At 40.6% G+C, this 288,358-nt stretch overlaps 7 protein-coding genes and 2 long non-coding RNA genes across 15 annotated transcripts; 4 read left to right on the top strand and 5 right to left on the bottom strand.

Annotated features, from left to right (window-relative positions):
* Nucleotides 1–29,477: 29,477 nt before the first annotated feature.
* On the bottom strand, nt 29,478–38,171 carry LOC103190922. Of its 3 annotated transcripts, XR_489207.2 has the most exons (4): nt 37,962–38,171; nt 35,488–35,564; nt 30,977–31,079; nt 29,478–30,360 (listed from the first exon to the last, which is right to left on the bottom strand). It is a non-coding gene; the product is annotated as an uncharacterized LOC103190922 (long non-coding RNA). The 3 variants fall into 3 exon arrangements; XR_489208.2 differs by lacking the exon at nt 35,488–35,564 and having other exon boundaries at nt 30,028–30,360; XR_489209.1 differs by lacking the exons at nt 35,488–35,564; nt 37,962–38,171 and adding an exon at nt 34,970–35,020 and having other exon boundaries at nt 30,028–30,360.
* A 40,253-nt stretch (nt 38,172–78,424) lies between these two features.
* On the top strand, nt 78,425–119,586 carry ptpn1 (protein tyrosine phosphatase non-receptor type 1). The gene is made up of 9 exons (XM_042341731.1): nt 78,425–78,636; nt 108,565–108,655; nt 109,917–110,017; nt 110,781–110,879; nt 111,463–111,600; nt 111,898–112,107; nt 112,864–113,025; nt 113,205–113,410; nt 114,442–119,586. The coding sequence occupies exons 1-9, from the start codon at nt 78,580–78,582 to the stop codon at nt 114,680–114,682; spliced, it is 1,305 nt and encodes a 434-aa protein (XP_042197665.1). The 5' UTR covers nt 78,425–78,579; the 3' UTR covers nt 114,683–119,586.
* Nucleotides 119,587–121,788: 2,202 nt separating this feature from the next.
* On the bottom strand, nt 121,789–171,866 carry ripor3 (RIPOR family member 3). 4 transcript variants are annotated; one of them, XM_007911868.2, is made up of 23 exons: nt 171,588–171,645; nt 169,444–169,525; nt 150,492–150,618; nt 147,028–147,180; nt 146,328–146,406; nt 145,622–145,645; nt 145,394–145,447; nt 144,762–144,911; nt 141,792–141,855; nt 140,995–141,038; nt 138,826–138,951; nt 138,310–138,455; nt 131,361–131,490; nt 130,462–131,100; nt 130,015–130,154; nt 129,598–129,760; nt 128,718–128,847; nt 127,028–127,189; nt 125,303–125,461; nt 123,669–123,871; nt 123,352–123,435; nt 122,931–123,021; nt 121,789–122,274 (listed from the first exon to the last, which is right to left on the bottom strand). In XM_007911868.2, exons 3-23 carry the CDS (start codon nt 150,590–150,592, stop codon nt 122,174–122,176), a joined length of 2,943 nt encoding a protein of 980 aa, XP_007910059.1. In that variant the 5' UTR covers nt 150,593–150,618; nt 169,444–169,525; nt 171,588–171,645; the 3' UTR covers nt 121,789–122,173. The 4 variants fall into 4 exon arrangements, with proteins under 4 accessions (XP_007910059.1, XP_007910069.1, XP_007910052.1 ...); XM_007911878.2 differs by lacking the exons at nt 169,444–169,525; nt 171,588–171,645 and adding an exon at nt 171,813–171,866; XM_007911861.2 differs by lacking the exon at nt 169,444–169,525 and having other exon boundaries at nt 171,588–171,651.
* A 17,801-nt stretch (nt 171,867–189,667) lies between these two features.
* Nucleotides 189,668–210,424, top strand: pard6b (par-6 partitioning defective 6 homolog beta (C. elegans)). The gene is made up of 3 exons (XM_007911894.2): nt 189,668–189,827; nt 193,578–193,800; nt 209,398–210,424. Exons 1-3 carry the CDS (start codon nt 189,765–189,767, stop codon nt 210,264–210,266), a joined length of 1,155 nt encoding a protein of 384 aa, XP_007910085.1. The 5' UTR covers nt 189,668–189,764; the 3' UTR covers nt 210,267–210,424.
* A 5,437-nt stretch (nt 210,425–215,861) lies between these two features.
* Nucleotides 215,862–223,355, top strand: LOC103190971 (biogenesis of lysosome-related organelles complex 1 subunit 4). 2 transcript variants are annotated; one of them, XM_042341915.1, is made up of 5 exons: nt 215,862–216,130; nt 219,052–219,123; nt 220,615–220,671; nt 221,720–221,854; nt 222,576–223,355. In XM_042341915.1, the coding sequence occupies exons 1-5, from the start codon at nt 215,960–215,962 to the stop codon at nt 222,693–222,695; spliced, it is 555 nt and encodes a 184-aa protein (XP_042197849.1). In that variant the 5' UTR covers nt 215,862–215,959; the 3' UTR covers nt 222,696–223,355. The 2 variants fall into 2 exon arrangements, with proteins under 2 accessions (XP_042197849.1, XP_042197848.1); XM_042341914.1 differs by having other exon boundaries at nt 215,863–216,130; nt 220,615–220,716.
* A 4,272-nt stretch (nt 223,356–227,627) lies between these two features.
* adnpb (activity-dependent neuroprotector homeobox b) lies at nt 227,628–242,112 on the bottom strand. The gene is made up of 5 exons (XM_042341754.1): nt 242,081–242,112; nt 236,387–236,433; nt 232,807–232,919; nt 232,266–232,358; nt 227,628–231,294 (listed from the first exon to the last, which is right to left on the bottom strand). The coding sequence occupies exons 3-5, from the start codon at nt 232,912–232,914 to the stop codon at nt 227,731–227,733; spliced, it is 3,765 nt and encodes a 1,254-aa protein (XP_042197688.1). The 5' UTR covers nt 232,915–232,919; nt 236,387–236,433; nt 242,081–242,112; the 3' UTR covers nt 227,628–227,730.
* Nucleotides 242,113–248,926: 6,814 nt separating this feature from the next.
* Nucleotides 248,927–263,053, bottom strand: dpm1 (dolichyl-phosphate mannosyltransferase subunit 1, catalytic). The gene is made up of 9 exons (XM_007911918.2): nt 262,892–263,053; nt 258,091–258,190; nt 255,167–255,200; nt 254,352–254,428; nt 254,246–254,271; nt 252,541–252,636; nt 251,149–251,217; nt 250,578–250,692; nt 248,927–249,246 (listed from the first exon to the last, which is right to left on the bottom strand). Exons 1-9 carry the CDS (start codon nt 263,014–263,016, stop codon nt 249,142–249,144), a joined length of 747 nt encoding a protein of 248 aa, XP_007910109.1. The 5' UTR covers nt 263,017–263,053; the 3' UTR covers nt 248,927–249,141.
* Nucleotides 263,054–276,631: 13,578 nt separating this feature from the next.
* kcng1 (potassium voltage-gated channel, subfamily G, member 1) lies at nt 276,632–286,398 on the bottom strand. The gene is made up of 3 exons (XM_007911939.2): nt 285,643–286,398; nt 278,484–279,299; nt 276,632–276,695 (listed from the first exon to the last, which is right to left on the bottom strand). The coding sequence occupies exons 1-2, from the start codon at nt 286,396–286,398 to the stop codon at nt 278,535–278,537; spliced, it is 1,521 nt and encodes a 506-aa protein (XP_007910130.1). The 3' UTR covers nt 276,632–276,695; nt 278,484–278,534.
* Nucleotides 283,050–286,488, top strand: LOC121850376. Its single transcript, XR_006085570.1, has 2 exons — nt 283,050–283,293; nt 285,895–286,488. It is a non-coding gene; the product is annotated as an uncharacterized LOC121850376 (long non-coding RNA).
* Nucleotides 286,489–288,358: the final 1,870 nt, after the last annotated feature.

Raw genomic sequence — 288,358 nt, 5'->3', positions numbered from 1 at the left:
GTGATATTTCTTGATGAGAATCTTTAAAACCGTTAGTAATCCTTATGTTTGGTACACTGCCTTTCATGAACCTCCCTTCTCTTTTCAAATAATGCCATGGAATCCTTAATTCCAACTTGACCAGTCAAGACGGGACATCGACTGAACATCCCATCTGAAGCACAGCACCTACGACATTGCAACACTGAATTGGCTTGAATTGGAGTGACATTCTACAACAACAACTTCTTGCATTTATATAGCGCCCTCTACGCAGGGTAACATCTCAGAGAGCTTAACAGTGCCTGACCCTGAGCCGCACGGCCGAACAGGAAAGTTTTCAGGTGGGACTTGAAGGGAGGGGGCAAGGCGGAAGGATTGACGGAGAGTGTTCCAGAGTTTCGGGGGCCTATTGGCTGAAAGTGCGACCTCCGATGATGGGGCAGAGGGTGCGAGGGATGAGCAGGAGGCCGGTGCCAGTCGAGCGGAGGCGCCGGGTGGTGGATTGGGGAGTGAGGAGGTCGGAGAGGTAGGGAGGGGGCAGAGAGTGAAGGGATTTGAACACGAGTGTGAGGATCTTGAAGTCGATCTGTTCGGTGATAGGGAACCAGTGGAGCCTGGGCCAGAACTGGTGAGATGTGAGTACGGAGTTTGGTCCGGGTCAGTATGCGGACAGCAGAGTTTTGAATTCAAAACTGTGTACGATTTCAAAGTCTTGAGTGAGAGATTTTGGCTCAGAGGTGAGATCGCTGAGCCAGGCTGACACCAAACATTTGTTAAGTTATATATCAATATCGTCTCTGATTTGTGCAGAATGACTTCAATCATTCCGACCAGCAGGAACCCCATTCCCCCTGCCATCTGCTTCCAGAGCAGCGTTCCCACTAGTTGATCAGAATTCTAAGAGGCATTGGGCTTGGATCAAAGCAGCATAGGACAATAAGAAATGATATAAACTCTACACTGTATCTAGTTTGAATTAAAGTGGAACATTTCTAACAACATTTCCCAAAACGTAGATTGAAACCAATCTTATAAACTTATAAGGTCTGCTTCTTAATGATTGTCTTTATTTATGTACAAGCCAATTTGGCGCATGATTACATGGAAAATGCAAAGTGACAGTAATTGTCATGGGTATTGGATTATCACTAGGGTCACATACATCGTTCAGCAATAAATGAGCTTCTAATATTACTGTACATGTTACTCTACAGATACTACACTATTGCGTGGCTGAAAATCAAATATTTTAGCCTATTCCTTTGGATGCTTAAATATTTCATTAATTCATTCCTCTCTTTTCCCCCTGTTCAAATTAGGCTGATAGCATTACATTTTTGGTGTCAGGGGTAGAACATTTGTTTAATCACAAATATGACTACCGTAAGAAAAGTGCCTCTTCACAACAACTCCCGATGACCCAACTGAGTTTGGGAATTCACACAAACATTAGGTGTTCATTCATAATCCGTCGTCCCGTAGCACACTGCACTGAATACAGGGCCTGGCGCCTCTCGTATGGTGAGTCATCAATTAATTGAACAGAATAAGCATCAAAAACCTCTGAATCAATTATGAATGTCAACATCAGATAACCCTGTGTCCTGATATGCTTCATGTTTCTGGTAAAGGTTGCAAATCCTGCATTTAATAGCACAACATTACAGTACAATGCGAATTTGTAAATTTCTATTGCATCTTTCAAGTTGGGAGGACCGTTCCATGGAATTAATATCATCAATTATATTCGAGGTTTTGAACCTGGAAGTCTGGAAGCAATGATGTGAGGCTGTCCAGGATCAGATTCAGAACAAGACACGATGGATAGTTTATGGTATTTCACACAAACCTCGTCTTGTCCAGGAAATCAGACCACAATGTTTCCCTTTCCACCCCTAACCCCCAGTCTGTGACGTGCACTGTCTCCTTAAGGCAGACCTGAAAAATCAGTACAATTAGTCATTACTGTAATTACTAAATAATTTCGTCTTGAAGAAGGCATGAACAAGCGTGTAACACGCAATAATAGACAGGGTGGGAATGAATTATCAGACAATATTACAATTGAAGGACTTAGAAGCTGTCAAACACCATGACAGTTAAGCCTCTCTGATCCTAACAGTGTGTTACTGTTTTTTAACTCATTCCTGTCTGTAGTTTGTAACAATGCAGTACAGAAATGTTGATTTGCACTTCCCAGTAATAACTTCTCTGACTTCTTGCAAAGGATGATATTAAATATAGATTGCAAACACAGCAGCAGAAGTGAGTTTATGGATTCATGTGACCGGCAGAAATTTATTTATCTTCTAATATTTATATATAAATTCACAGTTTAACTGGAGTGTATCACACAGTTATTACACAATTGAGGAGTTCAAATGATACCCCAAACGGGATGGAAACTTGAACGGTTGGTGAATATCTTTGGATGATTCTATAACTCACTTCAATACAAATATTTTACGTGATGTACAAGGGTCTCAGGTACCTTTGTTTGTGCTCAGGTATAACTAGGGTTGATAGAAATCCATTTTTATTTTTCCTGATTTTCGAGACATAAAATTAATTATTCTTAATTTTTTTTTATTTCGAGCGATGTTTTTAACAACCGAAATGGACAATTTCTGGGTTATCATGGACATCACTTTTCTTGGTACTTTTATTCTGCCTTTCATTATGTGCATCATTTGTTTACATCAAATAGCCTGCCAACACCTACATTATCCATGCTTTGTATGATTTTAAAGACTTTATAGAAAAATAATCCTTTCATGTCATAACGATGTCTCATAGTGTTTCATAGGATGTTTTGTAAAGTGCAGGCATTGTGTGTTTTGAGGGCAAGATTTGGATCATGTCATCTCTCATCGAATGAAAACAAATTCAGCTCTGTGAACTTTTCCCCATAGCTTGGAGCTCTGAGCTCCAGCATTATGTGGAGTCCTATAGCTCAGTGGTTAGAGCGCTCGCCTCGCAAGCGAGAGACCTGGGGGTTCGATTTCCAGCAGGGCAAAATGTTGGGCAACTTTCCTTACTCCACGCACCTCTGTTTACTGAGCAGCAAGTAGGAACCCGATTGGCGGTTCGCTTTTCTGGGAGTAATAACTCCTACAAAAAAAAATAATAATGAATTGGTCATTTCAATCCATGACTCTTTGTGGGACACTGCTGTGCGCAATTGGCTTTCACATCGCGATGATGTCTCAAGAGCATTCAATGTGCTGGATTGACGCTCAAGTAGGGGTGGGAATCAAGGGGGTGAGGATTACATTGATATATATATTTATTAAATAGATTTTTTGGTAAGATTCGATTTTTAATGGGCGCTTAATTTTACTTTAATATATATCCGCATGGCCTCAAAATGTGAATGCACAAACTAAATTGACCTCAATGGGTCTATGTGAATTCCAATCACCTTTATTTAGGAAGCTGATCTCAGCAGGCAAGAGAGTTCTTGAAGGAGGAGCAGTCCGTTTGGCTGTGTTTAATTTAAGAGGGTCAAAAAAAACATCTGGAAAATGAATAAACAGTAAAAAGTTAATTTATTAATGCAGCAGATGAGTGAAATTGACTTTTTCTCACTGCATAAAGCCTGTGTTCGGCAGGAAACAGTTTTCCTCTGATGAGGTATCAACCCTTACACTCAAAAGCTCTTTACATTTCAGGGAGACAATTTGCCATTGCCAGAAACGTGCTCAATAAGGTATGAGAAACAATGTGTTGGTGTGAACAACAGATTGTTACATATTGAGCAAATATTTACAATCAGCGCCAATTGAGTTGTGCCAATGGGATTTATAACATAGGAGTGGAAGAGCAAACAGGGGATTTGATCCAGCGCAGACAACAATAATATTTCAACACTTGGACAAGGTGTTCAGTAACAGTCCGGGAACTGGTTTACTTAATTGCAAATTGCAATTAAAGGGCAATAATAATACTTGCATTTGAAATAGCGCCTTCACACATCATTGATACGTCTCAAAACCCTTCGCAGAATATACCGTAAAGTGAATTGACTGTACGTCTTGTGGGCGAAACGCAGCAGCCAATTGTGTGCAGCAGTGTCCCACAAACGGTAAGTGTTTGTATGTGCGAGCAAAGGCAAATGGGGAGAATTTCAACTGCCTTAATTTGTAGCTGGTTTTCTTTATGTTTCATTGAAGAACCACAGAAAGACAATTTCAAGAATGGTTGAGACTGAATTCAACAATCCGCTCAATTCTGGACGCGATGTAAATAGAGTAAATCTCGATCCCGGTGGAATGGTTCCTCAGTGTGTATATTGGTAAACGAACTGATCACGAAGGGAACATCCCCAACCGATCACAACCCTATGCCCACCAGACATTCCCACAAGCATATTTTCGGCATGCTTTGCTGGATAGCGATTAGAGTGGAAAGTGTGACTTATACATTTCCCCGCTCTCATCCTTGAGGGCAGAGGCCAATGGTAACCCGCCAACCACTGCCAGACTGAGATCAGATTATTGAGCACAGCTCAAAACTGAATCTGGGACTTTCCAGTCTGTATGGCACAGTCCATTATCAACTGAAAGAGCAAATGTTAAAATATCTATTTCCAATACGTCTGAAGCATTTAAATCAATGCCGTGCAGGATTGCCTTGCATTTAACAGCCCCTATTATTACTGCAAAATACAAAATACACTTCTCATGTGAGCAATAACTTTTAAACAAGAATAATGTTTGGTCCCACACCTCTGGGGTTTTTTTTCCCCCCCCTTCTCGAAAACCGACTATTAATCTAACATCTTACAAGTGCAAAACGCTGCCTGTATGAATAGTTGTCAGATAGGCTGATATTTTGATGAAATGCAATTCGGAGAAGTGCCAAACAGTTACTTTGTTACAGCTTTCTAACAAGCTCCAAGTCATCCAAAACTTTGAAGCTCATATTCTCTCCCACACCAGACTCCGCACACCTATTACTCCCATTCTCAACCGGCCTCCGCTGGCTCCCAGATGTAAGCAAGCGCTTGGTTTACAACCGTGAGAGCAGAACTTGGGGGCATATGCTTAACATTAAAAAGGCATTGGCTGAGTAATAAGTCAATGCTTTGGAGATCTCATTTGCACCTGAAGTAATTTGTTGCTCATAACAAGTGCAATCATCCTACTGTAAAGAAAAAAAAGCTTTTCAGAATGCAATTAGAGCAGAAAAATGGACAGTTGGTAGGTTCAGTACATCATTAGCTCCAGCTAATAAACAATGACCATTTGGCAGCATTTGTTTTAAAAATGGAAGCAGGTTGGATTAATTGCTGCTCTTTTCATAGAATCATTGAAATATATAGTGTAGAAGAAGGCCATTCAGACCATTGCATCTTTTGTGCTGGATCTTTGAATCTCTTTTCCCTCAAATCCCTGGAAATGGTCAGATATTCTCCATTCAACAAAGCTAATTATAACCCACCTTGAAGACCTATGATTTCTTCCAAAGAAAGCTGAACGCCTAGGGTCTTGTTCTCTCCAAACCGCAGCTTCAGCCTCACAATAACTCAGGAATCGGAAATGTTATTTGCTTCTGAATAAGCATTCAGTCCAAACTGACTAGCTTGAGCTGGATAAACCTCAGAGGTATTGGGAATTACTGGGAATCACTCTCAGATGTAAAATTCCTGGCGCCCACTTTCAGTATGTGGAAACATTTGAATCAAAACCAATCAAATCAAAAAATCAAATAATTTATGGCATAGCTGTATTATCCCTGTAAACAGTAGCAAACTGCATTTATATAATGCCTTTCACATAAAATAATATTTTAAAGAGTTTGATAAATGGGCACTGAGCAGGGAAATTAGAGATTTAAACACCAAAGGCATATTTTAAAGAGTTTTATTTAAAGACAAACAACAACATTGAAAGGGTTAATGTGTGTCCAACCAGAAGAGACAACAATAATAATCTTTGCATTGGATGTAGCACCTTATCACATCTTCTAGACGTCTCAAAGCGCTTCACAGAATATATTGTATGGTCACCTGTAATGGCCCCTTCAAGACACTGATGAAAACTTCACATATTTCAACAAAACAACTTGTAATTATATAGCACCCTTCACTCCACAGTGTCTCAGAGCACTTAAGCCCGAAACAGTGGTCAAACAGAGAAATAACAATTGCGTTTTGATAGGGTTAAAAAAAAATGTATAAAGATGATTTATTTGCTTTAGTTTCCAAACTGAAATCAAACAACAATTACAAATTTACCTGTGTGCTCTAATGCAGTATTTTGGCTCTCCACCTATAGGCTACTGAAGGAATTTCATTAGACATCTCAGTGCAGCATTCAAAATATGGACTGGACTCATTCATACAGGGCTCAGAGATGTTCCAATCTTTCCCTCCCAACATCCATCCCCCAGTTCTGACGAAGGGTCATGGACCCGAAATGTTGACCCACTTTCCTTTCTCCATCGATGCTGCCTGACCTGCTGAGGGTTCCCAGCGATCTCTGTTTTTGTCTTAGAGATATGTCTGTTTCAATCCCCCAAATCGATAGCATTGCTATTGCCAGTAGGAACTGGCGGGAGATGGATATTTCACTTTAGTGTGAAGCTGTCATCTACAGATGGTCGGTTTGTTCTGGTATTCCACTTCTAGAACCTTACTTGGGGATTCACAACATAAATATTCCCATTGCCTCAAGTAGCTATTAGTTCTGTACTGATTTTCGCACTAACTTATATATACTATATATACATACACACACATACAAATATGTCCTTGGTTCCTCCTCATGGCAAAATCTTGATTGTATTTGTTTTGTAAAAATAAATCATTCACAGGGGGAGGGGAATGTAGTTTGACATGTGATCATGTCTTACATTTGGCCTCTTCTCCCTCTGCCACCCTTTAGAGACACCAGTCTATTTATAGGGTTTGTAACCACTGAGGTTCATCTTGTATGTTGTAAAATAATCAAGGATTATTGTGTAGCACACAAAAGGTGTAGCGTGCACATAATCATTAATACAGGGCATCGCAATGACAAAAAAAAGGATCAACACTCTTGCATTACAATGTTTTGTACCACGGCCTCTTTTGTAATGAGGCACTCGTTACAGGCTTGCTCTGAATACACTTAAATCTCCTCTGCAACTCAGATTAGATCCAGATTAGATCATTTGTCTTGATAAAAATGAAAACTTTGCAATGATGAAAGGGGCCTGGAATTAACCTCAGAGAGTATAGTGAAGTTCAGCAATGTGCCATAGCAGCAACTTTCTTTGTTTTTAAATTGGATATAACTTCCCAATGGCCAGTCAAAAGAATTGAAATGACCCTCACTGGCCCTCACTGGAATTTTGATTCTTTTGACTATATTGATAACATATACAGATTATAAATTTGGATTAAAAATTTAAATACACATCCTACAAACCACCCTACTCCCACTTGAGTGCAAACAAGATACTATTGGCTTTGCCAGGAATTCTGCAAGAGATGTAATAATAATAGTAAACCTTGCATTATCATGTCGTTGAGACATCTCAAACGTCTCAACGACGTCTCCAATATCTCAAGTATGTTGTATATTACAAGATATACAACAACAACTTGTTCTTATATAGCGCCCTCCACACAGGGTAGTGCCTCAGAGCGCTTACTGCAAAATGGATTGACTGTGTATTTTGTGGACGAAATGTGGCAGTCAGTTGCGCACAGCAACATCCCAGAAACAGCCATAAAGCGAATGATCAATTTTATTTGGGTGATTGTTGGCCAGGACATATATGAATACTAGCGAGCAGTACTAGCAGCAATAGGAATGGCTCATAAAAAGAAACACAACTGTAGTTTTGTTTCTCTTTTAAAAGTAAGAGAAACAAAGAAGAAATGCTTTGGTAGATAAGCACTAACTCAGCAGCCTGACCCTTCAATCTACTTTGCCTAAAACTAAGGCAGTGCACTTCAGAAGCAGTGATATCCACAAAGTAAAGACTCCAGATATTACGCACCAGCATAGCCCAATACAGTGTGAAACCATTCCCTTCAACAATATAGTTATACACTTCCCCGAATGACTTAAACTCAAAAACAAATAGAGGCAATGTACAGCAGATCAATCAGCATCTGAAACTTCAGGTCTGATAAAGGCTCGCATACAAAACATTAACCTATCATTGTCTTTCCGTTACTTGATCAGCTTGCTGTGTGTTTATGTGTTTATTTTTATGTGTTCTGGGTTTGTTAGCTGCATTTGCTGTTGTTACTTTGCCTCTCCAAAGCTTAGAAATCAAAGTCCTATGAATTCAATAAAGTATTGTGAAGCCTGTGGAGCTCCATGGGTTACTAGTGATGTTCCAGTTTTAGATCAGCTGGATTAGTTTTGCTCGAGTGGGAAGAGGGATAGGCTCTCCTACACAGTGGCACTCCCTTCCAAAGGTATTTATTGAACCTTACCCTCGAACTCTGCCGATTTTATATACCTAAACCTTTATAAGTTTTGTTTGTCTATTACACAGCTTGTACTCTGTACCATGGCACGCCCTGTGGTTTATGCACCCAAAGTCCAATAAAAAAAGCCTCACTCTTGGAGCAAAGAGTTACGGACGCACACGTACACAAATAAAGCGTAAAGCTACGTTCTGGCCTAATGAAAGATACTGCTTTTAGCTCCTGACATTTGAAAAATTCAGTCTAAAAGTTTATAATCTTTTACACTTCTAGACTAAGTTAGAAGTGTTTTACATGTAAATTGTACTATAGTTGTAAACCGTACTGATTACCTTATGTGTGCTGAAGGTGCTGTAACAAATACCATGAATTTGCTCAAATACAATAAAATACTATGAGTTTACTCAGCAAAGTACAAAAAGGATTAACATTACACCGAGTGCGCCTCTTAAAAAAATCTTAGACTCACTGAACTTGAAGCTTGGCAAAAAATCTTTGACACACACATACACAGACTTTCCTCTGTTCGTACCTGTGCAAAACTTACTCTTCCTAGTCTTTGGCAAAGGTCAGCCGGGATCTGAAAGTGCTCCTGAATGATGCTATCACTCACAGCATTATTGAAGTTGATACTTCTCACTTAATAATAATAATAATAATAATCCCTCCAAAACAAAACAATAATAAATTGGTCATTTTCAATCTACGACTGTTTGTGTGACCTTTCTGTGCGCAATTTACCCTCTGTGTTTGAATACAAAACATACAGTTGGTACACTTCACAGTAAATCCCATGAAGCGCTTTGAGATGTCCTCCCATGCGAAAGGTGCTATATCAAATGCAAGGATTATTATTATGGTTATTATTCATTGCAAGGATTCTCGCATAACTCATTGTAATTCGGGCAACGTATAATAATAATAATCCTTGTATTTGATAGAGCGCATTTTCACGTCTTCTACATGTCTCAAAGCGCTTCACAGAATACACTGTAAAGTGAATCGGCTGTGTATTTGTGGGTCAGTTGCGCACAGAGGTGTCCCTTAAAAATAACCTATAATGTGATCGTTCAATCCATGAATGTTTGGAATGTTTGTGGGACACTGCTGTGCACAATTGGCTGCTGCGTTGCACCCACAAAATACACAGTCACTACACTTTACAATATATTCTGTGAAGCGCTTTGACATGTCTCAACGACGTGATAAAAGGTATCAAATGCAAGGATTATTATTGTTATATGTTTAGAATGACAAGGATCTATGAGTGGTTCTGGGAGTGTCCTCAAAAGTTGAACAAATCCTGTAAAGTATTTGTATCTCATAAGGTGTGGTTGGTTGCTCTTTTATAAAGCCATTTTCCACTGATGGTCTTGTGTAGGATTGAGGAGGAGATATATCTAAATCTAAACTCTCGGCAGGTCATGTCCTCTGCTTGCTCACCTTCCTCAACACTTAAACTTTGGACTGAGTAAACTTTTAGGACAATGTAATTCCAAGGTCTACGTTTATCTATAAACCAATCCAGTTTCTAATCTACTTCTCTTCCTACAATGAAGGATGCCCAATTAACAGCAATCCTTCTCCTTCCCCCACAAGGATTATCTCTACTTTATTCCCACGACAATTAATTCACAGTAGTTTCCAATCCTTAGTCGAAGAATCCATTGTCCATTCATGCTCTTCTTTGAGATAAGACTACTGAATAAAATATCAAATTGAGGATTGTGTTGTGTTGTCTACTCATGTCCACAGGTCGGCATTTTTATAGTTTGATGAAGAAATGAAAGTGCGATATTTCCTGGCATATTAATTAAAAGGAGTTTTGATGTGATTGAAGCTGGAAAGCAACTAAAAGCTAAAATTAATCAGCGGAGAAAATAATATACATGATAAATAAAGTTGAATTGGTCAATTCACCAGAGCATGTTCTGTGCCAATGCACTCAGTTTCTCATGGAAAATTCCCGTCATTAATCATCACTCCCTTGTGATATAACCCCAATGTGCGGTCAAGGAAAAATGCATTGATGATAACACAGTGTTTCTGATCGCTTTTGCAGTTTGATTATATTCCAGAGCACAATGCAGTGCCACCTGGAGCGCAAAATGATGAGGAAGATGAGATTCAAGAGGCGAGTGAATGTAATGTGCAGATTGAAAATGTTTTGCGAGCACAATAAAAAAAAGTGTTGGGCTGTGGAAAATATTCATGTTTTAAAGCATCTTTTCCGACAGATTTTACTTTATTCCAGCATTGGCTTTGGTGAGAGGGAAATATGAACACTAGAGAAACAGCACTGTTGCCCTCCGACAAAGAAATAGCGACTTTGATCTATCAAATTGGTGGTTCAAGCTGTTTATAAAATGAGTCCAAACTCCTGCTTCAATCACCCTTCCTGGTAACCTATAACAATCACTGATCATGATACAGAGTGCAAGTCTGGTTTTAGCTACAGCCCTATCTCTTTGAGGTAATTTTACTTTTTTACCACAAATCCACCTCATCACCTGGTCCTGGATCTCACGCATGAACCACAGGAAACCTTTCCATTGCCTGGAGCTATGTTTGGAGACATGTCTTATACACTGCAGGTTTTTACCCTCATTGAAGAGAAACAGTAAAGATCAAAGAGCCCTTCCCTCCTTCCCATCATGAGAAGAGTTGTGTCCAAGCTAAAGTGGGCATCTAAGAAGAGCCATCCCTGAGTCTCCACAACTGAAGATATGCTTTGATTGAGGAGAATTATGATTACATAAATTAATTCTAAAGAGTTATGGAGAGTTCAGTGCGGGTGAAATTATTATCTGTGATAATAAAAATCCTTGCATTTGATATAGCGCCTTATCACGTCTTCGAGATGACTCAAAGCGCTTGACAGAATATACTGTAAAATGAATTGACTGTATATATCTGACAGGTTTTCTAATGTTTTTCAAGAGCTGGGAGCGATACCGAACCTCAAACAAGGTTACGAAGCTTTATGGTGCTTCAATGGATCACCCCAAAAACTTTTACAATTTATTTGATTTGAAGTTCTCCCAAAGGCCTAGAAGGTGAATTATACTGCGCCAATCATTACACTTACCCATCGTTCCAAATATCTGGATGGCGTCTCTCATTGCTAGGATAGAGGCAGGTCAAGCAGGAGTCGTGATTTTTAATGAACAAATGTTTTCTTTTCTTTTAATGAGATCTGTACCATCATTTGTTTTCACAGCCCAACCCTCTTCTTGCCAGGCCTCCACACACGCACACCTCCCTTCCGTAACTTGGGGCTGAATACATCAATAAAATCTGGGAGTGATTTATCCCCAGGTACATTCATAATCCAGAATTTCACGTCAACAGTAATGCATTAAACTTTTCAGCATTTCAGAATCATTTCAGCCTCACAATCCACTCCCCACAAGTACCAAAGGGGAAAAAAAAACACAAGACTAACATTTTCACCAAAAAGAGAAGGTTAGTAGGAAGAGGCTTTAACATTCACTGCTAATTGATGCATGTGTTCTGTCAGTGACGGAATTTCTTTTCAGTGGATGTCGTCTGACCTAATTTTGAATGATTGACATTTCACGCCAACAGCGTTAAAGCAACTGTCACAGTGTGTCCAGGGGAAATGCTGAGATTATTTAGCAGAGCTTCGAGACGTACACACCCGCATCTATGACACGGACATTGTTCGTTCTAGATTTAAAGATTGCGATTTAAGTAAAATAACTATTGAACCGGTCCAAAAAAAAGACAGCTGAACAACATAGAAACAAGGGCATAAAAATCGGCTTCTTTCGCCAAAAGAAAATGAATCAAGACCCAGCATTTCATAAATATCTTCACTGGTGTTCCACCGAGTTAATTCCGTGTGAGAAAGAAGCAATTCACTGCGCTGCAGTGCTTGTGGTTGTTAAAGCAATGATTTTCAATTTAACATGAAGCCACGCAGGGCTACACGGGTCTGTCTATACATGCCATGCACTGTGAACGATTTCTTCATGCAGATAATGTTCCTGATCATGGCGATTCAAGGGTTGATGATCCACCAGGAAGGAAATACTGAAATCTTAAGCCCTGCCCTGTCTGCTGGCTTTGTACAAGAAAAAAAAGGCAAATTGGACTTTTCAGGGGATTTCCCTTTCACTGAGATGGTCTATTCATTTACTTAACGATCACCACATGACCCTGATTCCTAACTGCAGTTACCGTTAGTGCTGTCAGTGACTGGTGAATTTCATCACTCCCTCTGTTGAACTGTACAGTTTATCTGTTTTATGCCAAGAATTACGCATCACAAAGTTGCTTCACAAAGAAGCCTTTCATTGAGCATTTTTCTTACACTTTGTTTAGATGATTCTCCCCTCGAGAGAAGGGATGGCTTTCCTTTTACTCACACGATTGGAAATTCCCAAAAGACAGACATTCATAACGGGCAAATTGTTTCCTTTTGTTTTATTTTTAAACTTTGTTTTAATCTGAACACAGGAAGAAAAAGAAATATCCTTTACAACTGGGTAATGAAATGTGATTTTTTACCTTGTAATGCTTTTGTTTCAAGAATCAAACCGGACAAATCTGTCCATTACTTACCGTGTCACCTAATAAACCGCCGTCACACCTCTACATCACTACTGCACTGAAACAGGGCTCAGCTGGGATCAGAGAACAGTATAGAGGACCTTCTGGTCTATATATCTCAGTGCTAGACTAGACAATGCCTTCGCCTGCTCGGCCTTTGGGAGAACTTCAAATAAAATTTAAAAGTTCTAGATCCTTTCGAGCACTATAAAGGTTCACTTTACAGTAATATTCTGTGAAGCACTTTGAGACGTCTCAAAGACGCAATAAGGCGCTATATCAAATGTAACGATTGTCATTATTATTATTATTATTATTATTATTATTATTATTATAACTTTGTTTGAGATTTCTCAGTACTCCCAACTCTTTGACATTAAAAAAAACATTAATTTCACCTGCACTGAACTCTCCTTAACTCTACAGAACAATTTGGAGAAAGCAAGCGTAAATCAGGATTTCCACTGCCAAGTTACTACACTGTTACAGGCCGTGGGCTCTGATGTGTGGCTATTTCTAACAAAATTCCTTAACAAGCTCTCTGAGATACTATCGCACGTGAAGACTGCTACATAAATGCAAGTTGTTGTTAACACGTTCCTGACAGAACGTCACAGCGAATCACAGGAATCCCGTTCCAAACATAATTTGCTTCAGAATGCCAATCAGTGTGATGTGCGCGCAGTACAAATATGCTCTTTATTTCCAAACTACACCCTTTTTTTTTAAACTGTTGGAGCGATTGGACACTTAAGTCTAACGTGTGTTGATTTCTAGTAGCCTTCCTTATTAAGAAATCAACACACATCGGACTTCAGTGTCAAATCACTCCAGCACTTTTTTTAAAATAAGGTACATTTTAGAAAGAGAGAGTAGTAGTGCCTTCGAACCTACACTGAGTCAGTCCAGGCTTCATGAAATATTCATACACGTACAGCACTTGGCAGGTATCCGTGAGCACGGGTGGGGCAAAAGAATGTGGAGTGAGAAAATCACTTAAATGCATTTTATCCTGGAGTAAATAGGGCTAAGGGTGACCGAGAAGAATATAAAGAGTTCACAGGCAATGAGGGGGTGGCAGGTGCCCTTTGTCAACAATTCTTGTCACAATATGTCTCAGAGAAGGTGGGGGTAGAAGAGCAAGAACTCTTTATACTTTTGAAACAAAAAAAGCATTTAATATTTTATGGGTAACTGATGATAAAGCACAACAGTTTTAATGGAAATCTGTCAAGATTTATTCCTCCAATGGGCAATCAGAGGAAACCCGAAACTTCACAATCTTACCTGCAAAACTATTTTTCCTTAACATCTAAGGTAATAACACGATGACATGAACTTAACTTCTCATTCAAGTGTACTTTGTAAAGAGTTTCAAAAGGTTTATTTGACACGAAAGGTGCTATACAAGTGCAAGTTGTAATTAAATTCATATTTAAGATTGCATAGAATTGTGGGGCAAAAATTCAATTCAGACTTCATTTGGAAGCCAGTCCTTTTTAAGAACTGGGAAGAAAACACCTTTCAAATAAAGACTGAAATGAAGATTTTTTCACAGATCTGCACAAGCTTAAATGTTAAAGAGAAAATGGTCTCGCAGCCTAAGAGTCAGTGGAATTTCAACCTCTGAAGGAGCTGAAGGAAATTAGCAAGTCTGTATCTTTTGGCTGTAAGCATGACTGCATTATCTCCGTGGATATCTATCTTCATTATCTTTTTAAACTCTGGACTCTGAATCACATCAGTCAGCAGAGCATTCCCTGGAATTGACATCCTGGGGTCAATCTTTCGAGTCAGCTCACGTCGAACTACGTACTGGGAGAGATGTATTCAAGTTTACCATGGTCATTTCCCACCCTGATAAAGTGAGGACCAAATTATCTACAGCTGGCTCTTATTATCTACAGACACTTACGTCAATCACCATTGAAACCCGTACTTCACCTGTACTGGAGATGAGCGAACATGCTTTGGCTCAGATTTCAAATTAAATTTGCTCTGGATGGACTCCCAGCCCAGCAAGCTGAAAACTGTTGACAAGAGTCAATACTGATAACAGTCAGGCTCAGCTGGAAGCTTTTTACCTGCTACAAGTATTTAAATGCTTGACGAAACATGCTGCACAAGCTCTCTCGGTGGGAAAATGATTTCGCTCAAGTCAGTTTTGCTCATTGGCTGAAATACCCCAAAAAACGTGTTTGTTCAATAGCACTCCATGTTTAGACATTTGATTACATGTTTCTTGTTCAGATTGGGGGGGGGGGGGGTGTGTGGGGTGAAAGATGTAGCGTGTGATGTACTAATTATCACATTCCCCAAAATTGTGGTCAAACTAGTTGATAAATTATCAACTAGCTACAGGAGTATCGATCCCCGCACCCAACACCCTCCAGCAGTTACCCCAACAACAACAACAAGATTTCATTTATAGAGCGCCTTTCACGTCGGGAGGACGTCCCAAGGCGCTGGACAGTTGGGTCAGGACCCGAGCAGGGGGGAAATGGTCAGGGTGAGGGGAGGGAAGGGAGGGAGCGAGCGAGGAGGGGGTAGAGAGTCGAGAGGGGAACTGAAGGCACGGTCAAAATGAAAGGTCTTGAGACCGGCCTTGAAGGAGGAAAGGGAGGAGGCGGCGAAGGCACTGGGGGATGGAGTTCCAGAGCCTCGGGGCTGAGAGGCTGAAGGCCCGGCCACCGATGGTAGGGCGGTTGGGGCGGGGGATGTGGAGCAGACCGGAGCCAGAGGAACGAAGGGTATGGGCAGGTAAGTAGGGGGATAGTAGGTCGGAGAGGTAGGAGTGAGCAAGGCCGTGAATGGCCTTGTAGGTGAGGATGAGGATCTTGAATTCAATCCTCTGGGGGGATGAGAAGCCAGTGGAGGCGAGCGAGGGTGGGAGTAATTTGGTCGCGAAGCCTGGTGCGGGACAGTACACGAGCTGCAGAGTTCTGAATGACCTACAACGTAGACTCTGGGCTCCCCAAGCCTTGGCTCTTGCCAACCTACGCTGGATACTCTCCAGAATTAGGTAAGCAGGATGTGTCCCTCCAGGGAGAGAGTGCGCATTTGATTCCAACAATCTATCTCGGGGGATTGCCATGTGTAGGTGGGATGAATGGAAATCTCAGCTTGGTTTGGATCTTCTCAAGCACGGTGATGGGTTTCCGCATGTGGCTGACCAAAAAAAAAACCTCCAACAAAGATTGGCACAACTTTGCGACTGACCTGAGGCCTTTTTCTGGAAAAGAATCAATAGAAAGTTATCGTATTCTTTCAAGAAATGTTTAAAAATTCTGAGCGAGAAATATAAAGGAAACTGCAGAGCAAAGCTCGAAACTTAGATGCTTCTCTGACCCGCGTGCTTTAAAATCTAAGTGCAGGGAATTCTGCTTGACAGGAGCTTACTGATTGTGGTGGCTTGCACATATAGTGGAGCAACTCTATAAGAAGTCAACACTGCTGAGGGGTACCAGTGGATTTTCACCTATGCATTCCAAGCCTCAATCTTGAAAATTGATTGACGAATAGAATCTTTTTAAAATAGAATCAATCAGCAAATTTTATCCCCCCCACCCAAAAAAAAAGAGGGAGCCCCAGATTGTTCTGACACAGTTCGGCCATCAATCTGCTGAGTACAAATTTAAATATAGCTCACCAAAGTATATATGATATCACACCTTCGAGAATGATAAAGGAAATATAATCAAGTGGACGAATAAAACCAAACTTACTTCTGTTTTTCAAATAAAAAGTTCTAGCGCTGATTGTGCTTATTGTGTATCTTACCTAGAATTATCTTGCGATTTAATTCGAGTTCCAACCTGTCTACAGGGCAATTCATTTTAATGGCCAGCTGACTGTATGGACAAGAAATTGAAGTGGAATTCATGGTTTAGTCATATTTTTGGTTTGTACCATGCTAGAAACACATTGGCCTCAGCAGGAATTGGGAATTTCAACCTTTTAAGGACCGAGATTCTTTGAATTGAGAAACACAGCTAATCCTTAAGTACATATCAATCTCAGGAGTTGCACAGTTCTGTACACTGATACAGCAGGAGACTTATCTTGAAGACAAGATAATACCCAGTGTGATCATTAAAATCTATATTTTCTATGTTTTCTTCAGATCATCTTGAGAGAGGGAGGCATTCTCGCTGATTTCAGTCTTTCTCTATAAAATTGTACAATTGAACAGACTCTTAATTCATTTGGGAACGATATTAAACATTAACTTTTTAAAAACGAAGGAGATTCATCAAACTCCTGTCGCTCTGGGGCAAAGGTGGGAGGAAATGATTGCAAGTAAGATTGAAGTGAAGAAAAACCTTTGGTTCATTTGATCTTATCCTTCCAGGAGACCCACCCTACTGTCATCCCATCAAAGCATCAAGATGTGTTTTATTTAAATGAGCCCAGTGTCTTGGCCTCAATCACCTTCCTGTTCCCATCACTAATCACACTCTGGGTAAAAAAAAAATTTCTTGGTGTCCTGAAGTTGTAATCCTAAACCTGTATCCTCTTATTCTGCTGTCACAGGCATCTGAAAGTATTGTTCTGAGTTTACTTTCTCAATCCCATTTATAATCTGGTTTATATTCAGAAAGTGACCTCTGAGATTTCAAGATGGCAGAGGCATAGGGCAATTTTACAACCACAACAAGATTACATTTGTATAGCGCCTTTCAGACCCGAGCTGGGGTCAGTGGGGGAGAAGGGAGGGGAGGGAAGGGGAGTGACCGATGCCATGGTTGAAGAGGAGGTTTTGAGGAGGGACTTGAAGGAGGCTAAGGAGAGGGCGATTGGGAGTGATTGGGAGATGGAATTCCAGAGGTTGGGGCAGAATGGCTGAAGGCTCTCCCGCCAATGGTGGGGTGGGTGGGTCAGGGGCTACGTGGAGCAGACCAGAGCCGGCTGAGCAGAAGGAGCTGGCGGGTTGGTAGGGGGTTAGGAGGTCACAGAGGTAGGGTGGGGCGAGGCCATGGAGGGCTTTGTAGGTGAGGACCAGGATCTTGAACTGGATCCTCTGAAGTATAGGGAGCCAATGGAGTCGGGAGAGTGTGGGGGAGATGGGGTCACGGAGTTTGGTGCGGGAGGTTTCAAGACAGATATGAGGAAGTATTTTTTAATCAAAACCTGTAAAGGGTTACTAGATAGGGTGGGTTAAAGTTAAAGTCAGGACACTGGACTCCTTTTTAAAAAAAAAACTGCTTGAAATAATGAGAAGACGTTAGCATTTATATTCTGAAGGATGATATTAAATGTGCTCAACTACCTTATTTATAAAAACATCTCCGATGATCCAGTAACATTGTGTTTATTCGTCAAACCCAATCTATTCTCGAGCGCAGTTTTGGGCAGAAAAGGGGAACTGCAAGGAATTGTGCAAGAGCAGGAAGTGTTCAAACTATTAAGAAGAGGAAAATGTGGCTGAGGAAAGTGTAAGCTCAAAAAAGTCTTCGCAACGAAAGAATCTTACAAAAGGCTAAAGAGTGTTTGTTACTATAGTCCAACCCACTTATCTCCAACCTGTTAATGTCGACATCCTGCTTATACAGACAAACAAGTGAGGTTCCTGCCACTTCATTGTAAATTAATACTGAGAAACTAAGTCAGCAAATTGTATAGGTCCCTAATGGTATTAAGGCATTGTTTTATAACCATTTATGTTGACAGTGCACTCTTAAATGACTATTTTTTACTTACACGACTATTTTTGTAAATAAGTTAACAAACGTTTTGGAAATAAGGTAACGAAAATATTTGGTTCATAAACGAGTCAGGAATTTTATTGAAACATGACTTTTTTACATAAATCATTGAAATTTCATGTCAATACATGGTTCAGAAATTCACAGAATATCTATTATCCACAAAACGCAAATGGTTCCTGACATGTCTACATAAGTGGGTAGGATTGTATAATCATTATTGAATGAATAAGACAGGGTATGTAGGGGACAGAGGTTTGAAAGCAAATTAAGTTCCTAAAGATTTCAAGAAACACTCAGAAATATAATATATCCTTATTAAGATTTTTGTTAATCCTTGCACTTGACATAATGCCTTTTGTGTCGGGAGGACGTCTTAAAGCACTTTGCAAGTTTTTCCTGTGAAGGTAGTACTATGTACTTTGAGCAGTATTGGCAGGCTATTTGTGCACAGCAACGTCCCACAATGGGCCATGAGGTAGGCGCATGATCAATTTTATCTCGGAGATTGTTGACCCGGGAACCTCTTTGTCTTTTTAAATAGCGCCACGGGATCTTTGACGTGCACCTGAACAGGCAGATGGCAGATCAGTTTAGCATCTTAAGGTCGACACCTTCGGCAATGAAGCACTCCCCCAGCACTGCGCTGGATAGACAGCCTAGACTGCGAGTTAAAAATCCTGATGTGGGATTTGAGCCCCCAATCTTCTGACTCCGAGATTTTGTTACGTCCACAAATACGCAGCTGATCCACTTTACAGTGTATCCTGTGAAGTATTTTGAGACAACATGATAAGGCTCTGTTTCAAATGCAAGGATTATTATAATATTCTGAGAGTCCGACCAATTAATCTGGGCGGACACCTAAATATTATCAGGCATCTTCTTCAATCTTTTAACATACGTGTTCCGGCACTGAAATATTTTTTAAAAAAGTGAAATATTCTGAAACATACAGGAGATTTGTACACCAAAAAAACACAAATTTTATTTATTTCTGTGCTGATGCAATACAACAACAACAACAAGATTCCATTTATAGAGCGCCTTTCACTTCGGGAGGACGTCCCAAAGCGCTGGACAGTTGGGTCAGGACCCGACCATTGGGGGGAAATGGTCAGGGTGAGGGGAGGGAAGGGAGGGAGCGAGGAGGGGGGGGGGGGGGGCGGAATATGAATATGAATTGATTGCTCCTCACTCTGTAATTCTAACTGGACAGTTCATAACAAGCAAGTGGCTTTACTGTGATTGCTTGGCATTTTTTCCACTTCCTGTGATTGAACATCGAGCGCTGTCTGAATTTTTTTCAAAGGTTTTCAAACAGTTTTTCAAAGCAAGGCAATGGTGATATCATTTTAATAACGTACAGTCGAAATAACACTGTGACACTAAGTGATTCACTTGTGATCAGGGGCAAGGCAGCATAATATCCAAGCTAGTTACTTTTGGTCGAAGTCAACATAAAGCAATGGAACCAATTTGAATCCGAGACAAACTAATGACAGGGTGTGATGTTGATGATCGATCATAGTCAAATGGTCTATGCCTTGTTTTTCAGATTATAGCAGCTTATTACAAAGAGAAGTCAGTTGTTTTTAGCTGTAGTGTGTCATTCAACCCGCAAGAACAGTGCAGCATAATTGGCTGACTCATAACAGCCAAATTATACGTTGGTAAAACAAGAAAAACAAACTGCAATGAACTAAGGGTGAAGAGGTTTTGTCTGTGTCCTTGAACAAGTTGACAGCGGTAGATGAGGTCGGTAACTTGTGGAAACCTGGTCAATGATGCATAGCTTTCAAGAGTTTTATGAAAAATGGCACATTTTCACATTCTGTGTTCTGATCTGTGGTATTTCTAAGTAGCGTTCCATGGCTGGAATTCCCGTTGGTCTGTGGGACCTGTGCCCGGAAGTACATCTTCAGAGTGCTGTTATAATAATAATAAACAATAATAATCCTTGCATTTGATATAGTGCCTTATCACGTCATCAAGACGTCTCAAAGCGCTTCACAGAATATACTGTAAAGTGAATTGACTGTATATTTTGTGGGCGAAACGCAGCAGCCAATTGCGCACAGCAGCGTCCCACAAACAGTAGTGGATTGAATTGACCAAATTTTTTTTTGAAGGAATTATTACTCCCAGAAAAGCGATCCGCCAATCGACTAACAACTGGGTTCCTTCTTACTGCTAGGTAAACAGAAGCATGTGGAGTAAGGAAACTTGCCCAAGGTTTCACCCTGCTGGGGTGAAGATTGTCACTTGCGAAGCGAGTGATCTAACCACTGAGCTACAGGACTCCATATTCCTACAGGCCGGTATGTCAAATGTTACCTGCATCGTTCACATCAACTTGGTTGTAAAAAATCAGTCAGGATTCTGTCCTGTAATCACGTGCTCCCTGATAGCGATTGTGTCCGTGTGGGCAATGGATAACCATAGAAATGTACATCATGGTCATGGCCATTCGGCCTATTTTTTCGTGCCAGTGCTTGCTCCTTCAAGAAGTCTTCACCCTAATCCCGATTCACTGCTCTATTGCAGTACCCTCTATTACCCTTCCTCCGCAGGTGTGTTGTCCGATTTTCTTTCAAACGCCTCAATCGAATCTTCTCGAACAACCACCCCTTTCATATCTAAACAATCTACCAACACTCATTCACTGGAATCCCGTAGAGATTAACTAATTATTTGATGCACCATAGGGCACCCAATGATGTGAAACCATAAACCAACATGAGTCAGCATCTTAAGGAAGGTGGGAACAAAAAATAGACTTAAAGCCTTTTAAAATTACCTTTGTGCAAACAAAGAACTTCACTGTATAATATTAACTATTTAAGTGTTTGTTCCAGCTCGGAGTTGGCAGTAAAGAGCTCTACATCACTTTAATAACAATGGCACGATGAGAGATGTGAGAGAGATGTGTCATAGCCTTCTTGTAAACATCACGATTTTATTTGCGGTGAGCAGGTATTTTCCACAATCAGGAATGTAAGCTGTCTCCCAGGTAACGCTTGCTCCCATCCCAATCTACGTCCCTAACCATTAAAAGATGGCGCGGACTTGATTCCTGGCATCATGGCATCACCATGACTTCTAGAGCAAGTCACCTCTCTGAGGGGTAAGCTGGTCTGAGGCTGGATTACAAGCTCTCTAGGATGCTATCCTGCATGAGGGATGCTATAAAAATGCAAATTGTTGTTGTTGAGCCTGATGACCATGGGCTCAAAGTACAGTCATATCAGTCGGGACCATCGATTTAATATGACTTATGCAAAGTATGAGTTACATCAAACTTGCACAGAGTATAACCTCTTGGAAAGGGACTTGGGCAGGTGTACAACTTAAGCGATTGCACGATTTACACAGATCAGACTCATGCGAGTTAATGTAGTTCTGTATTCCATTTTCTCCACTCATTGTTTGGTGAGGGAGGATCAAACTGCTCAGATCTGGACCCCCTCATATGCCCGATCCCAGCCATATTCCTGGCAGCAGCTTTGCTCCTCGCGGATAAATCATGGGGAGGTTTGGGCAACCCTTAACCGATCTGAACCGCAAAAGGGAGAGCACTGCCAAGGGCAGAACCCAAGGAGTAACTGATAAGAATGGATACTATACTTGATCTTGGCAAAAAGGGCCGTGTAAGCACCGTGAAATTTATGTACTGTGAACAACGTGACTGCAGACTGTCTCTGAAGAGAGGGTGTGAACTTCTCCAACAGCTTAACACAGCCAGTGATCAATATCCCTTTAATGCGTGTGGATCAGATGATGTGATTTAGCCAATTGAATGAAACAGCAAACTTAGAAATTTTTTTTGAGAACTTGAACAGGGTGGAGCCTTTATTCAGGTCAGAGGTTGTAAACTTGCTGTAAGCTCTATCAACTGCAATGTTTCTTAGAATTCCCTCGTCCTTGTGCTCGTCTCTTTGCTACGGTACTGTTAAAAAGTCTTCCGGAGTGCTTCAGTTGGAAATAATCAAAAGTCAAAAATCCTGAAAATTAACTTTGCGCTGTATACATAGGAACATAGGAACATGAGTAGGACATTCAGGCCCTCGAGCCTGTTCCGCCATTCTATTAGATCATGGCTGATCTGTACCTCAATTCCAATTACCCGCCTTTGCCCCATATCCCTTGATGCCTGAGCCTAACAAAAATATATGCAACAGAAAATGAAATAAGAAGTGGGAACAGTTTCATGCAAACCCAGCAGAAAACTACACCTGACTACTAATAATGTTCCTTTTACTTTGCATTTTAATTCTGCCTCTGCTGCCAAATATCAGTCGTCTAGTCTATTGCGGACTCAATATCATGTGCCTGGGCAAGTCAAGGCAGGCAGCTTGAGCACTTCCTGCACAGTTTCACTATCAATGCAAACTGTTGTTCAAGAAACTTAACTGTTTTGTTGGCAGAATTGTAAGAATTCTCCCTTTTAGTTCACTTGTTCAAATTTGTACTCGTTCTTTTAACAAAGCTGAATGTATGAATTATTTTTTTTAGCGGATCATAGAATCATAGAATTATACAGCACAGAAGGAGGGCATTCGGCCCATCGTGTCTGCGCCGGCTCTTTGAAAAGAGCTATCCAAATCAATCCCGTTCCCCCGCACCCTCCCCATAGCCCTGCAAACTGTCCTCCCCAAATAATTATTTACTTCTCTCTTAAAAGTTGTTATCGAATTGGCTTCCACCACCCTTTCAGGCAACGCATTCCAGATCCAAACAACTCACTGTGTGAAAAAATTAGATTTACGGTAAACTTAGAGTGTCACTTGGATTTCATTATACCTAACGTAATGGACTTGTAATACACTTGCAAAATACTCCACTATTACACTATTAGCTCAGTGCCTGCCACATGCATCACCTTCATCTACATTAAAATATACAGTCACTGCACAGGGAATCCTTTGAGCACTTTAGATGTCCTCCCACGTGAAAAGCATTATATTAATTGCAAGGGTTATTATTGTTATTAATCGTTCTCAGGACCACACAGGCAGTGGTAAATTTCTTAGAAGAAAAATAAAACAGGTCTATCTTGTTTGATCAATTTCTCAGGTCAACAAGGTCAGCGCTGGATATAAAAATCACTACCCTTTTTTTNCCGCTCAGTATGATTTAAGGCACAGTATAGCTCCTTCTATTCCTTCCAACCTAAGAGGAACACTCTGTTGTTGTCACAATATGACATTTCCTTTTCCCTGCACCGGCCATACGTACAGTCTCTCTGAGTCAGATCGTGTCTGTTACCGATCAGGCGCATTAAAACGTTGGGCAAGTTTCTTTACTCCTCACGCCTCTGTTTACCTCACAGTAAGTAGGAACACGGTTGTTAGTCGATTGGCAGATCGCTTTTCTGGGGGTAATAATCCCTTCAAAAAAACAAAAATAATTATAATTTGGTCGCTCAATCCACGACTGTTTGTGGGGACGCCGCTGTGCGCAATTGGCTGCCCCGTTTTGCCCACAAAATATACGGTCAATTCACTTTACAGTCTATCCTGTGAAGCGCTTTGAGATGTCTCGAAGACGTGACAAGGCGCTGTATCAAATGCAAGGATTATTACTATTAAAATTCCACGATAATCACACACGAATACAACCTGTTTGTGAAAAAAATTAAAACTGGACTGGAACTGGATGTCTTTTGCTGGTTGCAACATGTTGTTAACTTCCTCTTCTTCCATGTTAGGCTAGTTGCTACATCATTTCCAGGCTGTTCTGCTAGTGGGTATCTCTGCTGACCACTGGCTTAGAGGAAGGGTACATTTACAGGGGTTGCTGCATCGTGTTATGTTCATGGTTCAGGTCAAATTACTGGAACTACTGGGAAGAACAGCTTATTCCAGGAAAGGTCATTAAAGTTCGCTACATTGATTTCAGAATAGCATCTGATTCTTCAGCATAAATAAGCATAGAATCTTCATTGACGGATCTTGTGAGAACTGATTCTGAGCATTGTTTCGGTGTAGAAACCCGGGCAGGGTGGAAGGAAGGAAACTTCAATTTGCTCTCAAATTATTTATATTCAAAATTGAAGCCGAATCCTCGTCTTTACCTTCAAGATCTCTCCACAGACTTTGCTCCCCAACCTACCTCTGTGATTCCCTGCCACCCTGCTCCGCCAACTATTCTCTCCCTCCCGTCTACACTGCCCCACTATCAATAGGTGAATTTTCAGCTACTTTGTTCCTGCCCTTTGGAATTCTCTTGCAAAATTTCTCTGCTTCACCCCCTCCCTCCCATCTAAAGACCTATCTTTATGACTTCAGCCACCTCCCCCCACTCCCCAATACCTCCCTCCCAACTTGGATTCCCACTCAGTCTTTGTGAAGTGCTTTGAGATGCTCTCTCTACGTGAAGAGGTGCTACATAAGTGTTAATTGTCGTCGTCGGGTCCAAATCTCAAAGGGATCTTTAGAAAAATGATAAAAGGTCACTTTGTTCTTAGTATTAAGGCAGATCTATTACGTTCTCGCTTTCAAATTTAGTTTGTAATTTTGCCACAGATAAAATCCTCGTGGGATAGAGAGTTATGATGGACTTAGCTACCTTTTTCTTATTTGCAATGGAGTAAAAAAAAGTGCCAAAGTACGATTCAAATCAAGAATTTAAAGTTACCCAAGTTTGCTGATTCATGCAGCCCACGTCATGATCGGAGCTGGAAATGGCCCGAAGTGTTTCTCCCTGTAGATTGTGACTTCATTTTTGGAGACGTGAAATTCAGCTGTTTGCAAAGGCGAAGGACAATCCTGCTTAAAATGCAGGGTTCGGATAATAAAAATAAAAACAATTCTTGCATTTGATATAGTGTCTCATCAAGTCTTTGAGACTCTCAAAGCGCTTCACAGGATATACTGTAAAGTGCATTGACTGTATATTTTGTGGGTGAAACGCAGAAGCCAATTGCGCACAGCGCACAGTCAACTTGCTTCCCTCCCCGCCGCTCCTCACATTTGTTAAAAGGGTATAACAATAATTCTTGCATCTGATGTAGAAACTGGGTTAGCAGATCTGGACAGTGCTGAAAAGATGTCATTTTGTTTCCAGTTCTCAAGTCAAGTTTGCTCTGATGGCTTCTGCACATAAGTGCACTACATGGTGTGGAACTGAGCCATACAGACCAGAATCAGCCCCTGGTCTGTGATGAGCCAGACTGATGTCAGTCAAGGCATGACAGGTGTAATTAATGTCTAAGTGACTCTTTCGGGAAAGTATGAATGTGGGCGAAGAGAGAATTGGACTCAAGCACGTGAGGCACTTCTCATACATACTGTCTTGGGCTGGGCTCACACATGAAGAATGATGACATAAACAGGTCCCAGAAGACCATCATCACCTGTGGAACATCAGCATGAATCAGTGTCTTCAGGGTAGAAGGAAAGAAAGGGGAGGTGGAGAGAGAATACATTTGAAAACATATTTCCTTGCTGACCATCCGTATTTCTACATAATAATTTGCTCCCCCACATCAACCTCCACCCCCCAAATTTGTTTGTATAACAATAATTTTTGCATCTGATGTAGAGCCTTTCACATCTAGCGGACATCACAAAACGTTTCACAAGGGGTCCGTGCAGCCAATTTACATAGAGCGATGCAGTAAATGACTAATTTTATCTGGGAGAATGCTGGCCAACACATTGAGAGAAAGCCCCTTCCCTTTTCAAATAGCACCATGGGATCTTTAACGTCCATCTTTAAGGAAACAGGAACTCGGTTAAACACCTCATCCGCAAAACATGCTTGTTTTGCCCAACCCTTATCCACCGAGCCCACTCTTTCAGGTCTGATGAAGGGTTCTGGTTGAAATATTATCTCATCTGTGACGTTGAGACCCTGATTGATCTGTAATAGATGTTTAGGCAGGCTGTGACATGTTTGAAATTGACAGTGTGCACTGATAAAGAAAAAACTGGTTATGCAAGTGCTGGTCTACAGTGGAGCCCCATTGTAATGGGGAGTTTATATTCCACAAAATCCCAACCCTTGCTAATAACAAGGTGCAAAGGGTAGTTTCACTGCATGTACACAGCTGATTAACTCAGTTTCCGTGCACCGGCAGGTTTTTTGCGCTTAAAAAAAGGTTGACTTCCAGGTCATCAGGTTGCATCCGTGTCACTTCCCGTGATCTGCACGTGCGCAAAGCAGCAAAGAGACATTGTCGTCAGTCTGATGACCTGGAAGCCACTCATTTTAGCCCGAGAGTCGGTTGATGGAAGTGAGCAAGCTGACTATGCGTATCCACAGTGAATGGGATCCACACTGCAACCACATTAAACTGAATCTGAGCTGTAAAGAAGTTCAGCATAAAGGGGAAACACATTAGAAGCAAATAATAATCCTTGCATTTGATATATCATTGTAACATAGTGCATGTTCTTTTACAGAAACTGCATTTGTAGATAGGATCATAGAAAGAATACAGCACAGAAGCTTGTGCTAACAACCAGAGCTAACTTCTCTACTAACCCTGCATTTCCCCAATATTCAGATACTCACATATTTACAATTTGCTATAAAGGATACTTACACCATTTCCAAACCGTTTTCTTTCCTCACCAGATCAGTGAGCGCCATTTTCTCTAACACAGTACACCTTGTGTTGCTATTAACAATTGTCTGTGCTGCTTTGCTGCGGATTTAGCTTGCTCCGTTATAAAATGTACGGACTGGATTGCAGACATAAAATGCCAAATGTAAATGAGCTGTCAACTTTTGTCCCGTCTGCAGTGTACATATGTGCCAATATATATGGAAACCTTAGTGTTTCTGTCCCGTCTATTTGCACGTACTGTTCTTTATTTCAAAATCTGGAAATCTCAAGCAGCGCACAATATTCACAGGCAACACAGCGGCAAAATTTAACTGCATAGTCAGCTTTAAACTACCTAATGCAATGAATTTAAGCTGCACTATTAGAAGACGAGTTAACGCGATGGATCGAGAGCTCTTGGACCATGGACTGAAGGGTCAAGGTCCTCACATTGGGAAAGTTCCATTTATGGGGTGGGGCCAGACTGGCGAGAAAATAAAATTATTCATTGAACAAAAAGATTAAATCAAAAGCTACTCCAGCGGCTACGGGTTAAAATAAAATCGAAAATTAAAATTTTCAAATTAAAAACAAAACGGGCAAAATTCAATACCACGCGGGGGAAAAAAAAAGTTCTCTGGGAGGGTTAACTGTGTGATAATTATCGGCAGCAACATTCGCTGCACCACAGAAATCACTTTGCTCATTGATCTCAAGCACATTGATCGGTAATCAACTTCACCCAATAATGTGAATGACTTCAGGTTAACTGGGATGCAGATTCATTAACCAATTCCAAATTCTACGTTAGTCGGGAATCGGGCTGACAGGTTTTAAGAAAGCATTTTAATTCCAGGCTGGAAGACAGGGAGAGAGGGAGAGAAAGAGACTGTCCTTTCTGTGTAAGGTCATGAATCACCAGCCTTGCTAATTATACACAAATTTCATGTGGCTTTGAGATCTATTAATGCAACCCCCTCTCTCCCCGTTTCACATCTCACTTCACTGCAGAGATTTAATGCTTCGAACGCTCAAGTCGCAACACCAATTCATATTTAAAAAGCGATAGTTTTAAAATTCACTGAGAGTAAATCCCAACTACTCAACAACAAGTATCAACAGCAAACGTGCCATGTGACTGCCAGGAAGGTGGAAGGCGAACTAGATGGACCTTAGTCTTTTTTCGTCCAGCATTTCTTATGTTCAAATTCTAATACACAATGGATCACTTAAGAGGTTTGAAGCTTTGACCCAGAATATATTTCCCTGCTACTGTCAGTCTCAGGGGACGGGCCTACTTCTATTATTATGGGTTTGATTTTGGCATTGTTCATTGCATTAGCTGTTCAACACATGATGTCACCCAGTGGAAAAACCCACATGGATAACATGTGAGCTACATCAGGGCAGCAGGACAAGAGGATATTGGTTCAGGGTTGTGAAGGGTAATTTCAGAATAATAGATACTAACCAGTATTTATGCACACAACGAGTGACTAATGGCTGGAATGGGTTAGTAAGATCCAGCTGGAAAGCAGGAATGATTTTAAGAAACACTGGGAAGTCCATAGGCTGCGTATTCTAGAAGAATGAGGTCAAATGAGCTGAAGAGTCTTCTTCATCTGAATTTGTAATTTGACCTTGTGTGAATACCATGATTTTGGCCAAAATGTAAAAAAAAAGTTTTGAAAAGATTCTGAAGTGCTTTCAATGGCAAGCTGCGCAATTGTAGCTGGATAGACTCCAGCAGTACCATTCTAGGATCTCCAAGCCTTGGCTCTTGCCAACCGATTACTCTATGGAAGACGTAAGCTCCATGTGTCCCTCCAAGGAGCGAGTGCATACTCCATTCCAATACAAGCGAATTTCCATGTGTGGGTCGGATGAATGGAATTCTCGGAGAGGAGGTTGTATTAATGGTCCAACTGTTAAAACACATTCCAGACCAGGGCTTTCTGTTAAAGATCCACTTTAAAGGTGTCCTTAAAGGTCAACTTGTCCATAAATTAAACAGAACATCTCACCAGGGAAAATACATAACTCAATGCTCCAATGTTCAGTCTCCACCAAAAATGAGTGATTAAAAACAAATCTGAACTGGAACACTTGGAAGGAAATGGTCTCAGCAATGGTACTGCGTCACCCAGTGCTACTTCCTCCTCAAGACATCCCTGCAATCTTATGCTTTGATGTACACGCTGGGTCTCAATAAATCGAGCATCTGAGTCACTGGGCCCAAAAGCCCCACTTTATTCCAGTAACTAGGTTTAGCAAAAAAGAACAAGGGAGCTTATTGCCCATGGAATGGCATAGTACCCAAAAGATTCAAGTTCATCCCAGCCCCACCCCCACCCTCAGCTTGTTCAGTGCTGCACTTTTCAAAGATCATGTTCCAGTTACTAAACATAGTTTTAGTACTGTGGTATCACTACTTAAAGGTCACAGATAAAATTAGTCTTTAAGCTGTGCTTTCGATGAAGGAAACAAATGATACTGATGAAAATACAACAACAGCAGCAACAAAGTTAGATTTGTATAGTGCCTTTCATGTCGGGAAGATGTCCCAAGGCGCTGGACAGACAGTGATTTGGACATGAGCTGTGGGTTGGGATCGGGGAGGGTGGAAGGCAGCGGGGGAAGGAAGGTGATCAAAGGCATGGCCGAAGAGAATGGTCTTGAGACGGGTCTTGAAGGAGACAAGGGAGGGGACAAGGTGGAGGGACTGTGGGATGGAATTTCAGAAGGTGGGAGCAAAGTGGCTGAAGTCCTGCCCACCAATGGTGGGACGGGCGAGGGACGTGAAGCAAGCTTTCTCTCTGAAAGCTTTGAATTTTCCAAAGCGTGAACAGGCCTAATGATTGGCTTTACCATCTCTTTAGTAGATCTGTTTCTATTGATGAACACAATTAGATGGCCTTCTTCTGTGCTGGACATCTCTGTGATATTTAATCTTTTTCCTTTCTTCCAGTTTTGTTCCCTGCTGAGGCTCAGCACCTTCGGATGTCCTTCCGACGTGAAAGGTGCTACTTGTTGTTCTTGCATCTTGCTGAAGGACAGTTCCACGATGGCCTCACCTCAGGGATTATTCTTTATTTGTAAGCCTAAGGAGCAAGCATCTGTAGTAGGGTGCGAGGAGTGGGGAGAGAGGGGGGGAAAGGAGGTGAGAGGTGAATTCAAATCAAGTCTGATGCTCTCCTCACCTGACAGCAACAACATCAACAACAACATGTACTTCTACAGCGTCATTCACTCGGGGCAATGTGTTGGAGGGCTTAAATACCTGCGCGTATTTTCTGCAAAATTCACTGGCCTCTGATCAGCAGTGATTATTTTCATCCCTACCCGGGTGCCGCTGGAGCTAATTTTAACCCCCAAGTGAGGTTCACTATAACTGGTACAGACCTGGGCAACTATTTTTGAACCCTGGTTCCAATCTGCAGCATTTCTTAACAGCACTCGTTTAAAAGGCATCCCGTTAGGATTCCTGTTGACATCACAGAAGTAGCGCAGTGGGGCTCTCCCACAGTTTAGCTTGATATACATCTGTGCATCAGAAGGTCCCATTTGTACAACTCAGATTACCTATAAAGGAATCCGGTTACATAACACCGTAAATAAGACCTGAAGCATGTGCACACACACACACACACACACACACACAGACACACACACAGACACATAGAGCTGATACAACTTAAAAAGTAAAGTTGCAAGATTGCTTTACAAAGATACCTAACACAGCACAGGCAAAGAATAAAACCTGTGACCTCCCTGGACTGTAACGGCTTCATAGGCCCCCGATGTGATGCATTTACTCTCTGAAGCATCCTGGAAGCTGGCAAAAAAAAAAAGGATTTCAAGTCACTTAAAGAAAGTGCTTTAGTGACTTAATAATAATAAATAATAATCCCTTCATTTGATATAACGCCTTATCACAAAGATGAGATATACTGTACACTGGATATACTCTAAGGTGGATTGACGGTGCATTTTTGTGGGTGAAATGCAATAGCAGTGTGTGCACAGCAATGTCTCACAAACAGCCATGAAATGAATGACCAATTTTATTTGGGGTATTGTTAGCCAGAACTCCTTTCTCTTTTTGAATAGTGCCACGGGATCTTTAACTTCCACCTGAACAGGCAGACGGGACCTCGGTTTAATGTCTCATATGAAGGACAGCAGCTCCGACAATGCCACAATCACCCCCACCCCCAGCGCTGGAGTATTATCTTAGACAATGTGATTCTAAGCCCCAAGTTGGGACCTGGACCCACAACCTTCTGACTCAGAAGCGCGAATGCTACCACTGTGCCAGGTAGGCACATTTAAAACTTAAAACATATCGGAGAAATGAACATAAAAATGCAATACTGCGTACATAACTGACTTTCTTTAACCTGGAAAGCACTGCGGGCTTTCATTTAACAGTGACGAATATTGGCAGCAGCTGCGCAAACCGAATTCATAAACAACATGAAACAAAATAATTTCCAATTCCATCCTGGCACAGAGACAGGGCACTCATCAAACTTTAGGAACTGCAACAGGAAGTTTATATTTGTGAGATATAACACTTTACCACTGGCCTTTAATTTTCCACATGCTTTGTGCCAGTATGTTTACTTGTCCTCAGCTCACTCCCACAAGGAAGTGAGTGTAGTCCATTTTAGTATGTTAATAACTGGATATTGCTGACTGCTGGACTGGATAGCTATTGAAGGGAGTAGGCAAAGCTAACGTAAAACAGTTTTGCCAAGGGCAAGTGTCTTAGCCAGGGTTTTCTTCCTGAACTCCACCTATCTGATCTATCTGTTCATATGGTTATATTCTGGATGGATGGAGCCCTGGTAAATTCTAACATTGGGTTTGACAAAATGCTACAGCAGTTAGAAAAACATTCAATCTTTTTATTTATTTTTGGCCAGCCAGTTTGTCTGACTCATGCGGAAACCCATCACCATGCTGAAGAGTATACAAAGCAAACTGAGAATTCCACGTATCCCACCTACAAATGGAAATTCCAGAGACAGATTGTTAGAGTGGAATGCGCACTCTCCCTCTGGTGGGATGGATCCAGCTTACCCAATTACGGAAAGTATTAGGCGCAGGTTGGCAAGAGCCAAGGCTTGGAGAACCCAGACTGTGCGTTGGGGTAACTGCTGGAGTCTAACAAGCTAAGACCGCATAGCTTGTCATTGATAACGCAGTCTGGCAAGCTTTCCCGCTGCTTGTCCAGCTAGGACCACCTTACCGTTAGGGCTTTGACTTGCAGGGTTAACAGGAGCTGAGAGGGATGACTCCCTGGACCCAGTTCAGCTCCAATGAAACCCTGCTTACCTCCCCATTGGAGAATAAAAATGAGCTAGAAAAGATGGTGGTCTGCATTGGGAAACAGCATCTTGGGACATAAAACATGTATCATTCAGGGAACTCCTTGCACGTCACATGGATTCACAAGAGCTCGGCTCCGAGAAGATCTTGGGTGAGAGTAGAATTCTCTTGAGTTTAACTGAACGTACATAGGTATCTCTGGAGATGATTCACTTTTTTGTCTAAGAGCCTTTGTCCTCTTGCTCCGCTGCTGTTTTCACGACACAAGCTTGTTCAGTGGTATTGTTTTAGATCCCGCTACTTTCCTCCCCTCCCCTCGTTCGAAGCAATTATTTCTCTTTTGAAATGTTCTCTTAAGTCACATGTTTAAAACCTATGTTCTCTCGGATTTCCCTCACGTTCCTTCCTCATATCATCCTAATCTTTGCTTCTGATCTTTTCAAAAGATCATTTTGCAACCCCGCTGATTTTTATTTAAGGGCATAAGTTTGGTTCTACCAATTTGTCCTCGTAACTTTAAAATCTTTTTTTTGCTCCTCTCACCAGAAGCACTCAATTGATTGATGCAGGACCACTCACCAGCATCTGCCAAGAGCTGATAGGCTTCTTCAAAAGTACTTTGCAAAACTTAGTGTTTGCAACTGAAGGGAGCCTTCAGAGTTACATAGAATAGCATTTGCAACAGTGCCACCTGTAATCGTCAGTTCTGCTTTTTCATATCTATGTATATATAAACGCAAACCAGGATGAGTCTCGCACCACAGTGCATGAGTCATTGTCTTGTCGCCAGAGATCAGTTTGAAACAGGTTTCCTGTTAACTGGAAATGTTGCTGTGCCTTGAACCCCACCCATATGAGGCGTTCACGAGACTGTAAATGGAACAAACTTTTATTTTCCTTAAAACTACTCAACATGTCACTGCACATCCACACCTTTGGTTCACAGGTAAAGTTCCTTTAGCCAAAAAGAACTCTGTACCATTGTGGGGGAAGGAAGGAAGGGAGTGGGAGGTTTGAGGAGAGATTTGAGTGGTTCAAATCCACATAATCAGACCTTCCCACTCACCCTTAATCTGCAGAGCTCACACACTCTCATTCGATCCACACTTTAATCTGCATCTTCCTGCTCACTTACACGGACAGCTCTCACAAGGGTTTGAAACTCATGTGAGATTTGGCCTGATAAATGCTTTGAGCATGTATACAATCTCCCTCTGGCATCGTGGTTTCGCAATGCTTGCATTGAGGCAAGTACAAGCCTGTTGATTTCTATATCCACAACTGCGTCCCACTCTCTAGCCTGGGAGCAGTAGTAATGGCACAGTTTAGAGAAGGGATTTCAGAATGGCTGATGAAACAGACACCATAACAGGAGGGTCGAATTTGTGCTATTTCTGAACCGTGATTCCATCCATTTCCGTTGACCATGGGAGTTCCACTCCATGAATGTCCATTTGAAGTGGAGTTCCCACAGGACGGTTTGATTTACAGGAAGGAGTCTCAATTTGTTTAAATCGGGTTCTTTATTTAGGAATTGGATTTTAAAAAAGCCCACTCCAGCATTCAAAAGGGAATAGGATTAAGCACTGAAGGGAAGTTAATATCAAAGGTTATGTGAAAACAGGGAGGAAAATGAAATGAGTAAATAACAACAGAGGAAGGACAAGAATGGAGACTACGGGAAGAATGGTTTTGTTCTGTGTTTAAAGTGTAAAATGTATTCTTTCTGTGAATGCAATGGGGAGCGTTAGAGAAATTAAATTGTTTTTAATCTAGGTGTCACGCTGCCAGCATTTCTTAAATCGGACTGTACCTCACATGCAAAATGTCTTATCCTTATTGCTGCATGTTGTTACTGATCATTCACGTCTTGTGCAGAGGTAAAGAATAAGAGGAAAATTCAACTTCTTCCAACAGGGTGTTCTGTTCTGGTGCGCATAAAATGATAATAATAATCATGCCCGCATTTGATACAGCGTCTTTCACATCAGGAGGACGTCCCAAGTCGCTGGACAGGTCTAGGATTGGCACTCAGGCTTGGGGTCAGGATCAGGAGGGGTGGAGGGTAGGGAGGGTGGGGGTAGGAGGGTGCCCGAAGGCACAGTCGAAGAGCATGGTCTTGAGACGGGCCTTGAAGGAGACAAGCGAGGGGGTGAGGTGAAGGGACAGTGGGATGGAGCTTCAAAAGGTGGGGAAAGAAAGGCTGTAAGCGCGACCATCGATAGGGGGGCAGGTAGGGCAGGGGCCGTGGAGGAGGGCAGAGAGCGTTCATGTCTCAGGTCAGAACCCTAAGCTCAGTGCAGTAATAAAGGAACAGGATAAGGTGGGATGAAGTAATAAGACACTATATCAAATACAAGTATTATTGTATATGAACTCTTATCATCTTACCAGCAGCAGCACCAGCAATTCAGCCTCATGGCCATGTTAACATTGTGTGTCAGGAATTTTACTCTTGATATCTTTGCTCTGGAACATGACGGAAATTGTGATTCATGTTTGCCTCGCTTTGATGACGCTGCTGATACCATCTACTATTTAGTTAAGGTGGATATGGCGGTGCACCTGACAACTCAATTTTGTTTTTCTATGTTATCTTTATTTGAAATATTGAAAGGAAGATAGTATCTCTCTCTTAGATCAGTTTGAGATCCAGGCAGATAGGTTTTACTTTCTGTATGGAGCCAGCAGATCTTCAAACACATATTTGGGATGGGAACAGATGGTTGACAAAAAGCATCGTAATTTGACCAGCCCGTCTCCACATTGTAATGCTGCACCCAGAGGTAATGTGACTCATCATGACTGGGGGAAAATTCAAAAGGTGTTCACACGGCAGGAAATCCGCAGTGCTGGACTCAACATGTTTCCCTGGGACACTTGCATAGATTGCTCAAGCACACACCTACCTGACACTTCGACAGCTCATGGCTTGGATTGATTGTGTCTGCTGCACTTGGTATGTATCTCCTGTGTATCATCCATCCTGTATGTGTCAGTATGGCAGGATTTGCAAAAGGTGAACAAACTTATAAAAGAAAACTACATTTTATGTGTTGACATATAATATTACCTTCATAATGTTTCTCAAAAGCAACAGTTGCTTCAAGAAATATTTTTCCAGTGAATGCAGTTTCTCCCTGTGTCCTGGCCAGCAATCCACCCAAAACGAGTCACAGTCACTACGCTTAACAGAGAAACGCTGTGAAGCAGTTTGGAGATGCTTCAAAGTAATAAAACTGTATAATTGCCAGAATTATTATTTTATTATCATCAGGTATTGTTGTTAATTTGGAAGTGCTCTCACCTTCTCCAATAACCGACCTTCTGTGACCTTTATACAATTTGTCACTTGTGTAAGGTCACAGAAATACCTGGAAGGTGCCGAGCTGCCGATGAATATTAACTGGTGCAGTCACTTTCACTGTGGCTGTCAAAGGTGTTGGAATTCTCCAGGGAGATTCCAGATACTCAATGAATACGGAGGCAGGTGTTGGGAAAAATTGTGGCTTGTCAAACCGCCATCACTCTCTCATTCAGTGTAATTCAGTTAACAATTCTTAAAAATCTCTTTAAATAAAAAACATACATCTAGGAGTAAATATAATAGGTCAGAGACACAATCATCCCTTTCAGTTCCCCAATAGTTGTTCCTCCATGTTGCTGCCTCACTTTCTAGTTAGCATTTGTAATAGGTTTTCCTCATAGCTTTCTATAAACTTCAAGAAATGCAGAAATTTGCTGCTTTGTCAGTCTCCAAATCTTACATAATAAATTCCCTTCATCATTTGTCTTAAACTCTTGTGCAAGAAGCTCCATCCAATTTTCAGGGCCAAAGATGTGGAGATTTCTCAAATTCAACGATAGTTAGCAATTTTCTGTACATGAGAACTGGAGCACCTATCAGCTGACCAGTCATATGCCAGGATATAAAGCAACAACAACAACAACAACAAAATTACATTTATAGAGCGCCTTTCACGTCGGGAGGACGTCCCAACAGCAGGACTTTCTTTCTAACAATAATAAATTGGTCATTTTCAATCCACGACTGTTTGTGGGACATTGCTGTGCGCAATTGGCTGCCGCGTTCGCCCACAAATATACAGTCAATTCACTTTACAGTGTGTTCTGTGAAGCGCTTTGGGATGTCCTCCCGACGTGAAAAGCGCTATATCAAATGCAAGGATTATTATTATTATTATTATTATTTCTTATCTAGTGAATCGATGAGCCATGCAGGAAGATCCCAGGATTGATGCCTGCTCAGGGATGCATATGTTGATACCAGCTCCCCACTGAACACTCTGCTAAAACTCAACACATGTGAAGAACGGTCACTTAGGCTACGTATTGAAAAGTGATTGTAATGGGGCGCGTGTGGAACTGTACTTCAGTCACAAAACAAATGAGTCAAACGTCTTCAGGAGCGGAGAAATTAGCAATTTTAAAATGTAATTGTAATAAAAAAATAATAATAATCCTTGCATGTGATATAGCGTCCTATCACTTATTTGAGACGTCACAAAGTGCTTCACAGAATATACTGTGAAGTGAAAGATTTGCAACAACAACAACAGCAAATTACACTTGTAAAGCGCCTTTTACGTCGGGAGGAGTTTCCAAGGCGCTGGGATGCAGGTTTAATGCGAGTTGTTTTGTGAGAATTTGATATTTAGCTACGTGTTCAGGAGACTTTCTGGGCAAGTTTCCAAATGTGAAACTTACGTAAACTCAATTTGATAGAAATTGACTGGAAACTAACTGGAAGTCCCACATGGCGAAAGTAACTAATTTTAAAATGTCATGACATGTATATTTGTTTTTAAAGAATGGGTCAATTCACAAAAGATAATTTTTACATCAAGCTGATGATCATTTGTATCATTTTAAAGGAGGTTGTTTAGTGTGTGTGTTTGTGAGAAAGAGAAACCATTACATTAGCTCTTATTGCCTTTCATTTTAATTTATGTTAACAATGGCATTTTCCCTCTTTCATATTGTGTGTTTAGTTTCTCCTGATTTGCAAAATGGTTCCTAACCTCTGCACGAGATATAATGCTAAGGCATTTGGTTTAAACTCACCTGATAATAAATGAGGTGCTATCCCTCGTCTATGCAGGAATGGTATTTTATGCCATGAGATAATCTGGAGACATTACAAACACTCCCTTTTCAAATATTTCAACGTAAATAAGTCAGAATGTCGCACATCTGAAAGCAGGGAGAGGGGGCCCTCCTCATTTTAACTACCATCATCCAGCACTCGATTTTACATGTAAACTTCATATAAGTGATCACTGTTTTTTTAACCTTTGTTATTTATTAATCATTATCATTAGTGTTAAGCCTCTGGACTGGAAACGTGTATATTTGGCCAAACCTTTTGCCTTGTCAGCCTGGCTCAGTTGGGGAAGACCCAGAAGCATGTGGTTCAAGACCCTTCCGACACAGTGAATTCACGGCTGACACTCTCAGGGGGAGTGTGGCGTTGTCAGAGGTGCTTTCTTTCAAATGAGACCTTAAACTGAGATCCCGTCTTGCTTGTTTAGCCTGACCATTGGCACTATTTAAAAAGAGAATGGAGTTTCTCCCAAAGTCCACGTTTAATGAGACCACATATTGGCTGACTCGGTTCAAAGTACAATTCGCTGCTAATCTTACTTAACTTAACTGGACACAAACTGTTGTTTAAATAAATGAGAGAAACAAAAATGCCAATCATTGCCCTCCCAATTTTGTGGTCTGAAGTGCGTTGATTTTCTCCTATTTGCGGGGGTGGGAGTGAAGGGATGGGGGTTGGTTGAGGTGGTGGCTTCAGTTCATTTGTTATGTACATTCATGACCCCAGGAACATTTTATCAGACGCTTTTGGGAAGTCAGCTGATCAGCTGAAAATTGATGGGAAGCCCAACCTTTTTTTGTAAATTGAGGAATGATGTCAGAGGCTGATCTGCATTAAGACTGTATCTTGAACCACTGGATGCCTTTGCAGGAACAATTGCTACATCTGCAGCTCCCCACACCCAGCCAGTCAATTCCATTTACTGTAACTTACTCAAACGCGCAGCAAATAAAGACAAGTTACTTCCAACCCTGATGTTCTGCAGAGGCGAGCGATTTTCTCATCCTTACTCTGATACCGAAGTTGAATCGGTTCCAAGTGCTAGGCTTTCCTTTTTTCGCGCTCCTTCACTGAAGCTGAAAATATTGGGAATTAAACGCACAATGTGCGGACACGACAGGTGTCTGATTAATCCTCCAGTCGCCACATACAGGGCAGACAGCTTCTCAGACGTAACTGTTGAGAGGTATCAGTGGAGAAGTTGTTGGCTTCGGAATACCTGAGAACCAGTCGCTGTGTCAAATATCATAAGATTACTAAATTGAATACATTTATAATTCTAGGTGTTAATGAACATGTCACACCATTGCAGAACTTACCCCGTTGCACATAAATGTGGTATAATGGAACGTCTCAAAGCACTTCACAGGTAATTGATATCAAGTGTAGTAACTATGCATTTATAGGCAAACACTGTATCCAGTTTCTGCATAGCAAGATTCCCATTAACCTTTAAGTGAATGATCAATTTATGTGTTCCTCCAAAATTATCTGGGTAATGGTTGGCCAGTTCACCGAAAGAAACTCCTTTCTCTTTGCAAACGAACAATGTCATGGGATCTTGAACATTCACCTAAACATGCAGACAGGTTAAAGTCTCATCTTGATATCCCTCACAATGCAATGCTCCGTGCTGCACTGGAGCGTTAACCTGGACTGATCATACCTTGACGTTGTTGCAAAACAATGTGAGAGAGAACATTTAGGTGTATCATTGCCCTGATCTTTTTGTTCTTACCGTCCTCTCCTAAAAGTGGAATTATTTCTGAGGTATGTCTGCAAAGGATGCCAGCATCTCCCTGGTACCTTGCCAGTATGTGTTTGAGTACAAGCCTAAAAGTTGGCAAACCATTTAATTGTGGTGAATGGGGAGGGCTCAGAGCTGCAAGATAATAAAGACAGATCACTGGTTGTTCACAGTACAACAAGAAGTAATAGCAAGAAACACTGTCCCAGCAACAACAACATTTATATAGCGCCCTTCATGTTGGATTGTATTAAACACTGCACTAGCACTTCAATTAGGGCAGTAAATATGTACTAACATTGCTTATAGAACAGTAATTAAATAATGTAATAGATATGTTACTACTGTAATAACCCTTTTCCTGGAAGGTTTGATCTGTCTTTCCACACATATCAATCCCACTAATTTACTGCAACACTGGAATTTAATCTGTGACCTGCATTTGAGCAGCGAATAGACAAGTTGGAGCTCTTCCATCTTTGAGAAAAATGTCTGAGAGCATACCTTATGGAGGTGTATAATATTTTAATGAGATTAAAAAAGTAAACCAAGAACAACACTTTAGGATGCACTAAAATGGTAGAATAAGAGGACATATGTTTGGAGTTGCAATGTACAACTTCAGGCCAGACACCGGGAAGCTTTTATTTATCCAGAGGATAATAAATGACTGGAACAGATTGCCAAGAAGGTGATTGAGGCCAGGACATTGGACTCATGTAAGAAACAGCTCGAATCTGTGATGAGAGGATAGTAGGGTTCTGGAAGACTGAAATCAGATGAACTTCACCCAAACCAATCTTGAGGATCTTGTGACATTTGGAAACTGGATTGCATTGCTTACAACCTCTGACTTGTGAATATCGGATTGTGAGTTTCTGAGCAGAATTCTCTACTGGTGAACAGCTAGCCAACAAAGTCTACAAAAGGGCTGTTGAAAACGCCAGCTGTTTCCTGATATTCACAAACTGGAAGTTGCAATTAACGCAAGCAATTTGATTTGGAGATATTGCAAATTAAACCCCACTGCCACCAAGGATCAACCAACCAACCAACCAACCAACCAACCCAATCCAAATTGTATGTCATTTCAGTTGTTTGCAGGTGTAACCCCAGAATCAACCCTACTGCACACAATTCTTGTTCAAATTTGAGCAAGGACTCTTTGCGTGCTCTCAAGCTGAAAAAAAATATCAGCTTCCCTCTTTTCAGCTCTCTGTGAACCGGGGCATTTGCGCAACGCAAAAAAACAAAACAACCACCAAAAGAACTGGGAATGTATACCACAGAAAGGAGTTAAAATGCAAATTAGAAGGAACGATAAATGAGGGGGAATAGTGGAATCCCAGCCACAACGGGACAGAAAAAATAATGGTGCGTATCATTCAAACAGCTTTAAGTTTTGAAAGTCTTAGTTAGGCCAATTCAAGCACAACCTTGGTATTGTTCATTGCAGTTTCACCAAAACATCAGAGACCGGATTTCGCCTACCGTCTTAAAATTTAAGATTGTAATAATCCTTGCATTTATACATAGCACCCTATCATGAATACAAGACGTCTCAAAGCGCTTCACAGAATATACTGTAAAGCGTATATTTTGTGGGCGAAACACGGCAGTCAACTACACACAGCAGCGTCCCATAAAAAGTCGATAAATTGTTCAACATTTTGGAAGATTAAGATTAAATCAGTATTCACCAACTCTTTATAAGCACTATGAAAAACTAGATTCCAAATTAAGACGGAATCTATGCATTTTCCAAACTTCTTCATAATCTCACATTTTAAATCTTTAAATTGTTAACAAATGGCTTGAAGTCTAAGGCTGTAGGTCTAAGACTGAATTTCAAGCCTCGCTCTCCTGATGTGGTCCAATTAACATTGTTTGTCATCTGTATCTCTCTTGTTGATAACACAAATCCCTCCACAACACATTCTCTGGATGACATGTTAAACCGAGTACAGTCTGGCTGTTCAGATGACGTTAAAGATCTCATGGCACTACTCGAAAAGAGAAGGGATTTTCTCCCGGTGTCCTTGCCAACAATCCCCAGTTAAAGCTGATCATTCGCTTCATGGCTGTTTGTGGGACATTGCGGTATGTAAATTGGCTGCCGCATTCGTCTCCAAAATACTCAGTAATTACGATCAAAATCCTGCAAAGCATTTAAAGATGTTTTCATGGAACAATGAGGCGCTATATCAAACATCAAGGATTATTATTACTATTACCACTTTGACAGATCTCCCTATATGGTTAAAAATCCAAAATATTACAACATTTAAGAGAGGTGTAAAATAATACAACGAAAAATGCAAACAGCAGCCATTTACCTAATGGGTTTGTTCACAAATGCAAACTCTACCTTCACCTATTGGTGAAAATCGGAACAGCAGTGTGTATCTTAGGGCAAACAGACAAAATATTCAAGATAAATGTAAAATCTTGCACAAAGCTAGAAAACCTTTCACAAGTTCTTAAATCATTTGATCACTAGATTTCTAATGTGAAACAATAGAAAGCTTTACAAATTGACTGTTACATCTTTCCGGGTTCTGCTTTTGTAACAAGGCCTTTAACAATCCACTGGGAAGAATGCCACTTGCTCCCACTTGTAGGTGTTAAAACAATTTTTGAATGTTAGTTTGCTAGAAGTTAGAAATTAAGGTTAAGATTGCCATACAATTCGGAAACTTTCCGGGTCTGTGGGATGGAGTTCCAGAGTGTGGGGGCAGAAAGGCTGAAAGCCCGGCCACCGATGGTAGGGTGGGTCGGGCGGGAGACATGGAGCAGGCTGGAGCCCGCTGAACGGAGGGAGCGGGCAGGTTGGTAGGGAGTCAGCAGGTCAGAGAGGTAGGAGGGGGCAAGGCCATGGTTGGCCTTGAAAGTGAGGACGAGGATCTTGAACTCGATCCTCTGGGGATGGGGAGCCAGTGGAGTCGGGCGAGGGGGGGAGTGATGGGGTCGCGGAGCCTGGTGCGCGAGAGTACACGAGCTGCAGAGTTTTGGATGATCTGCAGCTTGTGAAGGGAAGAGTTGGGAAGGCCGATGAGGAGGGAGTTTCCATAATCGAGCCTTGATGTGACGAATGCGTGGGTGAGGGTTTCGGCAGCCTGAGGGGTGAGGCAATGGCGGAGTCTGGCAATGTTGTGGAGGTGGTGGTAGGCAGTACCGGTAGGTCATAGCACGGATAAGGGGCAGAAAGGACAGATCGGGGTCAAACAAGACACCCAGGTTCTTGACTGGCTTAGTGAGGTTGAGAGACATAACAAACATGAGCAAGTGCCCAATATTAAGACACTGTATGGTTTGTTAGTTCAAAAATAAACATCTTTCTTCCATTTCTCATCTAATTTCATTTCAGTTGTGGTGGTTCAAGAAAAGTCTGAAGCCCGTCAGTCATATGATTCGGAGTCATCTGTAAACAGAAGTGTCAGCGAGTGACCTTCTAATATTTGATGCTGTCTGAATAGAGTCAGTCTGATCTGTATTGGCATTGGGGAGTGAGGGGGCAAAGTGAGAGAATAGTTTCCTAAAATGATAAAGCATAGGGCCAGACCAGTACTCCGAAAGGGTAATAGTTCTGTTATTGATATCCCTTGTCCAGCAACAGTATACTTTGAGAAGTGGGAATGAGACCCCTCACTATTGTTTACTGCCATATTTCTCACTTCATTATTCAATCTGATTTATTCTAATATTTGGAACTGATTCTTATCTTAAAACACAATCTTTTAAAATGTTAATACGTATTTAAATCTGTACTGAATTGGCTAATCTCAGCTGCTGGTGGGAAACTGGCCTCTGTGCCTCAAGTTAGGGAAACAAAAAAACATCAACCGGCGTTTCAACCCCTTCGAGGACCTGTATTTCTGTTGAAATGTGTGGATAATAATAATAATAATCCTTGCATTTGATATAGCGCTTTTCACGTCTTCGAGATGTCTCAAAGCGCTTCACAGAATAGACTGTAAAGTGAATTGACTGTATATTTGTGGGCGAAACACAGCAGCCAATTACGCACAGCAGTGTCTCACAAACAGTTGTGGATTGAAAATGACTAATTTATTATTGTTTTGTTTCAACCCAGGCGTCTCACTTGCAAGGCGAGTGCTCTAACCACTGAGCTACAGGACTCCACAAATAATGACAACTCGGGTGACATACTGGATAAAAATGCAGTACAAATGCGTACAAGTGGAGGCCCATGCAGAAGGTACCAACTTAGCCAGTAGCAGTTTGTGGAATAAGTCATCAGAGATATGAAGAGGAAGAAAGTATTGCGTCCAAGAATCCATAACAACAAGTTACAGGCAGGACAGTATCTCAGAGCGCTGGTAACTCAAAACAAATAAATCAACTCAAAATAGCTGTGGTGGTGATTGTTTGGCAGATTTGACATATCCCAGATTTCTGTGAAAAGCTTAATGACAACTTTTTTTTTAGTATTTCGAACTGTCTTCAGTGGAACTTCCCCCTCTCACTTCATAAAAAATGAAAAATTCTATCGCATAGACATTAGTTTGTGTGAAATACCGCCAATACCTCTCCCCAAAAGCCGCTGAAACCCTGGTCCATTTTATGCTTTGTCACCTTTGTCACCTCTCGGCTGGACTACTCTAACGCCCTCCTCGCCAGTCTCCCATCCACTACCATCCATAAAATCCAAATCATTCAAAACTCTGCCGCCCGCATTCTCACCCGCACGAAACTCCGCTCCCCGATCCCCCAGTCCTCGCCAGACTGCACTGGCTGCCTATCCCTGAGAGGATCGATTTCAAGATCCTCACCCTCGTATTCAAGTCCCTGCACTCCTCTGCACCCCCCGACCTCTCTGACCTCCTCTCTCCTCAAAATAGTACCCGTTGCCTTCGTTCCTCCGGGTCTGGCCTCCTCCTCGTCCCCCGAGTCCTCCGCTCCACCCTCGGCGGCCGTGCCTTCAGTCACTACGTCCCGAGGCTCTGGAACTGCCTTCTTCACTCCCTTCATCTCACTCCCTCCCTTCCCATTTTCAGGTCTCTGCTGAAGACCTTTCTTTTCGACCACGCCTTTGGTCACCTTCCTCCCCCTCCCCCTGGCTCCTCCCCCTCCCCCGGCTCGGTCCCTGGATCCGTTACTGTAAAGCGCTCTGAGATGCCGTCCGGCGTGGAGGGCGCGATATAAATCCAAGTTGTTGTTGTTGTTGAAACCATAAACAGCAGTAACATATTCCATTTTCTACTCAAAAATGTATTCACGTTTTAATGTAGACATAGTTTTCTGAAAGCATAAACCATAACTAAATGCATAATCAGTCCAGAATTTAAAAAAAAGTAAATGGATTACATAAATGTATTAAAAAGGAGGGTTTTTCAGTTGTTTTAAGAAAATTAAAAATATTTTTAATTTTCAATACATCACATTTGATAATTACTTGATTCCATTATCAAATTCCATTATCAAATCATATTCCAGTATGGACATTTGACCATATCAAATGTCTTCTAGTAATTTAATAACAACAATTTACATTTCTACAGCAACCTTCACTCGGGATAGAGTCTCGGAGTGCTTAACAGTGGCAGAGCTTGACTCTGAGCCAGGAGAAGGAGGGAGGTGACCGTAAGAATGGTTGAAGAGGAAGATCTTCAGCCTGATCTAAAAATGGGGAAGGAGGGGGGCAAGGGGGAAGGATTGAGGGAGAGAGTTCCAAAGTTTTGGGGCGTACTGGCTAAAAGCAAGGTCACCGATGGTGCAGCGGAGGGGATGAGGGACAAAAAGGAGGCCAGAGCCGAACATCGTTACAGTAAATTAAATCAGAATACCGTTACTTTAATTTAAACCACAGTCCCTTGAGAGCAACACTTGAGTGGGGAGTAATCAGGTTGAAGAGGTAGAGAGGTGCCAGGGCATGAAGGTGAAGATCTTGAAGTCGATTCGTTCTGTGTGATAGAGAGCCAGTGGAGCCTGGCAATGACTGGTGTGATGGGGGTACGGAGTACACACTGCAATAATGACCGAATATTGCACCTACAAATTTAATACTGTACTCATGGACCAAAGAGTAGCAAAGTTCATTGCAACAGCTCACATTCTCACCTCCACCCCACCCCCACTCCCAACGTTTCCCTGAATCTACAATCAGACAGAATTTGAATTTGTTGCCGTACTATTTCCTTTACGACTATCAGGTCGCTTCCATCCTTCAAGCATTTAGTTTGGCTAAAGTGAATTACTGGAAAGAAAAAATGGAAAAGGCTGAGATCAGTGGGTGTTAGAAAAATAAAACATTTGGCAGCACAAGCCGGAAATGTAAACCATAACATCTTTACTGTAAATGAAACCAGAATACCGTTACTTCAATTAAAACCACAGTCCCATGAGAGCGACACTTGAATTGGTGACGTGTGAAAATACTGTATCAACATCCATCCCATTGCTTTGAAATTTCAATCTGCTTTTGATTTCATGCAAAGATGTAAAGTTGGTCACACTGATCAAATGACGTAGCAAAGAAGGGATTAGTTACTACAGAGGTTTAAAAAAACTTTTGCCCTCTGGTAATCTGATATATATATATATATATTTTAAAAAACACCCCCAGCCAGAGATCAGTGGGGGTAATAATCCCTTTTAAAAAATAATTTGGTCACTCAATTCAATTGGCTGCCGCATTTCGCCTACAGAATACACAATCAATCCACTTTACATTGTATCTTGTGAATCACTTTGAGATGTCTCATCGACGTGATAAGGCACTATATCAATTGCAATTATTACTATTACAATCCGTCTCAGATTGAAGAGATGAAAGACTACAATCATTGATACTCATAATTCCTCCTAGATGAAATGAGCTTGTGCCAACATAATGTGAACATAGTCCCTCAAGGTACTAAAGTACCCATAAATTATGATCAAACGTTATCAAGATGATGATTGGTGTATGCTCTTCGGACTATGGAAGTTCAAGAACTAACATTAGATCTGCTATGATCTTATAAAACCCTTGGAACAGGTTCGATGGTCAATTCCTGTCCCTATGTTCCTACAAGATTTCTGTGGCATTACACACCAAAGCGATGACTCCAGTTGTCATCTTGGCTCAGTGGATAGTATTCCGAATCAGAAGGTTGTGAGTCCAAGCGCCACATTGGGACTTTGAACTCATTGTCTGGGCTGACCCCCAGTGCAGTGTAGACATTAACGATCCAGCAGCTCTATCTGTAAAGACAAAGGACTTTACCTTGGTATCCTGGCCAACGATCCCTCAGATAAAACTGGTCATTCACTTTATGGTTGATTGCGAGATATTGCTGTGTGCAAACTAGCGGTTTGTTCCATGGACGTGTTCCAAATCCACTCATTTTGCCGGCTGCACAGCTCTGCTGTAAAGTGACTGTGTGCAGTGCCTGATTGCTGTAGGTGGACAGCACAAAACTGCCTACAATTTAACAATCCTTTGAAGGGGGTAACATGGATCCTTTTAATGCTGATGGGTTTCCGCACATGTCAGACACCTGGCTGACCCTCTAAAACAATACACTGGGCCTATTGGAGATGGCCGTGTGCAGTTGGGGTTCATTTATACCGATTTACTAGAGAGGGAAGCGTTCCATGTTGCTGTACTTGTCATGTACTCCTGAAAAAATCTAAATGTGGCATAAAATCAAGGAGGTATAAAACTGAAGCCTTTTGTGAATTCAGCATTAGAAGGATTTGTGCTGGTTGAATTCATTTTATATTGCTGTTAAAATGAGTTCAAACAGCAATTTAGTTTTTACATTTGTGTTCCACCTTTGGCACAGTATTTTAATGATAAAATAGCGATAGAAAGAAAGAATAATCTCTTGTTGGTATTACTTTCACTGAGACATTTTGAAAGTAGGAAACTGCTTAACCATAATATACTGGAAAGCATTTGTAGATGTAAAACCAAAACTGACACTTTTATCTGGTTACTGGCAGCAGGCTATAATTATACAGTAATTTTCAGAACACAACTTCCGCTTTTTGCTCTTATTCTTAATATTTTAACTCGTTGTCGTAGTTTCAATTTTAGTGTGTAAAATATATATTTTTTTAATCTACGGCGCACATTTGGTTGCAAATTCTATCTTTAAGCAAAGTTGGCTCTGCCTTGTCTCGTAAAATCTGATCAAATGACCTGGCATAGCCTCAGGCAACATGATTCCCTGTGTACTTCAATCGTATCGCTGTTTGCTCCCAGTGGCTAACATTTGTCTGACAAAAATCATCTCCAGAAAGTAGGGAAAATCCATAGCTGTAAAATGAAAGTCAGCTCATCACAAATGCATGACTATTGCCATCTCAGAGGTACATACAAATTTTGTGTGTTGTGCATTAAAATTGAAACTGTCACATGAATTTGTAGGGCATGGCAGGTTCTATCTCAAGCGCTCGTTAATATAAAGGGAGCCTAAGGTAACATTTGTGTTTGCCTTTTGTATAAGGCCTGTATCCCACACCATCATTACAGCTGCAACCTGTTTGTCCAGAGTTTTTTAGGCTGCACAGAAGACGTGGAGCTCATTAAAATTTGGAGTAATATAATAACCAAGTGCTTGCAATGCGAGCAGTACTCCGAAGCAGAATCTGTAATCTTCAGATTATTTGCTAGAACATTGTTATGACTCTTAAAAAAACATGTGATGTTGTACTGCTTTACATTTAAATGAAATTATTAGAAGATCTTGGTCAATAAGTTGATCAGCATCCACTCACCAGGCTATAAAAAGCACCTATTTGATTCCTTTCCTCCTTAAAAAAGCTCTTCTTAATGTATTAATGAAATAATGATAATGGTCCTTGCATTTGATACAGCATCTAATCACGCTATCAAGCCATCTCAGAGTGTTTCACAGGATTGTACTATGAAAGTGTAGTGACTATGTATATGTAGGCAGTCAATTTGCCCACAAATAGCCATGAAGAGTACGACAGGTAATAATTTGGCTTTTGGAACACAATAGTATACAGTGTGTAGTACTCTGCACAAGACCTGTAGACTCCACAAGACATGGAGTCCCCTAGTTCAGTGGTTAGAGCACTTGCCTCGCAAGCGGGAGATCTGGGTTCGATTCCTGGCAGGACAAAACCTTGGGCAAGTTTCCCTACTCCACACGCCTGATAATAATCCCTCAGGAAAAAAAATAATAAATTGGTCACTTCAATTCATGACTGCTTGTGGGACACTCCTGTGCACAATTGGCTGCCGCGTTTCGCCCACAAATGTACAGTCAATTCACTTTACAGTATATTCTGTGAAGCGCTTTGAGACGTCTCGAAGACGTATATCATATGCAAGGATTATTATCATTATTATTATTAGATGTGTTCATTGTACAAATGTACAGAACGAGGCAAATACTGTAGTTGTGTTCGCGTCTTAACTCAGTTCCTAGTGAATCAGGGGACAATCTAAGACAGGTGCCTGATGTGGTAAATGGGCGTCTGTCACATTGATATAGAGAAGAGAGTGCTCTTCTGACGCTTATTGTTCTTAGAAAGAACAAAACAAGTGACATCACTTCTCTCTCTCTCTTAACCGTACATTTGCACGCAAATAGCTCAGGACATCACAGCTATAATTCAATGATATTCTAAAGATACTTTAACCTGATGAGGACAGAAGCTAATCTGTGGACCCATAAAATGACAGACAGCGTATTGCAAGCAGATTGAGTTTCCAGACTGCAGGACTGCCCCAGTTATTTGCACAAATCTTTTACCTTTACAAACTCAGCACATTTCTGCGACAGGATAAACATGTACATTGTACCTAACAGGTTCAGCTGACGCTTTAACATATTCTACTCCCCCAGGTTATCCTCCCTGGCTCCTGAAAGCATTTAATCCTGGAGTCAATAGTAGGGTAAATAATAAGCTTGGCAGCCCACAGCCCACAGAGAGTGCCCTGGGGCCCCTTAACACCGCAAACAATACCTATAGGAAAGCCACACAGAAAACCTCCCACAACAGAATACACATTCTTTTTCTCGGAAAACCTAATGTGTCAACAACAAGCTAATAGTTGTGTGTGTTTGGCCAGACACATTAACACAGGTTATTTTTCGCAGATTGCTAAAAGCAGCCACTTTTTGACTCTGCCCTTATCACGTATAATCCCATTCTCAGTAATTTACAGTTATAAAAATAAGAACAGGTTTTTGATATAGCACCTACAGCATTGAAATATCTGAAAGTGCTTCACACTGTAGTGACAGTACGCAAATGTGGCCGCCAATTCGTGCACATTATTGGCCCACATACAGCCATAAACTGATGACCAATTTATCTGGAGGATTGCTGCCCAGGATAGCTGGGAAAACTCCCTTCTCCTTTTGAAGTGACATTGAATCTTTAAAGCACCTCCTGAACTCAGAGTTGACGCCTTGGTTTGATGCCTTAAACTGAAGTGTTAAGGAATGAGAGTTTCGTCCACAAAATATACAGTCAATTCACTTTACAGTATATTCTGTGAAGTGCTATGAGACATCTCGAAGACAGATGCAAGGATTAATATTATTATTATACAGTAGACGTTCAGCGTAGTAGAACAAAAGTCTTGGTCAGGTCAAATGGAACAGACATCTCTTCTAAGGTCTTATAAATATACCACTGTTATAGCTTTAGGTTGGCTGAGTTGCATCTAGCGCTTTGGGACGCTTTGGGGCTCTATAAATGTAATTTTGTTTGTTTGTTTGTTTGTTTGTTTGTCTATTCCAGTTAATCATTTGTGGTTACCTCTTAAGTACATTTATTGGCATAATGGAATACGTGTGTGTACACACACCATGACTGACTTTCTTTTCCTTTCTTTTAGCCCAAGAGCACGAAGGCCTTTTGTTGTGCCTAAAGTGCACAATCAACTGAGCTCTGTAATGTGAATCAAACCAATTTGTTTGGCTTTGTCTTCCACCTGGTATTGCCTTTACCTTCTTTCCCTCTGGGCTAAAGGTGAGCCTCTGTTCCCTTACATTTCAAAAAATGAATGAAGTCACCAACAAATCAGGATTATTCTGTTTGTGCGAGTATTATGTTCACTTCCGATCACCAATAGTAAAGACCCAAAAAAGACTATTTTGCAAATTTGCAAGTCCCATACCATCAATCTGCAGATATGTGTATATAAAAAGACACTAATTGTTGTAGATTTCTTTCACTACCCATGTGCTTCTGAAGCTCTAAATCCCATCTGTTGTCTAAGCACTTTTGTTTACACTGACTGCTCATGCTTCTGTGGTTTCACTTTGGAGACTGTTGTTAACAAATTGCTGTTTACTATTGTATTTTATTTACATGTAGGTTCTTTAGCCTGCAGACACGATGGTGACAGACGTGGAATGACGATACCAGCTTTTAAATTTAAACTTGCTTTACAGTAATCTGTGCTTCTGTTTATAGCACACAAACCAACAACTTGCCATTTTAGGATTAATATAAGATGTGCTTTTTGACCCAGCAGTCAGTGAGAGGAGTAGCAATCATATAACTATCTGAAACAGCCAGGCAGTGCTGGGCCCAGTTTATAATATTTCGAGATGTTTGCACTGCCAGAGAGGCGATACGATCAAATCACCTGCTCGGGTGGTGGTGAAACATGGTTCGAAACCCCTGATTGTCCAGTGCCCTGGGACGTGTTTCCAACATGAAAGGTGCTATACAAGTCTAATTTGTTGTTGTTGTTCAGCTTGTCTGTAGGGATAACCTTGTTCCCGAAGTGGAATGTTTCGGCCGAGTTCGGTTATTGGGGGTGGCCTAACCTCGCTCACCAAAAAAAAAGCTTCGAGACCCGGTTAACGATTTCCACACATTACTTATGTCTCTCCAATTGAGAGAGCAAGGTGCAATCAATCATTGAAATATCTCTGTGCAAACTTACACGTCTTACATTTGTAATGTTCATATTCAAATTGGGGATATCCCCTATACGCACTCTTAAGGACCAATAGCCTTCAAATTAGAATTTCCCCCACCCTTCCCCCGGCTACTTAAAACTAAAATGAAATCACACAAAATGGCTATGATTGCAGTGAAATGCAAAATATATCGGAAGCAGGGAATAGTGATCGTATGATTATCGCTTCAGAGAACTGAAAGGTGTTGTTTGATATTCCAAGGCATTAGAAACAGTTTGAGCTAATTTCACAAACTACCGTTAAGTGAGATTGCCGTTTGTGGTAATAGATTATCTCTCTGGGGACAAGGAAGTGATCGCAGAGCTGTTTTGACACTGAAGTCTTTTTTAAAAAAAAGGAGAAGCAATGTCAGCACAAGGTTAAGGACCGACACCAAGATGAATTTTTAAATGCTGAAGTCTTCGTGGCCATTTGCGGGACATTGCTGTGCACGAATTGGCTAGCACGCTTGCCTAAAAATGCGCAGTGACGAGACAGCAATGATCTTTGCAGTTCTATGAGGCATCAACTTGGTAGGCGCCATATCAAATGCGAAGATTACTGTTAATGTAAAAGCAATGTCACTCGCATGCGTCTGAGGGAAAGAACCACCAGCGATAGCACAAACTTGCCATAATAGAGTGGAGAACGATCAGGATGAGTGAGCAGGCAGAGCCTCCCACCATACCTCAATCTGGCAATTAATTAACTGAGCTTTTCCACTGGTATTTAATATTGCTTTTCAGTTGCAACATTATCAGGTTGTGTGTCAGCCTGGCTCAGTTGATAGCACTTGCACCTCAGTCAGAAGGTCATGGGTTTGAGCCTCACGTTGATAACAATAACCCTTGCATTTGATATAGCGCCCTATCAGCGCTTCACCTAATATACTGTGTATTTTTGGGGTGAAATGCGGAAGCCAAATGCGCACAGCAGTGTTCCACAAACAGTCGTGGATTGAGTGACCAAATTATTATAATTTTTTTTAAAGGGTTTCTACCCCCAAAAAAGCGACCTGAGAATCGACTAACAACCTGGTGCCTACTTTCTGCTAGTTAAACAGAGCCATGCGGAGTAAGGAAACTTACCAAAGGTTTCGCCCGGCCCAGGAATCGAACCAAGGCCCTTTCGGTTTTGAGGCGAGTGCTCTGACCAATATGCGACAAGACTATTAATATTTTTATGTAGATGTTTCTTAGCCAAAGAGCTCAGTGGTAGAAAGAATCTGATAAATAACTTGAAGCAAAACTCTGTGCCAACTCATTGTATTTCAAACCAAGGATCCACATGACTTTGTACAGCTATTAACCACTCTTCCCCCCACCTTCTCCCCACCACCTCCACCCACCCATCCCCACATGCATAACAAAAAAGCATATTTTGCTTTCCGACATATGAAATAAAAATCCTCCTTCCTAAAGCGCATAAATCAGTTTAATTGGTAAAGCATTTTGATGTAAACCATATTCTCTAATCATTAATAAGAGTGCTCTCATGGTGGACCAATTCATGCCCTATCTCTTTAATAATCCCCAAAATGTCACACTGACATCTTATTAGCTGGAACTGTTTGTTTGTAAAGGCCTGAGACCTAAGAAGGAGCATTTCCCAAACATCTGCAAGATCATCCACACCCATTTCAAAGTGGTGAACGGAGTATTAAGGGATATTTGATCTATACTTCTTGTGCAAACAAACTTATCCCCTAAAATAAAGTCCATCCGAAGAAATGTTGAATATTACCACCTTTTTGACTTCCTGCGGCTGAAATTTACAACAAAGATTTCTTAGATTGTTGGCTGAATAAGTTTGTAAAAGCTGAAGAGGTAAAATCCATAATGTTCACTAGAAAAGGATTAACCTCAAATTTGAAATGAATATCTTTGCATTTGATTCCGATCTTATGTTTAAATGTCTCAAAGTTTTTTTCTGTTTTTGTATGCAAATGCGGAAGTCAATTTCTGCGCAGCAATGTCCCACAAACAGCTACAAAGTGAATAATCATTTTTTTATCTGCAAGATTGTTGGCTAGGACCTCAGGAGAAACTCCCTTCCCTTTTTGGATAGTGCTTTTGATTTTTAATTTTCTACTTGAACAGGTTTAATATTTCTCGGTTTAATGTTTCACTTGAAGGATAGCAAGTCCAATAATAATAATACTTGCATTTGATATATTGCCTTATCACATCTTCGAGACGTCTCAAAGCGCTTCACAGAATACACTGCAAGTGTGGGCAAATATTTTGTCAGCAATTTGGTGATCCCTTATCTCAAAGTCCTGATGTGGGGCTTGAACCTACAGGTTTCTGACTCAGAGGCGAGAGCGCTACCAACTGAGCCAAGCTGACACTTGGATAAAAATTACTATTGAATTTGTGCAAAAGTTGCTTCCAATTTTGATATAATGCTTGTATATCACAACATTATGGTTACAACTCCACAGACTACTGGTGTTCTGGAACTACTCTGAAACTTATGGTATCAGCTCCAAGACACTGCCCCGCATGGAGGGCGCTCTATGAATGCAAGTTGTTGTTCTGTATGCACGAGTATATACCATGTCTGTAGTACTCTGAGTACTATGCCAATGGAACTCCGAGTTTCAGGAATACTGGGCATTCAAAGTGACAGAAACATGCTTTGCTTCGCTACACGTTAATCTTCCCACTAGTGCAAGTCTATTGATGAACCATTAGAGGTGTCACTAGCAACAGAATAAACTGCTTTCTTTATCCAGATCCAGATATTGGATCAGTTTCCAGGTATAGGAATACAAAGAAAAACTACAAAGTGTTAAAATCAATCTGAAATACACAATGCTGCAAATATGCAGCAAGTCAAATCAGGTCCTGAAAGAGAAAGATGTGATTGTTCAGCATAACCGCTGTGTCGTAATGCAATCATTAAATCTATTGGTTGTCCTCTTTCTGAAGTTACATGAGGTGCTGTAAATTTCCAGCATTTGAGTTTCCAAGTGGGAAGATTCTCATCGGCTCCTTCAGTTACGCGGGAGCTGAAAGAATGATTCCACACTGACCACTAAATCATGGAGCTGGGTCAGAGTTGTGTAACACATTATCATTGTATTACAAGTACAGCGACTTGTTGTTTTACAAGATACAGTAAGTAGCTCACCTCCGCAAACTAACAAAGAGGATTGGTGTAAGGATTCCTCTGCGCATTGTATTTATCGAAAAAGACAATTGGTGTTTCTCTGCATGCTCGCAATTAAGTGAAATGCTGCAGATTGTAGAACATTGCATCCCGGCCAAAAGCAGAACTCTGATCCCTGGAGTTAGTGAATCTGAATCTGGATAAAGAAAACAGCCTCGTTCCTTCCTCATAAGGTATATTCCCTCCAACCCCCTATTGTCCTGTTTCCCACACAGCCTTCCTTCATCCTCCTCAATTCCTACAACCTCCAAATACAATTCCCAAACATACATTTGTTCAGATTTTTTTTTGCTAAGCTTGATTAATACTTTAACTATTTTTGCTGAGAATCTATTCCACGAATCCACTGCCCTGCGTGAGCGAGTGGGGAGAAAAACAAATTCTCAGCATTTCTAGTCTGATTTGAAATGTCCTAAAAAAGACTGATATCAAATTGATGTCTCTTTTAATAAGCATTTTAATAAGCTGGATCATGTTCTTCTTCTACAGTAATACAGTCTATGAAATGTCAGACTTAGGCCTGGGGGGGGGGGGGGGCGGCGTTCTTGTCTCCTAATCACATTTTTACTGGATTGACAGCCTCATCCGATGCCTGTAGCTCCTCTGAGAGGAAGGCAAAGAAAAAGTGCTGATACACCTCTCTTCTTGTTACTCAATTTGGCACTTTATACTGGCCTCAAAGCCCTGGAGAATTCAGCTTACTAACTTCCTTCTCCCCAGCAAATGTTTGAGCTTTTCCAACTGTAATAATCCCTTCAAAAATATAAATAAACTAAGAATACTTTGGTCACTCGATCCACGAATGCTTGTGGGACACTGCTGTGCGCAATTGACTCCCATGTTTCGGCCACAAAATATACAGTTTACAGAATATCCCGTGAAGTGCTTTGAGATGTCTTGAAGATGTTATAAGGCACTACATCAAATGCAAGGATTATTATTATTATTTCTGTGATTTTCTCCATCCCCACTCTCCCACCCTCCCTTCTGCTCAGAGAACTCAGACCCGATGCGCATTCGACATATCGTCCCCTCTGTCCCACCATCAGCAGTGTGAGCCACTGGGCCCCATACCCTCTGGAGCTCCCTCCCTCTGTCAATCCCTCCATCTCGCCCCATCGCTATCTGTCATCAGAGCTGCTTGATAAACTACCTGTTTGATTCTATGGTCACTGCTTGGTGCAGTCTTTGTAAAACCCTCGAAGACATTACCCTTTGTGAAGGAAGCTATAAAAATTTAGGTTGTTATTGTTGGATTGGAAGCAAGACTGCTCAAGGCAAAATTAACGTTTTAAAAGTTAAAAGGGGGATTTTGGCAGGTAAGCAAAATTGTGAATGAAAGCAGACCAGCTTTGGGTCTAAAATTAGCTCCATGGTCTGAGAGAATCAATCGATATCATTCCTTTTCATTTAAAATCTTAAGTATCATATTTCAGCGCCTTGGGACGTCCCCTTGATGTGAATAATGCTATACAAATGTCATTTGTTGTTGTTGTTGAAAGCCTGTGCTTTGTCTGCAGTGAACAGGAAAGAGCATTTTGTGGCAGTTTAAAAGACTGGAGTTGTTTGTGGATGGAAAAATTCTTAGGAGTAGTTTTGATTTCAAATTTACAAGGAGATTTGCTTCTCAGACCATATGTTACTGATTTGGAGCCAATCTAATGTTTGGATTAGACGTCAACAAAAAAATCTGTGAGCGAAACCTACAATTGGCTCTTTGACTTTTTATTGCCCTTTTGGGGGTTAAGCATCCGGAATTCACTAGTGCAAAAACTGGGATCCTGACATCAAACATGCATGACTACCAGTAACTGCAGGAATTCTTCAAAACAATAGTTACTGTAACACATTAGTCATCAAACCACAAGCCATAATATTTAACAAATGCTTATAGGCGGCCAACGGCTAGGAGTGTCATTTCATACGTTTTTGCAAGGAAATAACGTCTATGAAGAAAACAGATTTTGGCCCAGTATGTATATATAGTGCGTAGATGAATCTGGAGCTTGAGTTTTGGATGGATCATAAAAAGCTCCCACATTAACACTATGTTCACCAAACGTTTTCCAATCTAGAAAATGTGTACGGATTCATTAAACTACTGTAACTAGCAACCACAAGCGAACGATTATACAGTTTACATGAAAGTATCGCACGCAGATTAGCCCTGTTATTTCCCACGTGTGCATCTGAAATAGCTTAGATCAAAAACTTCATTGATAGAACAGAAAGCACTGTTTTGCCAAAATAAAATCAGCTCACTTCTTCACTGCCTCCCAAAGTCAAAACCTAGATTCCCAGCCTGTGCAGATTTATAATAATAATAGAATAATAATCTTTGCATTTGTTACAGCACCTTATCACATCTTCGGGACATCTCAAAGCGCTTCACAGAATACACTGTAAAGTGTTGTAACTCTATATTGTGTGGACCAAACCCGGCAGCCAATTTAATTGATTTAAGCTGTGAATGATTAATTGACTAACAGGTGACACCATATGATGGCAGCCAACAGATAAGGAATGGCACCCCAACAAAGTGTAATAATTTGATAAAAGATGAAATTGCCAAAAAGTCCTGTTGCAGTTTTTAATTTGCAATTGAGTTAAAAACTTCAAAGATCTCCCTGTAGTTTTGCTTTTCAGTAACCTGCTCTCAATAAATCCCCAATGGCTTTTTTTTTGGTCACCAAGGTATATGGTTTTGTGTAGCACAGGGGAAATCTCTACAAAACTACAGTATTTAAGATGCACGGTACAATTGCGGTGTTGTATTTTATCTAGAATTAGAATAAAAAAAACTTTCCACAATCTTGGTTAGTTGCTTGATTCAAAAGAAACACAAACAAGCAGCTGAATGATGTCACCAGTTGTCTGTGGTCTGTTAGGAAACCCTGTACAACTTTCAACCCAAAAAACAATCAGACCCAAGCCAGTCATCAATGGTGGAATAAACATATCTCCAGTGTCCTATTTATTTAAAGGGCCAGTGGAAGCCACAAATGACATGGTACACAGTACTTCTGTCAAAGAACAGAAAAACATTGCAAGGAGAGGAAATTGCTTTTGAAGATGTAAGTTTGGCACAAAGACAGACATCAGGAAAATAAAGGAAGGAAAGTAAGATTCAAACTTTCCAATGTTTTTCTGTGAAATGTCAACATTCTAAAAAATTCCCTCTTTTCTCAGTCATATTAAAACAACGTTTTGAATCACATAAGATGCAACCATTATCATGTGTGTTGCATTGCATTGTTTTAAAAATACAATTGATTTTTTTAAACAGAAATGCCAGCCTAGATTCCCAATAATAATTCTTGGATTTGATACAGACCCTTACCACATCATTTTGATAAAAGTCTCTAGCACTTCTACTGTAAAGTGTAGTGACTGCATTTGCAGGTGAATGCAGCAGTCAATTTGCATACGTTAAATTTCCCACAAAATACCATGAGGTGTACGATCAATTTTATCTGGGGGATTGTTGTCCAGGATACTCAAAGACATTCCCTTGTCTTGTCCAATGGTACCATGAGATCTTTGACGTCCATCTGAACAGGCTGAAAGGACTTCAATTTAACATCTCATCCAAAGGATGGCATCTCCATCAATGCAGTGCTCCACCACACTGCTCTGAAGTATCAGCCTAGATTTTGAACTCAAAATCTTGACATGGAGCTTGAACCTATAACCATCTAAATCAGAGCGAGAGCGGTACTGATTAAGCCAGACTAACACCTAATTGAAGCTACAACCTTTTGAACCAGAGGAGAGAGTGCTACCAACTCAGCCAGGCTGATACCTAGATGGCCTAGTGGGCAAAAAAATCATATAGATCAGAAGGTAGCATGTTACATTCCCAGTATATACCAGGTCAGTTGGTGTCAGTCAAGGCAGCATGCTACAACTGTAGTAGGACTAAACAATCAGAGAAATTGGCCAAAACCTCACAGAGGGTTCAACAAAATATACATCTGGGCTAATCACAGATTTTCAATAAAAGTTTACCATTGTGAGCACAGTCTAGGAAGTTTCCCACAGCTTGTACCACTAGAACCACCCCTTGGGGCAATAGCAATAACAAAAACAAAGTTCACCTAGTGACACACTTGATGGCAATATTTGTACAGATACATTAAAGTACTATTCTGTAATTCTATGGGGAGGCAATATGGCACAGACACAATAGGCCAAATAGCTTCATTTTACGCTGACGTTTTTATGATTTTATATAAGATTTTTTGTGGACAATAACTAGGAAGCATTGTGCTTGTCTGGAGATTTTGAGAGTAACTCAGCCAAAAGCCTATCCACATCAATAAATTGAGTCCAATACCGGTTTATTTAAAACATCTGGGCAGAACGCAGATGGCATCACATGCAGAAAAATAACTAATCAAGGTCTGAAGGAGCTTGAAGGAGACATAAAAGATATACATAGCCCAGACTCAATAAAAGAAGTAAAAATAGAAATTACACACCTTCAAAACTCCTTCAACAGGATTCTAACAACGTTCATGGGAGAGTTGTGTTCCATGGCCTAGAGGGTCAACAACCCAATTATAAAACAAAAAAGGAGCTCAAATCCATAAGAAAATCCAATCCCTCTGCTTAACTCTACATTCCTGCAGTCTGTTAATAACTGCCATGTGGTAAAAATATTATCGATTTCAACATATTTATGGCATGTGGAAATATCATTTCCTTTGCGAGATAGCAAAGTGGTCCGAAATGCAAATGGAGATCAGAGAACAATCTTTTTTGTCATAGAGAAGTGTCCAGTTGGTAACATCTGAAAACTCCTGAAGTGAGACGGTCAATTGAAGAAGATTGGAAATCGGCAGCATTTGAATCTCAATGGCATTATGAAAAGCTGAGATGCATTATTTTAGTCTACAACAACAACATCAACTTGCATTTATATAGCACCCCTCACGCTGGGCAATGAACCAGAGGGCTTGAAGTCTATTGCCCACAAAGGAATATTTAATTCCAAAAGTATCACTTATCTCCTAGGCTTTTGCTATTCCTCAAAGTAAATAATAACAACAACGCTTGCATTTGATATAGCATCTTTCACAATGGTAAGGATGTCTCAAAGCACTTCACAGGATTCATTGTAGTGAGCTGTACGTAGTCACTCTATTTTGTAGGTGAACAACACGGCATTTAAATTATAGGACAATAGCAAGGCATTCAGCCTATGTTAACATTGTTCATTTCCTGTGCCCTTTTATATTATTTTGCTACAAATACAGCACTTATCCACTTTCCTTTTTGAATGTTGTTGTAATATTTTCAATGTGGGGGTGGTGAGGAATACATAATAATGAGAAATATGGTTGTGATGGGTCCTGGTAGCTATGACACACAAAGCCACAGGCTTCATCGACAATTACTCAAATGGTAAATTCCTAGTCTCAGGTAGCTACTGAGGCAGCATTTGAATGGAGGTTAGTGATCCTCTATTCTTAGGCTTAAAGGCCATGACCTTAAAATTTAAGATTGTGTGGAATTTGAGAGAAAATTCTCAAATTCAAGCTTAAATTAGAGGCCAATTATTTTGGAGGGCAATTTTCCGCAGTAACTGAAAAAAAACAATTATCTGAAGCCAAAGCACATGAGAAATTTCAGGCCTGAGGTTTTCGATTTTAAAGGTAGAGAAAAATAAAATCAAACCACAATATTTTAGTATGGGAGCAGATGGATGGTCCATTCAAATAGTGACAGAATGTTGAGTTAAATGGTAGAGGGATGAAAGGCAGCAAAGAGTATGTTTTAGAGACAGCAAAGAGAAATACCTTTTTTAAGTAGAGGAGGAGTGGGTAAAATCTGAAAATTGCAGTTGTCTCTCTGACATTTGAGGTGTTTAGAAAGTTAAATACTTTGTGTGATTGATCAATTCCTCCTCCCTCAAAATATGTATTCTTCTTCTACAAGATAAATTGCCACCCAAATACCAGGCTGGTAAGTTTTGAAATTAAGAAATAGGCAGGTCAAGTGTCAAGCCTTTCAAAGATCAGAGTGATTGCTTATACTTTTGGGCCAATCGCACTCATCTATCACAGTACAAAGAAGGTATTACAGAATGGATTAGCAAAGAGCTGGACTAAACCCAAGAAAAAAATGTTTGTTAAGAGTCTTCATAGCTTAAGTGTAAATACAAAAATCACTTACATGCCCAAAGGCAATAATGATGAATTAGCTCAAAGATCACTAGATTTGGGTCACTTTCTCTATTCCCATTGCTTCACCACAGGTCACCTTTCAGAAGTAGTGTATTTAACTTTCATATGAAAGAGTACTGGAGCAGAACAACACTGATGGTGAGTGAAAGTATATGCACACCTTGATCTGGTTCCACTCAGTGAGAGCAGTAAACACTATTCGTTTACCTTGACCAAATGCTGAAACAGAGAAACTTTTAAATCCCCCCTTCCCCTCTCCCCATATCCCCAGCAGCAGGCTAAAGAATCAAAAGTGATCTTGAGGTCACAGAGATGACTGGATGTCAATTTTCTTCTACACCCTCATTTTAATTGTAGGGCTTCTGATCAAATTTATGTTCACTTACATTTACAAGCAAATGGGACGTTGGCTTCGTGTCTCACCCAAAGGATTACTGCACCAACTTCCACCATTTGGACTCCTTGAATCGAATATTAGATTGCTGGCCTTTCTGAATAAAGATCTTAGATTGAAGAGCTGTCTTAAACTTATAGTTAGAAACCAATAACCGTAATGGAGTTGATACAGTGGAATGTAGAATGCAACTTCAATTTGAAATAATAAAACTTACACACATACACAAACAGTTTGATTTATATCTTGATTTACATCTTTCTCCCACAAAATAAACAGTTAATCTGCTTTACAGTATATCCTATAAAGAGCTTTGAGCTGTCTCAACAAAGTGATAAAACGTTATATCAATGCAATTATTATTATTATTCTGTAACACAAAACCTTACAGCTAGAATGGCCAATCACATCCAGCCTTACACCCACATTATTTACCACAGAAGTTCATGTATACCTAACAGTTGTAGAAATAATAATTAAAATAATGAACTGCTTGGTCAATAACCTATTGGAAAAAAATCCAGATTTTTTTCCTTCAGCAGGTGGAGAGAATTTTATAGATTTCCTTCCAACTTGTGTGAATGGGAGGATCTTTAGACCAAACTATTCAACCCCTGCCTAGTTCTCAGAAAGGGTTCTCAAAAGAGTGAATCTCCAAAGTTTCCTCAGATAGAAACAATCCAAGAAGCTTGATCGACCTCACACATCCATTTCCGCAAAGTTCTAATCTCCAACCCCTCAAATGAATGTATGTCAATCAACCCACGTTATTATTCTGGCAAACCGTATTTGATTACACCAGAGATTACACCAGACTAATGTTGGAACCATACTGTCTCACCACAGGTATGCACGCATAGGGCTAGGCTCTGGAACTCCATCCCCCAGTGCCTTCGCCTCGCTTCCTCCCTTTCCTCCTTCAAGGCCGGTCTCAAGACCTTTCTCTTCGACCGAGCCTTCAGCTCCCCTCTCGACTCTCTACCCCCTCCTCGTTCCCTCCCTTCCCTCCCCTCACCCTGACCATTTCCCCCCAATGCTCGGATCCCGACCCAACTGTCCAGCGCCTTGGGACGTCCTCCCGACTTGAAAGGCGCTCTATAAGTGGAATCTTGTTGTTGTTGTTGTTGTAGGGCTAGGTTGGGTAGAAACTGATTCACACAACTGTGAAGCTCTGAGTCAGAACAATACAGCTATCTAACTCAATCTTTAAGCTTGCCAATTATGCATAGGAATCCCACCAAACCTTTCCCATTGATATTTACTTCTTCAACATAAATTGAATTCTGAATAGGTTCTTTTCTATTTTCATTTATTTCAAGCTGTGTGTGTGTGTGTGTGTGTATGTGTATCTCTCTCACACATGCTCTTTTTGCTAGAAACCACAATATTGCTAATGGATTTTCTACACATTCGATCGAAGATATGGAAGTTTAAAAGAAATACCTATTCAGATCTTGAATGTCTCCTTTGAAGAAAATGATGGTTTTATTTTTCAGGAGCCTTGAAAGTAATTATACTTAAAAACATTCAACAGTACTCATTACAAGCCCTCATTTGAACTTGTGTGATATAATTTTATTCTTATCATTTAAACCTTGTCACAATTTATTTACTGTTGTTCATTGTAAATCTATATTAACCATATACAGTTGATTGGAAGCATGTCATCCCTTACAAAGTTAATCCAAAATTAACAAGTAGTCGAAGAAAGGTTAAAACACCTTTTTCTAAAATAATTGAGAATGGGATATCTCAGCCAATGGATTGCATTACAGGAAACCCAATGATGTTCTAAGCCAAATTAACTTACTGTGTTGTTGATGACATTGTAGCAGAAAAAACAATATTCAAACAGCCAAATGAGACAGGAGATCATAATGAACTTGAATTTAACTCACTGCTGTAGATAGGCGGCCACATTAAATGGCTTCACAAACAGAGGACAAGCTAAGCCACAAACACTAACAAATTACATTTTTGTAGTGTTTTTTATGTCAGGAGGATGTCCCAAGGTGCTGGACAGTCAAGGATTTGGACCCGAGCTGGGGGATGAGATCAGAGTGGGGCGGAGGGCAAAGTAATATGGGGCTTTGCTGACTGAAAATGTTGTCTCAGCAGGAAAAATACATTTCGTGGATATGATTTCTTTTTATTTAGGCAAGACTCGGTTTTGGCTCCTCGCAAATAGCAGAGAGGAAGAAATATTTCAGCTAAATGAATGCAATGAATCCTTTGAGGAATGCAGTCCTACTTCAACCGAACAAAAATAAATAGGATTAAATGCTTTTGTTCCAAATTCCAAGAATATTTTGAATGACCCCCATTATGCACTGAAATAAAAGATAATGTTTTATTGCATATAAAATTATTTTGCGAAGTTTCCAGTGGAGTGAACAATAAGAGCAATGTGCAGACCATAAAAGATAGCATCCCTCAGATAAATTGTCTAATCGTTATCCTCCCTCTACATCTCCCTGTTTTTACAAACATCATGATGTGATCGACATCCTGACAAGTAAATAGTTCTCAAGTATCTTCTTAGCCAGCTCCAAGGAAGAGCACGAAAATGCAAAGAGATGTCTTGCCTTCCAGTCTGTGAAATACTTTTGTGGAAAACTACTGTTTACCACCCACAGTCTACTATATAAATTATTACATCTCTGCAGCTCCCAGTTAAAAAAAAAGGTTTTGATATTGGAACAGTACTACTTGTAGTATTTTAAAGAATACACCTGCTGTACTCAATATAATGGAACACAGATACGTTGTCCCAACAACAATAACAACAACAACAAAATTACATTTGTATAGCGCTTTCACGTCGGGAGGACATCCCAAGGCGCTTGACAGTCAGTGTTTCGGAGCCAAGCTGGGGGTCAGGATTGGAGAGGGTGGAGGGCGGGGGGGAAGCAGGATGATCGAAAGCACGGTTGAAGAGGAGGGTCTTGAGATGGGTCTTGAAGGAGGCGAGGGAGGGGGAGAGATGGAGGGACTGTGGGATGGAGTTCCAGAGGGTGGGGGAAGAGTGTCAGAATGCCCTCACTGCAATGGTGGGTCAGGCGAGGCGGGGGACGTGAAGCAAGCCGGAGCCTGATGAGTGGAGGGAGCGGGCAGGATGGTAGGGTGTTAGGGGGTCACAGAGGTAGGGGGGGGAGCAAGATCATGGAGGGCTTTTAAGTTGAAAACCAAGATTTTGAGGCCGACAAGCAGGGAGTTTGCATAGTCAAGCCTCAATGTTATGAATGCGTGTAGCTGGTTTTCGGAGGCCTGTCTTTTCCGAGACAGTGTCGGAGCCGGGCGATGTTGCGGAGGTGGGGGAAGGCAGAGCAGGTCATGACATGGACGTGGAGTAGAAAGGATAGTTGAGGGTCAAACAAAGTGCCAAGTTTCCAGACTGGCTTAATAAGGTGGAGTGTGCATCCATGGATGATGATCCTGTCAACGCCTGAGGTGTGGAGCCAATCGGTCTTGTTGACGTTGAACTGAAGAAAGTTAGCTCTCATCCAGGTCACAGCCCTGAGGAACGCCGCATGAGGCAGTGACGGGCCTAGAGGAGAAACTATTTGGGGAGATGAAGTGGAGGCATCTGAATGGAACACTTCTATTCAAAACTGTTATTGTAGCTTTGATGGAAATTGTTGACCTATGTCAAGTGATCATAGAAAATAAAAACACTCTATAATGGGCAAAGTGTTTACTGTTTCTCTCCTTTTGCTGTTTGCCTACAAAACATGCATGCAATAGAAACCCACTAACAAATAAAATCTGTTCCGATGATGTATATGTGAGGAAAAATTAAACAACATATTTGTTGTTTATGCCAGATCAGACAGCTACGATGCATGTAATCGTTTGAACAGTGACGCGTAGTACGGTTATAGGCTCACGTGAAGGTGCATCAGTCGTCCCCAAAAACTACGCATTTTGTGTGCAAGGAGGAAATTAGTACTTCCTCCCTCTTACTAAATTAATCTTTCTGTCTTTTAAAAAAATAGTGAGATGCGATACATCCTGATCTGCTGCTGATGTCATCACAACAACATTTGCTGTGCATCTAACCACCTTCAAACATCCTCACGCATAAAGGCCTTTGAAATTGAACATTGAAGTACATTTGTTATCTGCCAAACAGCATCATTGCAGGTTGTCTCATTTGCATGTGGCTTACCAAACACAAGCTTATTTCACTGTCAGTTTTCAACCTCGAAGAGATCTTATTTTTCCTCTCTTCAATACCACATCTGCAAAGCTATCCCCTGAATATCACTAAAGCTTGAGGTTGAGTCTCTTTCTTAAAAGATTTTTCAGAGTCACAGACGGAATGCGTTGACACCATTTATTGCTGCGAGTGGGTGCTTACCTTCTAGCCAGAGCTGCAATGGCCTTGCTCATGGTTCCTGTGGTAAACCTTCCTGTGTGATTATGAGGCTCAAGCACAAATGACGCCTTCATGACAGTTACAGCCCAAACAAGAACACATTCTGAAATAATTCTCCACCGGATGAAAAACATTAATGAATCTAATGATTAACCTCAACTAGATTTTAAACTACCATGACAGAGCGACAAAGCTAGAAATTAACATTAGTTAATTAATGGGTTCTTGGTTTTGAACATGGTAAGATCAATGTATACAGCATCAGTTCAGTAATTCCAAATCTTGATTGCAGTCTTTTTTTAAATGTGGTGTGTAATCTGATGCTGCAGTTCATCTGACAACATTCATAACAACAACTTGCACTTATATAGCGCTCTCCACATAAGGTAGCGTCTCAGAGTGCTTGACGGTGGCGGAGCCTGACTCGGCTGAGCCGGGGGGAAGTGACCGACCGTAAGCACGGTCGAAGGGGAAGGTTTTCAGGTGGTACTTGAAAGGGGGGAGAAAGGGGGCAAGGCGGAGGGATTGAGGGAGAGTGTTCCAAAGTTTCGGGGAATAGTGGCTGAAAGTGCGACCTCCGATGATGGGGTGGAGGGTGCGAGGGATGAGCAGGAGGCCGGTTCCAGTCGAGCGGAGGCGCCGGGTGGTGGATTGGGGAGTGAGGAGGTTGGAGAGGTAGGGAGGGGGCAGAGAGTGAAGGGATTTGAAAACAAGTGTGAGGATCTTGAAGTCGATCCATTCCGTGATGGGGAACCAGTGGAGCCTGGGACAGAGCTGGTGTGATGTGGGTACGGAGTTTGGTCCGGGTCAGTATGCGGGCGGCAGAGTTCAGAATGAGCTGATCTTTTGAATAGATGAGCTGGGGAGACCGGTGAGGGGAGAGATTGAGTAATCCAGGCAGGAGGTGATAAACACAAGCATGAGGGTTTCAGCTGTATTTGGGGTAAGGTACTGTCAGAGGCGGGCAATGTGGTGGATGTAGAAGACGGTGGTACTGGTCAGGGACCAGATGTGGGGAGGAAGGACAGCTGGGAATCGAACCGGATGCCTAAATTGTGCACTGGTTCGGTGAGTGTGAGGGAGAGCCCAGGGAGGTTGAGGAGTTCAGATCAGCAGGAGTAAAGACGTTGACAGGAGCCAAGGAGTATGGTTTCCAACTTGTCCACATTCAGCTGCAGGAAGTTTACATTCATCCAGGCCCTGATGTCTACCGGACAGGCTGATAGAACATCGGCGGACCTGGAGTTGGGACTGGAGGAGGCAAAGTGGATTTGTGTGTCATCCGCATACATGTGGAAGTTTACCCCCTGTCTGCAGATGACATCGCCCAGAGGGAGCATATAGATAAGGAAAAGAAGAGGGCCAAGGATGGAGCCCTGGGGTACTCAGCAGGTGACTAGGTGGGGGCACGAGGAGAATCCATTTGCCGAGTTGAAATGGAGGAGGTTGGTTACGTAGGACTCTAACATGCGAGTGCGATCACACTAAGGTGGATGATGGAGGAGAGGTGGTGGAGGAGGATGGGGTGGTCGACTGTGTCGAATGCGGTAGAGAGATCCTGGAGATCCTTGATCAAGATCAAGAACACAGGATATGACCTAATTAACATACGAATTCACATCATTTGTACTGTATAGGAACGCATCTCACTAAGACACATTTCACAATTACCATTTCCTGCTACACAAGTACAAAAAACAGCCATTTGACAGACTGTAATTCGATGTCTAATGCAAAACATGTTAACAAATTTTCTAAACCTCCCATTACAAGATTTTATTTCGACTGTACCAAGCATGAACATCTGAAAAAGCTTGCAACCAGCACAAATCTCATTAAAATGCTCCCTACAGCACCTTGTTTTTGTCTGCCAGTATCTAAAGTTTCTCTAACAGGTTAAGATCAAGAATCAAGGCACTCTGAGGGAAATGGGCTGGGGAGCAAAGCAGATCAGAATGTAGGGAGATACCGGAGCATGAAGGGATTTGAAGACCGAGTGTGCGGGCGGGCGGGCCTTCAGCCTCTTTGCCCCCACCCTCAGGAACTCCATCCCGCAATCCCTCAACCTCGCCTCCTCCCTTAAGACCCGTCTCAAGACCCTCCTCTTCAACCTTGCCTTCAGTCATCCTCCTACCCCTACCCTCCCCACCCTCCACCAGCTCCTCCTCAGCCAACTGCCAGCTCGGCTGCAGATCCCTGACTGTCCAGCCCCTTGGGATGTTCTTCTGACGTGAAAAGCGCTGTACAAATGTAATTTGTTGTTGAGGGTGAGGATCTTGAAATCGATCTGTTCGGTGATAGGGAACCAGTGTAGCCTGGCAAGAACTAGTGTGAAGGGGTGTGGAGTTTATTGGCGGTGAGTATGTGGGCGGCGGTGTTTTGGATTAACTGGATTTGTGGATAGCGGAGCTGGAGAGACTGGCGAGGAGTGCACTTGACCAGTCAAGGTAGGAGATGACGAACACCACCTGAGAATGGCACAACTAAGTATATTGTTTTGTCTGAGTATATTTAAAATGCTTTGCTGTGTAGTAACTTGTGTTGGATTCATCGTGGATTTAGGTGTTTCACAATGTCTGGTGCCTTTTAAGTGAAGAGATTTTCTCTGGACTACAGGAGCTTAGGGGCACCCACAAACACTCCATCGGTACTTCCAGGCAATGTCTCCATTCACACAGCATGGAAACATGCACTTAAATCTCACAATAATTATGTTCACCACACAGTATAAATTGAGAAGAAAATGCACAGAATCATTAGCTTAATAGTAATTGTAAACCTGCTTAGAATTGAAGTGTCTCTACAATTCTCTTACAATATAAACCTTGGCACTGAAAGATTTCAGTTTAATACCACTTGTAAATACGTGTCCATCCTACTTTGCCTTCAATTTTAATTAACTGACTTTTTATTGTAAGCTTATGGTGGAGACTGGCAAAGCTGTTTTTCTTACCGGGGTAGTTTAACAAATGGTTCAATGCATCCATCTGCAATCTGCCAAGGAGATGAAGGAAGACAGTTCCTATGAGAGTAGCAATATTTCAGTTATTTCACTTAATAAAAACACACTGAAGCCGCTTATGGTTTCGATAAACTATTTAAAACATGGATTAACAATTGATACAGGATTCATGTGAAGACCTGCGCTACGTTTTCATTGACAACTGAACGGAGTTGTAAAGCAAGCAAATGCTGCTGAGCCAAAAGGCTGAGATTGGCTTTGCAGGGCAGCTCAAACAGCTGTAAAATTCCATGATCTAGTTTGATTTCCTTTCTGCCATCATGAGTAAGCAACGGTATCTGCATTGAAATCCCCCTCATTCATGCCGAATATCATTCCTAGGCTTTGAGCCAGCTCCCAACTGACGTCACAATGCACATCAGGAACACAATGTGCTGGCGACAACCAAAGAAAAGGCTATATTAAAGGAGGAAGGACCCAGTAAAAAGTGACAGGATAAATTAAATAACCCAAAGTTAATTAGTGACTATTGTCATGGCATTGTCTTCCTACTAGACTGCTTCTGACTGCGAACTACAATCCTGTCTGCTGTACGTGTCACCACACCCTAAGCGGGAACACAGGTTTATAGAGTTAGCTGCATCATCACTTAATTAGAGCCAAGCAATCAAACTGGAGCTATGACCTGGACAATGCTGAGTCAGTGTGCAAGGAAAATCCAAGGTTGCATCAGATCGCAGACAGAAACTTTTATTTTATTATTCATATCTGCGCAAAGAAAGCTGAGGATAATGCCCAATCTAGAAGTTTAATAATTAACTCGTCCTTATTTATTTTGTAAGTTTACTTTGCAGTGAGTAACCTTGAAAGGGAAAAGCCTTAAAGGGATATTACAAAGGAGTTTTACCTAACGATCTTCTTTTGTATTAAAAAATATCTCAGATATTGTCATTGCAGTTCCCCTGCTATTATTTTCGCTAATACTCATTTTATATTCCTAACCCGAATTCTGCAAATGCAGTGTGAAAGAGAAAGCAGTGCCATATTGTGGAGCTCTGGGTCCTGTACCTTGCCTGTAAAAATTAGTTTTCCTAAGGCAACAGTAAACAGAAGCTGATTGAATTCTCAGTCGGGCCTTGCTGGATAGTGAGGAAAAACTGGGATGTTGTATATTTCAAGTTGTTTCCAGAGAATGGATTGACTCTGGAGACAAACTAGTGTGAACATGTTATCAGTCAATACCAATTTGAATTAGTCCGTAAATTGGCCCTTTTAAAATGGGCCATTCCTACAGCCTTGGGTTTAATGTGTTTTAAATAAGTTGGGATGTATCAAAAGATCAATAGCAAGCCAAAATAGTGGGGTATCCTGCCTCTGTATAAATCATTGGTGAGACCACACTTAAGAGTACTGTGTACAGTTCTGGTCGCCGCAATACAAGAAGGACATACATCGAGAAGATACAGAGTAGGGCAACCAAAATGATTGAGGGAATGGAGGGACTGCACTATGAGGAGCGACTCAGTAAATTGGGCATGTTCACGCTGGAAAAGAGAAGATTGAGAGGCGACATGATTTCTGTCTTTAAGATTCTAATGGGGCTAAACAATATAGATGATGACAGGCTGTTTCAACTTGTCCAGAATAGAAAAACCAGAGGACACAGCCTGCGATTGAAAGGGGGTAAGTTCAGAAAAAATCTACGCAAACACTATTTCAGTGAGCGAAGAGCGAACCTGTGGAACAAGCTCCCTGGGGAGACGGTTGAAGAAGGAAGTGCTGATTCTTTCAAACACAGATTAGATACTTTTCTTTTAGGAAATAAAATTATGAGATATAGTACATAAGTAGTTCGGGACATACGTGCACCTACTGCCAGGAAGGTGGAAAGCAAACTGGACGGATCTTGGTCTTTTTTCGTTCAGCATTTCTTACGTCCTTACATTCTTATGTTTTGGGGACCAGAATGGGGAATGGGGTACGCAGTAACCCACAGTAGTCTGACCAGAACACGACACAACTTCAGTGTGCTTTTGGTGGATTTAAATTCAACTGAGTTGATATCCATTTGTTTTATTCATCACAAGATGCAATACTACACAATATTTAATACTGCAATATTTAATAAGCGTCATTAAAAATTCACCTCAATTGAAGCACTGAATTGGTCATTTGCTTGTATCAGCTCCAGTAATGTACTGTACTAAGATCGCATAAACACTTCTGTTTACTTTGCATTTTCTGGTCACCATCGCCACCTGGAGGAGTTTTGTGTTCAGGAATGTACGCTGGTAAATTAGGAAAAATAACAGAGCACACAACACAGACCAGTTTTCTTTCTTTGCTCTCTCTCCCCCTAATGATTGAATGATATTACTGCAGAAAGTCAAATGGCGGGTATTATATGAACGTTTCATTAAGTTTCACCCACAAAATATACATCCAATTCACTTAACAGTACACTTTGTGAAACGCTTTGTAGATGTCTCAATGATGCGATAAAGCGCTACATCAAATGCAAGGATTATTATTATTTATTAGATTTCTCCATTTACAGCAACAACAACAAAATTACATTTGTATAGCGCCTTTTCATGTCGGGAGGATGTCCCAAGGAAGATTTAGAAGATTATCAAGAACAGATTAAGGCAATCACATTTTGATTTCAAAAGAAGCTTGAGTAGTGTAAATACAAGTTTTCTTGAAAATTTCCTTGTGTAAGGAAAAATGCTCCTAAGTTTTTTGAAGTGTTGTGGCAGCCAACAATAATTCAACTCCACTTTTCACCATTCAATAGTTGTTCAAAAATGATTCAGTTCAGATTAGCATTCTGAAACAGAACTATTTCAAACAAATAACGTCCAGCTCAACAGTCACAAACAAACAAGCAGCAAATTATTAAAAATACATAATTAAAACAAAATTAAAATTCCAAATTAAAACAAAAGTTGTACTGTATTTGGAGACTGACATTTCTGTGAAATCTCACCAAAATTAGTTTGATATTTCCGCAGGAAGAATAGTCTGTAATATGCTAAAAGTATGGATCAGTACACTGCCATGTTGATATATTTTACTCAGTATTGATCACAAAACAGATATACCTAGATCTGTTTGGTGTGATAACAGAAGCCCGAGTCCATTGTAAGTGAACTTGACCTGGCAATGTACAACAGCAGCCTCTTAAATAGTTTTGCCAGCCATTTTTCTTGGCCCTTCATTTATTTGTGTTTAACCAACTTTCCCAACAGAATATATTTGTACTAACCATTGAAACATTCTGACAAGAGCGCCATTGATAAATGAAAGCGTCGCTTTCTTCCTGCTTTCAAGAAAGCACTTAGCTAATTACATTATAAATGCAACAGAATCTCATTATATACAGTCATCATGGATTTAATGAACCATGTCAGTAGATTGAGTTTTACTACATTATTTGTTATTTGCCAAATTGAAAGATACAGTACTGATTGTAACCCAATAATTTGAAAAAAAGTGAGAATTAGCATTTTTTAAAATAAATATATATTTCTATAGTCTAGTAATATTTTTACTGGGGAGGAGAAGTTTAGAGGGCTACGGGGAGAGAGTGGGGGAGTGGGATTGAACTGAATAGGTCTTTTCAAAGTGCCGGCACAGACATGACGGGCCAAACGGCCTCCTTCTGTGCTGCATAATTCTATGATTCTATGATACTATAATCCTTTCCCTCAATTCCCATCTCACAAAAGATGCACAAAATATATCTGCCTCAGAATCCCTAGTCTTCCTTGTGAAGAACCTGACTTGTACTAAAAGCTTTCTGTGTTGTTATTTTCTGGCCTGTTTAGATTCCACCAGTTCAACAACAACAACAACAAAATTACATTTGCATAGCGCCTTTCACGTCGGTAGGACGTCCCAAGGTGCTGGACAATCAGTGTTTCGGACCCGAACAGAGGGTCAGGATCGAGGAGAGTGGAGAGCAAGGGGGGGAAGGGCAGTGACTGAAGGCACAGTCAAAGAGGGTCTTGAAGGAGGCAAGGGAGGAGGCGAGGCGGAGAGACTGCGGGATGGATTTCCAGAGGGTGGGAGCAGACTGGCTGAAGGCCCACCCTCCAATGGTGGGGCAAGCAAGACGATGGATGTAAAACAGGCCGGAGCCCGCTGAGTGGAGGAAGCGGACAGGTTGGTAGGGGGTTAGGAGGTCACAAAGTTAAGGGGGAGCAAGACCATGGAGGGCTTTGAAGGTGAGGACCAGGATCTTGAACTGTATCTTCTGTGTGATGGGAAGTCAGTGGAGTCGGGCGAGGATGAGGGTGATAGGGTCATGGAGTCTTGTGCGGGAGAGGACATGGGCTGCAGAGTTCTGGATGACCTGCAGCCTATGGAGAGAGGAGTTGGGGAGGCCGACAAGCAAGGAGTTTGCATAGTCAAGCCTGGTTATTATGAATGCATGTATGAGGGTCTTGACGGCCCGTAGTGTGAAACAGTGGCGGAGCTGGGCGATGTTGCAGAGGTGGAGGAAGTCAGAGTGGGTCATAGCACAGATGTGGGGTAGAAAGGATAGTTGAGGATCAAACAGGTTCCGGACTGGCTCAGTGAGGTGGAGTATGCATCCATAGATGGTGATGCTGTCAGTGCCTGATGTGTGGAGGTGCTGACGGGAACCAATTAGGACTTGATGTCTGACAGACATTCTGTCAGGACAGCAGTGGTCCTGGAGTCAAGGGTGGAGGCAGCGAGGTAGAGTTGAGTGTTATCTATATACATGTGGAGGTTGACCCTATGTCTGTGGATGATGTCACCAAGAGAGAGCATATAGATATTGAAGAGGAGTGGACTAAGGACAGAGCCCTGAGGAACGCCGCACTACATGGCTCGGGGGCTGGAGGAGAATCAGTTTATGGAGATGAAGTGGAAACGGTGTGAGAGGTACGATCTGAACCAGTCAAGGACAGAACCATGAAGATTGAGATGAAAGGAGTGGTGGTGGAGGAAGATAGAGTGGTCAATAGTATCGAAGACAGCAGAGAGGTCAAGGAGGGATCCCTGGTCGCAGATGAACAAAATATCATGTCACTTTGACCAGCGCTGTTTTTGTGCTGTGGGCAGTGTGGAAACCCAAATGGAGGGGTTCATGAAGGGAGTGGTGGGAGAGGAAGGAACGAAGCTGGGAAGCAACAACTCGTTCCAGGACTTTGGAAAGGAAAGGGAGGTTGGAGAGGGGCCGGTAATTTAAGAGCAGGGATGGATCCAGTGAGGGTATTTTAAGGATGGGTGTGATGACGGATGTTTTTAAAGGGATGGTAACGGTACCAGTAGACAGGGAGAGACTTATGATGAGTGTGAGTAGGGGGCAAGGAGATGGAGCTGGGAGGTAAGGAGAGGGGTAGGGATGGGGTCGAGAGAGCAGGTGATTGGATTCATGTGGGTTATAGTGGTGGTGAGAGAGGAGGGGGAGAAGGTTTGAGGGTGTGGAGGGAGGGATGGGTAGGGGCAAGAGATGAGCAAGAGATGGGGAGGGGATAGGATTCGGAAGGGCAGAGGCAGCTGAGTGGATCCCCTCGACTTTGGTTTTGAAGAAGTCCAGCATCTCCTCGCAGTTGAACTGTAATTACAGGCCTTTACCAATGCTGCTTTTCCGCCAGGCAATTGAGGTGCAGAAATATAATGGCTATTTGTGTTTACCAATACAAACTACTGGCAAGCTTTATGATATAGTATTTATCCAGCATGTCCCAACCTTCCTATTAAAAGTTACATACTAGGTATGTATCCCTCCATCTCGCTCCCTGTCTTCAAATCTTTCATCAAAACTCTCGTTAACCTATCTTTTGCTTTTAGATATTGATTGACCTGCTGTTCATTTTCATAATTTTTTTAACTTTATTTCACGATTTCCAGCTTTTCTTAAATGTTCTTAATCGAATGGCTCTTTGTTTTCTTTTTTTAAAGAAAACTAAGAACATAATGAGAATCATGAAAATCCCACAAGATGGCAGTATGTGCACAAATTGAATTTGAAGGAACATTCACGAATGAAATGATGTCATTCCACTCTTCCATAAATAAGAGTATTTTATTTTCCCAGTTGTTACCTTCAGAATTCCACTTTATTTGGGCTGTTGCAGGTCCCCTTCACCAATCCGGCTAAGAATGTATGCGTAGCTACTGTAAATCCTTCTTGTGGAACATTCAACAAGGTTTGTGATAAAGGGTGTGTTAGGGTGGTCCAAGCTGAACGAGCAGTGGGAAAGTTCGCTGAACAGCAACATCAATGGCAAGCTATTTGGTTTTAGCTGGTTAGACTCCAGCAGTTACCCCTACACACACTCTGGGGTCCCCAAGCCTTGGTTCTTGCCAACCTGCTCCTAATACTTTCCGGAATTAGGACAGTAAGATGTACCCCACCAGAGAGAGAGTGAGCATTCTAACAATCTATCTCTGGGATTTCCATGTGTAGGTGGGATGCATGGAAATTTCAGCTTGGTTTGGATACTATTAAGCACGGTGATGGGTTTTCGCATATGTCAGACACCCGGCTGACCAAAAAAAGTCTTTTGGAAGATAAAGCAGCGGTGTTAATTGTTTAGACATACTATTGATCTACCTGTTCCATCTGAGTGATTTTCACACCCTGACTGTGGATAAATGGACTGTGAAATCATCTCTACAAATCAATACTCCTAAATTAATTCAATTATGTTATGGTGCAGAATCAATGTGTGACACCATTGACCAAGGTTGGTTAAAGACTAGAAATTATTATTCTACCTTTGAAATAATAACAACAAAATTACATTTGGATAGAGCCTTTCACGTCTGGAGGATGTCCTAAGGCGCTAGAAAACAAATAATTAATGCTAATAGTAGTTACTGTAAAGGTTACAGAAAAAAATATTCTCCATGGTTGAAATCTGTCACAAACTGCTGTTGAAGCAAACTCCATAAATTCTTTGAAAAGGGAATTGAATAACAATGAATATTGAAACTGTCCTGCTTCAAGACCTTCCTCTTTGACCGTGGTTTCGGTCATCTTTCCCCCCCCATTGCTTCCATTTCAATTCGGGTGCGACCCTTCGAGTGTCCAGCACCTTGGGATGTTCTCCTGAAGTGAAAGGCGCTGTATAAATGTAAATTTGTATTGTTTTGTAAGAGTAGGATTAGGTGCTTGAAATGAAGTGAAACAGTAGCCAGACCTTATGGACCATCTATTTCTGTAACTACTGCCAAATACCTTCATATGGTGTTATTATTGCCTATTAAGGTCTCAAACTTATAATTGTTGGATGTCTTTTAAGGTAAATGTGTCTGACAATGGAATATGGGAATAGGGTTGATCCTCTGCGGCAGATTTGTTCCTGAGCCAGACGGGTCAAGAGTTAAGTCACTGTTGATGACAGACCAGTTAACCTGGCTTGACAGCAGTACTTAGAAAGTGTGGAGCTGTTACTGGGGGGTAGGGATTCTTCCTTTCAGCTCCTGTTAACTCTAAAAGTCAAAGCTGTAACAAATAAGGTGGACAAGTACCTCAAAACTTCCCAGACAATGCTCATGATGGCACAACTAAATGATTTTAGCTCATTAAACTCCATCAGTATTCCAACACACACCTTAAGTCCCCAGAGTTTGACACTTTCCAACCTGCACCTAATGCATTCCAGAATTAGTTAAATAGAGTGTATACTTCTGGGAAATGTGTGTCCACTCTTTGCCAAACAAAGAGAAATTTCCATGTCGAGATGGAATGTGTGTGGTCAGTCAAGTTTTGCTATCCTTATGCGTGGGGATGGGGTTCCATATGCATCAGAGACACAGCTCATCCAAATAGATTGCAAATATTTTTAATATTGAAATGACAAAATTCTGTATACAGTATCACTTTCAGAACTGTAGCCCATGTTCTGATTGAAAGTGTAACTTATGGTAAGATCTAAAAATATTGTTGGCCACCAGCCAAGGCAGACATTTCATGAGTGAACTTGTACATCTCAAAACATTATGCTTAAGAAACAGCTGCCTGGTGATTTCAGTATTTGATCAAGTGCTTGCAGGTGTGAAACATTACAAAGGCTGACTTTTAGAAAGCTTCCAACTTCCAACGCATGGGCTATAGTTGCTCTTGAAATATACCAAACAGCTCATAAATTTTCAATATAATGGAATTTCCCAAAGCTGTATAACAGAAGCAAAATAACAGTCTTCTGTCATACTGCAGTAAAAATACAGTTAACATTCCTCTGTGAATATATTGTCAGTGGTCCAGTCATCAGAAGAAAAGTAATACCTAAAGGCAACATGAAACAATTTCAATATGATTAACAATACGTCAGAGTATTTCATTGCAGCAGCAGTGAGATGCGTGTTCTGTTAGGAGCAAATATTTGTTGAAGAACAAGTTTCCAATCTTTGCTGCGCTAACAAGAGGGAAACAGCCTGTTCTTATACACCTTCTAGCAGTTGGTTATGGAGTGCCACATTCTTAGCCGAGGAACGAGCATAGTAATGAGAAAAACAAATTATCTTGAAAATGAGAACATCTTTATTTGGGCTGTTCAAGTTTTATCATGTCGTTGAGATGTCTCGAAGCACTTCACGTGATATCCTGCATTGTAAAGTGAATTAACTGTAATACTTTGTGGGCAAAAGTGCCAGCACGGAAGGCGAATATGCTGCAATATTTTGTAGGCCAAACCCAAATCTGCCAAAAAAAACACACAAAACCCAACAGCGCATTTGACTTCGGCGCTGGCACTTCTCGGTGAATAATTCAAGCGCAGAAACTGCACAAAGGATAGTTAGTAACTGGAAGTTCTGCGAAAAAAAAACTGCAGCTCTTCCCATGAGGGGCCAACGAGTGGTGGTGAAACCAAATCCAGTGCCAGGAACCCAATCCCTGACAGACCTGTCCATCCCCATCACCCCATAACCCCCCCCCCTCCCTCCCCCCATCCCCCTCCCTCCTCATATCCCCTCCCCCATAACCCCCTCCCCCCATATCCCCTCCCCCATAACCCCCTCCCCCCATATCCCCTCCCCCATAACCCCCTCCCCCCATATCCCCCTCCCCCCATATCCCCTCCCCATAACCCCCCTCCCTCCTCATATCCCCCTCCCCCATAACCCCCCCTCCCCCCATAACCCCCCTCCCCCATATCCCCCTCCCCCATAACCCCCCCTCCCCCCCCCTCCTCATACCCCCCCCCATCCCCACAGCACAGGCCCAACGTGAGGCTCTGCTCCTCCACCTGACGAGTCCCCGGTTAGAAGTGATCACGATTGCGAGATGAGGTGTTCTACATATTTTTTTAATATATACGTACGTACGTACATATAATATATATGTGTGTGTATTTATATGATATGACTCTATGTTACATCCCAGTAAAACAAGACCTGCCGTTGGGGTTCTCAACCCCGACGCCCAACCGCCCGGACCCGCCGCCGCCTCAGACAGCCGGCAGAGCGCGGAGCACGCCGGGTAACCGCCTCCCCCCCCACCCCCTGCTCTGGACTACAAATCCCAGCAGCCTTTGCACGACTCTCCTCCTCCCCATCAACTCCGGGACCGGGTGCGTGTGTGTGTGGGGGGGGAAAAAAAAGCCGACGCTGTAGTCGTAGGACGACGACGGCCTTGCCTTCTGCCGCAGCGCATGCCGGGATCCGTAGTCCCCGCTGGGCAGCAGGAGGGTGGTTTATGGGACGCGAAGACTCCAACTCCCGAGATGCGCCGCGCGGAGTTGGGGGTGGTGGTGGGGGGAGGCTGCCAGGTCTCGTGACGCGATTGGTCGGACGGCCTGTCAATCAGGAGGAGAGTGGGCGGGCGGACGGGAGGGAGGGAGGGGGGGGGCGGCGAGAGGAGGAGAGGAGGCGGGAGGGTTGGAGGAGAGTCGCTTCCGGTCTGTCGCCTGAAAGCGAGCGAGCGGTTGATGCGCGGAGTTTGAGATGAAGCGGTAGAGAGAGAGAGAGAGAGAAGAGAGGAGAGGAGAGGAGAGAGAGAGAGAGGAGGAGGAGGAGGAGGAAGAGAGAGGGAGGAGAGGGGATTCAGCAGCGCTACCGAGGCCCGCGGGAGGGGGGTGAAGGGGGGAAAACGACTCAGCGGCAGCAGCAGCAGCAACGACAGCGACGCCGCCGCCGCCGCCGCCGCCATGGAGTACCAGTTCGCGGAGATCGACAAATACGGCAACTGGCCGACCCTGTACCAGGTGTGTGTGTGACTGAGTGAGTGTGTGAGGGTGGGAGGGTCAGGGAGTGCGCCCCCCCCCACCCACCACCCCCCACCACCCCTCCGCGAGGGCTTCGGTCGGGTCTCGGGCTCTTCTCTCGGCAAAGGAAACGCAGGCCGCGGAGTGCGGGGAGTGCGGGGGAGAGGAGGGGGAAGTCTTGAGTGAGTGAGTGAGTGAGTGAGAGAGAGAGAGAGTGGGAGCGGGAAGCGTGAGGGGGAGAAAGAGAGAGTGAGGGAGAAGGAGGGAGGGAGGGAGAGAGAGAGAGAGAGAGGGAGAGAGAGAAAAAAATAAGGAGGAATTCCCGCCTTATCCCGGGATCCGCGGGATTCATCGTCGTCGTGAGGCGTTCGAAAGCCGAAGCCCCGGGGCTGTGTGTGTGTGACACAGACACAGAGAGAGGGAGAGAGTGTGTGGGAGAGGGAGTCAGTCCCACGTTGTTGGGGGGGGGGGGGGGAGGAGGGGGGAAGGGGAGGGGGGAGGGGGGGGTTTGTCAGGGCTGTCAGTGGCCACTTAAGTAAATTGCTTCGCAGCCCCAAGAGACGAGACGTACAGTCAGTCACGTTATGTGTACAGTCCCGGGTGGGCTCGGGCCATTCGAGTCAGTCACCACCAACCCCCAACCCCCACCCCCCCCCCCACCACCAACCCCCCACCCACCAACCCCCACCCCCCCCCCACCACCAAACCCCGGGATAAGTGTAAAGGAGACAGACAGAGAGAGGGAGACACACACACACACAGAAGCTCGTGGAAATACCGAGAGCCTCATTCAATCAATCACCTCCCACCCTCTCTTCCACACACCCCCCCCCACACAAGCCCACACACCCCCCACACACACACCCCCACACACACACCCCCCACACACACACCCCCACACACACACACCTCCCACACACACACACCCCCCACACACACACTCCCACACATCTAACAAAGAATAAGTCCCATCGGCTTGTCTGTGTGTGTGTGTGTTTTTCTTTTTTTTAAAAAAAAGAGAAAAAAGCTTTAGTTTTCAGAAGTTGTGTCTGCCTTTCCTTCCCTTTCCTCTGCTGTCCTTTCTGTCCCCCCCCTCCCCAATGCAATCCGGTTTGTCAGCCCATTATTGGCTCTGCACTGAGCAAACGTGGAATTTTTAAAACGCGTCTCACCAGTCGAGGGTTAAAACCAACAACATTGGTGATCGTGTGCAGTTCTCTCTCTCTCTCTCTCTCTCTCACGGGCTCTGCTGCTCTTTCCTGTACCAAACTGGACTAGATTTTAAATCGATAACAACCGAACCTTCTTTTTTTTATATAGAAAAAAAAGTGAGGCGATAGTTTGTACTTTTATTTTGTAAAAGTGTGGATAACAATGAGTTCGACCCCCTCCCCTTTTCCAATCCTGTTTGATGTTTGACGCCGCTTAGGGTTTGTGGACGAGGTGAAAGCAATAATTTGAAATTCTTACTCCTCACTTTTTCTTTAGAAAAGGAAAGCATAAAGCCCTGTCGTGTTCACAATCTGTACTGACCATGCATACGGGTTTGCAAGACTGACCCCGGGGCATTATTCTTTGCAATGGTCCTTAATGTGGTAACATTTGTCGGGGATAAGTGTGAAAGAGTGCCGCAGTCTGAATTTTTCAAGGCTTTAGACATATTCTGTCATAGGGCCCTGAGCAATCAGATACAGAAACATTCATGGCAGCGGAAACTGAAAGTGAGTCAGGTAATGAATATTGGTATATGCATATTGAAGTCCTGTTGAATTAAGCATTATGGTTAGCTTTTTGTACCTATGAGATACAAAACTTATTTGAAATAGCAATGTTACTATTTTTGTGCTTTCTGCAGGATATGCAGGGAGGGAGACAGTTTTAGTTGCATAGCATAGTGTTATACCACAAAGAATAGATGTTGATGATGACACTCTAATGTCTGCCTCTTGTTCAATGCTGCTCCAACTATGTACTCACTATGTACTTGCTGTTAATTTGCCGTATTTGTAGTGCCATCTAAAACAAGCTTGATAATGATTTTGGACTTTGTTGACTAACCTTTCTTAGGAATGACAGTATAGGAAGAGGACATGTGGTCAATGGAGCCTAAGGTGGTGCTCGCTCAGCAAACTCATGCTCTTTCTTTGTCTATCAGCCTTCATCAGTTGGTAGCACTCTCACCTTTGAGTAAGAAGGTTGTTAGTTCAATATAAACGACTTTGAACTTAGTCTACGCTAATAATCCAGTGCAGTGCGGGGTTGTGCTGTATTGTTGGACAGAAGAGATAAACTGAGATGCCCTCTGCCTGTTCAGGTGGATGTTAAAGATTCAACAGCACTATTTGAAAAGTGAAGGGGAGTTTTTCATGATTTTCTGTCCAACAATCCCTCAAATAAAATTGCTTCATGCATGTTTGTGAGACTGTGTGCAGATTGGCTGTCACATTTGTTTGCAGAATACAGTCATTAAAATGACTGTTAAAATGACTGCACTTTGAAATATATCCTATAAAGCGTTTTGAGGCATCCGTTCAGCGTGAAAGACGCAATATCAAATGTAAGGATTATCGTGATTAGAGCTAGCTATTCTAATTCCAATTCCCTGTTATTTGCAGTGCCTTAATAATGTTTGAATTGCATCTTTAAAAAAGACTGACAGAACATGTACCTAAGCTGAATTAAGTTCAATATGAACGTCATACTGTAGTAAAACTAAGAGGCTGAATGGATAGGGTAGAATTTCCTATGGGGAAAATTGAAATAGAGTTGTTAATATTAGTCAACTCACTGTTGGCCATTTTTAGACAGCGTGAGGTGATAGGTGGCGATGTGAACAGGATACTGGTTTGAAGTGTCAAATTGGTTGAATTTGAATCCCCTCAACTGGTGCACAATGCTCTCTCAGCTGAATTTGGAGCACTGCTGTCGAGGCGCAATATGAAATGGGTAGAGGGTAGTTTTACCCATAAAATTGGTTGAGGCCAAGACAATGGATTCATTTAAGAAATTGTTTTTGTAACAGGAAGACAGTAGAGGTTTGTATTGTGGAAGGATGAGATCAAATAATAATAATCCTTGCATTTGATGTACCATAACACGTCGTTGAGTCTCAAAGCACTTCACAGGATATATTGTAGCGTGCAGTGACTGTATTTTGTGAGGAAAAATGCGGTAGCACAGCAATGTCCCACAAACATTCATGGAGTGAATGACCAATTTTATTTGGTCAAATAGTTCCAGAAATAGTTCAGACTTGTCTTTTGATTTTGGGAATAATTGTTGGAAATATTGGCCAACAATCCTTCCAAATCAAATTGGTCACTCACTTCATGGCTGTTTGTGAGATGTTGCTGTGCGCAAAAGTGTCTGCCACGTTCGATTACAAAATATACAGCCATTAGCCCCATACAGTGTATCCTGTGTAGCGCTTTGAAACAGCTCAATGGTGCAATAAGGCACCATATCAAATGCAAGGATTCTATATATTAAACAGTTTCTTAAGCTTGATGTTTTCATTGCATTGACGACATGTTCTTGTAGAACAGATAAGTGTTCTGTATATAGTGGAATTATTGTTTCAGTCTGCTTACGTAAGATACTTGCCTGAGCATCATTCAGCAGGCGAGCCAAAATTGCATTGACTCACAATAAACTATTTCTATTGGGAGTTTCCTGTAACAACGCTCCTCATGTAAGTGCAGCAATAATCTTGCTAGAAGAGGTATTTTTCGCAACTCACAATGCTGATGGCATTGCTGTTTTACCGTTCAATGTTAAACATCGCCATTGAGGTGCAAAAAGCTGGAGCAACTGAAACCAGTAAACATTCGCAACAGTAATAGTTGCACAGTTCTGTCCAATAATGCTACATCAGGCAATTTCTGTCGGGGTGGACAAAAAGTAGATTCTAAATAATTCTGTCCTACAGAGTTCTACCAATATAAATGTCACTTGTTCTCACCTCTTGATGTAAAAACATGTTTCAGTTACAGTAACATACATAGTAACATGCAAACAACACCTACATGTTTGGCAATCTCTTAACTGTATGAAATTGTAAGTGGCTACTGTTGTGCAAACTTTGTGTAATTCCAGTCTTCCCCCCCCCCCCCCCCCAAAGTGATATACATATAGCAGTGCATTTGTTTTGACAAACAGCCTACACTTTATATGTAGGAAGCTCTATGTTCCACTTATCTGGTTACACGCATATCTACAGATTGTGGCGATATTGATGAAACTTGGATTGATATTTGTTTCGTAATTTTTATGTAAGTAGCAGTGATACAGAATCTTCTCTGTCATTCATAGCAGCACTAATAGCACCAGCACACCGCACTGAGGCATGCTGCTTGCATTTTGGTAGCAAGCACAATATTAGGGCACTGCCTTGCTTTGAAACTCAAGAGTAGCACAATGCATGTGTCAAATGTAATCATGCAAACGAATTTGTGGGCTGGCCTGAGTTTTTTGGGAAACTGAAGAGTTCAGGTAACTTGTCCAGTGTAATCTAGCTGGTGCACGTCAACCGATATATTTTTGGTCAACCTGAAGAGTTAGACTTGTCAAGCAGTGAATATAAATGGTGGTATTTATTTGTGTTGGGATTGAATGTGTAGTGTTAGCTCCTGGTTCATTTAGTTATAATAATAATCCTTGCATCTGATGCAGCGACTTTCACACCAGTAGGACGTCCATCAGATAACCACACTAGTTAGATCTCTGTGAACCCGACACAATAATAATGGTTTGGATTAATTGGCTCTGTACTGGGTTTGCTGCATCACATTAACATGGCCAAATTGTAAATGTGGTGTAAAAATCCGAGTATGACAATGATATTGACTCTTCAGATCTACAGTTGTCACCTTTCCTCCCATTGGCCAGGCCTGTGAGATGGACTAGGCCACAGCTGATGGTTCATGCTATTGAACGGAGGAAAAAAGGGTGCTTTGCTATATTCTCTCAAAAAGAAAACACGATAGGTATTTGTTTAGAAAGTTGCATTTCAAAGTCAGCTACTTAACGAATGTATTAACGAAAGTTAATACATACTTTGCATAGCTTTCAGGGACTATTATAGTATATATTATTTTGTTTGTAATCAAATTTTGAACTTGATTAGGCTCCTGGAAAGATACATCTGCTCTCGCAGCATAGTCCTATTGAAGATATATGAGCATTTCTTGTGGTGGTGATTGGTGGGAGGGGCACGTTACATGCTAAAATTGAACTGATACATCAATTGTAGAAGCAGGTGCTTCGATATTGAGGATATTTTTGGAATCTAAACCGAAACTTTAAAGTTGCAGTCGTACAGCTTTTGTGCAAGTAACCAATAAACATCAATGTTCTTGACTCAGTTTAATGTTTAAGTCTTGAAATAATTTGCCCTTCTGCATTCATAGGAGGCTGCAGATGTTTGGGTTGGGGAATGGTTTAGTTTCACTGATTTCTTACTCTTTGTGCTTCGTGAGAAAATCCCTGTTTTGACAAGATCTAGAACTATTTATTTTATTATGGATCAAATCTTGATGCATTCCCGAGAGAGAAGGGAATAGAGTGGTGTAGCAGAGAGTAAAATAAGAAGGATGTAGGTTTGTTTGGAGTGTAAACACTGGCGTGGACTGGTTGGGCCCAATAGTCCATTTCTGTACTGTATCACACTGTGTAACTAAATAAAATGATCCATTAACCACTTCAATCTATTCATGTAGGTTTTACAGGATTGTGCAACAGGAACTCCTTTCTTAAAATGATTCCTGGTATAGATGTGTATCAGTGCCACATTTAACAGTATATGCGAGTAGCAGCATGTTTGCATTCAGTTTGACAAATCTTTTAATTTTAATATCAGAAGGATTTTTCATGGAACTGTTAATTTGCTGAGTGGCAGAGTTCAAAAACAGGAATGCACACAATCAAAATGAAACTGGTTTCACTTCAGTTGTGTTTCAAGAACTTTTAATTTCATCTCCTCCACCTTCTGTTGGTAACATGGAGGAGATTTCTGAGTGCTAAAGATTGTCAGAGGTCATTGGGGATGGCCAATGGTGACAGAGTATTGGGCTTCAGGGAATATGCCCTGCTCAGAACATTGGATTTCGGCAGAGGTGTAAATTTTACTTGTAGTTTTCAACAACATTGTGAAAGAAACATTAAGTTGTGTTCAGGCATCTGTAATGATCCTTTTTTAATTATTTTGCACGTAGTCTCTACGTATGGATATGTGTAGGGTCCATTGTGGGTTTCCAGGAGATAGGGAGATGAAGGTATATGATAGATAGAGGCTTGAATATGTATGGGATAGAGCTATGTACTGTGGGTATGAGGATAACGCAGGACAGTGGAATTGAACCAGTGCAGACTCAATGGGTCGAATGGCCTCTTCTATACTGTATGATTCACAAATATAGGTATTGTGTACTTATATTTAAAGGTGTCAGTGCATCTTAGACCATTACAATGATATACACTATCTTTCCCTCTCTTGAGTGCGGATTGCTGGTTTATCCTGATGTTTTACTTTAAGTGTGATGTCCCATTTCTTTTCAACATGTGCTGTCGGGTGTTGAGCAGCATGATATTTTGTTCAGATCCTGACAACAGTGCCAATTTAAAAAAAAAAAGCCATACGTTAGGGATCACTGCTTTTTAAAGAGTTGGTGGAGTCGGCCACGTTTCTGCGTTGACCTGTGATCATACCCAAATATAGAGCTGGGTGGGATTTTGTGAAAGTACGGCTACCATGTTAAAAGAGCGCTCCACTATAGACAGTTACACCATCTGTTTAAAATATGTTTAGTTCATATTGTATTCAGGTACTTTAGGCTATATTAGTAGGTGACCAGATTTAGGTGTCTGTTATTTGTCCCATTCCCAAGGGTTCATGAGGCCCAACCGATTGGCTCTCTGTAAAGGCGCCACCTTTAAGAATAAGGACTTTACTGGTCACAGGTTCCATTGCAACATCCGAGCTAGATTTTGTTAAGGCACATCTGAAACGAGCTCGTACTGGAATAGCGCTTCACAGACCTTTCACCTCTATGACGTGTTTTTGTTCATGAAAAGCATCCATCAATCAGCAAGGAGAGAACGGAATGACTGAAGATCTCTATTCACATAGTAGATCTGGTTGGAGACACCACGCCAATGATGCAGCAGTTCGCCTTTGAACTGTGCTTGCTCAAGTATAAAACATGAACGTCATCAAGGATTTTTAATGGTGAAATTCATTCCAAATAACACATGCTACTTGTGCAGCTACGTAGTCTCAAAAGCAATGTTAACATTACACATCTGACCAATATTACCAATGAGGACTTCATCACTTCTAATTCGACTCTTCACCCGGATACCTCAGAATGTGGAGACCAACAGGAATGCTGCCATATGTATCTGTCATTTTGTTGCAAGATCAGATATTTATTTACCATAATAATTTGGAAAAGTTTGTGTTTGTCAATCATTTTATTACAATTTTTCTGTTTCCAACGTTAACCTTGTCAAATCACTGCGTTGTTGTTTTTCCGGTCACTCGTCATTTCCAAAAACGGAACCGGAATTTGGGATCCTAACTCCGGGTAACAGTTTTAAAATGTAAAACTGGCTACAATTCACTAAATAGTGCCCTCACACGTAAAGTGTATTTATGTAAAAAGGAACTATATTGAAACAAAGTAAAGATAAGTGACAGTAATAAAGTATCATCATTTGCAATTATGACACTAGCAGAAGGATTGAATGGAAAACAAAACTTGAGTATGACTCTCACTGTTGTAGACCCTAGTCCAGAGCTACACAATTCATGTATAACCAGTGTATTATGTTATGCATTGGGTCATGTAACTTGGGGATTAGGGCCTGCCTTGCTGTTCCGTTAGACATTAAAGATCCCTTAGCACTATTCTAAAAGAGGGAGAGTTTCTCCCGGAAGTCCTCGCCAGGAATTCCCCAGATAAAATTAGATATTCACTTGATAGCTGTTCTGTGAATCATTGCTGTACGTAAATTAGCTGTAGTGTTTGTCTACAAAACACAGTCAGTCGATGTATTGAATGCAAGGATTATTATTATATATTGAAAGTTATGGTAACTTGCTTTCCACTTTGCATTCGGCATGCTGAGCATTGCTTATTTTAGTGACTCAGAGGTGTTTTTACATTCCAGGCACATCAGTAACAAGGCGAGCTGTAGCCCATCACCTACCCAGCATAATGTTGGCTTATAAAGCCATGGGAGTGCATCCAAACACCCGCCGGGCATTGGCACAAGTGGCACCAGCAGACCAGGCAATTAAACCAGCCGCCACGTCTCTCCACAAGCTATTTGACAAGGATCACTTCCTACCACAGTGTGAAATGTGCACTCTTGCCACACATGCTCTATCCTACAAAACCCATGTCTGAATGTTCAGTAGTATAGTAAGTGGAGGGGGAGATTACAAAGAACTTATTTATACAGAATTGTTGAGATATAGAATGCCCTGCTGGGTGCGGTGGTCCAAGCAACATCTATATTAGCTTTCAACTAGGTAGATATCTAAAAATGAGTATGGGGAGGAAAAAAGCGGGTAAGTGGGACTGAATGGATTGCTCTTTCAAAGAGCCAGTACAGACACGATGGGCTGAATGGCCTTCTTCTCTCCTATAAATTCTAAGGTTGTGAAGAATAGCTGCAAAAAATTCTGTGGTGCAAATCAAGATATCAGTAATGTCTGCAGGAAATTGTCAATCGGTTCTTCCTTACTCTTTCCCCCCACCCCCTACCCCATAAAAGAAAATTAGGTTAGTCTTAAGGAGACTTCAGCCGTTTTAACATTACATCAGTAAACCTCTGTTCTTGGAAATTGAAGGGTATTTTATTTTTTAATGTGGCCTGCATCAAACAAGGAAGAGAGAGGACGCCAGCAATTTATGCTTTTGTTATCCTTTAGAATGCATGTATAACATTGTTGTCATAACACAATTATATTTTGTGCAATAGCAGCCTCTAAAGTTAGTTTACAAGTCAAGAAACTGCATTCATATTGATTTAAACGTTATAAAATTACTGCTATTACAGCTATTGAAGCTCCCGTTCCTTTCTACGTGTCTTTTTGCGTGAGCAGGCAATTTAATCATAGACTTTTGAAGCTCTGCAGCCGGCTGCAAGGCAGTAAGTATGTGAGTAGCGTGGGTGAGTTGCCCTTCAGTCTTTTCTTTCTCCCCAGTGAGGAAGTACCCCAAATCCCTGTTCAGCATTTCTTCCTGCTAACCCAGCTGAGGTCAGGACCTTGTGTCTTCACTCTCTGGTACCATGTGAATAAAATGTAAAGTACAGGAGTTTATTTTATGAGTGCTTCAATGGAAGCAGTTGAGATTGCCCAAAGAGTTTTCAGTCCTGTTCCACATCGCAGAGTAGTAAATCCCGTTTCTGATTTACTGCAAACGGGATATGCAGGGCTGCAAACCAAGTTCTTTACTTGTCTTCCTTCTGAGACTAAACATCTGCACTGATATTTGGCCTAACTGTAACAACGAACTTGTATTCTCATTGAACCTTATGTCAAAATATCTTTACAATTAATTATTGTCCAGGTTTTTTTTTTTGCAAGCAAATTAAGCAGTCAGTTGCACCAGCTAAATTGTGAATGACCATTTTATCTGGAGGTTTGCTGCCTAAGAGGAACCACTTTAATTGTCCTCTTATCCTCCTTGGGAGTTGGAGCTGAACTGGTTCCAAGGTGACATGCTAGGCAATGGAATTTCTGAATCAAGCCAGCTCTCAGTGACAGTCTTGGTAGTCCGATTCCTTAGTCAGTTGGGTCCGTAGTCTTCCAGGGCATTGATGATGATAGTACAGTCGGCCTGGCTCATCGGCAACACTTGGAAGGGTACACCAGTCACTGTGGGCAGGGAGTCATCCTGTTCAGCTCCAGCTAACCCTGCAAGCCAAAGACCTTACTGCTGGGTGGCCTTAGCTGGACAAGCAGTGGGAAAGCTTGCCGGACAGCAATATCAATGGCAAGCTATGCAGTTTTAGCTGGTTAGACTCAAGCAGTTACCCCAACACACACTCTGGGGGCCCCCAAGCTTTGGCTCTTGCCAACCTGCGCCTAATACTTTTTGGAATTCGGTAAGCAGGATGGGTCCCTCCAGGGAGAGAGTGCGCTTTCCATTCCAACAATCTATCTCTGCAATTTCCACGTGTAGGTGGGACGCACGGAAATTTCAGCTTGGTTTGGATACCCTTAAGCACGGTGATGGGTTTCCACATGTGTCGGACACCCAACTGACCAAAAAAAAGATTTTATTAGTGAAGTGGCCAATACAGGGAGAGAGGGCAGTGAGGAGGATGCCTTTCATGGGAATGCATTTCAACTCAATTGAAGACCAATATTCTGTTCCCATTGGAAATGATACTATAATTATAACAGCTGGACAAACAAAAAGAGCTGTTAAATGGAGACTTGTCGCTTCCTTACATAAAAGAGTTGTAAGGGCATATTGTATGATTGGACAGTACCACAGAGCATCTAATTAATACTACAGTAAAAATTGTGTCTATTGACATCAAATTCCCATCTGGCATGAATTGGTTTTGAGTTATATGGCGGTGGTTGAATTTAATTGAATCAAGTGATCACTTTCTATTATTTTGTCTAGAGAGCAGCTGTGGTTTTCTCTTTTAAAAAATATTAAATATATGATAAGAGTGGTCCATGTCGTATGGATGATAAATGTTGATGAACAGTAGTTTAGAAAACTTAAATGCTTTTGCTTCATGAGGTCAAAGGCATTTGCATTGCAAGTAAATTATTTTGAGAACCACTTGTTTTTGATATACAATATTGTTGTCAGCAGTTTTGTTTGGTCTATGCAGAATTCTCACAGACGTACAATCTCTGAATCATGTCAATTATAAAGCAACCACAGATTATAGTGAGCTAATATATTTGAACAAACCTCGCCTCTCAAATACCCTCGCGCTATCTCATTTACGTAGTTGTTGGAAGTCATATTTCCACGATGGGCCACGTGGCTACCTTCCGTGCTGTAAAATATCCCATATCAACACATTGATCAATTACACAAGGACCTTTCAGTTTGCCCCTGTAAAGTAGTGTTTTTGTCTTACTTTGCTGATGTGGGTAAGATAACGTACCTTCAAACCGTGTTCTGGCAGCTATGAAGCTTGACGTTTAAGGCCATTCATCACCTTGCCCCTCCTACCTCTCTGACCTGCTGACTCCCTACCAGCCTGCCCGCTGTCTCCTGCCCGACCCTCCCTACCATCGGTGGCCGGGCTTTCAGCCTCTCTGCCCCTACACTCTGGAACTCCATCCCACGGTCCCTTCCTCCCTCGCCTCCTTCAAGGCCGGTCTCAAGACCCTTCTCTTTGATCATGCCTTTGGTCTACCTCCCACCTCTCTGCCTTCCCTCACCCCTACCCCACCCCTCCCACATGCTCGGGCCCCGACACCTGACTGTTCAACGCTTTGGCGCGTCCTCTCCACGTGAAAGACGCTCTATAAATGTAATTTGGTTGTTGTTGTGGGTTTAAAAAGTTCCATGGAGCTTTCAATTCCTCTCGCCTTTTAAAGGGGAGGAATAGCATTTTTAGTGTATTACTGGTTTGGGACATTGAGATACTCTATTTAATATGTTCTATTTGACTTAAGAATTGCTGCTTAATCATAGGCTCTGACTGACGACTCCAGCGTATTAGAATTCACCCTTTTATGCATCCGATTGAATCACTTATGTATTCTTATGTAGTTTAAAAATCTGAAGCTGAATATGTAGCACCTGAAGCATTTCCCTTCAGGCTGCTGAACCTGACAGCCTCTGCGAGACTTTCATGCTCCTTAAACTCTTGCCATGACACATAAATAGTAATGTATAATATACACAACACATTCCTCATGAGTGCCAGTGTTTACAACTGCTCTTTCGATTCGGAACAAAGTTGATAACTTTGTATGATTTGATACACCGAACAAAAACATCCTGTCGCACAGTGTAAATATTTGTATCTTTTTTCAAAAGCAATTTTTTTAAAGTAGAACTAGACTATAAATGAAATCGAAGTTCCCTTTTAAAAGTGTGTTAATACAAATCTTTGGCTCCTGATGTCTTCTCAACATTTTCTTAACTGCTGTCAAGTGAAGTTGTAAGAAAAATATGATCAGTACATTAAGAAATGGGAGTTTTGTGCATTTTGTAGTAAGTGTTCATAATACTCAATCACTCCGAAATCTGGTCTGTCGTATCACAATGAAAAGTGGGATTGTTATTACTATTGCACACAAAAGACCAACATTGGCACTACTGTAAATTATGCCTTTTTTTTTGGAGTTTTTAACCATTTATCAAATTATCGTCTCCCAGTTTGTTACCCCAGCAATCGAGTCTGTCTAGGCATTTTTATCAAAATACATCTTCCAACCAGTACTCTTACTAGGTATATAACTGACAGGCGTGAAAAGGAAATGAGTTACAAACCTCATAGGCTCAAATGAGTTCACTTTCACACTATTGCTTTAAAACCAGTAAAGCACTATAGAGAGTTTGATATATTTTCATTGTAATTGCTTGTGGTCAGCCTCCTATATGTCAGGACTCGAGCGTTTTCAAAGTTTAAGTGCATAGCCTTGTCTTGCTAGTAACCAAGCAGCAGAACCAGTTGATTTAGTTTGTGAATGTAAGACACACACAGCTAGTTGTTCAACAAATACCTACAGGTGAGTATTTTATATATGGTAGTTCAGGTCTTTAGACTGGTTGGATTATGATTGTTGTTAGAATATATTCAATGTCTGATATGACTGAAGCTAACTTTACACTTCCCAACAGTTATGTTACTGAAGGCTAGCAAAGCTGCGTGCAGCACTTCCTCCCTTGCTGCTGGGACTGCAAGCATATATCCTTTCTGTTTTTGCTACGTTTTAGATATCGCCTTACTATAGTTTGAAAAGAACAAATTATTCATGGTTTTCCTCATTAATAGGCTAGTTTTTGGTTTACTAAGTTATGCGCTCACGACAATAACTGTCTTAAAAAGAATTCTTCACTAATTGTCTGTACCCCCTTTTTTTTTTGAAAAAAAATACCTTTTGGTTTGACCAGGTCTATAATAGCTGTGGAGCATTTTCTTTATTTAAAATCAAATCTTCTTTAAACTCACCCATATGTTATATCTAAAAATCTCTTTTGGAAAGGTAGTTCTGGACATTTTAAAAGGATACTTTCATTCCTAGTGAGAAGACTCCATTGGAGTTTTGTAGGGCCTTGACACTTTAAGGTTTTCTACTCTCTGTAGCCGTTCGATCTCTGGTGCTAAATGTAAGGCATTATTTTTGATTGATGATCTTGGGAGTTTTTTTTCTTACTGTTGACTGTACAGTTCTAAACTCAGTGCTTCATGCTGGAAAGTTCTTCAAATTTCATTTGCATGTGGCTGTCTCATAATTTTAATGTTGAGCATCTTATTTAGTGTTTGCAACAAAAACAACAAATTACATTTGTATAGTGCCTTTCATGTTGGGAAGACGTTCCAAGGTGTTGGACGGTCAAGGATTTGCCCCCGTGCTAATGGTGGGGTAGACAGGGAACATGGAGCAGGCCAGAGTCTGCTGAGCTGAGGTCGGCAATGAGTTAGTTAGCAGGTCACAGAGGTAGTGAGGAGCAAGGCCGTGGAGGATATGTTTGCAAATCTTATTCGTAGCCATGTTAATCCTCGAACTTTCACAATAGCTGATTAGGTTAGTTATGGGGGAAGAATGAAACAAATTGGAATGGTTATTTTTAGTGGGACAGAAATAGTAGGCAATCTGCAAATTCTGTCCAGTGTAACAATCGCTCCCATTAAAATCAAAAATATATATGACCCTGATTTGATGCAAACTGGGTCACTTTGGGTTATTTTGAATATAATACATGATGTGGTTTTTGTACATTTCTGGGAGAAAGCTAAAAATATAAAGATTTAGTAATTTTGTATTTAGTATTAAAATTGGGTTACAATTTCAATATCTCCTTAAGTTTGACTATGGCTTTATACTTATTTAGAATAACTGAAATCAGCTACAAGCAGATAACTGGGTCAAAATTACAGTCTGACTAATTGAAGTGCAGGATATGTTCAAAAGATTGTTTTATAGTTTTTTAAATATATTTAGGATTTGGTTGTACGACTTCATTAAGTGTGCTGAGTTGTGATCTGGATGAAAACATCCTAGTAAATAGTCAGTTTGTGACTATGTTTCCTGCTACCTATCTTGGTAGCTGGAAACAAATTATTCGCACATACGAATGTAAGGTTTATTGTTCTTACAGAGGAAATAACAGTCAACTCCCTTTACAGTATATTCTGTGAAGCGTCAATTCCCTGCAGTATATTCTGTGAAGCGCTTTGAGACGTCTAGAAGCTGTGAAAAGCGCTATATTAAATGCAAAGATTATTATTATAACAGAATAGGAAAATGTGTGAAGCCCACCACAAAAATAATTGCCGGGAAAATAATTTCTTAAAAAGCTCTGTTTTTTTGAGTTTTCTATAAAAGAAACCTGGAATATTTTCTGTATGATCCTGGATTTTTTGTTTATGATGCACTACATTAACATTGTTTTAATACATTTAAGGCAGCCCCTACCATTAGATTTAATCTTGGTTGATTGTTGCAAGGGAGTGACTTATGACTTGTACAACTAGACTTATTGTTTCTATAGTTGGGGTATTTTTCAGAGCAAATTACCTCTTACCACTTTCAAAATCTGGGTATTTATGATGAAAATCGATGAAACGATTTTAAACATTGGATTTGTGCTGTATTTGATCAAAGCTTGTGCTTCTGTATTGGCAGTTTTATTGTTGGATGTGGATCAGAATTCAAAACCTGTTCGATCTCTATTCCTTTAAATTGTTTTCCTTGGACATTTTATTTTTAATTGCCATTCAAACAATAAACAGACACTGCTTTGTGTCTGAACTGGGTGAAACTAAAACTTGTGGGTACAGTGAAAATTTGCCTGGAGGCCAAGCTGACACCAGTTCTATGGTTGCGGGATGTATACTAATTGCAAACGTGATCAAGAGCGTCTTCATGCCTTTCATGTCCGCTGCCTATAGAAGTTTTTCGAAACCCACATGAATTATTTGCAATGCATTTAAGAGATATAATGTTTTTCTTTGGTTTCAAACTGATCTGAAATGGAAAGTACAGTAAGTGGCGTACGAATAGCTTTCACAAATGCCTGTGGTCAGTAAATTTGCAATGTGGGCATGTAAAATCTGGACTTTATAACTATCTTTGGCATTCAAAGGCTGAAATTCAACAAACTGGTTACGGTTTTTATAGCCCAGTCCGGTCATGTTTGTGGTAAAATATATTCTACATGATCTTGTAAAACATATGAAATTGCTGTTTGATTTCTAGTTGTACAGAGCTCCTTAAGACACCCCCATTACTTCTTCCATTGGCTGTTGCTACACAAGTGATCCAAAAAACAAAGTAGATATTTTAACAAAGTATCTTAGTTTAGTTAGTCTTACAAATTGTGGATAAGTTTAAATTGTGTAAATGCATTTGCAGATACCGTAACAACATGTTTGTATTTTTGGATGTCCTGAGCTGCAAGCAGGAGATAAGTGTTTGTTGAAATATCGGAAATTGTATTCCTTCTCATGCCTTTTTGTTTTCCTTGGAAAGGGTGTGGTCACTTTCTGGCAGGCACTCGGCTATTTTCATGTTTTGATGGATACGCTTAACACTTTTCTACAGAGATGTCTTGGCTGTCAATCATGTTCATCGAAAGGTTTGAGGTGAATGATTTGGAAGAAAGTTGAAGGGTTAGATAACCAAATGAAAGTTGGTCAACATTGGCTCGCAAAAAGCTTCTTGTAATCCAGTGTACACGTTTCTGAAAACTGGTTAACTGGAGGTCCATTTTGGTCAACAGCAATGTTTAAAACATTGCACATCGTTTTGGGAAGAGACTACGTTGATTGCATGTTAGCGTTTCTAACCTGAAAGTTGTGTCGTATAACCTACGCATAAATAACCGTGCAGCTGGGATTTTTTTTTTATTCCTCTTGGAGTTCTGTGTTCTCTGACTCAGTACATACTGGGAAGTGGAATTAAAAGACCGTCTCTCTCTATTTGCGAATGTTACAATGTTTACCTGACACAGAAAAAGGCGTACGATAATGGTTAGTAGTTCCATTTAGTGATACTTCAGGGAACAGAAGATAACAACCTCCAGTCAACTTCCAGTGAAGCTCAGTGGGAAAGCTCACAACTGGGGGAGGGAAGAGGGGGGGAAATTTTTTTTAAAAAAAAAACTGCGCTGTGCTTCAGAGTTGGATGTTTTGTAGTCAGAATTCATGTAATTACTTCTTCCATCTCGATTATTCAATTAGAAGAGATGCCAAATGAGGTAGGGAGAGATAAGTGGCAGGTGAAGAACTGCAGGAGTCTGTTGTGCACTTCCATTTAGCTAGGTCAAGAGCAAGCACAGAAAGGATATTGTCCAGCAAACAACTGTGTCCAGTCTCTTGGTAGGGGATGCGGGGTGGGGTGGGGGGATTGTATATGTGGGGAAGAAGGTTAGGTTCATTTAGATTCCTAAACCTATGAGCCAGAGTTGTTCCTTGATTCTTCAAATTGACCAGGGTGGGAGAGAGCGCAGTTGACAGTTCCTTTGGGTTGTCTGTTAAAAATGCTACTCACGACAATATTCTCCAGATTGTCACAATATCATATTTCCGATTGACGTGTGATTCAACATTCTGAGATATGTGGACATCGGGGCCGAAGTGTTTTCTTTTTCCTGTTTTGATCCAGAGGCTAAAGAATTTAAGAACTTTTTGATATGTCTAACCCTTTCCGCTATAGACCATAAAATGAGTTTTTGGCCTGTTGCATTTTCCACAATTTACTCAACTTACTTACAATGAGAGTGCAAATTGACCATGTTTTCCACAAAAAATGAATACAGCAGCATTAAACTTAATTTAAAAGTGAGGTGTACAATATAAGGCCAACATTAAATGTAACCAGCACGCAATTGGGATTGAATTGGCAATATATTTGCATACTTTTAATGTTCTGCAATCATGCTGTGAATCTGTGGGTGGGGGGTGGGGAATAGTTCATTGGTATATCAGTATAAAAAATCAAAAGTGAAGAAATGCAACAGGAAACATTGGTGGTTCAGTTAATGATTTTAATTCTGAGAGTTTATGAAATCTGTGATGAGAGCTTTATACTGTATATTGGAAATAATTGGAAGCTTTCACCTTCATGCTAGTAATTGTGAAAATGATGGAAAGTACTCTAGATTTTTGTTTCATACTTAACATATTGACTTGGTGGTATTAAGTTGTAATTTACAAAAAGGAAAGCATTACAGAAGTTGCATTAAAATGCAGATGTAGGTTAGAGAAAGCACATTTAAGGAGATACCAATTTCACTTATTAATCAAATCCTTTTCCCCCCCCCGTTATGGAGCTGCACCTAGTCTTGTATTCAGCAGCTGGACTATTCCTCCACATGGAAAGAGCACAAAATGAGACATTTCACTGAAATCACACGGTCATCTGAAAGCAGAGGGATTATTATATTTTTAATAAATATTGCACACAAACATGCAAATAAGGAAAAGGCATTATTGGTCTGACTTGTGGATTGAAAATATCATTGGAAATCTGACCATTATAAATGAGCATGGTAAATAGGAAAATGAGGTCTCATTTGACACCTGAAGCTCGTGTCTTGTGGTGTAAACTAGATTATTAATTAGCCGAATAAAGGAAAGAGGATACATCTGAATGGTAATATTTCTAATTATTCATTAGGAATAGTTATGAAGATATGTTCTTCTTTGGCCTTTTTACATGTCTAAAATCTGGTTGAAATACTTCATAATCAGACTCGAAATGTAAAATCGCCAAAGGCCAAAATTGTACGGATTGTCAGCATTAAAGATTATGGGTGGTGGGGGAGGAGGGTCAGCCAGGCAAGTGTTAACAGTCCCTTTCTGAACAAATTTCACTTTAACCACTGCATATTAACAGCATCATGGTTGTGAAATATGAGCAGTTCATTAATATTGCACCAGTGAGATGCGATGCTGCCTTTGAACACATTGCCACATGTGATGCTTGATATGTAGACGTGATGGGAAACGTATGGTAGGCAGCTTTGTGATCAAGTTGCATAATTTTGACAAGAGGTGAAAATAGGATTTATTTAACTGAATTTAAAAGAATGTTTTGTATTTGGAGAGGAGTAATACATTTTACAACCTCGTGTGTGTGTGTGTGTGTGTGTAAAAAAAAAAAAAAAAAATCAGAAGCAATTCAAAGTGGCTCTTCAAATCGAGTTTCTCAGAAATATCACCCTGAAATTGTTTTATTGTGACATAAAAATATCTGATGTGTTTACTCATGACCCAAAAACTGTTTGCTCTTCAGCTTTTCCTGTTCCAGGAAGCCTGTGCCATAATTGTTCATGCTGTCCCCCAGATAATCACAGGAAACATTTCTCAGAAATATAAAGTGTTGCACTAACGCAATTTTTAAGATGCTAATGAAGTCTTCAAACCCTTTGGGACTCCACTCCACAAATCCATAACTTGATTTTTTTTGTAATTATGTTGGTAATGCAGGTAATAGTACTGATTATATATTTGTTGTGGATTTACATAAATAATAGAGGAAGTCTTGCACATTTGAGCAGGGTTTAATTCACACGACAGTATTTCTAAAACAAAAGTGTGTTTTCTGTAATGTTTTGATACCATACCGTTTGTCACAATCCTACCTTTAATCCATCAACTTGTATGTTTCATAATTGGCTTTAAGGGTTAAGATACTGTTTGTAAGCAATTGATTTTCCTAATCCAGCTGTTCGTGCTTCACTCCTGCTATGTTGGGAACTGGGTGTAAACATTGACAAATGTTAGCACCAGGAGAACATCGACCTTGGTTAGTACTGATATCAAGCATTGTCAATACTACGTGAAGTTCTTTGCCCACACAAGTCGGCGATTAATGTCAGGAATGGGTTTTCAGCACCTGACACAATCCCTTTTCCTTTTCTCCTCCCCTCACCCGGTGGCCCAGGATTGATCTAATGGGAGATTCCTCTCTCCCTTCCTTTCCCCCCCCCCCCCCCTCGTCTTGCCCCTTTTTTTGCCCGTCTTCAGTTCACACCTAAAGACTTTCCTTTACGATCACCTCTCCTTTCTTCCCAGCTCAGCCTTAAGCATCGTTAAGCGTCCAATACCGCTACTCCACGTGAAGTTGTTGTCAAAGCAAGGTATTCTTCTGAGTGGCTTTTTTTTAAAAAAAAAATTCTACAAACGAACGCTCAGTTTGTGCGACCGTAGCTGATAGCAGCAATGGAATGGTACAGTTAGTTTCGGTGCCTCCTGCAGTGGGTTGGGAAGAAAATGAGCCGGGTTCCAATTCCTGATCGAGTACAAGTTGGGGCTCAGCTGCGTTGCTCTCCGAGCTTTGATTGTCTTAACGCCGTTGTGAAACACGCATAATGACCGACAACTTGGGTAAGATACTGAAAGAAACGGGCATTTTTCAAATTGTATTTCCAGTAGAGGGGGGAGGTGGAAGGTGGCAAGAGGGGAGGAGAATCTGCTTACATACACCACTGCACTTCAAAGTAACCATATTTTGACGGGATCAAATGATACAATCAGATGCAGTCATGATGATGACGACGAGTGCTTCCTATTATTTCCAGACGAAATGTGTTATTATTTGGCTGTGAAGTTTTTCTTTTGAACCAAAATGCCAAGTTCAGATAGCTTGATGAGGTGCAAATTAATATCCAGACTTTTAAAGTGTTTGAAGTTTACAGAAGCGTTCGATTCTGTGTCGCTCACTTCAACGCTGTTGTAAATGTTACACTCGCTAGCCTTGTATGTGAAATTTCCAAGCGTTGTTGTTTTGTACTGTGATCTCTTACAAACGGGAAACCTGGTTTGGGTTGCCTCAAGTCATTTCAGCTAGGTCCCTTCGAGCAAGCAGAACTTTTATTACATCTTCTTAAGGTGGGTTCATATTTCATTTCCAACAACAGCACAGAGTTGTAAAGAAGGGATAATTATTTGGGGAGGACAAACTTGTAGGGCTTCAGGTAGAGAGCGGGGGAGTGGAATTGATTTGGATAGCTCTTTTCAAAGAGCCGGCACAGATACAATGGACCCAATGACCTCCTTCCGCGCTATATAATTCTATGAATCTATGTAAGGTTTTACTATTTTGCTGAGGGTAAATATGACTGCTGACCCAAGAAGTCACGAAAAGCTTTGCAAACTAATGAGGACGCCTGCATTTTAGTTGGACTAATACTTCATTTTCACAATTCAGTTTTTTATCTGATAGAATTTTGAATATGTTGTACGAAGCAAATCGTTGCCAAATTGAAAGTTGCTACCCGTTAATCACATTTTCTAGATTTTCAATGGTTAATTTATTTTTTTTAAGATTCAATCTAGGACATTTTTTGAGATCTTTTTAGAAAAGTGAAGGTAACCCTCCTGCAGGCACACCTTGAATGTGTTCTGCATGAGTAAAGCTAGTACAAATGTTCTGTGAGAATCCTGTGCAATTCAGAACATGTTGTATTGTGCAATTCTTTAGTGAGGAGTTCATGGTAGTTCAAATAGTTTTCATGTTATATGTAGGATTAAATAGGCAAACTGTTTTTGAAGAGCCTGTTTTGTTATGCTTGAAATTTCTCAGCTTTTGCGTTTGCACTCTTACAATTTAACTGTGTATTATTGTAAGTGAGCAGGCAGGAAACGTATCTTCCCTTCCAGGAAGACGTTGCAAGGGCAGAAGTGTACAAAGTAGTGCAAATGTGTATTTCAGTGAATTGCTTAAGTATCTGCTGACAGTTGGGTTTATAATTCACATAATGTAACTACTATATCGTGTGTTGACACCCTAACTTTCTGAATTTCTTTCAAATTGTATATGGAAACCCACTCACTAGTGGTTATGTACTCTTGAAAAAGTTTTCTTATTGGCACAGTTTGTTTCATGTTGTTGCTTTGATCTTGCAAAATGTATAAAATATAGATCGAAGTTCATGTCAACGGTCTTAAGCCAGAAACTCAAACTCCTTGTGGTTCATTGTATGTTTGTGAATTTGTCAGGCCGTGTGCCCAGCAAAGTCCTTCAAAGTCAAACCATGAAAATTGACTAATTTCAACGTTTACATTGTACACATTGAATATTAGCTTTTGGATATCAGTAGTGCAACAGTGTGACAAGGCTTCTGTGCTGTGTCCTGAAATAGATGGTTTAATTTATTTAAAAAAGAACACCAACAACAACTGCCCCAATAAAGTGCCCTTCTCATGGGGTAGCGTTTCGGAATCTTCCTTGTAGCATAAGGCGTGGAAGACGAGGAAATGTGTTTAATGTTTAATTTAGCTCTTTGCTTCCCGTTTCCTGCAGCTAAGCTCTACCTCTGTACTAACAAATCGACCCTAAAAGCCGTGTAAATCCAGCTTGCGGCTTGTAAGTAAATTTTAACTGGAGATTCCTGGGAAACCACATTGGTTTTACCAATTCACATCATTGCAGTATGAATGCAGCTGGCAAAATTTTAATATGGCCTCTGCTCAGAAATGATCGAGTGAACACTAATAACATTAACCAATCAATATTTGGTTGGAAATCCTGAAGCTTTATTTTAACGTCTTAAGCACAATTAATGCAGAAATTGAAGAGATTATTTTCTGAGTACCTCTACTTACAAATAGTTTAGCAACGCAGTGCTGTTCTGAAATTAGGCCTTTATATTTTGTATGAGCATTCATCCCATTGAAACTGAGTTGTGAATATTAAATTGGTATAGACAGCAGATATATGGTTATAATTTCCAAGCGATTATTCATGCATTTAATTAAAAGTCACAGGGCTGTCCTACTTGAAACTTGACTGAGAAAGAAGTAGCAAAACAGAAAATAACAGATTTATTTTTAACTACTTTTTCGTTAAATCCTACTCCACCCTGTTAGTGGATTTTTATTTTACAGTGTGGTTTGTCATTTGAGACTATCCTGTTTCCAGTTCTCAACTATGATTGCATTCAAATTATATCTGGTAACTTTATTTATTTGCTGTTGGCTGAGCAGTACAGCAACAGTATCTTAACCTACTTCACAAATGAGCCAAACAGTATTCAATTTTGAAAACTGGCATTAAATTCTGATTAGCACGTCTTTAGCATCTTGCTCAACATCCTACTGGTTTTAAATTCGAGCCATTGCCAAAATTCTTAGTAAGTAGTAAGTTACTAATTCAGTTAGTAACCACCGTAGAGCTAAGCAGAACTGGCTCCAAGGTGACCTACTTGGCAACAGAATGTCAGAATCGAGTCAGCCCTCTGTGGTGGTCTCGGAGGTCTGGTGGGTTCCCAGTTTTACAGGGCACTGCTGATGACAGCCCAGCCACGCTGGCTCATCAGCGGGACTTGGAAGGGCAGACCAGTCATGATGGCAGGGATTCTTCCCACTCACTTCCTATTAACCCTGCGAGCCAAAGCCCTAACGGGTAGGGTGGTCCTAGGTGGACACGTGGGAAAGCTTGCCAAGTGATGCTCTCAATGGCAAACTGTGTGGTTTTAGGTGGTTGAATTCCAGCAGTGCCCTAACACGCACGCAACAACCCTTGGTTTTTGCCAAGCTTCACCTTATACTTTCTGGAATTATGTAAGCACGATGCACCTCTCCAGTGGACATTCCACCAACAAATATCACTGGAATTTCCATATATAGGTGGGATGCATGGATGTCAGTTTGGTTTGGATACTCTTTAAGCATGGCAATGGTTTTCTGAATGTGTCAGACACCTGGCTGATATATTAAAAAAAACACATTGCTATTGTGCAAATTGGCTTATAATGAGTGTCTGGTACACCTGCAAGACCAGTTACCGGCTATTGCACATGCAGGAAGTGAAGTCAACGGCAGCAGCTTGTTTTTAATAAGAAATCAGTCTGCCCAGCCTCAGTGGTTCTTGCTTATTTGCATGTCCAGCCACGTGAATCAGTTTGGCGAAAGAAATGTGGATTTCTGGTTAATTTGCTGCTGATCTCTTCAGAATTTTGAACAGCGATCGTCACCATTGAGATCACTTTTAAAAGTTGACCAAATTAATCGACCTGTTCATATCACAACGACCTCTCAATAGGCAACAGCACGCAAAGGGCCAGAACTGTGGATGCAGCATGTGCAAGATGCATTCTACAATGGTAATGTACAAACGACTGCAATCTGCATGGTTTGCAAATCACAATTTGCGATTCTCGTTTACGCCCGCCAGACATTCCCCAAAGGGCGAGGAGTTAAGCAACCAGCCTAGTCTGGAACCAGGGAAAAATGGCAGCGGGAGGCCTACGTTACCTTGAAGCATTGCTGTCGTGGTTGGCACTAGTATCAGCACGGCAAACTGAATTACACGGCAGCATGAGATTACCTTTTTTCTTGTCACGTTTTGTTTGAACCGTGAGCTCTGGTGACATTCGGCTTGGAAGGAAACCAAGGCTAAGCAGTACAAGGGAGCTGAATTAACACATACCATAAATGTTGCAGTGGTTAATGATTTTCTACGAGTATTGGTTCATTTGCTGTCAGGTACAGGACCTGCTTTAAGTGAGTTGCCCTTGCTGCCGTCAGCATTTGCTGTTTAAACAAAATATTTAATAAATAGAACCAAATGCGCAGGCCAATCAAATTTCTTCACGACCGATTTCTCAAATGAGCCTTAAATGACAGATTCTGTTTAGTCTGTCAGCATTTGAGCAGTCATTGGCTATTCGGAGCAACCTTCCTATCAATAATAATAAAAGGCAATTTTTTTTGTTCTAGATTGTTGTTACAACTGGAGTTTAATTCCAAAAGCACTCGGAATTGGTGGCAACTTTTTTTTAAATGAATACTGAAGTCTAAGCCGAGGCACAAACAGATTGAGAGTTGATGACTTTAAACGGCCACCATTTCAACCTTGGTTGAAATATTATGGAGCTTCACTGTATGCAGTATGTTAGAATGGAACCTACTTCAACCATTCAAGTTGGAAACTATTCAGCAGTGGCAGCTGCCTGTTATTCAATTTAGGATTTGCAAAAATTACTGCATAAAGATCACCCAGTTTTTTTTAAAAAAAAGAGCCTTGCTGAATTGTGGGTTTGCTTATAACACAACAGACTTGTGGATCCAGTTATTTTCTTACCTGAAAATCAAATTTGTGTCATTCAAATCTCATCATTGCGAATAAATGGCTAACATTCGAGTCATTAGCATGGGCCATTGTTGACATGTGGCTGCCATCTCTTTGCAAAGGAAGTGATGTTGGGACATCCTAGCGACTCAGATATTGATTATTTTATTATGCCTCTTTGTAACATGTGTCCTGAGACATTGGATCCATACGACCATGTTATAAAATGTACGCCCTGGAATTTGCAACTCCAAATGAGTTTTGGGTTTGAAGCATGAGATTATGTGTTTGTTTTCCATTTCTCTCTGCTCCTTGCTAGAGATGGTACAGAGCTACCCAGTGAGGACTGCTGATCTGATGGGTCTTGTTGAAGGCAGTCTGCATGCACTGCTGATGGATTCGGGCATTTTGGACCATAAATTCGCTGTCAAACTGTACACTGCTAAACTCTCCGTGCCAAATTTATAGAACAGCAAAAACTCTATTCGTTTGGACTTTTGGGGGGTCTTCCATAATTGTCTTTCACAAGATTAACATGTTTACCAGTTTACATCTCTTCAACAAGTGCACTGTAAAAAGATAAACATGATGAGTGCTAGCAATTCTCTATATAGTAGTTCCTTAGCATTTCTGAATTATTTTACATGTAGCTTCACAAACTTAAAAAAATGTGAGTTTTACTTCTTTCTCTTTTCAAAAATATGTCGCAAGTGTGGTCTTTTCTCTAAACAATTACTTCTTAACCCCTTCATCCTTGATGCTTTTATTTGTTGAGTATTTCCTGCTTCCATTTAAAACGCCTCTTGAGATGATTGTCTTATCCCTCTCTATTAGTCCACTTATATTGCAGCTACACTGCTTCCCAATTGGCAAGATGTAAGCTACATTTCTGCAGAACCTAGTTTATTTCCAAACTTGACCAGCAGAGTTGGTCTTGTATAGTTTTACAGTTGCTTTAAAAGTTGCTTTTTTGACTTTTTAGTTGTTAGCTGTATAGTTGCTAGTTAGGAAACAAAAACAAATTATTTATAATTGCATTTAAGTCAGGAGGATGTCCCAAAGGACTGGACAGTCGAGGGTTTCACCTGAGCTGGTGGTTGGAATCAAGAGGAGCGGAGGGCAAAGGGGTGTTTGCTATTTGACACCGCATTACACAAGTAGAACAGCCCATTTCAACTTGACAGAGCTTGAAAAACTACTCTTACGTATGCCAAATAAGGTCAGAGAGAATAGAATATCTATAAGAATGAAAAACTTCTTTGTTTTGCTGAATTTGTAAGTTGACATTTCAAGCAGTGAACTTGAGGTTTGTTGATGAATGGTGTATTGTCTTCAAGTTAGAGGAGAAAAATGCACAAGGGAAGGTCCATATGCACTAGATGAAGGTAAACTTTGTCTGAACAACATATGTGGCTGGAATGAGTACCCTTTATTCTCGGCCCCCCAGTTGTAGCAGAAATAGAGAATGTGTGGGGGAGTTATGTATTATTCAAGTATATATTTTAACAGCAAGTTTTTACTTCTCCAGATTTTAGCCAAAAGTAAGTTTCTTTTACAGCTGACTAAATTCTTTTACAAAATGGCCATGTGAGTGCATCCGATCACCGTGTGCACATTTTTAAACTTGGGTTGAAATTTTTACAGGTTTTCACCCTTGAACATTTTGTTACTTTTCAGTTTCTTGGTGAAGTGAAAAACAAACTGCCTCCGTGTACTCACAAACCAGCAACTTCATCAAATACTAGACAGACTCTAAATGTTTTCATTAACGGCTTGATTTGAAGAATTTTTAATATCAAATTTGTGGCTCGACGAATAGCAATTCCAAAATGCATTTGAACATACAAACCTCTATGATTTTAAAAAAAAAACAACTTTGTACCACTTTTTTTTAAAAAAAACTTTCGCAACCACATAGGGTGATTGATGACTGTGTAGTTGATTTCTTCTCATGACCTTTATGAATGACTTTCAGTATTTTGCATGTGAGATTATGAGCAATACTTGCTTTTCAAAAAGCTTCTATCTTGGCTCATCTGATTGTTTTAATTTTGCTGACTGCTGTTAATGGTGTTCTGACCTGGTGACCAATGCAACTGTTCTCTCGATTGCTGCCTTCTCTTTCTTCATCGACTGCCTTACCACGCATGTTTACAGAGCTTAAGATGTGTGTACCTGTTTAGCTGTTGGATGAATATTCAAAGCTAGAGTTTCAGTACAATTCCTGCTACAAATGAGCTCCCAGACTCAAAACATTGATTTTAGAGAAACTTGAAACCAATTTCACAGCATTCTTCTCTTTGTGGTTAATTTTGCCATTTGATATGTGAAGTCAGCAACTTACGTAAGCTGCAGTTTGAATTGCAAACATTGTCAGCTCTTTGTAGTTTGCAAATTTTTTTTAAGCAGTCGACCTGGGCATCAAGTTGAGTCCCCTGCATATTAGGTTTCGTCCACAAATATACAGTGAATTCACTTTACAGTATGTCTCAAAGGTGCGATAAGGCGCTATATCAAATGCAAGGAGTGTTATTTACAGTATGTTCTGTTAAGCACTTTGAGACCTCTCGAAGACACGGGAAGACGCTATGTCAAATGCAAGGATTATTATTATATTAGAATTTGATGTTTTAAGCAGTTTTATTGAACATTTAGTAAAACGTGTACGCATGTTTTCATTCCAAGATGAAATTTTGCGGTGTTGGCATATGCTCTGTCACGGTGTGAGGCAGCTATCTGCATTTGGAATTCTCTCTGAAACTCAATAATCGAGAACAAATTAGATCCAAAATGAGAGTGTGTATTGCGTTTGGTAGCTTTTGAATTATATTGAACGATCTAAGGCAGAATCTGATAAATTTGTGAATTGTGTTAAAAAAAAAAAAAAAAAAAAAAAAAATTGCCATTGCATCTCAAGGCGTTTTAATCTGGCAAAAACTGAATGAAAAGATAAATTGTTAGACATGTTGCAGTAGAAATCTGGGCCTGTGATGATTGGCTTCTCTTGCCATTTAACATTGGTTAAATTATGCAAACCAGAGAAGCCCACATTTCCAATTGACTTGAACATTTACAGATGAGCACGTGCTCATGATTGGATCAGCTAACATTTGGGCTTTGCTAATTTTCATCCTGTACGTTTTCCAGGATTGTTTTATCAGCTCTGTAGGATTGTTTTATGGGTGGATTTGAACTTGATGCTCGGACTAAGGCAGTGAGATTTGGCAGCTTTTGTTTAACCACATTCTGGCAGGAGTTATCGTGTTTTCTTGGAAAACAGTGTACAGGGAAGTAAATAGAACTTGCACAAACAAAGGCAGTCCTGGCAGCAAGCTACAGGATCTTGCGTCAATGCTTTCGGCTTGATGTTTTTTTTTAAAAAAAATCTGCTAGTCCAGCTAGTGCTGACAAGTAAGTAGTCTTTGTAGCAAAAATAACCATTTCAGGACTGATATGTGAACACATGATTAATGCTGCAGATGTTAGCGAAGGCCATTTTATTACCACATTACAATCTTAATAATTTGTCAGTCTGGTGCACTGGTAGCCCTCTCACCTCCGAATCAGAAGGTTGTGGGTTCAAGTCAGGACTCGGAATCACGTTGTCTAATATGATACTCCAATGCAGTGCTTGGGGGCGTATGGCATTGTCGACGATGCTGTACTTTGGATGATACATTAAACCGAGATCCCGTCCGCCTGTTATAATAATCCTTGCATTTGATATAGCGCTTTTCACGAATTCTCGACGTCTCAAAGCGCTTCACAGAATAGACTGTAAAGTGATTGACCGTATATTTGTGCGCGAACTGCGTCAGCCAATTGCGCACAGCAGTGTCCCACAAACAGTCGTGGATTGAAAATGACCAATTAATTATTGTTTTTGTTTTGGAGGGATTATTATCAGGCGTGTGGAGTAAGGAAACTTGCCCATGGTTTCTCCCTGCCTGGAATTGAACCCAGGTCTCTCGCGGTCTAACCACTGAGTTACAGGACTCCATAGTTCAGATAAATATGTTAAAGATACCATTGCACTATTCAAAAAGAGAAGGAAGTTTCTCCCAGTGTCCTAGCCGACAATCCCCAAAATAAAATTGGCCACTCACTCCATGGCTGTTCATGGGACTTCACTGTGTGTAACTGGCTGCTGCATTTTGCTCACAAAATACAGTCAATTAAATGACGTTGAATAATGGGCAATCTGAAAAGTTGATCGTGGATTCTTTGAAATAATTCTCATCATCTTACACAAATGTGTAGAAATCATATTTTCAATAACCACCTTGACATTTCTGTAGCATTGACCTGAGAGTGCAGATACGTGGATTTCCTTGCAAATACTAGCTAATTGTTCAGAGTTGTTTTTAGTCACTGTCTAGATAGGAAGTGGTTAAAAACTCAGAGCTTAACATAGGTAAATTCTGTAAAGGATGCACGTTTTTTTTGTAATGGCTGCAACTAAGTGTCTGGGAATCCCCCCCATGTAACCTTTGGGTGTAGCTGAGCTATATTGGTCAATAAGACCAATTTTTCTGACCAGGTATTTTGTTTTGTTTTTTAAAAAAATCGAAAAGACTTTGGAGGGAAGGATACAGTTCCCAGAACTTTAGCCCTGAGCGTGTTCACATCAAAGATTGTTCACATCAAACTTGTAGATTTCAGATAGAGACTGGAAAAGAGGGTTCCTTGTGAATCTGAACCCTCTGAGGGAATTGGCCTGAAGATGGGCTGGATGTAACTTGCTTATACTATGATTGTCGGCGAAATTTAGCAAGTGAATTCCATAGCAGTGAATTTGAAGAATCATCGGTAGCTCATTCTTCCAAAATATGATTGTGTCTTTCTGTCTTCTCTGACTAAGCTCTTTTGAATGCCTCGTGTGATCGGGCCTGCTTCCTTTTACTGAATGACTAAGTTAGCATGTGCTCTGTGACCACCTTTTGTAGCACTATAATCGTGTCAGCATCACTTTATCCCTGAGCGACTGGCTGCATAGGTTACGAAATGATTCCCACCGGCAACAAATACTGTATGTAAACATTGAAGAATGCCTACTAATAGTCCTGCAGATCTGGAATCGTAGGCTTGGGAGAAGAGGTAGAGGGTTCGTGGTGGGAGTGATCAGCCGTCAGCTCAATACTAATCGACTTCCTTTCCTGAATCTTTTTAAATCTCCAAAGTGGTCAATTGTAACACACTTATGGCAGGTTTCAGAAAGATGAGCATTGCTCCGAGCTGGCTGGCTGTACTATTCGAGCCTCGCCTGGAAAATAATAGAAAGAAAATAGAAAGAGTATTTTTCATTTAAAACAGGACCTATAATAATAATCCTTGCATTTGATATAATGCTTTTCACATCTTCTAGACGTCTCAATATCATGTCCAGATCTTATTGTTGGTTCACTCTCTAAATCAGCGATTGTCCACTCTTCACATTAATCTGGGAGATGGCGAGTTGTTAACCTTGCACTCTTGGCATGATTCCTCATCTTCGGGCTATCAATCTTGCATATGATATCACGTTGTTTGTTTACAGAAAGTAATTACTGTCAAGGCTTAGACAGCGTTTTGATATTTTGATGCAACACAATTTTCCTAATGTAACCAAACAGAGTGGTTGTAGCACTGGGATGAAGTCATTCTGGCAAGTTACAGCAGCATTTTGAATATTTCCCATTTTGCAATTCCAGGATATCCGACATCAAGCCAGTGACTTCCCTTGTAAAGTAGCCAAACTTCCCGAAAATAGAAATCGGAACAGATACAGAGACGTCAGCCCCTGTAAGTATAGGAACAAAAGGTTTCATTATTGTAAAAGGTGTGCATGTGCTGCATTTTGGCTTCTCTTTTGGAATGAGTTTGCTCGAACTGTGAACGCTCTGTAGTGAGTAGTGCCAGATGAGCAGGATTATATGTTGGAAAATAAGGACAGCATTGAGAATATACTCCCCTAATCATGTAAATAATTCCAAATAATTTTACATTTCTATCCTAAATGTAAAATATTCAAACCCAACATCTCACTGCTTCATGTGTGACCCAATTGAGTAAATGCAAATCACAAAATTCAGAGCATTTAATTAACCCTGTCTTTCATCTGTTTCTGCATGTCTGCTCTGAATCTTGTTTTTTGACTTCCTTTTTCACGCTGCTAATTATTTCTACGATTAGTTGTTTGGGCTTGCTTTAAGTGAGACAGTGCTTTAAACAGTGAGTATGTTCAGCGTACTCATGCTTTTTGTGTTTTTGGAAATGCATCAAATCCACTAAGGATAGATACTACAGGATCATTAAACTCATGGCAGACCCCATGAGTCAAATTGGACATGGGACCTAATTGGCAAGTTGTGTAAACCATGTGCGAACACGCACGAATAAAGAATTACAAGGCCCTTAATTAAGAATCAACTGTAGTCTTTTCTCAGTGGCTAGAGGTATCTAAAATTCTCTTTGTGCACATGCAAAAACAAATTTTTCAAGTACGTAAATCACGCCATTGTAGTTTAGCTGCTGATTTTATAAGCAATGAGTAGCCAGCTGTAACATGCTATCAGCAAGCCAGAAGCATGTTCAGGCATTTTCAAATCCCATTCCTACTGCTTGCTCCAGTTTAAAAACTATGTGCAGTAGCCTAGCAAGCAATCATTGCGTTGCTAAACCTTACCAACCTGTTCCAGTCCCTCCGCTCGGCAAATACTGACCTGATCCATGTCTCCCAGCCTGCCCACCCCACCCACCATCGACAGTTACCCTTTCTGCTTCCATCCTCTGGTACTCCATCCCGGAGTCCCTTCGCCTCCTTCCCCCCTCCCTTGCCTCCTTCAAAGGAGATCTTCTCAAGACCTTCCTCTTTGACTGTGGCTTCAGTCATCCTCCCACCCCCATTGCCCTCCACCCCTCCTCCAACCCCCAACTCGGGTGCAACTTAGGTATGACTGTCCAACGCCTTGGGATGCCCTATCGACGTGAAAGGAGCTATACAAATGGGATTTGTATTGGGTATTGTCATAAATGTAGTAAAAATGCATTTTTTTAAATCAAGTTGACCACAGTCGTATTAAGCTACAGCAGGGTGAAAATGACTACATCAATGCAAGCTTGATTAGAATGCAAGAGGCCCAAAGAAGCTACATCCTGACTCAGGTAAGCATCTTTGATGGAAAATGTACTTGATAAAGCTGTTTGCTTTATTTTTAACCTTGTAATACAATTATTGATCCCTGGTGCAAGGGAATTGCATTTTTTTTGTCTCTTTAAGAGCCAGTAATCATATCAATTGCTCTTCTGTAGAACTCTATGTGCCTTTCCAAAGCTATGTCTCGTTCTCAGAAAACTGTATTGTCATCAGTATAGAGTGTGGTATGTGAATAATCTTTTAGTGTGGACTTCAAATTGGAAACTTGAAATAGTTAAACCTATCTATGCCTAGTCCCTGAGAACAAGCAGCAGAGCTTCTATGGAAAACGCTGGCACTAATGCAGTTTCTGGCTTGTCACTTCTGCTCACTTCTTAAGAAGGTAAATAATAATTAGAAAACAATTGGAAAGTTTAGCCTACGGAGGAATTAAGAGCATCGTGTAAGAATAGGCTTTTCTTTGGATCTTTTCTGCTATTTAACAGGAATGCTTTAATTTTCCTGTTCAAATTTGATTCTTAATGCCTGAGCAAACCGATCCACAGCAGGTCTAGATTTATGCAATTAACTCCCCCATTGCCCCCCCCCCCCCACCTCCCCTTTCTTCACAGCCCTAAATGTCAGTTTTGGGTAAAGGCTATGAAGCTTCCCAATTTTAAGGAGTATGTGTAAAGATATGTTATTGGGAATTTGAATCCATCATGTAAGTGTTTCATTTCTGCATTTGTTTGATTTGCTGGTGAAGTAATTAATGCTTGTGTTCCTTTGCAGGGGCCTCTTCCAAATACATGTGGCCATTTTTGGGAGATGGTTTGGGAACAAAAGTCCAGGGGTGTTGTTATGTTGAACAGAGTAATTGAAAAGGGATCAGTAAGTACTTGAAATGCAATGTTCATGAATTGATGAAATCCAGGAGACTAAAATACTGGAGCATATGCAATATCCTCAAATTTTACACCCAATTACACCTGAGTTTCAGAATTTCATTCACTCCAATCTAAATAATCTATAGTAATTTTAATAGTCTCTGACGCAGGAATAAGCTATTTTCCCCGCTGATTAGTCATAATAAACAACCTTGATTCAGTAACAGTGGAACAGATTGGGAGAAATTGCCACAAATGCTTCAAACCAGCAAATTTTGTTGGAGGCAGTTTATCTCTGGGATCTCCTAAGCTTGGTTTATTTCGAGCTTTGTAGAAGAATTGTTGAATTCAGTTGAGATGTTAAAACCGAGGCACCATCTGCCCATTCAGGTGGATGTGAAAGATTCCATGGCACTACTTTTAAAAAAAAATGGAGTTTTTCCTTGTCTCCAGGCCAGCAATCCCCCAGATACAATTGGCCATTCACATCATGTCTGTTTGTGGGACATTGATTACGTTTTGATGTGCTTTCAAAGACGCAGCATTTGATTCTAAGTGAATAAAGGGAACCTTTGTGATTGTTCCAGGTAAAATGTGCGCAATACTGGCCGAGCAAAGAAGAAATGGAAATGTTATTTTCGGACACCAATTTCAAACTAACATTGATTTCTGAAGATGTCAAATCCTACTATACAGTCCGACAGTTGGAGTTGGAAAATCTTGCAGTAAGTACCCTACCTAATGTTTGATGCAGTTTATGAAGTTAATGTATACATTTCCACCCTTTAAATGTCTTTATTTTCAGAATTTTGTTTTCAAAAGTAAATTGGGTAGAAAATTTATGTACTGTAAACTTGCTCACCTAAAACAGAGATGGGGCAATCTCATTTGCTCCACAAATTAATGTTTGAAAAACGTTGAAGATTTGGTATGTTAAGAGCTGTTGGTATGTTAAGACGAAACAAAAGGGTTATCATACTGTGCACTATGTTTTAAGTTTCAATTATCACTTTCTTTTCTAGACTGAAGAGATCAGGGAAATTTTGCACTTTCATTATACCACATGGCCTGATTTTGGAGTTCCTGAATCCCCTGCTTCATTCCTGAACTTCCTTTTCAAAGTGAGGGAATCCGGTACATTGAATCCAGAGCATGGACCTATTGTGGTTCACTGCAGTGCAGGGATAGGGCGATCTGGCACTTTCTCACTGGTTGACACCTGCCTCCTTCTGGTAAGACACGAGATGACAGTAACTTCCTAACGTTTCACATTAATTTCCGACCGGATGACAAACTCGCTTCAAGTTGTCAAATTGTGTTCCCAATTCCTGTCCGAGCATGTACGGACACGAAATTGATGTCAAAAGATTTTATAGCTAAAACGGTATGTAACCTTTCTAATGAGATCCAGTTACTATCGGGACCTTCTACCTCATAATTCTTGGAAAAGGTATTGGATATAATTATCAGTTGGAAAAAGCTCTTATGAACTCCCTAGAGAAAACTAAGTAAAGAGATCAGCAGCTTAAGTCTGATGAGTAGCTGCTGAAATAAATCACTGCTGGTGGAAGCTCCTCTTTACGCTTGTGGAAATTCATGCCTTTTGGCGATTGTGACCTCTGGAGGATATACAGTTGCCATTGCCAGCATTTGGCAGTTCCATTGTTGATCTTTGATTCATATTTTTTAAAGTAACTGGTCCAAGTAACTACAAATAAGCTAAGAAACCTAAAGCTTCTGAGTCCCAACTTAAGGAGAAGCTCGAATTGGAAATAGAACAGCTCAAAACCATAACTGGAGCTGGTGAGGAAAGTTTGACATTTAAAAACTAGATTTGCTACAGTCCAAATTTTCAATACAAAGGGAGCGATAGCCCCCATTATAAAAGCGAAGTGTAAAATTGATGCATTTGTTTACAACCATGAAGTATAGCAAGTAAAATTTTTTATCATTTTGTACTCCCATTTCTCTCTGAACTTTTTTAACAGATGGACAAGAGGAAGGATCCTTCATCTGTGGACGTCAAACTCGTTTTATTAGAAATGAGGAATTATCGTATGGGACTGATTCAGACAGCCGACCAACTTCGGTTTTCTTACATGGCTGTTATTGAAGGAGCTAAATTCATTATGGGAGACTCTTCTGTTCAGGTGAGCTTTGCTGCGTCTGCCTTTCAGTATAAACAGTGGAATTTGTTCAGTCTTCAGGACAATGGTCAGAAGAAGTCAGCAAAATTTCAATACGCGTCGTTGGAATTAATTGAGAAAATGATGAGCCAGTTGATTATTCTGTTGTGGTTTAAAAGATCTTTTGATTTTTTTCCATTTAGGAACAATGGAAAGAACTTTCCAAAGAAGACCTTGAACCTCCCCCAGAGCACAGCCCCCCACCTCCACGACCTCCAAAACGGGCCTCTGAAACTCTCAATGGGAAAACGCCAGATCAAAGGATATGTGTTACAGATTCGGAAGAGAGAAAATTCGATGCATTTTATGAAAACCAATCGAGAAAGGTCACAGAGTCACAAATAGAAAGGTATATGTAAAACTTAATTTCCCTTTCAGCAATATGTGAAAGCGACATGTTAATTTTCAAGGTGCTATCTGAACAGGAATGTCACTGCTATGCAAAAGAGTGTACACACTCCCACCCACCTACAACAACACATTTACATTGCGCCTTTCATGTCGGGAGGACGTCCCAAGGTGCTGAAACCCACATTTCATTATTTCAGTGTAAAAGTGGAGAAACTGCACACGGAGAAACTTCGTTGGTATTGAAATTCTCTTTTAACTACTGCTTCCTCCAATTATAAATTATATTCTAAAATTAGGTTACAGCAGAAAGAATCGCAGGGCAGCTTCCATTTAAGCTGTAGCTCCAAAAAANCAGTTCAATTCCTGGAGGGTTAGCAAGCTTTTGGAGAGAAAGGGAAACAGTATATTTCTGTTAATGTTGGAATTTTAGCTGTTTAATTACCTCTTTAATCTTGATGAGTATTTAATCAGCTATGACATGTAGCATGACTTCAGTTCAGTATCACCTTCTATGCAATTCCCTGAAATATAAAAAAATGGAAATCATGTCCATTTGTCATCAAACAAATGTCACACAATCTGTTTTATATGCCCTGTGAAAACCTAATATAACACAGTTGCTCTCACACTATGAAGTATCTGTTTCTTTCCTCTGTATTTAATCAATTTTATGGACCCCAATGGGGATGTACTGAACAGAGCAGGCCATATATCTACTTAAATCTGACCTACAGCAAGCAATCTAAATTAAGTGAATTCTATACTTCATATTAGTCCAAGCATGAAATAAACTCGCTTCTTGGCAGTATAAATTTAAGATTGGTGAATTCAGCTCCCTTCTCGCTGGTTGCTTATTGCATGTAGTTCAGCTCCAGAAAACATTGTTCATAGCGCCTCAAGAAAAAAAGATGGTATTTTAATGTGCAATTTGCACATTGAACTTTATAATGTATTTGTTGGAACAAAGTATGAGCCTCCCATATGAATACTTGCACACCGTTTTCAACGCGATTCTTTTTCTCCTTTCAGTTCAGAAAATGAACTTCGGAAAAGGCACGTGGGAGAAAATGCCATTTATTCACCGCAGGTCAACGAACAGGTGAATTCAGAATATGAAGAAGTGATAGCAGAGGAGGCGTTAGAGCTGGTTTTGGAAGACGAGGAGAAGGAAGATACATGGTTAAATTGGAAACCTGTTGTGCTCAATGTGTGTTTGTTCGCTGCTTTTACAGCTGGAGCATACTTCTGTTATAGGGCATGCTTCCATTGACAAATACCCTAGAGGATGACGTGCGTACTGTATATTGCAGTAAAGCCTGCGCTTTTTCAATAAAACATTTGATGCATTGAAAAGCTGTAGGATCTATGTCTTAAAAAAAAAAGCAGGCTTAGTTTCTGAGACGGGAACTTGGGTGGGATTGTAGGGATAAGAAAAAGATGCACTAGGGTTTTAGCCCCATGGTCCCAAGAGCATAACATTCAAATCTCAGGGCCTTGAATATTCAGGGGAAAGCAGTGAAAATGCCAAATAGCTGTGTTTTTCTTTTCTTTTTTTTTTTGGCAGGGAGAAGGGTGTTGTATGTTGCATTCTTTTAATGTCTGTTATGGAGAAATGCAAGATATTGTTCGGAAAAGATACACATCCTCTAACCCTAGCATATTTCGCTCATAGTTGCAATGTTAATCTCCACTGTTGTGCCATTTCCTGTTTCACCCACATCTGGAAAATGCCCAATGTTATTCTTGGGAAACAAAATGTATTTTTTGTTTGCACGTATGTTTTTGGGCAGTGCCTGTGGTGAAATTGCATTAATCTCAGCAAAGCTGTGGCTTTAAACTGCTGCTTTGTTAACGCATCAGCTAAGAGGCTTCCACTGCTGCTCAGGGTATTCCAGCAAAATGGTCCTCTTTAAATGTGTCTATTAACCATTTCCGTCACACTTGTGCTTGCACTTTTGCCATCCACAACATCGGAAACCAAGGTAAATTAACCAGCTTTTAACCTTCCGCTATTCAGCGACAATATAGTTGGACGGGGGAAGAAATGCAACAAAATGCAACACATTTCCACCAGCATTTTTACAGCTGTACCATATATAAAACTAGACCATTATACAAAGTCAAATCTCCTTCACTCCATATTTATTTGTAACAGGTATGACTGTATCCAACAATTTTTTAACCAACGATGTATTAAAAATATAGTTTATATTTTTAATCAAAGCCTTGCATCAAGGGCTCATAGAAAAGTAAAATGATACCTCATTGCCAGTACTGGAAGCTTGCCACCACTTACCTGCCCTGTAAACTATAGGGTATTACCAGTACTTAATCTGAGGGTAATTGTAAGTAGTCAGTATATAGTTGTCTTAAGAAATTATAGCATTAAAACTAGACATTTTTGGATCATGTACATCAAATTAAGGGGATACTAATAATATATAATGGTAGGAAACAGAGTGAGCTACAGAATTGCTTTGTCGAATGATTCTTTTAATGGTCTGGATGTATATTGTATCCTGGCAGTTATACATTATACACCAGTGTAGTGGAATGCATGCAGACTCCATTAGCATCAATAAATATGAAATTGCTTGGAAAGTGAAAGATGATCTGTATATCTTATTACTACTGTAAACATGTGTAGTACATGTTTGAAAATAATTGCATGAGTGTTCTGGTTGGTAATGGTGGCAGTGAGACTGACACTGAAAAGGTAATATTTCAGTGGTTCATTTCTATGTTGGGTGTTTGTATAAAAGCTAGCATACCTGTATTTGAAACTCATTTGGCCTGTGTATATATCAAGGGTTTTACCTAAACCACGTAATCCAGATGTTTGTCACATTTCAAGTATGTAGGAACTAGTTCAAACATTCCAAAACTGTCTATAGGCATTGTTCATGTCTCACTTTCTGCACAGGGTCGAGCTCTGCAAATATTGGACACCAGTGGCTAAGATGCAACAATTAAATCTTTCTTTTACAAAACAGGTCTAAACTAATTTATTGGCTTTGAGCGTCTTGGTGCTGGGATAGGACTTGCTGGTAATTCCCTTTCAAAATATATATGCTGGCTCTCAAACCCTGAAGTTGGCACTTCAGCCAGCAAGATCCAGATGTAGTGGCTCACCGATGTTGCTAGCCCCATCGCAATCAGCAGAAATGAGCAATGAATAAAGCTCATACGATAAGACTTTTTAAAGCCTCTTGTATATTTATGTAGTTTGGGTGTATGTACAGTAGATTTGAAAAGTTGGGTTTGTTGGTATACCTCTTAAATGACAAAAGACTGAATAGGGTTTTCATGGTAAACAAGCTATTGAGCTGCTGTGATACATGCCTTAATTGAAACTTTCCTTGGCTCTTGTTCTTTCCAGTAAGGCCATACCAATAAGATTAATGAACAAATGTAAAATATCAGACTGCGGTATGTAATGTTTTATGCAGTTTACTTACTATAAATTGCTTTTGTGGACCATTCACACAAAAACATTGTACATTTGGTGTTTAGGAATGTGAATCTCTAGCGTTTTGAAATTCAGGATAGTCATACTTCTCACATTTCAAAAAAAAATCTATATGCACATGTTTGGAGTTTTATGCCCCATTTTGTTCAGTATCAACATTCTGGAACGTTAGCCTGATATTTACTAGAAAGGAGAACTTAAGTTTACTGTATCCCTTCATCTTTTTGATCATGTTACAAAATCATGTAAATTTCTACACAGTTTGGAGTTTAGTTTGTAACTGTTACCTGAAAGGACGTGACGTTCTATAACCCGGTCGTGGAATGATCTGAAGTATGCACTCCTTCGCGGTTACTCTACAACTGGCTGGCAGATATCCTCCTCCCGTGGAGCTCACAGAGGATCAGTTTTCCTCATATTTTTCAAACCAAATAATGTGCAATTCTGTTTAGAATTGCTGACATTTGGCGAATGAGGTGAGAGTTTAAAACTTTCAATCTCGTCTCTTTGACCAAGCAACCATGTACAAGTGCTTGCTTCAGACCATTCTGTGCTCTGGATCTAAGAAGCACCAGGACCCGGAGGAGGGTGGATCAGAGAACACATTCTCTGAGTCGTCTGGTGTTTCTTTTCCTAATATCCCAAATAACCATTTGCTGGCAAGTGCATGTAGTAAATTATGGTAAGTAGTTTGACACTGTTTAGTTTCTGCTTTTAACAGTCAATCCTTTCACAAAGAGCAAAGTATGCTTAACTGCCCCCACCTGTAGTATCTGAATCATAGTCATTTGTGCACCCTGACACAAATCATGTTAGAACTTTAAAACCTCCCTTGCCCATCTTCTGTCTTGCTGTCCCTACCATGCGTTTCGGAAGGTGAGAGTACTTAATTTTTTTAAAATTGTATTTTCATTGGTTAAATTTATTGGTGGCCTAAGAGATTAATTGCACTTTTAAAAAGTGCTTGTTCCAGTTTAGTTCGCGGAAGTGAAGTCCATTTCAAATTCAGTCTCGCAACCTGAAAAACCAGACCCTTTGTGTTAATGACTGACAACGAAGCAGTGTTTTCATATGATGCTGACTAGCTAACTAGCTGATGTTGAACTTGACGTTTTCTCCTCCCTAAAGTTGTTGTCAAGGCCTCTGTTAGCAGATTCTTAATCATGATGTTTGTGCCAAGCTATTTATTTCCCTGTAGGAGGCTCTATGGTTCCTAGTTCAAGGAGAAAATCCTTAACTGGTGCCATCAATGTGGTTTGCAGCTCAGATTGTAACCTGCACATCAACCCGAGCAGCCTAACCACTGGTACTGTAATGAGTTACAATTTGGGGGCTTGAATAAACTAAGAGTAAAAGTGGCTACAAAAGTTTTCAGATTTAAACACTGCTTGGTCATTCCACAGGTAACTGAGCACCTGCCTAGTTGGCTCATTTATTATTTGATGTGATCAACTCATTCATCCAGCACACCTTTTCAACCAAGCTATGCTGTGATCTAGCAAGTGATGAAACTCTAGTCCAAGTGATATTGCTGACAGCATTAATAGCAATTGCAAGACTTTTAGGTAGTAGTTCATCATGGAAGTTTTTTTTATATATGAAGATTCATCTCATGATCCATGGGACACACGTTTTCATCAGATTTCTTGTCGATTTCCAAATTGTTGAACAGGAAAATATGTTCAGTATTTTATTTGTATGGCCTTACAGAGGAGACATTTCTTATGCCCAGTTTTGCTGAGAACTCTTCTAGATAGGAACAGATGAGTGCTGTTGATACATTTTCTCCTATTGTCTTCCCAGCAATGTGATTTTGTTCTTCAATGGTTAACAACAAATCAACAAATGCTATAAGATCACACTAGTTTCCATAAATTTCAGGGATGTGCCTGACTTAACTGGAATTATTTTAGTTTTTTTTATTGGTAAAAGTACTTTTGGACCAAATATATGCAGATTTTTTTGAATACCAACTTGTTTTGTCGTGTGTTAAGCACACACTTTATTCTAAATGAAGTTTCACAGTGGAATTGTAGCTTTTAATTTAAAATTACAAATTAATTGCTTGCACTAAGTGTCTCTCAACTGCATAACTTAAAGAGAGTAAAACGTAAGATCGATATTGAATGTCCTCTCCTAAGTGCACTGTTGGTCAACATGCAATGCTACACAGTCCACACCTAGAACTATGAGAGAAATCATGTGATATTTTCACAGTTTGACACCTTTATAGTTAAATTACAGGTAAAGCACTTGGGATATAAGAGTTGTACATTTCTGTACCTATAATCTGAAGACATTGAGATACACTGATTTTTTTTCTACCTTAGCTAGTGTGATCTTTTTCCTACTTGACTGTTTCACGTTTTTTATTCGCTTTTTTTGCCACACAGCAAACGGCTTCATGTATTTTACTTTTTTATTTTCCTGTATAGTATTTTACTGTCTTGTAGAGTATGAATAACTGTATTGTGCTGTTTTCTAGTAAACATTAACAAAGCTATTTCTGCATGTATTGATATTGTATGATTTTCTACGGTTTTATATTGTTCGACCATTTGGTGGTCTAAAAAAAAGCCTGACTCAAACAAGACTCTCCAAGCATTTGCAAAGTTTTCAGAACCCTTTAAAACTTTACAGTGAGCTGGATTTCAAGTATGCCACATCAACTATAAATCTCGAATAAAACCAGTTTGGAAAGAAAACTTGTGTGGTATTTTGAACTGCAGATCATACTTTTAAACAAAAAAAATTCAATGATTAAAATCTATTGTTTAACTTACAACATCAGCTCTGATCAGCGAGAAAGTTTTGGGTCCTATCACAACCCGGCAGTCTCCCCCCCCCGTTTGTTCTCTAAATCCTCAGTGTGAGCAGCTGCAGATGTACCATTAGGTGTAATAGGTGTTTACCTTTTATCAATAGGATCACCTTTATCAATAGTAAAATCCCGTGAAGCCCTTTGAGACATTTCCACATGTTAAGGCGCCATAACAAATGCCAGCGTTATTATTATCCATTCAGTCTCGACCTATTTTTCCCTCATTTCTTTGAATGCATCTCCAGTTCCCTTTTGAAACCTAATATAATAATCCTTGCATTTGATATAGCGCTTTTCACGTCTTCTAGACGTTCTCAAAGCGCTTCACAATATACTGTAAAGTGAGTTGACTGTATATTTGTGGGCGAAACGCAGCAGCCAATTGTGCACAGCAGTGTCCCACAAACAGTTGTGGTTGAGATTCTGCCTGAACCACCTCACCCAGAAGGGCATTCCAAGTCCCCAACAACTGTTTTAAAAAAGAAGAAAAAAATCTGAATCTTCCCCCTTTGCTTTCCTCTAGTCACTAACTCACTGACCAATGGAAATGTTCCTCAGACAAAACTGCTCTTCTCATTCCTGTCTTTAATGTCAAGACATTCAAACAGTTTATTGATCCACCAGATTTTTGGCATTCAGGTGGGCATAAAACTATCTAAGAAGTGTGAATTTCATACTTCTTAACTCAAGGCCATGATTTTTTTTTCAGCCATCGCATACTTTTGGAATCGAAAGAAGAATTGCTACACTGAAGTTTGTGGGGTTTTAGCATTCCATTTGCACTCAATAGTTGTAAAACTTTAGGAAAGTCGTCACTAAACAGCATTAGAGGACAAGTGAGTTTTTTTTATTGCAGCTGGTTCAGAATCACCTGGCAAAAATAAAACTCATACATTTACAATTTCTTGAGACAAACATGTTTCTCCCAAGATTGGATGTGTAAGACCCTCTGTATTTAAAAAAAAATTGGACCTTGCTCCTTTAGAAAGTGAATAATAATAAATAATACTAGCATTTGATACAGCTCCTTATCACGTCTCAAAAGAGCTTCACACTGCAAAGTGGATTGATCGTATATTTTGTGGGCGAAAGATGGCAACCACATACAGCCATGGGGTGTTTTATTTAGGGGATGTAATGGCTAGGACACCAGGAGAAACTCCCTTCTCTTCGAATAGTTCCATGGGATCTTTAACCTCCACCTGAACAGGCAGACAGGGTGTTGGTTTAATATCTCACCCGAAGGACAGCAGCTCGGCTAAATCAACCCCCAGGTAGAGCAGATTGGCAGTATGAAGCTGGACAGACCTGGGAGAGAGCAAGGAGTGACTGGATGTAGGGTCAGGAGATCACTAGAGGTGGAGTGGGACGAGGCATTTAAAGGTAGGAAAATTTCTATTGAATTTGATGATCAACTGGGATAAGGAGCTCATGCAGCCAGGCGAGGACGAAGCTGATAGACTTTCGAAGCCCAACACACGAAAACATGGGCTGCAGAGTTTGGATGGTCTGGAGCTTGTGGAGACAAGTATTAAGTTAACATTCCTAATAACAAGCTGGAATTATTTGGCTATCTGCTGAGTGTGGGGATATCTGCACTTTTAAAGCCGATCCTTACATTAAATCATCGTTTTCCACCTCCAAATTCTGGTGTCTGCAGGGTTTGAACAAATGAGCAAGAAAGGTAAGAGTATATCCACCTAAATGTAAATAGTTTTTGTTTTGTATCTCATTCAATCTTTGCTGCTGTGGCCTCAAACGCCCCAATTGAAAGAAAGTAAAATGAGAGGTCGTTTAAACAGTAAACTTTGATCAAGCAGTGAAGATTGCAACATCACATTAGCCATTCCTACTTTTAAATACTCTTGAATTGTTTTCAAATTAGCAAAATAGCTTGAGTTGTACAATTGAACCTATTCTCATCTAAATGGGTTTACGGGCTGAGAGCCGAAGACTTAAACATTGATTTGTTTAAAAATCTAAATCAAGGGAAAATACGGCTTTGCTTGATAAGGGTGAAGCCCAGGGCAACAAATTCTAATTATACTTAACGATGGAAAAAATGGTAATTAAAACAATGTAATTGTAAGATATCCAGTATCTTTTACTTGCGTTAACATTTACACGGTACATTTTAAAAGGAGTGTTGGCATCCATTTCAAAATATATTTGGTACTACCTATTATATAAATTATGTTTATTTTAAAAACATTTACTTGCTGTGCATAGAATATTTGTATATTTGCTACAGAGTAAACTGACAACAGCCCTTTGAGTGGACCAGTGTCTTGATACCCCAACTTTATTTCTTATGTCAATGATCACTTGTGTGAACCAAAACTGAACGTCGTATTTTATACACATGTGCATCTTTATACAGAGGAATATATAGGTGCAGTATAAGCACAATTCAACATATTACGTATCAGTTATGTCCATTGGAGCTAACGTTTCTTGAAAGTGTTCAACGTTCAGAGAATAGTGATTTGAGTGGTTTCGTTTTGGATTCTGTCCTCTTCGAGATCGTACCACATTTTTTCCAACTTCTCAAAGGCTAAATGACCTTTTTCACCTGCAGAAAGAGATGAAAAATGTAGGCAATGTAGGATCATGGAATCCTTCAACGCAGAAACAGGTCATTCAGCCCATCGTGTCTGTGCTGGCTCTTTGAAAGAGCTATCCAATTAGTCCCACACCCCTGTTCTTTCCCCGTAGCCTTAAAATGTTTTTCTTTTAGGACCAAAAAAGGAATCACTCCGACTCGCCCCCTCCTTAGTCTCCTTTAAATCCCACCTCAAAACCCTCTTCGGCCATGCCATCGGCCATCCCCCTTCCCCTCCCTTCCCTTCCCACCCCCCCAGCTCAGGTCTGAAATGCTGTACACTGTCCAGCGCCTTGGGACGTCTTACCGACATGAAAGGCACTATACAAATGTAATGTTGTTGTTGAAGAAGGCTTTATCGGCCGCTACATGCAACGTTAGACTGTTTTGGACTGTTAAATCACGTCAGGATTCCTCTGTCCAAATGCGTCATATAAAAATGAATAGTTTCTATAATTTGCATTTGTTTTAAATTGAAACCATCGCCACAGAGTCCAACTCCAGTATTTTTAGCTAACGATACCAAGTTCCGAGCTTGCAAATTCGCCACAGAATTTTGCGATGGAGGCTTAATACCATCGAGAAAAACGTTCCCCCACAAAGGTGACATGGAAGTTAAACATTACCGAAAGAAAGGATGGTTTCTCTTGCAGTATCTCTCACATCTTTAGTCTCAGACTGGCACAGACTGACAATCTGTTCGATGCTTTCCACAGCCTTGAAGGAAAAAACGTAAATGAGAGGTTGTCAAGTTTTTCTGCAATCTAACCTTATCAGTCTTCAAGAAAGTTTTAATGGTGGGACGGGAATACAACTAGTCTGGCTTCTCTGTGGCAACCAAATGTCAGAGAAGTGAAGATAATTGTTGCTTGATATTTTTAAAATTAACAAATAAATCTGATTTTTTGTTCTTTTTGTTCCTGTCAACACAGTAATAACAATCTTTTGGTATAACTCCTTTCACTGACGGTGTATTTGTAGGCAAACCCAGCAGCCCAGTTGCACACAGGTATGGCAGTAGCAGCCACATGCAAAGGTCTTGCTTACCTTCAGATGTTTCAGAGCCATACAGGCACTTTTCTGAATTTGTAAATCTTTGTCTTGCAAAGCGTCTGTGTAGTGGGCCAAAGCCTAAGAGAGAAATATAGATTTTCAGCAAAGTTAAGTCAGTCGGTTATAAACGGTTAAACTGGGAATTTAGCTCAGCAAAGAAGCGGTTGTGTGTTTAACAGCTTGTAGTTCCACTTGGTTGGCTTGCATTATTCACAACTGAGACCAAGGTGTTTTTTTTTGTTTGTTTTCTTTTTTTCTTTTGGTCATTTAAAATTCTTACTTGTTCACATGAAAGGAATGCTAAACGGTACCTTGTCTCGAAAATGTCTATGCACTGAGGCATTAGAAAGAAATGATTTTGCCGCTTGAATGACCTTCGGGTTTTCATCCAACTGAAGGATGCTGATTGACTCCAGCGTTTGGTGCAGAGGCTGGAACTCAGTGATATGCTTTCCTTTTAACTTTTTCAGTGTCTTAATCTTCTGTGTGGTTTGCAGTGCTTCAGCAAGAGATACTGAAAAGAGTAAATGAACCGGGCAATTCATGAGCAAAGCCTTCAATAATTCAGGTGCTTTTGTGCATTCCTGCTCAGTAATCAAAACGATGTTGTCCAAAAATGGTTCATCTTTTTGCATATAAAAATGTTCTCTTTGTTTTATTTATACTTAAAGTGGAAACCCGGACTCGTTTATCAGTTATTTATACCTGGAACGTTGCATTGACTGTCATACTCAGAACTGACATTCATAAATGTAATTTTAAAAATCACTAGTTTAGGGAAGGATGCTTAGAAGTTTCTTGTTAATGTAACTTAAACATATTGCTGACGGTGCCAAGCTAGGTGGCCAAGTGATTAATACAATGAGGACAAGTAACATTCAGGAAGATCTGAACCATTTCGACAGAATGGCCAAGGAGTGGAGGATTAATTTTAAAGTGGATAAATGCATGTAAATGGCTTTTAACACAAGAAAGAGTAAGCAGATGCATCTAATGAATGGGTGAACAGTAGCACAGATAAAGAAGGAAATTATTGACATTGACCTTGGGCAATGTGTGCGTTCACCTCTCTCATTAAATTTAACTCTGAAAGAGAAGGTGTATTGCTGAAAGGTGCAGTGTGCCTGAACACTGAGTGTATGGTGTGCCTTAATCCACAAAAAGATTTCTTTCTCCCTCTTCTGTGCTTTTTTTAAACAGTCTCCTAGGAGTACATAAATTGCATTACTCTCTGCATTACTTTTAATTCAAATATCCTTTGCTCAAAAAGAACAGTCAAAACACTTTTACAGTATATTCTGAGAAATGCTTTCAGAATTCTAGGATTATATTATTAATATCCTTTGTAAAAGCTGCTTATGAATCAACTTTGTGTATTAATCTTTATATATAAAATCTTAAATTTTAAATCTTCACCTGTGCTCAGCTGGGCACAAAACATATTGCTGAGCCTGACCAAACCTTTTCACCTTCCACAATGGTGCAGTCTGTCTTGTTTATGGTTGTGTTTTATGTGCATCTTGGTCAGACCCGACATATCGTATATGCTCAGATTTCACTATGGTTGCATTTGTGAAAGATTGAAGCTGCCTGACGGGAAAACATCAGCACGTGGATAACAAATTAACAAATTAAGCTTTGACTAAAGCAAATCGCTTTTTGGTTTAAGCGACAAACATTTAAGAGATGGAAGGGGCAGAAGAAAGATAGTCCTATACACTTACAAATGGTTCGAAATATGTTAAATCTGTGGTTGGTATGTTTATACTTTCACCTCCACCCGTTGAAATGTGATCAATTTACAGCTTGGACCAAATCCAACTACAAATCTATATGTGAATGGAGTTATTGTTCAAGTGGAAATGCATTGGCTTTTAGATATTAACTCAAATCAATGAGTAGACGTTTTGAGTCCTAGTTCAGGCGAAGAACATTTTCCTCCTACCTTCCTTTGTGAGTTTCATCAGATGTGTTCCCAGGTCAGTAATGCTGTGCCTTTTCACATAGTTGAAAAACTGGAAGATTGTTAGCACTTCTTCGGAGAGACTAGCAGAGAGCAGGAATCCACAGCAGCCCGCAATCTGGTGCAGGAGTGTTCTGAATACTGAACGAAAACACAAATTCCTTGATCAAAAATGCTTAAAAACCAAAGAGTTTTGAAACATCTGATTACACTTATAATATAATAATAATCCTTGCATTTGAACATGCTACTTTGTCGCGTCAGTGAGACGTCCGAAAAAGCGCTTCACAGGATATGTTGTAAAGTGCAGTGACTGTATATTTTGGGGGCAAAACGTGGCAGCCAGTTGTGCACAGAACAAACAGTGGTGTTTTTTTTTTAAGCAATGAAATGTGTCCCCCTACCCACCCCCCCCCCCCCCCACCACAACCCCATCCCGAAGGACACTTGGCAACGGAGACTATAAAATCCACAATAGATACAGTTTGAATCAGGTTTTAAAGCATTGGTATTTTTATGCTTTTGGACAACGTTCCCACTTGTGAACAATCTAGTTGGGGGGGAGAGAAAGGTGCTCAATATTAGAATGTTGTTGGGGTTAGACTACCAGTTTGCACTTGAATGAGTTAAGATTTTCTCCCATAGAGCGGATCAGCTGATCTTCAGACGGGAAACATAATCTGGGACCAAGGACAGGAAGAGTGCGTGCAAAGTGATTACTGGTCTTTGTCTATTATACTAATTATTATACTGTTTATTATACTAATTGAAATGCATCAGGGTCCTTAAGTCAAAATACTGTACTGTAGTAATAATCTTTGCATTTGATATAAAGCGCCCTATCACGTCTTCGAAACATCTCAAAGCACTTCACGGGATATATTGTAAAGTGAACGACTATATTCTGTGGGAAAAATTGTACATCCCGATTGATTGGAGTCGATGTTGAATGTTGAGGTCATCATTGTCCATTGCTGAGTTCTGATTGACACTACTAAAAAAAACCAAGGCTTTTCTTTAATATTTAACCTGGAAATGTCAGCTCCACTTTGTTAAGTCAATAAAGAAAGATTTGGCAGGAGTGCATCCTTGGGAGTTTCCTTAAACTGGGCTCCTGCTGTGTGTAAAACGTTAGCTATTTTTGGCTACTATTTTTATGATTTACTCCACGCCACCACCAGAAGAACACAGATGAATATTGTTGTATTACAGATGCCCGTTTGTAGCAGACCACAAACAAACCACAATAGATATCATGTAAATACTGCACTGTACTCTCTCTCTCTTACCCCCCCCCCAACCGCCCCCCACCACCACCACCCTAGTGGAAAATGATCTGAATGATTAAGGGTTAAAACCATGCGTCCACAGTGGGTTTTAAAAAGAAAATAACAAACATTGGTTTCCAGTTTCCGTTTGTTTTAGGAGTTGTTTAGATCTGATATGCTACAATTTCCAATGGGATTCCTTTAGAAGGAATCTGAGTGGGAATTCATTCTGGTAACTGGAAATATATGACACTGACCCATGGGAACTCTGCTCCACAACTACTTCACATGAAGTAGTACTGGCATCGCGGACTTAAACGCCCGTTAAACGTCCATGCACAAACCATTTATATTATCTTCTTTCCATTAATTGCCAAGCACCATATGTATTTGATCATTGTTAGAGATAATCTACGTATAAGTACGGCGTATAACGTACCTCTCTCTGACAGTCCGAGGCATTTTGCGTTCACCTTCTGTGTATAATAGTTCCTTAGTTGTGTGAGAAACCTCTCAGTTGACGAATACAGAACACATTCTGTCCCTGCACATTTTCTCCAGAACGACGAGAGTAACTTTACCTTCTGTGCCTTCGGAATGACTGAAAGTGGAAAATTCAGCATTAAAATACATATCTATCTTGTTAGAAATAATGCTGACACGCATTTTATTGTCTCTGCTCACTTCCTACGTGATAAAATTGCAGCTATAAGACTTGTGGTTGTTGGCATTAGATTTTATTGGGACTATTTTATTTTCTAATAAACGTAGATTTTACATCGACCAGAGGCATGATTTTTGTGCAGCTGAAGCGACAAACCGAGTCAACTTGTCTGAAAGAGTAGAGATGAGATATTATTTTTCCCTTTTGATTCCAATCTGTAGTGGTGAGTGATACCCAGATAAAGTATTAGATGGCTGGTGCTGTGTACATAACCAGCACTGGTTTGGCCATCGGTACCTCCAACTGATGTGGAATGTGTCTCTATGGGTGGGGGGTTGTGACCCAATACAGTCAGGGCTTCCATTGGACAATCAATTTTAAAATTCACCGAAGCAAAATATTTCATTTAACATGTATTCGTCATTTAATAAATCAACACGAAATCCTGGCATTTAGTGATTTCAAATTGTGCTCACTTAAGACAGTATTTATTGAAAGGCAAACAAAAAGACTTCATTGTTTAACTACGTCGTATCGCAAGCCAACTGATGATGACCCAGTTTGAATGTGAATGTCCGTCAACTGGACTCCCCAGAACTCTGCAGCCTGTATCGTCGCCCCCACCAGGCCCCCTGAGCCCGTTTTGCACATCCTCGCTCGGCTCCACCACCGGTTTCTCACCCTCCAGTAGATTCTCCTTCTCACTTTCAAGTGCTTCCGGGCCATCATCCTACCTCTGTGACCTCCCGGGACCTAATGTCCCGCCTGCTCCCTCCGCTCAGCAAACACTGGCCACTGCTTCACGTTCCCGCTCACTCTGCCCCACTCTGATGGGCAATCGTTCCAAGACTCTGCCCTCATTCTCTGGACTCCATCCCAGAGTCATTCCACCTTGCCTCTTCCGTCTCTGCCTGCAAAGGTCATCTTAAGACTCTTCAACGGTGCTTTTGACTGCCTTCCTCCTCCCACCACCTCACTTCTGTATATCATTTTTCATACATATACTCAGATGTTTTAGGTCAACATTATGGAGTTGACTTGTGCAAACATGGACTGGCAGTTGTGAATAAACATAAATAGACTAATAGACTCATCAAATCTGAGATGGCTCGAAGATGTGATAAGGCACTATATCAACTGCACGGATTATTATTATTATTAAATCCTTCTCGCGTACCCTTTGAAGCCCTATAGAATAAATCCAAGAAGATGTGAATCATAAACAACAGGGGGATATGTTGCTGCTTAGCAAAACAAAAAGATTTATATTATTGAAATTCCACTTGTGCTTTGTAAGCCTGATATATTGCCTCTGTTACAGCCATCAAGGCAAAGCTCTGACAACAAACCATTGCCTATGACACCCTCGATCAAGAATAACTTCCTATAAATCCACTCTTGTAAAGATCTTAAAGGCAATATTGTAGAGAGACAGCGTATGTGAGTACAGTAGTTTTATACAAACCCTCCTCCACTGATCTGACATTCCCAGTCTTCCCATGACACATCACAGCTAGAGTTTCGAACACAAGAATCTGCTGTGAGAGCTCCTCCAAAATACTGTTCTGTAGGGTAGAGCCAATTGATGTAAATCTCTGCAACATAAATAAAATGTTTATTATTTCCAGATCTTCACCGCTAGGTTACCATGACCCTTACAGGATGTGTTAAGCATAAATAGGAGGGATAAGAACATGCGAGTTGAACAGAAAATAAAGCTTTGTATGTACAAATAAATCAGCTGCCGAGTGAAACAAAAATCAATTAACTTGCGGAGAACTGTTATTGAACCCGAGACTTTAAACATTTAAAAGGGAATTAGACAATCATTGAAAGAGAAAGAATATAAGAGGGGAAAGAGCAGGGAATTGGATTGCATGGAATACATTTTACAACTGCAGGCAGTTAAGTTGGAATCAAACCCTTTTTAAATCTATACCGTATTAAGTCACAATCTTTCTTGATCTCTAAATGGGAAACAAGGGGATTTCCAGTAGTGGAGTTATTGTCTTCCTGAACTTTCATCTGAATCCTTTTCTAAGAATGAACGGCTGAAAAAGATTATATCAAATGCAAGGGATGAAGGATTACTATTTAAAAGGGAATTGGATAACTACGTAAGGAAAAATAATATTCAAGAGTATGTTGGGATGTGTGTATCAGTGATAATAATAATAATAATCCTTATATTTGGTATAGCGTGGTTCACATCAGGAGGATGTCTCAAAGCGCTTCACACTGTAATGTACTGAGTGTGTGTTTTGCGATCACGAGAGGAGACTTGAGACAGATTTTAGCACTCGTGGATTTCTTTGCATTAAATGCAGTTGTCTGTACTCCTTTACCTGCAGAAGCCTCCTGCATATCTGCAGGTGAGTTAAGAGGGTTTGATCGAGATAGTGGTTTTCTGATGTCAGGGCAAGAATTTGCTTTCGTTTTGTTCCTGATTCTCCATTCTTACTTGACAAGTCATGATGACAAAGACTGGGTTCAGTGTAAGTGCTGTTCCTGTCAAATGGAAAAAAAAAGTGTATAAAGAAAGATCAATGAAGCAGACAGAAGATCATAAACTGATGGTCAGAGTTTTATCACCTTAGCTACTGTCACAAACATGAATAAACCTGAAGAATTAACACTCAACCATGAAATCATGGAGGAATTTGATGCCTTTTTGGCTTTCCTCCATTATTCTACATATGTTTCAGCAACGAAAAGCCCAGCTGTGTGTGTGTACCGTAGATTATCTTCACTCAATCGTGTACCTTTCATCCTTTATCCGCACACTCCCAGAACAGGAGAGGGTATCTTCATTTATATCCACATTTAAGAAGTCAAAGCTTTCTAAGGCGGTTTCAACGCTCAGACTGACTGTGGATTCACTTCTGCTGCTGGTTGATTCTTTCTGTTGAAAGCAAGTTTTGAAAAATAACGTGACGCGAAAATAATTATTTCTGATTTTACAATTCAGTTAGTTGCCACGTATGGCCTGGTGCAGTTTCGCCTCCTTGCAATGCATGGAAAACGTAAGTATGACTGGGAGACAGCTGATCAGAAAAGAGACAACTTAGGGCATTTTAGAAAGCAATTGAACCCAATTGTGTCCCTGATGACAAGAGGCTGAGAAAGGCCAATTTGACCTAATGCGTACAGAATACCAATTCCGCCATCTTCCCACCACAGTATCAAGCTGTACCTCTGAATGTACCTACCAGAATGTCCCTAAAGTGCAGGAGCTGCTGTTCCAGTCTCTGTAGTTCCTTATAGCGTATTTGCACAGTCCTTAGAAACATCAATATCTCCTGCAATATTGCTCCAATGTTAACCGAAACAAAATCTGCCCTCGCACTCTTCTCAGGAGGTACAAGGGTTCCATTTCCATGTGTGCTGGGGAGGGTGGGAGTCAATTGGTCTAGAATGTGTGTGTTAATGTGGTCAGTTGAACCCAGTGCAGGAGGCTTCCCCCTAGACAGCTGTTGACTGGGTTGTGGTCCTACATGCAAAGCAGATTCTGGCAGGACTGAAGATACGGCTTGAGTCCAATCCAATTGTAATTGTTTTTGATTTGGAGAATCGGGTTGTGTCTGTGGTGAGTCGGCAGGTTGTACTGAAGGGATATCTTCCTGTGTACCACTAGATAATTCACTGGTCGACCCCTGAATTCCCGAAGAACCTTCAACGCAACGACTATTTTCTTCTGACTCCACATTTGTATAACTGTGGCACTTCTCGTTCTCGGGGACAGATGATAAGTGTGTGTTTTGGTTTCCATTTCCTAAGTAATTAAAGATAGATGTTCCTTTTGTTTCCTGATATAATGGAGGCAGTGTATCCTCTTGTCCAAAGTATTGCTGTTTAACAGAGTGGAAAATCGAGCATTAATACACCAAAGCATTAAGACACAATCAGATAAATGTATTCTTCTGTATCCAATAACAAGACATTTAAGTGCAGAGAATTTTATAGCCAAACAGTAACATCCTATATATAACACTGAACACCTGGCAGCTATTTCCTGTTAGCATTAACTTTCATTTACTGTTATTTCCTTGACCTGACCAACTTGATAGCAACGCACAGTATTACAATTAATCCACTTTGAAATACTCACAGGGAAATATTTGTCCCTGAAGCTGGGGGTGCTCGGAGGTGTCCAATTATACAAAGAACCTTTTCTGCTGGACACAGAGTACTTGTTGACTGAACCAGACATCGCAGAAAGCTCATCAGTGTCAAACGGACTGTGGTAAAGCAGAAGGCAGAAGTGAAATTGACAGCAGAACTGAGATTGAAATTAAGATTTCTGTTTGATTTTATTTTTAAGCAAGCGTCCTTAACTGCCAAATCATATTTTCGACCTATTGCAGGTGTGGTCCATTTTGCAACAACACTTGCATTTATATAGTGGGGTAGAGTCCCGTATGAAGGGTGTTATATTACAGTTATCAGAGAGGCCTCATGAACCACTCCTCAGCTAGGAATGAGGACAAAATGCTGAATAGTATTGTATTACTGTAAACAAATTAAACTTGCCTAAGACAGTAACTGCTTTTCTAAGGAGCCCCCTCCCCCCATGTCAACTCTCTGAGGAAAAGAATCTTCAATTTCTATATGTAGTCCGTTGGGTTTTAACTTTAAACTCATGTTGTTTAGCGCCAATCTAACAGATAGTTTACTCAGGACTTTTTGTATTGATTGGATGCACAAACCATGCTTAGTCAATATGCAAAACGCAGTATAACTCAAGGTTTGTGACATTCAACAACACCATCTTGTTTGCACAATGTACTTCATCCATTGTAATCTTATGAATTACCTCTTTACCTCAAATTACAAATGCAATCTTGGTGTTGTTGTTTTCTTTCCACTCGCTTATAGCTATTTTATTTTTCGAATTTGATCCCTGCTCGAGCTTTTTATCAAAGCTGCAAAGTTTACATTCTTAAAGTCACATGTCGCATCTGTGTTATTAGTTTCGGTCTGAGCCTATAATTCGGTATCAAATCTTACTTTACATTGATCGCTGGAATCCAAGCTTCACTCACGTCCAAGTTGCTGATCAGTTCTGGTGAATTGCTAAACACAGTATCTACTACACCATCTGCTTTCATAATCTGTCTCACATGTGTCAAGAAACAGTGACCGATTATTTCTGGGTAATGTCTTGTTTGTTCCTCCCTTCTAGTTCTCCCCGGCCCTGACCACTTTACTTCTGAGAAATTGAAATCCCAGTTGATCGTAACGTTAATGATTTCCTGTAGCCTATTTTATTTGCTTCTCTAACATCTCTCTAGCCACTTGTTCAGCTTTGGCACAGGTCAGTTGTAGTTGACATTTACTGTCCTTTTTTTTTTGTCCTTTGTCATTTCTGAATTCTACCCACATTTCTTCAGCCATAACTGCTACTGTTTATTGTCCTCTCAACAACTGCTACGTCCTCTCTTACTAACAGAGCCAGTTTCACGAGTCAATTTTTGTGAAATATTTTACACCTTCGTAGCTCCATCTCATGGCCATCCTCCACCCTCAACCTTGGTTCTGTGATAGCGGAAATCACAATCATTTCGCTGTCAGCGTATATCTCTCTCACTCTGAAAGTTAGTTGCTGATACTGCTGGAGTTCATCTCAAAATACTTGAAGCTTATCTTTCAAAGCATTCCTTCCCCTATTTGATATACATCGGTATATTTTCTTTTCCCATTTGCCTCTGAATTGCAACCTCTCACATCACCCCCTTGATCAGCTACAGGCCTCGGGCTCATTCTTATCTACAGAGTCAGAGACCCTCCAAATCCAGTTTAAATGAATACCATTTGGTATTTGTTTGTATGGATCCCTCATGCCAAAACGTAGTTCTCCGCTTAGTTTAGGTTCAGCCTTTCCTCTTCCTTCTGAAGGGACAAGCCACAGCCCGAATGATATTTTTGTCATACAAAGGATGCCTTTTTAATGCAGATCATTGTTAAGCAGAAGTGAGGAGCTCAGCTTAATAACGTCACAGGTGGCTGAAGCTCCTTTGAAAGCAACTGAATCAGACATTTGAGTGGCATTTAGTGCAGCGAGTCAGTGGTGCTGCTGTAACAGAATGTTACCTTAAGGTGGCAATATTGATCTGAACCTTCTCAGTGAAAGGCTGAGGCTCGGAGTTGCATCAGATTGAAGAAAAAAGGGCACTTTCACAGTTTATAACAACACATAGTGGAGTGGGTTACGACTAACAAACTACTCCGTACTCCCACAGCAACTGGATGAAGAATTGCAAAGTCAGCAAAAACCTAATGCAATAATGTGTAACCGCCGGCATTTTAAACTAAATAAGCCAGTAAAATTAAAAGTATTTAATAGCGTTCGAGTTATACGTTCTTATTATTTTTCACAACAACCTAATTTAAAGTTGTCCCCCTGTGAAAGCCCTACATACATCATTAAAATCATCAGTTGCTGGGTTCAGATAAGCTGATAGAATATAGAAATTTTGTTTCGAAGCTCTACTTTGAACCCCTGGCGTAAATAACAGAAGGAACAGTGGGCTCAGGTGAGGTCTGAGAATAAACCTGATCCCGGTCAAATCAGACTGTAGCCTCTTTCTCCCAACGTCTGACGTATTGCTCCATTTGGGTCGGAATGAATTCTTGAAAGGCTCTATCTTAATCCTTGCATTTTGACGTAGGTTCTTATTCTGCAGTCGCAACGTCTCGAAGCGCTTCACAGGAAGCACTGTGAAGTGTAGCGGCTGTGTAAAATTCTATGTTGATCACCATACAAGAAGTTCAACAGGTGTTTCAGGAAGCTTTCATGAGTTTAAGCAAATCGTTTACAAACGTGTACATTTATTAGAAATCGCTGGATATGTCAATGTGCATTTTATGTGAAAGTGTTGCTGGTGTATCAAACTACACATCGCTTTATTTCATGATAAATCATACATTTTTTCCAAATTCCCTAACCCGGTTCTTACTTTTATTTCTTGGAGGCAACTCAGAGGTCAAGCACCTGGGGTTACTTTGTCTTTTCTGATCGGGGATCGGGCTATGTTGTGCTACAAATATCCTACCTCTATTCCAAATATTTTATTTATAATATAATAATAATAATAATCCTTGCATTTGATATAGCGCTTTTCATGTCAGGAGGACATCCCAAAGAGCTTCACAGAACACACTGTAAAGTGAATTGACTGTATATTTGTGGGCGAACGCGGCAGCCAATTGCGCACAGCAATGTCCCACAAACAGTCGTAGATTGAAAATGACCAATTTATTATTGTTTTGGGTTTTGGAGGGATTATTATTAGGTGTGTGGAGTAAGGAAACTTGCCCAAGGTTTCGCCCTCTGCCGGGAATTGAACTCAGGTCTCTCACTTGCAAAGCGAGTGCTCTAACCACTGAGCTACAGGACTCCACAAATAGATGCACAGGGTTTTAAACGCAGTGGATATTACTATCCCCTGGAGTGTAAATTCTTACAGGAGGTTTTGAAAAATTCCTTAAAAAATTGCTGATAAAACAGATTAACACACATCCCTTGTGTGTATGAACTTTTATATTCGCAGTGAGGTTTTGGAGAATGAGTGGACGGCTCTTTATCACATTTGTTAGCATTGGCTGTTGAGCCACACTTAACCCCCCACTAAAATGATTCAGTTTCAGGAGATTCCTATTAAAACATGTGTTAAATAACCTTGGGCCAAAGCATTAAAACGTTTCTTTCATAGTGGTCACAGGTTTAAGTTCCAGCAGAGGCCAATAGTTTCATCTGCCTGCCATATGTGTCATTTGAAATCACTGCCTATGTCAATGTTTCAGCCATTCGCACATTGCACTTTGTCAAGAGAATATCATTCCAGTGATTCTAATGGATTATATATGTCCATTTTTCCATTTAATATGTTCCTCCTATTTTACAGTTACTTTTGCTTCCCATCTTTTACAACCTGCCCTGAAGATCACACTACAGAGTATGACCAACAGTTTCTAAACCTCTTCCTATTCTGACTCCAGAATCAATCATCAGAAGATGGATGAAGATAGTACAGGATACCGGCCTTTTGATTTGTCCATTCCCCTGATCTCCAGTTCCTCAACAGCCCTGGAAGATCATCCCTATGTAGCAAATTGCGGATGCAAACCCATGTTTTGCCACTTCAAATGACGGTGTACTAGCAACAAAATGTGCATCAATGCTGCCACAGGGGATGAACCCTTTCTTTTGGATTTGATTATAATAGGTGATAACCTTACCAGCATATAAACTGTATCCTGACCCTTTAAACGTACCAAGACTATTTTGGATAAACAGCAGCCAAGATAATGGATGGCAGCTGTCTTCAACAAGTGGCACTAATTAGAATTGAGACGTAAAAGCTGAAGCTGTGTAGGAATTGGTTAAGAGGAACAAACAGTGAAGGGAAAGTTCAGGAGGGAACACTGCGAATTTAGGAGTCGCAGCTGATGTTTAGTAGGTAAGAGAAGCAGTCAAGTGTTTCATAGAAATAATAATCCTTGAATTTAACAGAGTGGCTTATGATATCACTGAAACATCCCAAAGCCTTCACAGGATTTACAAAGTATTTGCACAAAGCAGTGTCCAATAAACACCCACGAAGTGAACCAACAATTTGGTGGAATCCTTAACATCCGCCTACACAGTCAGGACCTCATCTGCAAGATGACACCGCTGACAAGTCGGTCAGTGTCCCCTCAGCACTGCACTGGAATGTCAGCCAAGCTGACGAGCTCAAAATTCTGCTTGAACCCACAACCTTCTGACTGAGTGCTATCAACTGAGCCAGGCTGACACATGTTGTGAAACAAGTCAGAGATCGTCTTAACATTGGTATAGGAAGCAAGCAATAAGTAGGAACTAGATAAAGCCAGTAAGGCAATTGGAACTGGCAAACTATAGCAATAAAGAGCAAAAGTATCCGCCACAAAATCGCTCAAAATAAATGGATAAAGGCAAGAGATTCAAACATATATAGGAATATAAAGACTAGAAAATGGACCTTCCTAACTGCCATCATTGTGTAATGGACCTAGACTGCCCCAAGCTAAGCAAGCAGATGTTTTGTGCTTCACTATTAAGAGAAATGATTCAATAATCAATCCTGGAGCAATACTGGAACATTACATTGATATTGGAGATGTTGCATTTAATCTGTGTCAAAGATATGGCTGGAAATGTTCACTCACAGTTATCAAAGGAAGAGTTCAGCCTCCGGCTGCAATAAATCAAGTTTGAAAGTTGATGTTCTTTAAGCACTCCAAGATGCTATCCCTGTGATGGGCATTATGTAAATGCAAGTTATTATTGTTGTTGTTGTTGAAAGCAATGCTGTAAATCCTGTGAAGGCTTTGGGATGTTTGAATGATATCCTATTCATATTAGGCCAACTGTGTGCAGTTGGCAATATCATACATTTGCTTTATTCCGGCATTGAAGTTCAACAATATGTAAGGATTGTAGGATAGAGATGGGATGTTTTACTGATGAGCTGGTATGCTTTAATACAGAAGAGGAATGTTGCTGAGGTTTATGTGACGTTGATGTTTAGATGTTTTGATGTATGTTGTGAATACTTCTACTATCAGCTGCAAATTTGCTGTATCTCATGTGGAAAAATAAGTGGAATCTGAAAGAAATTGATAATCCTGAGAGATTAAAATTTTAAATGCACTAATTTGTATCTTTGCCCTTGGCACTGTCAGATGTGGGTGGGGGAGAAGGATCTGTGGTTGCTGTGTTTCCGACAAAATACATAGGATTATGATTATTATTTAAATCATTCTGGATCCTGTCAGATTGTGCATGACAACTTGATATGTTGTGAAGCACACATTAATCTCATTTACACGCTCTGTGAATCTTTACATATGGATCCTGGACAGATGGAATAGCACATTTGTGCATGGGTAAAAAACATGCCTTTTGCCATGGATTTGCATGCATCCTGCATTTCATATAAAAATCGTACGTTATGTTTCAAAAATGTTTGTTTTAAACAAATAAAATCCAGTCACAATCATGTAGCTGGCATCTATATGTGCATGCAATTTATTTTAGATAATTACATTTACAATCACATTATATATCTATATATATATACACAAAATGGGATATTTCAGTTGCAACTTTCAACATAGGCAAATATTTATTTGCAATACATAAGTTAAAACATGCACGTAAATCAATGTGTTTACGCCAGTATTCAGTGATGATGATAGATCAGTTTGTTTGCAAACAACATCTTCTGTTTGTTAAAGGAATAAACTGGGATGACACTGGAGTTTTTAAGCTCTTACACTAGTGTGGTTAGGAGTTCAGGATCTCAGAGTGTGCGATGACGTATTGTGAATTGCCTTGGCAGCTCTCAGTTTGCTTGCAGAGTGTCCACACTTAAACACCTTACCCAAGCAAAGAGAATCGTGAACCGGAAAAGCATTTTTGGTCCAATAATCCCTTTTAAATTCTGATTTAATGGAATAAAAATGAATGACTATTATTAAGAAGTGGGAATTGAAAAAGGGCAATGTTTGAATGAAGCTGTGACTTTCTCCAGCTCAAGGTGGCAAGACTGAGGTCGTCACGTTCAGTTCTTGTTAGCACGTGGATTTGATTGTGTTTAATCTCCCAGGTTGCTTGTTCAGGTTTATCTGTTTGACCTCAACCTCAGTTCCAAAACCACATTCCATCCATCACCACGACTGATTACTCTATATTCCTAATCTCACCACTGTTGCTGAAACTCTTATTCAGCTTGTCACTGCCATGATAGATTTTCGTTATCTCAACTTATCTCCCTATCTCCCCTCACAACCTCAACCAGAAGTACTTTGATCTAAGTCCCGCTAACATTCTCATCCCCTCCAAACTTCTTGGCTCTCAGTCAAGCGATTTAAACGTCCTCACCGCTGTCTTCAAATCCCTTCAGCCATCATGTTCCTCTTTTCTGGAATTGTCGTCCAAAGTCACCACCTCTTTCAATGTTATTCTACCTTATACTTTATATAGAATAGTGTACTCGCGACTTTCCTCTCAGATGCACTGCATTAATACTTACTTCCACATGACTTCCAGTTGAAGTTTGATGGTGCCAAGTTCAGTAATGTCCACAATCATTATCTGAGGCTGTGCTGTGAAGAAGTCTGCACTTTCACAAGTCACTGTTCCAACCAAAACAGTCATCAACCCCTTCATCTCGGCCACCTACAGAACAAAAAGACTGCCCATCATGTGAACTTTCTATAATTCTATAGATATATATGCGTGCAACATCAGGTTCATTTATTAAGTACACACGAGGACAATTAAATTAAAATTCTGTTTAGTTTTTATGTGTGGTGCCATTATTGACGCGCAATTATAAGAGGCAAATCCAATTAAGGGTCAACATTGCCAAGGGTAATACATGTAACGCTGAATGTAATATTTACCCCCTTGTTGGCGGAGTAGGAGTGGCTTTGCTATGCATTTGCCCTATGTCAGGAATGCTCAGTGCTGACACTGGGAGCCCAAATTGATGAGCGTAAAATACTCAAAAAAAATGATATTCTTCTATAAATTTACAAACGAGTACCTTGATTTCAACATCTTCATTAATGTGAGGTAGGAACATCACCTCCTCTTCGTCCCACATTTGCCTGTCATCGGCCTCAATCCTTCCTTTTAACTTCCACCTCTGGCGACCATATCTAATCAATACCTGTTAAAAAAAAATCAAAGCTTTTCCTCCAAACAGACGGAAACGATACACAGAGCGCGTTTCATTCTCACCACTATAGTTGCACCTTCAAAACCTAGAGAAACCAGATCACTAATCTATGCATTGGGTAGTGTTAGGCAGATTCTGTAGGTATTATACGCGGTTACAAAAATCCATTTGAAAGGGTTTGACAGATTGCCCTTCTCACTGCACGAAATAGTATCATAACAGTATTAGCTTCCAACTGTGCTAGAAATGTAGCTCAATTCAAATGGGCAGAGCAAATGGAATTTTTTTAGTTTTTTTGCATAGAAAAAAGTGCACTCAGTTCAATCTGAAGTCACGAGTGGAATAAATGTGCTCTCGCTTTACTTTGGTGCAATGTTGACCTTTTCCCCCATACTTGCTAATTCAAGCACAGTGAGTCCTCTTCACTTATGTTCTTCCAATAAATTTGTACGCCTCTCAAAGGAAGCCAGGATTTATGTTCTCTGAGCACTGCAGGCAATTCTTTAGTACACAACATGATGTAAACAAATGAGGAATGGCTCTATAAACATACAAAAAGTTATGTGGGGGTAGGGGGGGGTTGAATTTAAGCTTCTGTATCACTCTGCAGTGGCATTATTTAGCGATCTGGATCTTATTAGTAATTCTAATCTTAAAATTCCCCACACAGCACTCTTTAAAAAGTAACCTGCAATGTGGTGTTCAGTGGAATAAAATTTCAGTGTTAATCCGATCAGAGAAGAGATCAATTATCAGCCTTAAATTCGCAAATTACTACTCTTGTTCTACGAGAAACGGTATTGTCAAATGACTGTCCGAGCTAGCAGGCTCCATGGGGCCATCTCACATAGCCTCTTAGTTTTACAGTGCAGACTATGGTGCTATGGGACAAGTGCTGGATTCGGTACTGAGCCAAACTCTGACAATAAATTTGTTACAAGAGTACACCATCCTCTCAGAAAGCAGAACATTTCAGACTTCTCCTCTTTATTACTCCCATGTCAACACCATTCCTCTGTTGAGTGCTCTGGCATTACAAATACTGTAACACAGGAATCCTGTGATAACTTCTGGGTAATTTAAAATTAAAACCCCTTTGCAATTTACACTTACATTTCTTTGAGCAAACATTAAATGTAACACAGCATATTAAATAATTGGCTAGGACTGTATAATTTGCGGCTGGAACAATTTGCAGCCTTTCCTGGTTCCCTATATAAGATGTATTGCTAAAATTGAAGCAATTATCTTGAATGCTAATCCAGCAGCATTGTTCTTTGGAGGGGAAATGAATAAGAAGACTTATCGGAAATACTGTCCACTGCTGTGGTCAGATAACACCAATGACAATGTATTTTTGGAAGAAACGATGTGTGTTTATCTGAGGTTATTTAAGGAAGAAATCTTTCCATAAATCTATGAGTAAGCTCAATAACTTTTAGTTAATTACAAGACCAGTGAAGTGGGAAATGCTCGATTCTGAATGTCTTTCCATTTCTAATACACCAGACTGAGACAGTCACAGAATATCTTTGGTGATGCTACATAGTAGAGGTCACCTTAAAGTGGTACAGAAGTATTGCAGAGATCATCTGTCGACTGGGGAATGGTGTGGGGTGAAAGGAGATTTAAAAGATGGAGAAAGTAATATGAAATATTAAGTTTGATAATTGGGTTTGAGTGGCCATTTATTTACAATACCAGATTTGTCAATTCAGAGGACTGAGTGTAAAACATCTATCATCTGGTCTCCAGTCTTCAACATAATGGAGAGTCACAAACCCATTTCAGTATAAACAAAATACAGCTTGAGAGTATGAAGTTCATTTTATTTATTTCCATGATTGAGTCTGCAGCTATTCAGATTCACAGCTGTTGAAATAGCCTCTACAGTCTGACCGAAACCCTTCCTGTGCAACCAACAATTAAATAAAAATGTTCGCAGTTTCACTCACCATTGAAAATGTGGAAGCAATTCTCCCATTGAGACTGTACAAGTATTTCATGCCAAAAACAATGGAATTGAACGCTCACCTCGTATTGATCTCCTGGACATAAACGTGCAAAGCCAACCAAACCTAGAAAAGCACATCGGATAAAAACAGTGACTGGTCAGGGTAAGAAAGCAATTCTGATTAGTTTGAAGAGATCAGAAAACATTGGGAAAGGCCAGGCCTTGCCATCTATTTCAACGTAACGTTAGCTATTTTGAAACGGCCTTTCTTCTCTGTGTTTTCTTTTTCTAGCTAATGTCCAGAAAGAAGATGCTCTCATCCAAAGAATTAACCTCTGTTCAGCTGAGAGTCCTCCCGACTCCCATACCTCAGAGGATGAACATACACAGGGTCGCTGCACACTGATGCTTCGACTTGTTCCAAAAATAATGTTGGCTGGCTGACCGAGAGTAAATGCGTTGGGTCTGACGTTTCCATCAGCATTAGCTGGGAACAGTGGTAACCTGCTTGTTACCAGAATGGTTACTGTCCAATCTGTCTGAGTGAAGACATGAGAGAGTTGAGGTTCAGGCAGCTCGACAGATTAATGGGATTGCTAATCGAGCTGGCTGCTTCATTTATTCGATAGTATTGTATTGAAGTTTCACTGCCCCAGAAATTCCTTAAATCTTTCATCCAACATAAATGACTAGTTACCACCCTCTGTTTAACAGTATTCTACATTGTGACAGCAGAAGGAAGTCTTCACCGTTACAGACAAAATCCACTCAGTTTAAAGCCACATTGATTATTCAGTGTCCTGTTGGTTCACCAATATCATTTGTTGTCATGCCTCCCATGCATTTTCAATTACTTTATTTCAAAAAGAAGTGTTACCTTTCATTCTGATGTGAAACTCTCCTAGATGAATCTCCAATGTCCTCTCTATGGCGCACATATCCTACAGCAAGGAAAACAGCAGAAGGATTCAACAACAACAACAAAAACAACAAAATTACATTTGTATAGTGCCTTTCACGTTGGTAGGATGTCCCAAAGCACTGGACAGTCAGCGTTTAGGACCTGAGCTGGAGGTCGGAATTGCAGAGGGTGGGGGGCAGGGGGCGGAAGGAGGGTGATCGAAGGCACGGTCGAAGAGGAGGGTTTTGAGATGGGACTTGAAGGAGGCAAGGGACGAGGCGAGGAGGAGGGACTGCAGGATGGAGTTCCAGAGGGTGGGGGCTGAGTGGCTGAAGGTCCGCCAGTCAAAGGTGGGGCAGGGGAGGCGGGGACATGCAGCAGGTCAGAGCCTGCCGAGCGGAGGGAGCGGGCAGGTTGGTAGGGGTTTAGGAGGTTGCAGCGGTGGGGGGAAATTCAGTTTTTATTGGGGAAAATAATTATGTATTTTTAAATAATCTCCAGTTTGACTACAAATGCCAATTAATACCAAGTGGTTACTTGCTATCTATCTGCCCATCGTTTAACCTGATCATTCACAAAAGAAAGGGCATTAAATGGGAATGCGATCACCCCTGTACTTTGGGGTTCTTACAATACACAAATGTTTGCTTTCAGGTGAAGTGTGCCAGGACTATTCATTAAACAGCCAGTTTATTTTTGCTTTAAATGTGCCCGAGTGTTTGTAACACTATCTAACTTTGAATATCTGTAAAGTCTAATAAAATCTTTAAACCAAACAGATGCTGAAAAGTAATATATGTTGGCAAAAGAGCGGTGGCCGTAACCATTGGTTGTGCAGAAATACCAGTTTCACTCCAGGCCCCACAATGAAAGCCAGAAAGTAATCTCTGGTGTGCTGTGCTATGTACTTAGTAGTAAAAGTCTCCTAGACAGATGAACTTATCCATTTACAGTAGAAGATTTATTTAGGCAGGAAACCGGATTACAATACAGGCTAACAGCTGATTTCTGGAACTGAAACTGGCCGAGTGTTTCCCATGAACAGCCCTCAGGAAACTACAGGGGTGAAATTCCACCTGGGTCTAGATTTACTCCATTAAGGTAGCATTTGAGAGGGTTGTGAATTAAATACAATCTTTAATTCTGAAGCTGTTCTTTTAAGGACCGTAAAGTTTAAAGTTAAAACGGAATTCAACAACTTTCCAAGTTCTGCACGCTTTGAAATGTTACGTGAATAGAGTAAATCTAGACCCAAGTAGAATTTCTAACCCATACAGGTCTTGAGATCTGTTTTTCTATAGACACTTTGGTCTTGCATTAGTTCTTGTAAACGTTTTTCTACACAGTGCAGTCCCTCAGACAGTTTCTCGTAGAATGACAGACAGATCAGCAGAACTTGTTGCAGAGCAGCTCATTATAGCTGTTCCTGGAATTGCTCACCGATAAGCGCCATGAAATATATCTCAAGTGTAGATTTTCCTCTGAACCAAAATAAGCTACATTTTTGCAACTGCTTCATAATGAACATGTCATTACATTAACTTTTACAATTGTAACTTAGTTTATTACATTGGCTTTCTGCTTCCATTGGCCTCAGTAACCTACTGTTGTGAGTGCAGAGAGTTTGCGAGTTGAAGTTCTTTTAGATTTTGTATCTTATATTTTCGCAAAACGAGCACATTTTGTACATTTCACATTAATTCATATCTTGCATTCAGGGTGTCAAACCTTTTCTAAATGCCCTGATTATTATTTATCTCCATTGACTTGCGTTATTTCAGTGAATGTCCTTAGGATTAACTGCCCATTTACACATTTGATCAACAGTTTCGAACCAGAAGTCATCTGACTTGGGCCTTTTGGAGTCAATTTAGCAAATCCGAATCATTTTCAGTCCAAGTTGACCAGTCCTCTCAAGTATAAAGCAGACAGAACCAAAAGATACCCTTGTGCTTACATCTGGCCACTTGTTTATATCTCACTGCTATAGCTTGAGCCTTAGAGTAAACAAAAGCAATGTACTTTGATATTTCTCTTCATTCCTTTGCAATAAAGTGGTGGGAATCAAAGCCTGATTTCCAGGAATCTAATTTGGAGGAAATCTGATGCCTTGGCAGTCTTGTTGGGTGCATCTATTCTTCTTTGGATTATACTTCTGACTATGAACCCCTCGATGATCCAGTGATGGGAACTGGAGAGTGGGTCTGTACTTGATCCATGAAATCCTTATCGGTAATGTTCATTTTTCCTGGTCCAGTTGGTTGATGGTGGGTGTTTGTGACTAATCACTGCTGGTACATAGGGGAGTGTTTTCCCAGTAAAAGGCTGACGTGTTGTTCCAAGGCATGCATGAATTGTCCAGCAAACCCCGAGGGTTACAGTAAAGATTGGATGTTTAACTTCAGCTTCACATTCGTCCAAATTTTATGAATTCCAAGTGTAATGTTCATTGGCATTTCAATGCAATATTGTAAACTCGAGTATCTAACATGAGTGACCAGCAAAACCCCATTCACACAGTATTATGAGAAGTCTCGAAGATGTGATGAAGTGCTATATCAAATACAAGGATTATTACTAGTTTATAAAGATGAATTGGCTGAATATTGTTGATGCATATCAAACCAGAACTTTGCACTTTCCACCGGTGAATTATTTATTATAATAATAATAATCCTTGCATTTGACTACAGCGCCTCATCATGTCGTTGAGACGTCTCCAAGCGTTTCACAGAATATACTGCAAAGTGAATATTTTGTGGACGAAATTTATTATTTTACAGTCAAAACTGAAGCGCTCCAAGATGTCAAGAATGGTAACGACATAGTGCGGAGCAGTGCTAGGTTTTACGGGATTTGGCCAGCAAGAGCAAGTATATTTTAAAAACAAACTGCAGAGGTAATAAAATAATGCTGTATTCTAAAGAAAATCCAAGGTTACCATACCTCAGAACATTCCTTGCAGTTTCTGTTGATCTGTATTAGACTTTCTCGGGATCCTTTGGTAGAGGGAGACACGGAGTACGCTTGCTTCATGTTGTTGGCTCCATCACGGAGACGCCATTGGATGCAATAGGACTCGTGCAGCTCTTCGATCTGGACAGCAGTCAGTTGTAATAATGAAAGGTTCGAGAATTCAATACCAGCTCCAGAGACTTTCTTCCACAACATTTAGTAACGATAATAATCCTTAGATTTAATATAATGTGTTTCACGTCGGGGGGATGTCTCAAAGCACTTCACAGGATTTACTGCGTAACGAGACTGTGTAATTTATACAAAAAAAATCTTTGCATTTTGTACAGCACCTCATCACGTCATGGCGATGTCTCAAAGAGTTTCATAGTATTTTAATGTGAAGTGTAGTGACCGTGTAGGTGAGCACAGCAGCTAATTTATATACAGCAATGTCCCATAAACAGGCATGAAGTGAATAACAAATCTTATTTGGGGGATTGTGGCCTGAACACCTGGAGAAAATCCCTTTTATTTATTATTATTATTACTACTTGGTCTGAAGCTCGTTAATATTCATCTCAATTTAATTAGTTAAAACTAATTAATATGTAGGTTCTTACCCTGCTGATGTGAAACTCCAGTCTCCTGATATACCTCTCAGACATCCTGATTTGCTGAGAGAGAAGCACATTCATAAAAACAGTGCAAACTAGTAATTAACATTGATTACCATCCTGTGTAAACACGATGCTCAACCTAAGGAGCATTATGCAGATTATACTGTAGTCTGACAGCTGGTGCTAAGCAATCAAGTACTGAAATTTCTCAGAGATTAAGTGTAGTCTTACCTTATCTAAATCGTACAAAAAGGCCTGGGGGTGGGGGGGAAATAAGAGAAATATCATTGTTCTGGCTTTAACCAACGCAGCATGATCATTAATTTCAAATAAAGAATATACTGTATATATGGACATCACACCAGCATTGCTGAGATAATGGTCCGCCCTGCCAAACCCATCCATTACCCCCTTTCCTTATCAGCATCCATAACCAGACTATCCCAGCGTTATGGTGAGAATGTGATCACTTCGAACCTCGCATCTTGGTGCAAAAACTATTCCACCCCACTGAAGCAATACAGTTTTTGGGCCAATTGATCTTATTTGGAGAATGTCAATTCAGAAATAACTCTCCCTTTGATTTACGTCTCCCATGACCTTCTTCCAACCAACCCCACCGCCCACCGCCCCTCCCAGTTTCCCCCGTCTCCCCTACCACTGAATCCGTACCCCAAAAGCAGCTAACCCATGCTCAATATTCCTCATAATATTACAGCTGACATCAGGGGAGTGGGAGAAATTAAAGCTACACCTCTCCACTCAATGGTTCCACTCAAACACACTCCGCTCCTGCGTTGCTAGTTTCTGTGTTTCCACCCCCCACCCCCCACCACCCCCCACCCCCCAGTCCGTTCTGAATACAAAAGGCAGACATCTGATACATTTTGTCGAGACGTGTAACTCAAGGTTACCAGCAAAAGCTCTTTGTACTTACCAGTCTGGAATTTCTCTTCATATCTTTCTGTTGCATTGTTAGCAGGTCTAATTCATTTTGATCAGCTTCGAGATATTCACTGTAACGTAATACAGTTACTATTTTAATCTACAAAAATGCAACATGTTCCAATAAACTGCTTTGCAGTCTCGTTCTCTGTATTCGTAACATAAAGAATGGAACGAGACCAAGTCAAGAGTTCTGCCCACCTACTCAAACTTCTACATTGTATAATTGTGCATCCTCCAAAGGTAATGAAACTAAAATTACACAATGTCCTTGTATTCCTACCGCCGTCATTGAACTCTTACCTCCTTCAAGGCATTTGCGTAAATATGGTCAGGACATTCACTTACAAAATACACGGTCATTACCGCAGTATATCCTGTGAAGCGCTTTGATACAACCTCCCGACATGAAAGGTGTTGTGCCAAATATCTGGATTATTAATGCATTTTACTGGGAACACTACTCTACATGTTCCAGCTTTGCACAAAACTGCTGTGACATCCAGCAGTGAGCAAACATTCGAAACGTTGCAAGGACATTGACACAAACATTGATAGCTGAGCCACAAGCCTGCTTTAGCTTGAATAAATCAGTGAAGCTTCAGTAAAGATTCCTCACAAGTGGTGAGAGAGTAAGTCGTGCTTTGTGCGGTTATTTTAAGTGGTGCTTTACAATGTGCAAAAGCTCTCACTTCAGGCCTTTCCTCAACGACTTGTATATTTTCTCCACGCGTTCAGGCTGTGGTTCCAAACTGCTGGTGTTTTTGGTTGGAGGTCCAAGGTTTTTTGTTGATTTTATTGAGGGTATTCTTGTCCTTGAAGTACTTCTGGTGACAGAATAGCCTCTGAAAAGAAAATGGCAGCATTGTTAATTCATTCCGAGTAAACAGAGGAGATCATTGAGAATCTGTGCTGCTTTTAGTACCGTGACTATCCCATGCCTTTGCATTAACAAGGGACATTAGTATTCTTGCTGATGAACAAATTGACCCACATTCTGTAACCAGACACCACAGGAAGGTTCCTTTTATACCAAGAGACAGACTTCCATGTTAAACAGCATGTGCCGTAGGCAAGTGTTCACCAAAGTTCACCTGCTCAAATTCACAGTGGAACGATACTGTTGTCTATTTTTATCTTTTCCCCGGGTTCAAACAAACTATCGTCTTACAGCACAACTGGGTTTCAACTTTGTTTTTAGGTTCACTGGAGAAAAAAACATTGGCTTTTCGTAACTTTCCCTTCCTGCCCAAATCATGATCCTGATCTTCTTCCCCTTAGAAATTTACAGCACAGAAGAAAGCCATTTCCCCCATCGTGTCTGTGCTGGCTCTTGTAAGTCCAATTTCCCTGCCCTTTCCCGATACCCCCCATAGCTCTCTCCTTTTTAGATATTTAGGTACTTATCTCTTTAGGAATTTCTCCACATTAATAGATCAAATACTAAAAAAAATGTTACAATAAAATCCGGCCACTAGCATTGCTTGTATTATTCCTCTCCCAAAGTACACAATATTTTAAACACTCCAAGACACTACCCTGTGTGAAGGGCGCTATATAAGTGCAAGTTGTTGTTGTTGTTGATACACTACTGTTGGATCTGTACTGTCAAAGTACAAAAGAGACCAAACACTGAATTAAACCACCCTGTGCTTTTTTTTCTTGTATGCCATGAAAAAGTGGGTTTCAAGCAGTGATCTAACCTCTGGTTTCAGATACCAAGTTATGAAATCCAAGATTGTTTAGTTTATATTTATGACGTCCTTTGATCCCATCAATCAAAGTAATGCCTTGTAATCGCTGCCTGTTAGTTCACGTTTCTCTTTCTCTCTCTCATGCGTAGCTGTTACCTTATTCTTGTTTTAGTCCCAAAGACAGGATTAGGCAGAAATCCCTAATTGTGACATTGTGAACTATCAAACATTGCGTGAGCAAAGCTTTCTCTCAACGGTCTAGATTCCTCCCATATTTATCACATTCAGTGTTTGACATTTACTCAGTGTAATGCACGGAGATGATCCGCAATTGAAAACATATGTACAATTTGTAAGCTACAAAGGAAATTCGGAACCGAAAGGGTTACTAAACATAGCATGTGTGTTGGGTCATTCCTTCCAGGAATGTAATTGCAGTCCTTGCCATACGCCCCCAAAATTCTGGAGGATAATAATTCTCCTTTTTCTTTAGCTTTATACTACAAATAAAAACATACTCCATAAATTCCACAATTTATTTATGTGTTCTGTAGTCAAGATTTTCATTACACACAGGTCAGTTCTAAAGAAAACACATTTCTTTGGTTGCATTGACAATCAAGGGCTGTTTTTCTCTCAATTGTGTTCATTCTTCACTCAATATTCTTTACTAGTATTCTCTATATTAGTTTTATCCTAGGTCCCCTTGGCAAGAGTGAACACAAGGTAACACAATGTAGAGAGCGTTGCCTTCTTATCCCCAAGAGCAGAATAAGATAGCCATTCTCCACTGACATAATTCAATGGCATATTAAAGAACGAAAATGGTTTCATGAATCTCTGCTCTCCTACTATGTGTCCGATTACTCATCAGTTAGTTTCGATCCCAACTATGAACATCTCCCTACTTGTTCTAGATTGGAATCTATCTGGGCCCTTCATTGTCCAGGGCTACAGGAGACAGAAGGAGTCTATTGCCAGTGATATACCTAAGTGAGGTCTGCAATGGTTGAAGTGCAGACGAGCTACTTTTTCAATCAGCTACAGAGAGATTCTAGGTACAGCCAAATGGTTTGCAATGGCCTTGATTAAACCGATCGTGGTAACCAGTCCAGAACATCCAGATGCACCAGTTTAGAAGACGTTCGTCTTCAGATTTATTCACCAGGCAATCTAGAGGGAAGTGCATGTGCAAAGTTCGCAGCGCTTTGCTTGTAATGTTCTTGAGAACACTGCACGTCAGCACATCCATTAAAGCAGTGATCGATCAGTACAAATTGCATGCGGTCTGTCCAAGCCTGTGTTTAATACAAATCTACTCCAACGCTGCCGTCACTTTGGCAACGGATGACTTGCGTTTTGGGTGGACAGATTTCTAACTTTTTTTCAAATTTCCGAATTCCTTTTTAAAACAATAACAGTGGAAAAATATGACCAGACATAATCTGGGCAAAGAACTAATGCTTAAGTGGGAATTGATGTCTTAAATGTTTTTCTTACAAAAATAAATGTGTGTTAAAGAAATGAAAATAGTTATTCAAAACCTACTCTCCTAATGTTTTCTTAGTTACTAGTCAGGTATTTTAATAAATTGAGTAGTTTAGATAATTAATGTTGGAAAATCCACATTATATTTTAATAATATCCTCCTGACACTGATGTGGTGGATCACATTGTTACACACACAGTCTTCCTATCACATGGAGATGAATAGACCGAATCATCTGTTGTGCAGATTGGGGGCTTACATCTGTATCAAACTACTGGTGAAATGTTGCTTTTAATTGAGCTGTTGAGACAGAAGTGGCTTAATTTTTGCCATCAATTGCTTTGTTTCTAATCTAAACATTTGGTTATGCTTTAATTACTTTTTTTTTTAATATATTCCTATATCTTCGTGCCAGTTTATATAGTGCACTGGATTATCCCACTTCCCAACCTTTTATCACAGAGAAACCATCACGTCTGCCCCAGGTGAATGATGCATTTTAAGTAAAAATGTTGGTTAAATTGCACAAAATATGATATTAAATCCGGTATAAGAAATAATCCTTGCATTTCGCATTCCCTTGCAGTTGATATAGTGCCTTTTCACATCATCAAAACAACTCAAAGCACTTCACACGATAAACTGTAGAGTGGATTGACTGTGTGTATTTTGTGGGCATAAGGTCCACAATATTATGTAGATATGCAGTTGTATAATTTATGTGATCTATCATAAGAAAGAAACCTTTGACAATGGCTATCTCTTATGATTACTTAAGAAATATATGGAACCCAAACTGTCTCACTCTCCAATCCAGAGATTAAGTTAGCCACCACCAGGGAGAAAAAATAATTGGTCTTGGTTAGCTTTTATTTTTCAATTTCTGCTCACTTAGAAAGTCGTGAACTGAACGAACCTGCTGTCTACACCCACTCCACATTGACTGTGCCTCAATTACCCCGGCAATACTTACTGGGATCTTCTGCGTGCCATAGAACCGAAGCCAGTGAACGACCGGCTGCGGTTTATCCCACTTGGATCAGCAGGAGAAGAAAAGTGCAGTTTCACAGACATTATTCCCAGGAACTTGGGTGCAGATCCTGTGGTAGGAAAGAGACAGTGCATCAGTACCAGGGCAGTAAACAAAAGCAGTCTCCTCATTGTCCCATGAATGAGGACAGAGAACAGGGATTCACTGGAAGCAGAGATTGTTTCCACTTGGCTCACACTCCTGTGCCCAGTTGGCTATTGCATTTCGCCCACAAAATACACAGTTGATCCACTTTACAATATATTCTGTGAAGCTCTTTGAGATAGCTCAACGATGTGAAAAGGAACTGTATCAAATGCAAGGATTATTATTATGGTTTCCTGAGTAACCATTGAGTTCATATGGTCAAGTATTAAAAGCAAACTACTCTTGTTTATATAAATTGGGATCTTCCAAGAATTATTCTGACGTCTAACAGACCCTGGCACTGAGGCCAGAGCATTGGATGCCGGAGGACTCCAGGTCACTGGTGCTGTGACAATTCTATATCTTTTTCATCCAAGACTTATTATCATATAATTCTTCTATATAAGAAATACTCGAAGGGGGTAGAATTAATATGCAAAGCATTCATGCAAGTGGACTCCCCTGATAGATCACAAACACTCAGGAGAGTTGGAAATATTATTATATTTCGTAACGCTCAATACTTTAATATTTCGTAACACTTTAATCTGTTTGGACCAAAGATTTTAATGTGTATTGAAATATTACAATGGGTACAATTGTGAGGATGATGGCTGTTTTAATAATCTTCCTAAAGTTGTAAGATTATCTGTTGCTTTTGGTCGAGATCATAATAACATTTGCATTGCATGAAGTGAACTATAAGGCCAAAATGACTAAAGGATTTCACACATAATTGAGGTCAGGTGTAGTAACAGTTACTCGAAGGCTAATGTAGCAACCATTTTGTGCTCAGCAAGGTTCTGCAAACAGCCATGAAGTGAATAATCAATTTATGTGGAGGACTATTGGCCAGACACTGGGAGAAATTCTCTTCCCACTGGAGCTTTCTTCTTCTGAAATCCCTCTTCCAAAAAAAACTTAGCTTTTACTTGGCTTCAATTACCTTTTCCTTTCTTGTTTCAAATGGTGTGATGGGATCTTTAATATCCAGCTGAACAAATAGACAGGACCTTGGTTAACTTCCACATGTATGCGGATGACACCCAACTCTACCTTTCCTCCTCTACTCTCAACTCCACGACCACCGATGTCCTGACAGCCTGCCTGTCCGACATCGAGTCCTGGACGAGAGACAACTTTCTTCAGCTTAACGTGCGAAAAACCGAGGCCCTCCTGATTGGTTCGCGGCAGCGCCTCCGCACCTCAGGCGCCGACACCATCAGCATCCAAGGCCGCACTCTCCACCTCTCAAAGCCAGTCAGGAACCTCGGCGTTTTGTTCGACCCTGAGCTGTCCTTTCTCCCTCACATCCGCACCACAACTGGCACCGCCTTCCATCACCTCCGGAACATCGCCAGACTACGGCATTACCTCACCCCTCACGCTGCTGAAACCCTGGTTCACGCCTTTGTCACCTCAAGGCTGGACTACGGGAACTCTCTCCTCGCCGGCCTTCCCGCCACCTCCCTCCACAAGCTGCAGGTCATTCAGAACTCTGCAGCTCGTGTACTGTCCCGCACCAGGCTTCGGGACCACATCACTCCCACCCTCACTCGCCTCCACTGGCTCCCCATCCCCCAGAGGATTGATTTCAAGATCCTCATCCTCACCTACAAGGCCATTCACGGCCTCTACTCCCTCCTACCTCTCCAACCTACTATCCCCCTACCTACCTGCCCATACCCTCCGTTCCTCCGGCTCCGGTCTGCTCCACGTCCCCCGCCCCAATCGCCCTACCATCGGTGGTCAGGCCTTCAGCCTCTCAGCCCCGAGGCTCTGGAACTCTATCCCCCAGTGCCTTCGCCTTGCTTCCTCCCTCTCCTCCTTCAAGGCCGGTCTCAAAACCTTTCTCTTTGACCGAGCCTTCAGCTCCCCTCTCGACTCTCTTCCCCCTTCTCGCTCCCTCCCTCCCCTCACCCTGACCATTTCCCCCCTACTCGCTCCCTCCCTTCCCTCCCCTCACCCTGACCATTTCCCCCCGCTCGGGTCATGACCCAACTGTGCAGCGCCTTGGGACGTCCTCCTGACGTGAAAGGCGCTTTATAAATGGAATCTTGTTGTTGTTGTTGTTGGTGAACTGAAGGATGGCCCCTCTGACAATCCAGCATTCCTCCAATTTTGCTTTTGAGTGTCAGCTCAGACCAACAATAGTTTGGTACAATACAAAATAGTGGACAAGAATCTACAACAGCGATGACAAAATTACATTTGTATAGCGCCTTTCATGTTGGGAGGATGTCCCAAGGTGCTAGACAGTCAATATTTCAGACCCGAGCTGCTGGGTCAGGATTGGGGAGGGTGGAGGGCGGGGGGGGAAGGAGGATGATCGAAAGCACGGTTGAAGAGTCAGGTCTTAAGTTGGGTCTTGAAGGAGGCAAGGGAGGGAGTGAGATGAAGGGACTGCGGGATGGAGTTCCAGAGGGTGGGGGCAGAGCGGCAGAGGGTCCACCTACCAATGGTGGGGTGAGCGAGGCGGGGTATGTGAAGCAGGCTGGAGCTGCTGAGCGGAGGGAACTGGCAGGATGGTAGGGGGTTAGGAGGTCGTAGAGATAGGGGGGAGCAACACCATGGAGAGCTTTGAAGGTGAGGACCAGGATCTTGAACTGAATCCTCTGTGTGATGGGAAGCCAGTGGAGTCGGGCGAGTTATGAGGGTGACAGGGTCGCGGAGCCTGGTGTGGGAGAGGACATGGGCTGCAGAGTTCTGGATGATCTGCAGCCTATGGAGGGAGGAGTTGGGGAGGCCGACAAGCAGTGAGTTTGCATAGTCAACCCTTGATGTTATGAATGTGTGTATGAGAGTTTCGGCGGCCTGCAGTGTGAGACAGCGGCAGAGCCGGGCGATGTTGCGGAGGTGGGGGAAGGCAGAGCGGGTCATGGCACGGATGTGGGGTGGAAAGGATAGTTGAGTGGCAATCTAATGTATACGTCCAGCTCTCTATACGTCCGTTTCTCTCAGTTGGGCGACGAAATTTTTGTTATCTTCCAATGGGTTCAGGATTTCCCTTTAAATTATGTTACAAATTAGATCTCATCGACCATGTTTTCAATGCTGGAAAAGTTTTAAAAATTTGTGGAATTAGAGTCTTGACTCCTGATCTCAGCTGGCTGCACGGTATATCAGCTGTCCCTCATCATGTATCTTTCATTATATACTTAACGCTTTCCACAGAGCTGCCAAGACATAGGGGCAGCGAGCAGTAATAACAAGATCGCTACTTGATTATTTTTTACATTTCTCACGTGGGAAAAACAAGTCAACAGGAACGGGAATCAACCCGAAACGTTACTTGAGCTACAGAATTCGTCGCAACTGCCGTTAAAACGAGGGATGGATGGGACGATTCATTCAGTATGTAAATATGCTTTGGACCACAGTAGTGTTTCTGTACCATTTCTGTGACCAGTCATAGGAAGGAATGTGAGCATAGCCCGGGCTGACTCACTCTCATTTTCCCTCTGTCCCTGTGGGGAACAGTCTTGCCTCGTTTTCACAGCCTCCCCCATTGAGTTGGCTGAGATCAGGAAGTCATCACGTGAGGATTCGTGGGGGAAGAGCCTGCATTCCGGCATTCCAATTGGAGACCTTTCTATCCACAAACATCTGGACAATCCAATGCCAAAACCAACCTGATACCCCCTAGAGTCGTCGTGTTTCACAACCTTAACTCTTTTCACTCCTTTCGTGTCAGTGAATCCCTGGCCAAACCTTGAGTTCAGCTCTTAACCTCGAAATATCTTTCAATTAGCATCCTCATCACTGTTCCACTTTATCATGCGTCTAGCATAAATAGACTTAATACTGGCGTGAGTCGTAAGTAACCTGCGGCAATATTTTCCATATTTCTGCATGATATAATGTCAACAGCTGCTAAAGCTGAGGTTGCTTTTCTTGCTACATTCAGTTGCAACAAGTACTTTCTCTGTTCTCTCTCCCATAACATTATTTGTTAGTCATGGAACTGGTTTAAATTTCTGGCTCTTTTTTTTCTGGGTTTGGAAATGAGTGCTTGTGACATTATTAAAGGACTCGGCTTTGAATAGGTATTGGTTTGGATTATGTTTAGGGAGCTTGCTCCTGCTTTGCCTCACCCCTGTAAAGTGATCCGAGATGTTATTCTACCGGAAAGGTGCTACATAAATACAACTTGTTGGTTGCTATTGGTGAAAGCAGCACACTCGGTTGAAGCAGAAACACTCCAACTGCTTGACTCTTGTCTGGATCATTTTGTGTGCAAAACCAGTAACTTACCTCTGGTCTTAACATATTCTCACTCATTCTCAATGTTCTATTTTGTTACTGTAATAATCTAAACACAGATTTAATAGAATAGTGCGAACTGGGCTAGTGCTGTATTATACTTCCCGCCTGCCCGCTCCACAGTACTTTGAATTGGGGCCAAAATAAACCAAGCTCTGATTTCAGTGTTCTGTGCACACAAGCCTTGACATCTGTACAACGCCTTGTCTTTCAATTTAATAACATTAAAAATGTTCTGTTCAGAAATCCCGGGGATGGTCCAAGAGCCTTGAGGGAAAATATCCAGCGTGATCAGCAATGGGTGCAATTAACAACAACAACAACAACTTGCACTCACATAGCGCCCCTCATGCAGTATGGCGTCCCAAATGTGTCCTCAACCGCACTGCTGCTGGAACTATCTGCCATGTGTTATCATGAGAAGCTCCAGGGAGATCACACTCTCTTCGCCCCAACTTATACTGCACATTTAATGGTGATTCACTACCACACTTGGTCCATAAATGCAGCACGAACATTTTATATGCCCATCACTTTTTTGGGGGGCAGATATCGAAGTTGTCTTATTTTACTTAAACGTAAACTTTGTAACTCAATTTCAAGAGCGGTAGTGATGGTACTAACTAAAAATTAATGACGTACTTTTTTTTCCAACTAAAACAAAATTATATGAATAATCTTTGCATTTGATACAGTTTCTGTAACGTGAAATCTTCCCAAAGCACTTCACAAATGAAATAGCTCTGTGAGCTAAAGGGGTGGTCACTTTACACATAACAAGGTCTGACAATAAGCCATGCAGTGAATGGTGAATTTATCTGCAGTATATTTGGTCAGTTTCTGAATAGTGACTGTAGTAGCACAAGGTAAAATATGTGACATGTAACCTGAATTTATTTACCTAAATCTATTACTATTTCAATGCTGAACATCATCTGTATTACTCATAACTATGGCGGGTATTATGATATGTTCCTCCCAGTGAATGTATTTCAAATACCTCATCGCATATTCTGTACGTACTAGAACCATAGAATTGTACAGCACAGGAGGAAGCCATTCGGCCCACCATACCTGTTCCGGCACTTTGAAAGAGCCACCAACTAGTCCCACTCCCCCTCTCTTACCCCATAACCCTGCAAATGTACCCTTTTTAACTACCTATCTAATTCCCTTTTGAAAGCTGTCATCGAATCTGCTTCCACCAGCCTTTCAAATACAACAAATATTTCAATACATTTTACACTTTACAGTATATTCTGTGATGCCCTTTGAGACATCTCAAAGACGTGATAAGGCGCATATCAAATGCAAGGATTCTTATTCTTATTCTTATTACAGCTACAAGATAATTGGAAATCAACAGCAACTGGACTATCAGTTGCTCGCAAGAGAATTCGAAGAGCTTTTTGCTTTGAAACGTTTCTGTCCTGCACCAGAAGAGTTAACAACCTAGTTAAGTGAGGTCCCTTTCTGCCAAAATCGCTAAAAACTGCATCAATCAAGGCAGCACTGTAACAGACTCCTGTTTTGAGGCATTTAACAAATCCCACATTGAACTGCTTTTAGGTCTTCTGCAAGCCTGATCAGGCAGAATTTTTATACGTGGAAAATACTGTACACTTAGTCCATAATAAAAGTTATCTGTGAGACCCATGGGCACATTTCAAGCAAGTTATTTGGAAACTGTAGTGAATTATCATTTTACAATTGCCCCGCACTACCTATGCATTAACATGTTAGATTGTCGTTTATGCTCCAGTGATCAATGCACAGTCAAAATATTTAGTGGTGAGGCAAGGGCATTGCATTATAAATTATATTACATATCGAGGGAGCCTGGTGGTGAACAAACTGTTGGTATTTGAACATTGTGTGCTCTGAAATGCTAGCAGGTACTTTTTAACTTCCTTCCTTGCCCCCTTCCCCATACATTTCACTTCATCAGGAACTTTATAATCTCGGGACCCACTGGAGATAAGGTAGTTTGCTGTAGTAAGTATGGGAAAACTAATGGCAAACCCTTCATTGACGTGGTATCGTACAGAAATCTGGGGCTATGCCCAGGAGGAATATTTTGGAGCAACACAGACACATTTGAACTAAAATACACTGGCACGTTTCCTTACACTCATTTCCTGACCACACTCGGCCTCACTGCTGGTCTTGTTCTCTCTCTCTCTCTCTCTCTCTCTCTCTCCCTCCCCTCCCTTCCCCCCGTCGTTCTCCGTTGTCGAAGTTGTACAACAACTCAATTTTTTAATCAAGATCAGACTTCGCCTACAAAATATGCAGTCACTACACTTTACAGTAGACCCTGCAAAGCGCTTTGAGGTGTCCTCTTGATGTGAAAGGCGCTATATCAAATGTAAGGGTTATTATTATGGTGCTATGTTATGGTTTCCTGGTATTGGTTCTAATTGCCTCTGTGGCCATGGCCTGCTCTTCCTGAGCAGGGCTGTGCGTGATACAGCAACACATAGTTTTCACTCTCCGTGTGTCAGCCTGGCTCAGTTGGTAGCACTCTCACTTTTGAGTCAGGAGGTTGCGGGTTCAAAGCTCCAGGTTGGGACTTAGAACTCATGTAGTCCAAGGTAACACACCAGTACAGTGCTGGAGTGTGCTACATTGTTGGAGGTGCCGACCTTTGCCTGGGAACGTCAAACTGTCCGAGTGGGCGTTACAGATCCCATGGCATTATTTGAAAAGAGAATGGAGTTTCTCCTGGTGTCCTGGTCTACAATCCCCTCGAAGTAAAAATTGATCATTTCACTTCATGGCTGTTTGTGGGCATTACTGTGCGCAAATTGTCTGCCTCGTTCATCTACAAATACCCCGTAACTACACTTTACACCATATTCTGTGGAGCGCTTTGATACGTCCTCTCAAACCGAAAAGGAGCCTTACTAAATAGATGCAAGGATTATCATTATAAATGCTACCTCTTTTCTGTCTCAAGTTTCGTGGTGCCAGACTGCAATACCTTGTGCAGTCAACCAACCCTCTCTGCCTCAAACCGTGATCTACTAAACTGAGAAAATCAGCTTCAATTTCTTGGCAGGTGATATTTTTCCCATATGGAGCAAATTTCGACATGCACACACACCACAAATTCTTTAAAAGCCTCCTTATATCATTGTGAAATGTTAACAGGTTATATGATTGTTCTCAGACCATCTCTGGAACTAGTCAACTCCGAAAACTTGAATGACCTTTTTTTTTTCACATTCTCATTGATAAACCCCCTGTTTGTTTTAAAAGGAGGAATCAGTTCTTCTTATGTTTCTATGCTGTGCAAACAATTACTGATTCATTGCGAAGCATCACCCACACCATATACAGTCAATCGACTTTACAGTATATTCTGCGATGGGCTTTAAGACATCTCAACGACGTGATAAGGCTCTATATCAAATGCAAGGATTATTATTATTGACAGATGCACAAATTATCAGTAATTATTATTATTGACAGATGCAATAAAATTATCAGTTTTATTAAGATGCCCTGGTATTCCTTTTCCAATCCAATTTTACATCAGATCAACTTATCAACAACACGACTAAAAATCGAAATAAGAATGATGTCTTTGCAAAATAAAAAGAGAAACTTCTGCTTCTATTCTGCTTCACTCGTGAATGAACACAACCTCAGACGTGACCTAGGAAATGGGATGCTCTTGTTGTATTCATTCTTCTGTATTTAAAATGCTGCTTTTATCTCGAAGTACACGAACTGCTTAACTCCACACAAGTGCTTTACACCTTGTGTTCATCCTTCTAAGTAGCAGAGAACACCCAAATCAACAAATAATCATCTGCAGCTAGCTGTCAGGTAGCTCTTAAACGTTGACCTCAATTAACCTGCTTGGCATCTAGAGACTAATAGTGTGTCCCAGTTGCAAACAATGAAGCTCGTTCCAAACGTTTCATTTTCTTAACATTTCCATTGTAGGAGGGACACCCAAATCTGACAGCTGGTCATGGAGAATGGACCACAATTCTGAGCCCACTATTGAACCTGTTCCACTGTATTTCTCAGAATACCCAAAATAGAGTAGTTTGGAAACTCTTGGCTCCGCTCTTGAAGCCCATCTACACACGATCAAATATTTGTTGACATCATCATAATAATCCTTGCATTTGATATAGCGCCTTATCAAGTTGTTGAGACGTCTCAAAGTGCTTCACAGAATATACCGTATCCCTTGACATTAATGAGGTATTTAAGAATTTGACAAATCTGGGATGCTCTAAAATGCTATTATTATAATTTGTTTTACCCACAAAATATACAGTCAGTTCACTTTACAGTGTATTCTGTGAAGCGCTTTGAGACGACTAAACAACATGATAAGGCCTATATCAAATGCAAGGATTATTATTATTGTAAATCTAGACTCAGGTGCAATTTATCTCCATATATATTTTGTTACTATTAATGTGTGTCCTTGGAAGAAGCTCTGGCTTCATTGCTCAGATTAATTGAATCTTCTCTCAGAGTATCTAATTGAAAATGACAATGGTTTCACTCCTACACCGATTATTTAGCCACTGCTGCTCCATGTATTGGTTGTGGCAGTAAAATGCTGCAGTTTGACAATAAGCACAAGTAATGGGATTTCCAATCATGGATACACATCATTGAAGTGCAGTAAACACACTTGCACAAGAAGCATCAATTACTAGAAGTGCTACACATGGTAGGATTCACAGCCAAGCTCTGTCCTCTCCCACCCAGAGAAAGACATTTGGGGAGAGACACAGGAAAGGAAATGATAGAGAAAAGGTCTAATATTTCCCCATTGGATTGCTGCATCTGCTACTGACTGACCCCAAAAGAGCATTCAAAGTCGTGGTGATGTCAAATTGTCTTTCAAGTTAACCAGAGCTCAGCATGTGAGGCAACAAAGGCCAGAATAGCAAAACAAAAGGGAAAGAAAGAAATTCTTGACAGAAAGCGTTAACAATAAACTGCGGTGAATTAGCAAAGAATCCTGACCAATTACAACATTTCGCCAGAGTAACAGCTGAATAAATAAATACAAAGATGGAATTGTTTTACATTTTTCTTTGGTGCAAAAATGCTGTTCTGATCCTGGACCTTGTGGACTTTCTCAAGAGTTGAGCGCTCCCTATGTGCGAGATGCTCAGTGTGGTACAGGGTCTGATGTCAGAACGTTGCATATTCTAGCAGGTGGGAGTCTTACCTTTGATGCTAGTTGGTTGTTTGCCAGCAACAGGGTGAGGGGCAGGCTCTGGGGGTTAAGTTACCATGTGTGGAAACGTAATCACGGTGATTATTTTTCACATTTCATGTTTCACCCGCAAAATACACAGTCCAATCAGTTTACGATATATTCTGTGAAGCGCTTTGAGACATCTCAACGACGTGTTAAGGCTCAAATTATTAAAGAATTATTATTATTAATATACTGCAGTATACTGAGTGGTCCGAATGCCAGCTGAATGTGATCTATTCAGTGGCTACCATTGACACAGGAGGGACGTTACCTGGTTTGCACAGTGGAATCAATTCCATTCCTACTGCAAGCACCTAATAGGTGGAGTCCTGTAGCTCAGTGGTTAGAGCACTCGGTTTGCAAGCGAGACACCTGGGTTCAATTCCAGGCACAGGGCGAAACCTTGGGCAAGTTTCCTTACTCCACACGCCTAATAATATTCCCTCCAAAAAACAAAACAATAATAAATTGGTCATTTTCAATCTACGACTGTTTGTGGGACGCTGCTCTGCGCAATTGGCTGTCGCGTTTCGCCCAGAAATATACGGTCAATTCACTTTACAGCATATTGTGTGAAGCGCTTTGAGACGTGGAGAAGACGTGAAAAGCGCTATATCAAATGCAAGGATTATTATTATTATTATTATAGATCACATCAGCTCACATTGGGACAAGCATGCTGCAACCACCCAGGGTTTATGCTTAAGCTTTCCAAAGTTCAGCTTGGCCTTCAGTATCAGGGGGTATTTCAATTGTGGCACTGGTTCTGAAGATGATCTTCACTGGAGAAAGTGTCAGTAATTTATTTTACACCTACAAACCCACAGTCACTATGCTTTACAGAAAAACCCATCAAACGCCTCCATCCATGTTATAAGGCACTATATCAAATGCAAGGATCATCATTACAATATTATTATACAGGAGATGTCACTCATCATTTGGCCCACACAATATACAGTCAATCCACTTTACAGTGTATTCTGTGAAGCGTTTTGAGATGATGTGATAAGGAGCTATATCAAACACAAGCATTATTATTATTATTATTCATTCACATCAATCTTATTCAAATCTCATGGTCTGCTATTCCAGTTCACCCCTGAGATCAGGAGTGGGAGTTTGTACTTCAAATTAAGTCGCTATTAATAATTCATCCCTTTTGGTGTTGACAATCAGAGGCTCTGATGCAAATTTGCATCGGATGCAAATTTTCCAGCTGAGCTGAAAATAAGACTTTGTACTAGAGGCAAAATCAAGCGAAGTAGAGACATTTGGAGTGACTCCCCTTTGCTCAGTGAAACCGAGAGGTACAGACCTCTCAAGGTATTCTGATGCTATCACTGTACTAGCTGACTGTAAACTAACAGCTTCCATCACAAATATATCAGGCTGTCTATCTGCTTCTTGGTTCAACGACTATAATAAAAAGATCAAGAATCTGAACTGTTGCAACCACCAACGCCTCACATCATGTCACTTACACATAACACAAATTCCTCAAAGATTCCACATTCGAAATGTATTCATTCTGAATTAACAACCACGGTGGAAACAAATAGAAATCAGGCTGGCTTACCATGAGCAATACCAAAGCTTCAGCTGCCGGTTATATGAAGATTTAGTTCGCTCTCCAGAAATTGTAAATTGCCTATTGTTTTTGACCCAGTTTGTCACATTGAATTAATTACCTCAGCATTTCCTGACATGACTAGCCTCTGTCTCTTTTCTCCAGGACTGTGCTACACACTCCTTGCTTAAGAACCCGGAGCTCCACAGCGAGAGTTGCTTCTGATGGAGTTTAACACAAACTGTTAACTTTTGAATTCCCAGTGGTAAATTTCTTTACCTGGCAGTGTGCCATCGGTGATGTTTGCTAGGAACATTGCATTCCACTGCAAGATAGCTTGTAGAAACTGCTTCATAAATTAGAAGAATCATGACAAATACGTAATGAGGTTAAAACCCTGACAATTAGCCACATTTTTCTTGATGGACTTTCTGGACGACCGTGTTTTTCACATGCTCTCAAGCTCGATGAACATCTAACACGGGGAGTTCAGGAGGCATTGAGTGCTAGTGCATCGGATTGCTATCTTGCAAAGTAGCTACGGTAATAAATTAAGAGCATAAGAAAAAAATGGAATAAGAAAAGTGCATTTGCTTTCCATCAAACCAACATCCCACTCCTTCCATTGCAAAAAAACATACTTCATAATCGGCTTCACCTCATTCATTACATTTCTTAGGGTACGTTTCCTGGTTCCCTTGATCCCCAGTGGTAAGAAAGTAAAAACTCTAGACATTCAAATTCTCATTTCCACTCTTCAATCTTGGCCTTGATCCCAAAACATTTCTACCCTCCTCCTCTCCCGAGTTCTATTTGTCATCTCAGCGCACACCTATTCTAATATCGTGTCATATCTAAACAGATACTTAACTTGTAGATGATAAATGATAATAATCCTTGCATTTGATGTAGTGCCTTAGCATGTCAAAATGTCGTAACATTTCACAGAGTGTTTCCTTAAAGTGATCTATTTCTGATACTTTGTGCAACCAAATAATACAAGGCAGTCTTCGATGTTTAAGCTTATAAAATGCAATATATTTTAGTGGTCCAAAAATATTTGAATAGTTTAAAAGTCAGGGTTCGCTTACAGATTTCTGAAGCGTCCCCTAAGAATAGTTAACACTGTGACCATGATTACATATGGCTGCCAGCCATCATTCAACGGGATGACTTTCTGGATTAGGTTAATATTAGCTTAGCTGTGTGTTATCATCCAATGGTATTGGCTGCAAAACTGAAAAAGTGCTCCCTTTGCTAACTATGTAAATGGTGGTGTGGTGAGATTGGCATCTCAGGATTCTCCATTGGACCTTTAAGCAATTGGGTAGAGTGGCATGAAGGCTCTGCCACTGTGAAGCTTTCTGGGACATGACCCTTCGTGCAAGGCGTTATATGTATATTTATATGCAACTTGTTGTTGTCGACACATGGGTGCATCACCAGCCCGACCCCCTGTTTCGTATCTGACAAAAACAAACACACGAGAAATGGGATCAAGTAAGGATAAAGAGTTTCGAAAAACTGGAATAATTTTACATCTCTGCAGACTGTGTTTTTTCTGGTGGTTATACAGGTGTGAAATTCGCAGCGTTTCATAACTCGTTCCTCGTGATAATCGCGGGACAAAGTGGGTTCTGAAATACTGCGGATTTCAGCTCAGAGTGTCGTCTTCCAGAGTGGCCTGTAATATGGAACCGCGCACTCTCACCCTCGGCATGCAATAAGGTGGAAAGGCAGCAACTAGTCATACTGTGCATTGAACGAGATGTAATGCAACGAATTACAGAGTTGCTACTTTCGGGGTTAAGTAACCATTCGGCTATTGACAGAGCAAGTGCTGTGCATTGAGCCAAAATCCTTGCACAAGGTTCAGGGTCCAACGGCAGTGTGAACGACGACCCCAATCCTCTGCGGGAAAGAATATCTGAGATAATGAAGCCAGCTACAAATCACTTTGTCATATTAAAATTAGTCCTTGTCACGTAATTTATTAAAACAGTGGGATGTTGGGGATGTTGCTCTCAGGCACAATGATTTACACATCTAACGCACATCATTTATGAAAATGCATGGAGTCATATTCTTAATTCTGTGTGTGCGAATACATAGCTCTCGCATGATTTTTTTAAATTTAAAAGACAATATTTTCTTGGTTCAATTGAAACGAACCAATAATAAATTGGTCACTTCAATCCACGACTGTTTGTGGGACGCTGCTGTGCGCAATTGGCTGCCGCGTTTCGCCCACAAAATATTACAGTCAATTCACTTTACAGTCTATTCTGTGAAGCGCTTTGAGACGTCGCAAAGATGTGGTAAGGCCCGATACCAAATGCAAGGATTATTATTATTATTCTTCACTGAAATGTAGCGTGATGATCCGGGGACAGCCAGACAGCTTCTGTTGTTGTTGGACAAGTCAGATTACTGACTCAAACAGTGCAACCATCCCCTCCCAAAGTTGTATTGTCCCTTCGAACATCATGCAAATGAAATATTCAGATTTCTCACAAGTACTGTATTATGTTTCCATTTTATTTACTCACTTTAAATGATTCTGCAATTAATGTCACGTTATTTATAAGACTGGTGATTTAAACCAGTTGTGGGGAGGTTGAGTTAATCACAGGTCATTAGTTGACTTTTTGCGTAAAGACAGACTTCTCTGAGAACCTGACCTTAGTAGTCGCTTTGGCACATGCAGCCAGCTTTATGAAAACACAATCCACAACAGAATTCCCAAATTTCCTGCTCTGGTAACCTTACTCTTCCTCGCTTATCTCCCAATCATTTCCAATTTTTCCAAGCGACAGATCCAAGACATGTACAATTCAATATTAAAGGACTTCAGGAATCTATTGCTTCTTTTGTTTTGATACATATCTATTTGTAAAATGAAAGCAAATCTCTCCCCTACCAGACTCGACGACATTTACTGAAAAGCATTCTGATTTACATCAACTCGGATTTAAGAGAAATTTGCTCTGTGTGTGTTGGTGGGTTACATAGTTGGTGGATTTATTGGGGTTTGCAGCCAGAATCAAATACGTGCAATATCTTCTCATTAAATTCTCACTGCCTTTTACCATAAAAGTTTGGTCAGAGGAGTCTGACTTGCACAGAAAACCCAAAGGATGCAGTATTGGTAAGCTCCCATATGTTTGTCCAGCTCAGACCACCCTACTCTCTTACTGTTACGCCAATGACTTGCAGCGGTATCAAAAGCTCTAAGGAAAGAATCCAGAACTCCAGCGACATGTCTATCCACGTCCCTGTCCCATTAATGAGCCAGACATGCTATTTAGGTTAATCGCTAATAATAGCCTGGAGTGCTACAGACTAGAGAGTTGCACAGTATGATAAAGGCAGTAACCTAATCACGGATTCTGAGGACATCAAAGGCAAAAAGCAAAGCTTCAGTAATTTACTGTCATCATCTGAGCATCGAGATAAGATTACAGTCTTGAAATCTTTCCTCGCTACCTGTTTATAATAAAACAAAGTTTCAATTTCATGCTTAGGGATCGGGGAGGGTGGGGGGGAGAAGGGGAGGTAATTCTATGTGTCTATATTTCTGCTCATATTGACTTTCATTGTATATGTTATATGTCCTCAATATGTGATGGCATTAGAGGATTAATGAGTGTGGCAAACAGCAGGTTTATTAAAAGTCTCTGCATTTAATTATGAGGACGTTCTATGGCCAGTATATATTTCATTACATTAAAGGCTCTTTCATTATCCAAGACACATTATTACGGTCACAAACAGAGGAGGACGTGATGACATTGTTGGCTTCATGAAGATAGAGCCACACAGTCCGTTCATAGTAGTTTAACTTTTTGGTTGGTTTAATAAAAGCTTTGATTTTTTATAAAAAAATGAAAACCACATTGTAGAGGCAGCTGCAGGAGATAGAATCTCAATAATATCGCAATTATGATAAATAAATAACAAAGAAATCTGCTATTTATAATTTTTGGAGAACTTAGCTTATTTGAAAACATCCTTGATTTTGGAGAGCTCTGTCTACACATGAAAAATAACACTCGGAAGAACTGAATTGGTCCCAAATGAAAATGAAGATGATAAAGTCGGTCTTATATCAGAAAGATTCCCAATCAATCCTTTTTAGAATCCAAGATGCTCGATCACCGCACAAAAATGGTTAAAATATACGTACAGTTCCTAGGATTTGTTGTAATGTATATAACTGTTCCAAACGTTCCAAATTATTTTCTGCATCAGAGCTAAGTGCTTGAGGCACCAAGATACAGATTCCCTGATACATATCTGTAAAGCAGGAAAGTAAGTTTGAAATAATGGCTCACAAAATTGCAAATTCTAATCCAGACCGTGGCTGGGTTATTAAGAAAACATCTGTTCTTCCCAGCTGTTTAAGGGTCATAGGTACAATGAGTCTTCACAACATCTAATGGGCCAGTTTTCACATCAATTTATCCTGAAAATCCCACCCATTCACTGGAAAACCACAACGTGAATTAGGTTTAAGGTGAGGTGCCCACCTGCCTAGACCACCTTAGGTGGTAGTTTCAATAGAAAATCGATTCACATTGCTGCAGTGTAACCCAGGATTTGCAAATCAACGTGGTATCTGCTCAAAACAGTCCCTTAAGAGTTCATCATCATAATAATAATAATAATAATAATAATAATAATAATAATAATAATAATCCTTGCATTTGATATAGCGCTTTTCACGTCGGGAGGACGTCCCAAAGCGCTTCACAGAACACACTGTAAAGTGAATTGACTGTATATTTGTGGGCGAACGCGGCAGCCAATTGCGCACAGCAATGTCCCACAAACAGTCGGAGATTGAAAATGACCAATTTATTGATGTTTTTGTTTTGGAGGGATTATTATTAGACTCTGTGTGGAGTAAGGAAACTTGCCCGAGGTTTCGCCCTCTGCCGGGAATTGAACTCAGGTCTCTCACTTGCAAAGCGAGTGCTCTAACCACTGAGCTACAGGACTCCATCTGACTTTGCGCAATACCTTTACACAGCAGGAGAACTGAACAAGCAAAGCAACTTTCCTTTGGCACCGTTTGTTGCATTCTTGCATCACCAACATACCCACCCGTTCCTGACTCTAAATTTGTTACGTCTCACCCCAATTCTTTCTCTTTATAAAAATGACCACACAATGCTAAGTTTATCGACAACTTACTTTCTAATCAGTGTGACTCCAAAATGATTATTGGTGGAAACTTTTTTCCTTTCAGATTCATCTAAGTGTTGCGATTATGTTGCTTAAAGTCACCGATTGTAATAGTTATTAGCAATCGCAAATAAGAACTGCAGGCAACAAAAAGCAACCTTGTATTTGTGGTTAATGATATAATAACAATAATAATAATCCTTGGGTTTGATATAGTGCTCAATCATGTCATTGAGACATCTCAAAAAGTTTCACAGGATGCACTATAAAATGGATTTGCTGGGTATTTTGTGGGCGAAACACGTATGCTTTAAAATAACGTTACAGTTTATAACCTACCAACCGCAGAAGGATGCAACTCTTTTTGAAAGAATGAATCAAATAATTCCTAAACAACCCAACGACTTGGATTTATGGATCAATTAATTCTAAAAACATCTGCAATGGCTTTAGAAATCCAGTCGTTAGATTTATCTCAGATGGGACCTCAGTTTAGAGTCTCACTTAAAGGACAGCACCTCTAACAGTGCAGAATTACTATAGTCATGCACTGCAATGTGAGCTCATAGATTATGAGCTCAAGTCCTAGTGTAGGGCTCAAACCCATGACCTTCTGCCCCAGAGGTGAGAGTGCTACCAGCTGAGAAGGAATGACAGCAAATAATCACAGATCTGAGTCAAAAGAGTGTTTGCAAAAGCCTGCAGCTCACACTATCCCACCCTTTGCGTTCGAGGGTTAATATATGCTGGCAGGATGCCTGTCGAGAAAGAGGTTTCCAATCTTCAAAAGTGCACACAGTTCAGGATTTAATTATAATGTGCATTGTTTCTCAAAACTCCAGTGACACAACAGCTGGGTGTCATTAAATAAAGAGCAATGCTTTCAAAATCCAGAGGCCACAGGTCAGAAATTCAATGGCTGAGTAAAACCCAAGAGCCCCAGTTAGGAATTACTGACCAGTATTGCCCAGTCTGAATGGTGCCTGAACTCAGCCAATTGAGCACTGACACTGACAGCTGTCAGACAGAAGTCACATAGACCTGCCCTTCCAGCTAAGGGGGAATACACGATGCTCTGATGATAAACGATAGGCACTAAAGGATCATTGCCACCATATTGTGTTTGTGTGTGTGTGTGTGTGTGTATGTGTGTAGAATAACTGCTTCAAAACCTCTACTACCATTCCAATGGGAGCAGGAATAGGGAAGTCTGAAGTGCAGACTTGAAGCTGAATTGTACCAGCTGAGAAGCAAACATTTGTGTAATTAAAATTAAAAATAATACATTTCTGGTTTCAGACTTGATCACTGATGCACTGATATCCCAATGTTACCAGGCAAAGCGCCTTTGGGGTATCCTTCCGACGCGAAAGGCGCTATATAAATGTAATTTGTTGTCGTCGTCGTAAAGTGTTTGCGAGTCCGTGACCATTCTTATCTCAAAATATGGAAATGATTTTATGTTAAATGGGAGGTGAGCATTTCTAGTCCGGTACATCTTTTGGAGATTGACCTGAACATCAAGATGCTGTTGTCTACGTGTGGTTACCATGGCAATGGGTTCCAGAATGATAGGGCAGAGCCCTGCAGGACCTATCTCGTGCAGTACATCCTGGCGGGTTACCAGCCTGGATGTCAAGATAGAGCCTCACATGTCAATGACCTAGTCAGCCAAGTCATCTGATATTTCTTTAATTAAAATCATTACGTAACCTTATCCACCCTTTTCTGACACGACTCGGAAACCTCGCCCTCTGGCATTATTGGGCTCAGGATCAATATCCGGGAGAGACTCTCCAGACGGTCTGTAACATTTCTACCCACTACTTTCGGCCAGATTGGAACTGGAAAGTTGGGCGGGTATTTTGAGTTGCATCACAATTTGACCTCACATTATTTTGGTTGACATCTCCCAGTTTAACCAAGTACATGTAATAATAATAATAATAATAATCCTTGCATTTGATATAGCGCTTTTCACGTCGGGAGGACGTCCCAAAGCGCTTCACAGAACACACTGTAAAGTGAATTGACTGTATATTTGTGGGCGAACGCGGCAGCCAATTGCGCACAGCAATGTCCCACAAACAGTTGTAGATTGAAAATGACCAATTTATGATTGTTTTGGGTTTTGGAGGGATTATTATTAGGCTCTGTGTGGAGTAAGGAAACTTGCCCAAGGTTTCGCCCTCTGCCTGGAATTGAACTCAGATCTCTCGCTTGCAAAGCGAGTGCTCTAACCACTGAGCTACAGAACTCCATGTATTAGGGAACAGGACCAATCACAGGGAGAAATGGGCCAGAGGCTGTTTGTGGTACACTGTTGAGCACAATTGGCCGCCGCGTTTACCCACAATGTACAGTCAATTCACTTTACAGTATATTCTGTGAAGCGCTTTGAGACGTCTAGAAGACCTGTTAAGGCACTTATATCAAATGCAAGGATTATTATATTATTAGAGAGAATGGGTTGCTGATACTCTGACCTCAAAGCTTTCAACGTGGGTAAATCATCTGAGGAAAAATAATGTCAACAGGCATGCTTCATTTGATCTCGACTGGACTTTCCTGAAACAAAATAAATGCATTGCACAATGAATTTGCATGAGTTTCAAACACGAGTAGGTCAACATTTAGGTCAAACAAATGCAAAAGGAATATGGAGCAAGAATGGTCAAATAGCTTTAAAAACTTGCATTACGTTTTATCAGAATGTACAATATATTGTACCACGTGTGGTTATAATAGCTAAGGCTGCAAGGTTTGACGTTGTAGAGGGTGAATGAGATAACGTAATGAAACAGCAACCAGATTCATTGGAATCAGAGCAGACAAGTTGAGGTGAGAATGATGGTTGTGCCCTCTCCTGTTCATTCGCTGCCCGTTTTTGAACCTATGTTGACACATCCCTGTGAATTGTAACTATTTTTTCTATTTCTGGCAGGTTTTGGAAACCAGATTTTGGATTGTTTTTCTACTTTCAAAATACCCTCAGGTTTTTGAGATATCTTGGAAACGTCAAGGTATAAATTCTGCCACCTTCTAAATTTAATATTAATTTAATATTTCAGAGCATCCAGAAATTGGCAACTTCTTAAATGCAGGAATAATTTTCAAGCCAGCTTTCTGTATTTTTTTTTCAACAACCTACGGCCTATTGTTTTGATGACCTACTTACAATATATTTTCAACCATCAATGAAAGCTACACATCATTTCTAAAGACTGGCTTGACATTAAAACACCTCCAGTCTAGCTGACACCCAGCTGGCTGCAAATAATGCGGCAAATATTCACTCCATAACAATAGAAAGAGGTGTTGAACATTTTTATCTAACCTACAAAGAACTTAAAGAGGAAACTAGTTTTCTTAAGTCTTTCATTCTATCACAAAAACGTTTCAATGTACTGTAGCAAGAGCAAACAATTTAAAATCCTGAGGTTGAACTTCATTGAAAGCTGTTTTGAAGGCAGTTGTTAATGCTGCTGCATTGGTACTATTCCAAGGCTTCTTACTGCATCTATAAATGAATCTTCAACTCCCCTTTCAGTCTCCACACAAGTGATTGTGGATTCATGTGTTGCTCAGCTTAACATGAAGTCAGACGAGGACAGGAGACAGAACAGTAGTTTTTGGATTCAACAGAGCAGTGACAGAGGACAACGAATGAAGCAAAGCAGTGATTACCTGTACTGTTCTCTCGCTGAGACAAAAATATTCCTTAAATTGAAGAAAATGGCTTTTCCCTCACAAAATTAATTCTGAAGGCAAATGAGCTATCTTACATTATCGTGACATTTGCTGTACTAACCTGTAATATAGGCCTGAGTAACATTAGTAATTTGCTCACATTTGCTGCCTTAGAGCTATTGTATTTCTTGTTATCAGCTCCTCTGCATGCAAGCTAATTCAGGTTATACCCAACGTAGCAGAGGAACTGATATTTTGTGAGCAGGAAATGTTATGTTGGTGATGGAGGTATTGACATTCATTTTCTGGTATCTTCGATGGAACTGAACAGTGAGTGATAAACTGTTGATAGTGGACGTTGCCTACAAAACAGCTTACGTAACACATATAATCCATTTAGAAATATTGTTCTGCTGCATGTATTATGTGGAGATTTTATTCAATATTACAGTACAATTTGCATTTATATAGGGCCTTTCACATTGGGAAGGATGTCTCAAAGTGCTTCACAGGGCAGGACATGCACAAGCGTTAACATTGGCACAAAATTCTGTGCACGAGTCGAAATAAAATTCTGAGAAATATTTTACTGAATTATACCAGGAAACCATTCAAAAACTTCAGGGAAATGGTTGTATAACACAATTCTGCAGCTTGAACATACAGACTACGGTCCTGCCATAACATTTCGAAATACATTTCCATCTCTGGAAAGTGCCCACGGAACAAAACCTGCTATATTCAAACTCGATTTCTTAGAAGTAACAATGGCAAATGTCAGAAGCACAATTGATTTTTCAATTCACAATTACCTTCAATCAGCCTTAATACTTTGGCACAGAACACCTATAATTATCCAGTTTATAAACACGGGACAAGTTTGCAAGTCTCAAACACTTGCGTGTAGGTCCCTTAAATTCCTTTTCAGATTGTTACTCACCACTGTGTAATGCCTTGATATCCTGGCCTTTTCTGAAGTCGCATATGACTTGACAAACTGCAGTTTATTCTGCCTTGGAGTGGTGTTTGCAAGAAGTACATATGCGTGCTGCTGATAGCAGTCTATCTCAGGAGTGGTACTTGGTAATGTTATCAAAAAGGAACATGCCATGAAACAGAAAGAGAAAAGCAAAGAAAACATCTATTTCTTGCAGCTACTAGTTACCTCATAGTTGTTGCACACGTTAGACTAGATGTTCCATTTTCTACCGGTTTGCTGAGACAGAGAGAAGCTGGTTCTGGAGCTGTTAAACTAGTTCTTAAATTAACTGTACGCCAAGTCTGTGCAGTGTTTGCAGTTTGTCATCAGCTGCATGTCATTAATCAAGCAACATCTGTTTTTATTTTCTAATAGAATCTCATATTTTGCTTCTTTTGCCTGCAAAACTCAAAGGGTTTGCAACATTTACTGCAGGCACACATCCATAAACATTTACTCCAGTCCTTTTTGTCTCATTACCTCATGAGTAATTCTTTGCAGATACATTTTTAAAAGGAATACCTGACTGTCCTAAGAAAAATACAAGAGGATATTCTCACGACAATGCCTCAATGTTGTATGAATTTAGCTACTTTAAGAAAGCACCTCTGCCAGATCATGATTGAAAAATGTTACCTGATAAACTTGTGACATCAAATATTGCAGGAATAAATGTTACCCCTGTGCATTGCACATGAAGGATTCTTGTGAGGGAACATTGTTCATCTTCATAATAATAATAATCCTTGCATTTGACGTATCGCTTTATCACGTCTTTGAGTCGTAACAAAGAGCTTCGCAGAATATACTGTAAAGTCAATTGACTGTATATTTTGTGAGTGAAACGCAGCAACCAATTGCACGCAGAAGTGTCCCACAAACAATCGTGGATTGAGTGAACACATTTTTTTTAAGGGATTATTACCCTCAGAAAAGCGATCCACCAATCGACTAACAACCAGGTTCCTACTTACTGCTGGTAAACAGAGTTGTGTGGAGTAAGGAAACTTGCCCAACATTTTGCCCTGACACGAATCAAACCCAGGTCTCTCGCTTGCGAGGCGAGAGCTCTAACCACTGAGCTACAGGACTCCATTTATGTAGAGATGAATAATCCCTTCCTTTAATACAGCGCCTTTCGCATCAGGTGGACGTTTCAAAGCTCTTCACACGATTCAATGTAGAGCAACTCTATGTTTTGTGGTTGAACATCTGAAGTTTACAATGAGCTCCCTGAGCATAACTTTGTACTTATAATAATAATAATCCTTGCATTTGATATAGCATGTGAAAGGCGCTCTATAAATGGAATCTTGTTGTTGTTGTTTTCACATCTTCTAGAGGTCTCAAAGCGCTTCACAGAATATACTGTAAAGTGAATTGACAGTATATTTGTAGGCGAATCGTGGCAGCCAATTGAACACAACAGTGTCCCACAAACAGTCGTGACCAAATTGAGCCACCAAATTATTATTATTATTTCTTTGTTGAGGGATTATTATCCCCGGAAAAGCCATCCGACAATCAACTAACAAACAGGTTCCTACTTACAGCTAAGGAGTAAGGAAACTTGCCCAACATTTCGTCCTGCCGGGAATTGAACCCAGCTCTCTCGCTTGTGAGGTGAGTGCTCTAACCACTGAGCTACAGGACTCCACTTAGCACAAAATGAAACACAGTGAAATCAGCCCCTCAGGGAGTGGAATCAAAAATCATTGTGGGGAGAGATGGATAGCATATTGTGCATGCAAAATTTTTCTTTTAAAAAGAAGCATTAAATTCCGGAGTTGAAAAGGTTCACCTGGAAATGAATATACAACCTCAAGTTACACTTTACTTTGATTCACGATTAAGTCATCAAATTGAAAATAACAAGAGGGCTGAACCATTCCCCTCACAATCCTCATCGCAATAACTATTGGAGGTTATTCCAGGTGGGTTAGGAAGGAGGGAAAGCAGCAGCGCCAAAACATAACCATAGTCTGGCACAAGTGAAATGAACCAGATTTGTATCTACCTTCTAGGCTTTCAAATCACTGATCTTGGATTATACCATGGTTACTATACATTCTCTATAGGAATTCACTTCAAATTTTAACAGGAACACAACAGCCTGGGGATGAAAAAAAATTAAAATAACAAGTACAGGTTTCTGACCCGTTGAAAGGGTCTGCTGTCTATCGCAGGTGATGCTTTGCAGATGTCAGTCAGGTACGGCAGCAGGTAAAGGCAAGGTGCTGGATCGAGAGGAGGGAGGGAAATCTATAGGACTTGACTTAGGTAACACTGCAGCACCCCTTACTGGCTGGCGATAGTCACACAGACCCGGGTCCTCTCTGCCTGTGCTTATTTCGACAGAGTGTGCTTAACGTTCAATTTGGGAGAATGCGTGGAGGAAAAAATACAAAATGAAATCATCATGAATTATTGGTTATAATAAAATAAATAAATGTACTAGCAAAGTTATTAAGTTTAAATCCAATCGCAAAGTCACAAGATGTCGCAATTGTTAACACGCGGCAAGATTTTTGTTGAAAAAAATTACTGCACATTTAGAAGAAAGTGTTCTAATCATCAGTTTAGAACGTTATTTTCACTGTGTACTGATGCTGTTGTGTTGGGACCGAACAAACCTTTGTTTATTACGCAGTTTTATGTAGAATTTTCCGTTACTGGGTCAATATTTGAATATTAATTGCAATGTGTGCGTAGCACCCTGTATTTTTTTTGCTGCTGAACACGGTCTCGTGCTGAAAATGGTGTGAGTTTGCTGTTGCACTCCTTCCTCTGGGACGCATATGTTTCCATTTCGTTGGCAGATTGCTACAGGAGCAGACCCTAGGAATCACAGAGTGAAAGAAGTTTAAACTGAGAGTTTTACTAAATGGATGCTTATGGACCGTGTTAGCAAATGGACGACAAAAACATTAATAAATAGCTACTGACTAGAATGCGCGCTCTTCCATGTTAGCATGTCTTGGTGCTTCAATCCCATATTATCTCCCTTCCTCTTCACTTATCACTGCTGAAGGTGGTTGAGGTACACGCAGATGCTGCGTTGGGTCCTCAGACACGCCACATCATGAACTCTCTCCAATCTGTCCTGGAACCATGTGAGCCTACATCTCTTCTGGGTTTAGGGGGTAGCAGGCTTGTCCTGTAGTCCTGTAATGTAGGTGGAATCCTATAGCGTAGTGATTAACGGACTCGCCTCGCAAATGAGTAGACCCGGGTTTGATTCCCAGACTGGGAGAAACCTTAGGCAAGTTTCCAACGCCACACATCTCTGTTTACCTACCCGTACGTAGGAACCTGGCTGTAAGTTGATTGGCAGATCACTTTCTGGGGGTAGTAATCCCACACGCCCACTGAAAAAGAAAATTTGGTCACTCACTCCATGACTGTTTGTGGGACATTGCTGTACGCAATTGGCTGCCGAGATTCGCCTACATGGAGATATTGTAATCCTTTATTTTTTCTTTACTTAATATTCAAGTCATTTCAAAGGACTGCAGACCCAGGCAAAGCCTATCGAAAGAAATCAGCTGTTAAGACACATCTCACAAAAAACACAAAAACCTGGAACAGTTTTTTAAAAGAAAACAAATACGAAATGAAATTACAACTTAGCGTGAAAACAGAACTTAGTGCCACGATAGATTCTTTTAAAAACTGATCAATAAACTATTGCGATCTTTTGCATGTCTCAGTTAATCCTTGCTTTTTCTTTTGTACAACATCTGAAAGAAACCCTGTGTTGAATATTGCGAAAAAGAATCAGAGAAATGCACATGACATACCGTGCTGTTTATTAAAGGCTTTGTGTTTGTGTTTTTTTTAACTGGGAGAAAAATGTGCTTTCGGATAAGCCTCCAAAATTATAGCAAGTACATTTCATAACCTAGAAAAACAATGATATAAAAAAGGAAGAACATTACCGTGGCATTGCAACATGTTGCGGTCAAAAAAAAAGAATGGGGATTATTATGAAATGTGTTCCAGGACAGATACGAAAAGTTCCCTTCCAAGTCTTGCTGGAAGAACATTTACAGAGCACATCTGAGCTTTATTCAGTATATTTGGCCTAAACTATACCAGCAGATTGGTCTGTTTAGATACCTATGACTTTTATTACAGTTATAGGCTTTTTTTAAACAACTCTTGACCTAGATTTTAAACAGACTTTGTTAGTGCATTATAGGCCATGGAAAATTGGTCAACTGCAATTTGATCTCAAGATAAATGATCCTTTTCACTGACCCACAGTAACTAATAAAACAATGGTTGCTTTCTTTGCAAATTATTCAAAAATGCAAATCACATGCTCAGAAAGAAAGACTAGAAATAAAGATACTGTTGTCACAATCGGGAGAGATTTAAAATGACATCTTGACTTTCAGAATCGGGTGTTTAACAAAAGTACAAATAATTTCAAACCCACTTATGTTCACATTCAGTGGAGAGAGCTCATTGACTATTGCACCCTTTTCAGACCTGCAAAGCCAAATGCATCCTTTGAATTAACATTTAATTTCATGTTCAGTTCTCATACAAAAATCAACTACAACTACTACGACCAGTTTCGTAATTTCATTTGATCTCATCCAGAAGGCAGGCCAGATCTTCAGAAGCATGTTCCATTGCCTCAAAGTGCAAAATAATATCTTTCAGGTAAAACAGAGCAGACATTCCAACAGTGAAAGCATGTAGGATTTGTAGTTTACCTTGGAAGTAGCAAAACCTATTAACAATAACTAGCCTGTGGCGTCTCACAGGCTAATTGTGAGAGAAAAAACTTACCCAGGTTGCTATGATTATGACCAAAGTTACCTATTTTCAACTGGAGTGCTATAGAGCCAGGAGTGGTCCAACCTTTTGGCTGCTGAGGGCCGGATGCCCTATTTGAGAAACATCCGCGGGCCCTATAAGCAATATTTTTGTGTTCCCTTTCCAGAACATAACGTGCGGGGGGGGGGGGGTGGATGAAATTGGGACCACCGGCCTTTCAAGCTTTTGCATCTAGTCCCAGTCACCTTACTACTGGACAGTGTATTGAGAAGTAATGCAGTAAGGTGCTTTTGGATTTAATATGATGTGAAAGGTGCTACGTAAGTGTAAATTTGTGTTATATTTTGTGTGTCCTACAATGTGCGTTAGAAGCATAGACATTTTCTGCACCACCAGGAACCATTTGGTCTATTGTGTCTATGTCACTGCTACTTATTCTTATAATTCACCCTTTTTGCATTAGCCCCAGATGTACTGTAGCCCACAAATATACAGTCAATTCACTTTACAGTGTGTTCTGTGAAGCGCTTTGGGACGTCCTCCCGACGTGAAAAGCGCTATATCAAATGCAAGGATTATTATTATTATTACTTTCCAGCTCTCTCATCCTACCTTCTACTGTAGCCCAAACCGAATGCAGGAATTACAAAGGATTACAGACTGTTAGAGCCATTCAGTCCAACTTGTCCGAGCTGGTGTTTATGATGGAGCTGCAAAACCTTATCAGTTTCTTTTCAGTCTTGGAGATTGATAGCTCCCAATATAGTTTGTGACCCACAGATTAACAAACTCCCAGCTTTCAGTGGTGGGTTCTTAACAACGTGCTGCAAAGACATTTCGGACTTTTTCTGAAGGCTTTTTATTCTAAGGTACTTGGCTAAGTCTAAACAACGGAAACAGGGCATCAAAATATTATCTTCCAAATGGCAAAGGTATGCTCAGTGATTAAATGAGCAGCCTCGTGTACTTGATTATGTTGTTCTTGGCCGGGAGTCTGGGCTTTTGGCACTGTAGTCATGAGCAATAGTTTCAATGTGGTTGTTACGCCCACAAAATACGCAGTGAATCCACTTTACAGTGTATCCTGTTAAGCACTTTGGGACGTCTCAATGACGTAATAAGGCGCTACATCAAATACAAGGATTATTATTTATATATAATAAACTTCGCCACCAAGAAGCAGTCATTAAGAAGCACTTGAAGAACCAAACTCATTTAGACGGCATAATACTAATACCTACTTAGCGTTCCATTACATATCAAAATATTTCTACATAACTACAGTATATGCATAAGTAAGTAGCCTTGTGAGAGAACGAAGAAGGAAATGGCAGGAACCATGGAAACCTACAATCTCGCACAAAATTCAGTGAAGCTGAACAGAAGGATACAAGGCTGCGGGGGATGATTCCTAGAATATTGAGGATTTAGCGACGTTACAGCGCCTGCTGTCTACAGTTGTACGAGTGGAAAAGGACACAACTCGCTTGATCAATGCAGAAGATGATCTGCAAAATACATTTTCTAGTGAATGAAATTTCACAGCTCAATCGGAAATGTTACTCAGGGAGATCAAATAGTAGGGCAATGATGCCGAGAGAACTATAATAACAGCATAAGGCACATTAGAGTAGAAGTCTTATACTGGGGGCTTGAGATACCTTGTTCAATGTTTCGGCCATTCCGGAACTCCGATATACACGAACACACGTGTAACTCACCATTCTTGTGGCATAATGTCATAATGTCTTGAAGCACTTTACAGTGATGGGGATTGGAGATGATTACATGAGAAGGAAGAATGGGGAGGTGATCACAGGCACGGTTGAATAGCTACGTTATAAAGTGGGACTTGAAGACAGATGGGGATAAGGGCAAGACAGAAGAGGGTTAGACAGGGGGAGTTCCAAAGGTTAGGAACGTAGAATTTGATAGCTCAGCCACTGATGGTGGACTATATAATAATATAAACCTAAGGTGGTCAAAGCATGCACAGTTTGTGCTTAAATATTCTATCCTTTCAATACATGCCATGCTTAATGTTTGATTCCGTTATAAACTTGGGATGTGGCGCTGGAGAAATCAAACGCCGAAATAATTTCAAACTACAACTTTATTTTTTTTTAAAACAAAGGTCCAATTTTGGCATGTTTGGGGCATTTGTTGGTCATTTCAAAAAAAATCATGATTTTTTTCAAAGCTTAAATGTATTTATTCGGAAAACGTTATTTATAGTCCCGCTGGTGATCATTGAACTGGAGTAGAACACTGCCCTCTACTGAACAAAACAATTCCTTTTATTCTGTTTTTATTCTGCAGATTTCTACTTCTGAATGTTAAATTGGAAAATGAGTGACATTGTCTTCTTTGGCAGTGCTGTGCGAATGAAACTATTAAGTAACACATGCCCTTGTGTAAGTTGCATTTCTGAAGTTAAGGCACAGAAAAGTGATATTCTGCAAAGCGCTTTAAAACATCTCAAAGATGTGATTAGGCGCTATATTAAATGCAAGGATTGTTATTATCACGTCGTTGAGAAGTCTCAAAACACTTCACATGATATACTGTAAAGTGGATTAACCATTTTGTGGATGAAACTTGGCAGTCAACTGCGCACAGCAATGCCCCACAAACAGCCACAGAGTGAGGGATCAATTTTATTTGGGGGATTTGTTGGCCAAAAAATAAGTGATGTTCTGTAAGTGGTGGAGCGAGCGAGAGAGGGAGGGGATGTGTTGGGGAGAGAGGCTGAATGAAAGAAACACCATTTTTTTTAACCTTGTGATACAGCTAAGTCTTGTACCGACCAAGTTAAGTGTGTAAAAGAAAGATTGCTGTTTTTTTTTCAATGCACCTCTTATTTTATAGCTGACTCGTTAAATCATTACAGGGCCTTACTCTGAATTTTTTTTCCTTGAAGTCTCTCAAGATATTTCAACTCTTCCCATTGTTTTAGACAGTAAGTAGTGAATTGCAAAAAAACATGTGCTTCCATGATATTCAAATGCAACTAACTGTTAGACTCTGATATTAGGATTGCAGGCAGCTTAGTGTGCGAGCGTGTGTGTATGCAGACTGACCAGTGTTATTTCTACAGTGTTACCAAATTCGCTGACTTTTAAGCGATGTGCGTCTGCAATAGGAAATCATTGTAAGAGAATAGAACGATAGCTGATGGATGCTGCTGAATCTGAAATCCCTATGCATCTGAATTGGCAATTATACAGTTAAATTGTACTGCTGTGTGTGTTTCTTTTTCTTGAAGCCTTGCAGCATAATACTGTTCTTGCTTTGTGGAACTGCTGTTTTATTCCGCAACATTTCAAATAAAGTGGAAAATATTCGATTTATTTATAGTACACGTTTAATACACGTTCCATACATGGTAGAGGTTTGGAGTATGACTTTATTCTGTACGCGAAGCTAACTATTGTTTGTGAGTAATGAACCAAAGAGTGATCGTGAAAGAATATAAGTCACGTTTAAGATATTCCTATTCTGTTTTAGGACAGACTTTAGGAAATATTTATCTGCGCAGAGGTGATCAACAACTTGGAATGGTTTACTAGGTAAGTGTCTAAGGCCAACACATTAGGCTCCCCCTTTAAAAAACAGCTTGACGCTTTAATTCAAAATGAGATTCCTATTCTGGGAAAGATGAGCTAAATGGACCATCATAAACATGGGCGCATTCCTCACCCAATCCTTTCTTATGGTCTTATGTTTTCCGTGTCTTTGGCGCATTAGGGTAAGTATAGCTCTATTAATGCCAGTGTAGTGGCAGTGACGTCACACGGCATCAAGCACCATAATGATGCTGACAGAAGTATAACAACAGCAAAAGGCCGGCACATTTGGACAGGAGAGTTTCATTCTGCATCTGTTCTCAATGCATTTATAGCTCATGGCATTTGATGTTGACAATGGGTAACAAAAGTGGAAAACATGGTCAAGAATTTACTTCCAACCGTACTATACAGTGCATTCCTCTCTGATAAATGATGACTGATTCCATAGTGTTTTCATTGGTGCTCTTTGCACACCTAGGTAATCAGTGTTAAATTGTCCACATATAGGCATATCAAGAGAATAGGTTGCAATATGCTAAACACGATTTTTATTCCACTTGTACAAATTGTAAATGACATTTATCGCCGCTTGCATTGTTCAAATTAATTGAAATTCCTTGTGTTTAATCCTCATTCAGCAAACCAGGGGAAAAAAAACTGTTTTGTACACAGCATGTGGACTGTATATGCATACTCCAGAGCAGTATAAACTGAACTGAGCTGAGGCTGCTTTCAATTTAAGTGAAAAAATGTTGGTTTTCAGATTTATTACCATGCACACAGAAAAGTATTTCAATATTCCCTCCTGATCTCGCACTATATTCCCTGCTTCAAATTGGAACACAAACATGAGCATGAACAAAGCGTAAAGCATAAATTGACAAGGCTGCTGATATGACACACTCAGGAATTAACTTATACATTTCAAACCCACAGGACGCAAGTCAGGTGATGAGCTTAAGCAAAGTCTTACTCTGTGGCTCATTCTCTACCAGCGCTCGAGCTTTGGAGAAGCAGAAGTAATTGCATCGGACGCAATTTAGAAGTCTGATATGTCCACAGGAATCAAGATAATTACAGCATTTTAAGTTAATATTTGAGTCGGCTTCAGAAAGGATACAACTTCTTAACCTAGAAATATGATCCCTGAGTTTAAATATCCCGTACGTTGGGATCTAAAACGTAGCAATTTCTAATAGGGTTCCTTAATAAGGTCTCTGAGTTACAAATGGGGATTTCTTTCGGCGACGAGCAGCGCAGAATGGCACTGTCCAGCTCTGCTCTGGAAGTGGATTGTGTTAGGGCAACGTTTGTCGTTCTGCGCTTCCAGTCACTGAAAGAAATTTCCAAATTGGGATTCCTTCTGGACGTAACAGAGTTGTTTTTTTTTAAGGAGTCGTAGAATCATAGAATCTTACAGCACAGAAAGAGGGCATTCAGCCTATCGTGCCTGTACCGGCTTTTTGAAAGAGCTGTCCAACTAGTCCCTATCCCCCTTCGTACCCTATAATGTTTCCTTTTCAAGTACATATCCAATTCCCTTTTGAAAGCTACGATCAAAACAGCTACTACTATTTCTAAGTCCTGTTAGAAATCACTAGATGTTAGACCCACGAAAATATATTTCATCCTCCTTTCTCAATGTGCCTTACCTTACAATGCATCCACATTAAAATCCATCAGCTATTCCTCGCCTCCTTTGCTTACGTTGTCTGGATCCTTTTGAATGGCGTTCTCTTTATGTCAGTCGCTTGGCAACACAGTTTAATGCTATCAGCAAAATGTTACACATTTTGAGAAATAACCTCCATCTTACTGTTGCGAATCGCACATATAAATGTTTATAGAAAATATGTGACGACATGAAACATTTGCTTTCAAGGAACATTTCTTCTTAAGGGCCAACGCAAATACAGAAAAATGTAATGAGTTCTCCATGATACTCACCTGTTTCTGCGAAGAATCCGGAATGAATAATTACGTTGAATTAAATACTTGTGTGGGTGTGAAGCACAGCCCTTTTTCTCATAAATAATTGATCAATGCACCATTTTATGATTATTTTCCAGCCCTCAAGCACAAAGCACAAGCAATTCAGTGGGTGAAATGGTTTATTCTGTGAATATTCTACCACTGGCGGGTCAAGTGTGATGAGAGCACCAGTCAATACTACAGGCTACAATGCTACAATACTACAGTATGATGTGATCAACACCTTTCCTTTTACATTGTTTCGGTCATATTTTGGGAAAGACAGTAAGAGTCACAGTGTGGAGTTACACTTGGCGTTTGCTTTAAATGGCTAAACTATGACTTTTATTGTTGGGCATCTTATTGATGACGGATTGAAGTTGTAAATGAACAATCGTCCAAACTGCTCATTATTGCAGAAATACTGGTCTATTAATTATTCTTCAACTCTTCACAATCCTGGAATCCAGGAGGTGTACACATTATGCTTGGAGACAATATTACTCACTAATACTTTGTGGATGGACTTAATCTGGAGCAGTGACTGGTTTGAGAGCTGCTCTCGGCAATATTCCACAATCCACCGTACTGAGTGGTTCAGAACTTGTGTCTCTCTGTGTGGTGGGTACACGATTTCAATCATTCTCTTGTGAGCGTTTGCCAAAAGGGTTCATGGACCTCACAGGGAGGGTGAAATGGTCGTGGTTGGGAAAAGAGGGGGAAGAAGGTAGAAATCAAATTGACTGATAGGGCTGTAATTTTAACAGAGAATCTTCACTTGCTCTTAATGATTTTAAGATTCATCTGCCCCTGACTGCATTTTGTTTAAAAAAAGAGGTGAGTTATAAGCAGATTTAACTTGCATACAAGAGCCTAATGGGTAAACACTGATGCATCATGCAAGCTCTGTTTTACATAGGTGTGCATATATATGTCTGCAAAGTTCAGCAATGTTTAGCTGAATTTAGTCAAATTAAACATTCACTCTATTTGGGCTCATGATCATTTCTTTGGAACACCCAAATGTTCTAAAACTCTGCTTTCTTTATGTCACACAAACACATTTAGCATCAATTCAAACACCTTATCTGTTGAATCAGTGCTGAAAGTGAAGTGTAATTTGTCTCGTCAGCCTAGCTCAGTGGGTGGCACTCTCACCTCTGAGTCGGAAGGTTTCTAGGTTCAAGCCCAAGACTTTGAGATCACAGTTTACGCTGACATTCCACAAGTGTTTGTAGGACCCTGGTTGTGTGCAATTAGCTGCCGCGTTTCACCCACAAAATGTACAGTACAGCTGAGACATTAAACAGAGGTCTCATCTACCTGATCAGGTGGATGTTAAAGATCCCGTGGCACTATTTGAAAAGAGAAGAGAGTTTCTCCCAATATCTTGGCCATTCACTCCATGACTGTCTTTTGAGACACTGCTGTGCTTAACTTGGCTGCCCTGTTTGCTTACAAAATAGAGCCACTACACTTTACAGTAAATCCTGTGAAGCACTTTGAGACATCCTCTCAACGTGGAGTCCTGTAGCTCAGTGGTTAAAGCACTCGCCTTGCAAGCGAGAGATCTGAGTTCAATTCCAGACAGGGCGAAACCTTGGGCAAGTTTCCTTACTCCACACAGAGCCTAATAATAATCCCTCCAAAACCAAAACAATAATAAATTGGTCATTTTCAATCTACGACTGTTTGTGGGACATTGCTGTGCGCAATTGGCTGCCGCGTTCGCCCACAAATATACAGTCAATTCACTTTACAGTGTGTTCTGTGAAGCGCTTTGGGATGTCCTCCCGACGTGAAAAGCGCTATATCAAATGCAAGGATTATTATTATTATTAACACGAAAGGCAGTATATCAAATGCAAGAATTATTCACATGGCATCGTTCAGGTTTTGTATCTCAATTTTGTTTCCTTCAAATTTTATCCTCTCTCCTTTTATACTAAGGCCTTTAAGTTCTTTTGTACTACCGTAGTTCCACAAGCACCCTTTGGTCAAATGGTCAATATTCATGTGTGAGCATTGCCAATGAGTGTTGGCAGGCTGTGTGACTGCTGGAGCACTAAGGTCCATCATGACATCCGAATCGGTGTCCTGACAAAGAACAGCTAACTCAGCACAGGCAAGTCTTACCCTTGGACTTTCTTGTCTGTGTAGCCTACTACTCTTTTTCTGGAAACTTTTTTTTTTACAACTACTAATTATTTTTTATGAGAAAACCGTGTGCGATCCCACTGTAAACAAAGTCGAAAATATCCACTCATTATCGTCCATCCACTCTCCAATTTTGAACGCACCGTGCATGAATCAAAGCACTGAAGAACTTTTCCATCATATTTTTGCCTTTAGGAGAAAGTCTGGCTTTTATTTAAAACTCCCTGTGTATTTTAAACGCTGCCATGGTGATTTAGTTGGCTAGGATAATAAGCACCTCTTCACTGCTCTTTATCATAAAACTTATTACTGTTAATAATTATTTGCAGGCTTCTGTAGTTTGATTGATTTAAATACTGACCTCTAATGGTGGTCTGCTCACTTATATCTGATTAAAACATCTCATTCTAAGGTCCATGTGTGTGGTGCACATTTATCTTGCAAACTGCAACATGAACTAATCTATACCACATGTTACTTGTTGGTGCCTTCAGAATTGTTTTGAATCATTGACAATTTTGTTAATTCCTTGCATCTTGCTTACATGTCCTGCTGAATTTCCTGTTAACTGAATACTGCAACAAGATGAAAACAAATGCAAAGAAATGTTGCCCTAGTTTGTCAAATCAGTTGAGGATATCCATTACCAGAGGCAATCTGAAACAGGATTCAGTAATGTTCCTAATCTAAAATAAATTAAATCCTTGAATTCAGTATGACAGTACACTGCTGTGAATTAGCCAAGTAAATCAACTGAAGGAGTAGTGTCTTCATGAAATAAAATGTTTGTGGAGAAGATTTAGGGTTGGAGAAAAGCCCAAAGCATTATGAAGAAATTATAATTTTTTAGTGGGTATTAGTCCTTGCGTGAAGTTCAGAGGTGGGTTTGTGGTAAAGGGGATGGAAGCAGCTGAAGAGAGAGAGAGAGAGGTGATAAACATATGTGAAACTCGTTTGTACACTCTCTTAAGCAAGGTGATGGGTTTCTCGTGTGTCAGACACCCATCTGATCAAACCAAAAAAAAAGGAAGATTTGTTTCTATGCGTTGTGTGTTTGGGAGTAAATGAAAAAACACCTGCAAAACTTAAATTGCTGACTAACGGTTTGAAATGCTGACCAAAATACTGATGATCACAATATGAAGGACCAATTGATTCATTGGGGTTGCAAAACTGTAATGGTGTCAATCTTCCAGCAGGTGACGATCTTTCGCTGATGTTATGACAAAACTTGGAATATTTCTGATTATACTCCACACAAAACAATATTTTGCGGTTATATATTTGGGTCTATTTGCCATTTGGTAGTATGGAATGACCTCAATGGAGACGCATTTCAACCTGATGCCCGGGACTGAGTCTTTTTTTTAGACAGATCTAAGCAGGATGACCATGCGTTATATCTGAAAATGTCCCACTCGCTACCAATAACCATTATCTATTTCATCAATTTTATTTCGATTGCGTTGCATTGGGTAACACCATCTCACGTTTTACTGATTGACCACAATTATAATTCTCTCTAAATTCGTTTTGAAATGAGAGCTGAAAAATTTTCACTTTGCAAAATATGTGGTGATGTTGGTGGCACAGAAACATATTTGCATACGTATTAGGAAAATTAGCTTCCTCTTCCTATAGTATTCCAAATGTCATTCATAAGTTTATATGCATAACAATTTTTTTTGTATTAACTCTCCAAAGAATGGAATGCAGACCTATGGCCCACAAAACCTATATGTAATATCGCAGGCTTAATATTTTTAATGAGTAACCCAATCTGCGGGACAATAACCCACTCTCAGACAGCCGACATAGACACACGTTCGCAAACACAACTGCACATATTTGGTCATGTCTAGCCAGTTCTGCAAACTACAAACATACATGCGGAGAAACGACAGGAATTGTGTTGTTTGACGGAATGACTGCTTAGATTTGGATGATTATAACACAACTAATCATTGTGAAATTCATTGACTTTGATGGCTGAGCACAAATTTAAATTCACCAATGATCATACCATTGCTTTTGAGCGTGCATGGCACGAAATTGTAAGAAAGAACTGTATAAATTGTAAGAATCCTCCACTATGTGGGATTAAGGATTAATGCAAGGATTATTATTATTATTATTATTATTATTACATGTGGCCATCAATATGTTTTTTTTTAACCACATTGAATGAATTTATCAATAATTATTTAATATCTTTATTTTTGTTGTGTTTTTACTACAATATTCACAATATCCCTGAAGCTGAATTTGCATCAGGTTTTCTTTTACCAATCAAAATTTAACAAACAAGTCAATAAAGGTTTTGAGTGGGCAAATTGCATCCTGGTGTTTCTTTGTGATCACAAGGTACAGTATGTAAGTTACAGGTAATTGGATTTGAGGTACAGATCAGCCATGATCTTATAGAATGGTGGAACAGGCTCGAGGGGCTGAATGGCCTCCTCCTGTTTCTACAATACACAAAAAGATAATTCCAATTCTTCCAAACATGCATTTATTGAAATTCTTAAAAGTAGTCTATTAAACATATGATGGTTACACTATAGTGGTAGTACACGTTCCCTTTTGTGCTCCCGTCACAATAAAGTGCACATAGTTTTTCCAACATGCTTGTGCGCAACAAAATGACAATTTAGGGACACATTCTGTGGGCAGAACGTGTAAACATGCCATGTGGTTGGTTTGCCACTGAGCCGCAGAGACGAAGAAAATCCACGATTCACTCTTTCATTTGTGCGGAGGTAGGTAGCTGGTCAATTCAGCACTCCGAGACGATACCCCACGTCAACGGCAATAAATAAATGCGAGTTGTTGTTTTCTTAGCTGGAGTGAAAGCAGGGCCAAGTGCAATTGATCTCATCGTGGTGGAGTCCTGTAGCTCAGTGGTTAGAGCACTCGCTTTGCAAGTGAGAGACTTGAGTTCAATTCCAGGCAGAGGGCGAAACCTTGGGCAAGTTTCCTTACTCCACACAGAGCCTAATAATAATCCCTCCAAAACCAAAAACAATAATAAATTGGTCATTTTCAATCCACGACTGTTTGTGGGACATTGCTGTGGGCAATTGGCTGCCGCGTTCGCCCACAAATATACAGTCAATTCACTTTACAGTGTGTTCTGTGAAGCGCTTTGGGACGTCCTCCCGACGTGAAAAGCGCTATGTCAAATGCAAGGATTATTATTATTATTATTATCATTCTGGGCAAGTAATTGAAATTGGACACTGATCGCTGTGAGAGTGTTCCTGTGGATGATAAGAATGGACAAGTTTGACTCAGCTTTTTTGCCCCCCCCACCGATCAAACCGCCTGCTGATGATGTTCATTATCATACACTTGCTCATGAAGAGTATCTATGAAAGTCCCAGATATTGTTATTGCCTGCAGAACAGCATCATTTGCCTCCTTCACGACAGGTGTTAGGGGAGAAAATTAAAAGTGTGTAATTTTTAAGAAAGAGAGCAAATTTGCACTGCAATTTAGAATGAAATCTGATGTAAAGCAGACAAGCTGCTTTTGCACGCTGTTTTTAGTTTGTTTATCGATTTTCCTGTCAACACGTGTTACATTCAACACTGAGGAGATATATTAAAAAAAATGATTCACTTGCTCCTGATCTTCCTTTGCGGTATGACATTGACAATAAGGTAAAGAAGAAATACATCTATTATAAGACTGTGGTAAGCATTACAAGTCGATCTTTCAACAATAATTCAGTTTTAGCTGCCACATAGGACTTTTTCATTAAAATAAACAACGCATTTACGACGCGACTCAGGGATTCCTGCAGATACTGTTCAGCAGACGGACCGAACTGAAATAAGGAAATCTGCTTGCGCAGAAAAGATCATTTTCATCTGCTTTTTGAAGACTTAATTGCTGGCTGCCCGAACTCAATAATTAAATAAAAGTGGTTGACTGGCTTAAAACTTAAAAGTGATTTGAAGCTTAAAGAGAAACCAGTCCTGTAAAGTATCATATACCTTCGGCGTTATCCCATTACCAGCTCAGCCCTGGATACAAGAAAAAAAGATCGATGGTTTCGAGCGGCGTACTGAATAACCCATTGAAAAAATATAAGTTTTGAGGGCAGATTTATGTCGGAAACCTAATTTCCTTTGTTCATTGGCGGAATCGTTCTTTATCATCACAAAAGCGAACGTCACAAAACAATCAATCCGCCTCCGAGTCCAGTCACTGCGCCTTTCTTTTTTTAAAAAAAAACTCGTTGAAGTGCTTTCTGAGGCCCTTTCGACACAGATTAAGGCGCCGTTTTCAACAGTGACGACAAACGACAAAATGACGTTTGTTCAGCGCCTTTCACGTCGGGAGGACGTCCCGAGGGCCCGGACGGTCAGGGTCTCAGACCCCAAACAACTTGCATTTATACACACACACACACACATATATATATCGCAGCCCTCGCGCAGGGTAGCGCCCCAGAGCGCTTGACAGTGACCAATCACCCAACCCCTCCCTCCCTCCTTGCTTGACCCCTCCCTCCTTCCTTGACCCCTCCCTCCCTCCTTGCTTGACCCCTCCCTCCCTCCTTCCTTGACCCCTCCCTCCCTCCATGCTTGACACCGCCCTCCCTCCTTGACCCCTCCCTCTCTCCGTGCTTGACCCCGCCCTCCCTCATTGACCCCTCCCTCTCTCCGTGCTTGACCCCGCCCTCCCTCTTGACCCCTCCCTCCCTCCTTGACCCCTCCCTCTCTCCGTGCTTGCCCCGCCTCCCTCCTTGACCCCTCCCTCCTCCTGCTTGACCCCGCCCTCCCTCCTTGACCCCTCCCTCTCTCCGTGCTTGACCCCGCCCTCCCTCCTTGACCAACCCTGCCTTCATCCCTCCCTTCCTCCCTGCTTGACCCCTCCCTCCCTGCTTGACCCCTCCCTCCTTAACCCCGCCCTCCTTGACCCCTCCCCATCATCCCTCCCTCTCTGTCCCACCCCCTCCCACTTCAATCCCCACCTCCGGCAAGGCACGGCCCCGCCCCTTTCCCCGCCCCGCCCCTTCCGCTTCTGCGCACGCGCGCGACGGGCTCCCAGCCGCACCTGCGTCTCCACGGAGACGCCATGGAAACAGTCCCCGCCCCCCAGCGACGGGAGCCGGCGGCGAAGGTGAGGTGAGCGCGCACGCGCGAGAGCGCCCGGCTGCGTGGGTGGGTGCGTGCGTGCGTGCGTACGGGCGGGGGGTGGGGGTGTGGGGAGGGAGTGAATCAATGAAGAGACATTCACACCCACACACACACCCACACACTGACAGGTGAAACCGAGGCTGGGTTTCCGGGGGAGGAGGGTGACGTCAGCGCGTGACAAAGTGCGGAGTCCGCAGGTCGTCAAGGAGGCGCGCGAGCGGCGGAGACAGCAACCGCCACCAACCGCCACCTCACCCGCCCCGGGGCTCAGCCACCTGCCCGCCAGCCCGGGGGTCACCGCACTCCACACACTCACTCACTCACTCGCTCGCTGGTGTGTGGGAGTCCCGTCTCCCTCCATTTCTTTTTTTTTGGTGGTGGTGGTGGGGGAGCGCGCGGGCGGGCGGGCGGGTTGGGAGAGAAGGCAGGAGTCGCGGCGGTCGCTCGGTCGGTCGGTCGGTCTGCCTCTGCCTCGCCGGCTTTTGAAGGCTGAAGTTGCCCCGAAAATGATCAAAACTCACCACCGGACGCCGTCGAAAGGCCTGGAGACGGTGGAGGTGAAGAGCAAGGTGCGTGAGGACGGGTGGGTGGGTAAGGGTAAAGGTGGGCGGGTTGTCCGACCGTCAGTGAGGGCCCAGGGGTGGTGGGGGTGATGGGGTGGGTGGGGGGGTAAAGGGGAGCCCAGGGCCTGGCGGCTCTTTACCGGGTGGTCTTCGGTTCCCCCCCTTTTCCCCCTCCCCTCCCCTCCGGTTCGGGGCCTGTGGTGGCGGTGGCGGTGGTGGTGGTGGGTTTTTTTTAAAAAAAATTACAGCGACTTTCAGTGCCTTCACTTCGACTACACTTCGATCTGTCTGTGTCTGTCTGTCTGTCTTTAAACAGCAGGTTGTTCTCGTGTGTGTGTGTGTGTGTGTGTCTCTCCCCCCCACCCCCCCAATCGCGGATCATTTGTGTGTGTGTGTGTGTGTGTGTCTGTGTTTTGTTGAGAAACTGACAGATGTCACGTAGTTTGGGAGAGAAACTTTGATGGATCCCTTCCTTCTGTGCTCTTCCCCCCCACCCCCACCCCCACCCCTACCCTCCTCCTATTAATTGGTAGCTTGTTGCTTGGTCGTACAGGGTGACCCCCCCCCCCCCACCCTCCAAAAAAAAAAGTCGTGGCATCTACCCTGTTATCTAAAAACCAAACAAAAATACCGTCATTTCTCGCCCAAGGCTCGTTTAGACATTGTGATTAATGGTATCAGGACTGTACTGTATTATATACTGCGGTCATCCTGTATTATCCTGGATACAACGTTGCTCAATGTTTCTGTGAAGGGTAAATATTTTTNCCAAAACTCTTCCGTGTACAATGTAGTACACGTAAATGCCGATCCCCAAACAATAACTAACACTGTATAATACGTTTTGTTGTTGTTGCGCCGGAGGTGGGTTGGGAAAGCTTTTTACTTGAAAGACGGACACTATTTTCCTTGTGTATATGTTCATCCAAAACATTTTAGCTGCAAATTGTAACTTATTAGTCAGATGTTTTGCAAACAAAACCATGTTTATTTAAGCAGCACGTGTATTACATTGAAACCATTTAGTATCATTTCATGAAAAGGTTGAACTTTATAAAGTAATCAAATGAGCATTGAAAAAAACAGTCTAGTAGTCTGTTGTTGGAAAGAGATGATTGCTTACAATAATAATAATAATAATCCTTGCATTTGATATAGCGCTTTTCACGTCGGGAGGACGTCCCAAAGCGCTTCACAGAATATACTGTAAAGTGAATTGACTGTATATTTGTGGGCGAACGCGGCAGCCAATTGCGCACAGCAGTGTCCCACAAACAGTCGTAGATTGAAAATGACCAATTTATTATTGTTTTTTGGGTTTTTTGAAGGGATTATTATTAGGATCTGTGTGGAGTAAGGAAACTTGCCCAAGGTTTCGCCCTCTGCCTGGAATTGAACAAATATCCTTTAGGATTTCTTGGCTTTACAAGTACCTACAGTATTACTGTATTGTCAAACTAGCAATCGACAAATGCTGGTATGATATCCTGAAAGGATTTGTTTCAAAATTTGTATGCAGTGGTGTATTGAACAGGTCCAGTGTCTTAAATCTTTATAGAATAAGGAAAGGAATGCTGTCTGAGGTGGACAGAATCTGTTGAGAGAGGTGTTACCAGTATGCAGTATAATATCGTACTCTACCACTAAGCTTAATTACTGAATGTAACTTGAAGACACCCATTCAGGTGATAAATTCGATAATTAAGAATAATTTGGGACTATATCTTGACCCTTTTGAGGACTACACTGGGAGAAAGAAAAATGAAGATTGTCATACCAACCATGCCAAGACAAACTTTGTATTGTATTTTGAACTTACTAGTGCTGGTAGAATAATCTTTTGAAATTGTTTTACTTGAACGATATTTGCACTTCTTTAACTTTGTAATTTTTCAAAAGCTCAGTCTAATTAAATTTCCTCTGTAAAAAGGTGAATTGGAAGAAGTAGATGCTTTTCCAGATCAGGCAGCAGTTACAAGATGTTACCTATATTGCAATTACAGTAATTCATTACTCCTGCACTTGCCGGCTGCATTGAATTGCAGGAAATGACACGCTGACCAGTTAACGTGTGCGCACTTACTGCACTCACTGCATTGAATCTCAGGAAATGCTATCTTGATCTGTCGTCGACACAAGCGCTTAAGAACTTAATTTCCCGCCATTCAATACCCTTTCAGCAGGTCAAGACGCATTAAATCACGGGAAACATAGTTTCAACCAGTCACCTTATGCCCACTTAGCGGCTGCATTGAATTATGCATGCGTCGTGAAGATTATTAGTTAAATCGTATTTTACACGATTTATACAGTTTGCCTACAACTCAGACTTTGCGCAAATCATATTAAATGTTAAGATCCCGACTGATATGACTACAACATTCTTTGCCCTGAAACAGACTAATCTGATAGTGATAGCATGAATCAAATAATGTTCACAGATTGAATGATTGTACTTGTGCTTTTCCCACTTCATTATTGGGTTTCTTGTGTGTTTTTGTGTGGGATTTACTTTGATGTGAAATGATTAATTATGCCATTTTATGTATTGAATGTAAAAATATTCAAAATAGGTACAGAGAGCAGTGAAGTGTTAGTTGAAGAATCCTACGCAAGCCAATATCCTTTAGTCTTGAATGAAGACAATTTTTTATGTGATTTTTTATTCATGACCTCGCCACCACCAATACTTCATTCTTGAGTATGAAATATTGGTGGCGGTGAGGTCTTTCCAGACAAGTTTGGAAAACAAAATCTAAAATTGTAATGATGAATATCTTGCATACTTTGTGGCATTAATATAGTCTTGCTCATCATTACACCTTGCAAGCATCCTAGTGACAGAGCTGTCCTTATAAGGGATGGGTTTGCTTTTTGAACACTATCGTTGGCTCATAAGGCAGGGTGAGGAGGATTCCATACACCTTGATTTGAGCAACATGGCTAACCAAACCTAGAAGTGAACTGTAATTCTGCTTTTCAAAAAATAAATGGACATATTTTCTCTTGGGTCAACTTAAGGGAGGATGTTATAACAAGTGCTTTCTGACTGGAGTTATTAGTTGTGATCGTCCAATGTAGATTGAAATGAAATTATAATTGAAGTGGAGACTAAGATGTTAATCTAAAGCCTGTCTGTGTTATTGACTGTGTTTAATGTAAACCATTTCCAGTGAAACTTATACTATGATTGGTTTCTTCATGTCAGCTTTTGGTTGACAGTCGTCAAAATCCTTGCCCACCAACTGATTCATACATTTTTATGTGAAATTTTATTCCAGACACAATGTAGATAAAATAATTATAGAATATGCATATTCATCATTTACGTGAGTGGTGCCCTTGATAGTCATGGCAGATTGTTTAAGTAGATAATTGTTGACTTTTTTTAAATACCTTCTTCTGGAAATTACTACTCAGACTGTTTTCTCCAAAGATATTTGTCAAATTAAATTCTATTTTAACACGTTTGACTTCAGGGAAAACTAATTTAAACCGGACTAAAGACTATTACAAGAAGTAAATAAATTGTTTACTGCATTCAAATTTGCATTAATTAAAAAATCCCAGAATTGTAATCGTTATTCTAAAATATACAAAGTGCACATTTTAAAATTGAGTAGAACAGCATGATTGTGTTCCAAAAAGCACAGATTCATATGCACACTTCTACCAGCTGTCAGAATTCTGTCAGAATTCTACATGTTCATCTCTAAAATGTTGCTAATTGAACACTTCTTGTTTTTCCACTAATAGTTTGGGGCTGAATTTCGACGTTTCGCTCTGGATCGATCAAAACCTGGAAAATTTGAAGAGTTTTATGGATTACTGCAACATGTCCACAGGATTCCAAATGCGGATGTTTTAGTGGGCTACGCTGATATTCATGGGGACTTGTTGCCAATAAATAATGATGACAACTATCTTAAGGCCATCAAGACAGCCAACCCACTACTCAGGGTTTTTATACAAAGAAAAGGTAAGACTGTTCGTCTTTAATGATACTGTTTTGATATGACTGGTTAGTTTCCAGTGATGGGGAGTACAAACTATAGTCATGTTCAAAGCAGGCAAGAGAGCAAACATATTTTAATCCTTAAAACAAATGGAGTCATAGTGCAAGAATGTTAATGACCAGCCTTTCCCAAAATGTAGTAATCGTACAGAGAGCAAGGTTAGTGAGACTACTACGCCCTTAGTCAAAGACCTCTGGAATGAGGAGTTTTGTTATTGCTAAACATTTTTAATGCTGTCTTGTAATTGGTGATAAATTAATGAAAAGCTAATCCATTGACTAGCACACTAAAGATTATATTTAGAAATGTAACTAAATAGCATTTCCCATTTTTATGCTGGGTGTATATCTTGAATACAAAATAAACAAATGTATGTTAGGTTCTTAGACTGATTGGAACAATTGAAGTATGAATGGCATGAAGGTTTGTTTGCAACAGCTGCACTGAAAATTTGAAACCTGATACATGATAGTCACAGTGGATTTTGAAACTGTATCCATTATTTAAAAAACTTCTAATAAAAACAGAATGCTACAAATCCACTGCAGGTCAAGCGGCATGTGGAGGAGAAACCTTGGGAATGTTTTGGACATGACATTTATCAGAATTCTCAGTAATTTGGGAAAACACCTACATTGGGTTAGTGTATAGGGAGGAAATGCGTAAGTTTTTTTTGTTGAAGAATGATTAAATGAAAATCCTGTTTGATGGACCATGAGCCAATTGTAGAATTCTGTTTATGGTGTAGGGGAAAATAACTAGCTGAGATTTTAAAGAATGTATCATACGCATTGTTGGGCCACTCAGTATTTTTAAGTATGTCAATTGTAATGGTTATTCATAAATGTCCTTCTTTAACTACGTTTTAAGAACAATATTTATTAATAAGTATGATTGGGAGTTGTAGGATGTTCCGGCACGTTTAGCAAATTTCAGATTGCTTTACCTAAGTATTACAGCTATCTGGGATTGGCAGTTGAGACTTGTTTTAAGGAATTAATCAATCTCGCTTTCCTACTCTTTCACTATTTACCTTAATTATTATACCTATGTTATCCTTGTTTTAAGATTACATAAGCAGAATATTCTTCATTTTAGAGCAGATAGGCAGTGGGTTTCCATGTGTCTGCTAGTCGTGCTTTGTAACTAGCTGGTGTGTGAATGGGCAAGGTTGATTTAACCTACTTCACCAGCTAATTAAAACTAGCTTTTCTTGGCTTAGTTATGTTGTTGGCATCCAGGTAATCTATGTCCTTTGCACTGTTCTAGAAAATCCTGATCCATACTTGACTACTTACGTAGGTATTACAATAATGAGGTTGTAATTATTCAGCAAAAATATACAATCTGTGAGTGACCTACCCAAGTTGGTTTCGTTTGAGTCACTTTCTGTTAAGATAACTTGGGAGGATTGATTCAGCAAACTATTGTATCACACATGCAGGATATGATCTGTTGGACTTTTAAGTATATAATGTGACATTAAAGGTATCTTATAAGAATATCAAATGTAACAGGAATTCTCTTTGTAGATAATTACTATTGTGACACAGCTGTTGCACATATGCTAAGATTGAGCACCAGCTTTATGTATTAAGCAGCTTCAGGAACCATATGACCTGTCGTACTTAAGCCACTTTGTCAACAATAAGTTCTACAAAGAGGATTACAGGAGCACTGAATGATGCACACTGTTTGTTTCTGTTGTTGTTATTTCCTAATTATCAGAACAAAACTATTTTCATGACCAATGGTTGAAGGTTAGAAAAAGCTCAAATATATTCTCTACAGTTGCAAAATCAATGTTGTATTGAGACTACTGGGAGTACATGTATTATGATGTGCTTGCATTAAAGTAAGAGCATCTACTGTTATGTACAGTAAATTACTTGTATATCATGCATTTATTTTGGTCAGCAGGGTGTCTTAGCACATGCAGAGTTTCCAATCAGACAGAGTTCCATATATGTATGCCGCCTATACATGGAAATTTCCCTGGTGGAACGCACCATGCTTATCTAATTCCAGATGATATTAGATGTTGGTTGTCAACAACCAAGCCTTGGAGACCCATGAGTACGTTCAGCTAAATTCTCATGGCTTGCCATTGAGAGCACCCTACCCTTTAGGGCTTTGACTTGCAGGTTTAGCAGGAGCTGAGTGGGAAGAATCCTTGCTCCTAGTGACTGGTCTGCCCTACCTACCTTGCTGATCAGGTTAGCGGGTCTGTCATCAGCAGTGCCCTGGAGTACTGCGGAAGTGCCTGATTCAGGATTGACTTGATTTAACATTCCATTGCCAAGCACCTCACCTTTATGGTAGCCTGTGCATAACAACAACAAAATTACATTTGTAGAACGCCTCTCATATCGGGAGGACGTCCCAAAGCGCTGGAGTATTTAACAGAAGTGATGCTAATCTCATAACTCATGATTTTTGAAGGCAACTGATCGATGTAATGAAAACAGTACTGTCCTTCATATGATGTGTATTTTATTTAATTTTAAAAATGGATATTTTGTAGCACAATCATTTTGCTTAGAAACTGGTGGTGGAGTATTACATATTGGACATTTTTGATGATGACAGCAATAGGGGTGGGTAGGTGGCAAACAGCTTTTTCTGTTTTGCTGAGGAGTATTTAACTCATAATTTTTTTTGCTTTGCCTGGATGCTTTTTGGGGAAGAAAGAAAGATAAGCATTAGGCAATGTAAAATGGCAATTTTGTGCTGGTGCTATTTAAACGATTGCTGTGTTCCTCTTTCTTTATTTGTGTAATCTTACTTGACAATTGATTATGAACTAAAATGTACTTGAGTTTTTTGAGGAGTACAGCATTCTTCGTGGCTGTAGTTAGCCTAATTTATTTATGCAATATCTTCCCAAAGGTTGATGTAGAGAATCTGATTTTTGTACTGTTTAAGAATTTGGTTTATTTGAATTCAATACTTAATGTCTAACTTTAATTTGAAAAAATTGGCAAAGAAGTGGTTGTTTTATACAATTATTTGTGGAGACCTAACTTGATTTCATGTTACTTGAGTTGCTTGGAGCCATGTAACTTGCTTACCTGTACTAGAGCTGCAATGCCGCTTTTAATCCCCATTAGATTTTTTTTTGCAGAGGATAGTCTAGTTGGTGCTTTATTTATTACTGCATATTAACCGATTGATTAAATGTTTGTAGTGTATCCCGACTAATTTAGAGAAGACTGAGCAAAATTGATTTTTGCATCTCATTCAGTGGAGAACATAAGCAGAAAGCACAATAAAACCCAAATACGTGATTCCGTTGTGCAGAATGGGAGCAAAAATCTATGTAATAACATTGATTTTTAGGGGCAGAGCAATAAAGCATGTCTGCCAAAATCTTTAAGCAATCATTCTAAAGATTACATAGAAGATTGTGCTTCCTTATTAATGAGAATCTGAGATCAGATCTCAAAATTGTATTGATAAATATCCCAATTTAAATTAGAAATTCACATTTACAGTAAAATCCTCTTGAATATTTATTCATAATCTACAATGGTTGCTGAAAAGGGCATGTGATCCATTTTAGAGTTCCAATGCCAGTAGATATTTTGACTCGTATCTCAAAACCTGTATAGTTGTATAGTTGGCAGCATATATTGTCATGGTGTTCTGAAACAAGAAATGAAAACTAGTGTCAGGCATGGTGGAATGAAAACAAAATCCCAAATATTTTACAAGTGCTTAATAGGAAAATGGAGGAAGCAAAAATAAATCAAGGCATTGGAACAAATACTATAAGCACAATTTTATAGTTATAATGAAGCCTGATCAACATTCAGTACTATATTTTTCTATCCATGTTTTTGTTCCATTTTAATCTAATCTTACTTTCAGCAGTTTGTGCTCACTAACTTCTTCAGTGGTCTAGACCCTTGTGTTTGCCTTCGTCTGTCTCTGATATCTTAAATGCACAGGTGCATGCCTGAGGCTTTAGCGTAGATTTTGCAGAATCCTCCCTAAAATAATCAGCATAACATGGATTGCAAGTAAAGTAGCTTTTCCTCACAGTCTGTTACTTAAATGCTGCAACAAACAGTCTCTAACTGGTCACTCGTGGTTTGCGGGAGGTGAATGGATGAAGGGGAAGGATATTATTCTGATCATTACACTGCGTCTTTCTACAAAAGATGCCTGCAGCCAAATTATGTCAAGGGTTTTAAAGGGTGGATTTGTTTGGTAAGCTTATTTGGGAAGATTTGTTTTGTATGTACATTACAAAATTGTTGCAGGCTCATATTAACCTATACTGTTTTTTGAATGTCTTTATACACAGAATTAACACAGGAATGAATCCTTCAGGTAATCTAGTTGGTTCAAATATATCAGTACAGTTTCATATTTTTTAAAAGGGTAGATAAACCCATTAGAGCAAAGCAGCAAGCTTTAATTAACTGTCTAGTTTACCTTGCTACCATTGTTTCTTTAGAATGGTGTTCCTGACTCTGATTCCCAATGCAGATCTTTAATGTGTGCCCATCTTAAAATCAAAATAATTCTGTGCATCAGTACCCATTTTGTTTATTTGAAATCTTTCTCTCCTCTCTCAGAGGGAGGGGTGGGGGGGGTGTCTCAATGATTGATTAAATGGCATTTGGCCTAATTGTTTTGAATAGCCAGTTAGCTGGGACTCACTTCTTGTAAATGAATCGGCCATCTGGAAAGGACATTGCTTCTATGTGTTCTTAAATTTGCCAGTTCTTAAATTTTCCAGTTTGGCAACTGGAATAACAGTTCTAAAATGAAGTGCATGAATTATGGTCAGAAAAAAATTAACTTGTTTTTAAAAAATTGTTATAATTTGTTAAAGAAATCTGGTGGAAATGCCCTAGAATTGTTGGAACATTAAAATGTATCTAAAGTCTTTGAAGAGATGGAAAGCTACTCTTAGAAGCATAACTTTATGGCAAATTACTGTAATTTCAACCAGACTGTTGGGAGACAGACAATCTCTCTGCAGGGAAAATCAGACCTCTTGATCATTGGATCTCTCTTAAGGCATCCAGTTTTGCCTGAGTAACTTGGCTACTTGGAAGCCTTAGAAATGTTTACATTGTGAAAATCTTGGCAGAGAGGTAGTATTTTCTTAAAACACTGAATGGTGAAGCAAATTATTTTGGAATGCGCAGATTAAATAATCCAGTAAATAATATGAATTGAAAATAAACCATAATTTTCAGTTTGAGATTATTTGTCTGGAAAATCTAAGTGATTTCCAAGGAAGAAGGTGGATTCGTTATTTGGGAACACACATAGTGATGAATTCACAAAGTCTTCTTCCTGATCTATGTAAACACAGGACCACCTAAACTCACTCCTAAAGGTGAACCTAGCGCAGGTGATACAACCTGAGATCTAGGCTCTTGTGGCATTAGAGAGATGTTAGTTTATTGGTGCTTCAACTTCTAATTACAGGACAACCTCATTCTAAAGTGCCTCACGATTGTGTGGAGTATTCCATGGATCCGCAGTAGTGGTTGCGGCTTTCCTACATGTTGTGTGCACATACTGCGTCCTGTAAGTGATGTCATTGATAACTCTTTTTACAAAAAAGTGACCAACAATGACCATTACAGGGGCTCAGGTTTCTCAGTTCATGCTTAACTGCTCAACCAACCCTGAAAATTAAGTGAAAGCCAAATCATCTTTCTTTATAATTTTTTTTAAAAAAAGTACTCATTTCTATGTCACTATGAGTGTGCAGCCCCTGCATTGCCTTTTGAAGCTTTGCCAGAATAGCTTTTGGTGGGTGTGCATGGAACTTTTTCAGGAATTTATCATTGTATAATTGCAAGGTCAAAATATAAAGTCTAATGCGTCTCTGTTAATATATAACTTGCTATCCTCAGTGGCACAAGTGCCAGAACAATCCCGCTTGATTCTTCAGTGGATTGAAATTGGTGCTTTTGTTACCTTTTTAAGTTGCATAACACTATGGAAATTGACACTCAATTAAGTGAAAATGATTAATTTTCATAGTAGTCTAGCCTGTATAAATTGAGCTAGAAAATTCTATAGATAATGAAGCCAACAGTTTTTAGTTTACAATATTTTTATATGAGGTCATTTAGTAAAGATGTTTCTGTGGGATGTACTGAAATCCTTTTATTTTGTGAAATATTGATGTATTTATAGGTTTAGTGTTGTAAGTAAGAGTTTATAAATCCTATTTTATGAGGCTTTGAAAGAGTGCTAATTTTTATATACAGTAGTTCGATCAGGGACTCAAGAAGAAGCCCAACCCTTATCTTATGCAGTCCTGTATCTCAGTAGTTAGAGCACTCGCCTTGCAAGCGAGAGACCTGGGTTTGATTCTCGGCAGGGCAAAACCTTGGACAAGTTTCCTTACTCCACATGGCTGATAAAAAAAATCCCTCATTTTTATGGGGAAAAAACACAAGAACAATTTTGGTCGCTCAATCCACGACTGTTTGTGGGACACTGCTGTGCGCAATTGGCTGCTGCGTTTTGCCCAGAAATGTATCATCAATTCACTTTATAGTGTATTTTCTGAAGCGCTTAGAGACATCTCGAAGATGTGAAAAAGCGCTATATCAAATGCAAGGATTATTATTATGAAAGGGGTAGAACCTCTGTAACATGCTTGAGGACTTAATTATTTAATTTGTCTACTACTTAAACTGAATAGCCAGAGAATGCAATATTGTTTTGTTCTGATTCTTTTCCATTTAAATTCCTTTTCTTGTTTCCTCCCTGTTGCTCAATTTCCATCTCCCAGAGAGAACATTATTAGGTTGGATAGACTGATTCTCCCTCCTGATCTATTCTTTTAGCCCAGTCCAGAAATAATAAAAAGTGTGAAGTATTTAGTCATGTTATTGTACATGCTAAGATTTTTTTAAAAAAAGTTACTTCTTCATGCATACAAGTTCAAACGTCAGCTCAGACGGCAATTAAAATCTGTATTTATTAATAGGAGTCCTGGTAATCAACTATCACAACTGAGTCGAATTATCTAATATTTGCAATAGTTTGTTTGCTTTTGCAAACCTGATGAATTGGCTAAGATTATTACACAATGTTGCATTATATTTATCATTTTTGACCAACAAAATTATTTTTCTTTCCCTTAGAATAACCTGGTTCCATTTTTCACTTTCACGTTTTGTAGGCACTGAAGGAACAGGTATAATTGATCCATTCACGAGGGTAGGGAAAAGGATTTACAGCAAATTCACTGGTAGATGTTCAAATCTGAGAACGACATGAAGTATGGATTATATGCAACCTCCTATCAGTGTTCTGTAGGTCAACAAAGCCAGTGAGATAAGTTTCAGAAAGGACAGCCCAGGTATCCTCAGTGGCAGAAGACGTTCCATGCAAAGCTACTCAACCAGATGTTACAGGATATTTGAGCAAATGAACAAGGCAGAATTGATGGAGATTTGTTTACCATTACAAATGCTGTTATTTACTGTGCTGGATGCTGAAAATACACAGTAAAATGTTTTGGTCTCCTCAAGCTTTTGGTACCATATATTGTATGTTTTTGTAGCTTAGTCTGCACATGTATCTTCTATTTGTTATTTAAAAACTATATTATAGTTCAAAATGCATGGTGTAATGGTATTGAACCACCAAGAAGTTCTTAGATTCAGTTCTAGCTTTGGCTATGTTAGCATATTTTAGCCTGGATAATGGAGAATGGTTCCTACAGTCTGTTCTTTGAGAGGGGAGAAGATAGGCAAGGGTTTCCAGCCCTGTTTGATGTCAGTGATTCCCTACTGATTAGTATGAACCTCTATTCATTGATGCGACTATGGTGTTTCAATGCAGAACACAACCCAAATTAACCTGAGCCTTTTTGAATAGTGCTGTAGGATCTTTAATGTCCACAGGTTTGAATGGGAGGTCAACCCACAAATGCAATGCAAATCTACTGTAATGTTAATACTGTGGTGAATTCTTATTGTAAGACTTCATCATTCTTTTAATAACTATGCCACTTGTTGCATTCATCATCGCATTGATTGAATAACAATAGTAATTGACCTCCCGAAGGTTAGTGTTTTGGTATTTTGTAGCTGCCGTTTTAAGAAGTCTTAGTAATATATTTAGTGTGTCAACCTGGCTCAGTGGTAACCTCTCACCTCTGAGTCAGAAAGTTGTGTGGGTTCAAGCCCCTTGTCAGGATTTGGAATGGCATAGTGTAAGCTGATACTCCAATGCAGTGCTGCGGTGTTGCATTGTCGAACATATCGTCCTTTGGATGAGACGCTAAACTGAGGTCCCTTCTTCCTCTTCTTGGACGTTAAAGATCCTACAGCACTATTCAAAAGAGATGTGGGTTTCTCCCGCTGTCTTGGCCAGCAATCTCCCAAATAATGTTTCCTACATACTGTAACTGTGCAAGCCAGGTATTTTAGCAGGTTTACATTTTTTGTTAAGTTCAGAATTCCTTTTGGATTCCCGATAGCATTGAAATGCCATTCATAATCTTGATGTCTTGAGTGGTTCAATTGTTGAAACTGTTGAATTCCCTTCCAGTTAAATTGAATAATATTCAGATTTTAAAAACTGGATGGAACCCACTATTTGTGGATACTACTTTGTTTGAGAAATGTTGAGAAATTACTAGATGTAAACTTGGTTTAAATATTAATTGTATTTATTATATATTGCTCCATCAAGCTGACAGCTAGGTTACAGTCTGGGAAGAATATGCTAATTATTTTGCATCTTTTAAATATAATGCAGGCTGCTCTGTGTGGCTTCACAAAACTAAGTGGGAATGTTTATATTTTTCGTGATTATCATCACTGTAATGCATTCTAACTTTCAATCAGTGGTCTTTACTGACCTTTTCTGGCTCTCAGGTAAAAAGAAAATGAAGTGGTAAACCCCAGTGCATGCAAAATTGACTGTTTGTTGATTTGAAGCTGCCTGCGCTCAAATATAAAATAGACTAATTCCACAATCTCAAACCATAGAAATTTGCAGTACAGAATAAGGTCCATGCCTGTGCTGGCTCTATTAAAGAAAATGGCTGTGGCTTTAAGGCCCCTCACACTGGTAACAGTTTTCTTCCTTTCTGCCTTGAAGTTAGAAACTTGTGATAAGCAAAACGACAAACATTTATAAAATTTTCTGTGAATTAATGAAAGTGTTTCACACTGAATGAAAAACAATACCAGTTAAGATTTTTAAAAAAAATTAGCTTTCTGGAATATAGTTCATTGAGGTTAGGATTCTCTGAATAAAAAAATATCCTGTACTTTGTGTTTGTTTTGCACTGAAGTGAAAACTCCATTAAATTCAACATCGCCTAAACTTTTCTAATTTCATCTTTAAAGCCATGATTTTTTTTTCCAGTTTAAGACTGAAAGTAAAGACAAATAGATATAACTCCGTAAGCAAATAGTTAATGCTGACTATCTTGTGGTGTTTCACTGATTAGTCTTCATTAGAATTTGCTTGGCGCCCTTTGGTGGATAATTCAGTGTATGAGAAACTGCCTGTAGCATGTGGGGGTATTAACAATCACAAAGGCAAAAATTTCAGGAATGTTCATCAGATTACTCTGCAGATGGCAACTCCTGAGTTCTTGGTAAGTGATGGAGGAAATGTGCAACAAATTAAATGAAATCCCAAAATAACTGCAGCTAGAATTTCAAGCTTACATTCTAAATGAAAAGAAATATTTGAATTTTTTAAAGAACTTCTTCTATAAATGATGGTGCTTACAACTGTTCTCTTATTGAGTGTATAATATTGGGTGCAAAATTTAGTTTCCTTCACCAGTTTTGAGCTTCCCAAAGTTTGTCTTTAGTTGTGTAAACAGCTACTAATGGTGATGTATAAGGCAATCCTGTTAGAACCCCTTTCCCTCCACTCACATTAAGTGTAACTAGCCGGCTTCTCCAAAAGAAAGTCTGACATCCAGGATGTTGCATGGGAACAACTTTTATCTTAGTTTAGAATGCATATTGCTTTTTTTTCTTTAAAAATGTAATTATGGATCATTTCAGTTTTTTATGCGCACATTTTTTTTTGGCATATCAAAGCTGCTCTTTGAGATCAATGGCTTTAAAATGATCCCTAACTGTATAAATAGTGCTCTCTGTAGTGATTCTCGAGTACCTCAACAATTTAGATGATAATGTATATGTATCTTGCATTTTTACTGCCAAGTGCAGTAAACTGTACCGTGTGCAATAAAACAGGCTAGCCTCCGTATCATCAGATCATGATATGCAAGAAGCAACATCGATAGTGACCTAATGACCAGGAAGTCAACCATTTTAGTTGCTTCTTACACACTACGATCTGGTGATACAGAGGCCTGCACACGTACAGTGAAACTGGTTATCATGTTTAATTGTTTTTCGGGTTAGATTTTTAAGGATCTGACAATCAGCATTATAACTGGGTCCCTCTGCTTCGTGACAGTTGCACTTGAATACTATGCTAAAGACATGACTGCAATTCTGTTAATCACAAGCAGTTTTACAAGTTATAGTACTGATATACAACAGCTTGAACTGAAGTCAAGTGTACTTTGAATTTTAATCCAAATCCCATACCTTTCTATAATTTGAGGGCTCATCATAAAAACTAGAAATGAGTTGGAACCTATTTTTGATTTTTTTTTCTCTTCTCCCCCCCCCCCTCCCCCCTTTCTAATTTTGTTTCCTGCTGGATTGTAGTCCCATTGGCTTTTGATGCCTTGTGGTTCCTTGGCCAAGTGGGGACTCTTTTGTCTCTACACAATGGGTGGCTTATGACTGATTTTATTTTGTTTAGTCTGCTTAGTCTAATTCTATCCCTACAGCTACCCACTTGAGATCTGATCAAAGCATGCAACCTTCTTAGGTGCATATTTATAAAGGATATCCTTTATATCCTACCTATATCAGTAATAAAAAGGCTTTGAGAGTGCACAGAAATAGTGCACAAGTTTTCTCTGTATATGACGGCATTTAAATAAATGTTGATGACATTACCATGCAGCAGAACCTTACTAGTTCCTTCTTATTTTCAATGTTAATTGGCTGGAGGCGTGTAAAGCACCCGCAAATACTATTAATGTGTTTTGAAAAGGGTATAATCTTTCAAAATGTAGACATAATCTTGGGTCCCTTTTTGATTTACAGTGAAGTAAGCTGACGGATGAATACACAAAATTGAGAAAAACCAAAGTAGCTTTTTCGAATTTCTAGCATTGATGGCTCTATTTAATTCATGTTTTAAAAATTTGTGATACTTGGATAGTTTGTGGAATGCAGATTGAAAGAGCTCCTAGTGCTACCTGGCACGTTGAAGTGTCTATGCATCAAATATCATTGTTTAGGAGGCTTGGAACAAGCATTATATATTGGCAATTGCTTTTGCTTTGTTCTCCATCTTTGAAATAAATCTAAATTACAGTTTGCTTCGAACATTTTTGATTTCATCTGTAGGCGGTCACTACTGTACGTACCATTTCATATTTTCAGACTGAATCTTGTTGAAGGATCTTTACACTTGAATTAATACTGTGTGCTTCCAGTAGTAGTTCAAAGCAATTCATTATATTGTTTTTCTGGCTGGTACTTCAGAGCTTACTGAATTGTTCACCAATCTATGATTATGTTTAGGATTGGAGCCCATTGGAAATTATCTGGTTTACACAGAATACTTACAGCAATGAGGGAATTTTTTTTTTTAAGTTTCACGGTTTACTTTTATAACATTTTTAAACTTGCTGTTTTGCAGATTGGAGCCTTCTCCTGCCTTTGTACAGACATTTTACATTTTTATGTCTTGTATAAACTTGTAGAAACTAATGCACCAATTTGCTTAGCTTGTAACATGGAGGCACTACTTTAAAATCTACACCATGACCTGAAAATTTTATGGTGAATAATTTGTGATAATGAGAACTTAACAAATGTGTAGTCCAGAAGCAGAAAAACATGTGAGTTTAAGGCTGGAATGCAGTCAAGTGGAATGAAAACAATTGAATGTAGATAAGCATAGATTGCAATTTTTGTCCTTTAAAACAAATGTGCACTTAAGTAAAACAGAATAGATTTAAGTATCTGAGTACAATAGGGTTCCTGGAAAGTACATATTTTTTGCAATAGAACAAACTATTTAGAACTGAGTCCTGTATACAGATCTCTTAACTATTTTGATAAGTTGCTTTGCGATTTTGGGGGAATCGATGTTTTCTGCTTGTCCATTGACTGTGCCTTCAGTCAACTCTCTTTCCGTGCTCCTAACCCCTAAATTATACTGAGATATTACTCCACGTGAAGGACACTGTACTATAAATGTACATTATTTATACCATAGTTCTGGTCTTGGCCATCAATGACCTGCTTAAAGTAACTTCTTCCGAGGTATTATACTATGTAGATTATTCTAGAAAATCCAACGGTGCATTTCATTCTCAAAAAAAAACAATCTGTGGAGTTGCCCTTTGCCTTCAAACACAGCAGCTTGACTATGTCTATTATCTTCTTTCCTTAAGATATTGAAAGTTTTTTTTGGCAGTACGTACAAATTTCAAGAAACTTGCTGTCTATTTACTTCCATCACTACTCCGTGCTCTTTATCGCAGATTCTACCTTTGACTGACAAAAATATGGATTGCTTAGCAGAGCTCAATAGTATCAGTTTCAAGTTGGTTCGGGATCTTCATACACAAGTTTTAACTGGGGAGTTGGGAGGAGGGAAAGATGAAAGAGGAGAATCCCATCAATGTTATTAAAATAATAATGTATGTATGTAGAGAATACCTTTTCATTTTCTGGTCAACTGCATCTGATATTTTGCAAAGATTTTAAACTGTTGGAACTTTTGCACAGATATTTTGTGCAAGTATAGCGTTCACCATTGCTCAGTAAAATAGGTAAAAAAACATCGGTCTTCCCAGTAAACCATTGCTATGAAAGTCAAGTCAGTTAAGATCGGGATTCTTGGAATTAGCACCCTTTGCTCTGCTGTTCACAACTGCATATTTTAATGTTTGTGAGTTGTTTAGGGTCTGTACAACCAATGTTGAGGAAATTGAAACAAGAGAGTTGGCTTTGCATTTCCATTACTAATGAAAATTGGTTCTAAGAATTAATGGGTGGTTGTAGAACATTGCACAAATTACATACAAATTTTAAGCAATACAGTATGATACATTCTGATACGTCTGTCATTGCGCAAGCTGGGAAAACTGGTTCTTGTTTAAACTTCTACATGATGTGATTTCTGTGGCGTGTAATCCTATTTATGCTATTTTCTGACCTGAGGTGTTTCACTAAGCAGAAACTCCTTGAATTTAGAACCGATATTCAAGACAGTGTAACAGATTTAGCTTAGAGGCCTGTTTTTGACATTAACCCTGACTTCAGAGGTAGCAGTGTTCTGGCTCTGATTACCACTGAGCTATCATCCAGCTCCAACAGATCAGGAATGTAATTTGACAATGCCAGCCAGTGGAGATCCTTGCCAAAGATCGAGGAAGGACTGTGATCCGAAAAGGTTGCGATTTTGGAAACAACTACACATGGACAATTATCTATGTCTGGTGACTTGAATTCCACCCAGTAAAATAAGAAGGCCAATTCTAGGCAATCACAGCCTTGGGCTGCATGAGAATTGGTTCTTTTTGAACCAGCTCTCAATTATTCCTTAAACTAAATGAAACATAATTGGTGCAACAAAATGTAATTATATAACTGTACGGAACTGTCGAAGGAAATTCCCAAGGATAATACAAATGAGCTCCACAGAAGCAGAAGTCACAAGATCTGTGTAGTTTGAGTTGATCTGGGATTGTGCTTGCAAACCAGCAACGGCATAGTCAAGGATAGACCCATATTAAGAGGCTGCCTACTTTATTTACCACCAGCTGCTGTTGCTATTCCCACACAAGGTAATACTGGTGATCAGTTTTAAATTCATCCAATATTACAAAACAGACTTGCTGTGTTTTTTTTAGTAAGGAGAATCTACTTTGTGTGTACATTATCAACAAAAATCTACAGCATAATTGGTTTCTAGTGGAATTGTAATATTGAGCCATTTTAATGGAATTCTATAGAATGGATTTGAGTGGAATTGTACTATTGAGCTGGATTGCCAAACTATATCCAGTTCCTTTTAATTGGTCAAGATCTATTAAGTTTTAGTTAGAAGAAAACTTTGATTCCTGAATGCAGTACTATAAATGATCCATAGTTTTTTTTCCATCTATTTGTCTTGCATGAAGTGAAAGTACATAGAAAATTTCTATGGGTACGTGGATTTATTTTTAATTTGGCAGCTTTCCCCATCAACAAAATAAGACTTGTGTGTGAAGACCTGTACACCGTTTTCTAAACCATACAATAGAAACATAAGCTTTTGTTGCAGTTAGAATTTCCATTTGCATTCTTATTTCAATTTATTTGTTCTTCTTTGTAATGAGTTGAAATTGCATACCTGTCCAAACCTAGCGGTGCACAATCCATTGACTCATTAGTTGCTTTGTTGAACAATTTGGATAGATTTTATTCCCCTTACCTGAAGTGCAACAGCTCAAATATAACAACAACTTGGATTTATATAGCGCCCTCCACGCCGGACAGAATAATGTGATATTTGGTTTATTTTCCATAGCCATAAAATGTAGAGGGATTGCGAACAAACCAAAGAATGTGATTACTTACGTGTTTGTTTGCATTGGATGCAAAATATTTTAGTCATCCAAGACATCCCATTATTATCCTGGTCCTAACACAGGGACCAGGAGTGGCCGATGAGACTATGAATTATTGCATACAAATAACTAGAAATAGTACTGTGTGTGCAAAGCTCTTAAGTCTGTGGATAATTCCTTTAAACAGTAGAATAAAATGGAAATGAGTGGCAGCCTTCTGGTGCAGTTGATTGGTGAGTTCCAGATCTCCAATTAGACGGGAGGAAGTGTTGAGTGGGCATTCTACACACAGGCAAAATAAAATAAACCTAGAGTGTGTTAAAGAACTCAGGCATTCTTATAATCTTTACTACACAACTAGCTTTACAGCAGTTATGTTCCAGCATTTTTTTTAGACTACAGCGAACCTTAGGATTGAGCTTTGGAATAATAGTGGTCTGTCTCAGAAAGCCATACATGTAGAATTGATTAAGAAATTCGAGGTATAGATATCTGAGGAGCAGAAATATCACAGAATCTGATGAAGACAGGGAAATGGTATTGGAAGCGGTGGTAGTATATTGTGTCATGCATTGTTCTGGCTAAGCAGGTTCAACGGGCTGAATAGATATTACCAGAAAAAATAAGTTATTCAATATTCTGGGTGGACTATTAGCTTGAGGTAGTTTTGGTGCTCCGATTCCTAACATGCTGCTACTTGACTTTACTTTTCAAAAAAAAATCTCGAATGAGTCACACTGAAGCAGCATATATTCCTTCAGTTTTAAAGGAGAACCATTTTTTTGGGTGTTGGTCTACTCTGAAGCTACCATAACAAAATACCGTTTGTTCTAATGAATCTTGTAAGCATGATAAATACTCATGGTGTGTGTAATTTTTATTTTTGCAGAGGAGGCTGACTACAGTGCCTTTGGGACAGACACTTTAACACGGAAGAAGAATGTTTTGTCAAATGTACTGCGCCCTGACTACAACCGGAAAAAACCTCCTATTGCTATCAGCTTGCCACGTGATTTCCGCCCAGTGTCCTCCATCATTGATGTGGATATTCTTCCAGAAACCCATAGAAGAGTTCGGCTATACAAGCACGGATCGGAGAAACCACTCGGATTCTACATCCGTGATGGTTCCAGTGTCCGAGTAACATCTCATGGGCTTGAGAAAGTACCTGGAATTTTCATCTCCAGACTGGTGCAGGGGGGATTGGCAGAAAGCACAGGCCTCTTAGCTGTGAATGATGAAGTACTTGAAGTGAATGGCATTGAGGTGTCAGGAAAAAGCCTTGATCAAGTGACCGATATGATGATTGCAAACAGCCACAATCTTATCATCACTGTGAAGCCAGCAAATCAAAGAAATAACATTGTGAGGAACAGTCGGACTTCTGGTAGTTCAGGTCAGTCTACTGACAGCGGTGCCAGCCATCCAGCTTACATGACGTCACCACACATTGTGCAGAATTACGAGGCAGAAGAGGAAGACAGTGATGAAGACAGTGACATTGTCATTGAAGGGAGTGGTGAGCCTCAGCAGATTCTGTTGTCGATGTTTGCCAGTGCTAGCATGTCATCGTTAACAAAAAGTGACCATCATCATGGTTTAACTCGAAATGGTTCTGTTGCCAGTGGTGGAGAAATTGTTGCCAGTGGTGGAGAAATTGTGCATGTAGTACCAGCTGTCACAGAATTGGATCCTGCACCAAAGGAAGCAATGAATAGGCCAAGCATGGAGGAAGATGGCACTGTTATAACACTATAGGCTTCTGGGTCTGCACTTACTGAAATGTGCCAATGATAGCTGACATTTTTTGATTTTATAGGATTGCTCTGCTGTACAGTAGCTGTTTGCTATGGTTTGGAAATTACTCTGTATGTGAAACAAGCAGCACCATCTTTTAACTTTTGCACGTCTGCAATGGGATTGCAGGCTTAAAGTGAATGGTTTAGTTTAAGATGTTACTGCTTGGACCCATTTTTGGTGATTTTTTTTTCCCCCCCTCCCCAGCAAAAGTAACTAATAGGAAAAGATGACCTAAAATTGCTACTATTACCTAACGATAGCTTTAGAGGCAACTTACTTACCTGTAAGAATTATTTTAAAAGTACACTAGGATCTGATTGTTTGCGGTGCGTTAAACTAGAAACAGTGATACATTTCCTTCTGTTCTGTTCAGATCATAAATTGTGGGTAATCATAAATTGTGGGTAATCTGATTTGCTGGTGTGGTAGTTGAAAACCAAAAATATGCTTCTGCATAACCACAATTTTAATTCCTCTTTTAATCCTGTTATTTTCTGCTTTTAAAATTTAGAGCCTTTTTTAAAATACATGTAAACCATATTTTACCACTGGGCACTTTTTTTTAAAATGCACATATGTTAATCACACAATTGCACAAAATCGAGCATTATTCTTTACACTCTGGTGTATAAGCATTTGAATTCCTAAATGCTGAAAGTTGGCAAATTCTAGTTCTCTTTGTTTCATATTTTTTAAAACCCCAGTAACATCAATGCAAGGTAGTATTTGTAGCATTGTTGAGTGAAAAGGAGCCAGTTTGCAACTGTGCCCTAAACCAACCTAATCAAAAGACAATTCTGACTTTAGCTCATTTGAAATGTATGTGCTGTACTAGAATTGTACACATCTGTAACGATAATAAGTGCTTGGAAATGAGCCTAATTTCAAATAGAAAATTGTGCTGGATTTCCACTGTTGAACTTGAAAGTGAAGGTTTAACTATGGAATTGCTCATAATTATTCTTCTGATACTTTTTAAAAATTATGCACAAAAATTACAAGATGTAAATAACCAAAACTTTCAAAAGCTTGTCAGAGAACTAGTTTATTTTTTAAAAAATGTTTCCAATATACAACTCTTTGCTGGAATTAATTTAATTAAAACAAACACTGACCAGACTCTCTAGGGCTTAATGTTTAAGAAATTTCTGAAGCGTTTCTTTTTAAAAAGTTGGCAGTTTCTCCCTTTTTTTTGATGTTTTTCTTCTATTTTCTTTCCTCTCTGGAAGCTGCTTAACTTGATAGGGATACAGTTTATTTGGGCTCCTTCCAATACCTCACTGAAGCAACATTATGTGCGTGCGCATGAGCAAAATAGGGATTCTGTTTCTCTGTCCTACTTTTTCTCTCTACACCCCTGTCTCTCCTTATCATGGGAACTTCAACTGCTGTCCTGGATGAGATCAGCTAACTTTGCATTTTTTTAACCTTGACAAGAATGTTAAGGTAACTGTGCACTACAGAATGTGTTCAACTGAGATCACTAGCTCAACATTTGTGCCTTAGATTACTGCAAACTTAGCTGATATTTGCCAGATCGGTCCCAGAGAGATGTTGTTTACTACAACCATCTCCTCTGATTGAAGGGAATTTTTATTACAGTTTGTGCAGAAATTCATTGAAGTAAAATTGCTGGCTTCTGCACTAGGGAATCTGTTTTGTGTTAAAGCTTTCTGCGGTATGCTGTTAACTTGTGAAAACCTCTTTTGCATCTGTTCCTCACTCAACCTTTGTCTCCCATTGTCTCGATAGATGTGATTTTTATCATAGTCTAAAAATAGGAATCTAATATTAGATGCACAAAATCCAGTAACATCCAGTAGATCTGCACACGTGATCTACCAATGTCAAATAGGAAAAATCTGAGATTCTGCAAACTGTCAATCGTGTCAGATTATCTGCTTCGGAGTGGACAAAAGAGGCATTAGTTGTGTTTACAGGTGCAGATAGGGTATGGGTTTCTTGGGTGCAATACACTATCTGAATAAAACCAATTTTGCCAACGTTATTCTAGCTCCAGAAAACTAGTCGACAAGTTCCATCGCTTGGCTGTGCCCTAAATTTTAATGTGTATGTGTTTCTGTTGGAGAGGGTTCTGATTTTTAAATTCAAATTGATTCTATTTATGCAGTATCAAGCCTGTGATTGAACAATCATTGTCCTTTATTGTATTTTCAATTTCTGTAATTATTTGGCGTAATGCAAGTGAAAATAATTTACTAGGTGAATGAAGCAGGTTTTGGTTTGTTGGTGTTAATGTTAATATGCATTTAATTAAGTAGGATATTAGTATACTTTTTAAATTTAAAACGTACATTGCAAAATTGAGTTTGTACCTAAAATGGATGGTTTCCTCGCATGCGCAAACCTTAATTTATCATTGGATGTTTTATGGTAGTTTAAAGAATTACGGAAATCTATTTATAAGATTGTTCTTGGAGTAATCAACTAGATATAGCACTGAAATAATAGACTTCTGATTTTTATACTGCTGAAAGTTATCTACTGAGCAATCCAGGTTTCTGAGCAGGAAGCTGAATTTATATTACTTGCTCCCAATATCTTGGCAACGGGATCTGAGGAAAGCACTAGCTTTTAATGTTCTTAAAGTATAACCAAGCTTTTAACAACATTAAAAATGATTCTGCCCGAGAGCTTTTAAGGACCTATTTCTGAATGTGGACCACTGTCGACATTTTTATTGCAGAAGTGTGAATAAGAGACCTGGTCAACCCACCTCCTCAAGATAGTCTCAGCGTGAATCACCAGGATTGTGATTTAAACCGCTGAAATCACTGTTAAAAAGTGCAAGGAAAAATAACCTCTTAAAATGACATGACCACTACTATATATAATACTAAGTGTAGCCCTTCTTCTACTTTGCTTCAATTGTTTATACCTAAAAGATAAAAATATTACTTTTTGTAGGCCTTGCTAATGTTTTTTTTAAAAATGAAAAGTAATGTTCCCCTCTAAAATAATGTTTAAACAAGAAAGTGAATGTGACCAAGTAGTACATAGAAATTGTTTTAAAGTGCTGACTGGACTCTAGTAGATAAAATGCACTTGACCTGATTCATAGTGATGTATACTGGAAAGGTTTCAGGCTTCCTGAAACAACATGGGACCAAGTTGTGGCTGTATCTCTGATGTAAATAAAGCATGTTGAAGGGAGTAGCCACTTCTTGCTCATCTTGCAAACAAACAATGCAGCTTTATTTTGCACAAAATTCCTAAGATTATTATTGCTTTCTGGAGGTAATAATCCATTCAATAAATAAATAAATAATGTGGTCACTCAATCCATAATGGTTTTTGGGAAGCTGCTGTGCGCAATTGGCTGCTGCGTTTAGCCCACAAAAGCAGTCAAACCATTTTACAATATCCAGTGATGCGCTTTGAGACGTCTCAACAGCGTGATAAGACGCTATCTCAAATGCAAGGATTATTAAGAGTGCAAACTCTGACAAACGTGTACATTAACAATTACTTAAAAGAAATTGTGGAGCCCATTAAAGATCTGGATAATGGACCAAATAATTTGCAGTACATCTGAAGATGTGCATTTTGCTTATTCCCTCTGTTGGTGACTAGGAATACTACATGTCTTAATCGTATATCCCCGCTGAATCCTTTGTGGATGATTTGTGCGTTCTTCCAACTCTGAATAACCACTCTACGTAAAATATACGGTATACATTTTGAAATGATAATTTCAAATTTCTCAAATTTTTAAAATGTCATGGCTTGGATTATTTGTAAGGGGTTAGATAGGGTAATACGGGGGAAATTGCAGAGACAATAGTAGTTTTAGCATTTGTTTCATTTACTACCTCTTAGGATTATATCAGATGTGATATTTTAACACTGTACTCTTGATTTCTTTTTGTTTCCCTTGACATGTTACTTTAATTCCAAATAGTCTATATTCCATACTGTGAAAATTATAACCATAAATCCAGTTTCTCTTCGAAGCGACAGAGATGAACCGCGTTTTAAAGAATTTCTGGGTTTAAACTTTTTGTTTAATAATATACTATGGCTTCTTAATGAAATATTTTTTACTATGATTTTTATGAGAACAATTTGTAAAGAATAGGCACAGATATCAGTATTTTCTTACCACTATACACTGTACATTTATATGATCTCACTAAAGAAAAACTTTACCTTTTAGAACGAGAGACTGTGTAACAACTGGAGAAAATGAGGGGAGACTTCATCTTTTACATTCAGTTTTGAGGTTTGGTTTTCCTACACTACGCAACGCATTGCAATATAGATTTTGTATCATGGGAGTAAAATAGTTGAATGTCAGAATGTGATGTGTTCAAGTTAAGAGCAAAATTGAATTACTTGCATATTGGAATCATAACGTTTTCGTTTGTCTGTCTGAGCTGTTCGGAAATAAACCAGAAAAAGATAGTATGAAGTTGGTATTCAAAGGCCTTCGTGATGATGATAGTCTGGTTGTTCGGGTAGTTTGAGATGCCTCAAATAGCTTCTCTTGTGAGCAGGATCTTAATCTATGTACAATCCTTTTTCCTCAAAATAAAATTTTGCACTTTAAATCCTTCTGGGCTTTATATTTGACACTAGCACGGACTTCGTACAAAGTGTAATGTGTAGAAATGGGGAAAGCGAGAGCTGGAAACGCTGGGCATGGAGGCGATGCGTACTGTTAAATACGATAAATAAAGGCTGACGAAGAATGGATCTGACTCTGTTTTATGCGTCGTTAAAAGCACTGAGCTGCCGTGGGTGGGGGTGGAAGAGCTACAGGGCGTCTAGTTACCCTGTTCGGGGGTGACGGACTGCCCGATTGCGGGCTGAGGTATAAAGTTTGGGCAAGACAGACAGAGAGGGGTTGTCTATTTTTTCCATGGTGGGGGGGGTTGGTGTCGAGTTGCCCTGTTGTGGTTGGGGATGTGTCTGGTCGCTCTGTTGGGGGAGTGGGGAGAGGGTGTCCATTTGCCCTGTGTAAGGGGAGGGGGTGCAGGAGCTGTCTGGTTGCCCTGTGGGGGGGTGGGTGGGTTCTGGTTGCCCTGTGGCGGGGGGGGGGTTCTGGTTGCCCTGTGGGGGGGGGTTCTGGTTGCCCTGTGGGGGGGGGGGGTTCTGGTTGCCCTGGTGGGGGGGGGTTCTGGTTGCCCTGTGGGGGGGGGGTTCTGGTTGCCCTGGTGGGGGGGTTCTGGTTGCCCTGTGTGGGGGGGGGGTTCTGGTTGCCCTGTGTGGGGGGGGGGGTTCTGGTTGCCCTGTGGTGGGGGGGGGTTCTGGTTGCCCTGTGGTGGGGGGGGTTCTGGTTGCCCTGGTGGAGGGGGTTCTGGTTGCCCTGTGGGGGGTTCTGGTTGCCCTGTGGTGGGGGGGGCGGGGCTTCTCCCGAGCCTTCAATGACGTAATCCGGATTCTCCAATGGCAGCAGCGCTGTGCCCGGCGGCTCGAGCCGCTCCGGCTGAGGTCGGCCACCGGGGGGCGCTGTGCCCAAACCAACAGTCCCGCCCCCTCCACACGGCTCGACGGGTCACAGCGGCCCCTGGTGGCCGGAGAGGAGAGGAGAGGAGAGGAGCGGCGCGCGGGGCGGAGGTGGGGGGTGTCCGACTGAATGAGAGCCGAGCGCCCGAGACGGTGGGGTCGAGGTCGGCGCGAGCGGCTGAATGTCGGGGGAGACGGAGCGAGTGGCCGCGCGGGTCCCCGGGGAGAGCGGCTCGGAGCCGGGGAGCGCGGCCGCCACACCGGGGACCGGGCCCGGGGCGGGGACCGGGCCCCGGAGCCAAGTCCTGGCCCGGGAGGTGGCGGCGTGTCTGTTGGCCGAGCCCCGCAGTGAGGTCGGTGAGGCCCGGGGGGGGGGGGGGCGGGCACTCGGGGTCGGGGCCACACACGGGCCTGGGGGGGGGGGGGGTGTGTGTGTGTGTGTGTGTGTTGGTGGGTGTGGGTGTGTGTGGGGGGTGTGTGGGTGTGTGTGGGGTGTGTGTGTTGGGGGGTTGGGGGTGTGTGTGTGGGGTTGTGTGTGGGCGGTGTGTGTGTGGGTGGGGGGTGGTGGGCGGTGTGTGGGTGTGGGTGTGTGTGCGTGGGGGGGGTGTGGGGGGTTGGGTGGGGGTGTGTGTGGGGGTGTGTGTGTGGGGGTGGGGGGTGTGTGTGTGGGGTGTGAGTGTGTGGGGGTGTGTGTGTGGGGTGTGTGTGGGTGAGGGGGTGTGTGAGGGTGTGTGTGTGTGGGGGTGTGTGTTGGGGGCGGTGTGTGTGGGGGGTGTGTGTGTGTGGGGTGTGTGTGTGGGTGTGTGGGGTGTGTGTGTGGGGGTGGGGTGTGTGTGTGGGTGTGTGTGTGGGTGTGTGGGGTGTGTGTGTGGGGGTGGGGTGTGTGTGTGAGGGTGTGTGTTGAGGTTGGGGGGTGGGGGGGAGGGGGTCGCTGACAGTTTGGTCTCTCCACGAGCGAAGCCCCTTTTCCTTCACAGTTTATTGTCATTTCGTTCATTCGTAACAATAACAATAATAACAATAATAATTACTATAATGATATAAAACTGGCATTTGATTGTGATGTTGAGATTTTTTTTATTACTAGTTATGATAATTAGTAATAATTAATCATTCTGAGGTTTTATCTGGAGGCTGTAACTCGATTGATGTGGGAGGGTTTTGGGGGTTTTTTGGGGGTGGGTTTGGGGGTTTGAGACTCACTTGACTCCTATGTGAGATTTTTTTTTTCCTAGTTTGCGAATTCTGCATCGAAATCCTCCCACTGATACTAATCCAGGACACCCGGTAACCAATAGTAATCAATAACCAATAGCCGTCCATGATAATCAATAACCATTCGTAACGATCGATCATTAATCAGGGGAAGTAATAATAGCAATCGCCGATCAATAATAATTAATAATCGTCGGCCATAAATAATAAGAAATGCGATCTGTTGTATTTATTTGCCGCGTTAAGAATGAGCCTTATTTCAATCTTGGTATTTTTTTTTGAAAAAAAATGTTCCAACAGCATAAAGCTGTACGTAGGATAAAAAATCCTACACGAGAGGTGTAATTGTGTGTAGGAGGGCAGCTGTTGAGACTGATGACTTCCGAACAAATCAGGTGTTGGAGGAGAATGTAATTTGTACGAACGCTGAAATGTTAGTTCTGTTGATAATTAAATACCCATCGTTCTATTTTCTCTTATACGGGAAATGTAGCACCTGAATTGCATTGAACTCGCAGTAGCATTGCAACCCGACTCATACCATACAATCATATACTTTACAGCCACCGACCACTACTTGTATGTATACAGTGCCCTTCACTCGTGTCGTGTCTCGGATCGTCGCTACGCGGTGGGGGGGGGGCGGCGGTGGGGCGTGACCTTGAGCTGGAAGGCGGGCGGGGTGGGGGCGAAAGGAAGGTGACTGAGGATACGTTAGCAATTTTTTTTGGGGTGGGAGAAAAGCAACCGAATTAAAATGCGGCGTTGGACCTACTCAGCTGTACCGTTTGTACAGTTATGTAGGTGCAATAATGCATTTCAATCCCAACAATTTTATCACCCAAATGCCGTACTTCCAAATGGAGTACTTGGGAGATCAATCGAAGTGTTAAGGAGCTGTGGGCTACGTTCAATCAATAAAAAATTTAGCTGTTTCATCTTCAAAGTAGGGGCAGCGTTTTTTTTTATTACATATCTAATTTTTTTTAAAAAAAACCCTCTTAAGACCATATTCTCCCCACATTTGCTGGAGGCGCTGTTGTGCAAAAGCATCTCCAGAATAATTAGGCCCTTTGTGTTCAGCGCGTCACCAATTCAAGGTTGCGGAAAAAATGGATCTTGGTTTTGCAAAAATCCCAGAGGGCAATTATTCCAGTGGGGCGTTTTGTTTCAAAACTCTGTTTGGACCTGAAATAAAGTATATGCGGGGCTTTTAGCAGAAGCCGCATCGATTGTGCCAACGCTTTCCACCGACTCAGCATTTGTACAGGAACCGGAACGCTTTACTCTAATGCATTAGTTGGCTGGCTGCCAAGCCCAGTGTTTTGTGTTATCAATAAAATGAGATATTGGATTTCCGGGGAGTTTTGATCATCTCGTGTTTCGTTCACCTAATTGCGTGGGCGTTAGAAAGATTTGCAGAACTATACCCTTGCTACTCGTGGAATGGGAATAGGTTATATATCAGGTTTAAGTACCTAAATGTATCAGGCATAGTAAATATTGAAACCGAAACGGAGAGAGCTGGGAAAACTCAGCAGGTCAGACAGCATCCACGGAGAAAGGAGCGTGAATCAACGCTTCAGGCCCACGCCCCTTCCAAAGTAAATAGTAAATATTGACTCTTGCTTGCTGCCTTTTCCTCCATTCATCTGTCCGTACTCAATCCATGTTGGATTAGATTCAATCCCCAGTTGTACACCTTTGGTTGAGAATGGTTAGAAGTGCTGTCATCCTGCACTATCCCCAGGCTCTGCTTTTTCATGACAAAATCTGTATTTTTTTTTGGTGGTTTGCTTTCTGGCGGTCATAATCCTTTCAAAAAAATACTAATTATTTGGTCACTCAGTACAAGACTGCTGTGTGCAGTCAGCTGCCGCGTTTTGCCCACAAAGTGGTCAACTTACAGTATATTCTGTGAAGCGCTTTGAGACGTCTCAATGATGCAATAATAATAATAATCCTTGCATTTGATATAGCGCTTGAATGAGATATAATTAGGAATTTTATACCTGGATCAAGGCATACATATATCAAAGTTGACTGTTCTCTTGTCTAGGCTCAGGAGCTTGATGAAAGTGTTGAAGAAATGTTAATCAGACTGGATGAGTTTTGTGGAATGTTGGATATGGTAAGTATTTTATTTCCTTTTAAACAAAAAATACTGCCGGTGCAGTACTTGGGACATTTAAAATACATCATACTTTTTTTTTTTTTACAGAGTGAATGATTGTCATTTTATATTGTGATGTACAAACGGCTTATGTAGTTTGTTCTGTTTGAGTGCTTCCAGAGCTTAGATTGAGCAGTTACAAAGCAGAATTTGAGCCCTGGTGATCGGGGCTATACTGAATTTTACCAATTGTCTCCTGACACTTCTAGATTGATGGGGCTGGAAGAGTATCCTGAGCTTTGGGGAGACACATACAGTGGTTTTCTTTTGGAGCTAGAAAATGGATTATTCGAAAATCCACTTGCAACCCGAAAAATACAAACAGTTCTGGTTGGGCAAGACTAAATTAATAACTGGCACACATGACCAAAACAACCGATCGGTTGGTCTGAGCCGTTTCTTAAATAGAGTTGTTACGTTTTTAATAGCTGGCCAACTTGAAACCCAATGAAGTAACTCTTTCTTCTCGTGTTCATTCCTGGAGCTGGAAAACTGGAACAGAATAAACCATTTCTATCACACAAATTGTTTTCATTTGCACATGGACCATCTGTTTGTGTGCACCAGCAGACAATTCTCCGGCTACCGCATGGCTAATCATATTTGCGAGGACCATCTGCAAGCTTGCTGCCCCGAAGGGTTTTTCTTCCCCTTGATTCTTGCCCATCGAGACTCCTAATGAAACTCTTATTACCTGCGATTCTACAACCGCACTGTAGACGTCTGCCTACTGGATAAAGACTTTAAATGACTTCATGTAATTCAGACACTATTCAGTTTACATAGTTTCTGCATAATGATATAAAATGCACATCGATAAGAAAGCTGGAATAGAAGATGGGCAGTGAATCCCACTATCACAAGACTGTTCGGATAACCCACATGAGGGTCTTGCTGTTTTTTTTTAGCACCTGGTACAGCCTGTTGCAATTGTAAGCTGTGAGTAGGAAGAGTGTTCTGGACTCAAAATAAGATTCACTTGCTCACTAAAAGTAACGGTTTGTCCTATCCGTCCTAAAGAAAAGGCAGATAAAAGGGAAGTTAGTTTAGAAGAAAGTGCATTCACTGGGATATCTGGAATTATAACATCTTTAAACTTGAGGGTTGGTCCTGCTTGTAGGAAAACATGTTTGCGTCAGCAGGAAGCTGACTCCATGGGAGTCTTCTAATGTATATCATGGTCAGTTTCCTGAAGAGAGTTCCAGTTGCATTAGCCAAAGCCGTATTTATAGAAATTAGCCCCTGGTTTGGTCTAAACTGTACTTTTCAATGATCCCACATTTAAATTGAAAAGGCTGAAGTCTGAATCATTTGGCAAAGTCTGCTATTATTGGGCAGGGGTTGAAGGGAAGTACTCAGAACATTAGTTTTTCATAAAGGAGATGGTTTCCTAAAAATGTTGAACGCCTAAACAAATGAGACTCGACTGAAATTTTCCCTTTCTCACAGATTCGAAACGATACTTCGCAGATTCTAAGTGAAGACATTCCAAACACAAAGGTCAAGGTATTGGAAATGAAGACGGTTTATAAAAAAATTGATAAAATAGAGGTTTGCAACTTTTTAAAAAAAAAACGACTATTTTGTGAATGCCATGACATTGAAATATAAGTGTAAAATTGTACCTTACAGATTATAGTACTGCAGCATAAACGGTTGAGCGCTTTTTAAGAAAAGCCTTTAGAAGGTGAGATCTGTTCACTCAGTCCCTTTGCCCCAGTTATTCATGACCAAGATTTACGTACACCATCATTAACTCTCTTGGCTTCATACAAAGTTTATATCTATTAAATTAAATAAATTATGTATGAGAGCAGCCGCAGTGGTGAGTGGATAGAGCTACAGTTCACGGCCCAGAAACTCGCTGGCTCGAATCCCAATCTGTGCTAATCTCATCCAGGGTTGTATGGCCTCGACCGTTCCGTGATTGGGGGGAGGGAAAAACTAGCCAGATTTCCTCCACCTGGTCCCTCTTCACCCTCGACTGGTTTCTTTGGTGCGATGCCTTCTACAATCGATCGGAATGCCGCCGCTCATTGCCGAGGCTCACCGGCCGCTGGAGCAAAACCAGCCTCTGTGGAACCGCAGCCCAGGGGAGACCAGACCAAAGAGGGGTGCGCCAGCGGAGAGCATGTTAGAAAACAAAATGGACACACTAAATTTTTATTTTTTTCAAAAAGTGTTCCGGTCGGAAGAACTTAATTTTAATTTTCTTATATTCCCTTTTCCAAGTCTGCAAAACTAACATTTGCATACGTTGCTTGCTTGTGTTAACAAATGTGTTGATACCCATTCAGGTCCTCGGAAAGATTCATATTGCATTAGTTTTAATATCAATTTCTCTAGCATCTTTGTGCTTTACTCTAAATCTTTTCAATTGCTCTGATGGGTTTTATGAATCTTTGCACCATTCCCAGAAATTGCAGTCAACCGGAAGTGTTGTGGTTGCAATTTAGCATCTTATTCGTTTGGTATTATGTAAAATCTTGTTTTAAGTGCAGCAACGTGGATTCTTCATATGGAAGGTACTTTGTTGTTGGTTTAATTTTGTCAGGCGTTTGTGAAAATGGTCGGACAGAATGCAGCTATGCTAGAGGAACAAGTAGTTCGAGCAGAAAAGGATTATGGAAATTTCCCTTGTGGTGTTTGCAAACTTCTACATTCAATCAGTACTCCGGCATTCCTACATGTAAGTTATTGAATGCTGTATTCTTTTTCTGTATTCAGTGCTGTTCCACAATGATATTAATTACCGCTGGGTTTTTGAGCTCATGATTGACAGCAGCTCATTTAGTAAATTATCTTTCGCATGGTCCACAAATGTTTTTTTAAAAATTTAAGTTTGTTCAATTATTTTCTGTTTTTTCCCCCCCGTGTGCTGACGCCGGCTCCACAGGCACTGGTTGCTCTCTCTCCGCTATCCCTCCCAAGTGGTCAGTGAGTTAATGAGCCTTGCAATGAGTGTCGCCAGACCATTCAACTGTAGAGGCGTTTAATTGAACCTGACCTCTCCACACCCAGCTGACACACACAAGCACTACTGCTGGAGGAATAAAGCTTTGGGTGGCTTTCCCTTTCCTGGGAAAATACTATCCTGCCAATTTAACCTCTCCACGTAGCCCTGACCGAGACCAGCAAACTAAGCTCAGCACAGGCCAGGATTCGGACCAGCGTGGACTGTAAGCTGTCGCTCTACCCACTGCACGCTCCAGGCTGCGAGTAGCTTCAGTTCTGCCAATGGCTAATGGTTTCTGGTTCGGTTTTGATTTTCTTTGTGGTTCAAACTACCCATTTAGTTTTTTGATAGTCTATCATTATAACCAAATCAACATTTTGAAGATGCCACTGGCGTAAGAAGTCAGCTCTATTCCGGTGTTTGTACCTCTTACTTTAGTGTTTCTTTGTTACAGAAGAAACGCACATTCCTCAACCAACAGAGTTCGACATATGAGCTGCCCAATTTATACAGGAGCGAAGACTATTTTCCTGGGAGTTCCAATCCAGGATACCTCAAAAAGCCAAACACCTGACTGCTTGCCATAAAACAGCAGGAAACTATTGATCGTAACACTGACACTGATGTGAAGTTGTATGATGGACATTGCCTGCAATTTGTGTTTAGTCACATACTAGTCTCAGCTGGATCGAAGTCAATATGTACAAAGAATTTTTCAGTGAGAGATAGTAGTACTGCTTATTGCCTTTATACCAAGACTACATCCCACAGCTAATCACTTGCAAACAGTTTTGTGGAAGTGCATTCAAACAGTCACCCAAAGCGTCTAATTTACCATGTTACAGAGAACCTGATTCAGCTGAAACGTGTCCTATAATCAAGCTACTAGCCAGCAAGTCTCTTGTTTGGTTGATAATTTAAGCACAAACAAATTTAATTGATCAGGAAAATTAATGTCTCCATTATCGGAAGTAATTCAGAAAAAAATCTTAGCATATTTTAAAGAACGGCTTTCCTTAATTTGACAACATTTTAAATGCGTGTTTTTGATTTGTGGAATAAAGATGCTTAGAAAATGAAGCTGATCGCACGTGTATTCAACCATGCGACTTCAATATTCTGAATGCCCTCCCAATTAAATATCCTTGAATAGAGTTCCACGTCAGAATTTAGAATCACGCGGTCTAAGCTGACATGCCAGTGGCGGTGGGGGGGGGGATTAACATGAGACGTTAAACCGAGATCTTGTCTCCTGTTCTTGCGGATGTTAAAGATCCCGTGTCATTGTTTGAAAATAGAGTTTCTCCCAGATTTGACAATGTCTGGCACATAATTTAACGAGGCAATGCAAAATTAATTTTAGAACGTTCGCTGCTTTAAAGCTATGCAGCATTTCCCCATAAATTCCAGATTTGAAGAGTAGTTTGTATTAACTTTTTTTTAAAAAAAAACACTTCTGTAATGATTCAGGTGGCCTCGGTGCAAGGATGTACCAATTCTTCACCTGGCAGTGGTGAACTCGTTCTGTACTGATGATTCACTATTTGTCAAGTTTCTGATCTCAGCTCTTCAAAAACCTGACAGGTGAGTTTCTAGGCCATTCTTACTTATTTTCTGATGCCCAATTTATAGTACCACTGTCCAAGAAGCAAGTGTGCCTTCCTGTTTTGATCTTCACCAAAGGAGAGAAGACAATGTTGTGAGAAACCTGTAAAGAGTTTACATGTTCTGATTGATCATAACCTGTGATAATTCGCTTGCGATTACAGCATTCTGTAAAATTCCTTGAGAATGGCCCTCGTTATATTCAAACACAAAGTTTTATGATCAGTGTGAAAAATATTTTTTTGCAATTCTGTTTGTACGTCTTGGTTGGTTACGGTTTAAGTTCATACATTTCCTGTTTGCTTCTCTGGGAGATTTGCAACTTTGTAGTAAAATAAATCTGCTCTGCAACATTGCGAGTGATTCAATGCAGCAGTAGAGCTTCCTGTGCCCTTCACTGCTGCGTTTCTGTCCGTCTGTCGTCAACAGTACATGTAAAGACAACAAACAAAAAAAAACACTCACAATTATGCAAAGGTTCATTTTGTTCACATTTTCCTACTTGTCAGTTTTTGATTGTCCAATTAAACATGAAAACACCATCAGAATATTCCTCTTATCGGCTTCTCCCCATCAATAGAATAACCTTTGTCCAAATTCGATGAATCACGTTTAAAAAAAAATAACAGTTTGGAGATCCCCTCACCAATTGTTTACCTCTTGTTTTTCCTTCAAGAACAATAGGACTACTAACAATACCATCCGCCGCTCCCTCTCCAGCTACTTTAGCTGGTTTCAGAAATATACAACATGCATGGAATCATCCCCTGTTGAAAAGTGAGGCAAGTACAATAAAACTACAGTAATATATGCAACTTTACGCTTTACAAGACTTTATCCTAATAAATTCTTTATTTGAATTTTTTAAAAAAAGCAATATTATCCGGTAAACAAAAACAGAAGTTGCTGGGAACTCTCAGCAGGTCAGGCAGCATCTATGGAGAAAGGAAGGTGAGTCGACGTTTCGGCTCCACGACCTTTCATCAGAACTGGGGCACGTTGGGGGGGGAAGAGGCTTTTAAGGACTAACAGTGAGGGGAGAGGCAGGACAAGGAAGACAAAGGAGAAATGGGGTAGAGGAAGGGGATGATGGGTTAAAGAGGTGTTAAAATATTATTATCCTAGTATTGTCCCAGATTTGCTTTATTAAAACAATTTGTGTGCAACTAATTATAGCCAGTGGATTCATGGAAGGGAAACAGTTAAACAAGGCAAAAGTATGCACCGGAAAAAAAGTTAAAACCGCAAATAAAAAGCGTTGAATTTAATTCTAGTTGAAATTGGATTTTCAAACATGTTCAGAAAACTGATTGGTTTGTAATTAGCCGTTCGGATGGTCAATGCTTTAAATGAAAGTTTCTCACCTGCAAAAGGGCAAAAGGATGTACGGAGTGTCAGATGCTCTTCTGAGGTTGGCAATGTTTCAAAGTATGTTTACAAACAGTTTGTTGAGTTTGACAACAGAATAGGGGTGTATGTGCATCAAGCACTCCCTTCAATCATACTTCTGTTTTGATACAATCTAAATTTTGCATTTTAAAGTTTTTAAACTTATAGTTTTAAGTTTAAAACCTTAAAACCACCTGATGGAAGAAAAAAAAAGCCAATTGCTATTGCAGCTTGCATGGGGGTAATAGAAACTAGCAATAACTTTTGAAATGAAAACTGTGCCCTTGCCTGGCGTGGAGTCCTGTAGCTCAGTGGTTAGAGCACTCGCTTTGCAAGCGAGAGACCGGAGTTCAATTCCCGGCAGAGGGCGAAACCTTGGGCAAGTTTCCTTACTCCACACAGAGCCTAATAATAATCCCTCCAAAACCAAAAACAATAATAAAAATTGGTCATTTTCAATCTACGACTGTTTGTGGGACATTGCTGTGCGCAATTGGCTGCCGCGTTCGCCCACAAATATAGTCAATTCACTTTACAGTGTGTTCTGTGAAGCGCTTTGGGACGTCCTCCCGACGTGAAAAGCGCTATATCAAATGCAAGGATTATTATTATTATTATTAAAACTGGAAGTTAGATACATGTCTAGCTTAACTCCCAACTCATCCTCACATTCAGATTCCCCCACAGCCTTGCCTCACACAGCAGCTCAGGTGAAGTCGCCACTTTTAAAGTGTGCCTTAAGATCTATCTGTTCAAGCACACTTCCAGGCAGTTTTACTCTTCCCACCTGCTTCAGGTCTGTGAAGCACTTTTGAGACATCCTTCCCACATGAAATTTAGAATTAAAATAAAGTGGGGTTGCAGAAGATTCAACGTAAATTGCCAATGTTTGTTTGGATGGCACATGGTTTAAATCAACATGGCTGATTCATGAAGACTCCCAAGATGGGAAAGTGCCTATACTCACTGACTTATTAGGCAGGTACAAATAGTTTAACATCCAGAAAAAGAATATTTTTTCCCGCATAGGGCCACATATTCCAACTCCCATCTTTTTAAAAAAAGGCTAAAGGTAAAATGTCACATGCCATTATTTTTAAATTGATCTGACAAAACATTAACTGAGTAATACAAACAAAGCATCATCATAATTGAACTTTTCCCTTTCCACACTGCCATTTATTTACGCAGTCAAAGCTATTAATGTTGAATTTATACATTCTTCAACCTGAGACTAGAAAACTACAGAATGTTGGCAATAGATAAATATACAAATTTATTGGAAGTGATACAAGACAGAGGTAACGAGGCTCTAATATTAGAAATGTACATTCCAATTACAGAGTAAATGAAGTCAATAGCACCATGCACTATATACCAATTAAGTACATGTTGGCCTTTCACTACCAATGTTTTTTTTTACCAAATATGGAAGCTCATTGCTGTGAACTTGTTTTTAACCATAAGATTCGATTTGTAAATTTGCTATGAAATATTTTGAAGTGTGACTTAACGAGAAAATTTTTAGTTGGAAGTGTAAAAATGGTTTGAATGAACTGTTGAGGGGCAACTGCATTCAAAATTATCCTTAAATTCACAATGTAAAATGGTCACACAATTGTACGATAAAGCATTTTATTTTCCAGAAGTGTAAATGAAAAGTACAAAGGAAAATAAAGATCACAAAAATGAAATTTACTACACAGACACTATTACATAGATGATACAATGTATACAAACACCACAGTGGTGTTCATCCCCTAACATATAACCGTGAAATAGGCAAAACCCAGCATTTCTAAATATTTGCCACGTTTTACCCAATTCACAACTTGTGCTGATTCAAAACATAAGTTAGTGAAATCAGCAATATTATGAATTTCATTTCTAACTCTGTAAGTAATTTAAGTTGAAGGGAGACTTTTAAAAATGCATTAACATTTGAAATGCCAGTAACCATCAATATTTGAGCAAAGGATACATTAAACAGCAATTTGCCATATTACAGTAAGGCCAGTTTTTATGTTCAGTAAGCTACTGGCCAAATGCTACCAAAGTTGTATAAGGATATGTGCAATAAAAACTAGGTTTATAATAATGTTGACAGACACTACAGCACAACCTCCTTCAAGCAGTTATCAAGTGGACTAAATGCTGCATTTATTTAACAGCAGAGGTATCACTAAAAAAAGGTGAATCATACAGTAAATCTAGAACAAGTACACAAGACCTATACGATAAGCTTCACTTAGAATGGCTCTAAAAGACTGTAGAAATATACATTCCAGCTACGCAGACCGAGTAAATGAATAAAAGAAACTTAAAGGTCTTATTGAAATCTATAGTACAGTACACTGTAAACCAGTAAGTAAATTGGCCTTTCACTACCATAGGTAAATGAGAAAACATTTAGAAAGTAAATTACAATATGCCACTTTTGTACAACTGTAAAGCAACCTGGAGGCAAAATGCAATGAAACTTGCTGCATTTTACTGCCTCTTCTGTCTGTAATTTTTGTACCTCTGAATAGTCCTTCAAATTTTATACACTGGCTCCTTTCACTTTAAGATACTGCACACATTTCACAACAAAGACTCCAAAGCAAGTCCATCTTCTATGCAGGCTGGCTACTCAATCCTACACCAGAAGATGAGCCACAAACAGGTTCTGCCACATTTTCTGAAAGACCATCATTTGACTGATCAAGGAGTTGATCGAGCTCCTCACCTTCACTATCTGCTGGGTTACCTTGCCACTCCAACAGTGGGTTAGACAAACTTTCCTCATTCTCTGGTGAAACATTCTTCCATTCGGGTTCTTCTTTGGACCACTTTTCCTCTTCATTCTGAAATGGTTCCCCACTCCACTCAGACGGTCCTTCAGCCCAGTGCTGCTCATCACTTCCTAATGCGATATTTTCTTCTAATGGCTGTTGTGTCGGCTCCTCCTCACCACTTTGGGATGCATCATCTGTCCAAGGTCGTTTGATCCAAAACTCTTGTTTGAGTTCAGGTGAAACATCCTCTAGGTCAGATGCTCTCGAAACCAGTCCATCTTTACATTCTGACAAATCTTCAGATTCCTCACTTTCTGATTCTTTATCTTTTGATTCTGAAGACGGCTCAGGACATTGTTCCTCTTCCATGTTTGATTCGTCATCCTTCAGTGCCAATGGTGCAGTTTTCACAAATGGACACTTTGTTGTAGGCTTTTGCAAGTCATTACTTAACCCTTCGGAAATAATTTCAGAGATTTCATCTCGAGACTGAAAACCACCCATTTGGGTTGATGGCAATTCTTCAGCTGCACAAGTATTAGAAGCACTTTCCTCACCTTCATATGGGCAAAGATTTGAAGCGCTCTCCTCTGCCATATCAGGGCTCATATTTGAAAGGCTTCCCTCCGCCATATCTGGGCTTAAATTTGAAGGACTTCTCTCCGCAATATCAGGGCTTAGATTGGAGGGACTTCCCTCTGCTGTAACTGGGCTGAGACAGGAAGGACTTCCCTCCACCATAATTGGGCTCATTCGTAAAGGACTTCTCTCATTTTTCTCAAAACTCAAATCTAAAGCACCTGCCTCCTCTTTTTCTGGCCTTGGATTTAAAGCACCCGATTCCACTTTTTCTGCAATTGAACTTGAATCAATTTCTGCATTTTTCGGGTTGGAAATCAAACTAACTCCCTCTACTTTTTCTGGGTTCAGACTCGAGGAACTTTCCTTCACCCTCTCTGGGTTGGAATATGAAGCTTTTTCACCCACTTTTTCTGCATTTGAGCGGGCAGATTCCTTGCCGTCTCCTTCATTGATGTTCACCTTATTCCAAGTGGATGCAAAGTCCATATTGTGTTTAACTTTTCGCAATTCCATCATATTAAATCCAAGCAGCACTTTAGGTCTGTATTTCTCACAGTCCCGGACACATTTCTTCCTCTTATTGCTGAAATGTGAAGCAATATCTGATTTCCACAGCCATAAGCCAGCTGCCAACTTTTCAATTTCCCTTCTGTTTGGGTATGGTTGCTTGTTAAAATAGTTTGTGAGGAACATTTTTCTGGCTTCATAAGACTCATCTTCGTATCCCTTGGGATCAATAGCTAAAACTACTGGTTCTTCCGGCTTGTCATCTCCCAAGGTAAAACTCTGAAAAGCTTCCTCGCCATCCAACTTCCTTTTCTTCATTAAAGCAAAGTCTCCATATTCATACTCATACTCACGTTTCATGGGCATTACACTTGGTGAATGGGTCACCTTGGAATGAGCAAGGCTCCGCTCTTGACCATTTTGTGCTTTTCCAACACCTCTACAATGCACCAGATGTAACGTTATTGTGGAAGCAGTCATGTTGCTTGTGTAAACTCCCAAACAGTGAATGCATTTATAGGTGAGTTTTTTCTCCACTGGATGAATGGTTTGTATTACCTGATGCCGTTCCCTCAGATGGTGAGCCAGAGCATCCGATATGGGGCCTTTCAAAATAGAAAAGCACAAAGGACAAAGGGTTTTTCCAACATCATTTTTATAGGGTATCTGGGTTTGAGGTAAAGAATTCAAATCTGGCTTTCCTTTAGCCTTGGCTTGCGGTTTTGGGTGCGCCTGCCCTTCTGGTTTTCTGAATGTTAAGTTATGACTCGCGGGACGATAAGATGTATTCTCCATTGAGGCACTCTCAGAAATGCTGTATGTAGTTACAAGTAATTGTATATTACTGCGACTACCTTTTTGTGTAGACAAATCAAAAGTTAACGTTGATTCAGTCTTAGGTCCTACTTCTTCATCAATGTGAAGGATTCGTACATGCTCAGCCATCTTTTCAACATCATTAAAAGTGGAACGGCAGTAAGGACACGATAGCCCATGTATAAGCATGTGGTTCAGCAATGTTTCACTGGGTAAATATCGGTTGCAATAGAGACATTTGCTTGTGAAACTATTAATCTTCTGAATGTAATTAGCTACAGCTTGGATCTTTTCAGCCTTATGCTCCTTTTCAAAGTGTATACTGTACACACTTTCTGGAAAAAGCTCATTGCACATTGTGCAGATCTTCCACTTTTGAGCAGCAGAGCCCAAGGCAGAGCTCTGACCAGAATTAGCTAAACCATGGGAGGTTAAAGTTGCTTTCGCAGAAGAAGCAGACAAACCATGGATCCTTTGAGACATACCATACTGTGATTGTTTCAATGACAATTGACTTGATGCAGCATTACCGCCAGTCAAGCTTCCAAACTGCATCTGATGTCGCCTTTGTTCCGCACTAACCCCGTACGGCCTTCCATTACCACTGGACATTAACTGCTTCACTGTTTGAGAACGCTGAAGAGAAACGGGTAAACCACCTGGCAGTGGGAGCCTCATTTGTTGCCCCAAAGAATAGCTTTGTGCCATTGAAGAAATAGCATATTTTGGTGGCAAACGAGCATTACCTGACATAAGGTTGACAGCAGAATTCTGTGCGTTTTTGGACATGGATATACGATTCATATTATGCTGCATTGTTGAACTTTTCATGCTGTGATAATTTGGATTGCCAGCTAGAGAAAGCTTATCATGTGGCTTTGGAGCTATCATCATCAAAGGCTTTGATCTTGGTACTACCACATTTGTGTGCCCTATCATTGCAGTCACCTGATAACCTACTCGCTCATGGTCTTCAATAACATGCTGTACCAAGGCCTCATAAGTTTTAGGCATGAAAAGACATCGTTTGCAATGTACAGTCCCATCTTCACGTCCATTAGATGCAGAAAATGTGCCGTTTACAGACTTATCTCCTCCTCTTGCCACGTAAGGCGATGCCATATGTTGAAAATGTTCCCTGTAAATATGTTTTCTGACAACATCATAAAGAGGATCTCGATAGGTACATTTCTTGCAGTAATACACTGCTTGCTCCACACTGTCAGCATGTTTCATTTTAAGACTGTTGTCAAATTTCGACTTTTCACTGTGCGCATTCTTGCCCCCACTAGGTACTTTCCACAAAGGAACGTGAAAAATCTTAATATGGGTCTCCAAAGTCTTTCTGTCAGCATTGTATGGACAATAAGGGCAATTTATGAGGATTTTGTTTTCAAAATCTTCATTGTGAACATTTCTGAAGTGGCTCTTGTAGGCAGAAAAGAATTTCGATGCAAACGGACAAGCACTGCAGCAAAATGGTTTTGTACGATAATCCTGAAAATGTAAAACAGCAACTTTAGTCGCGATATTCTGAATAAATAGTCAATAGGACCAGCAGATATTTGCTGTGCGCAATTGGTTGCTGCTTCTCACCCACTTTACAGTATAATCTGTGAAGAGCTTTGAGACATCTCGAAGACATGAAAAGGCAGTATATCAAATGCAAGGATTATTGTTAATATGTGCAGTTTTGTCACTGAATTTATAATTAAAAGTCCCTACAGTTTTGTAAACAACACCATGGATATTTTTTGATTACTATTCCTACCAAAAATATTTTGTCCCAAATTACATTAAAATTGTTTTAATGTACATTACACTGCATCCTATAAGGTACTTTAGTCTCAGTCAATATGTCACAATAGGACAAGTGTTTTTCTCATGTAAATTGGATTCTACTCTATCCATAGTAACATTAAAGCTTGACAATTACTAAATATGTCGCAAAAATACAAGAGAAGTACAGAACCGATTACAAAACTCTGGTCACTTTTCATGAGGGTCTTGTCCATTCAAATACATCTAGGCTCAGCTGAAAATTGCTGTATTCCCTGTTTTGGTAAATATCAGCCTGTCCTTATCCAAATGAGTTTAATAAAATCGACTAAATATAATGGCATATAATACATGTGCCTCAAAGTTTGACCTAAGTTGGCTTGGTTATTACATACTCGTATTTAAAAAAAATTAATTCTCAGGTCAAACATCCATCAAATTGTGCTAGAGTGCTTAGCTAGAAACTGTTCTAAAATAAATCATGAATGGATTGTTAAAAAATATCCTAGCTAAGAGCCATGAATGGTACATTCTTACTTGAAGCCTGTAAGTCACCCAGAAAATGCACAATCACTCCAATTTACAGTGCATCCTGTCAAGCGCTTTGAGACGTCTCGCCGACTGACATGAGGTGCTATATCAAACGCAAGGATTATTACTCTTAACATTATAGTATGAATAAGGCTAACCTGCAGTTTTGTAGAAGAAGGGTCCCAAAGTGAAACATCATCCCACGTAGTGTTCTTCAGGTAGAAGTCATTTGGTTCAAATTGTTTAAAATCCTGAAAACACATTTCAGTTGCCTATAAAATTCAATACCATTTTTACAGCACCTACAATGTTGGAACACTTTAGAGCAATTAATGACACAAGTAGCGACCTACTGAATTCACCATCACTGGAGGCAAATGCAAACCATTTGGTAATGAATGAACACAAGGTAAAACATCAGAGCAGACTAGTACAAAAGGCAGTTCTCCAAAATATTCTCCTTCTTCTACTTGAGCGTGTCAGAACTTTCAGGTATAAGAAACAAACTCTCCCTACAAATTTCAGAAAAGAACTTTCCATTGCATCAATGTGGCATAATCAATGGTAGTTATGTTTTGAATGTCTCTGCCCAAGAGTACATCAGCCGCCATTCAGTTCTTTAATGAAAATGCCTTATCCCATTAGTCTGATATCAACTCCATTCCCTCCTCCCTTGCAGCCTAAAAAAATTCTACTTACCTCTATATGATCTTTGCAATAATCCAATCCAATATCTGTGAGGATCTTTTTCACTGTTTTACGAGCTTTTCTTAGATTTGCAAGGTTGTTGACAGGAAGCTGGTACATAATTCCTGTTTGGAACAAGACTAATGAATCATCTTTATGCCAATATTATCAAACTTCTCAGGTTACTGGTGTTATAATTCAACAGAAGATGCATAATAACTGTGAAACGCGTGTGCAACTACAGCATTCAGTGTCTATTCTGTTTTCCCAAATTCCATGACCCCCCAAAATAATAATTTCTATACGATCAAAAAAGATAAAATATAATCCTAGTTGCATTTGAACCGACCAAATCAGGATTGGTGAATGGTCAGATCATTTGCAAACTGATCACCGAATTACAGGTGTAAATGGATTATATGGGAGTAGAAAACCGCACAATGCAGCCTACTGAAGTGTTCAGTAGATTTCAATCAAATGAATCGATGTGAATTTCAAGGCGAGATGCATTGTTGTACAACCACGTCACATGATAACGCAACATACTCCTGTTGTACGTTTTTTATACCTCCCCACCCAGACCACTGCTGTCCTGACAGAATGTCTGTCAGACATCAAGTCCTGGATGAGAGCTAACTTTCTACGGTTGAACATCAAAAAGACTGAGGGCCTCCTGATTGGCGCCTGTCAACGCCTCTACACCTCAGGCACTGACAGCATCACTATCCAAGGATGCACACTCCATACACGGATTCATAACATCCAGGCTCGACTCTGCAAACTCCCTGCTTGTCGGCCTCCCCAACTCCTCCCTCCATAGGCTGCAGATTATCCAAAACTCTGCAGCCCATGTCCTCTCCCGCACCGGGCTCCGTGACCCTATCATCCTCACCCAACTCCACTGGCTTCCCACCACACAGGATACAATTCAAGATCCTGGTCCTCACCTTCAACGTCCATGGCCTTGCTTCCCCCTACCACTGCAACCTCCTAAGCCCCTATCAACCTGCCCGCTCAGTAGACTCTGGCCTCTTCACATCCCCCGCCTCACCCGGCCCACCATTGATGGGAGTGCCTTAATGCTCTCTGCCCCCTCCCTTTGGAATTCCATCCCGCAGTCCATCCGCCTCACCCTCTGCCTTGCCTCCTTCAATACCTGCCTCAAGACCCTCCTCTTCGTCCCAGCCTTTGATCACCCTCCTTCCAACCCTGCCCTCTATCCTCCCGACCCCCAGCTCGAGTCTGAAACACTGATTGTCCAGCACCTTGGGACATCCTCCTGACATGAAAGGCGCTATACAAATCTAATTTTGTTGTTGTTGTAAATATTTTTACGATAATAATTGTCCAACAAAACAAATTTGATGATTTCAGCTGTGCTTTGGCAAAATGTGAAGCAAAGATCAAGACATATCTCAATGGAAATCGAAAACCTGAGGTCAGCACTGGGTTACGCTGCACAACTCCAAGTGGTTGCCTCGTATCAGCACTGGCAGAGTCTAGAGAGTAGATAAATTGCTTACTCTCACAAAACAGCTGTTGTATAATCTGGAAAGGCCAGAGAGAAAGGAAAGTAGGAAAGGATACAAATCTGTAACCTCCTGTACAAATTGAATACATATAACTAAATTCATACCAGGATTGGTGAAATAATAATTATTTTATCGGTCTTTCTCAAATAGGGAATTCGGCCTGAGACAGCCAAAAGTTGGACTACCCTGGCCTAGACAACCCAAATCTGCACTATTTATTTTCAGTCACTAACTCTTAACGGTTACCACCTTAACAAAAGTTAAGCATCAAAATATTGCCTGCTTAACACTTTATTTTTTGGGGGTTAGTCTCCTCTTCTCCGGTACAGAGAAGAGCTTCGATGTTCAAGCTCTGGTATCCTCACCTAAGAGGCTATTTCTCATGCAGCAGCCTACAAAGTGTTGCATAGTTTTCAATTAAAGGAATCAAACACAAAGCCAATCCTATTCTCACCTATGCTAAAACATATAGACTTCCATTTCCAGGAGATTTCTAGTGAACAATCAGGAGCAGGAACGCTGGCTGCTTTTCATCTTCTCCACAACAACAAATTACATTTGTACATAGCACCTTTTACGTGGGAGGATGTCCCAAGACATTAAAGACAACTGTAACTCAACTGAAATTAGCTAACTCAGCAAATGCTAGGAATCAAATTGGCAACTTTCTGTATGGCTTAATGTTGCACAAAGGGTGCAGTGCAACACCAACTCGCATTTATATAGCGCCCCTCACACAAGGTAGTGCCAGAGCGCTTACCCAGTTACACACAAGATCGTGAACGACATCGGTTGAGGAAACACATTGTGGCTTGGGGAAGCAAAAGTTCAAAATTTAAAGTGAAAGCAAACGAAAGATGGCTACACAATCTCAAACTAGAATTCCTAAAAATAAGAAAAAAAATTCTTCTTTAAAATGCAACTGGGGAATACTACCAAGAAGTGCCTCACAATGCCTCATCATATTGCAATGTCTCAAAGTGCTTCACAAGCAACTACTGTCAAGTTTAACAGTTGTAGGAAAACCCAAGTTACCATTTTAGTCAGCATGTTCCCACAAATTATGAGGTTTTTGAACTAATGAATCTGAAGGTACTTGGCCAGGTTACAAGAAGCTCCCTGCCCCAAGAACAGCTATCATCTGACCTTTTAACATTCACCTCAATGGAAGGTGGGACCTTGGTTGCCACTTCCAACAACTCATCACATCACATACATCCCCATGAACTTTCAGCTCTCATCCCAGTGTGTCTCTTAATTGAACAACCGAAAGGACTACAAGTTGAGCCAAATAAACCAGAAAAGTTCACTGGTTAAAGAATTAACCTTTTTTTTAAGAAACCATCTTCTCTCCAATCCCCTGGTTTCAAGTTGTAACACTGCAGCCCATGGACAATTTCTGGAAAGGGGTCAAAATTGCGTTCAAACTGCTGAATTTACTTCAATCAAATACACGTTTTTCTCTCTTTAAAATACTGTACAATGGGCTTCCCAATCTACTAGATAATGCCCAGTAGCTCAACTACTGTCTACTCCAGAATCAGAAACTCTCCTTTTGTAAGTACTCAGCAGTTGAAACACCGTTAGTTTCTGTTCATCAGCCTCCGCTTTCCCCCACAGTCAAATAGCCTACCAATATTAATTATCCAGGCTCACCCACAAAGAATGGTCATTTGTTCAATAAACCAGAGAAAATTTAAACAAAATTGTTACAATTTTTTTTTTAAAAAAGTAAGTTTGTACAAAACACTGGATGGAACTATTGTCAGAACTATACATTTAAAACATTTCTTGTCAGGGTTCAAAATAATGGGGAACCCAGATACCAATTGCTTTTAGCTGATGAGCAAAACTGTTTACAGATACTGAATAATATCTAAAATAATAAATAGAATTAAAAATGATACTTTTCTGGGAAGAAAGCAGAATTTCTAGGTACATCTTCCTCAATAAACAAGTGTACTTATTAGAAATCAGTATGTGGGACTTAACTACCAGTATACAATGCAAAGACAAAGAAAATATAATATGCAACACAAATAATAGATGAATATTCTTACCTGCACTTTTTCCTCCCTAGATACAATGTTTGCTGATATGGAGAATTCTGCAGGAAAGAAAATAAATTAATAAATTTACATACTTTAGAATAACATGGTGAACATAGATTAATAATTGACTAAAATTAATAAAGCACATCAGTTTTGAAGTTTCTACCAAAGAAATGGATGCATAAGAGTTCAAACGTGCAGCCTTAGAGATGACAATTTGACAAAGTAATTGCTTGCTTTAACTTGACAAACTAATTTAATAAAAATTGGAAGCCACAACTAAAAATGCCATTGATCAGATACTGCTTCAGCTTTCCAAATAAAAATCAGTGCTCAATGCAAAAATAAATTATATCACAATTGCATCATTTAAGAAGTCTCATAAATAGCACCTCAAACAATCTACCAAATAATACCCTCACATTTCAACGGCAATTCTGATCCATTATGAAGAAATGAAAGCAAGACATGGACCTAGCACTCTGCGCACAATTTACTTTAGGTTACACTATACTGACTACAATAAACAAGATGAAACATAGAAGCAGTGAATACTTCAGCTATATTACTATATACAGCTATCCCAATCCTTTTTCAGAGGTAATGCCCCCAGCCAAATCATCTAATGACTCAAAAACAGTACAAAAACATGCAATGTTGTTCTCTATTCAGAATTGTCCAGTCTCCACACAAGGCAATGCTATGACCATTTCTGGATGCTTTGTGTTCCCAATTGCAAAACTCATTGCAAAGACATCTTTTTCCATTGTGTGACAAATAATTGAAAAGGCTACCAAACTCAAGTGTAGACTCTTTACAGTGAGCAAGTTAACAACACAGATATATTCCTGGGGTAATAATCCCTTCAAAATAATGAATAAAAACAATAATTTGGTCATTTAATCCACTGTTAGTTGTACACTGCTGTGTGCAATTGGCTGTCACATTTCACCCACAAAATATACATTGAATTCACTTTACAGTACACCTTGTAAGGCACTTTGAGACGTCTCAAAGACATAAGGTGCTATATCAAATGCAAGGATCATTATATACAAGGACAAGAATATACAGTGGTCCTGCCTGTAAAATATCTGTTTTACTTACATTAGGGAAAAGGTTAGTTTTATGAACTTGCATACTGCTGTGTGGCTACGAGGGCTGTAGCATTTACAGAAAATATTTTCAATCTTATGATCAAAAGAAGCAGATATAAAGTCCATTGCTCACCTCTCCTCACTATTTTATAAACAAGTATAAACATGGTAATTTGGTGGAATCACCGTCATGCAGCTAAATTATGCTCTTTCCCACACAAGTTTCTCGTCTGCCAACAACGGGGGTGGGGGGGGAGGGAGATAGACACCCATATGCTTCTGACTTAATTATGCAGTATTGTGGATTTTTAAAAAACAAAACAATTTCAATAATCTACTTATATGCAGTATTGGGCACCAAGCGATGAACATTTTCATTCTAAAGGCTATTTGGCCCATTGTAATTTTCTAAGTCACTTTATAAATCTTTCGCTTTTCCAATTCCTTTTTAATTATTCAGCCCATTGTCAGAATGAATTCCACACTCCAAACACACCCTTTCAGGTTCCCCACCTTCTTGTCAAACAATTTCAAGATCTTCACCCTCACCTATAATCCCTTCATGGCCAACACCTCCCCACCTCTCTGAGCATCTCCAACCCCACTTCTCTCCTGACACCCTTCACCCAGGTTTGTCGTGCATCATCCATTCTCTGGGAGTGCATGGGAGTGAGCATAAAGTCCAAATGTGGGGCTTGAACACACGACTTTCTAATCCAAGCTAACACCATTTAGCAGAATTGGAAGCATCAGTCAGGCTTAGTCAGTATCAGTCTCTAGATCACAAGATTATTGGTTTACTCTGCATCAGAAAAGGAAGTTTCTCCCAGTTTCCTGGCCAACAATCCTCAGATAAAAAAATTTTGGTCATTTACCTCAAGGCTATTTGTCATTGTTCTGTGCAAATTGGCTGCCACATTTGCCTAAAAATTCATTTACTGATACAATTTACAGGAAATCTCTGAAACACTTTGAGATGTTGTGCCATAAGGTGCTACACCACATGCAAGAATTATACTATTATTATTTATCATGTATGAAGCTAATCTTTAGGATTATTTATTCTGTACCTATTCAGTTTGTAAAAATGCACTAATATTGCTCAATCCAGAAGTATGGGGGGGGGGGGGGGGGGGAGAGAGAGAGAGAGAGAGCTGCCCAGCAATAGATGCTGACATGTCATTAACTTTTCATCCTTATACAACACCCAGTAACTTATATTAAACTGTCCTAAATGGTCACATTGTACTAGTTACGATGTGTTTACAGACCACAATTAAATCACTTACTTAAAGGAGTTCAATTATTTTTTAAAAAAGTTCAACAGCATAAAACTTCTCCTGAAAGTACAACAATGCACCTGGGCCACAAATCTCCCAAGAGAACCAGGTAAACTATGAAGTCCTACCCGTTAATCCCAACATTCAACCAATACCCCAAACTTTCCTAGGAACATTTCATTCTAACACTTTACCCAGTCCATATTTAAGAGAGGACAGTAAAAAGGTTAAAGGTTAAAAATTCTGTATCAGCAAACCAAAGCACTATAAATGACCATTAGCACTATTATGGACTACAACAAAGTTTCACTTTTTGATTCAACGTAGCAGCCTTTAGATTGAATACTTTTTTGTATATTAATCCTATGGATTGTACAACATGCATAATGTATTCAAAAAAAGTGTATTCATGCAGGAAGGAAGAGGAGGGGGGAAATAAATCATTGCCTACAAAGGAATTGTGTGCTTCACAACTGAAAACATCAGAACGTCAGTTTCTGGAAGCAGGTTACGAGCTGAACTGTAGTACAATCTATTCATGATTCATATCACTCCCATACTATATATGAATCAAAATCTTTACTCAATTCCTTAATCCTCATTCCATTTTTCAAACAACAGTCAATAAAGACTTATAAGCAAATTAAATAAGCGAAACCCTTCAATGTGGAATTTAAATGAAAAACAAGATGGATGGAGCATCATTCGTAATCCATGGAACCACAAGAAGATGTGATGTGTTACTCAAGTTCTATGTTAATCTAATTCAAGGCACTAAATGTAACTGACACTAGATGTACAAAACACATATTTTTAAAATGCAAATATCCTCGTATTTTAAAAAGACATGATTATGGGCTACGTAACAAATTAAATTGGAAAGTTTGCAAACGTGCGGCCATCAGATTGGACACATTCATTTCTGGGAAAAAAATAATCATTTTCATGGGACTATCAGTTTGACAAAGGCATCAATGTGCACAAAAACAGCAAATTACACTTGTATAGTGCCCTTCACGTCGGAACGACATACCACAGTCAAGTTAGGATAATAACCTACAGTTGAAAAGCCACAGGTGATGTATTAACAGTGTTAATTATAATGAGGTTTGACAGTGTTTATTATGATGAACTGGAATTTGTCTACAACAGTACTCTAACTACTTCTGAGATGCTCACAAACATCTTTGCAACATCCAATAAATCAGAGCATTCTTCTTTGCCTTCATGTTATAATTGACATATGTCTTACTCTGACTAGAAGCTTCCCTGCCCAAGCCATAAGAAGCAGTCCACATCAAGAAAGTTATGCTTTACAAATCACATCAAGATTAATGCATTTTTGCATTTGTTCTTTCACTTACACTGCAGTTCATCACTAAATGGATCTGGTTCATAATTTGTTCAGAAGTGATATAAGTTTTGCACATTACTAAAATACCGACAAAAAATGTCTTGGCACAGAATAAATCGCGGTGAGCGGTGATCAACTTATTTGCATGGCACAAAATTATGTCATACTATTTTGTGTGTGTAACCCATAGAGCCCTTAGTTTTAAAGTCATAAGCGTTTAAACCATAGGTGGCGCTGTACGAGGAGCTTCGGTGTTTTATAATGAGGCACTTCTTTAACAAAAATGTTTTTTATGCTGCATTTGAAGTCTCAAACCCAGTCTCTGAAGAGCGCCTCCTGCTGCACGAATATCGATCCTGATTCTCTGCATGGCTGCACTAGTTTGGGTGGGGGCCGCTGTTCGGGCAGCGCGTGTAGAAAACATTTTCTTTCCCTATTACCTCTCGATGCAAATGGTGCAAAATCTATCATTCAAATCTAAACAGGACCACACACACACAAAAAAAAACACCCAACATTTCTCACAATGCACTGTCTGGAGAATAATGAAATAGTTTTTTTTCTGGATCCCCCCCCCCCCCAAAAAAAAAATAGGGTATCCAGTTGCATTTTTCAACTCTGGCGGGGGCTGTGGTTTGGAACGAAATGGATCTATTTGCGGTTAAGTTCCGCTGCGTTTTCTTTAAAGAACACGTGCTGTAACGTTACTTTTAACTTATTAATTTGCAAACCCTTACAACGCTTGGGAACCCCAAAACCTATTCATGTCTGCAGTGGAGCAGCAATCGCGCCATTTTACAGCAACGTCATAGCCGGCAACCGGTTCTGGAGGTGCACATTTAACATGATCATCTACTCATGCAACCCTTAATATTACCGAGTCTACAATATATCTACAATTGTCACCGTATCAACTCACGTGAATCCCCATATGTAAATTAACAAATAAATTAAATCACAGTTTCCATCCACCCGTCTTCTGTCTAGGGCGTTTCTTGCTGTCTGGATTGGTCGAGCATGCTGTCTAAAGACCATAGAGCACTAGAAAAAGGTATTGAGCAGATGTGTAAACAAATGTTCGATCGGATTTACCAGTGATGGCACATAGAATCATCGATGACATTACTATTTTACATTTTAGTCATTCGAAACAGCGACTACTTAGAAAATGCCCCTTCAGGCTCTTCATTTTCCGGGGACCCAAGCTTCCCCACTCCACAAAAATACCTTTCAAATATGTCACGATGTAGGTCGAGCCAGAATATTAGGAAATATCCTAATTCGTGTTTAAGAAAGGCAACAAGAACATCGATTGGGTGACTAGTCCTATTGCATATGCATCAAATCGATACATAGTAAATTATAGTAATATCTAAATAACCCGCGCCTATCTTACAAGTACAATAATACCCAGTTCCAACTGCAAATTTTAACACCACATTCGAGGCTCGTACAACTCACTCATCCTCGCCCCTAAACCGTGCAGGGTTTTCGTCAAAATTAACATACGTCCTGGTGTCTTCTTCCAAAAAAAAAGAGAGACGTGAACACATTTAAACAAAACAGCGGACTTGGAAAAGAAAAAAAATCGGTCAAAAAACGGACCGCTGCTTCAGAAAAAAACACACACACACACACACACCTACATCTCAGGCAAGAAAGGCTACACAGAGGCTCTTGCACGTTTTCCTCTTGGTTTTTCGAATAAAAATAAGCCGGCAAAATAAAATCAGCAGACACCAACTCACCAGAAGGATAAAGAGCAGAGAACTACTTGCATGCACATTGCTTCTTTCTATCTCCCCCCTCCTCCTCCTCCTCCTCCACCCAACCCACCCCTCAAAAAAATACATTATATATAATTATAGATAAGACAAGACGGAGAAAATCCAATGCTCGTTCAAGATGTTAAAACCGGGTCTGGCACAGGTCGCTTAACACACACACACACTCACAAAAAAAAATGTCTCACCTTGGCTTGGGGGGCTTTTTTTTTGGAGGGTTTGGAGGAGGAGATGGTGGTATAAAGAGAGAGAGAGAGAGGGGGAGAGGGAGAGAGCGGAGGGGGGGGGGGGTGGGTGGGAGAGGTGGGGAGGGGATTGGGGGTGAGGGGGAGGAAGAGGAGGAGGAGGGGAGGAAGAGAGGGAGGGGAGTTGGTTATTTTTAATTGTTCAGTTGAAAAGCGCGAGAGCCGGCGGAGAAGAGGGCGCGCGAGCCGCAAACAAAGGGCCTTCTCCGCCTTCCTCCTCCTCCCGCCACCGCCGCTTTTACCCCCCACTCCCCTCCCACCTCCTTCCTTCCTTCCTTCCTCCTTCCTCCTCACATCAACACCCGGGTTGTCGAGCCGAGAGCCGAGAAAGGAGGGGAAGGGACGGCGAGGAGAGGAGGAGGAGGAGGAGGAGGAGAGGGAGAAGAGGAGAGAGAGAGGCGGCCGCGGCGCTGCTTCCAGCGTTGACTGAAAGAGGGAGCTGTTTTTTTTCAAAAAAAACACACAAAAAAAGGAGAGAGAGAGAGAGACAGACACAGAGAAGAAGAGGGAAGAAGATGAAGAGAGAGGGATGAGAGGAGAGAGAGAGAGAGAGAGAGAGGAGGAAGAGGATGGGGGGTGGGGGTGGGGGGGGAACAAGGAGGGCGGGTGTGTGTGTGTGGAGGAGAGAGAGAGAGAGAGAGAGGGAAAAAAAAGCCGCGCCGCTTAAAAAAAAACAAGGAGGGGAGGAGGGGGGGGAAGAAGAGGGAAAACAAACAAACCCCGAGCGACCGAACTTTTTTTTTGGAGGGTGATGGTGGCGGTGTGTGGGGGGGAGGGAGGGGGGGGGGGGGAAGAAAAGAAAACCGAAAACTTTTTTTCCCGAGGAGGAGGAGGAGGAGCGGGGGGGTAAAAAAAAAAGAGAGGGAAGGAGGAGGAAAAGGGGTGAAAGGGGGGGAAGGGGGGGGGGGGTTAGAAAGCCCAAAAAAAATCCAATTTCTTTCGGGGACAATAATTCACGGAGAAGACCTTCCTTTTCCCTGGGCCAAAATGGCGTCCGAGAAAGAACGGAAGTGACGTAAGGGCCTCCTTCGCCTGGGTGGGGGGGGGGGTTGGAGGAGGAGGAGGGAGGGGGAGAGGAGGGGGGGGGGTGAGTGTGTCTGGTGGGAGGGGGGGGAGACTATTTATCGTCCAATAGAGAAGAGCCTCTGGTGACTTGGGGTGGACAATTCTTCCCCCCCCCCACCACCCCCCAAAAAAACTTCTCGACCACGTGTCCACCCCCAGACCCCCAAATGTCCCCCCTCACCCGTCCCCCCACACTGGACCCCAGTGGCCAAAGAGAGAGAGAGAGGGCCCCCCCCCCCAACTGCAGGTATTATTCAACGTGTAGTTGGTTGAGGTTACATAAGCAGCGCCCCCCCCCCCCCCCATCTCTATTCTCGCGAGAATTGGTGCAAGGGGAGGCCGCCCCCCCCCCACCCACCTCCCTCCCTCCACCCACCCCTCGTGAAAACGAGGCTGCCGGCCCCACCCGCTCTCCCCCAATAGGGGGCGCTCGGCGTCACCCCATCTGCCAACAGGCAATGGAGGGCTGGGTGGGGTGTGGGTGGGGGGGGGGGTGTGGTACCGCACTGCGCAGGTGCAGACTGGGGCATCTGGCGCCTCCATCTGCTCGGGTGTGCAGACACAGACCGAAGCACTCACACACGCACACACATGTACATACCACCTGATTCAGCAGTTGGGATATCCATGCGCCCTCCCCCCCCCCCCCCACTCCTCCTCCTCCTCCCTCCACTGGTCCAGCACTACTTTGTGAGAGGAGGGAGGGAGGGAAGGAGGGTGGTGAGTGTATGACCGTATCCTGGTTCGACTCCCCCCTGTGGCTGAGCTTCGGTGCGGTCGACGAGCGTAACAAAATGGTGGCGTTCGTCTCCAACCCGAGAGGATTCGGCTCCGCGGGACGCGCGGCCTTTTGGAGTTTCCAACGAGACCCGGGGTGGGGGGGTGTGGGATAACAAGACCCGCGGTGGGGGGGTGTGGGGTAACGAGACCCGGGGTGGGGGGGGTGTGGGATAACAAGACCCGCGGTGGGGGGGTGTGGGGTAACGAGACCCGGGGTGGGGGGGTGTGGGATAACAAGACCCGGGGTGGGGGGGTGTGGGATAACAGACCCGGGGTGGGGGGTGTGGGATAACAAGACCCGGGGTGGGGGGGTGTGGGATAACAAGACCCGGGGTGGGGGGGTGTGGGATAACAAGACCCGGGGTGGGGGGGTGTGGGATAAGGAGACCCGGGATGGGGGAATAATGAGACACAACACAGGACCACATTCTCACGGCGCCGGGAGGACGTCTCGAGGTGGAGGACGGTCAAGGATTTGGTGGGTGGGGGAGGTTGGGGGTTACAGGGGGTGTAGGGGTGGGTGGGTGGGGAGGTTGGGGAGGTTGGATGTTACAGGGTGTGTAGGGGTGGGTGGGTGGGGGAGGTTGGGGAGGTTGGATGTTACAGGGTGTGTAGGGGTGGGTGGGTGGGAGGGGTGATTGGGGAGGTTGGATGTTACAGGGTGTGTAGGGGTGGGTGGGTGGGGTGGGGAGGTTGGATGTTACAGGGTGTGTAGGGGTGGGTGGGTGGGGGAGGTTGGATGTTACAGGGTGTGTAGGGGTGGGTGGGAGGGGTGATTGGGGAGGTTGGATGTTACAGGGTGTGTAGGGGTGGGTGGGTGATTGGGGAGGTTGGATGTTACAGGGTGTGTAGGGGTGGGTGGGTGGGGGGGGTTGGGGGGGATGTTACAGGGTGTGTAGGGGTGGGTGGGGGTTGGGGAGGTTGGAGGTTACAGGGTGTGTAGGGGTGGGGTGATGACCGAAGGCCCAGTTGAAGGGAAATGAAATGCACGAGCTGAAAATATTGCCCAACTATCCTCAAGACTAAACCGCCGCTGTCACATCCGTTCTGAAACAAATAGCTCCTACTAATTGGATGGAAATTAGATTGCCCAATAACTTAAGGTCAGATATCATGGGGTTACAGTGAGGAGAAATAACAGAATACAGTTCGGGTTCGTGAGCGTTTAAGGCGTTGGCCCCGGCTTGCTTCGGTTTACCCACATTTTCAATACTGAATGCAAATGTTCTTTGTTTTTTTTAGCCTGGATTAACTTCACCCTCAACTGAAACATGGAACCACATTCATGGCAACCTAACACAAAGTGACACCAAGCACACCAAGGTTACAACCAATATACACATTCAAGAATTGCTATTCAATGTATTTTTGAAACTTGACGCCAAGTCGACTACAACAACAAGTCTAAGCAACTGAAGTAGATCAGGCAGAAGTTGGTTTCAATGTCGGGTCTGAATACACCCGACAATGTTTTGTGTCAGCTTTAAAGTGTACTTGGATGTACATATCGATCGTTAGTTCGAATCACCTAACGTGCATTTACCAATAATTGACCAAGATGAGTTTGAAATATAGCTGCAACATTTATTGGTTCCTGCGACCACTTGTGAAAAGATTACCATAAATTACCAATAGTATTTACTAAGTAGTGTTGAGTTACCAAAAGTTACAAAATAATTAACATGTACAAGTCAACATGAAGCTTCCTTAAAATTAAATCGAGGTATGATTTCAAAGAGAAAGCAAATGGGGTATACTTTAGTTCTAAAGTTGGTGATTATCAAAAAAGGCATTTCTTTTTTCTAGACAATCCCTGGACTCACTATTTAAATTGAGGTACAATAGTTGTCTTATAAAATTATTCCAACAAATTAATGGTTCTCCATTGAAATAAAAATGTCATTTTTTTTCTGGTTATGAATCATTTTATGAAGGATGATTTCCCCTAAAATCCACGTGAAGATTATTCAGTATAAGAAGGAAAAAGTCTGCATCATCTTCGTAAAAGGACATAAATCTTTCTCTTCTGCAATGGTACAAACAAAACTATTGGGACACGTTACGGTGATTTTTTAATGTAAAACTCCCTCTCAAAAAGGATTTGCAGATCACCATTTGATATTGGGGTAAGGGCATAAAAGTCATACAAATTACTGGATGATCAGATTCACAATGTTTTGATACCCACATTTTTAAAGTTCTGCACATTCTTAAGTCTTTCTGCTTCATACAACATTCCATCGCCAAGGTAGGCAGGCAACCTTGCTTTGAGTCTTTTGAAATTAGCACTGGCTGCTAAATTGTACTAAGAACAGTGCAATGAACTCTGCCCTTGGAACTTCTTTGTTCCCTATTGAAAAACACATAGAGATCTTACTAGATAGAAAATGTGAATTCTTAATTTGATTCTATTAAAGCATGCTAAAATACTGGAACACCAATACCTTATGTCATTTGACTGCTATTTAAAATTAGCAGTCATCCATTGATGTGAATATAAAATCGCAATTGGGGGTGGGGGTGGGGGGGTGGGGGTGCAGAGATATGCCCCATACCACCCAATGTCACTGTAATAAATTAACACTCACAGTGTGCTGCGTGAATTCAAGATGGAATTTCTCCCCCACTCATGGAGGAGAGGGAAGAGAAGCCTTTCCAAGAGCTCTTAGTGGATTGTACCATTTTTCTTCCAAAACGTTATGACTTTTGCTTTTTTGTCATTGGATCTACAGTTAATCTGGTGTCACCTTGACCTTAAACAGTCCTTTCGTAATGAGAATAAATAGGTACTGATGTGCTCAAGAACTCAAGTATCTGCATATGACCACAGTGTGGTTCATTGGTAAATAAAATACTATTTTAGAATATAATTTCTGCTGATTTCATTGTAAGTCAAGTGGAAGGTGAGCTGAGCCCTGAACCTAAGGAAATTGAGCTCTGAGGCAAGGAGACGAGCTGAGAAAGTGATCTGAGTACTGAGTCAGGGCAGACACTGAGTCAGGGAAGCAATCTGAGTGCTGAACCAGAGAAACAAGATGAGCAATGAGCCGGAGAATCAAGCTGAATGTTCAGCAAGCAACGTTGGAACCGAGTATTGGCAGTGAGAAATGTCCCACAAAAGTTAGTGATTCCCTTGGTTTGTATTTCTTGCATCAAAGGCACCTCAGACTCATCCAATTTAATGTTAATTTAACAGAGGATGACTATGTACCAAAGTGACACAAACATTTTTATATGCAGAAACTGGCCAGGTGGACAATTCCCAAAGCACCTAATTTCAAGTGGGGTAAAGATTTACAACTAGGAACAGATATCAAATTAATGCAGGAATTCTGAGTTACAACATAACATTGTTTGAATAATAAAAACACAATCACACACACACGCCAGATTTGTTAATTGAAACATGCAAACCTATTATTCACGTGAGACTACGTAGTTAACGTACCTGTGCAGTTTTCAATGTTAACCTGAAATAATGCAAAATTGAGAGATTAACATTACTGCAATCATTCTATTTGAATGAAAAAGTTTTTTAAAAAAAGTAGTTAAGCTTTAGAGATAGTCAAGTCAGTTCTTAACATGCTCACTTTCAAACTGAAATCAAGTCCCTTATTCCTATGGGACCTTCATGACATGCTTTGCTACCGGTTGATAGAGGACCGGTTCACACCCATGAATTCTGATATGGCAATGTTTTGGTCTTAGCTGTTCTGGAGGATGTAACGTGTGGAATCTTGGCACTTTCCCAGTAGAAGGAAGAGGAAATGGCCAAGAAAAGAACAGACACTAAATGCCTTTGGCAGCTGCTTTTGCAACAGCATTGAGAGAGACCAGATAGTCATTTGCCTGGACAAACTGAGAAGGGGAAAGAAACACCTAGAGGGGAGAATAAAACAAACGGGGGGGTGGGGAGGAGAGAAACTCTAACAGTAACAAGTGGAAGGGGAGAAAACGATGAAATTCTTAGATAAATAAATTAGAGCTGGTTGCACTATTAGAATTCAGAAGCTGATGCAAATTAGTTAATTAACATGCTTGATGGTAACCAAAGTTCGCTAGTTATTGTACATGTTTTTTTAATGCATAGTTTGGGGGAAAAGACTGCTTACACTATCCTTTTCTTTAAATCCTGTAGATCAAAAGTATGAATCTTGTAAATGTAAAAATATGAACCTCATAGAGGCAAACATAATGAAAAGTAGCGCAGTGATGAACATTTTCATGCCAATTAAATTTATCTCCATGAAATTATGAAGATTATTTATTGTTCAAGCAGTGAGGGCATAGAAATTGTTCCTATAACTTTAACCCAATTTACAAATGCTAATTATTGACAAAATGCTGTGGTCTGGAGTGTTCATGGTTATGTACTGACTGCATTATTGTTGTCTGGGCAATTTATACATGCAAATTTGCAGACTCAGAAATGGTACCTTCTGTACAAGCAATTGAAAGTTTTAATAATACCTTGTTGAAGCTTGTAAATTCTTGTAAACAAAGCACCAAATACTGCTGCATCCCTGGTGAGAGGAAGTTACTTAGGCACTTTTGATTACATTTACATGAAGGTTCAGTTCACATGAGAACTGACAGATCTGATTATGGACAGGAACTACGTAAAAGGGAGGACACGTTTGCAGGAATATGAGGAGTGAGCAGGGGAGTGGGATGGACTTGGGTAGCACTTTTCAAAGAGCCGGCACAGCTGTGATGGGCCGAATGGCCTCCTTCTGTGCTGTAAAATTCTATGATTCCATGAAAAGCCTTTTGTGCCTTGGATGAATGAAATGCAAATTATTGGCAATAATGAAATATTAGCTTAAAAAAATCGAAGTCTCCCTCTAATTGTAACTAGTTATAAAAGAATTCAAATATTACAATGATATGATTGATTAAAGGACCACAAGCAATATTGGAGCATAAAATAAGTCAAGCAAATTAATATTTAAGAGCAGACTTGCTCAAAAAGAGTGAAATGATTTATTTCAAATTATACTTTACAAGCTTCACTCACTGAAGTATGCTACAAGATCTATAATTCCTTTACACACAACATTAGATTTTATAATGAGACTATGAAATGGGGAAATAATGCACAAATCTATTGTCTTACACACTGTGGACATACAACATTGCAGTTAAAATATTAGCTTCCATCATGTGGTGGCAAACAGATACAGCAGTCCTTTCAAAAATGAAACAATTTCATTTCCTCCGAGTTTAGATACACCGTACATACGGTCCACAAATGTGATGGGAACCTGTAACAATTCAGAGAAAAAAAGAAAAAAAAGATTAATTCAAGAGAAAGACAGTGTCAACATAAAGGAACGGTTATTTAGAATTAACTATACTGATGTATACACTCTATCGTTTGCATAAGAGGACAAGCCTGCACTTAAGGTAGTAAGAAATGGACTGTTTTTTCTACCATCGGCTTGATCTGTTAATATATTGCTCAATGCTTACTGAGGTGAATGGCGTGTGTGCAGGGAATGGATGCCATTTATACTTTGTGTACCCAGCATCTCCTCATCAGGTACAGCACAGATCTATAGTAAACTTCTTACTACTCTGCCCATTGATGGCCTTCAATGTCAACCTCAGAAGAGCGCATAGTAAACTTTACCACTAGATGAGGATGCAAATAAATCTATTAATTCAGACAAGCAAAACAGGTATTTTAGTAGGTAAAACTTGTCAAGTACGCAAAACTACGTCGCAGGCCTGATTTTTATACTGGTTTTTTTTCCTGCTCGTTAATAAGTTTATTGAAATCGAGGTTAAATTCTTTTGCTGACATATTCTGCGATTCACAAAGAAAACTCACCAGCTTATAATATTAGAAGTTGAAAACAAACCCTTTGCACTGAACAGTCTTATTTGCATGCTTTAATAGAGATTGTAAGCTTGACAGCTTTGCTTCCATAACCAGGATTTAGAATGCCTCAGTATAACATATTGATTTTTGGGCAGTTTACTATTGATTTTAGAGTTCGATCGGACATAGACTGCAGCCAAATTTTATATGAAATGCAAGGCAAGGGTGCGTTTGTACACGATAATGCAATCGAACTGGCAGAGATAAAGTAGAGCTGCAGTTAAAAATCTTCTGGGAGCAAAGGAGGAATAAAGTGATAATATTAATAATTCTTGCATTTGATATAACGCCTCATCACGTCTTCGAGACTCTCAAAGCGCTTCACAGGATATACTGTAAAGTGAATTGACTGTATATTTTGTGGACACGTGACTGAGGGCTGCTTGATAACCAGTGAAACCATCAGGATGCAATCACAACAGTTAGCACAGAACCATGCAGATAAGAAAAGGCGCAGCACTTTGCTTTATTATTTTTTTAAAAAAAATTTCTTGTGTAGAAGGAAAATGTAAAATATTTACTAAATATGTCCTCATTTAGATGTAAGAAAGTAATTTGCTCCTCTCCCTGCCATGGTTTTGCTCTCTGAAGATAACAGGAGCACTCTTTTCTGCACATGAGTCATATTATGTACTGTATATTTTTTGATTGCATCTAGGTATCTCAAAAGAATGCCTTACGTTTTGGATTTACTTTATGTATATATCATACCTCCGCAATAGTGTAGTTCAGTTGTCGAGCCCTGACAATCATCTCCATCTGAAAGACGTAGCCTTTTGATACACACCTTTCAACTAGTTTTTGCAGGACTTCTTTTCTGTATAACCTGTGGATTCAAAAAATAAAAGCAAAATTTAATTTTAAGTAAACATTCTCCCTCCACATCATTGGTAAATGCATTGAAGCTCATGCAGTACCGAACTGTATATGTCAGGTTCAATCCTTGCTGTAATAATTAATTATCACAACTTGTGAAGTAGAGCCAAGCCATTACAACTGCTTTTAATGTCCCTGGATAAGAGGGATACTAAGACCAAGTGATAAACCACAACTTAGCACAAATATGACATGGTTTAAGGCTGATTACTTAGCTAAATTATCATGCACACTCACACTGAGTGCGTTGGGATATTGGCAGAGAACTTGGGGCTATATTACTTTTGGCAGCTAAACTTTGTTCTAAATGAATTCATTGTAATCCTGAATTCTGACACGCCCTACAATAAAAACATTATAAATAACAAAATCTAGATAAGGATAAATTATTAAACCACATTCTCACCTGAAGCTCCCCGTCAAGTCAGACACACCTGGTCTCAGTAATACCTGAGTAACAAAGTTGGCTCCTCGGCTTTTAAAAAAAAACAACACTTGATTACATATAGTTTTGTTAGCTTTCATTCACTTGTGAGTAACGTTAGTTTGCAAGATCACCAGAGATTAACAGTCTTTAAATCTATGTTTTGGTATAAATATAGTGTTCAATTAGGTTTGTAATTTTCTTCCTGTTGGCATTTGCCTGTCTGCTCCTGGTGTAACTTCCTGTTGCTGAGGTGCAGTTTCAAAGACTTTCATTGCCCTGTGCGACCTTCCCCTAATTGGCAATGTTCATGTGTGAGCCTTAGCACGAGTCTTAACAAGCTGTTTGACTGTATAGGGCTTCACAACCGAGCCTGACCTCTTCCCACCTGGCTGCCACAAATATATTTGGCTTGTTTAATCTGTGAGGCACTTTAAGACGTCTCCATGACATGTATCAAATGCAAGGATTATTATTATTAATAGCAGTAGTATTATTATTATACAACCGGTAGAGGATGCTATAGAGTGACCAGAAGCAAGAACCCTGACTGGTTGAAGCCCTGGGAAAGCCGGGGCCAATTTAGCCGCCAATACAACTCCAGATGAGATCAGCAAACTCCACACGGATTGTGATTCAAACCTGTGAGCCATCAGTCCGTACAACTGCAGCTTTATCCACTCTACCATTGAGGCTGCGCTAATCTATGCTTAAAACACATTACAATAAGCATCTCCCAAAAATGCAAGAACTGAAAGTATGACACATCATATCATTTTAAACACTATCTTCACAAGATCACACATTTTCAGGTGTAAAAATTCTGAATCCAGGTATCACACCACCAAATTCTGTCATTGCACTTCAAATTGCGCTGCTAATCCAGGTGTTGTGCTTAAAAATGCTTTAAACACAACAATGGAATTTGAAATTCGATGATACATTTTCAAGCGCAACGCCACGACAATAGAATCCTCCGGCTTTTTAATATAATTATACATAATGATATATAATAATCCTTCTATTTGATATAGCGCCTTATCAGGTCTTTGAGACGTCTTAAAGCGCTTTCTGCGTGCATGCTCAGTGAGAACACCCATCACATGATGTATAATAATAATAATCCTTGCATTTGATATAGCGCTTTTCACGTCGGGAGGACGTCCCAAAGCGCTTCACAGATCACACTGTAAAGTGAATTGACTGTATATTTATGGGCGAACGTGGCAGCCAATTGCGCACAGCAATGTCCCACAAACAGTCGTAGATTGAAAATGACCAATTTATTATTGTTTTTTGTTTTGGAGGGATTATTATGTATTATGTATTATGTAGTTGGTGAAGTCCATAGTATCAGGGTACACAGCTCCTTACCTGATGAGTTTTCTTCTCAGGTCCCAGCCATAAACTCCTCCATCCCCTCTATAGCGTGTTCCAGAGACCAGATCGTAATTTCCTTCCTTTTGTTTTCTGTAATATGCATGTACTACAAAACATTATTTAACTGGAATTTAGTAATGAGCAACTTAAAACCCGGCACATTGAGCTTGTAGCACAGAAATTACTAGAACATGACAGTGCAAAATACACTAGAATTTTAGTTTCAAAATTCTCAGATAATCGTGAATTTTTCATCCTGTCCAAATATTAGCTGCTCAAATTTCTTTGAAAAGCATTTTATTCCGGTCGGAACGGAACAAATCGTAAAGTGCTTTTTGAATTATTGCTCACATGTTGATAACATTTTGGATGAGGATTTTCATTTCATCTTCATTTCAAGTATAACAATGAGTGACCAGATTTATCTAATTGTAGAGAACACCTGGATTTAAGTGCCTCCAGATGTGCTGTCAAGATGCAGGATAATAAAACATATGAATAAAACAATGCTAATATCTTACATATGCCAGCACCTTTCCACGTGCAAGTATGTCAGTTGGGATTTTGCTGAGTTAAGACTCAACTAAGATAGTATCAGCACGTGAAACTTGTTCTTACTGCTTTGAAAAATGTATTCTCCAAACATTCTCGAACTAGTTTTAACTCCATCCCACAGTCCCTCCGCCTCACGCCCCCCCTACCCTTGCCTCCTTCAAGGCCCGTCTCAAGACCCTCCTCTTCGACCGTGCCTTCGGTCATCCTCCTTCCCCCTCCTGCCCTCCTCCACCCTCCCCGATCCCGACCCCCAACTTGGGTTCGAAACACTGATTGTTCAGCGTCTTGGGATGCCCTCCTGATGTGAAAGGCGCTATAGAAATGTAATTTTGTTGTTGTTATACTGGTAATAATCCTCTATTGTGAAATGGATTGAGGTTAGCGGCAACCTATCCAAAAAGCCCTCTAACTTTTAGCAGTACTGCTTCTAATAATTAATTTTTTTTGTGCGTTATTCCAATGAATCATGTAGTAGACAAGAAGTTACCAACCTATCATTCCACATCAACACACACCATACACACACCCATTCACTTCTAAAGACAAACCAGTCTTTCAAATTATGCCAAATGACGGCTGTACTTGTTTACGTAAGGAGTAGTCAGTGAATTGCGTGTGCAGGATGCAGATCACACACTCCAAATAAAAGCGGCTTGTAGTCTCAGTCACACCCGAGTAGACTGACTGATCACTACCGTACAAACGTTACTGTACTTCTGTAATTAAAGGGGATCGAAGGCTGCTTTTAAAAGTAACTTATAATTGAATATGCGATCTTGCGCTTACAACAAAAATGCTATACAAATGTAATTTGTTGTGCTTTTAAATCTAACAATTTAGCCTGAAAACTAAGTTGGGTCTACTAAAGATATTATAAAGAATTCAAAATCAAAAGTAGCATCTTATAAACAACTATCAAAGTGCCAGAATTTTACAGATATACATAAGAAATGATAGACAAAAAAGACTAAGGTCCATCTAGTTTGCCTTCTACCTTCCTGGCGGTTGTATGCACATATGTCACAAGGTAAAATACCTCCAAACCCTAGTTCACACAGACCCACACCATTGCTTCCTGTTGCACCAAACTACCCAGATGGCAAATTTTGCGGTGAAATTATTACGAAAGAAACAAACTACTAACCTTATGAATTCAGGGATGAACTTTGGCTAAAATTAAAGAGGAAAGGGAACTGGTTATTTAAATAATTCAAAGGAAAAAAGACACAGCCAAATGAAAAGGAACTTACATGGTGTGAAAGATCTGCGTCCATTATTAAGATAAAGTTACCAGTGGCATGTTGCATTCCATGGATGTATGCTGTTCCTAAAACAAAATATATTCACGTGAATGGGATTCATTAGACATGCTCTTGTGCTTCTCAGGATACATTTTACACAATTTTGATAATCTTACGCATGATGATGAGTTTCCTTATGTCTCAGACACTCGGTTGACCAAAAAAATGTATACAGTATGACAAAAAAGATCAAAATACATTTTTAAAACAAGCATTTGTTACTAAAAAGTTTGTTGACCTAGTCCACTCATATTATTTTGTACTATTGTTAAAATCTCTAAACTTCTAGTTTATAATAATAATCTTAATAATCCTTGCATTTGATATAGCACTTTTCACGTCTTCTCGACGTCTCAAAGCGCTTCACAGAATAGACTGTAAAGTGAATTGACTGTATATTTGTGGGCGAATGCGGCAGCCAATTGGCACAGCAATGTCCCACAAACAGTCGTAGATTGAAAATGACCAATTTATTATTGTTTTTGGTTGTTGGAGGGATTATTATCAGGCGTGTGGAGTAAGGAAACTTGCCCAAGGTTTCGCCCTCTGCCTGGAATTGAACCCAGGTGTCTCGCTTGCAAGGTGAGTACTCTAACCACTGAGCTACAGGACTCCACATGTTGAGAGCCATGCTGAAACAATTGTGCTTCTACAGTAAACTATGTGAAACATGGTGAAACTTCGATCATCTGGAGGATACAGTCCATTTTTGTACCATTTTTAAATAATATTTAATTGTCTATACACTCAACGACAGAACTTACCTAACCCCAGCTTCTTTTCTCTTGGTCTCAGCAGCTGTGAAAACATGAAACATAAGAAATCCACATGTTACAGAGTGCAACATGGAGACAACATTCTACTTTATTAAATCAGGGGTTGTAGTTAGTTTATGAATGTGCTACACTGGAGACTGCCATCATTACTTTAATTTGTATCAGTAGTGGTTCATGTTAATTTATTCGCTGCTAAAGACACGATTTGGCATCCATCCCACTGCAGTTCCTGATCCCACAGATACTAATTGACAGTATTATACCATTGATACACAATGGATGCAGGTTGCAACAAGTTGATTTGTGTAGAACACGAGGTAAGGAGAATAGTTTAACCTAACCACCAGAAAAATCCTCTTTTCAGAAACTGTAAGCCTAAGGCGTGATATTCCATGTCTCAGTGGTAGTTGTTCAACAGTTTCAAAGATGTGCACAAAATGGCTCCTGAAAAAAAAACATTGACCTACATTTGGTTTGTTATTTTCATTGCTTTGTGCTCTGAATTAAATTTGATATCTGCAATATTGTAGGAAAAAATTGCATAGAATTAGAAGACATAAATCTTATTTTAACCTTAATACTGTTGGCATGTCTAGGGAAATTCCAGCCTAACCAATTTGGTTGGTTGGTTTCCAGATCACGTACCGTCCCACATTAATAAACCCTAATACTACAGTAATAAAGCTAATTAAATGTCCATTTTAAAAAAAAAGGAATGTATTCCATAAACTATTAAAATATAATTTATTTGCCAATTATCTTGCCTCCTCTCCTATAAAATTGAGAAAGAGCGGTAGCATTGGAAATAGAACGCATCTTTTCTTCTCTGTACCTAGGGTAGGGATCAACAACTTCAACAATATGCTTTAATCAAAGCCCTTAAAAATTTGCTCTCGAGCATTAAAGGAATAAGGGGAGGGGTAGGGCAACTGTCCAGACTGAGTTCAGATGGAGTTGACAGTGTATAAAAGTAGATCTAAGCCTGGAATGTAAATTATCCAAATCAATGTGTGTGTAACTTAGGGCTAAGAAGAAAGAAAAACTGTTACTAATCCAACATATTGCTTGTACCAGTGTAAAGGGTCATTGGTGTCACTTTTACACCAGCTGGCAAAATCTCAAAAATGTACTGCAATGAACTCAACAAGAAAAGACTCTATCATGACGTTGTTCTAGATTTCCATATTAGTAGTCTATCCAATTTAATCATTTTAAACGTTAAAAGTCTTGGTCAGAATAAATAAAAGCGAAACAGATGAAACCCCCAATTTAGAAATAAACATTAATTTCAAAATAAAGATGCTTGTTTTAAAAACAAACATGCAATTCTATGTCACGTCTGTGGATTTTCTGATTACATAAGTGTGTAATGAACCTGTGACCTCAACATGGAATCTTACGCTAAGTATTTCACAACTGTCAGTCTGGATAAACAGAGGTTGCTATTGAAGACAGAGGTTTAGGATAACGGGTGATTTAAATTATCCACAAACAAAGTAGCATGTGAAGAAAATAAATCTGCTTTTTCATACATTACTCTGAATCACTGGGTGAGGGCAGATGCATATTCGATTTAGTGCTGGTCAGAGAATGATCAGTAATCTAGAGAGGAATATACTTAAGACATAACTAATCGTATTATTATCAGGCTAGACACATTGATGAGAATTACTGACAAATTTAATGCTGCAACGAAATGAGAGCGGGGAAAGGCTGGAGACTATTTCGGAAGCAAAAAGTAGAGAAGGAATAAATGGGGTATTTTCAGATTTTCAGAAAGTTAGAAGAGATTTGATTAGCTGGCTCACTGCTGCACAGTAAATCATTGCTAACAATGGGAAGTACTACACCCGAGGCAAACCAATATATAATAAATCAGGAAGGACAGAAGTTGAAATCAAACGGCAAATGAGGAATTACAAATGTAAAAATTAGCGCAGAGAAGCACAACACATTCCCCTTTAAAGGAAGTGAAAGCGGAGATGGCGCGTTTTTGCCAAAGTATTTGACAGCTAATTAATAACCAGGCGAGTGTGATGTGGTTCCAATTTTTAAGAAGTGTCAGAAACATGACCTGAATATGAAAGGTTGGTTACTTCAACATGCAGAAGTCATTCAAAGAGCTACACAGAGATATTGAAAGCAAGTACTGTATTAATAAGTCAATATGGACTTATAAATAAAGACATTGTCTTGTACAAATTTACTAGATTTTGCCGAATACAACTTAAGGGATTGTGATGCACTGGGAAGGATTTTTTTTCTCAAATACTGTGTAATATAAAGTAGTAAAAAAATGCTTGGGAATAAGTCAAGATCGCACAACGAAAGGACATGTTTTAAAAGGGATCATGAAATTATCAGTCAAATAAGAGGCAATTTGATGCATGAAGGTGCCATATAGTGCCGTGAATGCTGATGTGCAATTTCTTTTTAAGAGAAAACAAAGTAGATAGTGGTAATGAAATCATAGTTTAGATCTAGAGTAAATAGGAACTGTGGTCTGGGGTTGAAGGAATAGGAGGATAACATGTGGGGAACTGACAGTAGTACCATAATAGACCAGATGGAACCAGATGAATAGAGAAATGGCCTTGCCTCGTTCCTCAGATTCCTATGTTCTTACTGTATCAGTAAGGCATTTCTATTCCCCATACCAACCATCCTTATGGCCCATCTCATTGAGCCTATCCAATCAGTGCCAAATTATGTTTGGTTTTGTGCTTCAAACTTGTTTCCCTGAGGACTCTTAGCAGAAAGAGAGATAGAGACAGAAAGCGAGGGAATATTTTTCATTTCAGCACTTTTAAGCCCCAGAGGTGAAGGTACTCTTCCAACCCACCCACACTCTCTCATGAAAAAAAGAGTACATATGTGCATAATATATAGATAGACATTTTGAAAATACTTACAATTTTATCCGATCCATAAATCTGTTCCAACTGTTTGGCAACATCAAGTGTCCCATCAGGGCTCCCATCATCAATCACTATAATCTCGTAATCAATTCCGCTGGAAATAAAAACAAAACAAACTATACACATTGTTGGTACAGTACTGTGATATCGTGCGACTATGGGGAGGGAAACAGAGGGCCTCACAAATAGGCCGACTTCTGCCCTCATCCAACGTACACGTGCTTTCCAGGAGGGGTCAGTGTACAGCGATCGGAACAGGCTGATAATATTTCTCGCTAACCTCCCAAAAGCCAACTTGCACTGTCCCATGCCACACTTTTACAATTTCAAAACTTCTGTATCAATTGTGTGGGATTTCAATCTTTGCGGAAGATTAAGCCTGCACTGACCCACAGCAAAATGAAGCCTGTTAAAATGTGCTAACTCTCCACCCAACAATGATAATTGCAATGAATCTTTTGATTGGCGATCTGTCACTAATGCCTCAAACGTGAAACAGTTTCACCTGCATCTTAGTCTTTCCAAACTGCCCCATGTGATATTTTGTCACTCTTCCCTTCAGGGGAAGAGCTCTTTCAGGGCAGGTAATTAATTGAGTTTGCCAGCAGCATGCATTGCCCGATAAAAGGGCGTGCATCTGTCACCTTCTAGAATCAAGCCAAGCCACGAATTTTAGCTTCCAGTTCAAGACACAAGGAAAAATGTGTTGTCTGTGGTTCACCAGAATACAAATACCCAAATGCATCAGCAGATAATGTTGTATGTATGAAATTGTTTTTGATATTCTGTTTGAATACGGATGCAAATTCACATTTTACTCAGATCCATTGTGTTCTATAGGGGAAGTGGGCATTTAGTGCATTGCCAATTGCAGAAAGATGATACTTATGGCCTCAAGTAACTGGGCATATTTGCTGCCAAAAAATCGAGTCTGTATGAAAAGGAAATACCCCCTGTTATTAGATAAGATCCAGGTGGTTATGAAGCATGGTTTACTGGAATTATTAATTATTTGTGACTTTCCACTGCATGATAGGGTCTGTGCCTACAACTGGAGGACAACTGATTCAAATAGAGAAACTGTTCAGGTTTCTGGCTTATATGGTTGGTTCAAAAATTAAAAATTTAACAAGAAAGGTGCAAAGGAGTCAAACATCATGTACAGTAACTGAATACAGCTGTTTTTTTGTACAATGCTATTTGGGAGTCAAATTTAGCTGGATCCCAAATAGCATGTTATAACTGAGATGGTTGAGAAAGAACAGAAGATCTAAACATCAGTAGAGCTGAATAAACTGAGTCTAATAGGACCAATTACAGTTAAATTTCGAGAGGACGTCCCAAGGCGCTGGACAGTCAGGGATTAGGAGGGGTGGTTCGGCTCAGGGAGGGTGGAGGGCAGGGAGGGTGGGGGTAGGAGGGTGGCCGAAGCACGGTCGAAGAGGAGGATCTTGAGGAGTGCCTTGAAGTAGGCAAGGGAGGGAGCGAGGCAAAGGGAATGTGGGATGGAGTTCTGAGGGTGGGGGCAGAGAGGCTGAAGGCTCGACCACCGATGGTACTGAAGGCCAGAGCCATGGAGCAGGCTGGAGCATGCTGAGCGGAGGGCGCGGACAGGTTGATAAGGGCTTAGCGGGTTGGAGAGGTAGGAGGGGGCAAAGCCGTGGAGGACTTTGAAGGTAAGGACGAGAATTTTGAACTCGATCCTCTGAGGGATGGGGAGCCAGTGGAGCCGGGCGAGGGTGGATGTGATGGGGTTACAAAAAGACGTCATCACACCCACGGTCTCCATCGACTAAACGGTCGAAAAGAAGTGATTCAACAGCAGTAGAAGGATAGAGTTGCTTTCCACTATAATTCTTCAAGATCTCATCTCATTAAGAGTTCTTTGATGCACAGATGTGTTCAGTAGTGTTTCTATTTCATACTTCACAATAAAAGTGTGGGCTTCTGAAGAGATTTGTTGGAACTCTGACTTTAGATCTACAGTTTATAATAATCATCTTTGCATTTGATACAGCGCCTTATCATATAGTTGAGACATCTCAAAGCGCTTCACAGAATATAATGCAAAGTGAATTGACTGTATATGTTGTAGGTGAAATTTTGAAGACTGCTGACATTTAGCTGGGAATCCTTTATTTGGATGCTTCAGCCCACCCCCCCCCCCCAAAGATATAAGCAATAAACCAGTCTACCGTTTATGAAACACTAGGATGATGACCCAGTAGATGCAATAGAAAAGCTTACAGTGATAAAACCAAAACTTTTAAATGATCAAGTCTGAGAGACAGCTAAAATAGGAATTAAATCACTAACTGATGCCCACCACAGCAGACGTCAATATAGTATTAATAACAAGCTCTTATTTCAGAATAATGCCTTTGCTCTACATTACCTGAATTAGTCATTACTCTAGTACAACACAGTGAATCAGAAATGTTAAATTTGTAGTGAACTGGATCGGGGCCAATATCACAAAACTAAAATAAACCACAAATATGTTCTGATTAACAATTCCCTGCCAATGCCAACATCCCGTGCTCTCGAGCGGAAAACTCTCCGTACAATTCACTGGTGGCACTTGTTATGGATGCTTTGACCTTTTACAGTTATTAAACTTACTAATCTGCCATTTGACAAACTAAATTGACCTATATGCTCGGTTTTCCTAGAGGTAGGAATCCTGGAAGATGTGTTGAACGTGGCTGGGACACCCGGATGTTCCTAAATTAGCAACCAAAGGAATGTAGAGCCCCAGATTTAGACACTGTGTTGAGACCATAGTAACGCAGTAAAAACAAAGGTCCTGCAATTTTTAGCCCGTATTGATGGGATTGCTGGCTGCAATTCACTGCATGGTTGTTTTGTATATCTATATTGAGACCAAGAGAGCAAAGGAAGAAGTTAAAAGACAGCTGCCATGGGAGAGAGAAATACTGGCAATCTTCAGAGCTCTATTACGGAGCCTAAAGCTCGCACAGAAACTTTTTTTTAAACTCAAAGGGATGTCTCTTGCACTCTTGTTTCAGGCTCCTTAAAATGGGGGATGGAAAGAAGGGGCCTGTAAGGTAACTCAACTGCTTCCATTTCATTTTCTGAATAAGTTTTTATTCAAAAAAAATTGCTCACTTTCCATTCCTTCCTCTGAAGGTAATGTCTCCAACTGGTTTACATCACCAGGGGCACTGCCCTCTGGTACCTCACCTACGCTCTCATTACTTACGTGTGAGATGGGCCATCGAGCGCTGGCAAGCTATTTGGTTGTGGGTGGCATTCACAGTCTGACCTTATCTGAATTTCACAAGTTCTATGAGACATTCTCGTCATGATAAGGCACTTTATCAAATGAAAGGATTATTATTGTTAATATAAAGATCCTGCAAGTTTTGTCAAAATTCCCCTGCACCTCCCCCTCCCCCCATGAAATGAAGCAGAACTACAGAACACCAATCCAACACTTGCGTTTGACATAGTGCCTTTTTTAAAAAAAAAATTGTTTTGTATCTATGTGGAGACCAAGAGAGGAAAGGAAGAAGTTAAAGACAGCTGACATGGGGAGAGGAATACTGCCAAACTTCAGAGCTCTATTAATTGGCTGCCGCTTTCCACCTACCAAATACAGTCACTACACTTTACAGTATATCACGTGAAGCGCTTTGAGATGTCTCGAAGACTTGATGAGGCGCTATATCAAATGCAAGGATTATTATAAGGACTATTATCCCCTTCCCCACCACAGCCTCTCTAAACCCCTTGCAGTGTCACAGTCTGGGTGGCTGCAGACCCTTTACCCTTCGCTGTCTGTCTGTCTGTCTGTGGTGGTGGTGTCTGTACCAAGAGCACCAGCCTTTGGTCTGCCAGTCTCACACACACACACTAACACACACATTAACACACATACACTGACACACACACACACTGACATATACACACACACACTGACACAAACACTAAGACATACACTGACACACACACACACATACACACACAGACACACACACACTAACACATATACTGACACACACACACTGACACAGACACGTACATACACACACTGACACACAGACTCACATACACTGACACACACACACTGACACACACACTGACACACACACTGACACACACAGACACACACACACTGACACACACACTAACATACACACTGACACACACACACTGACACACACACTAACATACACACTGACACACACACAATGACACACACACTAACATACACACATACACACTGACACACAAACACTGACACACACACACACTGACACACAGACCCACACACACTGACACACACACACAGACCCACACACACTGACACACACACACAGACCCACACACACTGACACACACACACAGACCCACACACACTGACACACACACACTGACACACACACACTGACATACACACTGACACACACACACTGACACACACTGACACACACACACACACTGACACACACTGACACACACACTGACACACACACACTGACACACACACACACTGACACACACACTGACACACACACACTGACACACAGACCCACACACACTGACATACACACTGACACAGACACTGACACAGACACTGACACACACTGACACACACACTGACACACATACACTGACACACACACACTGACACACACTGACACACACACTGACACACATACACTGACACACACACACACTGACACACACACACACTGACACACACACACAGACCCACACACACTGACACACACTGACACACACACACTGACACACACTGACACACAGGTACCTCTGGTCCAAGTACTTGGTCAGGAGCCAGATGATGAGCGGCAGGTTCTCCCTCTCGTTGTAGGTTGGCAGCAGCACCGAGTACCTGTCCCCCCGCGGCCTCTCGGCTCTCTCACCACTCGCCATGTTGGAAGGTTCCGGGAACCGGAAGTGAAGTCGGTCCCTCGTCTGGAACGGGTCCCCCGGAGCTCGGCCTCCGAACAGAGGGTCCGCCCCGTCACACAGCCCCGAGCTCACACTCACACACTCACACTGTCTGACACACACACACTCACACTCTCTGACACACACACTCACACACTGTCTGACACACACACTCACACACTCACATGTCTGACACACACACTCACACACTCACTCTGACACATACACACTCACACACTCACTGACACACACTCACTCACTGACACACACACACTGACACACTCACACACTCACTCTGACACACTCACTGACACACACTGACACTGACACACACGCACTCACTGACACACACACACTGACACACACACTCACTCACTCTGACACACACACTGACACACTCACACACTCACTCTGACACACACACACTGACACTCACTCTGACACACACACTGACACTGACACACTCACACACTCACTCTGACACACACACACACACACTCACTCTGACACACACATTCACACACTCACTCTGACACACACACACTCACACACTCACTGACACACACTCACTCACTGACACACACACACTGACACACACACTCACACACTCTGACACACACACACTCACACACTCACTCTGACACACACACTCACACACTCACTCTGACACACACACACTCACACACTCACTCTGACACACACACACTCACTCTGACACACACACATTCACACACTCACACTGTCTGACACATACACACTCTCACACTGTCTGACACACACACACTCACACTGTCTGACACACACACTCACACTGACACACTCACACACTCACTCTGACACACACACACTCACTCTGACACACACACTCACACACTCACTCTGACACACACACACACTCACACACTCACTCTGACACACACACTCTGACACACTCACTCTGACACACACATTCTGACACACTCACTCTGACACATACACACTCACACACTCACTCTGACACACACATTCACACACTCACTCTGACACATACACACTCACACACTCACTGACACACACTCACTCACTGACACACACACACTGACACACTCACACACTCACTCTGACACACTCACTGACACACACTGACACTGACACACACGCACTCACTGACACACACTGACACACACACACTCACTGACACACACACACTGACACACACACTCACTCACTCTGACACACACACTGACACACTCACACACTCACTCTGACACACACACACTGACACTCACTCTGACACACACACACACTGACACTGACACACACGCACTCACTGACACACACTGACACACACACACTCACTGACACACACACACTGACGCACACACACTCATACAGTCTGACACACTCACTGACACACACACACTGACACACTCATTGACACACACACACACTGACACACTCACTGACACACTGACACACACTGACACACACTGACAGACAGACACACACTGACACACACACACTGACACACACACACTGACACACACTGACACACTCATACACTGACACACTCACAAGCTCTGACACACTCATTGACACACACACCCACACTGACACACTCACTGACACACGCTGACACTCACTGACACACACACACTCTGACACACACACTCACACACTCTGACACACACACACACTGACAGACAGACACACACACACTGACACACACACACACACACTGACACTCACTGACACACACACACTCTGACACACACACTCACACACTCTGACACACACACTCACACACTCTGACACACACACTGACACACACACACACACTGACAGACAGACACACACTGACACACACAGCACTGACCCCCCACAGCTCATTCCTAACTGATGTCTTCAATATCATGTCATACATCAATGTGACATCCAATGTCACATAAACACCTAAAATATTACACAATCTCATGTTTCCGAAACCTAAATATTATAGCATTTCATTTGACCCAAACACCTAAAATCTTGTAACGTGTAATGTCACCTAAACACCCAAATATGAATAATATCTGATGTCTCATCAATACTGAACGCAATATAATATCTAATATCTTAGAAATAACTGAAATATTATAATGTCTAAAATCTTACAAGTGCTGAATCTAAAATCTTCAATGGCTTGTTTTGAGCAAAACAAAAGATGGCATTAGGTTTACTAAAATAACTTTAAATTCTGCAATAAAATATAGATTTAACCCCCACCGCCTCAACCCCCCACCAAAAAAAATATCTAGGTGCAGTTTTTAATACTAGTAAAGTGTGTTCATTGTTGAAAAATAAAACTTTTGACGAAATAGGTTTCATGCGTGGATACCTGAGAAACAAATGTTATTGGATGGGATTGAATTTATTATTTATGTATTCTGTATTTGTTCATGGATTCATTTCTGCTCTTGTCAAGAACAGGCTTTCATACTGCGACATAATTTATCCCCCACCCCCTCCACAATATAAACAGTGTAAGACGCAAAACAATCTTAAAGGATGAATAGACAAGTGGCTTAATTGAGAGCAATCTCTTTGCAAGTAATACCATGCAAAATTACATTTGTAGAGCGCCTTTCACGTCGGGATGACGTCCCAAGGCGCTGAACGGTCAGGGATTAGGACCCGAGTGGGAGGGGATGTGGGGGGCTTTTGGGATCAGGGAAGGTGGAGGTGCAGAGAGAGTAGGAGGGCGGCAGAAGGCACGGTCGAAGTGGAGGGTCTTGGCGCGTGCCTTGAAGGAGGCAAGGGAGGGAGCCAGGCAAAGGGGTTGTGGGATGGAGTTCCAGAGGGTGGAGGCAGAGAGGCTGAAGGACTGACCGCCGATGGTGGGGTGGGCTGGGCGGAGGACGTGGAGCAGGTAGGAGCCACAAAGGGACTTGACAGTGAGGATGAGGATTTTGAACCTGATCCTCTAAGGGATGAGGAGCCAGTGGAGCCGGGAGAGGGTGGGTGTGGTGGGATCACGGAGCCTGGTCTGGGAGAGGACACGAGCTGCAGAGTTCTGGATGATCCGCAGCTGGTGGAGGGAAGAGTTGGGAAGGTCCACAAACAGGGCGTTGGCATCGTCGAGTCTGGTTGTAATGAAGGCGTCAAGCGCTTTAAGACGTCTCAACGATGTGATAATAATAATAATAATAATAATTCTTGCATTTGATATAGCGCTTTTCACGTCTTCAAGATGTCTCAAAGCGCTTCACAGAATGTAGTGTAAAGTGAATTGACTGTACATTTGTGGGCGAAACGCGGGAGCCAATTGCGCACAACAGATTCCCACAAACAGTCATCATATATGTATATAAAGGCGCTATATCAAATGCAAGGATTATTATTATTAGTAGTATTATTATTAACATTATAAGGCGTGTATGAGGGTTTGGGCGGCCTGAGGGGTGAGACAGTGAGTGGCAGAGTCGGGCAATATTGCGGAAGTGGGGAAAGGCAGAGCGGGTCATGGCGCGGATGTGGGTGAGAAAGGATGGTTGAGGTCGAACCAAATTCAACAATGTCGCAACGCACATAATACTGTAGATGGCACTACAAATACACTGGATTTCAGAGGCGAAGGCAAAAGGTATTGCAGCAGGGGGCAGTGCTGGTTAAATAGTTTGTAAGAAATTGAAGGTGTAAAAATAAAATATTCTGTGAGGAGAGCATTTTGTCACCTCCTGGAAATTTACAACGTTGCTTACGCTGATGCAAGAGGTTCACCCGTACATTCTGAAAATAATTTTAAAGAAACCGTTTCTCGCTGAAGCGTTTGTAAGTTTTTTTTTAACTGTAACCACAGCCACCAGACCAGTAGCGCCAGACAGATATTACTGAATGCGCACAGAGACAGACGTGGTTTACAAATGACGGTTTATTTATACCTCCAGCAGCCTCGGCAGAAACAGACACGACTCGACAGACCCAGCATGTCCTGCACCTCTACAGTTCACTCGCTTTCCACCCCATTTAGGTGCTCAACAGCTGCGGCACTTTGTCCTCATCAGCCCAAATCTGATAATTTGGCTACGGCTCAGGCTTCTTACCCAGCGTCTTGGACATCACTATCAACCACAAAGCCATCTCGGACCACTACTTCATCTCCCTTAACTCCTCCATCCCCCTCCCAGGCGCCTACCCACCTCCATCTCCTACCGCATCCCAGCGCCTTGGGATGTCCTCTCGACATGAAAGGCGCTGTAGAAATGTCATTTGTTGTTGTTATTTTACTCTCCCTGGTTATTTAGTCATACAGTAAGAGACTGATGGAAGGGTGGGTTGGGGTCAGAGTTTTTATATGGCCCAGATTCCACTCTCCACCCCACCCCCCACCCCCACCCACTCCCCTTCTTAGGAATATAGGCAAAATTAGCCTTGTCCTATATTTGATTTGGCACATTTAAAACAACACTTTACATCCATTTTCTGTGTTTGACAGCGTGTTAGGGTATATGGGTTATGAATCATGAGGCAGAATGTTGGAACATCGATTTCTGTTTGATCTGTGTTTCCACACAGCACTGTGAGTGAGTGCGAACCACTGATTGTTATTGCAGTCGTCATAGCTGCTGAACATTCGCTGCTGTGGATGTGGCAATTGTATTAATGGCAATATTTTTAGAACAGAAAGACTGTAGAAGAGTGAGGCTATTTATAGCTGTGCGTTCATTGTCTAAGCCTAAGGACAAGTTAGCACTTAGCACTGGACCAAACTGGTGAGAAGCATTGGTAGTCTGAGTACTAAGAAGCCAGTGTAAAATACTCTACTATTATTCATGCTGGTGCTGAAGTAAAGTAGTTTTTTTCTCCAAAAAATAATCAGCCTCAATGCTGCGCTGTGTATGACTAGAGTTACAGAGTAGCAAGAAAGAATGGGAATTAACAGAGGAATACAGCTGGGTCACTGCAAGACATCTGACTTGGTTCAACATGAATATCATACACCCTGTAGGTCTATAAATTGTACACATATTCAGGCATACTTCGCTCGCAAAATACACAGGTAGTACCCTTTACCGGAAAATCCTGTGAAGGGCTTTGAGACACCTTCCCGTGAAAGGCGCTATATCAAGTGCAAAGATTGTTATAATTATTACTACTAATTTTAACACGGATTGCGAGAAACACAGGAAATCTAAATAATTTTCCATTGTTATCAACTTTTTTATTCTACAGTTCTCTAAATGATTCTGTGTTTTTAAAGTAAATATATAAAAATGTTCAGTATAATTAAATAAGCGTTTTAAAGTCATTAAGGTTTGACCATTGTGCCAGGTAACAATTGATTTTGAACGGCTAACAAATAATAATAATAATCCTTGTATTTCATATAGCGCTTGATCACATCTTCAACCCATCACAAAGCGAGCCACATAATAAACTGTAAAGTGAATTGACTGTATATTTTGTGGGCGAAATATCAGAGACAAAAAAATAGCAGATTCATTCTTCTCTTCTGTAAATGGCTGCTTGGAAACACCTGAGAATGGGTCGAGGCAACTACTATTACAATTTTCTTTCCCAGTGGGGAAGAGTCTGGCTTCTTCAACACCGCTACACCTCATATCCTTCACCGCATGAGGGATTCTGCAAGTGAACGCATGTCCTACTGTGCTTTGGGCTATGTATTAATTTAATAGCACAGCAGCAGAATATTCTTCATAGTTTTCTGTAAGAGAAGATATATGTATAACTGTCTTACAACTGGGATTCGTAATATGAACGCCAGTTAAAAAGATACAAAGTCTGCAGTTCAGACTCTGTTCACCTTGAACTTGCCACGTGTCTCCTCCTTCATAGTACAAATAATAATAATAATAATAATCCTTGCATTTGTTATAGTGTCTTATTACCTTTTTGAGAAATGCCATTAATGTAGAAGTAACATCATTTCTGAGGGCAGTATGAGGCTCAATGAAGTGTAACTGATAGAAATGAGGCTTGGCTATGATCTTAATGTCCGAGTAAAATTATGTTTTCTCCACATCACCTGTCCATGTGGTCTTTTCATATTCTTGATGCTTTGCTGATAATTTTCTGTGCTCCCTTTATTGCTTTGTTTAGAATTGAGCAATAATAGACTTGTGAGAGAGCAGTCCTGTAGGTCACATCCTTCAGTCAAACTACCCATCCTCTATAACCATCAGCTGGTTACTCCTATTCAATTGTATTCTTTATGAGAAAATGTGAAAAGATTTTTTAATGTTTTTTTAAGGTTGCCTTTTCACCTATACGTGTCCGAGCTGGTGTACAGAGTCTCCTGCATCCCACTGAGGACAAACAAAGTAGTGTAAAGTTACAAATCCATTAATCCTTCCCACTGTAGTATTTTATATCTCTTGGGTATGTGTCTATGATCTTCTAATCCCTGTGAAATCATAGAGCCAGGGATGCTGGAGGAAGGAGACTGAAATATCAGTTTCAAAGATCTTATATGAAATATTAATGCTAATAAGTGGTACGGCTAGAGAACAAATTGTTTCAATAATTTGAGTGAGAAATTCCTATTGAGAAACAACTGTGATGATGTACAATTCATCCGAAGTTGAACATAATGCAGCTATTCATTGATAAATATGTTTCAAATGTCAGGAATATTTCTACTAAGGACAAATTATAAATAACTAATGTAACATCTTTGATTACACTCACCTCTTGCCGCTTTGTTTCTCTCCTCCCCTCTCTTCTATTTTATTTGAATTAACTTTCACCAACTTTTTTTGTCAGTCTCCCCGCTTCCACTGTCCCTTTGATTGACAATACACTGACTTCAAAGACAATAAAAGGTAAAGATCTCCAGATTGACATTTTCTCTCACGCAGACACCCTGGTCAATCTTTGATAAAATATGAGTTTCTTTTTCATGTGCTTACAGGAAGGGAGTACCAATTAATTGGTACAGTCTTCAGCAGCCCGCAGAAGATTAGATCCAAGATCACAAGAAAGGTTTGGATGAAGAAGATTCTTCGGACCATTTGATGTCCTGTTTCCAGAATACTCACCATACCATTCGCCTATCATAGTATCAATAATAATAATAATAATAATAATCCTTGCATTTGATATAGCGCTTTTCATGTCGGGAGGACGTCCCAAAGCGCTTCACAGAATACACTGTAAAGTGAATTGACTGTATATTTGTGGGCGAACCCGGCAGCCAATTGCGCACAGCCGTAGATTGAAAATGACCAATTTACTATCAAGTTGTTTCTTGAAACACTTCAGCATCCTGGCCTCAATAACTGCTGTATCTTAGTTGTTAATTAAATACTTCCTGAAATTGCTCTTTACGACCCTGAAACCTGTAGCCCTCTACTGCACCTAGCCAAGTAAACTGAATATTGAGGAACTAAACAACAACAGCAAAAAAATTACATTTGTATAGCACCTTTGATGTCGGGAGGACGTCCTAAGGCTCTGAAACAGCAACAAACAGCAGCCTAACCCGACCAGCAAAGTGAATGCTTAGAGGGCAGAGCAACTGGAATAGTCCAGCTTTGTGTTTACTTGAGAGTGCATTGGGAGGACGATAGCTTTCAATACGAGTAATTGCTGAAATGCATTCTGCTGTCTTTCTGTGTTCAGGTCAATAAGAGACCAGCAAAAATCTTACCGAGGGATTACTGACTGATTTTCTTTTGAACCTCTGCCTATATCTCAGACACACACAAAACATGCCCAAGGATTACCAGTTATTTTCTGGCTTTCATACTCTCTCTCTCTCTCTCTCTCTCACACACACACACACACACACACACACACAAACTTTTAGAAGGATTAGTTTTGCTCCCATTCAAGTCTCGCTCACAAAAATCCTTATACAAGGATTATTAGGTTTTTTTTTGTTGCTTCCCATTTCTATTATCATTCTCAAATGCAAGGATTATTATTATTATTATTATCATTCTGTAAAATGTAAGAATTCGTCAAGGTATACAAATATGTGTTTGTGCAAAAAGAAAAAAAAAGCTGAATTGTTTGATACCCTAGTGAAATAATAATTTCAACATGATGCCTGGAGCTCCTGTAACTGGGAATATTTCATAGTCTGTCTGCTTCTCTCCCAAATGTTTCATAATTTAAAAAATTGTCGCACACCACATATTCTTGTGCTGCAACAATGTGTTATCCATGTAATAGAACTGTATTACAATGGCACCAGTAAATGACTGTTCACCAGCTTAATTATTTGTTCTTGCCTGGAGACCTTCCGCCGAATGTAATACTCTTCGATGACATTGTTTCTTTCTGCTGAAGGAAGAAGATAAATAACTGATGTTGAAATTGCTCAGTGGTGGTGTGTTGGGCTGTGCCATAATTGCACGTTTTCTGATACAGGGATAGATAAATAAATTCTCAAAATGAACTTCAATGAGTACATGTCAGCTCTCGGAAGTGTCTTGAGTATCCGTGTAACTCTTCAATGAAAAAGGACAGGAATTCTCACTTATCCAATTGTTTATTGCACTGAATGTAATGCAGCATCGCAGCTTATTTTTTCTCAAGCAAAATGTCTCGCCTTCTGATAGATCAGAGGACAATGCCAGAGTCCAATTATTTCTCTTACATCACTTTTGCTTGTTCTGCAGTACAGTATTTATAATAGGCCCTTGGAATAGGTGAAAACATGTTTAAAAGAAGTTTGAATTATTTAATACATGAATACAGACACCCCTCAATGTAACTACTTTTGCTCTGGGATAAAGTCAATGAAAAGCAATATAGGGATTAAAAAGAGCCGAAGATCAACAAGATTCCTTCAAATAACTATTGCAATTGTTCAGAATATTCCTCTCGTTCTCTGATGACACCAAATGACATGTCCTAATGCAGTAATCTCTCATTGAAAAGCAAGTGTTGGCATCCAGAGTCCCGTGGGTGCTGTTTCCAGCCATATGTAACAGCAATTCTTGGAAGACTTCTACTTTCTGCTTGAATAAATTGGAAATGAATCTGTCTAAAGCTACAAGCAGCTACTGATTCGATAACATCACCATTGCAGCCAGATTGGCACCAAGGTTGGTACAAACATATCACACTTTTCTTAATGACTTCTTGAAGTGTCCGTAAAAGGATCCCCTAGAGCGGATAACACTGATTCTTGCTTCCTATAAAGCTAGGTGAGTGTGAAAATACTACCAGAGCAGATTCTATCTTGCCTTTTAAGGGAAGCGTGTTGATGAAACTGCTTTTTAGGTGATTGTATGTGCAGTGTATTTGACTGTTATGTGTTCCTGAAGCTCAAACGAATACTAAGTAATGTCATTGCTACCAATTAAGATGTCACAACCAACGTATGTTAACAAAGTGCAGGCTTCAACTAGTGTTTAAAGTTACGCCTCATTTCACTGCCAAGTTTGTGGAAGAATATTTCAGCTTTTGCAGGGATTAAAGAAAGAACTTGTATTTCTTATAAAGTGTTATCAAGTGAAAGGGTTTCAAATCGATCAGATACAAAGTTAACATTGCAAATGCTGCCGAAATGCACACTACAAACTGGTACTGGTGTTAAAACATAGCCCCAACTGAATCAGTCTCACAACAGAATGGACCGGAGGTGCGTCTGTGTAAACCAAACAGGGACGCAGCCCAAGTTTATTGCCTAGGCAACCAACCTTTTGTGAATCAAAACCAATGTCACAGTGTTGGGAATGTAAATATGCCACGACATCTGTCTCTCCAGTCTGTTTGCAGCAAGTGTGCTGGGCTCTAAAAATATCACCATTTAGTAACGGCACAGCATGGAATGCAACCAGATAGGACCACCCTATCTCTTTGGGCTTTGATTCACAGGAGGAGGACATCTCTGTATCTCCAGGTCTTTTTGATGACTTGGCATGCATGTCTCTTTGGAGGGAGTTCAACTCCAGGGAGATTCTGTTTACCAATTATTGTTGTACTGTTCATAAAATGCAATAGTCAGATCTGTGTCAACCATTGCGTTAAACAAACTTAATTTTGTTGTTGTTAAACAAAATGACTGGGGTCTTGCACAGCCAGTCAATTTGTGACTGGGGTTAATAAAAATTCCAACATCTCTTCTCAGCCTTCGCCCACAAAATATACAGTCAATTCATTTTACAGTATATTCTGTGAAGGGCTTTGAGACATCCCAAAGACGTAATAATGCGCTATATCAAATGCAAGGATTATTATTATTTTTTATATAGCTTCACAAATGCACAAAAGTATATTAAAAATAATATTTTTGAAAATATTATATGTATAACTAAAACAACTATATTAATCACCAAGTAATAAAGCTTAACATTTTCTCAATACAAAATGCGCCTCTTCACTAACACAGCAAATTAATTGAACTATTCTTGTATGATAGCAGAGGACTGTATACATTGTATTTTGGGATGCGTGACAATGGATGTACAATGTAAATGTTATTTACGACGCTTTAGAAGTTGGTGAAATGACAAATGGTGATTGATAAACAAGGATTATTTGAGACATCGTGAATTCAAAGGACAAGTCACGAAGCAGAATTCTTATTAATCAAATCTCTCCTTGAAACAATGCAACAAACTGTACATTCTTCAGAGTCCAGGCATCAAGGATGTACAAGTATGGTAAGGACAATAAATAGCATGAAATAAAATAAGGCTTGCCTGAGCACAGCAGTTATTAACTACGCGCATTCCTCTAGTTAAAACAAAGATACTTGATCATTTGAAAGTGACAAGTTAATTCAGTGTTCTCTTTCTTCCACACTATAACTATGCATAAATTTGAATGACGCATATACTGCATTGTGAAGCAGCATGTGTCCAATACTACCAAAGGACGCACAATAAATGGGATAGTATTTATTAGACGCAAAGTACAAAACAAACTCAATTACTGTTTAAGCCATAAAACAAATTTTGCTGCGGCTGAAAAAAAGAAAAGGGCGTGTAAAGCACTCTTTTTAATTCTATGTTACACACAGACCCAACAAGCAAACTGAATATGGATGGATGCTACTGATTTTGTGGAACTGGTTTATTTGTGGCATCTTATTTCTCACTGAATTAATGATGGAAAAGCTTTACATGCTGTGCGTAGAATGAGTGAATGAATGACTTATGATGAACAGCAGCAATGTATACAGTGGATCTAAATGTTTATCCCCCAAAAAATCCAGAGTGTTACTGGCCAAAGTAACTCGTGGGCTGAAAGACAAATCATCTTGGGTGGCTCAACTACCAGCTTGTTCTAGGCAAACACTTTAAATCTTTGCGTTGTATCTTTCGTGGTGCTAATATCACATTTATTCCTACGCTTTCTATATTTTAATGATTTTAGCTTATTTGACATGAATTGCTCCTTGTGAAATTTCAAAGCTGGCTGCATCACGATACAAGTTTGCAGTCATGGAATACTGTGGCCCCTGGAGTAACGAACAGCTTTTAGATTCTCAACGTGTGGCTACCTGAATGATTCTGTGTACGGAGCTGAGCAAGAAAACTCCCTCTTTTCGAGGGGGGAGTGGGGAATCAGAGAGATGCACACAGAAGTAAAGATCATGAAGAAAGAGAAGCAATTGGCTGCCGCGTTCGCCCACAAATATACAGTCAATTCACTTTACAGTGTGTTCTGTGAAGCGCTTTGGGACCTCCTCCCGACGTGAAAAGCGCTATATCAAATGCAAGGATTATTATTATTAATTGGAAAATCATGGCCACGGGAAAGAAGAGCCAGGCTTATCATGTGTCGGGATCCCATAAACATTACAATCTACTGGATTTCTCGTTAGAAATTCCGAACAACACAAACCCATAAAAAAAAATTCTCGTGTGGCTTCCAGAAAGAAAATAAACCACTACATAGCGTTGTAGAAAATTCTATTCTGCTTTAGCTTATACACACACACACACACACACGTACAGATATTTTCCTGCTGGGGTCACTGGAGAGCAAGCAGATTTTGAGCTCCAGTTGATTTTGCGACTCTTCTTCAATCCCACGTTGCTGAGGCCAATTTCAGCAACGACAGCAACTTGCATGTATATAGCGCCTCTCGCCCAGAGCAGCGTCCCAGAGCGTTTGAATGTGCGACCTGGCAGGTTTTGTATGGCTCAGTTTCACACTTGGCAGCCAAGTCAGGTAAAGATAAAAGGATGCGATAACAAGCCTGTGATCCATGTGCTGACAGTGACGAACCAATGTTTTTCAGTAAACCTTCATGCTTCGAGCTGGGCTGGGAGTGCACAAAAGCAGAATTCTACTCATTTTACTCCTGTTAAAACGGAAGCCTTGGTTATGCGATTAATTTGTGAAAACAAACACACTGTATTTTTTATCTGTATATTTTATTTTGATGCATCACATCAAAAGATTAGCTAATTTTACTTATGCAACTTAAAAATAGGAGAACGTTTGGTGCAACATTTACTTTCTAATTCCGAACACAGAAATCATCAATTATAAATCGTGCAAGAGCAAGACCTAAGTCAGGACGTTTTACATTTTCTGGTCAATTTTTACAAGGATCAGAATATTTTAAGTGCATTTTATCAAACGACAAGGAAGCTGTTTCAGTGCAGTCTTACTGACATTAGGATTAACAGATCCATAAAAGCATTGCTCATATTTAGAAGATTGCAATTTTTTTNCTGTTTTTTTNCTTTCTTTTTTNCTAGTTTAGTGAAGGCAAAAGAAGCTATGAAGAACACTGGTTGCTTTAATGGCATGATCAGGGAATTGGCGTGATCTAATCAGGTCCAACGAGTTAAGTTTCACAACATGAATCAACAGAATATTTTTTCTATCATTCTATGGGAAGAGAGTGGCTCAAACTGTTGTTAAGTTAAATCGAATTAAATATTATTTCACTCACTGTGAAGCTTAAAAAGGGAGAGTCAGAATCAGCAGCTTATTTCAAAATAAAAACCAATAGCTATAGAAGATAATGGTTATTTAACTTTGTGTCATTCTGTCTGTTAATAGCTTGAATAATTTAATTTACAAATTGAATGTTTATGACGTCTTTGGGGGTAATTGCCTGAGATGCTCCTGGGCCCAATTCTATAAGCGAGTGTAATAAAATTACATTTATACAATGCCTTACTGTTTGCAAATGTTTCAAGCATTTACTGTCAATGGGCACTGAGTGTTATTTGTAGATAAATAAGGCAAGACTTTATTCTAACAAATTGTTACAAACAACCGTGGCAAGTTAATCTCAAATATTGTTGAACTGGACACTGGAAGAAACTCCTAACAAGGCAGTACATTGCTTCACCATCTCACTTATTGTTTAAGCAAAATTGTTCAATAATAAACAGAGACAAATGGATGCTCAAGTTAAATCTTTATTATTTTAAGAGTTTCATGTATTGAATGGGCTACCGATGCTGACATGTATTCACCAATGTAAGTTGAAAGGAATTACAGTAAATATAGTGATGGATTCATGCCTTACCAAGAGTCTGAGATCCAGGACTTTCTTAGTAATGGGCACCTCCTGCTGAGAAGTAATAGAAAGTAATTCCTCTGCAAACAATTCTTGGCACTGTCATGTTTTTGATTTTATTGATGCAAGTTATTTAATGCCTAAGCATCTTTCTCATGATCTTCCATTCGAAGAATGTTTTTCTCCGTCGACTGGGACCCTTTACACCTAATTGAACAGTTTCTTTGAGTCTTGCATTTACCTGTTATGGGGGAAAAAAAACACGATTTGTTCTCCAAAATGTAAAACGATTCTTAAGCTACGTCACTCCCACTTGTAGTTAAACAACTGTCAATTAACATTTCATGTCAAAATGTTCATCAATTAATTCAATGCCACTCTCAACTTTGTTTGAAGTGTAACAACTTTTATTCAGGGGTCATTTTGTGAAGAAAGGTAATAAGCCTTCTCACCATTAGGGGATTCCTAGCAGAATTGTATTCCATTATGCTTGTCCTTATTTGTATACACGTACAGAAATTTTGGGACGTTCAACATTGTTTCTTAAAATGCATACACAAAGCACACTGCCAGTGGGCTCTTTAGTTTTATTTATTTTAAGCTCAGGTGGAAGGATTACAATACTGTAGCTGATAGGCGCACAGCTTATTCAAGCAACTGATTTGTACTGCATGCATCATTTAAAAATGTTGCAATAGATTATCCTTTAGCGGAAAAAGATCCTTATGTGACACGCATTGATTTCTGTTTGCAAGTGCTATAGCTGACTAATCATTCTTGACTGATTGATTCTTGCAGTGATTTGTGTTTGACTCATTGCTCAAGTAAAACATGAATTTATCACTCATATGAGACAATATTATTTGCTCTGCTCCTGACCATAGATAGTACTCCTGTCAACACTGACAGCAAATAGAAACGAATGTTTCAACAGAAGCTTTTGTTATATTTTACTATTACTTTTTATATTCAAGCGTACAATGTGCAATGAGCATTCAGTTTCATTCTGCTATTTTATATACAATGGGGCATAGACCACAAGAGCAAGGATGTAATGTTGTATTTGTACAAGACATTTGCTAGGCTACGGTTGGAGCATTACATCCAGTTTGGGGCATCTAAATATTGATAAGACACGTCAAACAGAAAAATTACAGTGGAGCTTCACTGGCCTAATAATAATGCTTACATTTGATAGACAGTTAATTCCCACAGTCACTTCACTTTACAGTACATCCTGTGAAGCACTTTGAAACTTCTCGAAGACGTGATAAGCACTGTAACAAATGCAAGGACTATTATCACATTGCTGAGACATCTCAAAGCGCTTCACAGGATTTTACTGTGAAATGTAGTGACTGCGCATGTAAATGCTAAGTTTTAATGAACTTGAAAAGTTGGGGCTGTTTTTGGTGCAGCAAAGAGAGGGTTAAAGGAGATTTTTTAATAAAGGTTTAAAAAATTATGAATGTTTTGAAGGTAAATAAAGAGGGCTACACTTTTGAGATCATTACAAAGTCAGGAACAAAAAGGAATAAAATGTGGATTATCACCAGAAGGAAAATGGAGGGTAGAAGAAATTGTTTCACACAGTGAGGGTTGTGCTTGTTAGATTGTGAGTAATGACACTTGGACAATTCAGCAGGGCAGCTGGATAATTTTGCCAGTGTTTAAATTACTGCCTATTGTTCTCTTTCTCCGAATCGCACTTGAAATCTTCCCACATTCCTGACACGTAACTCATCAAAGCGAAGATAAGTGTAGTACTGTCAGCACTCTGATAAAAAACTGCCTTATTTCAAAAATCTCTGAAATCTATTGTACTGACTGGGATAAAGCATATCAAGAAATCTCACTTTAATCCTTGATGTAATGTCAAGATATTTTGTTAGTTGTTACATATCGGATTGTACAGGTTTTACTTTCAACTCCAACCCAAACATACTTGATCTGAATATCAGATCAAATCTCTCCTCGCTGCCAAGAGAAAAGTGCACAATGCTTCACTCGGAAAATTTGGTTTCGATACCCTTTCAAGTCAAGATAACGCTGTTAGCAGTCGAGACAGCCTCGCGTGTTGCTAGTTGTCTCTGGCTTCTGAAGACAGGCTCGGAAATAGGTTGTCGCTGTTTAGTGAAATGATGCTCATTCGCGATTTGGACTTCACCGGGAACTGTGACCGTCTCAGCGCCCTCTGCTGCTCCTGCTTTAACTCCAGGTACGAGCGGGAGAAGGTGTGAAAGATGGAAGTGACGGGAAAGGCCATGAGGAGGATCCCGCTCAGGATACTGCTTAACGCCACCACCTGGCCTGGGATGCTCCGAGGCACCATGTCTCCGTAGCCCACCGTGGTCATGGTGATCACCGCCCACCAGTAGCATGCTGGGATGCTGGTGAACTCTTGCGAGTCGGACATTTCGTTCTCGATGAGGTAAAGCAGCGGGGCGAAGAGTGCAATGGCCACGCACAGGAATAAAAGGAGGAGCCCAAATTCACGTGTGCACCTGCGGGCTGTCAACCCCAGCGTCTGCAGTCCCAGGGAATGCCTGGCAAGGCGCATGACATACAGAATCCTCAAGGCACGAAGCACTCGTAGAACCAAACCCACCTTGTCAAAGTAGCTATTCCCCGCTGAGGATTTCCCATTTTCCAATGACGTGGTGTCGACCACTAGAGTGATGTAATAGGGCAAGATGGCTATGATATCGATGATGTTCAGAGGAGTCCTCAGGAAAACAAATTTGCTGCGGGCTTGGATGAAACGCAACAGAAACTCCAGAGAGAACCAACTCACGCAGATACTCTCCACGATAAAAATGTTGTAGCATTTCTTGGAGCATTCGCCCTAAAAAAAAAACAACCACAAATGACGGAACAGCAAATAAGTTACCAACATTCTCGAAGATGCTTCTTTTAACATTCTCAGATGTGCAAACGTTGTGCAGTTTCTTTGATGTTGGCATTTCTTTACTGCGTAAATATAAATATCTTCTATTCCTGCATTTACTCTAATGGGTGCTCTACTTTGAAAGCGTAATAAGGTAATCCTTTTCAATATACTGTTTCTCACACGTAAAAAAANTCAATGTCCTTGAATCTGGTTTGCAAGTTTTTTGTAAAAAATTTTTTTTTTCATCCACCTCACACCGAAACTCTGGAACACTCTTCCTCTAACCCTTTGCATTGCCCCCTCCTTCCCCATTTACAGGTCGCGCGTGAAGACCTTCCTCTTCGGACACGCCTATAGTCATCTCCCCCACTCCCCCCGGCTCAGTGTGGTGTGCTCTGCCATTGCCAAACTCTGTGCTCATGCTACCCTACATGAAGGGTGCAAGTTGTTGTTGTTACTTTTTCTTTGCTTATCTTTTGTTACAATAAATTCTGGTTGTTATTCTCAGCAATGTCCTTCCCTTTTCTCCTCAAGCCTTTTAATCCGCTCGTCCTTTAACAGGAGAACCACTCCACTGGGAACCCTCGAACACCTTGCCCAAATGGCAATCCTTCATACTTAATTCCTGTCAGATAATTACAATTAACCTTGGTTAATGATGTGTAGGCATGGGGAGGGGGCGCGGGGGGAGATTGAACCACCTTTTTATCTGACAGATACGATAACAGCGAATAAGAAGCACAGTATTTCCTGGTTTAAGTGGACTTGTAAGAAGAAGTTCATTTGTGTGGTTGTCAGGTGTGAGTTGCTGAATTCTTATCAACCTGAGAGACTTATAATCCCTCCAAAACAAAACAATAATAAATTGGTCATTTTCAATCCACGACTGTTTGTGGGACGCTGCTGTGCGCAATTGGCTGCCGCGTTTCGCCCACAAATATACGGTCAATTCACTTTACAGTCTATTCTGTGAAGCGCTTTGAGACGTCGAGAAGACGTGAAAAGCGCTATATCAAATGCAAGGATTATTATTATTATATTATTATAAAGTGGGGGGGGGGGAAAAAAACAAAGAGACGTTAAAAGGAGAGATGATCGAATTCACAAGTGCTGTAAATTGGGTAAAAAAAAAAATGGTTCTGCTTAAAGTTTCTTCAGTTTCTTTTTTTTCTATGAGCTCGTTCTGATTTCCAACTTAGAAAAATGGTGCTTGTCAACTTTAATGCCGGCAATGAGAAATGCACCTGCTTTTGAGACCTGGTACTGCCTGTCAGCTGCTGTTGCCTGTATGTGTTCTGACTTTTTATTTTCGGCTTGTGTTGTGGTCGAAAGGCAAAATTTGGGTTGCCCGATCACCAAGTTTTTACAACTTTTAGAAACTTTTTTTTCAGGTTCATCAAAGTGAAGGTTGTTACTAACGTGCACTGAAGAGTTTCAGATTTAGGTGCCCACTGACAACACCCAAAAATGCTCGTGTCAGGTATCTCAGCTTCACACTTGATTCTGGAAGAGATGCTCACTGTATCCTTGCTCTGTCAAACCTAAACTGACCTCAGTCCTCAATCTGATTGGACTATTTAGCTTGGCCTGAGTCAGGATGTTACAGTAAGGGTCCATTGCTTTGACAGAAAAGAAAAACTAACTGACTTTTTGGTTTGATGCTAGTTGGCTGTTTGCAAAACAGCGACCATTATACTTGACTTACTGTGCACAAAACATTTTCCCCAGAGTGGCAGTACCTGTGCAATTAAAGGGAAAAGTGATCCCAGGAGTCGCTTTCCGAAGGCTAACCTTTGATAAAAACATTTGTTTTTATTGTCTGACACCTAGAAAATTCTACATCTTATTCTGTGCTGCCTTTTGCAGATGGCACTTCATTTATTCCAGCCACCTGCGATCTTGCTTCAGTTCCTTCCCCAAAGATTCAATGACACATTTGCAGTTTGTTCCAGTGTGCCCACCTTTTGTGTTTGCTTTCATTTGGGACCATTTTTAGAGTCTTCTCTCCCGCTAGCTGTGATCTTCCTCACCTTTTACACACGTTCCTTGTCGTGCTAACACAACAAAGATTTGAATTTTTTTGGGGGGGTGCTGGGCAAAATTTTTCTCTCTGCTTCCTTTTCGCTACCGAAACATCAGGGTTCCCAATGCTAAGAGTCTAACCACCCCCTCTTCTTACTGATTTCCCTCCTGCCTTTTGCTTAGTCGAAAGGACAGTTGGTGAAATTTTTTTGTTGCCAAGTACAAACTGTGGCAATTACAATGAAATCTTCCATGATAGTGAACAGCATTATGATAGATAGAATCGGTGGCTGGTAGAATTTCAGCCCCTGTTTCTTGAGGATTTTTTTTTCTGCAACTGTGTAAGTTGTAACAGATGTAGAACCAGATCTGAGAATACATCTGTACTGACTCACATAGCTTTCACAGCAAGCCTGCAAACTCAGAGCCAAGATTTCTGAAGGTGAATTTATGCAATTTCATAATGTGTTCCTGTTTTAATTAACGCAAGAAACGTGTTACGGAACGCTGCAGACATCGCACTGATTTCACAGGAAAGGAAGGGGAAAATGGATCTTGCCCTCTCTCTTTCTGTCTTTAACACATGTATATGGGCTGTCCTCCCTTCCTCCCTCCCTCTCCCCTCTACCTTGCTCAGCATCCAGCTCCGACCCTGTTAAAGAGCTCTGAGATGTTGCTCTATGTGAAGCGTGCTACATAAAATGCAAATTGTTGTTTGAATTACTATTTTGGAGAGACTCAAAACCTGCATTGCAGCATGCACTGCAATGAGATCTTTTGGTTTGTAGTGGAGCAACACTATTTTAAAGGTGGTTAATGGGAAAAATGAATTATCCATGCATCAATGCTTGTGGAATAATTAGATGCCTCTGTAATTGCACGTTTGTGTCTGACATTAACCTTCCATATAAAATACTGTTTTGTTCCATGTTATACTTCACAGACATAGTCTCTGCTCTGGTTATTTCAAAACTGTGCCCAAGTGGCAGGGAAACTTACAAGCAGAAACACCATGTTTACACGGTATCGTGAACTAAAATCTCATATGGCACTCTCTGTAACGAGGTCTACAATTACATTAGCAACTCTATTGAAAGATTATGATAGTATTCCTTGCATTTGATGTTTACATTGGGAGGATGTTTCAAAAATGCTGCACAGGATTTGCTGTAAAGTGCAGTGACTCTATATTTTGTAGGAAAATCTATATTTCCCTCATGCTGCATTCACACTAATGTTTTGGTGTCACCATTGAATGAATCGGCGATGGTGCCTGGGGGGCATCAACACAAAGTACTTGATAGCTGTCCCCGTGGTGACAACATTGCTCTGACAGCTCTATTGTAAATGGGTTTGTTTTACAGAGGTCAATGTGTGGTTCTGACAGCCTTCGGTATAAACACCTAAATACCTTCCCTCTCTCCCCCATCCCACAAAATAATTTACTATCACACTGACTTTCAGAATGCTGCCATTAAACAGCACAATTTCCTCCTTCTCACGACAGAAAACCTTTCTGCTGGTTTTCTTTTCTAATTTGCACCACCAGCACCTCTGGCAAGCCTTTGAAGCTTTGCATTTATATAACCTTGTCTGGATACATAAGCTTTTATGTTTCAATGTTGGGCATTTTCAAAACACCTGGTTTCTTAGAATCAGAACGGTCACTCGAGTACACAATGGAAAGCACAAGATCAAAGCAATAAATCCACCTCTCAGTAACCAATTCTGTTAATGTATTACCATCTCCCCTGTCCGTTACCCTTTATTGTCTTAAAAAAAAACAGAAACCCTAAAGTATCTACAGATATCAATATTCCACTTTTCCTCTTGTAACTGTTAAAAGAGAAGCTCAACGCTACTTTAAAGAACGCAGTTTTGGATGTTTGCCTCACCGTCCAAGCTTCATACACAATGCTGTGCAGAGGTGAGTTCATGTTTCTAACACTGTGCCTGGAAACACTGTTGCTTCCTCATCCGGTGCTTTCTGCGTAGTACATTACAATGCCTTGTTATATTTTGTGCAGCGTCCCATTCGATTTTATTTAGGCACTTTCTAAACCGATTTGGTCCTTCCTTGGATCTGCGTACCATTTCTATCATAAATTGGCTTCATTTGTAGTAACTCTTTCTCTAAGTCTGAAGGTTGTTGGGCTCGAAACTCATGTCAGGATGTTGAATTTATATAGTCTGGTCAAGGCCAACACTCCAACGCAGTCCTGGGAGGAGAGTGACCTGCATTGTTGGAGGTGCTGTCCTTCAGATGAGAAAGTCAACCAAGGTCTCCTCTGCTTGTTCAGGTGGGACTGGAAAATCACATGACACTTCTGAAAAAGAGAAGGGATTTTCTCCTGGTGTCAGGCTAACAATCTTCCAAATAAAATTGGCCATTCACTTCATAGATGTTTTGTGGGTCACTGCTGTGTGTAAATTGGCTACTAGGTGCACCCACAGAAATACAGTGACTGCACTTTACAGTATATTCTGTGAAGTGCTTTGAGACTTTCTCTGGACGAGGCAAGGATTATTATTATATCATGCTGGCCTGGGTACTCAAAATGACAATGTGAAAAAAACTGCAGAACGTAACATCAACGGGATGGAGATTTTCCTAGAGATAGATAGTGGTGGATTTTCTGACCACTGAATCCGGAGAAAATACTTTTCCAACCAAGTACTGCAGGCAGAAATAAAAAAAACTTAATGGTCTTATCTCAACATGTTCCAGACTTTGTGTAATGTACCAGAATATGTGCACGGTGTCAGGCATTACTCAACAGGCAGCAGTGCTGTACGTTCAGTGAGTCGATGGTTTTGTTTATCAAACGTTATTTTCCTGCAGCATTTTTGCTCCATGCACAGATGGAGCCCTATCGCAGGGAGGAGTCAAGGTCAAAATCATTGCTGCAGTGGCTCTGGGAGGTTACTTTACTCACTGAGGTGTAAATGAAAGAGTTTTCACCCGTATCACACATTTGCTCGCACAGCCCTGGGATAATCCACAGTCACTATTGGCTGTCAGCTCACAACACTAAACAAAGGACTGAATATACGAACAAATGTTATTCAACTTTACCATAGTTTAAACAGAACTGACATCCCCCCTTCACACACCCATAGTTTTCCATCTTGCGTAAAGTGTTATGATTTCATCTATTTTCTTTGTTCAGTTTGAAATCCCTCAGTTTATCGTCTCCAACACCCATCTCAGAGCAAAGTCTGGATATTGACAATTCTGGTCACGTTTTGCACAAACGTCCAGCAGCAGTAACAATTTACCCGACTTATGAATTATTGCTTTATTCTATACAGTTGTATAACTGACCAAAAAAAACTGGAGAGGGACAAAAACACAGCCTGCATGTTGAACAGAACAGGGACAGGAGCTGGACTTAAACGGAGGAAAGATATCCAGACTTTGAAGCTGGGAGAACGTATAAACCTACTTTAATTATAATAGCATGCAAAAGAGAGCGGACAAAATGGCCACTGACAGCTGCAGCTTTAATTATGGCTCGATTTAATGATCATACTCACGCTAAATATATATTATTTGAATCCATGTAATTTTGCTTTTGCTTCCTGTTTGTTTTGTACCCAGTCGAGAAGGTAGCCAGGCAACCTGTCTCCAGACCTCTGCTCCTCTCGCTTCTAATCTATTGAAAATGAACACTAAAAGTAGCTCAGGATGGCATGGTCTCCTACTCTCTCTGTCTGGACAGACATACCTTGTGTGAATTCAGCACTTTCTCAAGAACCAACACAATGGGGAGAAAATGCGACGTGTGATAATTCTAATTAAATGATAATAATCCTTGCATTTGATATCTCGCGTCATTGAGACTTCTCAAAGCACTTACAATAGAGTGTAGATATTATTATTTTGTGGGTGAAAGCAGCAGCCAATTTGTGCACAGCAAAGTCCCACAACTCGTCAGGAAGTGAATGGCCAATTTTATTTGGGAGACTGTTGACCAGGACGCTGGGAGAAACTCCCTTTCCTTTTTGAAAAGTGCCACGGGATCTTTAACATTAAATTGATTGACAGATGGGACCTTGATTTAATGTCTCATCTGGAGGGCAGCACCTCCGACAATGCAACAAACCCCAGCACTGCATTGGAGTGCCATTTTAGAGTGATGTGATTCCAAGTCCTGACGTGGGGCTTGAACACACCATGTACACTCTGTGCATTGTAATTCAGCACCTGAAGGCTTCTGGTGAGTTTGCATCCCTTTGCTTTAACAGTTAACTATGTGTTTAAGGACAGACTTACATTTTCCTCTTCGGCTCTGAGGTCAGGCATGGTGCTGATGGACAGATTAACCACAGTAATGGTCACGAACACAACAGAGAGGCAGGCGAAGATTTTGCCTGGGAGTCCTGACTGAGGATTCTCTACCATATCCCTGAGGTTAGTCATGAAGCGGTCACATCGGGAGAGCTCGACCAAATCACTCAGGTTTTCCCCCTGCACAGAATCTTCCTCCTCAATGTTCATCTCTTCAAATTCCTCTATTTTCTGCAGGTACCTACGGCGGCAGCACCTCTCCAGGTTATCGTCCTCGATGCCCCAGTAGAGCAGTTCCTCTTGGAAGGAGAGGGCGCACATTTCCCTCAAAAGCCTCAGCTTGCCGGCTCTCAGGAAAGTTAGGATGGTCCGAAAGGCGCCTGGGTTGCGGTCGAAGAAGAACTCGTTGCAGGTCACGTCGTAATCGTCGCAAATCTTCATGATTTCATCGAAGTTGTGGCAGGACCTGAGCTGTCCCAGGCGCGTTAAAGGGAAGCCGTCCAGGGTGGTCCAGGGCAAGACGTATTTGATGCCCCCGACATTAATTATCACGTGGTGCTTGCGATCCTGTGGGCACGGGTTGCTGTACAGATCTTGCTGCGGGTCAACCAAATGGGCTGATTTGTAAAATGCCCCTTTGACAGGCTGGGTCTCCTTGCTTGGCTGGTTGAGGGAGGTTTCTGAGGCACAGCTCAGAGCACTGTAATCATAGTCAGAGCTGTCTCCTGCTAACATAGCCATCCTGAGCCCTGACTCTTCATATCACTCCTGCCCCATCCCTGTGAATAAATAATACAGCAAACATCAGAGAGAGAGAGAGTCTGAAAATACAAATAAATCAAGAGCCACTCTGACTCCAGCCCTGCAATAAAGCACCTATTGTTAACTGTCTCACTGCTGTGGTGGTTCCTAAACACAAAAGAAACAAATCAACAAATAAACAAACAACACAAACAAAAACAGACACATGAAAATCCCAAAGAAGTTCATGCTGAGCGCCCCAGAGTTACAGATGCATTTTGACTCTTCAGAGAAAATAAAAGTGTGGAAAAAGTGAGTCGAAATAGATGGGTGGAAGGAAGCAAACTGGTGATTACCATGTTTAGTGGGTATACAGATTATTTTGAATATCTCTAACCATCATTTATTTAATGGCTATTGAGTCCAGCAAGCATTCGTCCTTTTAAATAAATAAAAGAGTGTTCTTATCTAAAAAGATACCCTCAAACAGATGTGGAATAGCACAACTATAATAACAATAATTACTTCTCCCACACTTACTAATCACTTGCCTACATTCCTTCCCATGAAAAAAATTAATGTTATCAATATTTCACGACGATATCTTGATGGATTGAGAAGGAAATGGTTTCATCGTCATTGCAAATCGCCCAGAAAGCCCTTAATATTTAATATTGATGTGTGAATTCTAACCATCCGTGCGCTGCACAGCAATGAACACAACACATGGTGCTGGTGCTGGGCTGTGTTTATATGGGATGTGATTTGTGTTGCACTTTGGCAATTTTCAGGGTTTGCAATTTATCAGGGCAGCCCAGTGCTTAGATAACATCATCCACTCCCAATGTAGCCTCATCAGGTCTTCTCCACACACAGATTCCCACCCAGACACACACATTGCCTTTTAATTCCAAAGGCTCCCATCTTTGTCAAGAGTTACTATTCCCCACCCACCCCACCAAAAAAAAAACAGCCATAAGATATTTGCATAAACGCCCACTAATGGAACCAGCAAAAGTCTCTCTGAAACCCTTGAAGCTCCAATGGGTCTGATCAATAAGAAGCTTTCTTTTAATAAAAAAAAAGGGAGGAAAAAGGGCATTTCACAATCTCTCAATCAGGGCTCCTGTGGATTGTGGCTGTTAAAGATGATGATTATAATAATAAACATGAGAAAGGGGGAGAGAGAGAGAGAGCACAAACTTATTTGGAGAGACTGTGGCAGATTTGACGACAGTTGCAGCCAATATTTTATCACATCCCTTTATATTTGTGAGTGTGAGTGTGTGTGTGAGTGTGTATGTGAGTTTGGTAAGGAGGGAATGAGAGAGGCACATGCATTTTGCCCACAAATATACAGTCAATTCACTTTACAGTATATTCTGTGAAGCGCTTTGGGACGTCTAGAAGACGTGAAAAGCGCTATATCAAATGCAAGGATTATTATTATTATTATTATTATTGAGGCTGGAGCTCCTGCTCCTGCACACGTTGGTTGTCTTCTCCAAGGTCTTGTCTTGTTTGACTTGGGGGATTGGGGAGGAATGGAAATCCAAACCCAAAAGAAAAAAAGTTTGTTTCCCCCCCCTCCCCCTTCTTTTTTAAATCGAGAGCTTCACCAAGTTAGCAGCAGTATTTTTTTATATGGACTGCAGCAATAATCACTGAGCCACATAGCACTGTCTCAACTCGAGCATCTTTCTGGTCAGGGGGCTCACATTGATGCAAGATAGAGTGTGACAGAGTGAGAGGGAGAGGGAGAGAGAGACAGAGTGTGACAGAGAGAGAAGGAGAGAGAGACAGAGCATGTGACAGAGAAAGAGTGTAACATAGAGAGACAGTGTGTGTTTGTGTAACAGGGAGAGAGAGAGAGAGAGTGTGTGTGTGTGAGACAGAAAGAGTTGACAGTATCTTAGTCTATATGTTCAATATAATAATAATAATATTAAGTAGGAAGAGT

Source organism: Callorhinchus milii, unplaced genomic scaffold (assembly GCF_018977255.1).
Source record: "Callorhinchus milii isolate IMCB2004 unplaced genomic scaffold, IMCB_Cmil_1.0 Scaffold18, whole genome shotgun sequence".
Taxonomy (NCBI): Eukaryota; Metazoa; Chordata; class Chondrichthyes; order Chimaeriformes; family Callorhinchidae; genus Callorhinchus; species Callorhinchus milii.
Note: the sequence above shows the minus strand (reverse complement) of the source record. Positions and strands in the feature narration are given on the sequence as shown.

Excerpts from the sequence above, each read along its gene's own strand:
- ptpn1 (XM_042341731.1), top strand. The coding sequence starts at position 78,580 with ATGGAGTACCAGTTCGCGGAGATCGACAAATACGGCAACTGGCCGACC. Across the intron at positions 110,880-111,462 it reads GAGTAATTGAAAAGGGATCA|GTAAAATGTGCGCAATACTG; the intron begins GTAAGTACTTGA and ends TGATTGTTCCAG. Across the intron at positions 113,026-113,204 it reads TGGGAGACTCTTCTGTTCAG|GAACAATGGAAAGAACTTTC; the intron begins GTGAGCTTTGCT and ends TTTTCCATTTAG.
- ripor3 (XM_007911878.2), bottom strand. The coding sequence starts at position 150,592 with ATGTCTGTGAAACTGCACTTTTCTTCTCCTGCTGATCCAAGTGGGATA. Across the intron at positions 145,448-145,621 it reads TTTTGTACGATTTAGATAAG|CAAATCAGGATGTCTGAGAG; the intron begins GTAAGACTACAC and ends CTTCTCTCTCAG. Across the intron at positions 131,491-138,309 it reads CAACTGGAAGTCATGTGGAA|TCCGTTTGACACTGATGAGC; the intron begins GTAAGTATTAAT and ends GCTTTACCACAG.
- pard6b (XM_007911894.2), top strand. The coding sequence starts at position 189,765 with ATGATCAAAACTCACCACCGGACGCCGTCGAAAGGCCTGGAGACGGTG. Across the intron at positions 189,828-193,577 it reads CGGTGGAGGTGAAGAGCAAG|TTTGGGGCTGAATTTCGACG; the intron begins GTGCGTGAGGAC and ends TTCCACTAATAG. Across the intron at positions 193,801-209,397 it reads GGTTTTTATACAAAGAAAAG|AGGAGGCTGACTACAGTGCC; the intron begins GTAAGACTGTTC and ends TTATTTTTGCAG.
- LOC103190971 (XM_042341914.1), top strand. The coding sequence starts at position 215,960 with ATGTCGGGGGAGACGGAGCGAGTGGCCGCGCGGGTCCCCGGGGAGAGC. Across the intron at positions 219,124-220,614 it reads TTTGTGGAATGTTGGATATG|ATTCGAAACGATACTTCGCA; the intron begins GTAAGTATTTTA and ends CCTTTCTCACAG. Across the intron at positions 221,855-222,575 it reads GTACTCCGGCATTCCTACAT|AAGAAACGCACATTCCTCAA; the intron begins GTAAGTTATTGA and ends TCTTTGTTACAG.
- adnpb (XM_042341754.1), bottom strand. The coding sequence starts at position 232,914 with ATGTACCAGCTTCCTGTCAACAACCTTGCAAATCTAAGAAAAGCTCGT. Across the intron at positions 232,359-232,806 it reads ATTGCAAAGATCATATAGAG|GATTTTAAACAATTTGAACC; the intron begins GTAAGTAGAATT and ends ATGTGTTTTCAG. Across the intron at positions 231,295-232,265 it reads CTTCTTCTACAAAACTGCAG|GATTATCGTACAAAACCATT; the intron begins GTTAGCCTTATT and ends TTACATTTTCAG.
- dpm1 (XM_007911918.2), bottom strand. The coding sequence starts at position 263,016 with ATGGCGAGTGGTGAGAGAGCCGAGAGGCCGCGGGGGGACAGGTACTCG. Across the intron at positions 254,429-255,166 it reads AGAAAAGAAGCTGGGGTTAG|GAACAGCATACATCCATGGA; the intron begins GTAAGTTCTGTC and ends ATTTTGTTTTAG. Across the intron at positions 252,637-254,245 it reads TTCATCCCTGAATTCATAAG|AAAACAAAAGGAAGGAAATT; the intron begins GTTAGTAGTTTG and ends TGCATATTACAG.
- kcng1 (XM_007911939.2), bottom strand. The coding sequence starts at position 286,398 with ATGGCTATGTTAGCAGGAGACAGCTCTGACTATGATTACAGTGCTCTG. Across the intron at positions 279,300-285,642 it reads TCAGAGCCGAAGAGGAAAAT|GGCGAATGCTCCAAGAAATG; the intron begins GTAAGTCTGTCC and ends TTTTTTTTTTAG.